Here is a 263,339-nt window from a genome sequence, read left to right as displayed (position 1 = left end):
GAAAAACATCAGTATGAGAAATGTAGATGGTTTTTAATAGATTATTTTATTAAATTTCCTATCAAGTATTAATGATCTAATCTGATAAAACAAGTAACAACATTGTGAAATGATATATTAATGCCTACCATCGTTTTTCTAGCTGAAATTAGAGTTATTTTTCCACGATCAGATAATTGATGGATATGTAAAAATTTGTGAATTAATTATGAAGACACTTTTAACTTTTCTTACGAACATTATTGGAACTTAAAACTAAAAGGTATGAGATGGAGACATATACAACTTAAGAAATTTACAAGAGAAAGGTAGTATAATAAAATAAAATAAAAATGAAAGCTGGCGAAGGCATCTGATTCGGCTGTCCTCACATGGATTCCCATCCCTTCTAGACACTAATCTTTTCGTTCATCACATCTTTTTGGTAGTGCTAGTTTTTTTTTTTGTTTTTGATGTTTAATCCAAAACTATGCAAAAGAAACTACGCTAAAGAAAAAAAAAAAGAAAGATAAATAGAAGCGATACCAAGCTATATTTTTGTATCAGATATAATTAAATATAAACTTTGATAAAGGAAGAATATAAAATTTTGATTGGTTTCTAGTTGTAAATCGATGCTTTCAAGAGTTTTTAATAACCAAAATTTATGCAAATGAAACACGATTCTTGTCCACGGAAACCATCGTTGCATACGAATTGTAAAACATCAAATTGGTTACCAACTACGAGATTTGATTTGCTCCGTTAAATGCACAGTTTCTTTTGGCTTGATTGATGCCACATATCTATGTATTTGGGTGTGACTAACTAGATTTTTATCTTGATGTGTTCAAAGTCCATCTTTCTCTTTTTGGCCCTTTGCATGTGCCCTTATTAAGTTGTTTTTCTTTTCTTTTTCAATATGTCTTTAATTATCCTCATATTTGTGGTAGATGGTTTGTCAATACCAAATTTAGAGGTAGAAATTTGGTGAAGATTTCCAAAAACTGCAAAAATGTGTCCAAGAGTTATCTCTGATATTTATGTGCTAAAGTGAATATTAAGCACATCACAGATTGCCTCAGTAGAGGACTAGGTTGTGAAATAGCCCACTTCACATAGATCATAGGAAATCTATGTGTTTTGTCCAAAAAAAACAAGAATTTATAATCAGAAGCCATGGAAACTAAACCTATGTACTCTGCTTCAATAATATAAGAGATACGATGTACCAAGCAGTTGAGGGAGTAGCTCGTGATCGATAATCTTGGATGTGAAAGATTCAAATGAAGGACGTTCAAGTCTCTCACTCTATGGAATCATTATTCTAAGATTACAAAAGTTAAAACCAAAAATAGAGGAAAATATTACAAGTCTTATTAGATTGACATGAGAGTCTCTATGTGATTTGAATAAACACATTGGACATGGAGAGGTTCGTCGTCACTAAATCCATAGCTGCGCCTAAATTGGTCAAGCGCAACACCATCAATCACGACTCTTCTGAAGCTGTTTCCCTTTGGATCAAAATAAATAATATGAAACGGATATTCCAAAGCTAATGTTACAAAAATGAACTCGCCAGCATCATTTACACCATACAGGGAAAACCGGGTTCGGGAAATTGGATCTAACCAAGGAAAAGGCAAAGTTAGATATTTATACGACCACTCCTGTTTCTCTAAATCCTCGAGAGTCCACAATGTAAAATCATCACCTCTTGTAATTACACAAACTAACTTTCCATCATAATGTGCGAGGGAGCGCAGACCAGGAGTCAGATTCCATGGTACTTTTATTATACTAAACTTTTCAGATCTGACATGGAAGCTCACCAGATGCTGATTGGTAAAAATATCACCAATACAAGGAGCGGCTAAATAATACAGAACTCCGTTAACGCATCGTGCTCCATGGAGGAAAGGGGTGTGTGGAGAAACACCTTCGATGACTCTCCATCCAGCTCCAGCTCCCAGTGTAAGAGCCCGGGGCGGACGAGGACGACAACGATACATAGACAAGACTTTGTATGTATCATCGATCGGGTCGTATCCTATAAAGCTTACAGTATCGTCTCTCCAGCGAGTTGCGGGTTTGGGTAAAATTGAGAAACGCATAGTGGTTGGATTCCAAATTTGAGGGTTTCCTGATTTCATAACGCAGATCAAGCCTTGGACTGACTCAACCTGTAAAAAACAACACTTTTCTTGAATTGTCATCGAGTAACTACTGTCCAACACAGCCACATGAGGGTTGTTCGAGTTCTGTTGTTGTCGTATGGAAAAGACAATCAGATTGCTGTCTTTTTCTAACACGAAGAGCAGACAGGGACTTTGTGAGGATCGAGCTGCGAACGATCTAATGAAACATGGCTGGGTGGTTATGGAGGTGAAGAGCTTCGACACGCATCGAGACTTCACTACAGATTTCGAAGGCAGCCTTAAGAGTACCTCAGAGATTAGATCTAGAGGAAGCGACGATCCTTTACATCTTCTTGCCTCAATCTCTATCTCTTCTTCTCGTCTCTTCTTCTCTTCCTCCCCCATCTTCAACGCCGCTCAACCCTAGTTTCTTTCTTTTTAGTCTATCATCAAAAGCTTTTTTTTTTTTTTTTTTTTTTTTTAAATATATAGAAAGAGGTAGATATATATTTCCACAAAAAAAAAAGTATATTGGACATTTACAAAAATACTATTTTATATATCTTTTTGCAAAATACTATCTTTCATTGTTGTCTATTTTCAAAAATATCATTATCTATATACAAAATGACTAAATTCTAAAACTCTAAAGTCCAAATAATAAACTTTATCTCTCAAAACTATACTATTAAAAATACAGAAAACCCAAATCTAAAAAAAAATATTCCAAAAAAAAATCAATTAATATATTGTAATGGTGTTAAGTAGATCAATAATGAAACTGACTAAAAAATATTTTTGAAAAATAATATCAATAAAAAGGTATTTCTAACAATTTTTTTTTTTCTAAGAATTTTGTATATATTTCTATTAAACTTAGGATAAAACTTCTTTAATTCAATACTAATTCAACCCATTGTCATTATTTACTATTTCCTGAACTGAATCTCGTCTCTCCTGATCAACAACTTTGTCTTTTTTTTGGTGCTTAATCCTCTTTCCGATCCTCCAGTCCTCAACAATCATTGTCCCGTTCAGAAACTAATCCCCAAAATAAATGTAAGCATTAGTACTCCCAAATATATCCCTTCCATTGTCGAGTTAAATCCACAATGCGTCCAAAACCCGCCTACAGACGAAGCTGATCACACCAGCTCACCACAACACCCAATCAACCTTCATTAACCTCCTTCAGGTTGGACTCGCCCTCACGAGGCTCCCAAAGGAACCGTACTCCGTTTTCAGTCAATCATCCCACTATTTCCTCCATTAATTGAGCTTTCGAGACCGAAATAAAACTCCCTGATATATAAACGATGTCTTACAAAAAATTGTTACTTTACCAAATGAACTTCCACATTAATAATAAAGAGATAATTCATAATTGTATTTTGGCAAATTACTATTCATTAACAACGAAATAGACAAAAAAAATTGTAACAAAACAATACTTATTACTTATTAGTAGCAAAGCATAAGACTACAAAAAAAATATTTTATTACTGAAACATGGTTACAAAAATTTACTCGCTTTAGACGCCACATACGAATTGAACAGACCCAAATGGTTACACAACGTCACACATAGAATAAACAGAATAAATTGCAAGGAGATTCCAACTGTTAATTTATGTGCCAAAAGAAAGAGAAAAGTTGGCAATGATCCATAAAGATCAACCACCTATTTATTTGCAAAACTAATAGAGCAACCATTGCCACAAATAAAGAATGTACGTTGTTGCAGAAGTTTTATTATAGTTGTATATGATGTATACTACATCGCAATAAATCGAGCAGGAAAATTTATTGCGATACAAAATTAATAAGTAATCTTTCAATCTATCTTTTCAGCCTAAAAAGTTACACAAAGATCAAAAACAAAGAAGCAACATTTATACAAAGCTTATGTGACATGTAACACTGAGGACTAAGTAGTACGACTCTTTTGTCCGGGTCTTTCAGATCCTAAACGTGAAGGAGTCACCAAGACCGAAAATATTCATTATTTATGTAATCTTTGTCCCGTCTTCCCTGTAACGTAAATCATAATGAAAATGGTATTCAACATGTGTTGAAAAAGAGATACCAAAGTTCAAACTATTCTTACTTTCATTGGAGGAGGTAAAGTAGTGTATACCTATGCACACAAGCAATTGTTTCAAAATCGTCGCTTCAGTATTGTTTTAAAGTAACCCCATCCATAGAAATCTCGAATATTTTCTAATTCTAATCCGAGTGGGAGTTCGCTCTAGCCGATATTTCTCTCTGGCACAACCACCGAGGACGCTTCCCCCGGCGGCGTCGAGACCGATCGGCGTCGCTGGGCCTTGGATCTGTAACCTTCGTCCTCTCCTCTCTCCGCTCATATCTCTCTTGGTTCTTGTTCTCTTCACTAGAGGCCTTTTGAGATTTCAGATCTCGACCCCGGCAATGCGTAAGCTTCAGCTCGTTTCCCTCTTCCCTCCACCTCCGTCCACCCCTCTCGGCGACCTTGATCCCCTGATCTTGCAACCGCCTCCACAAACCCTAGAATGCCCCGGTAACCGTGATTTCTTCTCCTCGATCTGGCACATCCCGCAATCAACAGCAACACCTCTCCGCTCCTCGGATTTACATCCACTCTCCAAGTATTCTACTTGGTTGCAGATGGACGGGAGCTCTGTTTTGATGCCGGAGCCATGGAAGATCTTGATGGAGATTTCAACAAACCCGGCGGTCTCTACTTCCCTGACGACGCCTCCCTGGCCCAGGTCTGATCTCCACTCATATCTTAGCTACCTGGTAGATAGTTTACCTTGGTTAAACTATGTCATAACCCCGAATTGGTACCTAATCCGACCCGAGTTAGATAAAGATACATCGAGCTCAAACCTGTTAGCACCGTTGTTGTCTGTTTGGTCAAGTCGAGTAATTCTCGAGAACAGATTCCTGGTTCTTTCTAGTTTGTCTGATAATCCTTTGTGTCGAGACCAGTTTGTATCCGGTTTTGAGCTGAACTCTACTCCTTCCCACCCTAAGCAAGCTGTGTTTAGTTTAATGGTCTCTTTAGCCCGAAGACTGCTGATGAACCTTAAATCAACATCGTTGCTAGAATGGCTTAGGAATCTTTTGAAAATCATGTTCTTTGGATACCTTAGGGATGATCCCACTTATGGAGGCAATTTGGTGCAGACTGGCATTATGATCCCATCTCTATGGAGTGGTGATTACCGGTGCTCCACCATTGCCCTGTCCATACCTCACCAAACCTTAATGATCCTTAAACCGCATAGTTGCTACTTTTTGAAGTCCCTGCATTTCACCTTAAAGGTTAGTGGCATTATGACCCTCACTCAAAGAAGTGTTGGTTACCACAACCCTCTAACGGCATACTCTATCAACCTTGGACCATCAACTACCCGTGTAGTAACCGGTCATCAGAGCCTCAACACCCAGGCTCGAACCTTTGGCAATGTAGCTTTGTCATTCTCATCTCCGCCAAGTCTTCGAAGATTCAAGATAGTGGCTTCATACTCCTTTGACCTGCTCATGGAGTCTGCATCGGTTTATCTTGACCTTACAAGTCCCATATTGCTTTTTAGCATGTGGCTCATAGCTCTCAAGCTCTTCATATCGACTGCATTTATCTATCTATGTTCTTTTACTGCTTTATGTCTTTTGTATCCCAAACAATCTATGTTCTGTATGCTCCGTTCTACTTAATGAAATGAGAACACCCCTTTGATCAAAAAAAAAAAAAATAGAAATCTCGAATCAGACCTGAATACATAAAAGTTGGAATATTAATAGGAAACAATGCGTATAGATGTTAAAATACAAAAGTTATTCAGTTTAAGACAAAAGAATAACTCCATCAATAATGCATCCACTGATTTAACCTATAAACATGGCTGGTTAGACTTAGGCGACCAGTAATTTTGATTAGGTATATCTCTGTCAAAAAAAAAAACGAATTCATATTAGGTTGGATTTAAACAATGAAAGCGAAAGATACATCATAAAGCTAACACGACACTAACCTATGAACCACATTGGAATTAGTGGATAAACCACCACGTGCTCCAATTTTTTCATCGACCTTTGGTGAATCTCTAACCTCATTTTGCATAACTAACTTCTGCATTCGTAAGCAACTTTCCTCCTAAGATACAAACCATAGAAACATCAACATATAAATCTCAAGCATTACTTATCTACTCAAATCAAGCAATATACATTGAATGAACTGTTACCGAGAACGAATGAGTAAGATCGTAGCTAGATTTGAAAGAAGAGACATAAAGGAGAAACGGAACAAAAACGGACACCATCGACCTCTTCTTCATAGTTAGATCGTAGCCTTTCCAATCTCTCAAAAACCCACATTTAAGATCGCTAGCAAAAATCTAAACAAATATAGACAATTATAAGGCTCGCGAGACTTTGATATCAAAAATCCTCGACATTCCATAAGATGAATCAGTGCGATTAGATCTGCTAATTCGCCGGGACAGATAGATCAGATGAAATCAAAGCAAATAAAGAGAGAACTTATTGGAGAAGTCACTGCTCATGATTACGTCGGACATTTTGTACAAAAGAGCGGTTAAAAATAAATCGGACTCGAAAGAGGTAGACGCGGATCCTCTAACCAACGAGTCGGGTTATATTAAAAACGCGCGGATCCTCCGGTTAATGGGTCCGACTTTTTAGTTTCGATTTTTTTTTTCTCCAATTTACCCTCCTTAATTTCAATTAAGCTTTCTCCTCTATGTCCCTTAATTCAATGAAAGTCTATGTAAATAAAGCGATAGTTTCGGACATGTCTTAAAACATACTCCTCTTTTAATTACACTTGGATGCATCAACTAGATTACAAACGATTTAATATTTGAAATATCAAGAACGATTACAAAAACTCATGGATCTATTGTATATATGGATTTGAAGAAGAGGTTATAGCTACATATTGTGTGGAATATAAACCATGGAAGGTGCAAGAGGAGTACAGTCTAACCACTTTGATATCATCTTCACACAATGAAAATGAAGATTTGTCCCAATGATATCACAACTGAGAGCATGATCCCATGATCCCATGGCAAAAGATGCAATATAAGATATATTATAAAGTCAAAATATAAACTATAAGAGATATGTCCTTGTGATAATTGTTGTAACCAGATGAATAATTGCTGATTTTTAAATCACTGAAATATATTGTATGTGTAGAGTTTAGTTTTTTCTTTCAATGGAATATATGTTATTTATTTGGAAATTTATATAAATTATATATGGTTACTAAGTTGTTAGAATATTCAACGGATCATATTACATATTTTATTTTGAAAATTTATTTAAACCTAATGTGCATGTTCTGATTGGTACCCACCTTTGTTTTTTCATCAGATGAAGAGTGGATTTATAGATGCCTCTACAGTCACTCTCATCATTGTAAAGAAATGGGCTAGACGTCTGGAAACATCATTCGTATAATTGATTATACACATGCTAACATAACTAAAATGTGTTTGGTTAGATCTACTATACTTTAAAGTCACCTTCATCATCCAAGCCTTTATGAAATTGCTTTTGAGGAAATATCTGTGTGATTAACCATGTAACTTGTAAATACATTTACATTACTTACAAAAAAACGTTGCATATCTTACATATTTATATCATTTATCATAACTAATATAAATTATTTATATTATTTTAGAAATCTGATGTTAAAATCAATATTATAATAAATTATATAAAAATAATTTTTTCTTTAGTATAATATTTAATTACTTATAATTTAATCATATTTGTTTATATATTCATTTGATAATATATATATATATATATATATATATTGTTTCTACTACATTTATGATGGGGCATACATATAGTTGTTATCCCCACTAAGTGAAGAGAATATTGTTTTTGCTACACCCAATGTGGGATACAAGCTATTTATTATTATTATTATTATTTTTTTTTTTGTGTTGTCAATTTGAATTTTAGTTTTAGTCCATTAAAGAATAACATAATTATATTTTTGAACTATTTTTGAGTGTTTTATTTATAAAAAAAATTTGCATAATATTTTTCATGCTAAAAAAATGAAAAAAGTAATTACATAAGTTTTTACAACCTAAGTTCAGTTAATATATTATTTTGACATATAATTTTACTAGCATTATTTTTTAAATGATGTAAATTTTGAATCATTTTTCTAAGTGATGTTAATATAAATTATTTATTTGTATCAGTATTTTGAAAGTGATGTAAATGATTTAGATTTGCATCAGTTATAATGAAATGATGTCATACAAATTAATAATAATATTGATTATTGTAACTGATGTAAAATTATATTTTTTTATATCAATTGTTGAAAAGTAATATAAAATAATATTACTTAATTTTGTGATACTATTTAAGTGATACAATATGTTCACTTTTTTTTAGGTGGACCTAGCGATTAATCAACTAATAAAAAATTACACGAAAATTAATCAGTGACTATTTTTTAGAGCTTATATCTAATTTTATCAGTTATATATTCCATCTTGTGGGTAAAATTACAGACAATACCATTGGTGTAGGTAATTGTGTCATAGGTCAATGGTTTTCAATATTTCACTTTGATATAGAGTAAAATAGGTATTTTATTCTCTTCTTCTTCCTTTGGATTGTGCAGCCTTAACCCTATACCGAGGAGTAGGTTTTTTTTATATAGTTTTAATCAATTTTTGTTCAATCTGCATTTTATTATACCTAAAATTTACAGATCTAATCATAAATAATTGATTTATAACATAATTTTAACAAAAATATGATCAAGCGTCGCCGAGCACTTTTCCGGTGACAAATCGATCGGTGAGGCCAATTTTTTAAACATGATATAAGCAATATGCATAACGCTAATTTTATATTTCTTCCATAATTGCAGTATATGACCGCAACATTGAAGAACATGAGCGACAATGTAACATCCTGAGCCCAAACACTCCCAAACTGCGATATGGCATGACTAGCCAACCGCGACTGGAAGTGCCACGTGACGAACGCTTCGGACAGTCTGTCCAGGTACTTCTACCACAAAGCAAAAATCCCTGGTCAATCCATCATTGGCATTCATCTCTCCCAGATTCGGTGTTAGGCTTTACTACTGTTTACGGCAAAGGGGAGTTGTGTTGGCTCGGTCAAAACCCACTCTCAGTAAACAACCATCCCGAATATAAAACATAATTTTTATACACTATACAGTTTTATCATAAATACTTCACAAAAATTACGTATAGAGGTTTTGAACGTCCAATGTCAAAAATACATAATACCCTCACAATACTCTTTTGCACTAACTTCAACAAAACTACATTGAGGTCCTATGTTCCAGATCCACTAAGGATTTTCTAAGGTTTCCTACAACAAATAGTGGCGTCATGAGTGATAGTCACTCAGTAAGTATGGTTATCTTACTCGGAAATTAAATACCCTATGCCCAAACCCAAACAATCAACAAGCAATCACACAGAATTGAGAGATGCAAAACATAAATAAACATTGCATGAACCAAAAAATGCAAGACTCGATCTAATCCTAATCCTAAATCAATATCAAGACTCAATCTTACATCCTAATGGCCACATGGTCTGATCCTCTCCCCCAACACCACATCTTGTTTACATCAATTCATTACCACAAAAGACCCGAATCTAGTAACCTTTTTAGAATAATCACACATATTATTCTACCTCACCACTACCTCGTCGGGTAATTGTTAGCCTAAGATGCGACTCATTCTAGCCAAGCCGTCATGTTCCTGTGTCCAGGGTGACATTTTGGGGAGATTCACATACCACCTTTACTCTATATGTAATGCAATGAAACAAACAAACAACAACCCAAAATTGATGCGGCTTCCATCTAAGCCACTTTAATTTGAATAATGTTTCTTTTGAACGAACATGTTCTACTTTAGACACCATAATCGATCTAATAGCTCATGATTGATCCGCCCATGCAATATGGAATCATTATTGCCCATGATTCCATATTTCGTTCCATTTTCGTAATCTAGCCCCATGATAACTCGCCAATGCCATGGTCGGACCTACACTTTGGTCGATAATGACTACACTTTATTCATGCCATTCCCGACATAATGATCTAACTCCAACCCAAGAACTTGGTCCCATGACTTAGTTTATCATTTGCCTTGACTCCTTTTCGCAATTCATCATTTTTCTTTTACATCTCACCAATTACAAACTGTTCACAAAGAATCCGTGATAACTAGTTAGCTCGACACAACCAATTTTTAGTTTTAAATTGTTCGGTTTAGATCAGTTTGGTTTTGAAAAAAGCCTTGGTCATTTTAAAAACTCGATACATCCTATCTTCTTTGTCCTAGCTTTGTTTTGTTGTTCCAGAGAGGAAGAGAAAAAGTTGGCTAGTTGTTGCTCCAGCGAGATAAAGAGAGGCTTATGTGAGGCTTGAGGAGCAAGATGGTTGAGTTTTTGTTGCTTTGAAGGGATGGAGAAGGAGATCAATAGATTTTGGGTGTGAGAAGGAGTCATTGTTTTTGTGGGATATCTTGTTCTTGTCAAGATATCAATCTAAATCAAAGGTGAATGTGTGACCATGGCTAATCTAAGCATTTCGGGTTTGTGTGATTTGTTTTGTGTTTTGTGTTATTGACACAAGGTAGAGGTGTCGATCAACACCAATACATAGGTGTGTTTGTTGATTGGTGGTGTCGACTGACAACAAGAAGGTGTCGATCGACACCAACTATTTATGGGTGCATTTTGCGTTCCTCATTGTCTGATTTGGTTTTTTTTTTGTATTGTGCATGATCTTAATTGTTTATGTGTATAGCCTAGTAGATGAGAGGATTGCCTCACTAAGTATTTGTGATAATACGCACGCATCTCTTTTCTGTTGTGGTGTAGGAAAAGTATGTTACTCCCCGACTGCCACCTATCAGTGGGCCCCATGTCCACTCCCAATCCATGGGCCCACCTTCTTGAATGGGCCTAACGTCCTCTCACAAGGTCCGTGATCCCATCCATATCTGACGGTCGGTTTGTTACGTCTTGGAGGCTTTAAGGACTTGTTACCGTCCCTACAAATCAGCACATGATCTTTCCCTGTGTTTTGTCCTCACTCGCATAGTTTCGATAGTCAATTCTCGGAAGTTCATCCATCCTGAAACTACTCCAGCTCAAGCACGCTTAACTCTAGAGTTCTCTCAGGACCCTTGACCGAAAAGATAAGTGCACTTTTGGTGACATAGGTGACTAAATCAATTTTTTTTAATTTCTCCGCAAACCGGGATGTCACAATTCACCCCCATTAATATATCACAACGTCTTCGTTGCGCACCAAGACCGTCACCCCCAATGGTGTGAGCCCACTCGACTGGGTTCGGCTCTACTACCACTTGTAACTTGCCGACTGCCACCTATCAGTTGGCCCCATGTCCACTCCCAGTCTATGGGACCACCTTCCTGAATGGGCCTCACTTCCTCTCTCTAGGCCTGTGATCCCATCCATATACGACGGTCGGTTTGTTACGTTCGAGAGCTTTAAGGACTTGTTACCGTCCTTACGAAACACCACATGATCTTTCTCTGTGTTTTATCCTCACTCGCATAGTTCCGACAGTCACTTCCAGGAGGGTCACCCATCCTGAAACTACTCCAGCTCAGGCACGCTTAATTCTGGAGTTCTCCCAGGACCCTTGACCGAAAAGATAAATGCACTTTTGGTGACATAGGTGGCCAATCAATTCTTTTAAACCTCTCCACGAGCCGGGGTGTCACGATGAAGGTCACCCATACTAAGACTACTCCAGCTCAAGCATGCTTAATTCTGGAGTTCTCTAAGCCCTCTTGACCGAAAAGATAAGTACACATTGGTGACATAGATGGCCAAATCAATTCTTTTAAACCTCTCTGCAAACCGGTATGTCACAAAGTGTGACATGGAATCATGGTTATATAGTGTGGTTATGTTTATGTTGTTAGAAAATGGTTTAGAAACATGTTAGATTGATGGTTTTTATTGGTTATAACTGGTAATGTATTTATAATAAATTGGAGTTGGTTTGCTATGTCTTCTGCTGTGCATGTTGTTTTATCGTTGGTTGGTTTAATTAGTTATTATGGAGGGCTTGATTATGTCATTTATATTAAAAAGAAATAGGTCAGGTTGTTTTAAATTGGTATTAGAGCTCTCATAATTGAGCGTGTTAATGGACTGTTTTTAGTTTATGTTCGGGGAGGTGCATATGGCTATTGGAAAGTTGTTGGAAGGCGGTAGATTACGCTGGTATCGGGAAATGCCGTTATCAGTGATTCATGAAAGTGGTTGTGTTGGAAATAGATTTCCCGGAAGTTAAATAATATGTCACATCAAGATGATGGCTCATTTAGCCATAAATCTTTGTATATATGTGCATGAATCAACGAGCCAACTATTTGACCGGGCGGGCCGATTGTGGATTGGGTTAAGCATGTGCAGATCGAGTTCCATACCATATTAGATTATGTGGTTTCAATAAATTAATTAGTAATAAGTAGATACGTCTATATCTTATGTACTACTTAAAGATCCTATTTAACTTTCAATGTGGGATATTGTATCCCTAATAGGAATCCCTTTCTGCCACTTTAATCTCACAAATATGAAAAATATATTTATGTAAAAGCAAAAAAAAAAACTTTGTTTGTATCATCATAAGAGATAGAAAGTATAGTAATAGTATAATAGTATGGTCATGTAAATTATATTTATAGTCAAGTGAAGAGAGAATATGAAATAGATAGTATAACATATTATAAGATTTCTAAAACAGTTTATTCAATATTTTAATCGTAGTCTTATTATTATTATTATTTTTTTAAATTGTCACCATCCTAGTTTTATCTTAAATCCTACTATATTAATTGAGAAGTACAAATATGAAACTAACCTTAAAATGTGTAAAAAATTACATTCAATTGCCATTAGAAAAAATTAATTAAGCTTAATTAACTAATTTAAATAAATATAATTAAATAAAAAATAAAAAATACTCACATATCAAATATTAAAAAATCTAAAAAATCTAAAAAACTATTTTCTCTCTCTAATAAATTATGGATGAAATTACTTAATTATTTTTAAAAATATATATATATATAAACCAATCAGAATTTTAAAAACTAAGATTTTATATCCAATTATTTTTAATTACTAAATTCGAAGATTTTGTTAAGATTTCAAATTATGATTCTCATATCATCTTTATTTTATTTTAATACTTATAATTAATAAAATGCATATTTTTCTGCATATGTTGTGATTTGAATTTTTTAAAACGAATATATATTACTCAATGTATGAAAATGTGTGTTTTAATTTTCCACATTGGCGGATTGGTAAAACTAAATTTATATAGATGATAAATTAATAATTTTTATTTACCCACAATTATAAAATTAAAATTACTATTTTATATTTCATAAAATAAGATGCAAATACAACAAATAAACAATATAAAACTGTAATAATACGTCAAAAATAAAATACTATAATATTCTAAAATAATTAGTATTCAAATAGACTAATAGATTTACATAACAATTTAAAATAAATATTATCTCAAACACAATAACTTTTTTAAAAAAATAAAACAATAATTTTTATTACTATATTATAATTTTTTTTTAAAATGTTGACCCATGCTTTAAGCACATGATATATCCTAGTAGTGAAATTAAAAGAGAGTGAAAGTATAGAAATACTTCTTGAGCATTTAATTATAAAGAAAAAATGGTCACATATCGCAAAAATAAAGAGTCAAGTGTTAAGATAACAGAGATTGTTGGAATATTTTTGTTTACCTACCCACATATTTTAACCAAATAAACTTTTATTTACTATGTTGATCTCTTAGTAATATATAAATGTAGACAAAAATAGCGAACTACAACTATAACATGATGACATCCTGAGACTCAATTCGATACCAAATGCATCTACCTCTTAGATACATCTATGTATAAATATCTCGAATCATGAACTTATGAAAAAAGAAAAGAACTTACCAAATGAAGATTTAAGTCAGTTGGCTACTCTAAAGTTTACCGAGATCAATGGTAGTGAAACCTTCTTCAGCAGAGAAACGTGGTTGCATTACCGTATCACCAATCTTCTGATGATGCTCGACCTTAGGCAATTTATAACTTTCGTCCATGGCCAATGAGTCTCCTTGCTGCTGATGAACAACAAGCACTGAGAAATGAAAATCCGGCGACGTCAACATATCTCCTATCACACCTAACTCAGGACACTCACTCCAGTCCGTGAGTCCATACAAGACTGAAGACTCTAGGTCGTGGTCTCGGCCAACTAATACCATGTCATAGGCATCTCCCAGTGAGCTAATCGCTTGCGTCGTCTCCACACCATCTCTTACTATCTCTTCTACGTAGTGAACTTTCCCTTTATTCGCTGCGTGGCTCTTAAAATCGCTTATGAGATTGTACTCGGACATGTCGCTGTAATCCTCATCGTGAAGAGAGCTCTTGTGACGGAAATGTATCATAGTGACGTTAAGATCAGGCTTTTCAGCCATCCTCATGGATAACGCAAGCGCCTCCGCGTCATCCTTGCCTCCGATGAAGAGCACCGCCACGTTTTGCCACGTATTAGTCATCAAGACAGAGCGACGTCCCTCAGTCTCTCCTCGGTCTATGAATATTGCGACTGAACAAGGTGCAGCTTCCAACACGTTAAGGTTTATGCTGCGGACGGGCCCGTTGACTTGTCCGACTGTCCCGTCAATTGCGTACTGCTTGTGGAACGGAATCACGATTAACGTCGCCTTCTTGTCGAGTGCGAGCGTGCATACGTCGTTGTTTATGCTCGAATAAGGCGCTGCTGCGGTAAAGTGTTGCGCCATGAGTGCTCCCTGACATAAGATTAATAATTATGATTATCAAACTATATATTACTTTTTCTTCGTCTTCTTCTTTTTCTTTTTTTTTAAACTATTTCAATTCTATACTATAGTGGAAGTGGTTTCAGTTGTTAGTTTTGTATTTACGTTTACTTTTATGCCACGATTGCTTATTTGCGCTTACATCGACGTGTATGCATGCTTTCATGTTAATTATGATAGTTATATTATTGTTATACACTTATACGATGAAAAAAAAAACGTTTAGTTGTTTTACCTGGTACTTTTGCTCGAAACGCTGGAAGGCGTTTACGATGTGTGTGGACTGAGCCGTGTTAGGGTCAAGTTTGTTCATCTGGTGGTGCGGCGTGAGAACTGCGTGTGCTCGACCTTTAAGCTCGACCAGGTGCAACGTGAAGAATGAGATCGGGTTGAACCGTGTCGGGTAAGTAGCTTCTAGAAGATTAACCATGGAAGGGACGTTTTCAACATTGTAGAGGCCAAGGAGAAGACGGAGCTGAAGATTGTGTTGTCTTGTGTTGAGGATTGTTCGTTTGCTTTTGCTTTTGTAACGTTTTGAAGGGTCGTAGAGGTACACAACGAGGAACCGCGATATCCCGGTTACCACCAATAGCGTGATGATCACCAGATTAAAGCATTCTGTGTCAACAACCTGTAAACCAAAATCAATCCTAATCAAAACCAAAACGGTAACAAAAGAAACCACATTTTTTTTTCAGTTTTCTTGATATATATATTTTATAATACAAGAAAATCTGAATCAAAACCAAACTGAAAAAAAACAAATCAGTTAAGGCTATTTATATTCACCTGAGCGTCTTTCCAGACGATAGTAGTGTAGACTTCGATGATACCTTGACAACACATCAACAAGGCCAAACAAAGCGCGTCTCCGATCTGCGTGTTGCAGTAGGCAGAGGCAGCCGCGGTACCAAGGAACTTGCATCCGTAAGTGATCAAGAGAATGACCTCAACCATTACCACATGGTGCTCATGGCTCTCTGTGATCTCAAAGAAATTAGTTTGCAACCCACTAATAGCGATGAAACATGGGAGGAACAAATTCGAAGCAAATATCTCGAGTTTGGCAGCAAGTTCCGTGCCTAAAGGCGGACCATCAGGGAGAGAAACACCAAACCAAAACGCTCCAAACGCAGCATGGACCCCCATAGCCTCTCCGCTAAGGCTAGCCACAGATAAAAGAAAGAGGACCGGGTAGAACGGGACTACGTCTTTATTATTCGTTGATTTGGTTTTCCTCTCGGTGAGCCATACTATCAAAGGTCTAAAGAGGAAATGAATCACCAGAAGAAGAAGAAGGATCATCAAAAGCGCACAAAAGCTATTCATTGTCCGCTCACGCGTGTAGATATTAAACGCGAGAGCGACGAACCAGCTACAAACTTCGCAGACCATTGAGCAGTGGGTGGCTAACCGTCCTAACTCGGAGTTAAGGATGTTAAGTTCCGCTAAGACCGTTGTTGTAACCGGGAATGAAGTCATCGAGCTCAAGGAGATGGCGCTGCTTGTACAGCTAACTACAGCGTTGGGAAGTCCCATAGTTTTACTAAAGAACATAACCGTGAGGCTGCCAAGGGAGAAAGGGAAGGCGTAAGAGGCTGTACCGATGAGGATGGCTTTAGAACCAGCTTTTCTGATAATACTCCCATCAATTTTGAGCCCGAGTAGAAAGAGATGGATGACGAAACCGACGTTTGAAAGCGTTTGTATTATGATCTTGCCTTCAGCGGGAAGAAACATGTTCATGTATGTTACATTATGTCCTAGAAAAGACGGTCCTAAAACAACACCTGTCTATACATTACACACACAATAATAAGTTTCAAACACACATTTTGTTTTGCAATAGGAGTACAGTGAATATAGTATTCGAAAGTTATACCAAGACTTGAGCAGTGATCATTCCTTGTTTTAAAGGTTGAAGGACGCGGAAGATAAGCCTAGAGGTAACGATGATGACTGACATTTGTAGCATGAGAAGAGGCATTGCGAATTTGAGAGGGTCATTGTTCATGAAAATGCCTCTTGAGGTCATCATGTTTGGTGCTTGGCACACAAGCTCTTCCTTCATGAATGGACCGTGCACTTCACCCCAATACGACGAGTTGGCCTCATCTCTGCCGAACGTCAACAACTCCATGGTGTTTTCTTTATCCATTAAAAAAAAGAAAGCGAGTCTAGAAGATAGAGAGGGAGAGACCGAGAGAGACTAGGTTTGGGGAACTATCAAGGTTATGTAATGGAAAATGAGAGATGCAGCTTTGTGCAATGTCAAATGTTAATGGTATAGAGAAGAAAACAGAGGACTCTGTTTTTACTTGTGCTAATTGGTTCTATGACTTTGGTGTGGTGCAACAAAGAAGAAACAGAGACAGAGAGAGGAAGAGAGAGAGAAACATTGGTATGTGAGACAAGGAAAAAGAAAGATGAGCCTGTATTTGTTGTTTCTATTTATTGTTTCTTTCTATTTTTACGTTTGGTTAATCTTCTTTCCGCATAATCTCCACCATTCTAAATTTGTGGTTTTGGTTTCATATCTTAGTTCTAATAATATATATAATGGATACAGAAGTTAAGATTTTAAATTAAGTCCTATAATATGGAGATAATATACTAGCTAGATGTGTTGCACCAATCAAGCAAAGTGGGATTACATACCATTATTATTAGCTTATGAAGCTTGAATGTATAATGTACACAAATCAAGAAAAAGACCAAGACTCAAGAAATAAAATGGACTCTCAAGTGTTTAAAGTCACACAGATGAGAAAAGGGGTTCTGTAAGGCCCATGATAAAAAAAAACTACTAAACACCACTCTGTACAAAACAAAGTATTGACTGTGTAACAAACAAATAAACAAACTGTATTGAGCACAAAAGATAAGCCATAGTAAGAGTGTTTTTTTCTTTCTGATCCAAATCCTATATGAGATTACTAATGACTAAGTCCCAAGAATATTTATATTATGAGCGACGTAGCGCGGTTGGGATATCATGATTGTGTCTTCCTTCATAGGTAGTGAGAACCGCTCTATCGTCAGCTGCGGATCTTTCCACTTGCTTCCTCACTCCACAACCTTGGTATGTGCACTTGTAGTAGCTCCTGTTAGTAGAAAAGGAAGTGATTAGAAAACATGAAACAAGTCTACAATTTGAGAAATCAAGTTTTGTATAACCAACCTTGGATTAGTATTTCCCTTGACAACTTTTTGACCATACTTCCTCCATCTAAAGCCATCTACAAGAATATCAATGTCACTTATTGTTTGAACCACAACTCTTGGTTCTTTCACTCCTCTGCTCACTTCAATAGACATGCCTTCATCTTCACCTTCTCTTTTCCTGTTACACAACACAAAACAAAGTCATTTCCAAACCCAAGTACAACAAACCTTTTTGCTTCCACTACTAATTCAAGAAACTACTTACATTCTCTTAATATCAAGTTGTTCATCTGCATCCTCTATCTCACCATATTCTGATTTAAAGCTTTTCTGCTCAAGATCACTATAGTCAAACGAAATCGAAGAGTTCTCTGACTGATCATGTGGTTCACTAACAACAGAAGCAGGATTAAATAAACGCCTCCCATTAACCGATGATGGTAATGAAGATTGTGATGGTCTCTTGGTGAACTCAGGCTTAGGATGATTATGACCACCTTTATAGATGATCTCAGTGATCTGTCCATCAGACGCAGTCTCAACAATCTTCTTGGAAACACAATTAGGATACGTACACTTGAAGTAACTCCTCGGGTTCTCGCTCTTCTTCACTTGTTTCTGACCGTACTTTCTCCAACCATAACCATCATTAGAGTTCCTACTCACCATGTATGATGGTACTTTTACCTGACGATCTGATCCAAAACTTTGGTTGTTGTTTTGTATTGCAATCTCACGAGGAATCAGCTCCTGCTTCTTCTGGTGGTGATCTTGAACACCATACGTTTCTTGCAAAGCCTAGAAAAATAAAAACGAAGAAGGGAAAAGTTTGATTCGGATCCAGTAACAAGAAAGTATAGTTGCTTGACTTGACTTTATGTATCAAAAACGCTATTTAAGGAAACACTTACAGAAGAAGCGTTTGATGGTTGGGGTTGCGGTTGAAGTTGCCATGGAAACTCTGAGAGATTGTTTGAGCCTTGAAATGGGAACGCTCCTGTTGTTGGAGATATCAAACTCTGCAAGTAAACAAGTCACAAAGCCAAACAAACCTTTAGATAAGTTTTAGTTTGAAGACAGAACATCATAGATTATAAAGATTTGATTTTTTTTTTTGTTTTCCATTTGTACTATAAAATGAGGAAAAGATGAAAGCTTTACGTGTGAGGAGCTGAGGAGGAGAGGAGAATCAAGGAAATCGGAAAAGGTGAAGTTATGAGAAGATGGTGAAATCGGAAGAGGAGGTGGTTGAGCCGTCTTAAACTTGGGTAAACCCGACCCAGTTCTCTCCGGGTAATACCCACCAAAACTCGACCCGGGAACTCGCAAGTCTTCATCATCTTCGTAACAGTCAACGCCGGAAGAGGCAAGGAGGTCGGTGAAAGAAGTCGAAGACATGATGGTTTTAATTAAAGGAGACAACTTTAAAGCTTTCAGAAACAAAGGATTCGCTAAAAACGGAAACTTTTTTTTTATTTTTATGAAATGATCTCTGAGATGAAAAGATATTGAATTGAGGATTTTAGATTGGGTTAAAGACGACGACGGTGGCGTATCGAGCAAGGTTTTTTTTTGTTTTCTCTCTCTCTTTCTCTTCTTGTCCTTTTCTACTTGGCCTAAAAATTTCATTTTTATAAAAATGGTTGACTAGTAAAGATATTCTTTTTTTTTCGATGGGTCGTCTCCTAAATTGTGATAAATCGTCAAGTGTGAAACCGCGTTTCAAGGGTCTCTATCTATCAATGGATTAAACCAAACCGGGAACAATCCGTTAAAACAATAGAACCGTTGGTTATACACACCAGGGTTTGGTTGGTACAGTACAGTATTGTCATCTCATCAAAAAAGACTGATAAACAAAAGAAACCAAAAACTCATCATTTCTTGGCAAAAGAGATGACCATTGGATAGTGGGGATTGATTTTGAAACCTTGTAGTGCTTGCATAGCCATGTTAGACTGAGCATCGTCTTCAAACTCTACAAAGGCGATTCCTGGCTTTGCTTCGGTCATTCTTATCTCTTTGAATCCAGGGTACTGTTCGAAGAGAAGCTTAAGCATGATGCTTGTTGTCTCGTGCGGGAGGTTTTGAATGAAGAGTAAGTTGTTTGGTGGCATCGCATCTTGCCCACTTGGCTGGAACGAAGGCTGCATCATAAGACACAGAGATAATCAACATTATTTCCGGATACAATAGAATTTAACCAGAAGGTTGTTCTGAAGAAGGTGGTGAACAAGAACACTTACCGGAGGGACTCCGTTATTGGCACTTGGGCCATTAGCCATGTTTGGTCGTTGGGTTTCTTCACGCTTTCTTTCAACTAAAAGTAAAATATGTAGTTTAGTTAACTTCAAATGCAATTGAAAATTTCATATTTTATCATTGAACCAAACAAAAATGCGAAAAGAAAACAAAAAGTTTGAAACCTTTCTCTTCTTGCTTCCTCTTCTTATCTTTTGCAACGAAAGTTCCTTCAGCTTTAGTAATACAATCTGCCTTTGCTTTTGCGTATTGTAAGCGCTGCACTCAAAAAAGATCACATAATTAGTATGAAAAATAAATCTCAACGTGAACGGATGTAACTGAATAGTTTACAAACACCCTGAAAGAAGTAAGATTTAGCAAGTACTATATAACAAACAGATCAAACATTTTGGCAGTAGGCATCACGAGAGAATGTGACTGAGAAGGTCTATAAGCATAAAAAACAACAGAATCTAGACACACAGATAACTAACGATTATATTGGGGACAAAAAAGGTCGAAGGTTCCACTGACTAATAAAACATGTATGCTTTAGCACTTCAATCAATCTAACACAACACACAAGAAGAATCCTTTTATGGAAATTATAACAGGATTGATATACTCAGAGATAAGAAGAAAAAAAAAAGTGATGACAGTGGATGGATACTGACCATAGGCTTATCATAGAAGGGGAAGTTTTGCATCTGGCGAACGGCATTACTAGCAGCAGTGACTTCACTAAAGGTAACCCAAGCTTGTCCACGGAGCTTAGGAGTCTTCAAAGCAACCACATCAAGTATCCTCCCAAACTGAGAGAACAAACAGTAAATAGATCTCTTCAATTCTGAGGAAACACACAAAAACCAGGTTAGCCACATACATCCAAAATTGATACTTCCCTGAGCCAACCAACACTAATCCTCGCCTAAAAACATCTTCCTCATAACCTCTTCAATTAGATTCAATACACGATTCCGAAACCCTAGAAGTTCAATACGAGCACTCCAAACAACAGCTAAAATCAAACGAAAACCTAACTCTAAAGCATTGCAGAAGCTCGATTAAGATGGAATCAAGGGTAGATACAGCTCAATGCGGTTTTAAACTTCTACGAGCTTTTCGAGATTTAGTTGACGAATTAGATAGAAGAGAGAGTTTTACCTTCTTTCTTGATCTTTTCGTTGAGGTTTTGGATGTAGACAGACTGATTCGGTGGGATATCTGCCGTTAACATCTTCGAGTTTGAGCTTCGCGAAGACGATGACGACACGAGACTGGAGAAATTTAGAGAGCCCTAATGTTGGGGAATGTGAGTAGCGAAGCCGACGAAGAAGAGGGGTTAAGATTTAAGAACTTGAGTTACAGAATACAAAACGACGCCGTTCTTGTTTGCTGTTCGATTCGATTCCCAAAATTTTGTACCAACGAGAATGAGCGTACCGGACGGACCGGATTCTGGATTAAATTCGACCGGATAGACCGAATTGAATCCGACCAGAAATCAGATGAGTAGTGGTTTTAGGATTGGACTTTTATTGTAAAATTGTGCAAAATTCGACCAAGAGTTTGTGAAGCATTTTGGTTCAAAAGAACATGTTTTGACTAATGTTTTAAAATACTACTAGATTTTTAACTTGTGGTACACATCAAGCTACCTTATTTTTCTTTATTGTTTTAGTTATTTATAATTTATAATTTATGTTTTGTCAGTTTTTTAAAAAGTTTTTTTTTGATAGAAATGTGTTAACAATTATAATAAAATTTGGTGGATTATATAACATTAGGATTTAGGCAAGAACTTTTGGTACTAATTATTGTTAAATATTTAATAAAAATCTAAATAATCTTATTTTGGTCGATTTACCGTGTTTAAGTTTTTGTTTTTTTTGGCAATTTTCTAAGGACTAAGATTGTAACTAAAATTTTAAATAACCATAACTAAAAGGGTAAAACATAACATGTATTTCAAAAATATCAATATAGATATCTGATTTGATCTCAATATTCATGTAGTAAAATTCATGAAATACCATCTGATTATATAAAGTTTGATATATTGTTAATTACGCGGATATGAAAACAATATGTCAAATTTTAAGTAGTTTTTCAGATGTTAATTATATATTTTATTTATAGTTAATAAAAACCTGAATTTAGAGTTTACACACTTCATCTCGTAATTCAATTTAGCAGTAAATGACATCATAATAAAATAAATTTTACTTCTATGCACTAATCCTAAAAGGTAAGACTTATAGTTACCATATCAAAATAAATTGTGCATTCTATCAATATCAAAAATTAGTATAAAATAATTCTCAAAAAAAATGAAAACTAATATTATCTCATATTTAAAAAAACTAACGTTATTATTATATATATATATATGTTCTATATATTGTAATCTCATACGAAATAATTTTAATATTTTCCAACTAATTTTAAATAAAACTATACTAACATTATCATAAATAAATCAAAATTTCATGTAAGTTCATTATTTTTTGTCAATTTTTTAATGTTATCCTGAAAATGAGAAGAAGAATAACGAAAATAAATTTAATTCCCAAATTAATGAAAACAGAATATATGCATAATATGTAAACATATGTTTTAAGTTACATAAACATATTAACTTTTTGAAAAAACCGCTACCTCATAATTAAATTATGACTTTAAAATTAGAGAAAATAAACCTTGTGTAAAATAATTATTTTCTTATATAATTATCTTTTACTTTTTAAATATTGTTAAAAAAAAGTTTTTTTTATATGGCAAAAAAGCTCTAATCGTTAAAATCGACAAGTCACGAATTACTAACTTTTTGAAAACCAAGATTTATAGAAAGAAGACCAAACTAGTTATTTTGAGGTCTCGCTTTATATAAAGGTTAGCTTATGCCCTAATTAAGGTTTATGTGAGAATTTAGGTATAGCTTTTATCTTTTCTCGTTCAAAAATCACAAAATTGAAGAAAATAAACACCAGAGGACGTGAACTCACGAGCCAAACTACAACGTCGCCGCATAAAAAAGTTGTCAAAAGATGCAATCTATATATATCCCTTTGGATGTAACAGTCGATATACTCTCGAAACTTCCGGTGAAGTCACTAGCTAGGTTCCAATGTGTTTCGAAGCTATGGTCATCTGTTATTACGGACTCGATCAAGACTCGGAATTTGACTCAGCCGCGGCTACTCCTTGTCTTCCAGCCTAATCATAACTTGTCCCAATCTTCATATTTCTCCTCGTATATATACCTATCCTCCAAACACTAACCAAACATTCATATCCGCTGACAAAGAGCGTGAGATACCATGTGGGTTAAATTGCCATTTATATCGATATGTCAATGGGTTAATCTGTTGTTGGTCAAGCTCGAACCAGTTTGCGATATACAACCCTACCACGCAACAATCTATTTTATTACCCAAAGTCGTATGGGATGGAGTGGACTCTGTTGATGATTTCTTTGGGTATGATCCAGTTGAGAATCAATACAAAGTGTTGTCCTTGATTGAAGTGTATAATGTAGAGCCGGAATATACTTGTCAAGTTTTCACACTGGGAGGTCCAAAGGAGCAGCAATGGAGAAACATTAACATCAATGACAATTTCACTCCAAGGTGTGGTCGTGAACGTAGTGTATGCATCAATGGGATTATCTATTACAGATCAATAAATAATGTATTAGGGACGTTTGACGTTAGATTCGAGAGATTTGATCGTATCCAGATGCCGATGAATCATCTTTGGGATTCGATCACACCAGTAAACTACCAAGGGAAACTAGGATGCATACATATACCTTACGAAAATAACGCTAGTGCAGAGATGTGGATTATGGAAGATCATATGGGGAAACAAGAATGGTCAAAGATTACATTGTCCATAACTCCTTCTCGACTAAATTATGTCGCTGGTGTCACTCGTAAAGGTGAGATTGTGATTATGGGCAGCAAGACCAAGAGGGTTCATCCTTATTCTGATCAAACGTTATGGGCAGACTATTATGATATTAAGAAAAACAAGACTAGAAGAGTTGTAATCGAAAAGAACTTCAAGGGGGGAAAAGTTCGTATCTTTTGTGAGCCAGATCACATGGAGAATATTATGGCCTTGACGTCGTCGGGTCGGGACTCGGGAGCACCTTTTCCAAAGAAGAAACTAGCAACTACACTGAAACTATTATTTTATTATGTCTTTGTTAAATTCGTTCCATTAGTTTAAAATTTTAGATATATATATTTTTTTTTCATAAACGTTCCATAAATGTTTTTTGATGACTATTTTACAAAATGGTAAAAATAAGATGAATAACTAAGCAAAGGCAATTTCCAACAACTATCAACTAATCATAAGGGTTAGAGCATATGATGTGTGATGAACGAAGATGGTAAACTAGTTAGTAGAGAAAGGGCAAACTCGTCGTATCTACATTTCACGTGTGAACCGATTGAATCAAAACAAAAGGCAATAAGGATGCAATATTGCAATGTCACATTTTACCTTTACAGTAATAATATAAAATTGAGGAATTTTCATATTCAACCTTGAAGAAACATGGCTACCATTGCGACTACTAGAGAATGATCGATGGTTCCCGGAAATATCGTTAGCCGGAACTTGCTTCTCCCTACGTAAATCTGTCTCAGCTTGTACATCAAACTCGTCTGCCACCAAATTAAATGGAACATAATAAAATTGATGAAAAGTTTCAAAGCACAAATACAAACACATCTTTATGACAATGTTGAAAATACAAATTACACCAAATGAATCCAATACATACCTGCGCAACAATGGAGTCTTGATTGTAAATGGTACAAGATTTTTGGAAGGGGCAACCTTTGATAACAAGATGTTCCGAAGATTCACCAGCAAAAGAGACCTCTAACTCTGTCTTGCTGAATCTTTTCGATGTCCGTTTCATCGATAAAACCAAGTCCTTACGCTTTTGCACATCTCCTTTATGTAATTCCCACATTCCATTCTACATTCCACAACACACGTACACAAAGACGTTGTAACTTCATTTGACTAAGTTTATATGTAAACACTAACCAAAGTTACCAAACTAACTAAACCCAACTGAAAAAAAATGAAAAATTGTAGAGATGCTATAAGAATTGCAAAAAAATCGATGAAATTTTTGGGATCAAAATTGCGGAATCTAAGGAGGCTTACATGGAGACGAGAGATGGAGAAAAGAGCAATTCCGGAGGAATCAAGGAGAGATTTCAAAGAGGAAGAAGATTTGCGGAGGATAAAGACGAGGTTTTCGGAAGAATCGGCAAATCCGAGATCGCCGGAGGAAAGGCCGGGAAGTTTCTTGGAAGCGAAGAGATCGACTGGTATACGCCGGAGATCCTCAAGGTCAGGATGATAATTAGGAGTCTCCAAATCAGCCATTCACGTAATAGTTTTAATAACAGTCAGAAGCGATCCAGAGGTTGACGAAGAAGAAGAAGACCAAGCTAGGCCTTTTGTTTGCTTAAGTTCAACGCCATTTTTTTTTTACACAAAACTGAAATATCAAGTCTAATAATATTATTACATTATTAATAAATTTAAGAGAAATAAAGAATATATAATTGAATTATTGTCATATATGCTTTCTATAACTAAAATGTCCATTATTCCTAAATTACCTTTTACTAGCTAATATTTTTAGAAAATTTTAGATATTTTTTTGGAAAACTATTGAAGAAGACATTAGAATCCTTGTACTCTTTGTTAAAAAAAAAAAATTAAAAAAAAATCCTTGTACTCTCAAAAATATGTTGTTTTGTTGCAATTTTGAATGGATAAAATATAATCTACAAAGCTTAGAATAAATATTCTGAATTTATAATGTGTATTCTATATACTGTACATGTTCTACAAATATTAGATAAAGTATTTTACACACTCTATATATTATACAAAATTTAGAAATTATTTATGTTCTATGGAGATATTAGAATACTATTTTTTACGAAATTTAGAATACATTTTCTATAGTTTGCTCTTTGTTCGATAAAAATTAAAATATATTTTCTAACATTTACTCATGTTCTAAAATTGTTAGAAAACATTTTCTTTTGATTTTCTATATATTCTACAAAAAAATAGATAATAAATTCTTTGTAATTTTGAATTATAAAAAAATTATGGAAGAAGAATATAAAACAAAGATTTTGAAAAATAAGATGAAAATGTTATTTGGTTTTGGAGTTATTTAAGAGGATAAAACAGTTATGAAAGCTCAACTTTTATCAGCAAGAGAATCGAAAAACAAATTGCTTTGTTATTTTTAAACTATAATCTATACTAGTATTTTTGCAGCACTTTTTGCTCAAAAATATGTTTATGGAAATTTTTTTACATTTAATGTCATTTAATGCTTATATTCATATCCAAACAAGTTTAGCTTTCTTTACTATCCTTATAACCAAACACAATTAAAATATTTTAAATATCTATATATATAATGTTCTATAATTAATATAGATATTTAGAATATTTATTCAAGATTTAAAAAAATTATTCTTCTATCATCACTTTTTGATTTTAATTTTTAAATGTAGTGAATCATCATTTAATACATAAAGTTAATAAAAAATGTGTATTTTTCCTGCATATATTGTGATTTGAAATTTTTAAAAACAAATATTTATTACTCAATTAATATAAAAATTGTGTGTTCAACATACATATATAGTAAATTTTTTTTGTATATAATAAATTATAAAATTTTAAGAAGTTTATAATTTATAACTGATATATCTAAACTTAATAAAAAGTTTAAAATTATGAATATTTAAACATATTAAATTTTCAAAATAACATAAACGAGTTATATTATATGACGGGTTATATGACATTAAAGGATTGAACTGATAATACTAAAAAATAAACTATCATTAATATGATATTTCAATACGGGTTAAATCTTCATCTTACTAATTTAACAACACCAATATAAAATATTTCGAATCAAAATAATTTAATTAAAATTGTATTAAACAAAAATTATTGTGCGGTATACCACAGATTATATACTAAATACTATAATTAACAAAATAATATATTAGCAAAATTAGTATTAAAATAATAAATTAACAAAAAAATTAAAAAAAAAACATTTACCCCGCGGTGTACCGCGGGTCATAATCTAGTGTTGTAGTATACTCTATACCATGTCATAAAAACAACCAAATTTTTCTTTAAGTTTTCAATTTCTAAAAATATGCATAATTTTCAATTTGAATGTCTTATAGATTCTTAAAATACGATAATTAATTTCACTTAATCATGTATATAAGTGAATTTATCTGTTGTACTTGTAATTTTTCATCAATAAAGTTTTCTAAATATTAAAAATTTATAAAATTTAGAACATCCAAATACTAATCTTATTGTTTATAAAATTATCTCAATTCATATTTTTCAAGAATTTTAACAATTAAAAGTACATTTGAAAATAACAACAATTATTTTATAGTATAAATTGAGATAATTTCTTATAAAATACTAGATATTAATAAATTATCACTATAAATTAATAAACTACCATAGTCCCAACATTATCAATTTATAGAAGTTTTACTTAAATGTATATTTTTTTGCTTTATATATTCTTCAAAATGTTTTTAGAAATCAATGATATTTTTTTGGAAATCCTTAATAGTTCTGCAAGATTTTCAAAAATATGAGGATATAATGGAGTTTCAATGATATTAAAGCATATATGACCAAATATAAATATAAAATGCATAGATGGATAATAATTCAATTATTCTTCTTCCAATTTTTCCATAAATTTATTACATTTTGGTTATTTTTGTTAAACGGTGTGGTAAAGGAACGCGTTAAGTCTTCAGAGTCTCTAATTCAGAATGTAACACGAACCATAATCTTGATTTGGTACACAGAAGATTCACCGGTAAGACTCGTTAATCTTTGTTTTATATTTTCTAACATTTACTCATTTTCTAAAATTGTTAGAAAGCATTTTCTTTTGATTTCCTATATATTCTACAAAAAATAGAGAACAAATTCTGTGTAATTTAGAATTAACAGTTATGAAAGAATAATATAAAACAAAGATTTTGAATAATAATTGGACAAAGTTATTTGGTTTGGAGTTATTTAAGAGAATAGAACAGTTATAAAAGATCAACTTTTATGAGCAAGAGAATCGAAAAACAAATTGTTTTGTTATTTTCAAACTATAATGTTGTTGTATACTCTATAACATATCATAAGAAAACCAAAAAATTCTTTAAGTTTTCAATTTCTAAAAAATATGCATAATTCTCATTTTGAAAATCTTTTAGATTGTTAAAATATGTCAATTAATATCATTAAATCATTTATATAAGTGAATTTATCTATTATACTTGTAATTTCATCAACAAAGTTTTCTATATATAAATTTTTTTGTTCTGAAACTATAAAAATTATAACATCCAAATACTAATCTTATTGTTTATAAAATTGTCTCAGTTCATATTTTTCAAGAATTTTAACAATTAAAGTTACATTTGTAAATTAATAATAATTATTTTATAGTATGAATTGAGATAATTTACTATAAAATAGTAGATATTAATAAATTATCAGTAAAAAAATGCCATAGTCCCAACATTATCAATTTATAGAGGTTTTTACAAGTGTATGACTAACTTTTATGACCATTCACAATTTCACATCCATTACAATCAAACTCGTTAGTCTCCAAGGACTTTTCTCACATGTCTTTCTGCAGTCTCTTCGTCTGATTCATCAGAGGCTTCTTCACTCTTTTCTTCTTCTTCCTCCTCGTCTTCAGAGATCTCTTTTGCGTAATCGTTCCTTGGATGATATTCAGCTGAGAGTCACACAAATACACATCAATAAAATTATTAAGTATTCCTTCTTTCTTAACTTTTGGTTTCTACAACCCAGAGTGAAACCATGAATTAACAATGCCAATGATACTTGTTTTCAATGTTCAGTATAGAAAAACAAATGCCACATAACCAGAATTACGAATGTCTAAGAAGTTAAATAAGAGTGGAGATAAGTATATGGATGATAAAAGTGTACCATTTGAATCATCAGAGTCGTAGTCTGATTCATCAGGTCCATCGCAGAAGTCTTCTTCATCCTCGACTATAACACTGTTAAGAAAAAACCAACAACCCAAATCAGCAGGTGACTGACACAAGAAACAGACGGAATAAAGTGGAGAAATACGCACAGAGGAAACTGGTTCTTGTAACTATCTTCGCTGATGATATCCATGTCTTCATTCACAGCATAATAATCATAAACGTATTCTTCAGTGTGACTAGAATGTATATCAGCTTCAATCTCTTCAGCTGCTGTTGGAATACACTCTCTAAGGAGAGGCAAGAAACTAGCAAGCATTTTCTGGTCCTCCAAGGATGTAAACCTACATGAAGAGAGTTGCACTTTTAAATACTGTGTTTCTTCAACCACAGCTAAACTAGTTCTGATTCTGAGATCTTAATTACGAAAACATATTACTAGAGAACTTACTCTAGTGCATTGTCTCGTCTTTCTTCAGTATCAACACGAATAACATCAAAGAAATGACACCTATCAGGAATGCCTTCCTTGTTTCCCTTCCTACTCCGCCATATTTGCTGAAACCGAGCAGTCTCTGCAGCAATCTAACATACATTAGAACTTTTGTTTATATGATTACTCAAGTCTCAAGCTAGCTACGTAAAATGGTATTAGACCTTCCCCTAAGATGTCAATCTCAGAGAAACTGTTAGAGAATGTACCTGTTGCTGTTGTACAGCTTTGTTCAGGAGTTGTTCTTTTCTCTACAGGCAAGAAAGAAAAGGAATTTAAACCATCATTCGAGCATCAGTCAAGAGACAGAGAATCTGGAATCAGCACTAAATCAAAATGAAACCAAGATACATTGTCTTTCTTGAATGCAATTCTCCGCTCCTCAAAATTCCCTCTACTGCAACTTTTCTCATTAAGATCAGACTCCTGCAAAGCACAAAATGACGAACGACTATAAGAGCATACAAACAACAACAATAACGTGAAGGGGACCAAGGGGTTTGTAGTTTAACAAGACTAAGAAAGTTCACTCACAAAGAAAGAGTGGATAATGTCAACCGTGGTTTTAGAGTCCGTGACTGTCTCCAAATGCTGCACTAGCACCTTCTTTGGTTTCACGTCCTCTACCACAGAAGAACCTATAAAACAATATTGAAGCTTCACAGAGTCCAAACCATAATCATACAAGTACAAAAATCCAGAGATAATATAGAACTACATTTCTTGCCTGAATTTGAAATAGATAGCTTTGATAAATCCAGAGTCGGCCGTTTGAGTGGGCTTTCATTTATCTCCAACCCTAAACACCAAAACACTATAAGTTTTTCCCTATCCGCACAAAAGCTACAGACAAAGATCCAAGAGAATTACTACCAAAGACCAAGGGAAACAAACAGAGCAAAGAGAGTGAGAGAGAGAAGAAACTTACAGAAAGCATCGAGCAGAGACTGCCCCACTTTTCTCTTAACTCTAACAATCACAGGCTTCTCTTCTACCTCATTTTTTGGATTAGAAGAGCTTTCACTGGCCGCATCCATGGTGAAAAAACGCTGCTAATTCGATAAAACCTCAGCCCACTAAATGGTTCGTTCTAGACATTACAAGAAAACAAATATAATCATTCGTTTAAATAGGAGTCTGAAGATCCATAAACCCATAGCAAAGAGCAACAACAATCCACACTCAGGTTAAGCCAAGAACAATCTCACTTTCAGACTTTGGTTACTGGCCCACTTTCACAATTTGGATCAGTTAGAGAGTGATGAAACAACTCACTTGAGATAACAAAGAAAAGAAAATGAAGCACAGACACAAACCATTGAATGAGTTTCAAGTTAAGACTTAAGAACACATATAGCCCACTCAACTACAAAAGTATATGCATTTTCTTATTAAAAAAAAGGCGAAACAAAGTCTATGCAAACACACAAAAAAAAAAAGTGTAAAACCCACAAGATTATTTCAGAGGACACCATAGCACAGGTGAAATATAAAAAGTGACAATTTTGCAGACATATAAATCAAGAACCCTCTTCTTGGAGATTTCTCAAAGACAATTACTTGAGTCAAATAGACGAGGAATCAATTTGTCATAAGGAAGAAACTGTACCTTTCGATTTCAAGGAACTGGGTTCGGAGATGTCGAAACTATAGAGATTAAGACGTTGTCGGAGAAGAGTACACTCGATTTCAGTAAGAGAGATTTGAGTTTGGGAGATGGAAGATGAGACAAAGACGTACAGTAGTTTCTCGTTTTAAAACGATGTCGTTTAGGACCATCATTCAACCAAAAATATTCAGAAAATTTTCAAATTTCATAAAACTACGTGAGTTTATTAAATATATTTACGTTTAGAATACTCCTATCTAAGAACAAGAACAGGAAATCAATTGTATATGTAATCTAAATTGTTGGAAATTTTATTACAGTTTAAATATTAAAATGTTTAAATTCTCTAAAATAAAGAACCGAAATAAACTGAATTAAACATTTAAATTTGGATGCTTGATAAATCAAGCTTCCTGTTCATTTTTAAAATTTTGTAAAAGCTAAGAACTTTTAAAAGTTTCAATATTTATAATATTTAAACATTTTATTTTTTTAAATATTATAAGATTTAGAAACTTTTAAATAATTTTATTAGCTCAAATAAAACATCAGATTAAACAGAATAAATTTTTAGAATTGGACGCTTGATAAATCAAGCTTTCCTGCTTATTCGTTGTCGGAAGCATATTAGTCTTATTTATCATTATTTAAATGTCTTAATGTTTCAGTGAAAAACCTTTTTTTAGACTACCACACAACTTGTTAAACCATCAAACTCTAAAAATAAAACCATTTCTTTTCTCATAAAATATGTGAAATTCATGAAGACCAGCATAGTCAACACATACACCCAATTATTGATAATTTCATCCATATACTTATTGGTTTTAGATCCACACATTTAGAAACTTCTCAAACCAAAATCCTTACTTGGTTTATAACATTTTAAAAACATCATAAAATATACTAATTATAATTTATTTAATATGAATCATATGATATATAGAAATATGAGTACACTATAAGAACATATTAATTATAAATAAATAATATCAGTTATATTATACCATCAAATAATATCAACTATATCATATTATCAAATAACCGTAACTGTATAAAATCGTAACCGCTTGAACCGAAACTGTATTTAAATGTAACCATTTAACCGTTTATTAAATGGTTATGGTTAAGGTTAAAGAAAATTTCTAACCATAACCGATGATTAATAAACCGTAACCGTGACAACCGTAACTGTAACATCCGTGAACCGGAATCCCGATTTGGGAGTTGCATCGATCGATGCATAGGGTGCATCGGTCGACGCATGTTCAATTCTCTGCGTTTTGACTTAAGTCAAATGCTGCGTTTTGGGGTAAAGAGAAAGGGAAAACCCTTAACTCGATTCTTTTTGGTCTCATTCGTGTTTTAGCCGTTTTTGGAGAGAAACGAAAAGAGAGAAAAGTTCTTGAGAGTTCTTGGTGATTTCTTGGAGATTTGGGGCGTTCCTGTAGAGATCTGTAGCTGGGATCGTTGTAGGAGCTTCCTAGAGGCTTGTTCTTGTTTGTTTAAGGCTTAGTGCTTCTGTGGCAAAGGTAAGTGCATGACCATGGCTTATCTAAGCTAGAGATCTCTCTGATTTGCTTGTTATGTGTTGTTAGGCTGGTTAGATTGTTATTTGGGACGTTAGGAAGCTTTCTTGTGGCTTGGGATCGAGTTTCGTGGTTGCAGGAACGAAGATCCGGCGAGAAGCTTCGGAGGAAAACGATGCTCGGCATTGCATCGGTCGATGAACTTTGTGCGTCGGTCGATGCAGATGCGAGGACGGTGCGTAAACTCTAGGGTTTTCGTGTTATGTCGAGCATGCATCGGTCGATGCATATCTTGCATCGGTCGATGCAAGTTAACCTTGCATCGGTCGACGCAGATCTTGCGTCGGTCGATGCAACCTCCATCTAGTGTCAGTCGATGCATGTTGGTATCGGTCGATGCAGAGTCCTGGTTTGTTATTGTTGATTGTTGAATGTTGTTTGATGGTTAGAGATGTCTCTATTGCTTGTGTGTATAGTCCAGTAGATGGGAGGATTGCCTTACTGAGTGTTTATAAAATACTCATGCATTGCAATATGTGTTTGTGGTGCAGGTAAAGGCAAAGTGTGATCGTGGAATCAAGGCAATGAAGAGGAGGATGTTCTAGGGACTCGGTTTGATATTGTCTGGCTTGCTAGGTTGCTAGAGTTGAGTCATTAGAACATTGCTAGGTTGCTGGTTCTATGATTTCTGCTATTTGAGTATTGGATATTGTTGATGTTATGATTATTGGTTATTAATGAAATATTATTTGGATATTGATTGGTATTGGTTTTCCGCTGTTGGTTGTGATTGTGGTTAGGTGGCTAGTGGGTATGGGACCACTAGTTGTAGTTTATTTATTATATTATTATTATTTATTATTTATTATTTTTTTTTAAAAAAGGTCGGTCGTTTCATTTTGGTATCAGAGCCCTTACGGTTCTAGGTTTGGGTTTGCTAGGTTTCTGTTGTGATGTTTTGGATTGCATGCTTTGATTGATTATGTGAGTTAGTCAATTGTGTGTGCCATGGAGTCCTAGAACATCCTCTTCGAGCCTTCAATGAGATTCCACGGCGAGTTATTGTTATGTTTCTTTGTGTGGTATTGATTTGTTTTATGCTTGTTAGCCTCTGTTCTTGGAATATCAGTGGTTAAGGTGTTTGAGTTGTTGGTCGTGGACGGGGACGTGGTCGTGGTCATTGTCGGGCGGGTCCCGAGGCCAGCGAGTGTGTGGTCCAGAGTTCTACGAGGAGGTACGTCAGAGGGTCGCAAGCGTATCAGGAGGGACCAGAGGGGGTTAGCCGGTGAGCATGCCGGGGGTGCTGGGAACCCAGGTGTGGGGTTGCAGCAGGTGGAGCCCAGGGTCGAGATGATCGCTTGACGGATCTGTTGGCGTGCTGTTGGAGTGGTTACCGAGAGGGGTACCAGTGTAGGCTCCAGTTGTGCCGCATGTGGTGGGGTGCAGCCGAGGGCTGTGGATGTTGAGGAGTTTCCATCTTATGTTAAGAGAATGAGCAGTTGTAGATGACCGGTATGAGATTATTCTCAAGGGGTATCGAGCCTAGAGAGGCGGATAGGTGGATATATGCAGCTGGAGCAGATATTTCTCTGTTTTGGGGTTAATCCAGTTGGATATTAGAAGTTTAGTGGGCAGGTGTAACATTGCAATGTTATACTCGGACCACAGGAGGTACTTGTGTCGAGAGATGTTTATAGTCGTTAAGGATTATTGCTCCTGAGGGGATGGTGATTCCCCTGAATACCGATAGCTCGAGGGGCTGAGGGCTCCGAGAGTGGCAGAGGGGACGTTGTTCTCCTGAGGGGATGAGTAGTTCCCCTAATACCGAGATCTTGAGGATTGTGGTCCAAGAGTGAGACGGTATAACTCGAAGACGCTGGTCTGAGAGTGAGATCGGTATGACTCGAAGGTTGCAACCTAAGAGTGGAAGAGGTGAGAGCAAGCAATGTATAGAAGGTGAGTATAAACACAACGACGGAATGTAGACCTCGAGAGTGATGGTGGTTTAATCTTGGATTTTAGGATTATGTTGGCCGATGGGCCAGAGTTTTATGAACCAGAGCGGTTATGAATGTGTGGCTGTTTTGCCAGGATTGTGAGGCCGGTGGTGCCAGAGTCCCGGGAAGGGGAGTTACAGCAGGATTGAGCTGGGAGATGCATGTTTGCCAAATACATAAGTTCACGAAAAGCCTTCATGGCAGGATAAACTAATCGTTGCAACGATGTTGGATGAAGTTCATTGGAGATGGACAGGGTTGCTAGATTCAAGGTTTTGGTAAGCTTGTTGGAGGGAATAAGTCAAGTGGTTTGAGTTAGCGGCCTGCAAAGCATTTGAAGCGGTGAATCAGAATATGCGAGCGTATGGTACTTGTTTGTTTTATTACGTTCGTATTGATGATTTGCTGTGGAGAATTGCCAAGCAGAAAGCTATCTTTGGAATAAGCTAACTTGTGGAAGTTTCCCTAACTGGCAAGTTACTAGAGGTTTTTGGAGGAACAAGAGGGTTGATATTCAGGTGCGGGCGAGTTGATGTCGGCATACTTGAGTGTTGGTTTAGTTGAGCTGAAGAAGTAACTAGAGGATTTATGGAGCAAGAGATTCATATGTTCTAGTGTATCACAGTGGAGAGCGCCGGTGTTGTTTGTGAAGAAGAAGGATGGGAGTTTCAGGTTGTGCATTGATTATCGGGGTTTGAACCGGGTCTTTGTGAAGAACAAGTATCCCCTTCCTAGGATCGATGAGTTGTTGGATCAGTTGAGGGGTGCTACTTGGTTCTCTAAGGTAGACCTGGCGTCGGGTTATCATCAGATACCGATAGATGAGGCAGATGTGAGGAAGACTGCTTTCAGGACGAGGTATGGGCACTATGAGTTTGTGGTGATGCCCTTCGGATTGACTAACGCGCCAGCAGCATTTATGAGATTGATGAACAGTGTGTTTTAGGAGTTTCTGGATGTATCTGTCATCATTTTCATCGACGATATCCTGGTTTATTCTAAGAGTCCTGAGGAGCATGCAGTGCATTTGAGGGCAGTTATGGAGAAGCTGCAGGAGCAGAAGTTGTTTGCCAAGTTGAGCAAGTGTAGTTTTTGGCAGCGTGAAATGGGCTTTCTGGGTCACATTGTTTCTGCAGAGGGGGTTTCTGTAGATCCAGAGAAGATTCAGGCTATCAGGGATTGGCCTAGACCGCAGAATGCCACAGAGATCAGGAGTTTCCTTGGATTGGCAGGTTACTACAGGAGATTTGTGCAGGGGTTTGCAAGCAGAGCACGTCCTATGACTAAGTTGACAGGGAAGGATGTTCCTTTTGTCTGGTCAGAAGAGTGTGAGGAAGGCTTTGCAAGCCTGAAGGAGATGTTGACTACTGCGCCAGTGTTGGCTTTGTCTGAGCAGGGAGAACCCTATGTGGTTTATACAGATGCATCTAGAGTTGGTTTGGGGTGCGTTCTGATGCAGCGTGGGAAGGTGATTGCCTATGCTTCGCGGCAGTTGCGGGTGCATGAAGGCAACTATCCTACTCATGACTTGGAGATGGGTGCTGTAGTTTTTGCCCTGAAGATTTGGAGATCTTATCTTTATGGTGCAAAGGTACAAGTGTTTACAGATCATAAGAGCCTGAAGTATATATTCACTCAGCCTGAGTTGAATTTGAGACAGAGGCGGTGGATGGAGCTTGTGGCGGATTATGATTTGGAGATAGCCTATCATCCTGGTAAGGCTAACACGGTTGCAGATGCTCCGAGTCGGAAGAGGGTAGCTTCGGCTCAGGAGCAGGAGATGGAGTCTCTGGTAGGGTAGATCAGTGCGTTGAGCTTGTGTGCTGTTTCACAGGAACCGTTGGGTTTGAAAGCAGTAGATAGAGCAGATCTTCTGAGTAGGGTGCGGTTGGCTCAGGAGAAGGATTTGGGGCTGGTGAATGCCTCTAAGGATGTGGATTCAGAGTATCAGGTCTCAGATAATGGTATTATCTTGGTGCACGGTCGGATTTGTGTGCCCAAGGATGAGGAGTTGAGACAGGAGATTCTGAAAGAGGCTCATGCGAGCAAGTTGTCTATTCATCCAGGAGCGACTAAGATGTACCGTGATCTCAAGAGGTACTATCATTGGGTTAGGATGAAGAAGGATGTAGCTAGTTGGGTTTCGAGGTGTGATATGTGTCAGCTAGTAAAGGCTGAGCATCAGGTTCCTGGCGGTTTACTGAAGAGTTTACCCATTCCTGAGTTGAAGTGGGATATGATCACCATGGATTTTGTGGTAGGATTGCCAGTGTCTTGGACCTTTGATCCTATTTGGGTCATTGTGGACCGGTTGACTAAGTCAGCACATTTTTTGGCCATTAAGAAGACTGATGGAGCAGCGGTCTTGGCTAAGAAGTATGTGAGAGAGATAGTTAGATTGCATGGGGTGCCAGCGAGCATTGTGTCTGATAGGGATTCTAAGTTCACTTCGGTGTTCTGGAAGGCATTTCAGGCAGAGATGGGCACTAAGGTGCATATGAGTACATCTTATCATCCCCAGACAGATGGACAGTCTGAGAGGACCATCCAGATGCTGGAGGATTTGCTAAGGATGTGTGTGTTGGATTGGGGTGGCCATTGGGCAGATCACCTGAACCTGGTAGAGTTTGCTTACAACAACAGTTATCAGGCGAGTATTAAGATGGCTCCTTATGAGGCTTTGTATGGGAGGCCATGTCGTACACCATTATGCTGGACTCAGGTGGGGGAGCGGAGCATGTTTGGTGCTAGTTTTGTTCAGGAGACCTCAGAGAAGATTCGGGTTCTCAAGCTGAACATGAAAGAGGCTCAGGATAGACAGAGGAGTTATGCTGATAGGAGGAGGAGAGATCTTGAGTTTCAGGTAGGAGACAGAGTGTACCTCAAGATGGCCATGTTGCAGGGTCCGAACAGGTCATTGTCAGAGACTAAGTTGAGTCCGAGGTATATGGGTCCATTCAGAGTGATTGAGCGGGTTGGACCAGTGGCATATAGATTGGAGTTACCTGAGGTTATGCGTGCATTCCATAAGGTTTTCCATGTGTCTATGTTGCGGAAGTGTCTCCGTGAGGGTGAGCAGGTGTTGGCTAAGATTCCTGAGGATCTTCAGCCTAACATGACTGTGGAGGCGAGACCAGTGAGGGTTCTCGAGAGGAGGATCAAGGAACTTCGGAAGAAGAAGATTCCTTTGATGAGAGTCATGTGGGACTGTTTTGGTGTGGAGGAGCAGACTTGGGAGCCTGAGGCAAAGATGAAGGCAAGGTTCAAGAAGTGGTATGAGAAACAAGCCGCGACTTGAGCTTGTTTAGCCTGGTCCCATCTGTAATCCGTGGCTAGAGCGGGAATGGAGTATTCCAGCCCATCTCTCCTGTTACTTGGTCGCTTGGGGTGGTTGGTTGTGCGACTAAGTAACAAGTTGAGGTGGCGTTCGGGGTACAAAGTTTCCGTGAGGCGGGGTTTTAGAGAAAAGTTTCCGGGAATAGGAGTTTCCAAAAGTGGAAAAGTTTCCAAAAGTGGAAAGTGCTAAATATGGAAGGTTTTATGGGAGTTAGAATTTGTCCATTTTAGCGGTGGGAAGCCTTGGAGGGACATTTTTGTGGCCTTTGTGGCGGACTTTCGAGTCAGTGTGCCTGTGTGTGGCATTCTTTTTAGACATTGTGTGGCCTTTGTGGCGGGCTTTTAGCCAGTTGTTGGCCTTTGTGGCGGGCTTTTAGCCAATTGTGTGGCCTTTGTGGCGGGCTTTTAGCCAATTGTTGGCCTTTGTGGCGGGCTGTTTAGCCAGAGTGTCTTTGTGACGGTCCTTCGGGACAGATGGTCTTTGTGATGGTCCTTCGGGACAGATGGTCTTTGTGACGGTCCTTTGGGACGAGTGGCCTTGGTGGCGGTCCTTTTTAGGACATTTGTTTGGCCTTGGTGGCGGTCCACGTTAGGACATTTTGTTGGCCTTTGTGGCGGCCCTTGTGGCGTGTGTATGATCCTTGTGGGGTCATGGGGTATCCCGGTGAGGGGATATGTGGTTGGTAGGACATTGAGATGTTTTTACGCGAGCCACGGGAAGGAAACCTGGATAGGGATAGGACTCAGACGTGTTCAGAATTTTTTGCTCGCGACTCTTGGGGGACTTAGGTTCTCCTAGTACTGCCATATTCAGAGACTTTATGGCTCGGGAGTATGGTTGGTATATTGACTTCGGATGACGATCCGGGGGCGCGCTGTAGGGTGACAACCCGAGAGACGAGTTGGATTTTTCCTTATATATTATGGCATGCGGGTTTAGGCCCGATGAGGAGCCAACATTTGGCATGCAGACTTAGGTCTGATGAGGAGCCAATAAAAACTCAAGGTTTAGGCCTATGAGTAAAGGAAAGTCCAAAAGTCGAGAGCAAATGACGCCTGAAGCATGAGTCTATCGCCTGGAGGTGACCTTCTGTAGATCGGTCGGAGGAGTGCGGGCCGTGGAGACGGTTGCACGAGAGTCCTTGACTGATGGTTGTTCGAGATTCGAGGACGAATCTAATTTGGTGGGGGAGAATTGTAACATCCGTGAACCGGAATCCCGGTTTGGGAGTTGCATCGGTCGATGCATAGGGTGCATTGGTCGATGCATGTTCAATTCTCTGCGTTTTGATTTAAGTCAAATGCTGCGTTTTGGGGTAAAGAGAAAGGGAAAACCCTTAACTCGATTCTTTTTGGTCTCATTCGTGTTTTAGCCGTTTTTGGAGAGAAATGAAAAGAGAGAAAAGTTCTTGAGAGTTCTTGGTGATTTCTTGGAGATTTGGGGCGTTCCTGTAGAGATCTGTAGCTGGAATCGTTGTAGGAGCTTCCTAGAGGCTTGTTCTTGTTTGTTTGAGGCTTAGTGCTTCTGTGGCAAAAGTAAGTGCATGACCATGGCTTATCTAAGCTAGAGATCTCTCTGATTTGCTTGTTATGTGTTGTTAGGCTGGTTAGATTATTATTTGGGACGTTAGGAAGCTTTCTTGTGGCTTGGGATCAAGTTTCGTGGTTGCAGGAACGAAGATCCGGCGAGAAGCTTCGGAGGAAAACGATGCTCGGCATTGCATCGGTCGATGCGCTTTGTGCGTCGGTCGATGCAGATGCAAGGACGGCGCGTAAACTCTAGGGTTTTCGTGTTATGTCGAGCATGCATCGGTCGATGCAAGTTAACCTTGCATCGGTCGACGCAGATCTTGCGTCGGTCGACGCAACCTCCATCTGGTGTCGGTCGATGCATGTTGGTATCGGTCGATGCAGAGTCCTGGTTTGTTATTGTTGATTGTTGAATGTTGTTTGATGGTTAGAGATGTCTCTATTGCTTGTGTGTATAGCCTAGTAGATGGGAGGATTGCCTTACTGAGTGTTTATAAAATACTCATGCATTGCAATATGTGTTTGTGGTGCAGGTAAAGGCAAAGTGTGATCGTGGAATCAAGGCAATGAAGAGGAGGATGTTCTAGGGACTCGGTTTGATGTTGTTTGGCTTGCTAGGTTGCTAGAGTTGAGTCATTAGAACATTGCTAGGTTGTTGGTTCTATGATTTTTGCTATTTGAGTATTGGATATTGTTGATGTTATGATTATTGGTTATTAATGGAATATTATTTGGATATTGATTGGTATTGGTTTTCCGCTGTTGGTTGTGATTGTGGTTAGGTGACTAGTGGGTATGGGACCACTAGTTGTAGTTTATTTATTATATTATTATTATTTATTATTTAATATTTTTTTTTTTAAAAAGGTCGGTCGTTTCAGTAACCCTGGTGATGCCTATGTATAGCTAATAAAATATATGTGTTTGTCGTCCATCTTTCTTCTTTAAACCCCAAAACTTGACTCAAACATCAAATCGAGGTCTTGCAATATCAATCCTTCTTCCTTAGACCCAAAAATAAAAAATTAATGAAAGAATATCAACTCATCTATAAAATCATACACAAAAATATGTTTTACAGCTCATAAGAAATAAAAGCACAAACGTAGATAAATAAGATAATTTATGTTTTACATCAATATTTCTAATATTTTAAACTTTTAAAAGATTTCGAAATATAAAATTTGAACCTTTTAAAAAGTTTCAGTATTTATAATATTTTAAACTTTTAAAATTTAAAAATTATAATATTTAAAAACTTTTTAAAAGCTAAGAACTTTTAAAAGTTTTAATATTTATAATATTTAAACTTTTAAAAATTTTAAATATTATAATATTTGTTTTGAAACTTTTTACAGTTTTAATTTGATCAAATAAAAAACCGGATCAAACCGAATAAAACTTTTAAACTTGGACGCTTAAATCAAGCTTTCCTGCTCATTCATTGTTGGAAGCATATTAATCTTATTTATATTGGTTCTGAACCATTATCTAAAAATTTTCTAGCCGATGTGGGACATTGTGCATAGTTCTTTTATGGGTGAGTTACTAGAATATTGCATAAAAGCTTCCTTATTACAAAAGTAACATACAATTGTTTGTTATTACTAGACTAACCCATTGTACCTATACTACCTCTGAAACTAGTGTTGGGGAAAAACGTAATTACTGCTAATGCCATTAGAAAAAAAACATTGGAAGTTGGGACTAAGTCTACCGATCCTTTGATGGTAGATTTATACACGTGGACTGATTAAAGGTGTACGTCAGATATTTTTGGTACACTTAGTTGTAGTGCTGGTACACTTTGCCATCGACGTAGATGGTACACTTAGTTGTAGTGTTGGTACACTTATCGGTGGACGTATATGTGTATCAAAAACTAAGTGTACCAAAAATATCTGATGTACACCTTCAACAGTCAATATGACCCAAAAGATATTTATGGTAGACTAATGGCCTGTTGCGACAGATTTATTCGACAGCCTTCTCTCGTTTCAGATATTTTTGGTATACTTGTTTGTTTTTTTGAAATAGTTTTCGGAGTGTGATGGTAGGTTTCTTGTCCGTGGTAGATTTAGTAAGCATTTTTGACAGCTGTAAAGTCTTACCAGAATAACACGAATTTGTTTGAGCTGTCAAAGACAGTCTAGCGTTGCGATAGACTTATTGGAGGTAGATCTAAACACGTTTGCTGTTCTTCTGATCTATGGTGTTCATGTAATAACGTTTGTAGCAGATTCATCAATCGTATTCTGTTTGTCGGCCGGAGCAAACGTCTTTTTCCTACTCTGTTTCGTTAATCTTTCCTCTGGGTTCATCCATGGAAGAGCTAGATATCTGTTCGAAAATCTATATAACTCACTTTTTATAGGTTTTTAATTTAGAAATCAGATGTTGAGATGAAAATCTATAATAGTTGAGTAAAAAACCCACAAGTGAAACCAAAAAAATAGACATAAGTCGTGAAAAAATAAAGTGAGGCAGGGAAAATTAGGGATTTCAGTCGTATGTTAGAGGTAGAAGACGAGGATATTCTGGTAATTTCGGGTTCATTAAACCTAAAATCGAACGTTTACGTACATATAAACGTGTACGTACATATGAACGCATACGTACATAATGTTCTTGAGATTAGAGTACGTATATAACATTCTTTTGCTTAGTGTAGGTCCATAAATCCGTTTTAATGAACAATATTATTGTAATTTTGTAGTCATCTTCAACATATCTTATTCTATAACCCTAGCTAATATTGTCGTTGTTGTTCACCGGAAATGGAACAAGTAAGAGATGTTACTAGAAAAAGTAAGAGATGTTACTAGAACAACCTATGTAATTCGTAATTGTTTATTTATCATATTTTCGAGAGGTAATGATCAATAACCATACAAAATTACATTTTAACTATAGAGGGTAATATTTAGATAACATAAATATATAATACTCAGTTCAACTAGGTACAACTAAATATATATTTAGATTTGCATTTATATTTAAAATATGGAAATGATAATTAAGGTTTATAAGAATTTCTAAAACATATTGAACTATTAAAGAACTATGTTTAATCAACAATACAAGAATTTATCACTTTCTAATATATACTATCGTTTTCACATAAAACACTCTTTAAAGTATAAGGAAGACTTAGTAAGTGATCACCTCAAATGAAGCAAAAGAGGTTAGACCGAAGTTCTTATGAACATTGTGTTATGAAATTCTTGTATATGCTAATTAATAGTGATAAATCTTGTGGCCAACTGCTAATTAATAATTTATATTATAGTCCAACTGGAATTACGGAAGAAATGCAAAAGTTCAACTATGAATATGAGAGTACAACTGGACAACTATGTATAATTATGTGTATACCAAATAATTTTTTACTAATATCCTGTTGTCTTTGGTTCATTTTACCACACGTGTGATGATTTTAAATGAATATTCGCCGCCAAAAATATATTTTTTCCGTTTTCACATGATCTATATTTAAACTTATTTATTAGCTCTAGTACAGTTGCACCAAGTAGTTCAAGTTATACTGAAATTTTCTCAGTTGTACCTAAGTGGATCTAGTTGTACATAAAACCTCACATTCACCCAAAAATTCTATTAATTACAACCAAACAAATGTCAGTTCCTTCATCTTGTTACAACTCTTTTTTTTTCTAGTAATATTATAGTAACTCTCCCAAAAAGAAAAAGGAAGAAGATGATCGTTACAGACTAATAATAATCTATGGACGGGTCGGGACAAAGACTGAACGATACCAAACGAGTGTAAGAAGACACAACAATAAACTATTCTTTGATTTGTGTCATTTTCAGATACATATATAAACTGAGAAGCAAAAATCACAAAATCCATATATAGTATCATTAACAAGTCAAAAAAACGTCACATCATTATCCCAATTATTCAAATTAACGGACGGACACACAACAAAACGTTGCCGCACCTATAAATACACACTCACACACCAATCCTCTTCTTCATCATCTCTTAACAGTAATCTCTCTCAGTTAACTTTTGTATATTTTCTATCTTTACACAAGATGTGCTACTCTTGGAGCACTGCAGCCTGAATTGCCATGTGCTCTGTTTCTTCTGCTGTCAGCTTAGACAATGTTCCTTTTTCCTTCTCTTTTTTCTTCTTCTCTTCTTTGTCCTTCCCCTCCTCTTTCTCCTTTTTCTCTTGTTCGTCTTCATCATCGTCTTCTTCTTCTTCTTCTTCTTCTTCTTCTTCGTTTTCTGATTCCTCCTCTGTCTTCGGAGTCTTCTTCGGCTAAGCAGCCATCAACAAAGTTATCTTCTCCATGGAGATCTTCAGCTTCTCGGCCGCGGTTGCCTTCACTTCGTCCTCTGGCATGTACTCAACGCCCCCGTCAGTTAGATCATCACACCATCCCTGGAGATCCGACTCTATTTGCTTTGTGATTGATGCTTTTGAGGCTCTAACCACGAACTTGCACATCATGGTGGTTGTCTCGTCACCCAGATCCATGTTTCTGCTCACTTCACTAGCCCCGAAGATCATCATGCCCACAAAACCTCCATGCCACGTTTTTGCAGCGTAACAAAGTTGTAGTGACATCACGTTAGCGTTTATTAGATCATCAATCCAGTTAAGGGACATGAAGGATAATAAGACCATGCTGAAACTAATGAATCACCTGAAAGCCAGCAACTGTGCGTATGGTGTGGGAACAGACTCTGTGAAATGGCATGACAATGATTTGAGTCCGCTTAAAAATGGTGAAGCACCATACTGTTGTGCAGCTGTTGCCATGAAGCCGCTTCCTTCATACATATATGTGCCAGTTTACTCTGCAACAGCTGGCAAGCTAGGCCACAAACAAAAGAACTCGACCGGTGAGATTTTGTGCGGGAGAAGAAGCTCAGTCAGTGGAATCTTGTAAGGCTGACATCTTACGATCACAGGCTCTCCGAGTTCTGCTTTTGAACCTCTCTTCTGCTTCATAATCTGTGGATCCTCCTCTAGGTAGTCACCGTCATAATCTCCTCTAGCACCACATAATGGATAGTAAAGGACCTGAGCCCAGAAATCACATCTTTCAAATTGGGACACACCAACGGTGACACTGCATTGTACAGGATCCTACAAGAGTAAAGCACAGAGTGGTTGATAAGACAGCTAAACCGATTGATCTGTAAGAACATAAATTGTTTTAAAACTGGCAAAACCTTAGATATTAGAGAACTGTAATGAGATGGAAATATATAAGCAATGAATACTAAAATCCAACCTGTGAGACAAGATTATGCAGCTGCCGCACTGCTTGAGGAGAACCATCCATGAAGTATAAGGCACTAGACAATCCAACCCGTATATCCACACAATTGAGTTCAAGTTCTGTCAAATTAATTATCTGAAAGGTAACATAAAGCATAAGAATATGTTGAAACGCTAAACTCTACTAACTAAACTATAATCAAGTAAAAATGCAGGATGACACACTAGAATAGATACCAACCTTTAAGTGCAAAGTGACCCTTCCATCATTTGTATCTGCTAAATGGTAAGCTTCTATATAGCAAGGATCACTACTTCCAGTCAAAGGATATGCTGTGGGAGGAACCTTAATAGAAGTCGAGTCGACCCCTTTCGTAAGGAAGAGAGTTAATTCGGTGGGCTTTGGCCTCCAAAGCTCTAGAATGGCCTTGTGAGCTTTTGCCGTGACTTGTGGCTGAGTAACTACTGCAAGTTTAGCCAGAAAATCAACATTTTTTACAAAATAAAAATATATCATATTGAATGAAACAAAACATAGAATGCTAATTAACCATTGTCTTCAATATCCACATTTGTTTTTGACGCTTTCTGCTTCTGTAGGCAAAACAGTTAAGACAAATTCTTAGATTAGGAAAAGCAAATCCTGAAAAGATCTTAAAAACAAGGAGTCTCACAGATACAACGTTTTCCAGTCCTTCCAACACTGAAAAATCCACACTCTTCATGTCAACTAGAACCAAAAAAAAAAAAAAAAGATTCAGATTAGTCAATTTCTGATTAAAAATCCAACCTAATTGCAATATCTAATAAGACTATACTGTATTCAACCATCAGAACCTCTTTAATCAGAAATTTTCAAGATGTAACTGGCCACTTACTTGAGCCTTTGAGAAGATCTGAAGTAATTTCATGTCCTTCCTGTGCCAATGAGACGAGCTGAGAGCAACAAAATAGTCAAATAATTAAGAAATTTAGACTTCAAATTGACTCAGTAAGATATATAAATCTCACACAATCATCATACCTTCATCGCAATGATGAACTCCACCAAACCCAGAAATCCCTGTCGCTTCGAATCCAATTCATATTCTCACAAGTGTTTTCGATTCATGAAATCTTAAGAAAACTAATCGAATGAGTAATAATATACCTGTTTGAGTTCCTGGCGAGAAAGCTTTGACATCGCGAAGAACTTAGTAGCATCATTACCGGAAACACGACCGTCTCCATCTGAAATTTCAGAGAAATACACTTTTATCTTAATGGACCAATACAGAAAAACCTAAAAAAAGATAGAACCTAAGAAATCAACTCATCACAAACCATGCCACACACCATTTTTGACAAATGACACAAGGAGCAGAGGCAAAAGAGACTTAGAACTGCAGAAGTATATATTTTACTTACTTGAGTATGCAAGATACGTTTATCAAGGTGAGTCCACATTCTAGTTAATCGTGGTAATTGGTATTCCATTTGTGCAAGAGCAACCTATTTTAACAACTTGGTTAACCTGTGCAAGTCTCAGACCTTCTCCTAGTACAAGAGAGTCCAAACCAGCTGAGACTTCGAATATATGTTGTGTGACGTCCTTGTTATACAATAGAAAAAGGTGCTGACAGATCTCCGAAACTGGGATCCCACTCGTCTTGCAAAAAATATAACAAACGTCAGCATTTGCTATTGAGATTGTAATATAGTGATGAGAACATATGACAGAGAAATCATCAGATGGGGGTTGTTGTCACAGATAATGAAAAGTGCATTCTTAATGACCGAGTGAGATTTAAGCATTGTAATAAAAGGCAAAGACCTTAGACATCCACTCAGTAACTTCTTTGACACCACGCTGCTGAGAGAGAGCCAAGACATAAATCTCTATGCGGTTGCAAGTACTGAGAACAGCAGCTTCTTCGATATGATTCAAACCGCATAACTCAGCGATAGCTCGTGGCCATTCAGCTTCAGGAATAGCAAGCTTCTCACGCATCTCAACAGGAGCTGTGTGAATACTAAGCCCAATCACCACAATACTACTTCTTTCCTTTGTGTATCCTGAAAACCATGAAAACAATCGGAGTTCAGTAAAAACTGACACTTTTTAGCTTCAAAGAAGTATACAATTCAATCTCCTCCAAAAAAATCAAAATCAAGAGTAATTAAGGAGATCAGCTAGTAGATCAATATATCGTAAAGATGATTGCTTTTACATCAAAGTATACGAGTAAACTATTCGAATCCAAGCGGCAAAATGTTGAATAGCTTATCAAATTCCATCAAAATTTAGAAATTGGCAGCCAAGGAAAAGAAAAAAAGCATAAAATCTCAATTTTTTTTCCAACCAAATTTAATTATAAATGGCATAAAACGTATATAAAACTAATATGATTTGAGATGAAACCATATTATAATGGTTCTCAGCTAGTGTCTAAAATTTTCTAGTCAATGTGGGATGTTGTACATATACTTATTTATAAATTTTTTAATATAATTTTTTTTAATAATTTCAAAAATATTAAATATTGAGATGTCTGATCCCGACTGCTCGTTTAAAAAATCTGAATATACAAAATTCTGGAAATTTTTAAAATGTTAAATAATGAAGTGGCTAATTCCTATTGGATGTTAATAATATAGAAAGTTTTGTAAATTATTAATATGTTAAATAATGAAATAGCTAATCCATATTGGATGTTTAAAATCCTAGGTGGACAGCCTTAGAAGCTTATAACTTCTACTTTTTTATTTAGTATACTAATAAAAGTAGAAGCTATAAGCTCCTAAAGCTGTCTACCTAGGATTTAAAACACCCAATAGGGATTCGACAAATTACTTATTAACATTTTATACAATTTCTAGAATTTTAAACAACCTATCATGATTTGACATGTCATTCATTAACATTTTTTAAATTTCCAGAATTTTTTAGAAAAAGGAAAATTTTAAATTTTTGGAAATAAAAAAAGGGAAATTACCTAGAATATTACATAAAAGTAGGTTTATTACTAGAATAATACGTTGAGATTTTCGACTTACTCAAATAACACATAAAAGTTTGCAAATTACTTCTATACCTGAGTTGTGTGTTTTATTACGTTTTCTGCCATTTATAATTAAATTTGGTTGAAAAAAAAATTGAGATTTTATGCTTTTGATCTTGAGATCTGAAACACAACAAACTTGAATGATCGATTCGTGTTTTTTGGATTCTCTTAAATTTGGGTGGGCAAAAACATCATATTGATTCCTTCTAATTTGATTCACTTTCTCTCTCGAGAACAAAGTTTTAGATCTAGTTTTTATTTTGTCTGAGTTATCGGAGAAGAAATTATCGGTGAGTTCGATAATCGTAACTAGCGATAGATTGAAAAGCCCCGCTGGTACAGTTCCGTTGAGAAGATTCTTGACGATTCTAATTTTGTTTAAGGACTTGTATTTACCAAGCTCTTCTGGGATTGGACCGAAGAAGAAGTTGTTAGAGAGTATCAACATCTCTAGCTTCTAGCCTCTGCATAAATCCATGGGGATAAGTCCGGCGAGGTGGTTGTAAGAGACATCAAGCTTTTTCAGATTCCCGTTCCGGCCAAGATTCGTCTCTGTTCTTGAACTGCTCAAGTCTTCTGCTATTGACCGTACGTTATCTCTCTCTTCAAATCCCAAATTTGGAGTTTTTTTCTTTTCCTTGGCTGCCAATTTCTAAATTTTGATGGAATTTGATAAGCTATTCAACATTTTGCCGCTTGGATTCGAATAGTTTACTCGTATACTTTGATGTAAAAGCAATCATCTTTACGATATATTGATCTACTAGCTGATCTCCTTAATTACTCTTGATTTTGATTTTTTTGGAGGAGATTGAATTGTATACTTCTTTGAAGCTAAAAAGTGTCAGTTTTTACTGAACTCCGATTGTTTTCATGGTTTTCAGGATACACAAAGGAAAGAAGTAGTATTGTGGTGATTGGGCTTAGTATTCACACAGCTCCTGTTGAGATGCGTGAGAAGCTTGCTATTCCTGAAGCTGAATGGCCACGAGCTATCGCTGAGTTATGCGGTTTGAATCATATCGAAGAAGCTGCTGTTCTCAGTACTTGCAACCGCATAGAGATTTATGTCTTGGCTCTCTCTCAGCAGCGTGGTGTCAAAGAAGTTACTGAGTGGATGTCTAAGGTCTTTGCCTTTTATTACAATGCTTAAATCTCACTCGGTCATTAAGAATGCACTTTTCATTATCTGTGACAACAACCCCCATCTGATGATTTCTCTGTCATATGTTCTCATCACTATATTACAATCTCAATAGCAAATGCTGACGTTTGTTATATTTTTTGCAAGACGAGTGGGATCCCAGTTTCGGAGATCTGTCAGCACCTTTTTCTATTGTATAACAAGGACGTCACACAACATATATTCGAAGTCTCAGCTGGTTTGGACTCTCTTGTACTAGGAGAAGGTCTGAGACTTGCACAGGTTAACCAAGTTGTTAAAATAGGTTGCTCTTGCACAAATGGAATACCAATTACCACGATTAACTAGAATGTGGACTCACCTTGATAAACGTATCTTGCATACTCAAGTAAGTAAAATATATACTTCTGCAGTTCTAAGTCTCTTTTGCCTCTGCTCCTTGTGTCATTTGTCAAAAATGGTGTGTGGCATGGTTTGTGATGAGTTGATTTCTTAGGTTCTATCTTTTTTTAGGTTTTTCTGTATTGGTCCATTAAGATAAAAGTGTATTTCTCTGAAATTTCAGATGGAGACGGTCGTGTTTCCGGTAATGATGCTACTAAGTTCTTCGCGATGTCAAAGCTTTCTCGCCAGGAACTCAAACAGGTATATTATTACTCATTCGATTAGTTTTCTTAAGATTTCATGAATCGAAAACACTTGTGAGAATATGAATTGGATTCGAAGCGACAGGGATTTCTGGGTTTGGTGGAGTTCATCATTGCGATGAAGGTATGATGATTGTGTGAGATTTATATATCTTACTGAGTCAATTTGAAGTCTAAATTTCTTAATTATTTGACTATTTTGTTGCTCTCAGCTCGTCTCATTGGCACAGGAAGGACATGAAATTACTTCAGATCTTCTCAAAGGCTCAAGTAAGTGGCCAGTTACATCTTGAAAATTTCTGATTAAAGAGGTTCTGATGGTTGAATACAGTATAGTCTTATTAGATATTGCAATTAGGTTGGATTTTTAATCAGAAATTGACTAATCTGAATCTTTTTTTTTTTTTTTTGGTTCTAGTTGACATGAAGAGTGTGGATTTTTCAGTGTTGGAAGGACTGGAAAACGTTGTATCTGTGAGACTCCTTGTTTTTAAGATCTTTTCAGGATTTGCTTTTCCTAATCTAAGAATTTGTCTTAACTGTTTTGCCTACAGAAGCAGAAAGCGTCAAAAACAAATGTGGATATTGAAGACAATGGTTAATTAGCATTCTATGTTTTGTTTCATTCAATATGATATATTTTTATTTTGTAAAAAATGTTGATTTTCTGGCTAAACTTGCAGTAGTTACTCAGCCACAAGTCACGGCAAAAGCTCACAAGGCCATTCTAGAGCTTTGGAGGCCAAAGCCCACCGAATTAACTCTCTTCCTTACGAAAGGGGTCGACTCGACTTCTATTAAGGTTCCTCCCACAGCATATCCTTTGACTGGAAGTAGTGATCCTTGCTATATAGAAGCTTACCATTTAGCAGATACAAATGATGGAAGGGTCACTTTGCACTTAAAGGTTGGTATCTATTCTAGTGTGTCATCCTGCATTTTTACTTGATTATAGTTTAGTTAGTAGAGTTTAGCGTTTCAACATATTCTTATGCTTTATGTTACCTTTCAGATAATTAATTTGACAGAACTTGAACTCAATTGTGTGGATATACGGGTTGGATTGTCTAGTGCCTTATACTTCATGGATGGTTCTCCTCAAGCAGTGCGGCAGCTGCATAATCTTGTCTCACAGGTTGGATTTTAGTATTCATTGCTTATATATTTCCATCTCATTACAGTTCTCTAATATCTAAGGTTTTGCCAGTTTTAAAACAATTTATGTTCTTACAGATCAATCGGTTTAGCTGTCTTATCAACCACTCTGTGCTTTACTCTTGTAGGATCCTGTACAATGCAGTGTCACCGTTGGTGTGTCCCAATTTGAAAGATGTGATTTCTGGGCTCAGGTCCTTTACTATCCATTATGTGGTGCTAGAGGAGATTATGACGGTGACTACCTAGAGGAGGATCCACAGATTATGAAGCAGAAGAGAGGTTCAAAAGCAGAACTCGGAGAGCCTGTGATCGTAAGATGTCAGCCTTACAAGATTCCACTGACTGAGCTTCTTCTCCCGCACAAAATCTCACCGGTCGAGTTCTTTTGTTTGTGGCCTAGCTTGCCAGCTGTTGCAGAGTAAACTGGCACATATATGTATGAAGGAAGCGGCTTCATGGCAACAGCTGCACAACAGTATGGTGCTTCACCATTTTTAAGCGGACTCAAATCATTGTCATGCCATTTCACAGAGTCTGTTCCCACACCATACGCACAGTTGCTGGCTTTCAGGTGATTCATTAGTTTCAGCATGGTCTTATTATCCTTCATGTCCCTTAACTGGATTGATGATCTAATAAACGCTAACGTGATGTCACTACAACTTTGTTACGCTGCAAAAACGTGGCATGGAGGTTTTGTGGGCATGATGATCTTCGGGGCTAGTGAAGTGAGCAGAAACATGGATCTGGGTGACGAGACAACCACCATGATGTGCAAGTTCGTGGTTAGAGCCTCAAAAGCATCAATCACAAAGCAAATAGAGTCGGATCTCCAGGGATGGTGTGATGATCTAACTGACGGGGGCGTTGAGTACATGCCAGAGGACGAAGTGAAGGCAACCGCGGCCGAGAAGCTGAAGATCTCCATGGAGAAGATAACTTTGTTGATGGCTGCTTAGCCGAAGAAGACTCCGAAGACAGAGGAGGAATCAGAAAACGAAGAAGAAGAAGAAGAAGAAGAAGAAGAAGACGATGATGAAGACGAACAAGAGAAAAAGGAGAAAGAGGAGGGGAAGGACAAAGAAGAGAAGAAGAAAAAAGAGAAGGAAAAAGGAACATTGTCTAAGCTGACAGCAGAAGAAACAGAGCACATGGCAATTCAGGCTGCAGTGCTCCAAGAGTAGCACATCTTGTGTAAAGATAGAAAATATACAAAAGTTAACTGAGAGAGATTACTGTTAAGAGATGATGAAGAAGAGGATTGGTGTGTGAGTGTGTATTTATAGGTGCGGCAACGTTTTGTTGTGTGTCCGTCCGTTAATTTGAATAATTGGGATAATGATGTGACGTTTTTTTGACTTGTTAATGATACTATATATGGATTTTGTGATTTTTGCTTCTCAGTTTATATATGTATCTGAAAATGACACAAATCAAAGAATAGTTTATTGTTGTGTCTTCTTACACTCGTTTGGTATCGTTCAGTCTTTGTCCCGACCCGTCCATAGATTATTATTAGTCTGTAACGATCATCTTCTTCCTTTTTCTTTTTGGGAGAGTTACTATAATATTACTAGAAAAAAAAAGAGTTGTAACAAGATGAAGGAACTGACATTTGTTTGGTTGTAATTAATAGAATTTTTGGGTGAATGTGAGGTTTTATGTACAACTAGATCCACTTAGGTACAACTGAGAAAATTTCAGTATAACTTGAACTACTTGGTGCAACTGTACTAGAGCTAATAAATAAGTTTAAATATAGATCATGTGAAAACGGAAAAAATATATTTTTGGCGGCGAATATTCATTTAAAATCATCACACGTGTGGTAAAATGAACCAAAGACAACAGGATATTAGTAAAAAATTATTTGGTATACACATAATTATACATAGTTGTCCAGTTGTACTCTCATATTCATAGTTGAACTTTTGCATTTCTTCCGTAATTCCAGTTGGACTATAATATAAATTATTAATTAGCAGTTGGCCACAAGATTTATCACTATTAATTAGCATATACAAGAATTTCATAACACAATGTTCATAAGAACTTCGGTCTAACCTCTTTTGCTTCATTTGAGGTGATCACTTACTAAGTCTTCCTTATACTTTAAAGAGTGTTTTATGTGAAAACGATAGTATATATTAGAAAGTGATAAATTCTTGTATTGTTGATTAAACATAGTTCTTTAATAGTTCAATATGTTTTAGAAATTCTTATAAACCTTAATTATCATTTCCATATTTTAAATATAAATGCAAATCTAAATATATATTTAGTTGTACCTAGTTGAACTGAGTATTATATATTTATGTTATCTAAATATTACCCTCTATAGTTAAAATGTAATTTTGTATGGTTATTGATCATTACCTCTCGAAAATATGATAAATAAACAATTACGAATTACATAGGTTGTTCTAGTAACATCTCTTACTTTTTCTAGTAACATCTCTTACTTGTTCCATTTCCGGTGAACAACAACGACAATATTAGCTAGGGTTATAGAATAAGATATGTTGAAGATGACTACAAAATTACAATAATATTGTTCATTAAAACGGATTTATGGACCTACACTAAGCAAAAGAATGTTATATACGTACTCTAATCTCAAGAACATTATGTACGTATGCGTTCATATGTACGTACACGTTTATATGTACGTAAACGTTCGATTTTAGGTTTAATGAACCCGAAATTACCAGAATATCCTCGTCTTCTACCTCTAACATACGACTGAAATCCCTAATTTTCCCTGCCTCACTTTATTTTTTCACGACTTATGTCTATTTTTTTGGTTTCACTTGTGGGTTTTTTACTCAACTATTATAGATTTTCATCTCAACATCTGATTTCTAAATTAAAAACCTATAAAAAGTGAGTTATATAGATTTTCGAACAGATATCTAGCTCTTCCATGGATGAACCCAGAGGAAAGATTAACGAAACAGAGTAGGAAAAAGACGTTTGCTCCGGCCGACAAACAGAATACGATTGATGAATCTGCTACAAACGTTATTACATGAACACCATAGATCAGAAGAACAGCAAACGTGTTTAGATCTACCTCCAATAAGTCTATCGCAACGCTAGACTGTCTTTGACAGCTCAAACAAATTCGTGTTATTCTGGTAAGACTTTACAGCTGTCAAAAATGCTTACTAAATCTACCACGGACAAGAAACCTACCATCACACTCCGAAAACTATTTCAAAAAAACAAACAAGTATACCAAAAATATCTGAAACGAGAGAAGGCTGTCGAATAAATCTGTCGCAACAGGCCATTAGTCTACCATAAATATCTTTTGGGTCATATTGACTGTTGAAGGTGTACATCAGATATTTTTGGTACACTTAGTTTTTGATACACATATACGTCCACCGATAAGTGTACCAACACTACAACTAAGTGTACCATCTACGTCGACGGCAAAGTGTACCAGCACTACAACTAAGTGTACCAAAAATATCTGACGTACACCTTTAATCAGTCCACGTGTATAAATCTACCATCAAAGGATCGGTAGACTTAGTCCCAACTTCCAATGTTTTTTTTTCTAATGGCATTAGCAGTAATTACGTTTTTCCCCAACACTAGTTTCAGAGGTAGTATAGGTACAATGGGTTAGTCTAGTAATAACAAACAATTGTATGTTACTTTTGTAATAAGGAAGCTTTTATGCAATATTCTAGTAACTCACCCATTTTATAATATTTTAAAAAGTTTTAAAAGTTTAAAAGTATTAACAATATTGAAACTTTAGATGTAGTTTAAAAGTTTAAAATATTATAATTATTAAAAAAATTAAAAGGTTCAAGTATTATAAATATTTAAAATTAATATAACGTTTAAAAATATTAGAAATACCTCCATAGAAAGTTTAAGTATTCAACTTCTATTAAAAATATATTCGATTTTCAAATATCTTATTTATCCACGTTTATGGTTTTTATTTCTTATGCGCTGTAAAACATATTTTTAGGTATGATTTTATAGATGAGTTGATATTCTTTCAGTAAATTTTTAAGTTTTAGGTCTAAAGAAAAATGATTAACATTGCAAGACCTTAATTTGATGTTTGAGTCAAGTTTTGGGGTTTAAAGAAGAAAGATGGACGACAAGCACACATGTTTTATTAGCTATTCATTTGTTCATATTGCTTTATTTCCAAGTAATTTACAATTTTGTAGTATTAACGATTTTGGTTTGAGAAGTTTTAGTACGTGTGAATCTAAAACCAAGTAAGTATACCGTGAAAGTATCAATAATTGAGTGAATATGTGACTATGTTGGTTTTCATGAATTGAACAAATTTTATGAGAAAATGGGCAATGGTTTTGGTCGTGGAATTTGATTGGCTAACAAGTTGTGTGGTAGTCTAAAAATGAGATTTTGAATGATTATTCAGTGGAAGAATATGAAGAAGCTCATGAAGAAAAAGAAGAAAAAAGTATAACGTTTAAGTATAAATTCATGATTTTTTTTTTATCAGATTTGAATTTTTAACACAACTGATTTTATATTTTTTTAAATTGTGTATTTGAAATAAATTTTTTCCTTAATAGTAATTTAATTTTTTTTATAAAATAATATATCATAACTATAATCTATCATGTATAATTTTGACCAAAATATATTAAATAAATCCACGGGTAGTGTTTGATTTTTATATTAAATATATTAAATCTACTATGCTGTTTTGATTTTTGAAAATACAGCATAGTATTTTACATACCGCTTGAGTCAAATTCCAACACATTTTGGTTACTGAATCAATTAAAACTAGAGAGTGGAGAGAAAGCAAATTAAGGTCTCACGGAAACAACCAACATATTAAAATTGGTCTCAAACATATGAAGCTACAGACAAGTAGGATAAGTTCATATACCAAACTAAAACAGAACTAAGTCATTACATAACACACCATTAGACATAACACACCCTCACATCCATCATCATCAGTGAGTTTCACTCCTCTCTTAGGGTTTTGTGACAACAAGAATCAGCTCGAGTGGGTTTGATGAATGTGAATTTGCAAGTGTCCCCTAAAGCAACAAGATACTCCTTACACAAACCTTTCCATCCACCACTGAAAACGTGATACTGCTTACTCGTTATAAAAAAGCACCACATTCCATGAACTCTTCTCATCTGGATGATGGATCTTGACCATTGATTTCACTCTAGGCATATAATCCTTTGCAGCAGATGTCAGGATCCTCTGAATTAAACAAAATCAATTGTGTTCATTCACATATCACTTTTTAGATACAGAAAACAATACAGCAATATTGTGTGTTAGTGTCTTATCGTACCAGGTATATGAGGTATGATTTCGAGATGACGACGCTGAATCCTGCAACAGAAGACGAAGATGCGCCTGCATGATCTCTCCGGATACTAAACGCTCTCTCACTCCTCTTGGTATTTTTTTGGGACTCCTCAGCTTTCTTCTCCCCAAGGTTGAGCTTCCTTTTGTACATGCCTCCTCCATTAGATCCAGCTGCAGTTCTTGGGACACGAGCACCCACCTCAAAAGAAACCACCACCTCTTCAGTCTTGTCATCTTGTTCTGTTTTAAAGCGACCTGATTCATCATCCAAAGTCTTAAGAAATCAATATCTTTATCCGGTTCACTGTTTCAAAGCCAGAAAAGCAAATCTTACTCGAGGAAGCCAAGAAGTCTCTGGCTTGTGGAGGTTGAAACATCTCCTTGCCAATTTGCATCATGATGTTCACACCAAAGTTCATCTTTCCTTTGTGAGTGAAGCAAAGCAACTCATTTCTTCCCAAGGAATTGTCCCTCACAAACTTCTCCCATTCGGACTTCTCCATGAAGTAGAATCTTGGGTTTTTCGATATTCTTACTTCCCAAGTGCTTCCCCAAGGCACACTTATCTTCATCGTACCCAGGAGCTCATCGTCAGGGAAGCTTCTCGCAAAGTCGTGAGGAATTGCTCTCTTTTGGTTACACAAACAAGATGAAAGATATTAGTTAGGTTACATGTTTGAAATCAAAACCAACAAAACAAAAAATGCTAGACAAGAATGTGTTTCTTCAATTACAGTGAAAAAAATCAGTGAGCTTTCCCATCAAGAATTTGAGTCAAAAGTTTCAAACCTCACCATGAAATAAGACCCATCCACACACAAACGAAACTACAAACAGAACAAGAAGTTAAAAAAGAACAGAGAACAGATCTAATAAACAAAGATGAAAATAAAGTATAGATCTTCCCATTCAGACAGAAATTTCCTAAAGAACAGAGAAAACAAAATAATTTTAAGATCCATAAAGACAATTCCTTTAAGATTCATAAAGACAGTTCCTTTAAGAAATTTCCTAAAGAACAGAGTAACAAAAAAAACATTAAGGCAGTGAATGACGACGTGGGTGAGTGCGGATTTCAGAAAAAAATACAAAACGCTAATGAGTCACCAATCATAATTGATATCCTTTAGTGTGCGTTTTTTGTTTTTTTTTAAGTAAATTATTTGCGGATTTCAATACAGCAATAATACACTAGAAAAATGAATAACGCGCCTCAAGTTTGCAATCTGAGCAAAACCCAGCGGTCCAACAAATCCGCACCCCATAAATAATATAGAATAATTTTAAAATAATAAAAGTTATTTATAAAAGGAAATAAAGAAAAAAAACCAATACACACATAAACATTCTCACTCTCTCATCGTTTCTTATAATTTTTTTTTCTTTCCATTCCACAAGATAGCTACTATCATTATTATTTTAAAGGTAATTTATTTTATAGTTAAATTATTATTGTTATTACAAAATTATAAATTTAAAATTGTATTTTCTCAGTTATTAAGAAATTTGAATTCAACATCATATTATTTATTTAAAAACTAGATATTATTTTCATAATTTTTATCCAACAAAAATAATTTAAGTAACTCAGATATTTATTAAAGTTATAACTTATGTACTTAATCAATTTGTATCTTTTAAGGTAGAACTTTTTATCAATATGTCAAAAAAATAACTTTTTACTTTTTGATCAACTATAGTATTTAAGATTCATAAATATAATTAATTTATTATTAATTCATAACATACAATAATATACAAACATACTAATTATTAATAAATTTCTTTTATAATATATAATACGCACCGCTTTTCCTTTTTTTACCATTCACACAATTAATAGTGAACCGCAAATAGTTTTTCACCAATCAAATATCATTTTGTACCGCTTATTTTATTTAAACCGCATTTATCCCGCAAATATGGGTCTGAATAGTGACATCGTAATTGATAGTGCAGGATAAGCGTTTTTACAGTGCGGTACGGTTCAACTGCGGTATTTGCGGAAGAAAAATATTTGCGGGACAAGTGCGGTTTATGCAAAATAAGCTGTACAATATAATGTTTGATTGGTGAAAAAACTATTTGCGGTATACAATAAATGTGTGAATGGTTAAATAAAAATGTTGATGCAAATTACACACTATATATATGATAGAAAAGAAATATATGAATAATTAGTATAATTGTAAATTATTAAATGTTTTATGTTCTAAAAAAAATTGCAATAACTTTATGAACTTTAAATACCCAAATTGATATGAAGTAAAAATTACCTTTGTATTTTAATTTTAACATTATATTATAGAAAATCGGAAGTAAAAATTTTAAAATAATAATTATTAACATAAAAAATTATAAATCATTTAAATCAATTTTTATAGTTTGAAATCTAATAAATCATTTAAGAAAAAACATTAAAGAAATGCCTAAAAAAAAACATGAGGTTACTAATAGAGAGAGAGATGAGAGGTCTAGAGAGATGAATCATATAAAAAATGATTTTTTCTTTCCTATTTGCATCAGTTTGACAAAGCAATCGTAGGATATATGTATAAATATTTTTTATATACAAAAAAATACTTTGGTCTGTGCGGTTTTGAAAATAACGCTGGTTAAAGACCTGTATGTATTTTTGAAAGCGGTCTAGAGTAATATCCACTGGACAAATCCGCAAATAGATTTTTTTTTTTTACAAAAACGCAAATTTGAGTTTTTATTGTGATTGGTGAATGTTGTGCGGTTTTGACAAATCAAGATTGAAAACCGCTTTTTATATGTCACCATTCACTACCTATATTTCTCCCGCACAAACCGCAGTTGAACCATACCGCACTATTAAATCATTTGTCCCGCACAACCAAATCCGCAGTCACCATTCGGACCCTAAGATTCATAAAGACAGTTCATTTAAGAAATTTTTTAAAGAACAAAGAAAACAAAATAATTATAAGACCCATAAAGAGAGTTCCTTTAATTTTAAGACCTCTAAAATGCACCTATCAAGATTCAAACCTTGAAACCAATTGTTACAAAGAATCAAAATTTTTAACCTTTTTGAGACAAGCAAGCTCATTTAACAAGATTAAGAGTTTAGAACATAGTTTTACCATGTTTTCGGAAGAACTTTGAAGAAGCTTTCCTGCTTCCGTTCTTCATAGCACTAAAGGAATTCAGGGTTACTAGCCATATCTCTCCTAAGAAATTTCTGATTCAAGCTCTCCCACCTACAAGCTTTGCTCCTTCAACTTGCTCTTGTCTCTCTCTCTCTTTCTCTCACTCCTTTTCTTCCTATTTCTCTCTCTCTCTCTCAATTGTAATGCCTTTGAAATATAAACGTCGCCACCCCTACTTTCACGTTCAGTAAAAGTGGTCAAAGTGAGAAAGCTACAAGCTTTGCTCCTTTAACTCTCTCTCTCTCTCTCTCTCTCTCTCTCTCTCTCTCTCTCTCTCTCTCTCTCTCTCTCTCTCTCTCTCTCTCTCTCTCCCTTTCTTCCTATTGGATCTCTCTCTCTCTCTGACTTGTAATGTCTCTCTCTGACTTGTAATGTCAAAAGTAAAAAAAAAAACTGTTCTCTCAACTCTGAAACTAAGGGTCCGAATGGTAACAGCGTATTTAGTTGTGCGGAGAAAGCGGTTTAATAGTGCGGTACGGTTCAACTGCGGTACGTGCGGGATAAAAGTATTTGCGGGATAAGTGCGGTTTATGCAGAATAAGCGGTGCGAAATAATGTTTGATTGGTGAAAAACTACTAGCGGAATTGTTAATAAAAAAATTTTTCAGTTGTTAATCAGTAATTTTTTAACTTATATATATATATATATTTTTTTTTTTCTATTTTAAGTTTATGTTTTTTATTGTTAATAAGAAACTTTTGTTTATACGAAACTTTGTTTATGTTTTTTATTTATTTTATTTTAAGTTATTTACATGTATATTTTCTGCAGTTTTATTATTATAAATTTGTTATTCAAAGTTAAAATTGATTTTTTTTATCATATATGAAGAAATGATGTCGTAGATTATTTTCTAAAATAATTGAAAAACTAAATGATTTATGAAATCTTTTAACAATTCTTAAATTAAAAATAAATTTAATATAGAGACATTTGTTAATATATAGCATACTGATTATTTCTTTTTTCAAATCGTAAATTGAAAATAATAAATATAAATTAATATTTTATTTTGTTCAAGTGCGTTTTTTGAAACGAACCGCTAGATAATTGAGGGTTCCAGAAACGAACGCCGTCCATGATATATTACTCTGTTTGAAAAAACGCAAATGAATTATTTTTTCACTTCATAGAAAACCACAAACGACTGAACATTATTGTGATTGGTAACATTAACATTTCTTTTGTTTTTAAGTCTTCAAATACACACTTTGAGTGCTTCCAGTCAAGGCCTAAGTACAATTGTAAGATGACATCATCTTTTTTATGTTGTGTTTCTTTATTTTTATAACTAACATGTGGTTATTATCTGATTTAACATATTAGTGAAAGATTGGGCATCAAGTTACATCTCCAAGAATCAAGTCACACGATATGGAAATATATGTTAGGATACGATCATAATTGTAAATTGATTGTAATTACATAATAGGAGATTCTCTGTGTAGTACAGAAAGGACGTTGGTGTATTCTAAATCAATATACCAAAATACTCTTCCGATCGTGATTTCTCGTATATGGTATCAGAGCACGAAATTTGATTTCTTTTCCTTTGCTGAGAAACAAAGCGAACCCGACCAATGACGACCAACGACGGCATCATTCCACCGATGAACGCGAATCCGACCACGACAATTGCGATGACCACGAACACGATGGAGGTGCGACGAACCATCTCTCCTTACGACTTGATGGCGGTCGATAATCTAGGGGCTGTAATTTCACATCCACTGCTCACAGGTGAAAACTATGATGAGTGGGCTTGTGGGATGAAGTCAGCCCTGTGTTCTCGAAAAAATTTGGGTTCCTTAATGGAACCATTGCACGACCAGAAGAGGGATTACCAGATTTGGAAGATTGGTGGACTATTCAGGCGCTTCGGTGTCTTGGATCAAGATGTCCATTGATCCAAAGCTTCGATCTAACATTTCTCATCGAGATGTGGCTAAGGATCTGTGGGACCATTTGAATAAGAGGTTTTCAGTGACTAATGGACCCCGAATTCAGCAAATCAAGGCTGATCTTGCTTGCTGCAAACAGAGAGGTCTCCCGATTGAGACTTACTTTGGGAAGCTGACTTGCATCTAGGATGGTATGGCTAGCTATCGTCCATTAAGGCTGTGCAAATGTGGAAAATGTGAGTGTGATCTTGGAACTCTTCAAGAGAGAGATCGAGAAGAGGATAAAGTCCATCAATTCTTGTTTGGACTTGATGATACGTTGTATCGAACCATGAGATCAAGCTTAGTCTCGAGAGTTCCAATTCAACCAATGGAGGAAGTTTACAACATTGTTCGTCAGGAAGAAGACTTGGTGAAAAACGGAACTAAAAGCATGGAAGAATCTGGTGGTGTTGCTGCATTTGCGATTCAAACAACGTCACCTTACCGGAGAGAAGACAAAGACAAGTCGGTGGTGTGTAAGCATTGTAATCGTCTTGGCCACTCCAATGATAGCTGTTACGGTGTGATTGGTTATCCAGAGTGGTGGTGAGAGAGGCTGCAATCTCGCACTTAGTCAGGATGTGGTCGAGGCCGTGTTGCATCCAATGGAGGAGCTGGACGTGGACGTGGAGTTTCGTTTGCTAATGCTGTTCACGTGATATCACCTTCAACCTGTACAAGTGCTCACTATGTCATTACGGACGATGATCGTGATGGAGTGAAGGTGAGCGATTCTCAATGGCAAGCAATTAAGAGCCTTCTCAATGCTGGTGTTCTTAACAAACCGGAAAAGTTAACTGGTATGTCTTTTGTCCCTTTATGGATCATGGATACAGGTGCTTTACATCACTTAACTGGAAGACTAGATATTTTAACGGATGTTAAAGATATGTTGCATGTGGGGGTAATATTAGCTGATGGTAGAGAGCAACTGTCTGTCAAAGAAGGGTCTATACGGCTTGGGCCAAATATGATCTTGCGATCTGTTTACTATGTTGAGGGGTTTCAATCAGATTTGATTTCTCTTGCTCAGTTAATGGATGAAAATCGATGTGTAGTATACAGTTGGCTGATCATTTCCTTGTTGTTCAGGACCGTACTACGAGGATGGTGACGGGAGCTGGTAGACGTATGGGAGGGACTTTCCACTTTAGGAGTATGGATTTTGCTGCATCTGCATCGATTAAAGATGAGAAGTCCTTTGAGCTTTGGCATAATCGGATGGGTCATCCTGCACCTAAAGTCGTTGGTCTGCTTCCTGTTATTTCCAATGTCATTCCTTCTGCATTTTTGAATAAAGCATGTGATGTATGTCTCCGTGCCAAGCAAACAAGAACGAGTTTTCCAATTAGTGAGAATAAAACAACAAGGATTTTTGAATTGGTTCATTGTGATTTATGGGATCCTTATAAGACTCCAACTTATTCTGGAGGACGCTATTTTTTAACCATTCTCGATGATTATTCACGTGATGTGTGGGTTCACTTGTTAAATGAAAAATCTGAAGCTCCGGCGTATCTCAAACAGTTTATTGCAATGATTGTCCGACAGTTCCAAAAGCCAGTTCAAATGATCAGAAGTGATAATGGATCTGAGTTTCTTTGCTTGGGAGAGTTCTTTAAGCCACAAGGGATCTTTCACGAAACGTCTTGTGTCGGGACACCTCAACAGAACGGGAGGGTTGAGAGGAAGCACTGTCACATTCTGAATATCGCCAGAGCATTACGGTTTCAGGCTAACTTGCCAATTGAATTTTGGGGAGAATGTGTTTTAACGGCCGGTTATTTGATAAATCGTACGCCAAGTTCAGTGTTACTGATAGACAGTTTTTCACCAAGGGTATCAATTTCCTATGCAGCTGTAGTACAAAAGGTTATCAATCCAAATGGTTGTGTATTGCTAGCAGGAAGGATATGATCAGCACAATACAAGTCAAGCCAAGCAATTAAGGTTTTGGTTCTAACAGTCCTAATATAAACAAAGTAAAAGAATGTAAACAAGTAACCCACACGACCTAAGCACTCGATGCAAGCAATCGAGTACAGGATCGAGTGGGGTGATTGAGTATGCAAGTAAATTATGAACAGCTCGAGGTATTACTCGATGAAAGTTATCGTGTACCTGATCGAGTAAGTAAAGAAAATGCAAGCAATGAAATACGAAAGTTCCTAAGAAAATCCTAAGTGTTATAGACCAGTACGGATGCCTTACATACCTCAAGCAATTATTTCCTAGACAATGAACCTCTAAAACCTTGTCACCACACTTTCGCACTAGCAACAATCAATCTTGAACATACTACCACACTGTCGCACTAGCAATATGAACAAGCAGGCATTAAGAACAATTCATTTTTGTCATTAAACTTAGACTTATCTGATTTTGTCACTCAAAGTTAAATATACCTCTAGCATTGACCTAATCAAGCATTTTATCTACTCCTTTTGGCCTGTAGCATTGTAAACGCTCTAGATCTAATCTCAACCTTTCGGTCTGTTGACAGCATTAAGAACATCAACCTAGAAGGAAATCTATCAATCATCACAACCAACTAAAGCATCCTAACCGATCAAGAACATCTAATCATCTATCTCATCCCTAGAAACTTTGCTACACTACTCGGACATAGAAACAAATGACAAAGCAATAGAAATAAACGAAAATGACATTATATTAAAAGATAGAGTAGAGTAGAAAGAGTATGGGATAAAGATCTAAGAAAACTACAAAATAAAAGTGCAAAAACAGGAAGAAAATGTTGAGTCGCTCATTTCTCTCACAGAAGCTCTCGCTCTCTGGTTTGAGGGTCTGCGGCGTGCTCGTTTGCAAGCTAGGGAAAGAGGGGTTTATATATGGAAACCCATTTGACCTAGCTTCAAAGACCTGCCCGATGGTCTACTCGATGGGGTACACAAGGGTGAAGTCGGGTAACTCCTCGGGTGGATCTTTGGGTTGCTCCTCGCGCTCGTGTTAGGGTTCGGACTTGTTCTTGTAGCTCGATGGCTCCTTCGGGTACATGCTCGAATTGTCCTTGTTTTTCCCCATTTTTGGCTCTTTAGCACCTGTTTTCATCCAATATATGCAAATGCAGAAATGCAACACCCTAAATGCTCTAAAACTTTATTCTTACAGTAAATGACCTAAAAATGCTAAGTTAGAGGTATGAACAATGCAAAATATAGAAAAAAAAGGATGCTAAAAACATGTAAATTAGAGTGTTATCAGTTACACGGAGCCACACCATACGAACGAATTTATAACACCAAGCCTTCTTATGAGCATCTGCGTCTTTGGAAGCTTGTGTTATGCACATGATCAGTCCCACAAAGGAGACAAATTTGCATCTTGAATTCGTCGGTGTGTTTTCATGGGGTATCCTTATGGGAAGAAAGGTTGGCGCTTATATGATCTCGAAAAGGAGCAGTTCTTTGTTTCTAGAGATGTGGTGTTCTGTGAAACTGAGTTCCCGTATCAATCATCCGCGACGGCTGTAGATAGAGACGACGAGAGTTTGGGTCCTTCGTTGTCATCTTTATTACAATTATGATTGTATCCTAACATATCTTTCCATATCGTGTGACTTGATTCTTGGAGATGTAACTTGATGCCCAATCTTTCACTAATATAACATTTTAAATTTTTTTAAACGGAACCAAACTAAAAAGTAGAAGCGGATATGAAACCTGAACGGTGACCCGTTGGCCGGGCGAGCTTCCTCAACTTCGTCATTTCTACGGCGGAGAAAAGGACCCTTACGGTAGGGAGATACTATAATATGTGCAGCTTTACTTATTGATGGGCTGGGCTTTGTGCCCATAAATATACATACACAGTTTTTGATAGGTTTATAAGGAGAAAGTACAAAAATAATAAACTTGTCTTCGTTAACTTTTTTTAAATTTCCAGAAAAAAATAAAATTTTAAATTTATGCATATAAAAGAATTATGTAAAATATTCCACATCGACTAGAAATTTTTTAGTCAATGGTTCAGAACCAGTATAAATAAGATTAATATGCTTCCAACAACGAATGAGCTGGAAAGCTTGATTTATCATGCGTCCAAGTTTAAAAATTTTGTTCAGTTTGATCCGGATTTTTATTTGATCAAATTTAAACTTTAAAAAGAATTTTTCCGAACGGGCGGTTTTGACCCTCGTCTTAATGAGACTAATATTTGTCTTATCCCTAAGGTGGACCGGCCGCAACGTATGACAGAATTTCGGCCGATTAGTCTATGTAATGTGAGTTATAAGATTATTTCAAAAGTGTTATGTTTCAGGCTTAAGCGGCTTTTACCGTCACTGGTGTCAGAGACGCAATCGGCTTTTGTTGCAGGGTGACTGATTACGGATAATATTTTAGTTGCTCAGAAAATGTTCCATGGGTTAAATACTAATCAACGATGTAAATCAGATTTTCTGGCATTCAAAACGGATATGAGCAAAGCGTACGACCGTGTTGAGTGGGATTTTCTGGAAGCGGTTATGATTAAACTAGGATTTGATAGACGGTGGATTACTTGGATTATGTGGTGTGTTTCTTCGGTATCGTATCAAGTACTTTTAAATGGTCAACCTCGGGGTTCCATTTTACCGAAGAGGGGATTACGTCAGGGTGATCCTCTTTCTCCCTATTTGTTTATTCTCTGTACAGAGGTCCTAATAGCGAATATTAAAAAGGCTGAACGTGAAAAGAAAATTACCGGCATTTCGATTGCTCGAGATTGTCCGTCGATCTCGCATTTGTTGTTTGCTGATGATAGTCTATTCTTTTGTAAGGCAGAGGAGTCTGAGTGTAAGGTGGTAATGGATATTATAGGTAATTACGGAAAGGCATCGAGACAAGAGGTTAATTTACGGAAATCTTTTATCATGTTTGGCAAGAAAGTTCCGCCGGATGTAAGATCTCGGATTAAAACAGTAATTGGAATTTCCATTGAGGGAGGTATGGGTTCTTATTTGGGAATACCTAAAAACCTTCAGGGCTCGAGGACTAATGTTTTCAGTTATGTTAATGATCGTCTAGATGAGAGAGTTAACGGTTGGTCGGCGAAGACCTTATCGAAAGGGGGTAAAGAAATTATGATCAAGTCGGTGGCGTTAGCTCTTCCAACTCATGTTATGTCGTGCTTTAAATTGCCACAGGCGTTGACAACCAAACTTACGGGTGCCATATCCAACTTCTGGTGGAAGTCTAATGATAAGGCTAGAGGCCTGCATTGGGTAGCTTGGGATAAAATGTGTGAGGACAAATGTGATGGGGGTTTGGGTTTTCGCGCATTGGAAAAATTTAATGATGCAATGTTGGCAAAGCAGTATTGGAGGTTGATTCATTACCCGAATTCTTTAATGGCTCGGGTGATGCGTGGTAGATATTTTCGGAGAAAACATCCTTTACGGGCAACTAAACCATATTCACCATCTTTTGCGTGGAGGAGTATTTTTTCCATTAAGGGACTAGTGGAACGAGGGGCACGGTGGATAGTAGGCTCGGGGTGTGACATTTCGGTATGGCGGGATCCTTGGATACCCGATCACCAGCCAAGACCAGCGAATGGTCGGGGGAGAGTTCTACATCCTAATTTGAAGGTCAATCATTTGATTAATCCCCTTACGATGGATTGGCACTTGCCCATTCTAGAGGAGTATATGGATCCAGTGGATATCCCGCTTATACAGAGTTTGGTGGTTAGTAAGTCATTTCGTTCGGATAGACTGATTTGGCATTATACTAAGTCCGGTAAGTATTCTGTGAGGACTGGCTATAGGCTAGCACGAGAATTACAAAAGGAAGCCACATTCGGGCCAACGTGTACTGTTTTACGAGCAAATGCTTGGAAACTTGACGTCCCCTCAAGGGTTCAACATTTCTTCTGGCAGGTAGCCTCTGGTTGTCTTCATGTAAAGGAACGGATCGCTCATAGGGGTGTATGGTGCGATGTTATGTGTCAACGGTGTGGCTCTGCGGTGGAGTCTATTAATCACGCTCTTTTTGAGTGTGAACGTTCCCGTTTGGTTTGGGAGCTATCGCCCGTGCATCTTTCTTCGACAGGCTTTCCCTATGGATCAGTGTATTCAAATTTAGATTTATTGTATTCCAAGGCTTTGTCGAGTTCCGGGGGTTCGGGTATTGGATATTTGTTGCCCTGGATATTGTGGACAATTTGGAAAGATAGGAATAAAAAAGTTTATCAAGGCGTTGAGGCTGAGCCAATTGATATTATCAATCAGGCGTCATCTGATAAAATTTTGTGGGAGGAGGCTAAGTCCTTCTCGGGTAACTTTTTGACTCCCCAGCCGGATCCGGAGGAAAGGATTGTTTCTGTTCGGTGTCAGGTTGATGGATCATGGAAAGGATCCGACCCTTTAGAGGGCTTGGGTTGGTGGTATGGGACTAATGAGGATAAGACGCTACTTTTGGGAGATCGCAGTCTTCGTCGTAGTCCCTCTTCCCTTCATTCAGAGCTTAATGCCTTGGTATGGGCAATGGAGTCTCTTCGGGCGATGGGGATTGATTGTCAGAATTTTGAGTCAGGCAGCGCTGAACTGGTGGCGATGGTGCAGGATCCGGACGACTGGCCAGCATTTTTCGCACCTATTGGAAGACTTCCATTCCCTCAGATCATCTTACACCTCCTTCACTCTGTCAAAGATTCCGCGAACGTCAAACGTCCGAGCAGACTGTCTTGCTCGCTCTTCTAGACCTTTAGCTTATGAATCTTCTTTTGTAAATTCTCTTCCTCCAGATTGGGCAACTAATCTTGGAGTCACTTTTTAATTTATTTTAATGTAAGGTAGAAAAAAAAAAGTTTCAATATTTAGTATTGAAACTTTTAAAAGTTCTTAGCTTTTAATTTTTTTTAAATATTATAATTTTTAAATTTTAATAGTTTAAAATATTATAAATATTCAAACTTTTTAAAAGGTTCAAATATTATATTTCTAAGCCTTTTAAAAGTTTAAAATATTATAAATATTAAAACTTCTAAATGTCTTACCTTTTAAAAGGTTTCAAAATATTATAATTTTTAAATTTTAAAAATTTATTAGCTTTTAAAAGGTTTTAAAAATTATAATTTATAAATTTAAAAAGTTTAAAATATTATAAATATTGAAAATTTTAAAAGGTTCAAATATTAAAAAATATTTAAAATTCATAGAATGTTTTAAAATATTACAATTACTTAACCTCCATAGAAATTTTAAAATAATATATCTATACTAATAAAAAGTTGAAACTATAAACTTCTAACGGTGGCCATATAGGATTTATAAAAAACCAATAAGAATTAGATATTTCACTAATCATAATTTTGGAAATATAGTAGTAATCTATTAAGATTTTATTTTTTTTAAAAAGTAAAAACTATATAAATAAAAGAAATATGTACAACGTCCCACATCGGCTATAAAATTTTAGACAATGGCTGAGAACCGTTATAAATAAAACTAATATGTTTTTAACTATAAATTTATCAGGTTTACTTGATTTATGCTTATTTATCAGATTTCCAAATTTAAAAAATTTATTTGATTTATTTTAACAAATTAAATTTTTGAAAATATTATAACTATTTAAACTCTATAAAAAGTTGAGAATTTGTTAGAAATGCCCTACAACAATAACTTTTTAAGAGCATATATTTCCTACAACGGTTATTCATAAAATTGAATGAATACTTTTAAGCTCCAGCTAATTACTACACTTAAACTCTTATCCATAGCATCTTCCTTATTTCTTTCATTCAGGATCTTATATGTTATTCCTTAATTGTAGTATTTTAAACGATTCTATACTTTCTCAGCAAGATTTCTCCGATTCACTCAATAAAATCTCTAACCAGTTTTTAACCCTCTATAAATACGGATGCATTCCAACTCTATTCATCATCAAATACCAAATCAACTTTCTTAAGTATATGTTTTTTTCCTAGGTTTTACTAATACTTGCTAATATTATTGAAAACTCATAAACACATGCAAAATCTTCACCCTCAGTCAAGAGTTGAAACGACCGACCTTTTTTTTTTTTAATAATAAATAATAAATATATATAAATAAACTACAACTAGTGGTCCCATATCCACTAGCTACCTAACCACATTCACAATCAACAGGGGAATAATAAATACCAATATCCAATAATAAACCAATAATAATCCAATAACAACCCAATACCATAGCACAAGCAATAACCAAATACCAAACAACAAGAAACAAAGAACCAGCAACCTAGCAATGTTTCTATTGACTCAACTCTAGCAACCTAGCAATGCCAGACAACATCCAATCGAGTCCCTAGAACATCCTCCTCTTCATTGCCTTGATTCCACGATCACACTTTGCCTTTACCTGCACCACAAACACAAATTGAGATGCATGAGTATTCGATAAACACTCAGTGAGGCAATCCTCCCATCTACTGGGCTATACACACAAGCAACAATGATTCCAAAGTTCCAAAACAAGCAACAAACAAACACACAAACCAGGAAATCAAACATCGTCTCGCTGGAAGGGAGGTGTCGACCGACACCAGCCTAGTGTCGACCGACACTGGTTCAATGGTGTCGACCGACACTACCCCACAGTGTCGATCGATGCCCAATTTGCTGGTGTCGACCGACACCAAGTGGTATCGATCGACACTCCCTCTGCAACTGCGATCCGCGCGAAGTCGAGAGTCGAATCTCGCTCCCAAATCTCCTCCAAATCATCCAATACTCAAAACTCAAGCCTTATACCTCCGTAGGAACCTGTATCAACCAATCTCAGCAAGAAAAACACACAAACAAGCAACAACAAGCAAGAACAAGGGAATCAAAGGCTTAGATTAGCCATGGTCATGCACTCACCTCTTTGAAGGAAGATTTAGACCAAAAGAAACGAATCCAACACTCCCAGCAACCTTCCAACACGTTCCTAGCCTTGGATCTTCAATCCCACAGCAAGATCTCACCAAAAACGCCTTGAAATCTCACAAACTCTCTCAAGAACCTTAGGAACTATTTTCTCCTTTCTTTTTCTCTCAAACGGCGCAAGACAACCAAAAACACGACCCTAGGTCGTTTTCCTTCTTTTAAACCTCGATTCCATGGTTTCTTTAAACCAAATCGATCAAAAATCCAATCTGGTCGAACCGGAAATAAGTGGTGTCGACGGACACCACCTTGGTGTCCATCGACACCCATCCCCAAAAACCAATTTTTGGTTTGCGGATGTTGCAAGAGTAAAGAAGAGGATATTGTTGCGACATCTGATCATTCATCCACAGGCAAATGAAGTAAAGCAATTATGTACAAGAACAATAACGTACTAAGAATGAGAAGAAGATTAAAGAAGTAAAGACTAAGGAGGAAAATAAGAAGGGTTGATCTTCTCCTAAGTTGCTATATTGACAATATCTTTGGTTTGTTTGGTTGGTTATACTATTTTCCTCTTCATTTTTCTCCTCTCTATTGCATTGGTATTTTAATTTAGGTAGCATTGTTATACATATGTATAGTTTTAACACCAAATTATTTTGTATTTCATAGGTTCATAGATTTGACATGATGAGCATTCTTTTTTTTTTCAACCAAAGATTAAATTAAAAGATGACTCCGAGGTTGGTTGCCCAAACTAGAGGGAAAGAGTTTACAAAAGAAATTTCATAAGCTATATAAAGATCTTGAAGAACGAACGAGCAAGACAATCTGCCCTCGCGTTTGACATCCGCAGGATCTGAATAAAAGTGAAGGAGGGAAAGGATAAATCATTACATATTGATTTCATAGAATGCTCGTCAATATGTAATTGTATAAATTTATCGAAAAAAAATATACAAAATAGTTGTCATGTGGTGTGTGATACGGGTCAATCCATAGGTTTTTAAAATAATTTATTATATAATATATCTATTTTTTTTAGGAATTATCTATGTATTTATATCACATATTATTTGTTCTAAAAAATCCAACTAAAATTATACAATCTAAATAATAATGAAACATACTTAAACTAAAATTATAGAATTTAAATATTAATCCAACACAAAAAATACAATCCAATTAAAATTAAAAAATCTAAATATTGATTAAAATTAACTAAAACAAACACAACAAATACAATATACCTTTTTTAACATTTTTAAAAACTTAATCCCGCGGTATACCTTGTTTTCATTAATACATAACTAGGTTTTGAACCCACGCGTTATATATTTTGATGAAAATTATATATAATTGATGACGGTAATAAAATATTATCTTATAAAAAATTTAAATTAAGGAAAAAATTAAATTTCAGATACACAAATTTTAAAAATATAAAAATCAGTTGTGTTTTAAAATTCAATATGATAAAAAAATCATGAATTTAACTCGACGTCTAGGCGAGGCGGATCAAACTGGTGACCTCACATATCTTAAACCATTTCTTTGACCACCAGAAAAACAAAATAATTTTATAATCATGAATTTATCTTATTTTCATATTTAATTGATCATTATCACCTATGTTTTCGTGTTTTTTATTTAATGTTTTTTATTCTTCATATTCTTTCTTGTCATTTTCATTGTCAAATTTTATGGTAATTTTCATCGTTACTTTTACTGTCCGGTTCTTCGTTATACTCTTCTTCTTGTTCTTCCTCGTTAACTTCTTCACATTCTTTCACTGAAAAACCTTTTTTTAGACTACCACACAACTTGTTAACCCATCAAACTCCAAGACCAAAATCATTTATTTTCTTATAAAAATTGTGCAATTCATGAATACCAGCATAGTCAATACATGCACCCAATTATTGATAATTTCATCCATATACTTATTCGATTTTAGATCCACACGTATTGAAACTTCTCAAACCAAAATTCTTACTTGCAGAGAAAATAATATGAACACATGTATATTTGTGCACAAATATAATATAATAAATAACTACAACTAGTGGTCCCATACCCACTAGCCACCTAACCACATTCACAACCAACAGCGGAACAACATACCAATAAATATCCAATAAACCAATAACCAATAACCAAATAATTAATATCCAGTATTAATTCCAAACAGCATAAATCAAATAACCAGCAATCCTAACAATGCTCTAAGACTCAACTCTAGCAACCTAACAATGCCAGGTAACCAATCAATCGAGTCCCTAGAACATCCTCCTCTTCATTGCCTTTGATTCCACGATCACACTTTGCCTTTACCTGCACACCACAAACAACAATTGAGATGCGTAAGTATTATCACAAATACTTAGTGAGGCAATCCTCCCATCTACTGGGCTATACACACAAGCAATAAGATCTCTACATGCCACAAACAATAATCAATAGAACAAACCAGGCATTATACAAAGCACTCAGTAATCCGTCGTAGCTGAAAGAAGGGTGTCGACCGACACCAGATGGTGTCGATCGACACCCTGCCCGACACTCCCGAAAACCCTAGTTTGTGTCGACCGACACCTCCACATGGCATCGATCGACACTCGCCAAAGTCTCGAGCCGTCCTCGCGTTGGTATCGACCGACACCCCAACTGGTGTCGACCGACACCAATGCCGAGCAGCGATTTCCTTCGATCAAAAACTCCGAATCTCGCCTCCAATCTTCTCCAATCCGCTCCATGCATTCCCAGAAGCCAAACCCAGCCAAAACAGCGACGAAATACCATAGAGAACTCAAAGAAACAACCACATAAGCACCAAATCACATAAAATTTAGAGATCTTAGCTTAGATAAGCCATGGTCATGCACTCACCTCTTACAAGAAGATTCTGACCAACAAGAACGAATTCCCTCACTCCTAGCAAGCTTCTAGCTCCTTCCCAGCCTTAGATCTCCCAAGAACAGCAAGGAATCTCACCAATCTCTCTCACAAGCTCAAGAACACTCTCTCTTTTGTTTTTCTCTCAAAAACGGCGAATACTGACAAAAACACGACCTTGGGTCGTTTTCCCTCTTTTACACTCGATTTAGGGATTCCCTAAACCAACCACGCAAACCGGACAAATAAAATTGAACCAACCAAACCGGCCACAATTGGTGTCGATCGATGCCTCACGAGAAGGTGTCGATCGACACCCTTACCAAAATACCAAAAAATGGTTTGCGGGTGTTACAATTCTCCCCCACCAATCTAGATTCGTCCTCGAATCTCGAACAACCATCAGCCAAGGACTCCCGTGCAACCGTCTCCACGGCCCGCACTCCTCCGACCGATCTACAGAAGGTCACCTCTAGGCGATAGACTCACGCTCCAGGCGTCATTTGCTCTTGACTTTTTGGACTTTCCTTTACTCATAGGCCTAAACCTTGAGTTTTTATTGGCTCCTCATCAGACATAAGTCTGCATACCAAATGTTGGCTCCTCATCAGGCCGAAGCCCGCATGCCATAATATATAAGGAAAAGCCCAAACTCGTCTCTCGGGTTGCCACCCTACAGCGCGCCCCCGGATCGTCATCTGAAGTCGATATACCAACCATACTCCCGAGCCACAAAGTCTCTGAATATGGCAGTACTAGGAGAACCTAAGTCCCCCAAGAGTCGCGAGCAAACGATTCTGAACACGTCTGAGTCCTATCCCTATCCAGGTTTCCTTCTCGTGGTTCGCGTAAAAACATCTCAATGTCCTACCAACCACATATTCCCTCACTGGAATACCTCATGACCACACAAGGATCATATACACGCCACAAGGGCCGCCACAAAGGCCAAACAAAATGTCCTAAAGAGGACCGCCACCAAGGCCAAACAAATGTCCTAAAGAGGACCGCCACCAAGGCCAAACAAATGTCCTAAAGAGGACCGCCACCAAGGCACTCTGGCTAAACAGCCCGCCACAAAGGCCATCTGTCCCGAAGGACCGTCACAAAGACCATCTGTCCCGAAGGACCGTCACAAAAACACTCTGGCTAAACAGCCCGCCACAAAGGCCATCTGTCCCGAAGGACCGTCACAAAGACACTCTGGCTAAACAGCCGTCACAAAGGCCAAACAAATATCCTAGAAAGGACCGCCACCAAGGCCACACAAATGTCCTAAAGAGGACCGTCACAAAGACACTCTGGCTAGAAAGTCCGTCACAAAGACCACACATTGTCTAAAAAGACCGCCACCCACGGGCTCTCTGACTCAAAAGTCCGCCACTAAGGCCACACACAAGCCCCCTTTAAGGCTCTCCACCGCTAAAATGGACAAATTGTAACTCCCATAAAACTTTCCATATTTAGAACTTTCCATTTTTGGAAACTTTCCACTTTTGGAAACTTCTTCTTCAGGAAACTTTCCTTCACAACCCCGCCTCACGGAAACTTTGTACCCCAACACCACCTCATCTTGTTACTGAGTCACACAACCAACCACCCCAAGCGACCGAGTAACAAGAGAGATGGGCTGGAATACTCCATTCCCGCTCCAGCCACGGATTACAGATGGGACCAGGCTAAACAAGCTCAAGTCGCGGCTTGCTTCTCATACCACTTCTTGAACCTTGCCTTCATCTTTGCCTCAGGCTCCCAAGTCTGCTCGTCAACACCATCACAGTCCCACAAGACTCTCATCAAAGGAATCTTCTTCTTCCGAAGTTCCTTGATCCTCCTCTCGAGAACCCTCACTGGTCTCGCCTCCACAGTCATGTTAGGCTGAAGATCCTCAGGAATCTTAGCCAACACCTGCTCACCCTCACGGAGACACTTCCGCAACATAGACACATGGAAAACCTTATGGAATGCACGCATAACCTCAGGTAACTCCAATCTATATGCCACTGGTCCAACCCGCTCAATCACTCTGAATGGACCCATATACCTTGGACTCAACTTAGTCTCTGACAATGACCTGTTCGGACCCCGCAACATGGCCATATTGAGGTACACTCTGTCTCCTACCTGAAACTCAAGATCTCTCCTCCTCCTATCTGCATAACTCCTCTGCCTATCCTGAGCCTCCTTCATGTTCAGCTTGAGAACCCGAATCTTCTCTGAGGTCTCCTGAACAAAACTAGCACCAAACATCCTCCTCTCCCCCACCTGAGTCCAGCATAATGGTGTACGACATGGCCTCCCATACAAAGCCTCATAAGGAGCCATCTTAATACTCGCCTGATAACTGTTGTTGTAAGCAAACTCTACCAGGTTCAGATGATCTGCCCAATGGCCACCCCAATCCAACACACACATCTTCAGCAAATCCTCCAGCGTCTGGATCGTCCTCTCAGACTGTCCATCTGTCTGGGGATGATAAGCTGTACTCATATGCACCTTAGTGCCCATCTCTGCCTGAAATGCCTTCCAGAACACCGAAGTGAACTTAGAATCCCTATCAGAAACAATGCTCGCTGGCACCCTATGCAACCTGACTATCTCCCTCACATACTTCTTAGCTAAGATCGCTGCTCCATCAGTCTTCTTAATGGCCAGAAAATGTGCTGACTTAGTCAACCGGTCCACAATGACCCAAATAGCATCAAAGGTCCGTGACACTGGCAATCCTACCACAAAATCCATGGTGATCATATCCCACTTCCACTCAGGAATGGGTAAACTCTTCAGTAACCCGCCAGGAACCTGATGCTCAGCCTTCACTAGTTGACACATATCACACCTCGAAACCCAACTAGCTACATCCTTCTTCATCCTGACCCAATGATAGTACCTCTTGAGATCGCGGTACATCTTAGTCGCTCCTGGATGAATGGACAACTTGCTCGCATGAGCCTCTCTCAGAATCTCCTGTCTCAACTCCTCATCCTTGGGCACACAAACCCGACCGTGCACCAAGATAGTACCATTATTTGAGACCTGATACTCTGAATCCACATCCTTCTCCTGAGCCAACCGCACCCTACTTAGAAGATCTGCTCTGTCAACTGCTTCCAAACCCAACGGTTCCTGTGAAACAGCACACAAGCTCAAAGCACTGATCTCCCCTACCAGAGACTCCATCTCCTGCTCCTGAGCCGAGGCTACCCTCTTCCGACTCAGAGCATCTGCAACCGTGTTATTCTTACCAGGATGATAGGCTATCTCCAAATCATAATCCGCCACAAGCTCCATCCACCGCCTCTGTCTCAAATTCAGCTCAGGCTGAGTGAATATATACTTTAGGCTCTTATGATCTGTAAACACCTGTACCTTTGCACCATAAAGATAAGTTCTCCAAATCTTCAGGGCAAAAAATACAGCACCCATCTCCAAATCATGAGTAGGATAGTTACTGATGTTCATATATTTTACCTTGTTTTCCCTTAGTTTATTCACATCTTTTGCATCTTTTTCTATCCATTTAGGCCATTATTGTGTAGCTTTAGCACTAATCATGCATTAGGGCTTAGTTGCATTGCATTTGCACCTTTTCATGCATAAACAGATGATTTTGGAGCTCAAGGAGCATGGAAGCAATGGAGAAGAGATGTGAAGCAATCTTGAGGAGGAAACAAGGGAGTTAAGGCTGAAACAACAAGGTCCGGAGTCCAACTCGACCGCACACTCGACCAGACACTCGACCGTGTGCTGAGGAGGACTCGACCGAGTGGAGATTGCACGTGAGAAGCCAGCTCGACCCCTAGCTCGACCGAGCACAGGTCGAGTTGACCGAGCCGTTGACTGCTTTGACTTTTTCTATTTTTAGGGCTTCCACTTCCCCACTATATAAGACCTTGTACCTGCAGCCACCAAAGAGTCCAGCTTTTTAGATATTCCCAAAAACCTAGTTTTTACCTTTTTTAGCATTATTCCTTTTGCATTTTATTAGATTTTGTACTTGTTTAAGAAAACTCTTAGATTCTTCAATATTGTTGGTTCAATAACTTTCTTAATATTGAGAATTTGAGTTTCATCCTTTGATTAATATTGAAGATCTCAGTTTTATCTTTCTAATAATGCAAGTTTCAATATTTTCTGGGTTTTTGATTTGTTTCAACATGTCTTGTTGTGAGTAGTCTTCTTAGGATCTTGAGGATGGGTTAGGAAGGATTGATCTTGTGGTTTATGTGATTTGGTCAAGCTTGATTGTTGTAGATCTCTTCTAGGCTAGATGTTCTTAAGGCTGATCTTGAACTGAGAGGTTAGGATCTGATTTCAAGCTCCTTAGCATCACACCAATGTTTAAGAAGCATAGATAAGGCTAGATCTAGAGCTTACCATTAGGCTTGCTAAGAGATTAGAGGTCTTGTTTGGTTTGAGATGTATTGCTTAATGCCTGCTTGTGTAGATTCTTTACTGTGTGAGAACAAGTCTAGAATTGCATAGGTTTGATTGTTTCTTGACCATGAGAGTGGAAGAAACTTGTCTTAGATTTATTTGTCTAGAGGTTAGCTCAAAGTTTGCTTGAGATTTGTTGACCAAGTTAGATAACCACAATGATTAGTTCTTCCCATGAATCCATCCTCAGGAACCTTCTTTGTTTATTGATTTTAAAGTCTTAGTCTTGTAGCTTGCTTGTTGTTTGATTGGTTTTAGTATTGCTCTGTTTTTGTTGTGTTGCTCTGTTTTCCGGATTTAGCCAACTCGACCTCTCACTCGACCTACACTCGGTCGAGTGCTTGCTCGAGTTCATCCCCAGAACTCTGGTTTATGTTTTGCATTTCATTCATGTCTCATTCCTGTTTCATTCCTGTTGCATACATTTAGTTTTCAGTTCATTGATTGTCTTGCATTAGTTCATTAGTAGTAGTTTCTATTTCTGTTCTTGCTTCATTACTGTTTCAATCACTCAGTTTCATTTGCATTTAGTTCTTAGTTCTTGTAGTTTACTTTTTGCATCTTTACATTTCCATCTTAGGATTGTTAGTGACAAACAATCATTACATTTGTCTTAACTTAGATTCATATGCACATCTTATCTGTTCACAAACACTCATTTAGGATTGATACCTCTTGTACTGCAATAGCATAAGGGGAATTGAAACACCCATCCATCATTCCATTCATATCTCACCATTGCATCATCATCATCATTCACCACACAAATAATCTTGTTTCAATTTGGCACCAGTGCCACTCGACCGAGTGCACCACCGAGCCCTACACAAATGATTGGTCCAAACTAAAGGCACCAAAAGTAGAGCTCAAACCTCTCCCATCTGGGCTAAGGTACGTTTTTCTAGGTAAGAACTCTACCTATCCTGTGATAGTAAATGCTAAGTTGAGTGAAAATGAACTTGAATTGCTAGTTGTAGAGCTAAGGAAGTATAGGAAAGCAATTGGTTATACCTTGGATGACATTCAAGGCCTTTCACCTAGTCTTTGCATGCATAGGATCCATCTTGAAAATGAATCCTACTCTAGTATTGAACTTCAAAGAAGATTAAACCCCAACCTAAAGGAAGTAGTTAAAAAAGAAATCCTTAAGTTGCTTTATGCTGGTGTAATCTATCCTATCTCTGATAGTACTTGGGTTTCACCAGTTCATTGTGTTCCAAAAAAAGGAGGAATAATTGTGGTAAAGAATGATCAAGATGAATTAATTCCCACTAGGACCATTACATGGCATAGAATGTGTATTGACTATAGGAAGCTTAATTCAGCCACTAGGAAAGATCATTTCCCCCTTCCTTTCATTGATCAAATGTTGGAAAGATTAGCTAATCACACTCACTACTGTTTCTTGGATGGATATTCTGGATTTTTCCAAATTCCTATTCATCCCAATGATCAAAAGAAGACAACATTCACATGTCCATATGGTACTTTTGCTTATAGAAGGATGCCATTTGGATTATGTAATGCTCCAGCAACTTTTCAAAGATGCATGATGTCTATCTTCTCTGATCTAATTGAGGATGTTGTGGAAGTTTTTATGGATGACTTCTCTGTCTATGGAGACTCCTTTCCTTCTTGTCTTGCTAATTTATGCAGGGTCTTAAAGAGATGTGAGGAGACAAATCTTGTTTTGAACTGGGAAAAGTGTCACTTCATGGTTGAAGAAGGGATAGTTCTTGGCCATAAGATTTCAGAAAAGGGGATTGAGGTTGATAAGGCAAAGATTGAAGTCATGGTTCAACTCCAACCACCAAAAACAGTCAAGGATATAAGAAGCTTTCTTGGGCATGCTGGGTTTTATAGGAGGTTCATCAAGGATTTCTCAAAGATAGCTAGGCCATTGACAAGGTTGCTATGTAAGGAGACTGAGTTCAACTTTGATGAGGATTGCTTGAAGGCTTTCAAGGAGATCAAAGCTGCTTTGATTTCAGCTCCAATAGTCCAAGCTCCAAACTGGGATCTTCCATTTGAGATTATGTGTGATGCTTCAGACTTTGCAGTAGGAGCAGTCCTAGGTCAGAAAAAAGATAAGAGGCTGCATGTGATTCACTATGCAAGTAGAACCTTGGATGAAACTCAAGGGAGATATTCAACAACAGAGAAAGAGCTCTTAGCAGTGGTATTTGCCTTTGAAAAGTTCAGAAGCTACTTAGTAGGGTCCAAGGTGATTGTGTACACTGATCATGCTGCTTTGAGGCACATCTACTCAAAGAAGGATACAAAACCAAGGTTGTTAAGATGGATTTTGCTTCTCCAAGAGTTTGACATGGAAATAGTTGATAAAAAGGGGATAGAGAATGGAATGGCTGATCACTTGTCTAGAATGAGGATAGAAGAGGAGATTCCAATTGATGATTCAATGCCTGAGGAAAAATTGATGCTGATTGGGTCAACACGGCTCCCAACTCGACCTCCCACTCGGACAGGCACTCGGCCGAGTATGTTTGGGTGCCCGATCGAGCAGGACGAAATGGAGGAGTGGATGGCACTTGAGAGTGAGGATCTGCCTTGGTATGCTGATATAGTTAATTACAAGGTGTGTGAAGAAGTCCCAGCAGACATGGACTCCTATAGGAAGAAGAAACTCCTCAAGGACATCAATGGATACTATTGGGATGAACCTTACTTATACAAGAAGGGATCAGATGGATTGTTTAGGAGGTGCATAGCAGAGAATGAAGTTGAAGGAGTGTTAGGACATTGCCATGGTTCTGCTTATGGAGGCCATTTTGCAACTTTCAAGACAGCCCAAAAGGTCTTACAAGCTGGTCTATGGTGGCCTACATTGTTCAAAGACACTCACAAGTTCATCACAAAATGTGATGCTTGCCAAAGGATGGGGAATATCACAAGAAGGAATGAGATGCCTCAAAATCCAATTCTTGAAGTTGAGATATTTGATGTGTGGGGGATTGATTTCATGGGACCCTTTAATCCACCTTCAAATGGGAATGCCTACATCTTGGTAGCAGTGGACTATGTCTCCAAGTGGGTGGAAGCCATTGCTAGTCCCACTAATGATCACAAGGTAGTTCTCAAGCTTTTCAAGAACATAATCTTTCCAAGGTATGGAATCCCAAGAGTTGTGATAAGTGATGGAGGATCACACTTCATCAATAAGATCTTTGAAGGAATGCTAAGGAAGTATGGAGTTAAGCATAAGGTGTCTACAGCCTATCACCCTCAGACAAGTGGGCAAGTTGAGGTGTCAAACAAACAGATCAAGGCCATTCTATCAAGAATAGTAGGAGCAACAAGAAAGGATTGGTCTAGTAAACTTGATGAGACACTTTGGGCTTATAGAACAGCTTTTAAAACTCCTATAGGAAGAACCCCATTCCAGCTTGTGTATGGAAAGTCTTGTCACCTTCCAGTTGAAGTTGAGTACAAGGCTCTATGGGCAATCAAACTCCTGAACTTGGATCTTGAGACAGCCCAAGCTAAGAGAAGCCTTGATCTGCATGAACTTGAGGAGATAAGATTGGAAGCTTATGAGAACTCCAAAATCTACAAGGAGAGGACTAAGGCCTTCCATGATAAGAAGATTCTCATCAAGGACCTTAAACCTGGAGACCAAGCTTTGCTTTACAATTCAAAACTCAAGTTATTCCCTGGGAAGTTGAAAAGTAGATGGGGAGGTCCTTTTGAGATAAAAGAGGTTTTGCCTTATGGAGCTGTCACACTTCTAAACAAGGATGGTAGTGAGTTCACAGTCAATGGTCAGAGGGTTAAGAAGTATTCAGGAGAGAAAAAGACACATGAGAAGTGCTCAATGCTTCTCAAAGATGCCCCTCAAGCCTGAAGAACCATAGAAGTCAAGCTTAGTGACTCTAAACAAGCTCACTAGGGAGGAAGTCCCTAAGGTATCTCTGTATATATTGCCTAGAATTTTGGTATTTTGATTTTTGCTTTAGTATTTTCATGGTTAGGCACGCTAGGGAGTCTGAATAGAAGAGGAAGGCTCAGGATTTGGAGACCCGCGGTCCAGCTCGACCCCCCCACTCAGACAGGTATTCGACCATGTCAAGATCGATCGGAGTCATCGAGCTGCCCCAAAGTCCTTCTCCAAGCCACCAGCCTGACCCCAACTACTCCTATGGCAGCATGCAGATGGATGTGGACAACTACTTCCACAATCCCTAAGGTACCACTATCACCTTACCATTGTTTATACCATTGCATTTCATATTGTGTTTTGTGTTGTGTTTAAATCTTGAATCCTCTCACAACTTTTTCACACAAGGGACTGTGTGATTTAAGTTTGGGGGAGGGTTTGAGATAGCATTTGATGTTGTGTTTTGTGTTCTTATTTCAAATTTTTATCATCATCATGTTAGCACTTGCATTAGTATCTAAGGCATAGAAAAACCCTAAAAATTTGAAAATTTTTGAAAAAATCTTCATAAAAAAAGAGTGTTCATGTAGTTTGCATTGCATATTAGGATCTTGTTTAGCATGTTTCATGTAGAATTGTATAATATTTGCATTAGGGATCTATGATGAGTATTTCCTTGTTAGCTAGCCTATTCACTAGACTAAGATCAATGCCCAAGTTATTAGTACTTTGATGCTAGTTGAGTAGTAGGAAGCATAAGATTGAACCAAGCTTGAATTCTTGCATTGCATTTGGTCTAAATTGAAGCATGTTGTGATTTGAAACCATTTCCTATTTTATAAGAACCTAATATTGACTTTTAATTATCAATGTGTGCATTGCTTTAAACTCATGGATACCATATACATACTTGGATCATCTTTCTTCTTTTTACCACTCTTGTTGATCCAAGTAGCTGATTAAATCATTAAGATCAGTTCTCCTACCCCTAAACCAAACCTTCTTTCAAGCCTTGTTTATTCTTGAGTGTGTGAGGCCTATTTTTGGGATTGAGCTTGGTAGAAAGTGTTAGGTTTGAACTGACAAGAGTAAGACATTGTGTAGTTCTAGTTTGCATTTTTCAAACTAGATAGGACTAGATGGTTCACTTGTTGGGTTTGGGACTTGGCTGTTTTGAAAAGAAAAGAAAGAAAAAAGAAAGAAAAAGGGTAGAGTCTTTAAGAGGAGATTGTGTTTAAGCAAAGTCTAGTGAAAGGATGGGAAGTAAAGTGTTGATTAAGATGGTTCTAGTTAAGAAAAAGAAAAGAAAGAAAAGAAAAGTTTAGCAAAATGCTTTTATGTCTTAAGAATAAGAAGAAAAGAGAACCATAGCAATAAGAAAGAATCCCTCATTCCACTAGAGAGATCAAATAAGAAACATCTCCTAAGACTTGAAAACCAAAAGAGAAAAGGGTTAAAGAGAAAAGAAGAAGCAAAGGGTAGCACTAGGATCATTTGGGTTTAGATTGCTAGGATAAACACTTTGGGTACCTTTGGGTAGACAAGGTTTTATTCTTGTATGTGTCTAAGTGTTCTTACCTTTAGCATTCTTCTAAAGCTCAATCCATTTTCATGAGAGAACCTTGACATTGACAAGCCCCACTCTAAACAGAGACCATCATTGTCTCAAAACCCTTTATTACCAAGCCAAATGAGTTTAAGCATTGCATAGAGTTGATTCATGTTCTTGTTTAATGAATGTTAAAGGAAATGGTTGATTTGAATGCATGTTGATAACTAAGGCTCAAATCAATAAAGGTTGTGATATGCTTGTCTAAAGTTTTTAAATTCCAGCTCATTCAAATTGCATCATAGTACTAGTAACTTGGACATTGATTCTAGATGGTCTATTTGCAAGCTTAAGGAGCTGAGATCCCACTTTCAAACCTCACTTACCTTCTTATGTCTTTGATTATTTGCTTGAGGGCAAGCAAAGACTAAGTTTGGGGGTGTTGATGTTCATATATTTTACCTTGTTTTCCCTTAGTTTATTCACATCTTTTGCATCTTTTTCTATCCATTTAGGCCATTATTGTGTAGCTTTAGCACTAATCATGTATTAGGGCTTAGTTGCATTGCATTTGCACCTTTTCATGCATAAACAGGTGATTTTGGAGCTCAAGGAGCATGGAAGCAATGGAGAAGAGATGTGAAGCAATCTTGAGGAGGAAACAAGGGAGTTAAGGCTGAAACAACAAGGTCCGGAGTCCAACTCGACCGCACACTCGACCAGACACTCGACCGTGTGCTGAGGAGGACTCGACCGAGTGGAGATTGCACGTGAGAAGCCAGCTCGACCCCTAGCTCGACCGAGCACAGGTCGAGTTGACCGAGCCGTTGACTGCTTTGACTTTTTCTATTTTTAGGGCTTCCACTTCCCCACTATATAAGACCTTGTACCTGCAGCCACCAAAGAGTCCAGCTTTTTAGATATTCCCAAAAACCTAGTTTTTACCTTTTTTAGCATTATTCCTTTTGCATTTTATTAGATTTTGTACTTGTTTAAGAAAACTCTTAGATTCTTCAATATTGTTGGTTCAATAACTTTCTTAATATTGAGAATTTGAGTTTCATCCTTTGATTAATATTGAAGATCTCAGTTTTATCTTTCTAATAATGCAAGTTTCAATATTTTCTGGGTTTTTGATTTGTTTCATCATGTCTTGTTGTGAGTAGTCTTCTTAGGATCTTGAGGATGGGTTAGGAAGGATTGATCTTGTGGTTTATGAGATTTGGTCAAGCTTGATTGTTGTAGATCTCTTCTAGGCTAGATGTTCTTAAGGCTGATCTTGAACTGAGAGGTTAGGATCTGATTTCAAGCTCCTTAGCATCACACCAATGTTTAAGAAGCATAGATAAGGCTAGATCTAGAGCTTACCATTAGGCTTGCTAAGAGATTAGAGGTCTTGTTTGGTTTGAGATGTATTGCTTAATGTCTGCTTGTGTAGATTCTTTACTGTGTGAGAACAAGTCTAGAATTGCATAGGTTTGATTGTTCTGCGGTCTAGGCCAATCCCTAATAGCCTGAATCTTCTCTGGATCTACAGAAACCCCCTCTGCAGAAACAATGTGACCCAGAAAGCCCATCTCACGCTGCCAAAAGCTACACTTGCTCAACTTGGCAAACAATTTCTGCTCCCGCAGCTTCTCCATAACTGCTCTCAAATGCACTCTATGCTCCTCAGGACTCTTAGAATAAACCAGGATATCGTCGATGAAAATGATGACAGATACATCTAGAAACTCCTGAAACACACTGTTCATCAATCTCATAAACGCTGCTGGCGCGTTAGTCAATCCAAAAGGCATCACCACAAACTCATAGTGCCCATATCTCGTCCTGAAAGCAGTCTTCCTCACATCTACCTCATCTATCGGTATCTGATGATAACCCGATGCCAGATCTACCTTGGAGAACCAAGTAGCACCCCTCAACTGATCCAACAACTCATCGATCCTAGGAAGAGGATACTTGTTCTTCATAGTGACCCGGTTCAAACCCCGATAATCAATACACAACCTGAAACTTCCATCCTTCTTCTTCACAAACAACACCGGCGCTCCCCACGGTGATACACTAGGACGGATGAATCCCTTAGTCAGCAAATCCTCTAGCTGCTTCTTCAGCTCTGCCATCTCTGCTGGAGCCATTCTGTAAGGAGCCTTGGATAACGGTGTCGTCCCCGGTTCCAGTTCATGGTAAAAGGATCCGACCGAGATGGTGGTAATCCCTACAAAGACTGAAACACATTCTCAAACTCCTCCACTACCATAATACCGCTAACCGTAGACTTCCCCACTGACTCTGGCATAGATATAGTAACCAAATAAGCCTCACGGCCCTTCTCGATCATCTTCCCAGCCTGAATGGCTGAGATCACGAGACTCCCTGAAGTCGGTCTAATACCCTGGAATACCAACTTCCCTCCTGAACGCTCAAACTCCACTCTACCCCGATGGCAATCCAAATGCACCCTATGCCGATGCAACCAATCCATCCCGAGAATAACATCATACAGCTCCACTGGACTGATAAGCAAATCTGCTGGCCACGACTCTCCTGCGATCTGAATATCAATTCTTCTGGCTCGTCCAATCACTCTCAGGAACTCGCCTCCCGCAACTCTGACAACTCCTGCACGCTCTCCAGGATCCCCGCTGATCCCCGCACACTCTGCACACTCTGGAGTAATGAAGCTATGCGAAGCTCCAGAATCAAACATAACGTGGGACTTAAACCCGCCCACCAACAAGGCCCCTACACAAACCTCATGTGTTGAGAACCTAACACTTTATCACAGGAAACATATACATTCTGAACCTACTAAAATTCACAAAGTTAAAGTACCAAAAAATATACCTGTGATCGCCCCGGCACTGGTTCCACCAGTCTCAGCTGTCGTGTAAACTCGTGGCACCTGCTCAATCCATGCCACCTGCTGACCTCCAGGCTGCACCTGCTGCAACGCTGCCACTGCTGCCGGCTGCAACTTGGGACAAAAAGGCTTGATGTGCCCTGTCTCCCTACAGTGATAACATACCCGAGGTCCTGCCGTCGGAACACTCCTCTTGGGACAACTAGCAACCCTGTGATCCCTGCTCCCACAACCGAAGCAACCCGCACCACACGGCTTCTGCGTAGCCTCCCACTTCCTCTTGGTTCCCTGAGCATGCCTACCGCCCCTGCTAGAACCACCCTACTGCTGAGCCTTACTAGGCTGAACTGCTGGAGCTACCGCCACTGACTGTGCCCGGATATCCTCCTCAATCTCTGCTGCAGTCTCAACCAGCTCTGCACGCGTAGCATAACTCCTCCCTCTACAGTGAACTCTCAAGTCATCACGTAGAGCCCTCAAGAACCTCCTGATCTGAGCCTCCTCAGGCTCCATAGCCCGACCTCCATAACAAAGAAGTCGACTGAACTCTAAGTCCAGCTCCCGCATTGACCGTGTCCCCTGAGACAACTGAAGGAACTGCACCTCCAAACGATCCAATGCCTCTCTAGGAAAATACTTGCGGTTGAACTCCAAAACGAAGTCAGCCCAAGTCATCTCCTGCTGCACCCTCCTAGCAGCCACAGATCTCCACCACAACTCAGCATCACCACTCAAAAAGTAGACCCCTATGTCCACCCAAAACTCCTCAGGACATCTCAGAGTATGGAAGTTACGTTCCACTCTCGTCCTCCACGCATCCGCAGCAGTAGGATCTACACCTCCCGAAAACTGCTCATTACGCAACCGACACATCTCTGTCAACATGCTGAGATAACGAGCATGGACCCCCGCATCCAAAGCCACTGGCTGCCGCTCCTCCGCCACCACTGGTGGCACTACCTGAGCCTGAGCCGGTACCACTGGTGGTAACCGCTCTAACACCTGTGCTAGCAAAGCCGCAACGTCAACACCAGGGACTCCACCCGCTGGGACCCCCACACACGGGACCCTAGCATCATCGGCCACTAGAGCATCAACACCGCCCCCTTCTACCACACTCACGGAATCCCCCGGAACACCCTGCGACTCGCCAACACCCTCAGCTGTCACACTCTGGTCCTCGGTCTCACTAACCACTGGGGCTCTGCCCCTACCACGACCACGTCCGTGACCACGTCCGCGTCCACGACCTCGACCAGCCACAACATCCTCTCTAACCATCTGCACTACCATGAACAGAAGGCTAAGCAAACAATTTCTATTATAACGCAGAAACATAAACTCACCGTGGAATCACACACTCGGCTCGAAGAGGATGTTCTAGGACTCCATGCCACACACAATTGACTAACTCACATAATCAATCAAGCATGCAAATCCCAAACATCTACAACAGAAACCTAATGAACCCAAACCTAGAACCGTAAGGGCTCTGATACCAAAATGAAACGACCGACCTTTTTTTTTTTGATAATAAATAATAAATATAATATAATAAATAACTACAACTAGTGGTCCCATACCCACTAGCCACCTAACCACATTCACAACCAACAGCGGAACAACATACCAATAAATATCCAATAAACCAATAACCAATAACCAAATAATTAATATCCAGTATTAATTCCAAACAGCATAAATCAAATAACCAGCAATCCTAACAATGCTCTAAGACTCAACTCTAGCAACCTAACAATGCCAGGTAACCAATCAATCGAGTCCCTAGAACATCCTCCTCTTCATTGCCTTTGATTCCACGATCACACTTTGCCTTTACCTGCACACCACAAACAACAATTGAGATGCGTAAGTATTATCACAAATACTTAGTGAGGCAATCCTCCCATCTACTGGGCTATACACACAAGCAATAAGATCTCTACATGCCACAAACAACAATCAATAGAACAAACCAGGCATTATACAAAGCACTCAGCAATTCGTCGTAGCTGAAAGAAGGGTGTCGACCGACACCATGGTGTCGATCGACACTGACAATCTAGTGTCGACCGACACCATACTGGTGTCGATCGACACCCTGCCCGACACTCCCGAAAACCCTAGTTTGTGTCGACCGACACCTCCACATGGCATCGATCGACACTCGCCAAAGTCTCGAGCCGTCCTCGCGTTGGTATCGACCGACACCCCAACTGGTGTCGACCGACACCAATGCCGAGCAGCGATTTCCTTCGATCAAAAACTCCGAATCTCGCCTCCAATCTTCTCCAATCCGCTCCATGCATTCCCAGAAGCCAAACCCAGCCAAAACAGCGACGAAATACCATAGAGAACTCAAAGAAACAACCACATAAGCACCAAATCACATAAAATCTAGAGATCTTAGCTTAGATAAGCCATGGTCATGCACTCACCTCTTACAAGAAGATTCTGACCAACAAGAACGAATTCCCTCACTCCTAGCAAGCTTCTAGCTCCTTCCCAGCCTTAGATCTCCCAAGAACAGCAAGGAATCTCACCAATCTCTCTCACAAGCTCAAGAACACTCTCTCTTTTGTTTTTCTCTCAAAAACGGCGAATACTGACAAAAACACGACATTGGGTCGTTTTCCCTCTTTTACACTCGATTTAGAGATTCCCTAAACCAACCAGGCAAACCGGACAAATAAAATTGAACCGACCAAACCGGCCGCAATTTGTGTCGATCGATGCCTCACGAGAAGGTGTCGATCGACACCCTTACCATAATACCAAAAATTGGTTTGCGGGTGTTACAATTTTTGTCCCCAAAAAAATAATGATAATAAAATAAAATTTGGTTAAATCCAAATATTCACAAAAGATTTAACACAAAATTTTAATTTATTTTTTGTTAAATTTTTTTGTTTAGTAAATTGCATGAATAGAAAAGAAAAAATCCTTGCTCAAAGAAATAAATTTAATCTTTATTGGAAGCTGGATATATATATACACCAAAAGTCACTAAGATATTAGCATTTTCTCATTATGGATTGCTTTGTTAACTGTTAAGTACACACTTCTAACGATTTTGTGTGTACATGATGTTTATTATTAATAAATGAACAATTAACACCAAAAGCATAGCAAAATTATAAAACCGGTCCATTGTCATGTTATCAGATGGACTTGGCTAATATGGTTTTGTAGAGCTTAATCTATGATATATAAAGAAAAGAAAAAAAAAGACTTGTAATCAAAGCGTAGCAACTCTATATAAGTTTTGATGTTGATCAGAGTGAAGACTTTTGTGTTTTTGTTCTTACAACTCAAGTTGAGAAGAAGGTTGACCGTTAGGATTATTATCAAGAGGCATGTATTGCGCCATTATCGCTCTTATCTCCGAGTCCATATATGTCTGCACAAATACACACCAATCAATTAAAACATATATAACATAATCCAAATCCAATATTAATGAAAAAGTATTATAACGTCTCGAGATATAAAAAAAATACCCGGATTCTGTATTTATAAATAGTATAAGCTCCTAGAGCAGCTGCACTAAGTCCCATGAATATTATCCATATCACTCCCCAGCTTACATCTCCTCTCGCATCCTTGTCTGTACACAATTTAAATGATTAGTGGATGATGATTCTTTTATTCCAAATATATGATGAATGATGGATGTGTAAAATTAAAATATATGTACTAATGCAAATGTCGTGCTCTCTTATGTAAAGTAAGCTTCCACTGCAGCTACATTCATAGCTTCCCCATGTGTTCTTGCATTTGCAATCGCGACATTGACACGCTGTTTTCTCCTCACACTCATTCACGTCTGCATTTACGTACGTCAACATAATTTGATTCCAAAACTCTCGTGTTTCCATAATTTAATCTAACTAGTACCTTGACAGTCTTTTAGCCCATCCCCCTTGAATCCAGGAGGACACTTGCATCCTTTGGAATGATCATCCTAGCAAAAACATAAAAAGATGAAATAATGTTTATATAAAGGAAATGTCAAACTAGAATTATGAAAACTAGTTAGTCGAGAGATTTGTCAGATTACACGGCAAGCAGAATATGTTTTTCCCATTTGAGTTTGTTTCCAACATCCTCCATTGTTTATGCCACAACGTAGTGCTCCCGAAGCTACAGTTTTTATATTTAAGCATGTGAATATATATTGGGATTAAAGATCCATATCATATATATATATATGGTTGAACATTTTTACCTTCACAATGTGTGTAACCGTCACCGAGAAACTTGACGCCTTGAACAATGGGACATTGACATACTCTTCCTCTAAAAGTGTCCTACAATATAACAGTAAAATAAACACTCATTTTAAGGCTTGGGATAGTTATAACAATAAAAGAGTAATTGTTTTAGTACCCTGCAAGCTGAAATGTTAGTTGTTTTATCCTCCCAACACCCTCCGTTGTTTTGTAAACACTCATTGGTTTCTATGTCTGCCCAAACAAAGTATCCAAAACCAAATATTACAAGTAATATTCAACCAAATAGAATATGTCATTAAGTTAAGCTAGGGTACCTTCAGTTAAACAAATGGGTGGCTCGGTCGTCTCACGAAACCCTGAGCAAAGGGCCTTAAGCACGGCTGATCTCTGTAACTTTCCTGTAACAATAAGACATTAATAAATCACTACATTTAGAGTGGGACATTTAAATATATTCTTTCTCCTAACCTCTATATTGTCTATTGTTTATCACAATGGTTGGTAGTATCGTTACATCTCCTCGTGAGCCTTTTCCAACCTAAAAATTTTACCAATGAATTAAGGTTTAGACTTTTAACAGTTTGAATGTTTACATATCTCAAAAAGAAAAGAAACTAACTTGTGCATGTTGTTCTTCTTTAAGAACAGGATTTTCCGTATTTGCTTCAATGTCTCCGATGCAGTGATCAATTTTCTTCACATCGACTCCTACACGAAAAAAAACATATAATAAGATCTCAAGACATGATAAGTAACATATGCCAAGAAATGTTAGGTTACCAAGAGAATGAATGACTTGATCAGCACATTTCTTGTTATACTTCTCTTCTTTCATGGGACAACGAATGGCAAAGTCAGTGACATAATCCCACCAAAGCCAAGGCTTCCCACTTTCATTAGTCACTCTAAAGAAGCACGCTTGGCGTAAATTTTGAACAATCACGTCTTTCCCATTGTATCCTCTCGAGAAATCTTGTTCAGGGTCGGGAGCACAATACCTTCCACCATTAATGCATTGTGATTTACATTGTCTGCTTGCGAGAAATGCTTCAGGACAATACCTAAATATATAGAACATTCAAAATTGTTAATCTTTTCAGTATGTTGAATCTTAATATATAGGCATATAAGGGGAGAGGATAATAAGTGAAATACCAAGTGATGTAGTGGGGAGTGAAGCGAGTATAGCCTCCTTTCTCAAGAATTTGAGCAGCTCCTTTGAACCTTTTTAGAAACTGGATTTGTGCATCACATTTGGGTCCACATTCATCATTGCTGTTGGTCCATAGCTCGTAGGCTACCCGGTCATTCGGGTGTGGAAGAGCCTCCCGCCAGTCTAAACTTATATGAACAGGCTCACCGTGAGCTATGGCCGTTTTGATGGCACTCCCAAGAGATCTGCTCACCAGTGCTGAAGGAATTGTGATATTTTGTAGGTAATCTGCATCTGTCGTCTCATCCTCTGGTGCATCCATGGTGATGAGTTGCTCGGGCCTGTTATCTGCCACCAAGATGGTCGCGGCACCTGCTCTTTGCGCATTCCATGCCTTCAAAGTGAAGTAACAATCTGAGACAACAATATCAACATTAGGTGTCTTGTCTCAAAAGTCACCTCTTACGAGTTTCTTGTGTAAGAAGTCTTGTCTTTAATTATAATGAAATAATCAAATGAATAAGAAAATTACCTCCTCGGTCAACGAGAACGAATGTGGGCAATCCAGCGACTCTAGATCTAAAAGAAATGTCGAAACCGTCGAAGTTCTTGCAAGCCTTTTGGTTAGCTTTGGGATAAAGCACCGCACCAGACATGCTTCCGCCGTACTGAGGGACACCAAAGTTTCCAAGGGCGCACTCGTAGACTCCTCTGATGGACTCTGGCGAAGTCACTCTGAGGTTGTTCTTCTCCACTACGAACCTTCCCATGCACGAACTCCACCCAACTATAATCCATACCATTACAATTAACCTTACCTCTTTCGTCCTCATGATCACAAGATAAATTTTTAGGGTTAATTTCTAAACATGCATCAATGGATAGCCACAAAAAGATCAAAAATCTTCGTTTTCCTAACCATAAAAAATTGAAACTGTCAAATAGTGAGCAAATATCTCAGCGTTAAAAGGAAGACTTTTATATTCTTTGTGTTTGTTTGTTTTTTTTTAGAAATTTTTTTTTCAGAAATCCTATTAAATTAAGTATTAGTTTTTTTGGTTTTTTTAGAGATTCTAAAATATGCATACTAATAATAGGATGAGTTTAGGAAAGTATGTATATCAGGTTTTAAACTACATCTTTAAGTTACCACATCATCATGTCATCATTTTAGAAAATTTAAATTATCAGTGATATTTATTTTTTGGTACTATAGAATTATAAGAAATGAACAAACAATATTAGTTATGGGAAAGTTACTCAAATAGCTTAGTCAAATGTAAAATTTACTAGAAAGGCATGCTATTGGTGGAAAACTCAAACATCATTTTAAATCATATTTCACCCTTTAAACTATGTGAAAACGAAAACAAATTTACAAAAAAATTCCATTAATAATCGCTGCCACATATGCAGAAAGTTGGCGGGAAGCTGATAAACTGATAGGCACCAAAATAATTGTTTACAAATGAATGAGGAAAGATTTATTCGTGTGACAGATTCTTAACCGTCTGCAACGATTTCGATTCAAAATATTGTTCTAATGGACATATTCTATTAGTGTGTGGGAGTTGGTAATTTGAAAGATCTAAATGGATTTTCGGCGTTGATGGTAAAAGAGGAAGTATGATCTTATCTGCTAATGCACAATTTGTATTAACTTGATATTTTATGACTCATTTAATTTAGCTATATTGACTTATATATCATATAAGTTTATGGTTGTATATTAGGGTAGTTACGTTAAGTCTCCTTTAGCTTACTATTCTGATATACTAATGTTTAGTATAAATACCTTTGTACCTCTACATTGATTCATTAATGCGAAATATTCTTTACATCAAAGTTAATAAGCTGTTTATACCATTGGCATAAAGGTTGTATTGGTTCCCATGCTACACTCAGACATCGAAAGGAAAGTGTGCATGCGATGCGATTTGTTTTTACATTTTTAAGTAGTTTAATTAAGTTAGTCAGAATATCGCCAACGAGTTTCGATTTGTATGTTTAAAAATTAAGGTAGTTAGCAAATGTTTAGTTTGACGATACAAATTAAACAATGTTAAAAAAATATTAGTCTTCATACAAAGGGTTGAAACATAAGCCGAATTGGCAACTGGAGTAACACTGGATCAGTTGGTGTGTCTTCTGAAATTATTGGAAACTATCTGATGAAGAATGAACAGTTGTACATCAACCAACGAGATACGACTTCTTTCTTAAAATTGCTGTCTTATAACATTCTTCCTCGTATTTTCTTCCCCCTATTATATTCAATCTTTTTTGCAATGAGAATCTTATATATCTTAAACTATACAGTATGTAGTCCCACGTATAAACCATTGGCCAAAGTGACAATTAAAAAGTTGGTCAATGACGGGCGAGAGACGGCTTCGATCATAAAACCTTTGCTATGCTTGTGCGTTTCCGAGAAATAAGGGCATTAACTAACATTACCAACAAAATGAAAAAGAGAATGAAAATAACATTATTATAATGCCAATTTCTTTTAATTAGTGTTTTTTTATTAGTATGTTTTTAATGATTTGAATAATTGTGCCGAACAAATTAATAAATTGGTTAGACTTTAATTAAATAGTAGTTGAATAAACACTATCATTGTGTAAAGTACAAATAAATGAGCGAATTGAATTATAGCTCCATATTTATTCTATACAAGTACTTTTTTGGTCACAAAACGTGTTTTGTTGTAAGTATTTCCAATAATGTTGAACTTAGAACATTTAAATGCATGGTCTTAGTCTATTACAAATTTACAATATATATTTTGTAAAGTTGATGTTTAATAGATACAATACGTGTTTTGTTGTAATTCATAAGTTGTCTACTGTTAACGTGTTAACATCCGGATTTAAATTCGATATAGTTTGTGTTTCAAACCATAGAAGAAAATATGGGACAATACAGTTGTCAACATTTAAGAGTCAAATGCAGAAATGGAAATAAAAAGCATAATGTTCAGATAAAAGAGGATTACACATAGCAGTATACCAAATGTACATATAACATATCTAAGCCAACGTAATTAAATATGGTCAAAATGTTGATTGAGGATGTTGGTGATCGCCGTCGTCCTTAATATCTTAAAGTTAAAACGAGGCAAACATAGCATTATAGAAAATGAACATATCTATGCCAAATTGAATATGATCATAATGTTCATTGAGGATGTTGGTGCTTGCGGATCTTATATCCTCAATATCTTTAAATCACACCATTGAATGTAGATTCTGTCTGGAAAATCTGATGTTCTAAATGGAATGGACGGAAGACAGTTTACTTAAACTTTTGGTCTAAGTGACATCACTAATTTCGTTTAAATCCAACCAAAAATACATACTCTTACATTTCACTCTTACAATATTACATATTTCATGTTAGAGTTTCTAGATATACAAAATTTAATCAAGTATGGAAACCTCAAAACGGGAAATTATGCTAGGAAAATAATTAAAACAAAATATTTTTAAAAAAACTTCTAATGCAAAAGTAAAACAGATTTATAACTATCTTCTCTAGTAATTCTCACACCTAAAATATGCTGTCTATCTTGGCTTTCCATCTGACTTAATTCAAGTGCTTTCTATCTAATTATTTAGTATTTACCTCCCTAAGTCTACCATCTTATTTTTTTTTTAATTTCATTTACTCATATGATTAATTTTGTTTTTGTGGTTGTTATATAGTGGGAGACTAGTTGACTCTATAAATTTATAATAATAGCCGAAAAAGTTTTCCAAAATTCATGGCTGAAAATGATGATAGATAATTATGTATCAAGCATGTAAGTTTAACAAATTTACCTCCCTGACTCCATATTACTTATAATAAGCACATAATAAACCCATATTTCTATGTTAACGTTTCAAACTATATAATTGATACATCTTTTTACATATACTTGGAAAGTTCTATTAAAAAAAAAAAACATGATGGCTGGAGTAACCAGGATGACCATATCTCATTGTTATAAACAAAGGTAACAAACAATTTTACTTTTACATTTTTAGAAGACATAAAAATCAAGTGAAAATTTAACATCAAATAGGGTTTTTTTTTTTACATAACATTAGCCAAGCTTTTTTTTACAAAGCTAAACTAAAAAAATTAACTATCAGAATTCTCATGTTGAAAAATGCATATAACACTGATACCCAAGTATTTCAATTAAATATTAGTTCAAGACAAGACTAATTACAAACATTAGTCCCTTTACCCACCCAATTCTAGACAAAAAATACTTATTACTATTTCTTATTCTAAGTAAGCTACTTTTATCCACTCACTAGTGATTCACAAAAGTAAGTGCCATACACATTTGAAAAGAAATATCAAATTAATTACTTCAAAATATCAAATATTAAATTTTACTATTAAATATGAAAATATAAATATATAACTGGAATTAAATGGTTTAAACCACAGAAAAAATCTAAAATTAAAATCAATTTCTTCAAAACATAAGTAACTGAAAAAAAAATACAGAAATTGTTCCTTTTCTAATGATCCAAAATTTTTAAAAATATAACTCTATATAATAAACCAATTATAACAACTTTGTAGTCTTTCAACGTATTAAATATTTGTAATTAATTAATCAAATATATCGATATTAATATATCTAAAATTTACTCAAATTAAATAGCATAAAATTAGTTTCTGCATAGTATGGATCCTTACCTAGTTAATCAATTAACATTAGAAATAAGAAGGGTAAAGATAAAAAAGTTTTTTGCTAACTAAAGGAAATCAAATCATGTTAAAGTTTATATATTGATGTTCAATAATAGTTCAATGTTCTTTATTTTAAAATTCATCTCTTTCTTACGTAATATTATATATACAAATTACATTCAAAAAAAAATATTATATATACAAATTTATTGCCGACTAAAATAAATATTTGAACCTGTAAAAACATAAATTACTTTACTAAAAAAATTGCTTGTTAGAGAAGAATATCTGAACTTGTGTATATTGAGGCATGAATTTCCTCTTTCGTAGAGGTAGTTTTTTTTTCTCTGGTACGAATCTGATTTAAGATTTATTTTGTTTTCTAATTATTTATTTTGCAAAGGAGATAATAACGCAAGTAAAAATACAAAATTTTGTTTTTGTAAAAAGGCAACATCAGCATTAAATTAAATGTATAATAAAATCTCAACCTCCTCTTTCCTTTTCTTGTATTACTAAACTAACCACATCTTCCTTCTCCTTACCACAACATATTAGGCTTGGCCGTTTGGATATTGGATATGATTCGGTTTGGATTTTTTGGATTTCAATTTTTTCGGATATTGACTCTAACATCCATTCGGGTATTTATAAATTTTGGATCGATTATGGTTCGGATAATTTGGATTTTAGATCGGTTTGGATATTATTGTCGATAACCAAAATTAAACCAAAAGTTATTGGACAGTATTTTATTTGAATACTTTTTAATTTTAATATACCCAAATAACCATACTAATAGAATATTTAAAAAAAAAATAGAAATTAAGTAAATGACAAGGTTCTCATAAAACCATACAAATACATAAAAGATATGAGGCATATCTATCGGAATATCAAACTATTTCTTCTATGTTCGGTTATATTTGGATATATATTGGATATCGGTTCGGACGGATAATATCCGATATTTAAAATAATAAAAATTTTGGTTATTTTTTTAATATCGGTTCGATTTAAATCCGCTTATTTCAGTTTGGATACGGTTTAGATTTTCGGATTTGGATTTTATGCCCAGACCTACGACATATGATCAAATCCTATTAGGATTATAAAATCGTAATATAATCTCTTTGTTATAAATACAAATCCTCCCCCCTCAATTTATTTCACAATCTCTTATTCTTTTATTTTCTTTTCTATATCACCCTCAAGAAACAATGTCTCCGAAAGTTCTCCCGTGGTTAAGCCTCGTCGCTGTCCTCTGGCTTCAATCTTTTAATGGCACTAACTTGAGTTTCCCAGCTTACTCTTCACAGCTGAAAGAGTTTCTCTCAATCTCTCAGTTTAAGCTAAACTATCTCTCGTTCGCCTCCGACGCCGGGAAAGTACTCGGTTTCATCTCCGGGATCGCCGCCGTATATCTTCCTCTCCCTCTTGTCCTTCTCGTCGGAGGGTCACTAGGTTTTGCCGGCTACGGTCTCCAGTATCTCTCCATCGTCAAAAATATGTTTACATTATCGTTCCCACAGATCTGGTGTCTTAGTTTCTTGGCCGGGAACAGTATCTGTTGGATCAACACGGCTTGTTACATCGTGGCGATCAACAGTTTTCCAATGAACCGTCAAGTCGCCGTGGGGATCACGGCGAGTTACCAAGGTTTGAGCGGGAAGATATACACCGACATGGTCAACTCGTTTTCCAACTCGTCTCCACGCGAAGCAGCTTCGGGTTATCTCTTGCTCAACTCTCTCGTTCCATTGGTCGCTTGTTTCGTGACGGCTCCTATGTTGATGAGACACGGAGGAGATAAGACGACGTCGTCTACTAAAGATGTTAAAGTAGGGTTCATCGTTTTGTTCGTCTTGACTATAGCCACGGGGATCTACGCGGTGGCTACGAGTCTTCTCTCAGCTCCTACGGTTTTAGTACTCGTCGGCATTACTCTGTTTCTTTTTTCTCCTATCGGTATACCAATTGGAGTTTGGTTCAAAGAGTTTGTGTCCTCTAGGAAAACACAACAAAAGGTACACGATCTTGAAGCTCCCGACAAATTCGAACTCGTAGAAGAAGAAGATCACACGAAAGAAGAAGAAGAATTCGAGAAGGCAATAGTTGGAGTTAAAGAAGAGGTCGAGTGGACACAACTATGGAAGAAACAGGACTTTTGGATATATTTTGGACTTTATTTATTCGGTCCAACGGTGGGGCTAGTGTTTATGAACAACCTTGGTCAGATTGCTGAATCTCGCGGCTGCACCGCAACTAGTTCCTTGGTTGCTCTCGCGTCGTCGTTTGGATTTTTTGGCCGCTTGCTTCCTTCGTTACTCGACTACTTCTTCTCTAGGTAAAAATCACATTACTTTAAACCCTTTTACCCTTTTAATCTTTAATTAATTAGCACGATACTACTAATTAAAAACCTAATCAATTATTCCTTAATAATACAACTACGTTGACCTACACGTACAATTATAAACATATGTTGCGTTCCTTGCATCTAACGTGTTCGGTCTCATTCATCGAATAACCTTCGACAAATCGACACTTTCTTTATAATCAATCCCCTAATTTCTCGGGAATTTTTTTGCTTATTGTAATATTTATTTCTATTTTAGTTTTTGTCCGAATGCTAATTAATATTTATTTGATTTTTATTCATTACAGGAGCAAATACATGCCATCAAGTCCGGTCTCTATGGCGGTTTCATTGGTAGCCATGGTAGCTTCGTTTCTCCTCCTCCTGGTCGACTCCGATATCTCTCTATTCATCAGCACGGCGGTGATCGGAGTCTTTTCCGGCGCCTTGACTTCACTATCCGTCACAATGACCGCAGAGCTTTTTGGGACGAAGCATTTTGGAGTTAACCACAATATTGTTGTTGGAAACATTCCCATCGGATCTCTTGCTTTCGGTACGTTAGCCGCTAAAGTTTACCGCGACGGAGCCGCTCTCTACGGGGATGACGGCAAGTGTTTTGGGATGCATTGCTTTCAAATCACTTTGGTATATTGGGGAATGCTGTGTTCGATAGCCGCTGTCCTCGCCACTGTTTTGTATCTACGCAACCGCAAGTTCTATTCACAGAAGCCGTAGAAGAAGAAGATGAAGTAGAACAAGAAGTTTTTAATGGCAAAACGTAGCGTTTTCCGTCGTTATCAGGCTAAGCAATATGTTTTGGTAACATCCATAATTTTGTATTTAACCGATATAAACCGGTTTAAGAGTAACCGGTACTCAGGTTTTTTTGTATATGAGATTAGTAAGGATGTAAAAAATTAGATAGAGAGAAACAAAATGATGTATACTGAAATCGAATTTTTATAAAGATCCTTTATTTTAACGAAAACATAAAATAAAGATCCTTTATTATCATTGTTGCTGAATTAGTGCTAGATCATTTATGAATGCTGAAGAATTCTAAACGACCTTGTTTGATTATTAGTGGAAAAAAAGGACTTGAAGAAATTTTGGGTGAGCCTAATTAATATATGCAAACATAATATTCTGTTGGTACGTAGTTGGTGTTCTTGTTGGTTCGAACGTGGGTCCAAGAAATCGATCATGCGGCTCTTATTTAAGTAATTTTATGGGGACCCTATCAACAATCAATATACTCTCACCTAAATCGAATTATTTCTATTACTCTATGATGTCGTCCAGATATGTTTATTTGGTGTAAGTTATTATTAGACGTCGGTTTGAACATATTGCGAGAGAGAGAGACGACGTGAACGTTCTCACCCACAGAAGAGATCTTAACCAATTATATATGGTCGAGATCAAGACAATGCAATGTATTACGCAGAATTTAAGATTTGAGCTTCATACCTATACATAATTTATGCCGCCATAAAACTTTGGCAATTAATGGATACTTTTTACAGGAATTTTATTTTATATTCACACTAAGCTGTGTAACTAAATGGGACATGTATACTTTAGCATATTTGCACTATATTGTTGTTACCGAGTTAGAACTCATGTTCAGGAATGTGTAACAGTGTAAGTTCTACTATGTGATAAAAAAAAAAAAAAAAAAAAAAAATTGGTACTGACTATATATATGTGAATATGTGATATATAGCTGCAATTTCGAGTTGGCATAAGATTTTAACATGATAGTAACACGACATATCCATATGAATAGTTTTTTTTTTCTATCGTATGCTAAAATCCAGGTATCTAAATTGTATGGATTTTAATGTGAGCTAGATGAAAGGAAAATAAAATAAACCAGCTTTTTAAAAAAAATTAGATGTGATTGTATACAACCAGCTTTTTAAAATAAATTTTAGGTGTAAATAACTTGGAGATAGAAATGTATCATTCTTTAAAATTTGTTGTCATGATCAATGGTTAAGTCCACGAAACAACTTACGATAGATGATACCATACGTGGCCACTGAGGTGGCCTGTCCAATTTACACTCACGCTTTTAAACAAGCTATCTGATGTGTGTATGTTAATTTACATATAGTCTATAAACTCAGAGTACCTTTTAAAAAATTAACCAAATTGCATACGGTCTTTAACATGACTACTAGCATGTAGCATCTTGAGTCTTGGTACTAGTGGGTATTACATAAACATTCTTTTGTCAACATTTTGTAAACATCTTTTATTACATAAACATTCTTTTGTCAACATTTTGTAAGATATATCTTTTATTGTATATTAGTAGATCATAATCATGGGCACGACTATTTTTATTTTCGGTATTGTTTTTCCGTAAACCGCCGTAAACATATCACTAGAGATCTGTGTATTTGTTGGGTTTGAATCTATCTGAATTGAATCTTTGTTCATATAATGTCGGTGTTGGAACTTTAAGTCGAACCTTGGAGATCTTCTCCAACTATGGTTCCCGCACGGTTGAGCTCGAGTTTGATCAACCACCTTCATTAATATGTAATATGGTTGGTGCTTCAAATTCTGCTAGTTGTCCGGTTTCTTCATACTTTCATACTTTGTGTATATAACATTTTTTTATCAGTAAGAAATTTAATATCGCATAATCTCAAAAAATAAATAAAAAGAAACTCAAATAGCAATGTCAAAATTTTTGGCCAAATTATAAGATGAATAGCCATTTCCAATCATGTCTCCGTACTATTCGACTCAAAGGAAGTTTATGGCCCATATTAGAATAAATGTATTTGTTTTAATTTCCCAATTTTTTGTACCAAAAGTTATACTAGTTAATTAAGTTAATAAATAATACATTCATTAGTTTAAATATAGTACATTGTTCATTGTTGCTAAATATTTTGTATTTTTAATTAAACCGACCAACAAATTGTTTTTTACTTTTTGACCAATTTAGTTTCAAGTTCTTCTGTTTTTGACCATACTAGTTATATCTTTAATTAGATACTGTTTTCTTTTTATCTTTTCTTTTTCAGTTTCAAGAAAAACAAACTAACAAAATAAGAGAAACAGCATGCTAACTCAGTCCTACAGAGGTCAAAGCTCATTCCCTTATAAATTACTAACCAAACACGTACATTTCAAATTCAAAAAAGTAAAATCAACAAATCAACAAAAAAAATTCACAATGTCTACATCCAAAACTATAGTGTTTGGTCTCTTCGTTGGAACACTTATCGTGTCTTGCAATGCGGCTGCAAATGCCACAACGCAGCCGCTTTTCCCAGCGATTCTAATCTTCGGCGACTCAACCGCAGATACAGGCAACAACAACTACCATTTACGAACCCCTTTCAAGGCTAAGCATCTCCCTTACGGTGTTGATCTCCCTGGCCATGAAGCTAGCGGAAGATTCTCTAACGGCAAAGTAATCTCTGATGTCATTGCCTCCAAACTTAACATCAAAGAGTTTGTTCCTCCGTTTCTACAGCCGAACATCTCCGACCAAGACATTATCACTGGCGTCTGTTTTGCATCGGCCGGTGCGGGTTACGATGACCGGACTTCGCTCTCGAGCCAAGCAATACCAGTCTCACAACAACCAAGCATGTTCAAGAATTACATTGCTCGCCTCAAAGGTATCGTAGGAGACAAGAAAGCAATGGAGATCATTAACAACGCTTTAGTGGTCATAAGCGCAGGGCCTAACGATTTCATCTTGAACTTTTATGATATCCCCACGAGGCGTCTTGAGTATCCTACTATCTATGGTTACCAAGAGTTTGTCCTCAAGAGGCTTGACGGTTTTGTCCGGGTAAAAATCTCATATATTTTCTTCCTCTAGGTCTGATACCAGTAGCTGATATTTATTTTTTGACTCTCAAATCTTTACCTCTTGTATGTGCAGGAGCTTTATAGTTTAGGTTGCCGTAATATTGTGGTTGGAGGGTTGCCGCCTATGGGATGTTTACCAATCCAAATGACCGCGAAAATGAGAAACATTTTTAGATTTTGTGTGGAACAAGAGAACAAAGACTCCGTTTTGTACAATCAGAAACTAGTAAAGAAACTGCCTGAGATCGAAGCGTCTCTACCGGGAAGCAAGTTCCTTTACGCCAACGTCTACGACCCTGTGATGGACATGATCCAAAATCCTACCAAATATGGTATATACCACATTTCTTCCTTGCCACGCAAGTCATCTAAATTACAATCTTGCTAATTTATGCAATATATACTCATCGTCGTACAAATGAAAACAGGATTCAAGGAGACGAAGAAAGGATGTTGCGGAACAGGATACATGGAAACGTCCTTCATGTGCAATCCCCTTACAAAGACTTGTCCGAATCACTCCGATCACTTGTTTTGGGACTCAATTCATCCCTCGGAGGCTGCTTACAAATACCTTGGCAACTTTGTGGATGCTCAGATAAGAGGGTGGATTAAGGCTTAACTCACTATAACTAACGAAATAAATCAATTAAAAAATGTATTAATTGTTGTCTTGGCAATGACCACGGTACACGTACGTATACATCTATGGCCCTGTGAGGATCTATGTATCTAACGGGTGCTGTATACTGGATTTTCTTATATTTGATATTTGATACTCTCATCATGTTAATCAATACTTTAATCATCAATTTTTCGTTCCAGAAACAAAGTAATTTCTTGTTTTCTTTTTTTTCTATATGAATGGAAAAAGAATGTTCTACAACATATATCGTATAACGCCAAGAGTCAAAGAGACAATAAATTCCAACAGAATTCAATTTAATGATCCTTGAAGTCGACATGTTGAGACGAAGATGTGCTGCATTGTCAAAACGAAGAGTGTGACTAAGAGAAGCGTTACGAAGCAAAGTTAACAAAAAAAAAAAAACATTCAATGAATGATTACACGTCTTCATGTAACCCCATCATTTACTCATTGCTAACTTCCCTACTTAATTGATTGTGATTTTGATATCTTTATGATGCAAATTAACAAGACATATATCTCTGACGCATGAGTGACATCAGATATGACGCCATAGAGACAAGGTCACTTTCTCCATTTGTAGGACAACCAAACTTTGCATTGGATACAAATCGTATGATTTACTTGTGTATTGTGTGTTCGACTTCTTTAGCTTTAAAATAGCCTTTACCGTTTTATGGAATTGTTTCTTTCACTTATATACACAACCTTGAGTAGTTATTAATCAAGCCACTCAAAAAGGTGTACCCACTATTTGTATAAAGAATTCTTGTTTACTTGTTCCAAATGAACCAACAATCTTAAGAGAGCTTGTGTTTGCTTTTACGATTTACAAAAGAAAAAGAAAAAAAAAAAACTGAAAAATGTTCGAAAAGGTAAAATGTAAAAACAAAATTTTACCATTGCATTGAAACAGAGAGACCTTAATGTGTGTGTGAATCAAGAACAATGTGAAGTCAAGAAACTTTATATGCTTCTCAAAAAAAAAAACTTTTGTCAGATTGCAAATGAAACATCAATCATATAACAAATTCTATCAAAGGTGCACAAAAAATGGATGTAATTAATGTTAAGACTCTCATACAGCTTAATGAACAGCTACTGAAACAGAACTGACCTCTTCATCACCATCTTCAGTCTTCTTCTTGGCCATCCATGGTTTTGCGGCTTTCCACTCTTCCCAACCTCTCCTTACATCTTTCAATTCCTCGTCTATCAAACCATCGTTCCTGTCCAAATGCTCCACCCACTCTTTCCATGGAGATTTCTCAGAATCCAAGAATATACTCACTTGTGGAACCATCACTGCTCTGTAAAACTCCTCTATTTCCTTCTCCACTTCTTCTGATTCACCCGTTGCTTCCACCCCCGGCCTCTCAGGCAATCTACGCACTTCGAAACTGTTTCCTCTCAGGATCAGTACTTCAGATGGAGCTAGAGGCAAAACGATTCTTGTGAACTTGTTCAGTGATAGTCTTATGATATCTCTAGGAAGCAGCTCTCTCTTCACTGCCACAGCTGTCCCAATCATCTTCCGTATCTAACGTCCAAACATATTACAAATTAACAATGATACTATTCTAGTTACACTACTATAAGCAATCCATGTTTTTTGTATATATACATTACCTGATGTAACATGAATGACTCTCCCCATATGGAGATCTCGACGAAGCCGAATCCAAGTGAATTCTCCAGCTTTCCACTACTACAACGAAACACTTTTCTGAAATGAGCACCGCTCAGCTTATCTGTCTCATCTGGCTCATACAACCATCTTGCACGACTGTTCACCTGGGAATTATCAGAATCAGGAGGAACATGTTCATCAGATTCACCATCCACTTCTTTTTCTTCTTCTTCTTCTTCAATCTCTCCGTGGTTCTCCTCTGTAAACTCTGTTTCTGCTGCTTTGACTGATTTTGGTTTCCTTGGAGGGCGTCCGTTTCTTTGTTTTATTACTTGGTCAGATTTCCTTCTGTACCGTGACCGCTGTGTATAGTTATGGAAAGGATATTCACCCTACACAAACAAAGCCAATGAAGCAAAAATGTAACAAACTTGAAGTCTCTAATAACCAAAGAAATGATACAAAGCTCTCACCTCAAATTGTTTTAAAATTTCGTTGAAATCCGTAATGTGATAGTCAATCTCATCTGAAGTAAAGCTGCTCTTGATCCCGATAACATCAACAGGAAGAAGGTACGAATACTTCCTAAGTGTACACTCTCTTCGGGGATCAAATCTCCTGTGAAGATACAGAGCTTATAATTGCAAATGAGTCAAGCATGAGATTGCAACCCTATGATTTCAAAATCTTATTCAACTTTTCAAATGCTAGAATCATATAGCACCAAGACCAGGACCATTATTGGAGGTTCTCACTCACCTATTTGATGGTAAAACACTGAAAACTCTGATATTCTCAGGAAGGTGTTTGCTAATGCATTTAGCAAGAACAGTGCCCTGAGGATCATCCTTCCATGCAGTCTCAGGGATTTCCATTTTCAACGATATTGATGTTGCCAAAGAATGAACCTAAAACAAGTTACCAACAACAACAATCAAAGAAATTACACAGTGAATATATATGCATCAGAAGAGGACCATTAGTTATGGAACGGAGCAAGAAAAAGCTTACTCCTTTATCAGTTCGACTACTTCTAGCCCAACCAATCTTATGAAGATCACCATAGTTACTATCTCTAATCCCACCTGCCTTGTATATAGCAACTTCCAACTCACCCTCAATAGCTACAAATTCAAAACATTTGAGCTCAACTTAGCATACTAGTGAACATAAAAACATGATCTTTACAGAGATGTACAAGGTAAGATAACCACGAAATCTGAAATTGCAGGAACTAGTAGAAGAATCAGGGTTTAGGGTTTATGCTAAGATTCACGATCAAGAGTAAAAATCCAAACTTTAAGACTTAAAACTTACTTTTGAGAGAAGGGTCGTCTCTTTGAATCTGCAAACCTGGAAATGAAGAACAAAGTCACAAACTTTGTACATAGCAATGCTTCAATTCACAGTCAAAATCAATCTGGAGCTAAAAAAAAGATTACCTCTGTAATCAGTACCCACGTACCCAATTCGAATAACCACCTTCTTCTTCCGATATGATTCCCATTTATCGGAAAGAATTTGGTCGGAGCTATTTGAACAAGAAGACGGCTGAAATGTGGCGGCGGAGGAAGAGAAGCGTACTAAAGCTGGTGTGACCCGGATAAGTCGGGTCGGATACCATAAGACCCGCGAAGGAATTGGAATTCGTAGAAACGAGACTGCCAACAAAACTTGGCTAAGTTCTAGAACCGGCGCTAACATAAAAAGCTCCGGTGAATTTCGTCTCTCAAACTGCGTGCCGTTTTTGGTAGAGTTAAACAACGTGTAGGTTTTAGATAGATATAAAAAATAACGAGACGTTGGAAAATTGTTTTGACGTTTTTTTGTTAAAAGTTAAAAACCCTACGAGGCTCTCCAAAGGGAAACTATAAAAACCCTGACGCCTCACGTACATAAAACGTTTCATCCATCATTCATCACCTTCGTTTCTTCTCAACGTTTCCTTAGACCATCTCATCTTCAGTTTTCAAACTATATGACGATAGAGAAATTCAAAAGTGCACTCGTGATCGAGTGATAGACGATCCTGATGTAGCAAGGCATATGCATATATGTATAGGTATATATTTGTTCCTCATCTCCGTATGAATTAGTTAATGGATTATTTTTGCAAAGTTAATGCATATGGATCTTGAAAGCAAAATCAACAGAATCCTTGTTTTTGTTTTAATATTGGCCGGAGGTAATTTCTTGAGATTATAGGCCGTGATTGTGGTCCTGATGTCTTTAGGGTTGAGACGGTTGTTGGTTTATGTATTTTTGTAATGACTGTTTAGAAAAAAAACAGAGCACTTATGTGATCACCAGTGTTATGCTTCCAGTGCAGGTATATATGAAGCTTGTATATGTTTGTTTCGATCAGCTCTTTTGTTTGGAGACTTATCTTTCCATTCGCCATGGAAGCTCGAGTATTGAAAGGTTCACGGATTCTCACTTCTCAGGTTATTTTTTGGTTGAAACTTAGTTTATATATAGGTGCAAACGGTTCTTGGATCGTTGTCTTTTTAGACATGAGACTTGGTAGAAATTTATTAGAATCCACACAATTTACACCTTTATTAGAAAAATACTAAATACTTAGTAGATAGTGGTGACTATAGAAAGTAATTTTTATCAAGAATTTGAATATACATACTCAAGAAAACAACTCAACCAAACGGAAGACTATTTTAAGCTTTATAAAAGAAATCTCTTGATTCAATCATGTTCTAATGTCACCACTACTAAGTCCATCCAACACGTTTTTCTAATAATTTTCTCGAAGCATATTTTTTCTTTTGCAAGAAGCTCCATCCGCATTTAACAATGTAGAATCATGTCAAAAAAAGTCATCAACATCAACATATATATTTTTTTTTCCGTAACTGCAACGATAGACCAACTGAAGTTGATGTGCAAAACAATAAATATAATATGTAGAATTGCTTAGCTTAGCAACCAATGATCTAAGCCTATTAAATTCACATTTCATATTACTTGCTCCATCATAACCTTGTCCTCTCACATTTGCCAAGCTTAAAATTTGTTATTTGAGGTTAAGCTTAACAAATGTGAATAGACAATGTTATGACGGAGCACCTAATATGAATGGTGAGTTCAATATGCTTACATCTGCTTGCTAGGAAAAGCAGTTCTGTATATCATGTCCATTTTTTTTTTGCTCATGAATTTTAGTTGGTCGTCATTGTTTTTGTAAGAAGAAACATTTTGATGATGATAATTTTTTTACATATTTTTTATGTTGTTAAATGTGGTTGGACATTCTTGCAAGAGAAATGATATGATTTGACAAAGTTTATGGAATAAGCATGACATAATTAGTAGTTGTGACATTAGCATTGGAACATGATTGACTCAAAAGCTTGAAATTACTTGTTGGAATTCTCATCACAAAATGTTACTGCATTTGGTCGAGTTGTTTACTGATGACTTTTTTACAAAGGAAGATCAAAATATTTTGAATGTCATGTCACTGGTTTAATCAATTAATTGAGAATTACATAAGCTCCGGGATGATGGATGATATTCCTTTCTCATTAATGTTACTTATTTTTTTGAGAAACATAGTCACGGAAGAAAACTTTGTTGATTAAAAGAAGCAAAGAAAAAGAACCAGCATAGCGGATTAGCGGGTATGCCTTCCTTCTGGATATTACGTTAATTGTTTATATACTATACTGGATATGCAGCTTCAAGAATTTACTTTTACTTGTATGCCTTCTTTCTCGTTTCATGAACTCATATCACTTTCGTACCTTCATGGATTGCTCTTACTTTCTGTGCATCAACGTGTAACTCTTCCCGTACTACTGGAGTTTGGTGATTGGCTCATAATATGGAACTGTAACACGGACTACATGGTCCTATTTGGTGAATGAATTCAAATAGGTTTTCTAGGCCCGTTTCTTTATTGGCTACTGTAAACTGTTCTGATAGATGCATGATGGTCTATGGGATATAGGTTGCTATTGAGAACTCAAGAGACAAATTCGATGATGTTTCCGCTTTATGTTAAAATTTGTACCTAAACATGAAAAGAAAGACCATTCAAAAATGCAGGTGCATAGGGTTTTTCAGAAACTATGTCAGACTAGTTAAAGCAGCCTAACCACACTAAGGTAGACTCCGTCTGATAAGAAAGACTTGATGAAGCCTACTCAAGCTAAAGAATAAGTAAGCTCATGAAGCTAAAGGATTGAGAATCTCTTGAATCACTCATAATGACAAAACCCGACAAGGAACTGGCTAAGATAAACCTGTGGCCAGACAGAAATAACTTTCGGGGGGATGATCTTCCCAACAAGGACATGATCGATCTGTACAAAACATACTTGCTCTCTACTGTCTAACTATAGATGCCATATTCTCATAAGGAACCAGTGAATTCGATTGAGTCCCAAACTCTTTGATCCAATCTGATGCACTACATTCAAACAGAGCAACACTAAATCAATGCGTATAAGAACAACTCTGTATCAATGAGTCACAACAAGTTGCTCTTATTGATCATCATGAATATTGCGAACTGCAGCAGTGATCTTCTTACAATCAAACTCCATAGTCTTCATCCAATTCTCAAAATCCCCAATTTCCTGTGAAATTCAAGAAACCATAATATAACACAGATCCATCATTGAACAAAACACAAACAATTTAGAAGACCCGTTCGTATTAGAGATGATGATGAGAAAACCTTAACGGCGCTATTAACGGCGTGAGTCGCAGCAAGCCACTGATCCGTCTGTTTCCCGAATCGCGCCACCGTAACCGCCAGATTCCTAATCTCCGACTCAATCCGTTTCTCGTTGACGAAACACTCCTCTACTCCTCCGTTCACCGCCTTCACTAACAGATCCGCCGTTCTCGCCGCGTGTCTGATCGCTTCCTTCCTCGATCTCTCTGTTTTTTTTTTTCCAATTTGTGAATCTCACTTATCTATTCTCTCGATTTTGATTCGGAATGAGTTCGGTTCACGTACCGGTTTTTTCCCGGAGATGTAACGACGATCGACGATTGTCATCGATTAGCTGTAAGAGACTCGATTCCAGTGTTCCAGACTCTTCTTCCGTTTTCTCCTTCTCCGAGAACGGTAGCAAGCGCCCACGCGCCGGCGTATCCATCTCTCTCTCTCTCTCTCTCTTTCTTTCTCCGGTAACAGTTAATTTATGCTTGGACTATTTCGTGTCGTATCATAAACAACAGTTACTTGTTGCACTACGCGGCGTTTAGGTCTCAAAGAAACGTCACGCACTTCGTTATTAATAATCGAATTTGTTGGGTTTGTTTTTCTGGATTTGTTGTATATATTATGTTGAGTTATATAATCGAATTAACCAAAAATTTAGACAATAAAGTTGGGGTTTAAAACTTCTAGGATACTTTTTTAATAAAGATTTTTACTAAACATCATCAGTTTTCTAGAATTGATCTCACAACTCTTTTAGATATATCGCTGAAATAACACAAATTTAAGAAAACCATATAACCTAAAGTGATTTATTAAACTGTTATTACTATTTGAGTTAGACTTTGAATATAGTGATTTGTCCCATACTTTCTAACTCGAATATGATATTGTTGAATTTAAATGAGCAGACTACTTCGGTTGATTCGTGTTTATCATAGATACTAACTACTTAAAATTTTTATCACACTTTTCATCTCAACATCTTATATCTTTATTTTGTGTCGTCCAAATCTTCACAAACCTGACTTTAGACATCAATCTAAAACTGATAAATTTTAACTCTCTTTGAAAAGTAATAGTTTATGTTCACCAAATTTGGGTATTTATTTTATGTAGACAATCTAAATTCATATTTTTAGATCAAATAATGTAAAATGCATGTGTTATACCAAATTGAGCAATGGCTTAGCTTTTGCTTAAATTTTGCTTAATTTTGTTTTTTGTTTGTTTATATTTAGTCAACCTCTGTAATACACAAATTATAGAGCCTAATATATATGTTTATCTATCTTCTATATGTACCTTGTTAAAATATTACTAATATCATTGTCTATCCTTATCTTTTATAGAGTTTATTAAATCTTATATGATATGAGAAGGTTTTCTCCTAACTTTGCATAACACGACGACATTTGGCAGAGTATATACTCTACACATGTCTTCACTTCTCAATTATTAAATTCTTTTAATTCATTTTTCTCAAATAACATACATTATTTTTCATATTCACTAAGTTTAAATGATATTTCTGTACTAAAAAATATATTGACATTTATATGTGCAATGTCCTTTTAGTAATTATATATAAATACTAATCACGTGCAAATAATGTCCTTTTGGTAATATTTTATCAATTACCATAACATTAAATCAACATAGATTTTATTTTAGAGAATATTTAAACCAAAGCCATACATGGTGAAATATGTAGCACAAGCATTCCGGGATGAATCATAGGTTTGCAGCTTCTCCCCATAATAAAAGATACAGTCCAATGTAGTCCAGTTTCCGTCTTGGGTCCATCTCTTTTTCAACATGCGGTGACCTACAAGTGGCAACAAGAGAATATGACTTGATGGAATAGCTAGGCACAAGGGATCTGTAATTACAAGAAGGAGGAGCCTTACCATCTTTCGTGCTTTAGACCCAAGAATTTGTACCATCTTATGTAGTTTTCCAAAAGTTTATTCATCACTGCGTCCAAGGTTTCCGCCTAGTCTTATATAATATGAGAAGGTTTTTTCTTAACTTTGCATAACACATCGACATTTGGCCGAGTATATTTTCAACACATGTCTTCACTTCTCAATTATTAAATTCTTTTAATTCATTTTTCTCAAATTACATACATTATTTTTCATATTCACTAAGTTTAAATGATATTTTTGTACTAAAAAATATAATGACATTTATATATGCAATGTCCTTTTAGTAATATATAAATACTAATCATGTGCCCCAGTTACCTCTCCTCTGTTCAAGGTTGGTATGTTTAGTCGGGCGGCGGGCGTTAGGGTGTGCAAATAATGTCCTTTTGGTAATATTTTATATAATTACCATAACATTATAATTTGCAAATAAGAAAAAATTAAAATTAATATTACAATTTTGGACAATATACATTTCCGATAATTAAAGATTTAAATATTAATATCATAATTTTGGATCAATATAATGTGATGGTTATTAAATTCTTTACTAATTTCAAGCTATACAAATATTATAATATTATATTAATTATTTGTTGACAAAAAAATCATAATATTTGTTTTACAGTTTTTGTGCCAAAAGATCAAATCAATTTATTCTAAAATAATTTAAAGATATAAAATGAAACAACCCTTCCCGTTTTTTTATACCTTAATTTACTAGTGATCCCATACCCACTAATATCCTATCAACAATCAATAACCGCGGATAACCAAATAAAACAAATTTCCATTAAATCAAAAGAATTCCAACAATTAAAAACCAATAACCAATAACACCATAATCCAAGTAAGAAGTAACCAAAAGCTAACAACCTACAATGTTCCATTGACTTAATCTAGCAACCTAACAACTGCTAAACCACAATCAATCAAGCCTCTAGAACATCCCTTCATCATCGCCTTGATTCCACGATCACACTTTGCCTTTACCTGCACACCACAAACAACAATTGAGATGCGTAAGTATTATCATAAATACTTAGTGAGGCCGTCCTCCCATCTACTGGGTTATACACACAAGCATATGAGACTCCCAAGTCAACAAACAACAAGAACATAATCAATACATCAAACCAGGAAAACAAGACTCGGCAGGTACTAGTGTCGACCGATGCTAACTCGGTGTCGACCGATGCTACAGGAACTGGTGCTGACCGATGCTGAATGGTGCCGATTGATGCTACTCAAGACGGGGCCGATCGATGCTCCTCAAGAGTGGTATCGATCGATGCCTCTTCTGCAGACACGATCTGCGCGAAACTCAGCGACGAACTCTGATTCCAATCAACACAAATTCGACTCCAAACACGTCTAACCATCTCGGAATTCACTAGAAATCACAAATACACTGTACCCAAGCAAGCAAACACCACAAACCACAAGGAATCACACAAAACAAAGGAGATCTCATGCTTAGATCAACCATGGTCAAGCACTCACCTCAAGAACAGGAAGATTGAATTGAGAAACGTGGAAAACAACACCTCCAGAAGCTCCCCCTTCGTTTCCAGCAACAGCTAACACTTCTACTGCCTCAGATCTCTCCAAAATCTCCAAGAACAAGCCCAGAAAATCTCAAGAACGTTTTTCTCTCTTTTCTCTCTTTCTTTTCCACTCAACGGCGACCAAAGAGACTTTCTGAAACCCTTCATTCGTCTCAGACACTTAAAACACGAATTAGGGATTTCCTTGAACCAAACCGAACCAATCAGCAATTAAATCAAATCCGACCAAACCGGAAAAACATGGTGTCGATCGATGCCACCAAGGGTGTCGATCGACACCCACACCAAATTTACAAAAATTGGTTCGCGGATGTTACAATTCTCCCCCACCAATAAGGATTCGTCCCCGAATCCCGCAATACCGTCCATCTGCCAAGGACCTCCGTGCCACCGTCAGCACGGCCCGCACGTCCCTAGACCGGACTAAACACCGTCAGCCAAGGTTTCCTGTGCCACTGTCGCAACAGCCCGCACACCTCCGACTGACCCTCGAGGTCTCCCTCTAGCCAATATACTCGCATCATAAACACTATTTGCTCACAACTCAGTGCTTCCCCCGTCCGTGGTCGCGACCAACGAATCATGCCGGCTCGCTATCAGGCCAACCGCCTTAAGCTACGGCATCCAGGAAGTCACTCACACACACTCCCCCCGCTCTCGGGTCGCAACCCTCGAGACTACCGGCTCACTGCCGAGCCTCGGCTAACAGCTACGGTATCTAGGGAGCCTCACATATCCCGCTCTTGGGTCGTCACCCTCAAGCGCGCTCTCGGATCGTCATCCGAAGCAACATACCACTCCCACTCTCTGGCCACAAAGTCCATCGAGCTATCGGTATCACGTGAGTTGGGCCCGCACGGCCTTGAGCAAAACAAATACTGATGCCAACGAGTATCTCCCGGCTAGATCTACCTCAACATTTCCACAAAACTTTCCTTTTTAGAAACTTTTGATTCTGGAAACCTTCCTTTTGTGGAAACTTTCTATTTATGGAAACTTTCCAAAAATAGAAACCTGAGCTATTTCTCTTTTCCCATGACAACAACAGTCAAACATAAAGGAAAAATACTCATCTTATTAATCTCAAAAATGTCATAATCGTTACAATCTCAACGAAATTACATCAGAAAAAGCAAAAATACAACAACCAGAGCCATCAACCCGCATCCCGAGCACCACCTCATCTTGATACTTAGTCGCACAACCAACCACCCCTAAGCGACCAAATATCAAGAGAGATGGGCTGGAATACTCCGTACTTGCTCCAGCCACGGACTACAACCCGGACCCGGCTAGACAAGCTAAAGTCGCGGTCTGCTTCTCACACCACTCCTTAAACCTTGCCTTCATCCTCGCCTCGGGCTCCCAAGTCTGCTCCTCTACTCCGTCACAGTCCCACAGGACTCTCATCAAAGGAATCTTCTTCTTCCAAAGTTCCTTGACTCTCCTCTCGAGCACCCTCAATGGCCTCGCCTCTAAAGTCATGTTAGGCTGAAGATCCTCAGGAATCTTAGCCAACAACTGATCACCCTCGTGAAGACACTTCCTCAGCATCGACACATGAAATACATTGTGGAACGCACGCATAACCTCAGGCAACTCCAACCGGTATGCCACTGGTCCCACCCGCTCAACCACTCTGAACGGATCCATGTACCTTGGACTCAACTTAGTCTCCGTCAATGACCTGTTCGGACCCTGCACCATGGCCATCTTGAGGTACACTCTATCACCAACCTGAAACTCAAGATCCTTTCTCCTCTTATCAGCATAGCTCTTCTGCCGATCCTGAGCCTCCTTCATGTTCAGCCTCAAAACCCGAATCTTCTCCGAGGTCTCCTGAACAAAATCTGCACCAAATATGCTCCTCTCCCCCACCTGAGTCCAACATAATGGTGTACGACACAGCCTCCCATACAAGGCCTCATAAGGAGCCATCCCAATACTAGCCTGGTAGCTGTTGTTATAAGCAAACTCCACCAAGCTCAAGTGATCTGCCCAATGACCACCCCAATCCAGCACACACATCCTCAATAAATCCTCCAAAATCTGGATTGTCCTCTCTGACTGACCGTCCGTCTGAGAATGATAGGCTGTACTCATATGCACCTTCGTGCCCATCTCCGCCTGAAATGCCTTCCAGAACACCGAGGTGAACTTGGAATCTCTATCAGACACAATACTAGCAGGCACACCGTGCAATCTGACTATCTCCCTCACGTACTTCTTGGCCAAAACCGCTGCTCTATCAGTTTTCTTGATGGCCAAAAAATGCGCAGACTTAGTCAAACGGTCCACATTGACCCAAATAGCATCAAACGTCCTCGACACAGGCAAACCTACCACGAAGTCCATCGTGATCAAATCCCACTTCCACTCTGGAATGGGTAAACTCTGTAATAAACCACCAGGAACCTGATGCTCCGCCTTCACCAGCTGGCAAGTATCACACTTCGCCACCCAGTCGGCTACGTCCTTCTTCATCCCGATCCAGTGATAATACCGCTTGAGGTCACGGTACATCTTGGTCGCTCCTGGATGAATAGAGAACTTGCTCGAATGAGCCTCTCTCAGTATCCCCTGACTCAAATCCTCACCCTTGGGCACACAGATCCGACCATGCACAAGGATAGTACCATTAGCAGAAACCTGATACTCTGCACCCGCAGCCTTAGAGGCATTCACCAGCCCCTCATCGCTCTCCTGAGCTAACCTCACTCTGCTCAACAAATCCGCTCTATCAGCTGCCTCCAAACCCAAAGGTTCCTGTGAGATAGCACACAAACTCAATGCACTAATCTCACCTACCAACGCCTCCATATCCTGCTCCTGAGCCGAAGCCACCCGCTTCCGACTCAAGGCATCTGCAACCAGATTAGCTTTACCAGGATGGTAAGCTATGTCCAAATCATAATCCGCTACTAACTCCATCCAACGCCTCTGCCTCAAATTCAGCTCAGGCTGAGTAAAAATGTACTTCAGACTCTTGTGATCTGTAAATACCTGTACCTTCCCACCATACAGATAGGATCTCCAAATCTTAAGAGAAAAGATCACTGCTGCCATCTCCAAATCATGAGTAGGATAATTAGCTTCATGCTTCCGCAACTGCCGCGAAGCATAGGCTATCACCTTCCCCTGCTGCATAAGTACACAACCCAACCCCACTCTAGAAGCGTATGTATACACAACATAAGGCTCCTCCTGCTCAGGCAGTGCTAACACCGGCGTGGTAGTCAACATCTGCTTGAGACTTGCAAAACTTGCCTCACACTCTGGTGACCACACAAACGGGACATCCTTCCCTGTAAGCTTAGTCATCGGCTGTGCCATACTCGCAAAACCCCGAACAAACCTCCTGTAGTAACCTGCTAACCCCAGGAAACTCCGAATCTCAATGGCACTCTGCAGCCTCGGCCACTCCTGATGGACTGAATCTTCTCTGGATCCACTGAAACTCCCTCAGCTGAAACAATATGACCCAAGAACCCCATCTCACGCTGCCAGAAACTGCACTTACTCAGCTTAGCAAACAACTTCTGCTCCCGCAGCTTCTCCAACACTGCTCTCAAATGTACTGCATGCTCCTCAGGACTCTTAGAATATACCAGGATGTCGTCGATGAAAATGATGACTGACACGTCCAGAAACTCCTAGAACACGCTGTTCATCAATCTTATAAACGCAGCTGGCGCATTTGTCAACCCAAACGGCATCACCACAAACTCGTAGTGCCCATATCTCGTCCTGAAGGCAGTCTTCCTCACATCTGCCTCATCTATCGGTATCTGATGATAATCCGATGCCAGATCCACCTTAGAGAACTAAGTAGCACCCCTCAACTGATCCAACAACTCATCGATCCTAGGAAGAGGATACTTGTTCTTCACAGTGACCCAGTTCAAACCCCGATAATCGATACACAACCTGAAACTCCCATCCTTCTTTTTCAGAAACAACACCGGCGCTCCCCACGGTGATACACTAGGACGGATGAATCCCTTACTCAACAGATCCTCTAGCTGCTTCTTCAGCTCTGCCAAACAAACACTCAAGTATGCCGACATCAACTCGAAGCCACCTAAATGTTAACCCTCTTGTTCGTCCAAGAACCTCTAGTAACTTGTCTCTTAGGGAAAACTTCCACAAGATAGATTAATCCAAAATTAGCTTTCCGCTTAGCTATTCTCCACAGCAAATCATCAATACGAGCGTAATAAAACAAACAAGTACCATACGTTCGCATATTCCGATTCACTGTATCAAATGCTTTGCAGACCGCCAACTTAACCTACTTGACTTGTTTCCCCCCCCCCCCCAGCAAGCTTACCAAAACCTTAATTCTAGTAACCTTGTCCATTTCCAATGAACTTCATCCACCATCGTCGCAACGATTAGTTTATCCTGCCATGAAGGCTTCTTGTGAATCTTATGTACCTGGCAAACATGCCTTTTCCGGCTCATACATGCTGCAACTCCCCTTTCCGGGACTCCGACACCACCGGCCACACAATCCCGGCACATCTGCCACACATTCTTGACCGCACCGGTCATAAAACCCTGGCCCACCGGCCAACATAATCCTAAAATCCAAGATTAAACCACCATCACTCTCGAGGCTTACATTCCGTCGTTATGTTTACACTCACGTTCTATACATTGCTTGCTCCTAACTCTTCCACTCTTAGGTCGCAACCTTCGAGTCATACCGATCTCACTCTCAGACCAGCGTCTTCGAGTTATACCGTCTCACTCTTGGACCACAATCCTCAAGATCTCGGTATCAGGGGAACTACTTATCCCCTCAGGAGAACAACGTCCCCTCTGCCACTCTCGGAGCCCTCAGCTCCTCGAGCTACCGGTATTCAGGGGAATCACCATCCCCTCAGGAGCAATAATCCTTAACGACTATAAACATCTCTCGACACAAGTACCTCCTGTGGTCCAAGTATAACATTGCAAGGTTACACCTGCCCACTCAGCTTATAATATCCAACTGGATTAACCACCAAGCAGAGAAATATCTGCTCCAACTGTATATGTCCACCTATCCACCTCTCTAGGCCCGATACCTCTTGAGAATAATCTCATACCGGTCATCTACAACCGCTCCATCCTCCTAACATAAGGTGGAAAGTCCTCAACATCCACAGCCCTTGGCTGCACCCCGCCACATGCGGCACAACTGGAGCCTACACTGGTACCCCTCTCGGTAACGGCTCTAACAGCACGCCAACAGATCCACCAAGCGATCATCTCGACCCTGGGCTCCACCTGCTGCAACCCCACACCTGGGTTCCCAGCACCTCCGGCACGCTCACCGGCTAACCCTCTCTGGTCCCTCCTGATACGCTTGCGACCCTCTGACGTACCTCCTCGTGGAACTCTGGACCACACACTCTCTGGCCTCGAGACCCGCCCGACAATGATCACGACCACATCCTCGTCCACGACCAACAACTCAAACACCTTAACCACTGATCTTCCAAGAACAGAGGCTAACAAGCAGAAAACAAATCAAAACCACACAAAGAAACATAACAATAACTCACCGTGGAATCTCATTGAAGGCTTGAAGAGGATGTTCTAGGACTCCATGCCACACACAATTGACTAACTCACATAATCAATCAAGCATGCAAATCCCAAACATCTACAACAGAAACCTAGCGAACCCAAACCTAGAACCGTAAGGGCTCTGATACCAAAATGAAACAACCCTTCCCGTTTTTTTTTATACCTTAATTTACTAGTGGTCCCATACCCACTAACATCCTATCAACAATCATAACCGCGGATAACCAAATAAAACAAATTTCCATTAAACCAAAAGAATTCCAACAATTAAAAACCAATAACCAATAACACCATAATCCAAGTAAAGAAGTAACCAAAAGTTAACAACCTACAATGTTCCATTGACTTAATCTAGCAACCTAACAACTGCTAAACCACAATCAATCAAGCCTCTAGAACATCCCTTCATCATCGCCTTGATTCCACGATCACACTTTGCCTTTACCTGCACACCACAAACAACAATTGAGATGCGTAAGTATTATCATAAATACTTAGTGAGGCCGTCCTCCCATCTACTGGGTTATACACACAAGCATATGAGACTCCCAAGTCAACAAACAACAAGAACATAATCAATACATCAAACCAGGAAAACAAGACTCGGCAGGTACTAGTGTCGACCGATGCTAACTCGGTGTCGACCGATGCTATAGGAACTGGTGCCGACCGATGCTGAATGGTGCCGATCGATGCTACTCAAGACGGTGCCGATCGATGCTCCTCAAGAGTGGTATCGATCGATGCCTCTTCTGCAGACACGATCTGCACGAAACACAGTGACGAACTCCAATTCCAATCAACACAAATTCGACTCCAAACACGTCTAACCATCTCGGAATTCACTAGAAATCACAAATACAATGTACCCAAGCAAGCAAACACCACAAACCACAAGGAATCACACAAAACAAAGGAGATCTCATGCTTAGATCAACCATGGTCAAGCACTCACCTCAAGAACAGGAAGATTGAATTGAGAAACGTGGAAAACAACACCTCCAGAAGCTCCCCCTTCGTTTCCAGCAACAGCTAACACTTCTACTGCCTCAGATCTCTCCAAAATCTCCAAGAACAAGCCCAGAAAATCTCAAGAACGTTTTTCTCTCTTTTCTCTCTTTCTTTTCCACTCAACGGTGACCAAAGAGACTTTCTGAAACCCTTTATTCGTCTCAGACACTTAAAACACGAATTAGGGATTTCCTTGAACCAAACCGAACCAATCAGCAATTAAATCAAATCCGACCAAACCGGAAAAACATGGTGTCGATCGATGCCACCAAGGGTATATTTATTCTTTGAAATGTAATCATAACTCCTATGATGTTTGACCAAAAAAAAAAACTGAAAAACCTCTCATACTACTACAAATTTATCTATAAATAGCTAGACAAAGTCTTCATCAAACATCATATTCTACCTCTCTCATAATTTTCTACATTTTGTAATATTTAACTTTTTCTTTATGTGACATTTGTAGGTCTTAAAATAAATAAGTTGAGTCAAAATTTTGGAGCATATATAGAAGTGAACATGTGAAATGTGGTTATTCATTAGAAAGATTTAGATGAAGAAGATTTTAAGCACATAACACATTCTCACTTGTAAATGTTGGTGAATGTTGTTTCTAATGCATATTTTGTATATCAATATTGTAATTTGGTTTTCTTTTGATCCATTTGATAAAGGGATTCTTACACAAAATGCCATTTATTGAGCCAAATCTTTTGTTTTTGCCATATGTCTCAATAATTTTCAGTTTTGCTATTTTTGCAGTTTTTGAAAATGAAATATTTCAGAGTTTTTTTTTCATAAAACACATACTTCATAACATAAACTATACCCTAAAAAAAAACTGGAACCTAATAAACCCAAACATAATATGTAAATCTATGTTCTTAGATATAAAAAAATGGCAAATCCAAAAAGGGATTTCGAAAGTCCCACATCCCACAAATACCATTGCAAAAAGTCCTTTCCAAGTAATAAACTCATTTGATAAATTTTTAATATAAAAATTTTAGTTTTAGATCATAATTCATAAACCCTAATAGATTTTATATCTTAGTCACAATATTTATGCTACTTATTATCCATGCTATATTTTATACAAGTGTGTTTGTATGTATTACCCATGAAAATGAGTTTAAACAAATATTAACTGTTTCGGATACTATTACACTTTAAATTTGTTCCTTAATGTTACAACTGTGTTTGTATGTATTTATTAACTTTCTTTCCGATAACCATTTCCATGGTCATTTATTTTATTTATAAGTTATGACTTCGGATGAGAAAGGTTTTGTGATGGTTTAGGGCTTAGGGTCGAGGAAGATTTGGACGTCTAAGTGATATATATCTCCTTATATGGGTTTCCAAAGCCATGTGATTCTTCCAAATTCAGTTTTACCCAAAAACAGAGCAAGGCAATGGGATTTGACCATGTGTGCAAGTCGAAATATCCAAAGATCACCCTAAGCTAATCCCAATTGCATTAGTTATCTAATTAATAAAATTAATTACACAGAGATTGAAGGAAGAGCATGAGTCCGGCTCAAGAGGTTATTCGATAAATTCAAGCTATTGTCTCGCTCTTCTTGGAGGTGTTTAGTTTTAGAAGATATTGATGTTTTATAGATTACTAGCATCCTATGTTAGGTTTGACAAAAAAAAAAAAAAAAGCATCGTATGTTAGGAAGTTTGAAACCTAGATTCAAACGAACATAACACCTAGCAGAACCAAGTCATCAGACAAAATCATCCAACGTTAGACGAGGAGTTCTGGCAGCAGCCAACACCTTTGTCTTCTCTTTTCCCAGCAGAGCTTCTGTTTCTGAGCACTTTAGCTTCAAGTTGTTCAGTTCTTCCTTCTCTTTCTCCAGTATAGCTTCTATTTCTGAGCACTTCTTCTTAAAGACCTTGAGCTCTTCCTCTAACTCTTGCATCCGAGTCTTACCAAACTGCTTTTCCATCTTCTTTTTCTTTACTTCCTCCAGCTTACGTTCCAACCAATCCACCTTAAACCCCGAATACTTCAGGTATGTTAATGTTTTCTTTGCTTGGCTTAAGTCATCAATGGAAAAGTCTTGCAGTGCCTGGCATAACGTCTCGATTATGTTGAGAAGGAGATTTATGCATGATGTCCTCATATGTTGGTTCTTTACTCGGAACTCTAGTGTTATATCCGGGTGTCTTTCCAATATACGTTTCACAGATTCCGCCTACAGTTGAAACAAAGTATAATAAACTCATATGTATACTCATATCCAAAGGCTGGACGGTCTCATTAGTTAGAAGCCTCAGAGCTGTGAGTAATGTTCAAATCTGTTCATATCTAACCAAACATTCTTAAAAAGTGAGAAAATAAACTTTTACCTGTGAAGGAAGAACTTGAAATCCATAGACATTAATGCTTTCCTTTACGGAAGCACCATGATCGTTAAGCTTTATCCTTTTCGGAGGTTGAGTTACCTTTATAGGTGCATCTGAAACGTCTAATTCGCCAATAACTTCAAGAACATCTACCTCCGCAGTAATCTTGACTTCATCGTTGACAAGAAATCCACTTTTCTTGCCATAAAGTTTGGTAAGGAGAAGCATTTTATGATTTCCAGAGAGAGTAACATTTTGATCAAACCATTGTTCTTTATCTATAGACAACAAGAAGATAGAACTGATCTTACTGAACACAAACAAACACAAGCAGACATATATTGAACCCACAAAATACGAACTATCACCTCGTTGTTGGGAGAGTATACCGGAGAGTTGATTGACAACAGTTAGGCGAAATTTTACGTGTCTTCTCCATCCACAAGGCAAAGTTTTACGAGTAGCAACCATCAGATACAGAGACAGATGACTAGCATTCTGAAATCCCTTAGGATAGGCCATAAGACGCCTGCTAACAAACAAAAAAAGCCATAAGACAACAACGGAAGATGTTCTCATAAACCTATACTGGAGGAGAAAAACAACAACATAAGTTGTCTTCTTCTTACCATTTGCAGCCAGCGATCACAAATTCATCAGAATGAATGGTCAAACACGCAGATTCCAGAGATGAGAAATTCTTAATCACCCAAGTGAATTTCTTATCAACTGCTTCTTCATTCCCCATTGAAGATGACGACTCCTCGCAACCAAACTTGAAGACGAGAAAACGGAACCCTAGAGTGGCACTGGCACGCACCCAAATTCGCAAATGGAACCACGCTTGACGCTTGTGTCCCTTGGTCTTCTTGACTCATGTATTATGAAAGAAAGGACTTTGGTTGGACGCTTTTGTCGCTTGGTCTTCTTGACTCATGGATTATGAAAATGGACTTAAAGTGGACTTCGGCCCAATTAATAAAAGTAAGCTCGCATATATAATCCATGACTCATAGAGATTTATATGAACTAAATGAATATATGTGTTGTGCGTGGACTTATCGTTTACCGTTTTTAAAATAATTTTAGTACTAATTTATATTTTTAGGTAGAGTTTATTTTTGTTATTTTTTTAATTGTGTAAATCTTGAAAAATATAATTTGACGTTAATTGTTTTAATACTTTACATATGTTTTCTCATTTTGTAACTTAATTATTAGATATATGCATGAACAAATTTGTTTTGAGAGACTTAAGGATTCTAAAATTCTTGTCTAAAACTTAAAAAAAAATATATTTTTTAAATGAATCTAAGGATGCATATTTTGTAACAAAGAGTTTTTTAATTGAATGAATTTTACATTCATTCAAAAAAAAAGCCTAAGTATTTAGATATATTCATACTTGAGCTTCTCAACTAAATACTATGAAACACTAACATTTTCTTTTATCAAGAATTGCAGCTTGGCTAACTCTTTAATAGATTTAATTAAGATAGACATCTTCCTTTCATTTTAGCTCTTCAATTTCTTGAATATAACTCTAGAATTTGGTTTTTAATAAAAATTTCATTCAGTTTTCTTTTTGACAACTTCTAAATATTAGAATATGAAAACCAACAGTCATAAATTTATTCAACTATCTTTCACTTGTCTATGTATTATTCTAAATCAACATTCTACAATTTTATTCAATTATCTTCTATTTGATAGTGAACAAAACCTCAATATTCTTTATATATAAAAAGTTATTTCTTTAGGGATAAACTTTCATGAATTTTTTTAGAATATTAACCAATATATGTATCACTGCTGCAACTCTTCAAACTATTAACAAAATTGTAACGTCTAAATTATATGCTCATACATTCATATTCCTTCATAAAAAAAATAAAAGACATGAAAGATGTTTCATATTTCTTTTAAATTTAGGTTTGTTTACTTTTAACGAGGATAGACAGGTGGCACTCTCCTCAGTGCTGATGTGTCACTCAAATGGAGAGAGTTGACTATCTTTCATAGTATAGATGTTAAAAGCGGACAAACTAACACATAATGTTCATGCTCTGCCGCATTTTATTTGATACGTAATCAATGTTCTTTTTCCCAACATAAAAAATATTTGTACGTCTTGATTGTGCATCAAAACATGAAGAGCTCTCTAAATTATGGGAAACAAACTAAATATTTTAAAGTAACATTTCATATTAACAAAAAATTCAGTTTAATGCTTAACTAATCAATAGTAATTCATTTAAGTGACTAAGAATGCTTATTTAAAAACAAAACAAATAGCAAACATAAGATAATTTATCGAAACAAAAACTATAAAATTTTAAATATTTTATTAAATCTAAAATATGTAAAATTATTATAAAGTTATCTCGCGCATCGCGCGAGACTACTTCTAGTAGAGAATAAGTTAATTACCTCGACAAAAAGAAGCAGCCATATGATCTCTTTAAAATCACAAATTTCAGGTACTTTTATTTTGTGGTTTTTAAAATTCAATTTATTTGTTAGTGTTTTGACTTTTAAACCAAACTACTTTACATTTGGGTGTTATTTAATGAAATTAATACCTGTTTGTAGAAAAACTATAGAAATAACCATAATAAATTCTTAGAATGGTCAATTATGTCTAGATCTATCATGTTTTTTTGTCAACTTTAGATATATTATCGGCAGTTCTAATAAATACCACAAAAATGTATTATTTCCCAAAAATACCATTTAAATTTTATTTTTTAATCCACGAATATCACAAAACTAAACTAAATTTTTAGTATTCAAAACAAACCATAAAGCTTAAACATTAAACCATATCCCCTTATTTAAGCAAATATCGTAGAATATAATAATAAAACTAGCACAGTTTCAACTTAGACAACAACCATTATGAGATTCGACTACTTACCACACAAAGGTTTCAGAAAGGAAACTATTTCCGCAACTAAGATACTGTAGATAACAAATGTGAAAATTGCAAAAATGGGAACTAGCTTCTAGAGAGACTTGACCAAAAACTCTCCTAGAAACTATTATCGAGGCTTCCAATCTGCAACCCTTCTCTGACACTGGTGTAGCTCTTACTCGCCGGCGTCGGGATCTCTTTCACCCCGCTCTTCTCCCTGTTATATTTTCCCCTGTTTACTTAAGTTTTTTTCCGTTTCTTTTTCTTTTTTGGATACAATCCCCCCTGCTCCCCTCAGATCCCGGCGAGATAAATTTGTCGCATTTTTTTATTTTTTAGTGATTTTTTTCGTCTCTAGTAAGTGTTCTATAATTTGATTATCGATTTAGAGATTTGATTTGGTTTTTCAATTAATTAAAATCAACTGAAAACTGTCATGAATTGAGAGAACTATTTTTAGTTTTTTTTTTTTCATTTGTTATCTAGAAAAATTATTTGTCCAAAAACAATATTTGAGATAAGATAGCTTTGTACTAATCTTATATATATATATATATATAATAATCTGCATTGTGTTCGTTATTAAGAAATTAGTAAGTAAACAACATGCATATATGTTGAGCTTAATTAACCGATACTTGTAATAAAAAATAAATCATTAGTATGAGTATTTTTTTTTGCTTGTTTCATCGGGTTAAGATAATGTACAATTTATAATAACTCATTTGATGAATATATATATATATATATGTATATATATCAATTTTTATGGTTTGCAAACAAAGAGTAGGAAGTCAAATGTGATTTTTTTTAAAAAAAAGAAGCGCTCTGACCGGAAAAAAACCATACCTAAAGTATGAGAAAGCTAGGTATATTCGAAATTGTCGTGATGAAATGATGTTATAAAGAAAGCAGTTTAATCGAACGAATCTTTATTAGGGCATATTTATAGGGGATCATGTGGAGGTGATCTTAGATGAGAAATAATGTAAAAATATTGTAAAATCAGGTCTTAAGATCTTTCGTTAAGAAGTTAGTTATAGGGAGAAGAAGTTAGTTATAGGGAGAACAGGTATAAGATCTTAAGATTTAATAATATAATATTCTTATAGAAATTTTAAAATATTGAATAAATACAAAGATTAATGTTTAATATATAATTTAAGTATGTTTAAAACTATTTAATATAATGTTTATTAATTTTCTTATTAAACATATTACAATTATTAAAATTTATAAAATAACATTTTAATTGAAAACTTATACAACTTTTATTAAAATTAAAAAAAAAACATTATTACTTAATTATTTAAAGAAGACAAACATTTTATTTAATTAATACAAATGACCAAATTTATTCCAAATATTCTCAATCAAATCCTCCTTTATTTTGCGATGTGCTTGTTTATCACGAATTAATGTATGACCATCACCTAAACCTTCAAGATTTGAAGACATAGTTACTGAAAAGGTAAGATCCGGAGTAGTTCCAGTTCCATCTTCTTGTTGGAATTCTTGTTCATCATAGAGTGTGTATGAATCTCGTTCATCTTCGACAATCATATTATGCAGTATGAGACATGCTCTCATTATATATGCAATTTTACCCTTGGACCATAAAAGAGTTGGATTGGTCTATAAACATGAGCTTATGAAGAGAAGACATTGGTCTCTGTGTGGCTGCATCAACGACTGTGTATTACCTATACGGCTATACCCTATACTTCAAAATATGAGCTTAGAGTTCATAAATTGCTTATTAAAATGCATTTCTTCGCATAAGTTTGATGTAAGACTATAAATAATTAATTAATTAGTATCTATGATAATTAAGTGTTTTTTAGTAGAAGATAGGAGACAAATGATTTATTCAACTAAACGTAAAAAAAAATTATGCTATATACGAAATTTGAGGGGGGTCTTCAGTCCCATTTGTATTTTCCAATATAATCGAATCGATTACATCAGGACAAAATCAAATAAATGAACACCTAGCTATAGCAAAAACACATAGTTAGATAACCCATCTACTAAACAATTAAGTGCTTGAAAGGATGATTTTTTCGTTAATTTTAAAATATTATTTTTAATAGTATAACAAATTTTCAGTTTAATTAGTTTTACAATATAGAATCATATAATTGGTCCAGAAAATAAATCATAATTTGATCATTTTTAAATCCAGTACTCAAATAGACAAAGAAGGTTGTAGAGTTATATTGTAACAAGCAGAAAGGTTCTAACTGTATATATCATTTTAACATAGAAAACATTAATTGTATATATGAATTTTTTATTTAAATGAAAATAAATCTAGTTACACTTTGATAGATATATTATTTTCATCTATTATACTTCTAAAAACGGGAAACAATATGGAACACTTGTTTTTTATATATTCTCCGTGGACACATTGTGTATGTTAACAAGCAAAAGACGATCATGTATAGCCTGTAGGTAATGGCTGGAAATAAGAAAATATTAGTGTGATGATTAAGAGCTTGTGTGTGGCCTGTGGGACATTGTGTAATCAAGAAATCAGATAATACTAGTAGTACTATATTACTATGAATGTAATTGCGTCATGTGATAACTCTGGAACTCTGTTAGGGATATTAATAGATTCTGTTCGATTATGATTAAATTAATTGATATCAATTAAGGGGCATTCTCAAAAATGCTCCTTTTTCCATATCTCTTTTTAAAAATACCCTTTTATTGGCCATTTTTAAAACTACCACTTTTTATATACAAAATGACCAAATTACCCTTTTTGAATGACAGCAAGAATGTACAGTCATTAAAATCGAAAATATTTTCCCGCCAAAAAAATTTCCCGTCAAAAATTTTTTTCCCGCCAAAATCGAAAATTTTTCCCGAAAAAAATATTTTTTCCCGCCAAAAAAAAAATTTCCCGCCAAAATCGAAAAATTTTCCCGCCAAAAATATTGAAATTTATAAATCTTTTTTAAAAGCATTTACAAGGTTTTTAAAAGGTTTTTAAACACATTGTAAACGTTTTTAAAAACCTTGTAAATGCTTTTAAAAAGCTTGTAAATGCTTTAAAAGGTTTTTAAACACCTTGTAAACGCTTTTAAAAACTTTTTAAAAGCATTTAAAAGGTGTTTAAAAACCTTTTAAAAATTTTATAAAAACTTTTACAAGGTTTTTAAAAACATTGTAAAAGGGTTTAGAAGGTGTTTAAAAACCTTTTAAAAATCTTTTTAAAAACCATTTGAAAACCTTTTAAAAACCTTTTAAAAACCTTTTAAAACCTTTTAAAAACCTTTTAAAAATCTTGTAAAAGCATTTACAAGTTGTTTAAAAAACCTTTTAAAACTCTTTAAAAAATCTTGTAAAAGCCTTTACAAGGTGTTTATAAGGCTTTTATAAGGTAGAAACCTTATAAAACCTTTTAAAAACCTTGTAAATTTTTTTTGGCGGGAAAAATTTTGGCGGGAAAATTTTTTTTTTCGAAATTTTTTATCAAAAGTTTTTCGACAAAAAAATTTTTGGCGAGAAAATTTTTTTGAAAAATTTTTGGCGGGAAAATATGTCGGAAATTTTTTGGCGGGAAAATTTTGTTTTTCTTTTTATTGAATAAAATAATTTTCATCTAAGGGTAAAATGGTCATTAAAAATTAAAAGAGGGCATAAATAAAAATGGCCAGAAAAGAGGGTATTTTTGAAAATGGATATATCAAAAGGGGCATTTTTAACAAATTCTCATCAATTAATCCTTTAATTAACTAAACCACATTGAATTCGTATAAATTAATTAAGTATACATGGGAATGCTCGTTGCCAAATTTATATAGTAGTCAACGCCTCCATTTAATGTTAAATCTGACTTAACTAAATAATTTTATTACTATAGCTCATAACTTAATTAATAATTAGTCAATTCTCTCTTCAATAGTTTCAAGTTTCAACTCTCTTAAAAACAATAAAAGTTCTATTACGTCTTTCCAAAATTGTTGATTCTTGAGTTCTTTCTATTTTTTATTTTTATTAGTTTTATATATGCCCCAACTGGATTTAACTTCGATAAGAAAAAATATAAAAACGACAATTCTTATATTTCTATAAAGAATTTTTTTTTTGGTTACATGCTTATTTAAATTAAGGGAAAATTGATTTAAAAGACATTTTTTCTTCAATTTGTTTCATTATGTTTTTTTTTTTTAAGTTTGGTAGAGTAGGTTTTAGAATACCGAGAAAACTCAATTATACCCTTAATTGTTGAAAAAACCAAAAAAAATTTTTTCTGTATTTCTTCTTTTTTGTATACTTTCTAAATTTAATCAAAAAAATACTTCTTTTTTTAATCAATTTCCTCAATTTTTTTTACAAATTATCGACATTACTCGCCTACCAAAAATAAAAAATCTCGACATTACTCTCTCTCTCTCAGGAGATATGGACACCCTTTTGTAACCCATCGGCGAGAATCGACGACTCCGGTAGCTTCTCCCACCAGTGAGGATCGACGGTACCTTCTCTCTCTCTCTCTCTCTCTCTCTCTCTCTCTCTCTCTCTCTCTCTCTCTCTCTCTCTCTCTCTCTCTCTCTCTCTCTCTCTCTCTCTCTCTCTCTCTCTCTCTCTCTCTCTTTCTCTCTCTCTCTACAATTGAGTTTTTCCCCCAAATCTATTTCAAAATTTTTCCCCAAATCTATTTCCAATCGATTTCTCTCTCTCTGTCTCAATCGATGCATGCAATTGTCTGATTGGATTGTTGTGGTTGTGTTTTTTTCCCCAAATTTGATAATGTATCGGCAACACATGTTTTGCTTTTGGGTGATGTCAATATAGTTTCTATATGTGACTGATTGTTGTGGGACAAATTTTTTTCCCCAAACTTGATAATGTATCGATTGAAATTTGTGTTTTTCCTTCCCCAAATTTGATAATGTATCGGCCTCTAAGTTTTGCTTTTGGTTGATGTCAATATAGTTTCTATATGTTAAGACTTCATTGATTGTAAACTTAAAAATAGTTTACAGTTAGTATAGCTAATCGTTCATGTTCATCATGTGTTTGGATAGCGATTTGGGTTCATACTAATGAATTTCATTTTTCTTAATTTTTTTTGTGTAGCTATGGAAACAGAATTTTCTAAACGCCTATTTAGAGATGGATTTGAGCCACAAGTGAAGAAGATTAACAATTCCTGTCGAATTTCTATCTTGGGCAAAGTCAAACAAGCATTACCTAAAGAATATGAGAAAGTGAAGAATGATCCAGTCTTTTCACATGTCTTTGCAATCTACGAGAATTGTTTAGGGTATTCAGGGCGTTTGATACACAGCATGATGTCTAGGCAATTGGTTACAAAGAAAAAAAGAGAGATATGGTTTGTGTTTGGAGGGAAGCCACTCAGATTTTCAATGCAAGAGTTTCATGATGTGACTGGGCTCAAATGCACTGCCGATTCTAGTTGTGATTTAGAGAATTGGAAAGATGATGGTGGGTTTTGGAGCAAATTGATGAAGAGAAAAGGTCCGACTATTAGCATTAAGAGCTTGGTTGATGTGCACTTACCTGTAATTCACAAATGGAATGAGGTAGATAAGATCTGATTGGTGTATCTTCTTGTGATAGCTAGGTTGGTTATGGCTAAGGATGAGAAAAAGTATATTCCACTCAAATACATCCAGATGGTAATGGATCTTGATAAGGTGAGGACTTATCCTTGGGATCTTAAAGCTTTTAAAAGTCTTGCTAAGTCTATCATAGAAAAAAGAGAAGATTTGAAGAAGATCAATAGCTATGCATTAGCTGGTTTCTCATATGCATTTCAAATATGGGTGATGGAGGCAAAGAATTATCACAAACATTGGAAAGTTGTTGGGAGAAAAGATTATCACAGAATTTAGAGAAGCTCCTCGATGTTCTAACTGGAAAGGCGCAACCAAAGTATCATATGATAATATCATCCAACTAGAAAGTACATTTGGACCGAAGGTACTTTCTTTGCCAATCCAACTCTTATCACATGTTTTCTTGTTAATAGTTGATGTCATTGTTTAATCTTAACTTCTAAGTGTTTTTTTTAGGATATTGTTTATCCATACATATCTATTACTGGCGATTTCGACGTTGTTGACTCCATTGAGTTTTTATGGCGTGACGAAACTAGCGATGGTGAAGTCGATAACTTGAAAGATAAGATCAGTTCTGGAAATGATTTTGGAGACCATATTTGGGGAACTGTACAAGTTGATGATGTGGAGGGTGAACATATTCAAGTAAAAATGATGTTGGCAGTGAGGTGCGTGAAGAAAATCAAGGGTCTAGTGCAACAAAGAGTGGTGAGAGTATGCAAGCTGCTAATGATGAAGAGTCAGGTTGCAAGAGGAAGAGACAACCTGATCATGGTGCAGAGAGGAGGAAAAAGAAACTGCTCCATGAGTGAGTAACAACAACACATCGAGCTGCAACAGATGAACAAATGAATTCTTTTATTAGTGTGTTTGAGACTTGTTTCAGGAGTTTTGAGAAGAATGTTGACAGTCGATTGGAAAAATAAGAAAAGGATGTCTCACTGTCGAAGGATACTATAACTTCAGCTGGAATTACAATAAGCACTCAAGCCACGGTTGAGCAACCATCCATTCCAGCAGAAAAGAAGAGTAAATATGTGGTACGTAAGACTTAAATCTCTATGTTATGTTTGTTTTTTTTTTTAAGACTCTAAAAGAATATGTAATCGGATATGTATGTTTGTGGGTGTAATAATAAGTGTTAATATTTTTGTTAAACTTTTGTATGGACAGGATGAAACGTTTTTAGTTGATGATCTTTTCACTCATCATAGTGAAATAGATCTTAATTTGGATTCACAAGAATTTTTACATAAATCAGTAAGACACCTATCTCAAAAAACAGATGTACTTGGGTTTGATCCTACACAAAATGTATTGTGCAAAGATGACGTACGAAGATTGAATATTACAAACGCGGGTGAATTTGACATGGATTCTGTTTTGGTGTTCGTATCTGATGATCGATTCGATGCTTTTGCAGAGTGGCGTAGAACAAGGGGTAAATTGTTCAATTATATTTTACTATAATTGTTACAGAGTTATGCTCTTTCGATGCTTATGCATATTGTTTTCTTTTTGTGTATTTGCAGAATGATTAAGTTGGGTCCAAGTGTAATTAACGATGAATTACTAAATCAAGTCATGACAAGCAACATTTGGCTTCGGAATCCAGTACGTTTCAATATTTTTTGTTTGTAATGCTATGTAATACTTTAATATTTTTTTTTTAATTGCAATTTTTTTTTTCGAATTAAATATTTTTCAGGAAATGGATGATATGATGTATATACTTTGGGAGAATGCATCTTTAGGCCGACTGAAGTCAAATCGTGCGGGCTTCATGAATTGTATGTTTAGCATGCAGATCAAAAACGAATATTTGAAGTTTAGAGAAGGTAAAAAAGGCCACAAGTGGGATTCTATGATCTTGGGTTATGCTAACGGGGACTTGCCTTCTCATGGAAAGACGGGGAAGAAATGGGCATTAGACTTCGACAAAGTTTACGCTCCTGTGAACGTCAATAATGATCACTGGATATCTGTGTGCATTAATTTTGGCCTAAGAACTGTTGAAGTATTTGATTGTGCTGGTCTAACCCACAGAAGTCATGTGGATCCATTTGCAATCCTCATCCCTCGATTTGTGAAGGAAGTTCAGACCAAAACCTATGGTAAATATCTTCATGTGGCTCCATATTCTATCATTTTTGCTTTAGTGCCACCAAATCTTAATAAGTCATGCTGTGATTGCGGAGTGTATGCACTTAAATACATAGAGTGTCATATGCTTAACCTAGATATGAGTTTGATAAACGATGACAACATTAAAGAAGCTCGTACGAATATTACAGTTGATTTGTGGGAAGCAGCATCTGATCCTGTGTTCATTGAGCGAATGGAGAAGTATGAGCCTTCATCTGTGTCGCATCATATTGTAGACCTTAGTTAAATTTTTAATTGTGCTACGATTATTATTGTTTCATCTTGTGCTTATTGACATTATCATTTCTTTGTTTATTTGGTTGTCATTCACGTCTTTTAGCTCATGTTTTTTACTTATGTTATCTTATTTAGCTTTTCAACACCATCGAGGCACACACAAATATTTCAAACACGTCTTCTATAACTTGGGGTTCCATGCTTCTAAAATTCACACAATCCAATAACATTGACCAGAAACATATTAAAAAAACATAAGAAATCCAATAACGTGTATTTGAAACATAAGCAATTCAAAATTAAAAAACATAAGAAATCCAATAACATGTATTTGAAACATAAGAAATTCAAAATTAAAAAACATAAGAAATCCAATAACGTGAAATCCAATAACGTGAACTCCAAATAATGACAAAGATTTGGGATGTCATGCTTCTAAACCTCCATGTAAGCTAGCAAGACCAGCCTGAGATGAAAAAATAAAATATTCATTGTTAAATTAAAGAAACTAAAACATGTATTTGAAATGATGTGTAAAAGTTGCAGAACAAACTTATTATTAGATCGTGTTTTCACATGTCGATCTATTGTGGCCTTCTTTACCACAACGGCCACACTTACGCCTCTTCGCTCCTTGTGACGATCTTATCTTGTCTTCCACTGATTCATATCTTCTTTTTCTTCTTCTACCAGCTCCTCTTCTTGTCTCAGGTGGTACAATTTTTACATCACCAACAGTTTCGGGAACACACCATTCAGCTTCATGAACACCTTATAGGATTAATGGTTTCCTCGTACAATGATCTCCATGCAGCAGTAGTGAACACCTCATCAGCGTATGGGTACAGACTTTTCCCAATACTAAAACATGCTTTTATGGCATGTCTACAAGGAAGTTTTCCTATGTCGAACTTTCCACATGAACAAGTCCTCTTCTCCAAATCAACAATAAAATCTACTCCTTTACCTTTAATCTATAATATGAATTGAAAAATAAGATAATCTTTAAACTTTTCACCCTTCTCTATTCTTCTAGAAATCTTCTTCTCCACCTCAATGGTTAAAGGGTCGTTCTGCTGCTCACTTAATGCCCTACGCTCATAAAACCAGCGGGTTAACATTTCTCTAATGCTATCTAACAAATGAATTATTAGATACTCTCTCGGTGATCTCAAAGCTGAATTTATTGATTCAACAGGGTTGTTGGTGTTTATGTCATATCTATATCCAGGAAAATGACATCTAGCCCATTTTTTCACATCAGTCTCCTGTATATAACCTCCAATCGCTGGACTGATATTGCAAATTTCCGCAAAATGTTTATCAAACTCAGCAACTCTATAAGCTTTTGACGCTTTTGCAAGACGACCAGCCACACCTCTTCCTTTATAATTTGTTACCACATTACCTATCAAGTGGTGGATACAAATACCATGTTTAGCCAACGGATAGATTTTTCCAATCATTTTACCAATAGATATATGTCGATCTGACACAAAAGCTAAATCTTTGTCATCCGCAATAACAACCTTAACCTGCATTAAAAACCACTCCCATGAAGAATCATTCTCAGAATCAGCAATCCCAAATGCAATTGGATACAAATTAGAGTTACCATCTACGGCTGTAGCAACTAGTAGAACTCCTTCGTACTTGTTCTTTAAAAACGTTCCGTCAACTACAATGACCTTCCGAATTTTCTTGTTGAACCCTCTTATTGATTGACCAAATGATATGAATAGATACTTGAATCTACCATCACAATCAACATCATAATTTGTATGCGTACCAGGATTCACCTCTTTTAGCATGTGCAAGTAGTTAGGTATCTTAGCAAAACTTTTCTCTGGGATTCCTCTTACTTCGTTAACTGCATACTCACGAGATTCCCAAGCTTGGGAATAAGTTAGCTCACATCCATTCTCCGTACGCATAATATTAATGATGTCATTGGGTTTAGGTCCCTCATTGACACCTTCATAATTATGTTTGATGAGATTCCCGATTGTTCTTGCTGAAGGTGTTCTACCAAATTTCGTTTTCCTTTAAGGAGCACAAGTATGGCTACCCACATACTCAACACGTAGACCTTTCTAAGCACTCAGCACGAACACGCCATTTGCAAACATTATCAATACAGCGTATACACCAAAATCTTGTACCAGATTTAGTAACTCTGTAATCAAAGTTATACTTCATCGCAAAAATTTCTAAACTTGCCTTTAAAGCTTCCTTGCTTTTGAAATATTGTCCCTTCTTTACCATAGAATCAACCATCATAGATCTAGCACCAACTTCTGCGTCCTTAGAAGTTATGAAGTTAGAATCATTCGGTTTTGCTTTGCTCACAAATTTTGGCAGCTTTTCATGAAGAAGAACGTCAACGCCTCCCTCACTTGAATCGCTTGGTTCCTTATTCAGATCAATATTTCTTCTATCATTCACTGTGGCTTTAAACGTCACACACAACCGTATGTTATTCTTCATTCTCCAATAAGCAACAAAATTTTTCACTTGGCGATCATTCATCATAACAACCGGAGGAGAATCAACACTGAGATCAAAGGGTAAATAACTAAATTCCACATCAACCATATTTTGTTGTATTTCGTAGTCTTCCAAAACCATCATCTTTAGCTTTTCAAGAGTTGAATTGGCTTGAAAAGTAAGAAGTCTCCCACGTTTTTCTTCATCAACAATAAATCTCCATTCATTTTGGCCGATACATCTCCATACACCACATGTTACATAGATTTGCAACATACTGCAAAAAGAACTCTTGAATGAAATTTAGGTTGACAAGCGTAGAAAAATGTTGAAAAACCTTTAACAAAATCGATTAAAAATGTTTAATGTTTTCAGAACACGTTTTCTAAACATGTTAGAATGTAATCTTAAGAATATATATGATTAGCATAATTTCGGGATTACGTAAATATTTTGTTTCCTTAAATTTCGGATTCAGTTTCCTTGTCTAACATAATTGTAGAATATACTTTCTAAATTATGAAGAACATAGAGTAAAGTGTAGAATTAGTGTTCTAATTTTCGCAGGACACATGATAAAATGTAGATTTCATATTCTGACTTCAGTAGAATATGTATAAAGTGAAGAAAAAAATTCTAAAATTTGTAGAATATAGAGTTATGTGTAGAATATATATTCTAATTTCTGTAGAACACATACAAAATCTGACTTCTAAAAGTTTTAGAAGATATATTTATTCTAAAGTTTTAAGAACAAGTAGAGTGCAAAGAATTTATAAACTACATTATTTAGAACATGTATAGAATGTAGGAATTTATAATCTAATGTCTTCGGAATATATACAATTAGTAGAAAATGTATTCCAAATGTTGCAGAATAATTTTTTTCAATGTTAAAACACCAAATTTTCATCAAAAACACATTATGGCAACCTCTTTCTTATTTCTAGAATTTGTTTTTAGGTGATTGAAGTTTTAAAATTGTTTAAAAGTTATTTTCATTTTTTTAAAGAGTAATTTATGAATAATGACAAATTTAGCGTAGAAGACATAATGGGACAAATCGAAGAAAAAATGTCTTTTTAAATCAAATTTCCCTTAAATTAAATACAGTTAAGAAAATTCATTTAACATAGAGGAAACGAATCCATGTAAGCAATCTTAAACATAGCGTGAAAGCAAATCATATCCCGTGTCAAAAATATAAGCAAGAACATTCAATCAATGCTCTGTGTGACGAATGGTTTGTACTAATATGTTTAACTAGATGCAATAGTTAATTAGAAAAGAAAAAAAAAAAGAATATAATCATATCATATGACATATAAAAAGGTTTAGCGTCTGATTTAAGAATTAAGAACAGAATAGTATATAAAATTTTTATAAAAACAGAATTAAGAACCACATAATTCTGGTTTAATCAAAGTAATGAACATTATTATCACTGGACAGAGAATTGCTGTATCCAGCCGCCGAAGACGGAGGAGGATTATACATAGAATTGGTGGCTGATGAATTGGAAGACGAAGAAGACGACACCACCATCGACGGAGACGGCAAAGAACCCGGTGGCGTAGGCGGTGGAGCAGGCTGAGAGGACAACAACCTTGGTGGTCGTGGAGGAGGAGGAGGTGGTGGTGGTGGTGAGAGGAGAATCGCCGAGGCGAGAGCATGATGATCACAGCTCACTGATGACGTTGTTGTATTGTTGTTGAAGTTGTTGTTTTGGAGGGAAGTGATGGTGGTGGCTTCTCGGTATTTGTAGCGGAGGATGTCCGTACGGACGGTGGTGAGTTCGGTCTGGAGAGATTGAATGTGGTGTTGAAGAGCTGAGATTGCTCCCATGCAGCCGTAGATTGGATCTCTGAGTCTGAGGTTTGCTTCGTACACTAAACTGTTCGCTGCGTCTCCTCTCTGGCTCTCTCCCACTTCCTGCAACACTTTTAGTCCCTAATTAAATTACATGCATGTGCATATTATACACCTATATTCTAATTATACAAGCTAGTACTTAAGTTTTTAAAATATCAAGAAATATACCAAAATGTAAAAACCGTAATCAATGTGTAAAATTAAATAATAGTAGCATGATGTTTAGCAGCAACCGACCGACAAAAAAAGTTTTAGGGAAAATTTTGAGACTATATTTTGTGTAATTGCGAAAAATTGATAAGTTAATACGTAGTTATTACAACAACAACACAAACTACTAGTGAATTACGATAAATCTTCTATATAAGAAAAAAATATCTTTTACGATTTTGTTATATAAATATGATTAATATACGTATATGCATATAGCTCAATCAATAGTATGTGCATCTAATGATAATGACTTATCTACCTAAGGCAATTAGATAAATCACCTGGACTATATATATATAACAAACTAAAAAATTACTGTGTTGAATAGATTTGGGAAGAGTCAAACAAAAAATGGTAGATCCATTCAACTATATTAAATATGTAAATGGATCGATAAAGTAATCAAGAAATAAAAAACCTTAAGGGGGAGGTATTGGTTTAGGATTTAGAAAGAGTTTTAATGACTTTGTGTTTTTAAAAATCTTGCTGATTTTTTAAATCATAGAAAATTAGAAAGTAAAAATGAAGGATTCTATAAGAGATTGTTTAGGAAGTTATTTTAAATCTTGCTGATTTGTGTTTCCTAATCTTGTAAAATATTTCATAAAATCTTTCAAAATCTTTCTATTTGATGAAAGAGTTTTCATGACTTTTGTTATGAAGGAAATGTTATAAAATCCTAAACCAATAACACAAAATTTGAATTCATTAACAATCCATGATTCTTTTGTTTTAATTGAATAACATAAAACTTTTAATGACTTTATAAGACTCTTAATCCAATAACACTAGATTTATCAAGATTTTAGATAACTTTTTACAAATCCACAACCAATAACACCAAATTTTTAAAGAGTTTTAAAAAGTCTTGATTGAATAACAACATATTTTACATAACTTTTAAAATCATTCAAATTCTTTCTAAATCCTAAACCAATAACCCCCTAAGGAAATATAATTAATGTAGAAATTAATATATGCAAGTACGTACCAGAAGCATCTTAGAAACGTTACTAGCTCCAAAGACTTTATGAACGGCGGCGAACTTCTGTGGCTCGTGGGGAGAGAAGTAAGGTGAGAAAGGACACTCCTCCGCGCAACGACGGCGGAGAAGCTTACAAGCGGCGCATGGGGTAACGGTGTTCAACGTCGTCCCCGGAGGCACCGCCGCCACGTGTCTCCTGATCCCCATCACGGCATGATGATCCGTCGTGGTTGCGTAGGTTGGATCTTTCTTTATCTTTTTCACGATCTCGTAGTACTCTCCAAATTCTTCCCTGTTGTTTTCCATTCATTTCACCACAACCACCAAGTTGATTGATCAATCAAAAGATCATTTAAAAAAATTGTGTATATATAAATATATGTTGATTTAATTTCTACCTGTTTCTGGACATTCACTTAAGTATAAGGTTTATTTTCTAGAGAGCTTCAATGGAGGAAGAGAAGAAAGGAAGAAGAAGAAGAAGAAGAGGAGACAATGCAAGCAATAGAGCTTCTTTAAAAAGGGAGAGTCATTAAGGATTTAGGGTGTATTAAATGATCTTTCTTTATTTATAATGGAAAGACTACGTAGAATGATCTATACTTAATTATATATTGTCTAGACTATCTATATATACACAAACTTGCCTTGCCCCCGTACGTTAAGATATTAATTATCAATGTTCGAGATTTGAAAAAAGATTATTTACTCTAATAATTTATCATTCATCAATATGTAATCAAATGCTGAAAAAAAAATACGGCCGACGTCCATAATAAAATAACTTGGATTTTGGTGATTTAAGTTTTAACAATGTTTTTTCTCTCCTATTCTGGCCATAAGATATATAAACCCATTTCTAAATAAGATCAAGACCCAACAATCAAGACAATTCCATAAAATATATAACCTTTAGGGTAGGTGGTTAAAGAAAGTTAGTTGAAGAAAGAAAAATATGGACGCAATTGTACCAATCCTTGTACTTGGGCTCGACTCAATAGTCAAACAATACATATTGAGGTAGCACTAGGTTTCTACAATCCGGATGAACCGTACCAAATTGATCAGATTCAGTCCGTATCTCGATTAAACAATCCAAACCGTACCAAGATGGTCATGTTCAACTCAGTATATAGTCAAAAACAAACTCTTTTAAAAAGACTAAATTTAATTTGTTGGTAAAGATCATACTCATTTTGTATATTTAAGAATTACGCTAAGATAATGGGAGAAATCGAACCTTCATTGTTATTTTTCTTTGGTCAACCTCTTCACGTGTTTGTTGCTACTTCATGTGCGATTATGTCAAACTGTTAAAAGAAAAAAAAAATTCTAATACGAAAGAAAAGGGTTATAAAAAGAAGAAAGAAATGCAAAATATTGGACATGTGACTACATGTGAAGGATGTTTCCATCTAAAAACCCAAAACTTAAATGCTTAAACATTTTCTAGTGTAAAGTCATTGACCGTAATTACAAAATTATTTGTTCGTGTTTATCATTTTTTGTTCACTCGTGTCAAGTACTCTCACGTCTTAGTATCATAAACATATTAACATGCATACCTCACACAAATATAAAGTCAACAACCAATATCGAGAACATGTGGATACTGCCGATCTCATCAATTTCACACTCTCCGATAATCGGAATACGTTTTTTCCTTTCTCAAAGTGTAAATGTATTCATACATGTTGTCATGTTGATGTATCATGTGGTCATATTATTAGTGTATTTAAACTGTTGTATATAGTCTTTGTAAACTTATACAAGTATAAACTAGTGTAGATAGAGTCGGTTTTGTTTTGGTTTTCTAGCTTTGTGTAACCAAAACTAGTATATCTTCTATGGGAACCAAAACTTGAGGTGAATCTTAATCTGAGTAACGCAATAATGGAGTGTTAGAGACTTAAAAATAGGTTTTCTCTTAATCAACAACATTGATTATGCGATTTAATTAGAAAGTGACAGCATAGAGAGACACACATGTTCATAACTATGTATAGACTAAATAAGTGAATTTGTTACTAAATAATAATGAGCTTGGAACTCATAAACCTTTCAAAGATGAGATACTCAAGATTCAAAAGGATTGAAATCTTTTATTATATATAAAAGAAAATTACAAGGAAGTTGATTTTTATTATTTTCACACAAGACACAACTAAGATATTGTGTATAATTTCTACAACTCTATGAAATTAGGAGACATAGTTAAATCTATAAACTCAGAAACTCTTCGTCTCTTCATAGACGACCCAGCTCTGCAGCTAGGTGATGGAGTCATCAGATCGATCACCTCAACGTCAACCTCAGTCGTCGTTGAGGTGGTAGTAAGGTTTCTTCTTCTCCAACAATCTTTCTCCATAGCTTCAGTTGATCCTACAGTTCCATGTGATACTTCATCTTCAACAATCTCAACTACGCCAAAACCAGTGAAATTTGCTAATCTGTCAACAAATACAGTTTCGGGTTCTTTCTCCATAACTTCAATGGATCCTACAGTGCTATGTGATACTTTATCTTCAACAATATCTTCTTCTAATGAGCCAAAACCACTGAAATTTGCTAATCTGTCACCATCAAGTACAGTTACGGGTTCTTTCGCTTTCTCAAAATGCCGCTCATGAAGTTCCTTCTCTTTCTCGCCCGGATACAAGTCATCAGATTGGCTTGTACCTGAGTTCTCAGGCTGGCTTTGGCTACTATCATCATCCTCAGCTTCTTCATTAACAACCTCAGGAATCTCATCGTCTTCGGGTTGAGAACTGTTGTCTAGCTTTGTGAAATATGGAAGATCATCCATACAACAAACTTGGACTTTCATGTGTAGAGGCAAACTTGGAGAAAGACCACCATGGTGAGCATACTTTGATGAGAAATAATTAACTGTCAGGTTTAAACTGGTCACCAAATGACAACAGAGAGATGGTTATGTTAAAAAATCCGACAAGTAAACAGATAGCATCATAGCAATAACAACAACAAAACTCCCTAACCTGTTCCAAGCTGGAAGATTAAGCATTGTGTATACAAGCTTGATCTTGCCTGCAATCCCAGAGAAGGATTTAAAAGCAGCAGCAGCTTCTCTCACTGCCACTGATTCTCTCGGATGCTGCCAAGCCCATTCAAACTGCAAACAAGGTTCCCCCATCAGCTTTACTAAAATTTAACAGTATTACTTATCCTTGTCTCTTCAACTAAGCCTATAAAACCCAGTTCAAATTTGATAAATCTAAAGAGAATAACATAAACGAGAGGCCACAGGCGAAGTAAAAGCAATATCTTTTTCCTAGATTGGTAAAAAAATTATCTAAAGCTTGAACCTTTGGGGTTTCAAAGATACGATACTTAAAATACAAAAAAAAAGGACCTGAAGGGCAGAGACGTTGGTGGGGAAACCATAGATACAGAGAACCATTTCCCAGGGACGTTTCCTCTTTGTTCTCCAAGCACCACTTGTAATCTCTCCATTGTGCTGCCTTATTCTCCGTCTTGGGTTCACCGTAAACCTGCATATACCAGATTATTGTAAATCCGATTGGGGAGTAACAATCAAAACCAATTCGATTCAACAAGACTCAAACATCAGTGATCTAAATCGATTACTATCATAACCGAACAGAATCTTTCAATTTCAATGGTAAGGATCATCAAAATCGAATTGGGGGAAAATAAAATAAAAAACGAAACCAAGAGATGAGAGAAAGAAGTGTAAGTACCCGATATAGGTTTGACCCTTGTGACGAGGGCTAAGAGAGGTTAAGAGATAGCAGGCGAAGAAGCCTTTCCCTTCTTTTCCGGTGACTCCATCCTCACCGACGGGATCTAGGGTTTTCCGATTTCCCCTTTTCTCTCTCATCTCTCTCTCTCTTCGCTTCGCTTCAATTCGACCGTTGGACTAAGACTACACTTTAAAATCCGTTATCTCGTAAAGTATGATAATGGGCTTTATGATTAAAGCCCAATATTTATACGATATGGCCCAACTTGAAAACTACAATCTATCTCTTGCATCGTTTATTTGCACTGAATCCTTAAAACCTATCCCATCATGTTCAAAATAAAATTGATTTCTTCAAAAAATCACTAAAGATTTCTTCTTTTCATAGCTAATGCTTCAACAAAGCTTGATGATTGACTTGTTCTTTCCCATCAATGAAGATTCAGAATCAGTACATTTTTTTTATAGAAAAATGATTCTATTGAAATCTAGTTTATTGAAAAAATTACTCTCACTCCCTAGCCTCTAACATTTATATTTCTCTTTAAATATTCAAAGATGATTTGCTATTGATCAGGTAGACAGGAATGTCAGCAATTTTCGACATTACAAAATACACGCAATAAACAATTAATCAAAATAAAATATAGTTTTGATATTTTTATACAAATAAAAAAATGGGGCAAAAAATCCAAGTTACATTAATAATTAGTTTGATATCTTTGTGACGTTTTTAAAATTGTTTAGTTTTAAATTAAGATACTAATGCATTTTAAAAAACGTGTATATGTTACGAGACATATATCTACCCAGACATAGATTTAATATTATTTTTTAAAAATGTTGTCATACATATGTTAATATCATTACCCATAACTTAAATTTCTTATTTAATAATTATTATTTGTATTAAATAATCATTTAAAAAAATATATACTAATAATACATCCAGTAAAGTAATAACAACTCAAGTACGTAAAGATGCTTCTTCTCACTCACCTTAAACTCAGATGCCTAACGTTTTCCCATAGTCACAGACCACAGGAAACACTCTACATAAGTAGAGTAAGTCAGGGCTAAATTGGGTCCATCACAACTGGGTCAAGCTCAACTCCTGGAATCGGGGGAATAAAAGGCTGCTCTGAACCAAAAGCAGAGACAAGAGGAGTAGGCCTCAAACCAAGATTGAAGTGGTGAAGGATGTAATCCCACATCGCATCCAAGTTAATATGACGTCGAAGGACAAAAGCAGCAGAATCAGGGAAGTAGGCAAACACGGGAGAGGCTGGAATGAGATCAGGAGGGAAGGAAGGGAGGCAGTCAAGTAGGGTCACATTCCCTCCTTGGGACCTTGAGGAGAGGAGAGACAAGAGGTAATGGATTACAGCAGAAGCTGCATAAAAATGGGCATCAAACTGGGCAGGAAACTCTTCAAGACAGTCTTCAGCAGCTAGTGCTACAACTTGTTCAACAAAACGCTCAGCACAACCAGCCAATTTGGAAAACTTTTCCTCAGAATCTTCACTTAAGAGAGAAGGATTAGTAATGACAATCGCTTGAGTAAACTTTAAGATCCTCAAGATGCTCTCCAGCTTCAAAAGGAGAATAAAGTACATCTTATCAGTTATCAGATGAAACGTAATGAAAAGGATTAATTAAAAGTCACTCCCAGGCCTCTAACATTTATATTTCTCTTTAAATAATCAAAGATGATTTGCTATTGATCATGTAGACAGGGATGTTAGCAATTTTCGACATTACAAAATACAGGCAATAAACAATTAATCAAAATAAAATATAGTTTTGATATTTTTATACAAATAAAAAATGGGGCAAAAAATCCAAGTTACATTAATAATTAGCTTGATATCTTTGTGACGTTTTTAAAATTGTTTAGTTTTAAATTAAGATACTAATGCATTTTATAGCTTTTGAACAAATTATCAAGATACTAATGCATTCTAAAAAACGTGTATACGTTACGAGACATATATCTACTCAGACATAGATTTAATATTATTTAAAAAAAATGTTGTCATACATATGTTAATATCATTACCCATAACTTAAATTTCTTATTTAATAATTATTATTTGTATTAAATAATCATTTAAAAATATATACTAATAATACATTCTTTTCTTTTACATCATCCACAAAATATGATGTTGCAGTGTTCCTCCTTATCCAATATTAATGGGATGAGGAGTTATTTTACTTAACCAGAATTTGAGGGTTAACCAGAGAATGTGAATGGTTGCAGTGGTTGGGGTGGACAAATCTGTCTACGGACTGGACCGCTTTTTATTTACCATTCAACAAATATAGTACGCAGTGGTGCGGTCCAAATAAAGTAGAGACAAGACCGTTACGGACCAACTGCGGACCGCTTTTGCATACAAATAGAGTTGATCTGCAGCAGTCTGTAATCCACCCTAAAAATAGAGCGGTTCAGACCGCAGACGGATTTGGCCGATCTGACCACAGTTACCATTTGATTTCACTTCTTTCTTCACACCTTAATAACCACATTCTCTTTCATGTATAGCTGCTCTTTTATATTGTAAATTTTAATTCTTTTGCTTTATTGTTTTTTTTCTCTAACATTTAAACTTATGATTATGTAGTTTGAATGTGGCCGCGATGAATAAGTTATACTATCATATGTGAAATATGAGCAATTGCATAGTAGACTAACCAAAATAGAACGATAAAATGTGTAATTTATTGGTTTACTTGGAATTCACATAATGGTTGTAAAACTAAGAGATTTATTACGAATTTCAATTTAGATTTTATTTTAAAGATGTACTTAACTTCATCAACCACATTTCTTCTATATCTACTGTCCTAATTCACACCAAACAACCTATTTTGCCACATTTTTGGTTTTCTTTGCGCCTAAAAGCCAAAAGGTGGGCATAAATTGTACTTTGAGCTATTCAATGATCATATGAGATCAAATTAAATAATTAGTGTTTTTAAAAAAATAAAACAAAATCGGCCAAGCAAATGATGAGATAAATAAGAAAGGCTGGTGCTTATGATGATGCTTTAATAATGATAATGATTCCTTAACCTTCCCTCGTTTTGAGTTGTAAATTCCTAATCAAGTGGACAATAATAGCTTCTCTTTTCTTTTCTTTTTTTTCATAAAAACAATATGCATATTGTTAAAGTTTTTGCAAGGTATGAATGATAAGCTCTGTTCTCTCTCCTAGTTAGTCAATAAATCGACTCTCGCCGTTTACATCGCCGCCATAAAGAACGCCGCTGTCCCACTTTCTTTTGGGTTTAAGAACTCCTCTCTCAGGTACAGATTACTGAGCAGAGAAATTGCCGGAGATATTACCGTTTTCTGTCCGGTTTCAGACAAATTCAAATTCAGTAAACTTCGATACTTCAGTTCTTCAATTCGCACTAGTTGCTTCTTCTTTGCATTTCACGGGTTTGCTACTCCTTTCTAAAGATCGTTTTCGATATGGAAAAGCAATTGGATATCTTTCTCCAACAGATGACGATTGAGGAAGAAGAAGATAAACCTCTGGTTTTATCTAATTTACCAGAGTTCAGCTCCTCTGAGAGGAACAAGCGAAGTATTATGGGAAGGTTTTTAAATCCTGAATTTCAACGCATGTCGAATTGGATTTTAGAGATGCCAAGAATTTGGAGATTATATGATAGGGTTAGAGGAATTGCTCTATCGAGAGATAGGTTCCAGTTCATCTTCAAGAATGAAGAAGACATACATGAGATCTTAAAAACTGGGGTTTGGACGCAAGATGATTGGGGTGTTGTTATGGAAAGATGGGTTGAAAATCCTCCTCCTGATTATCTGAAGTTTATGCCGGTTTGGATTAGACTCCGTAACATTCCAGTAAATCACTATACAAAAGATACTATATCGGAAATTGCTGGATGTGTTGGACAGGTTTTGGAAGTGCCCTTTGATGAGAAAGAAGCACAAAGCAATGACTATGTCCGGGTTAGAATTGCTCTTGATGTCTCTAAGGGCTTAAGAAATTTTAAAGAGCTACAACTCCCGAACGGATCGAGGGTAAGGATTGGAATTGATTACGAAAGAATTAGAAAAAGATGCTTCCAGTGCCAGAGGCTGACACACGATAAATCTCGATGCCCTTTGGTTCCTTCTTCTCTCGAAAATCAAGTGACTTCTGGAACAGTGACAGCTTCTAAAACTCTTAACAAAGGCAAGGAAAGGGAATCAGATGCGGTAGCTACCTCCACTGTAGAAGGTAACTCTGCAAAGCTTTTACATGATACAATCAAAGCTGATATGGTGATAAAAAAGAGCTCTCTCTTAGAGGTCCCTATTCAAAGTGTGAATCAAGGTACGTCATTCTACTGCTCTCCATCTGCTTTCTGTTCTGGTAATCTCGAAGCTAGCTCGTCCAAAAGTCAGCATCAGATGATAAAATCAACTAAAAGACCTAGGCCTTGGATAAAATGTTCGAAAGATAAGAAAGGCAAAAATTTGAAAGTTATTGATCTGTTTAATGAGTGTAGTGCGAAAGTTTCAAGGGATGATGAGGGTAGGGATAATGGGAAGAGTTTGGCCAAAAGTCTCCAGAGAGACAATGTTTCGGTGGTTCCTGGTGAACTGCCGCAAGATCAATAGATATCTTGAGCTGGAATTGTCAAGGGTTGGGGAATCCCTGGACAATTCGTCATCTCAAGGAAATGAGAAAAGCTCATTTCCCTGACATCCTTTTCCTCATGGAGACAAAGAACTCAATAGGTTTTTTGGAGAAGGTTCAAGGTTGGCTGGGCTATAGTAACTTGAAAACAGTTGAACCTGTAGGATATGGTGGGGGTTTAGCTCTGTTATGGAAAGACAATATAGATATAGATTTTCTTTTGGTTGACAAAAACTTTATAGATATGAAAATCTCAAGTGGATCAAAATATTGGTTTTATTTCTTGTGTTTATGGGAATCCGATTACTGGTCTTAGATCCCTTGTGTGGAATAAAATTCTAGATTTTGGGCTGTTAAGAACTGAAGCTTGGTGTATGCTTGGAGATTTTAATGCAATATTGTCCAATGGAGATAAGTTGGGTGTCCTTTGCGAGACCAAAGCTCTTTTCTGCCTTTTCAAAAGTTTTTAGATAATTGTGATATGTCTGAACATGGCAGCTCTGGAAATTGGCTTCACGTGGGGTGGGGTTAGAAATAAACAATGGATCCAATGTAGACTAGATCGCTGTTTTGGAAATCCTGCTTGGTTATCTATGTTTCCAAACAGCCATCAATGGTTTCTGGAGAAACTAGGCTCGGATCACAAACCTGTGCTGGTTAAATTTACGAATGATAAGGATTTATATCGGAGTAACTTTTGTTTGACAAACGTTGGGCTGAAGACCCTTCTTTATGGGAGGTAATTCAGAAGGCTTGGAATGAGATGAGCTCTCTAGAAGTTGAAAATTCTGTTCTTTTAAGAAGTGATAACTGCAGAAAGGCAATTAATGCTTGGAAGAATAGAGTTTGGTCCAGCTCAGAAACTCGTATAAAAAGTTTACGGAAAGAGTTGAAGAAGCAAGATGAATCGTTGAAACCCTGCTTCAGAAGGATTAATGAGATTAAAAAAGAACTTGCTGTAGCCTTTCGAGAAGAAGAAATTTACTGGAGACAAAAGAGTAGAGAGAAATGGCTTCTTGATGGTGATAAGAATACAAAATTCTTTCAAGCATCGGTAAAGCTGCAAGAATGAAGAATTCTTTACAGTTTCTCATTGATGATGATGGTATAGAACATTTCTCAGAGCAACAAAAAGGAGAAGTGGCAGTTAAGTATTTCAATCACCTCTTTAAATCATCTTCGCCTTCACAACTTAGTGATATCCTTCATAACTTTCGACCACGAGTGTTAGATAACATGAATCAGGATCTCGTAAAAGATATTTCGAAGTCGGAGATCAGACAAGCTGCGTTCTCGATTAGTAGTGAAAGTGCTCCTGGCCCGGATGGTCTCACAGGGTTTTTTTTCAAAAAATTTTGGCCACTGATCCATAACCAGATTAATGGTGAGGTTCTTAAGTTCTTTGCTACTGGTAATCTCCCTGAGGATTGGAATCACACTCTTCTTTGTCTCATTCCGAAAATCCCAGATCCAAAACGTATGTCAGATCTTAGACCTATTAGTTTATGCTCAGTGATCTACAAGATTGTTTCAAAAATCCTTGTGCTTAGGCTGAAAAGACATCTACCATCCATTGTCTCTCCTACTCAAGCAGCATTTGTTTCAGAAAGATGGATTTCAGACAATATCTTGATAGCTCATGAAATTGTTCATAGTCTTCACACACATCCAAGGATATCTCAAGAGTTTATGTTGATTAAAACTGACATGTCAAAAGCATATGATAGAGTAGAATGGATTTTTTTGAAGGATATGCTTATCGCTCTTGGATTTAATGAACGTTGGATCTCTTGGGTTATGGCTTGTGTTTCTTCAGTTAGCTATGCAGTGGTAATCAATGGGGAATCCTATGGTTTGATCAAACCGGCTAGGGGCATTAGACAGGGTGATCCTTTATCGCCTTTTCTTTTTGTGTTGTGTACTGAGGCGCTGATTCACTTGTTCAATCAAGCGGCAAGTGAGGATAAAATTTCTGGGATTCAGTTTCATCATTCTGGTCCAGCCATCAGTCACTTGCTTTTTGCAGACGATAGCCTCTTCATTTGTAAAGCCAATAGGATTCAATGTGCTGAAATGTTGAATTGCCTTCAGAACTATGAAAAGATATCGGGTCAAATGATAAATAGGCAAAAATCAGCAATTACATTTGGATCAAAGTCAGAGATTCAAGATTGGAATTGGATAAAGAACAAAACAGGGATTAGCTTAGAAGGTGGGGAGGGTAGATATCTTGGTCTTCCTGAATGTTTGAGTGGCTCCAAAAAACAGCTTATAGGTTTTATCAAGGAGAGACTCCAGTCTAAATTAACTGGTTGGTATGCCAAGAATCTTTCTCAAGGAGGTAAAGAAACTCTTCTAAAGTCTATTGCTTTGGCTTTACCAGTTTATGCAATGTCCTGCTACAAATTGCCTAAGTATACTATCAAGAATCTGATTTCTGTCATGATGGATTACTGGTGGAATAATAATCAAGATAAAAAAAAAATCCATTGGCTAAGCTATGAGAAGATGACTATACCAAAGGTAGATGGTGGTTTTGGTTTTAAAGATTTGGAAATTTTTAATCAAGCGATGCTAGCAAAACAAGCTTGGAGGCTTTTACATGATACAAATTGTCTCTTCTCCAAATTCTTAAAAAGCAGATATTTTCCTTCTACTGACTTTCTTGATGCCTCATTTGGAAGAAGCCCTTCTTTTGGGTGGAGGAGTATTCTTTTTGGTAAAGAACTTCTTTCAAATAATCTTCGCCGGGTTATTGGAAATGGTAAAGACACTCTTGTTTGGGTTGATAAGTGGTTATATGATGGTAGCCCTACAAGACCTGTTGGTATTCATTCTCTGATGAATATTCAACTTAAAGTGTCTGATCTTTTCAATCAGCAATCCGGAAAATGGGATGATCATCTCTTAAGTGCTCTTTTTCATCATTCTGAGATAAAAAGCATTAAAGCTATAAAACCTAGGTTAGGTTATAGAGACTCTTTCTGCTGGGGGGAAACAAGGAATGGAATTTACTCAGTGAGCTCTGGTTACAATTTGATGTTTAAAGTGAGAAAAAAGGAAAGTCTGCAGATTGCATGTGCCTGCCCTTCTAGAAATCCAGTCTTAAGAGCTTGTTGGGAGGTGGCTACATCTCCAAAAATTAGAATATTTCTCTAGAAAGCTTTACTTGGAGCTTTTGCTGTTACAGAAAGACTTAGGACTAGAGCAATGAGAATTTTTGATGGTTGTATGATATGCGGTGCAGAGATAGAATCTATCAACCACATTTTGTTCCTCTGTCCTTTCGCAAGACAAGTTTGGGCTCTTTCCAATACTCCATCTCCGTTCTTGGGTTTTGGCAACTCAATTTTTGAAAATATGCATCACGTATTGAGTTTAAAGAGTCAAGGGAACTTTGTTGCAGAACCTAGTTCATCTTTTTCTTGGATTCTGTGGCAATTGTGGAAAAACAGGAATTCCTTACTCTTTCAAGGAGTCTGTTTTTCACCACTTGATGTTGTCCAAAAAGCATGGGAGGCTTCTTCGGAATGGAGTGCAGCGCAAACTCTAAACCGCTGCCACGAGATTGACCCTTCAAACCAGGACGAAAGATGGCTTCCCCCTTTACATGATGAAGTGAAATGTAACATTGGCTTTTCATGATCCAAAAAGTTTTCATTATCTGGAGCTTCTTGGGTAGTAAGAGATCCTACAGGTAATGTACTCATGCATAGTAGAAGATCCTTTGCCTCTGTCAATTCTGTCTTTGAAGCTAAAATCAAGAGTTGGGAGTGGGCTTTAGAGAGTATGACAAGCTTGCATTTCGCGAATGTGACTTTTGCCGCGTCTACTTTCGAAATTATTCAAGCTATACATGACCCAAGTCATTGGCCATCAATTGTAAGCTTCATCTCTCCCCTCATCTTATATAGTAAAGGGAAACCATTTTGGTTTCTTAGCTTTGAACCTTTAAAAAGCAATTCGGGAGCTATGATGATTGCAAAAAGTGTCACTCTGGACTTGAGATTATCTTCTTACGTAGCTTCTGGTAAGCCTATGTGGTTGAAAGGTTTTTTTGATCATGAGAAAAGCATGATTTTTAATTCTTTGCATTAGTATTTTCCTTTTGCTCATTCTTCCAGAAATTTCTTATATTATTTCTCTTATCTAGTGTTAATAGTAAAACTTTTTTTGTTTTTCATCGTTAGAATGGTTTATATTCTGACTTTCAGAAAAAAACAAATCTAGAAGACTTTTTGATTCTAAAGCGGTGATTATCTTGGTTTCTTAATCTTTTCTCTTCCTTCCTTAGAAGTTTTGACTCAGTTCCCACAAAAAAGTCTTATCTTCTTTGACCTTCTTCTCTCCTTATCTCATATTTTCTAGTCCTATTTTAACTTATTCCCTCTTAGTCACCCATATATATTACCACCCTCTCTCGCTTCTCTTTCCTTAGTAGTTACCCTTTCTCTCGTTTTTTATTTATCTATCATGGCTGATGAACTTTGGAATGATCTTCAATATATGGTTCTTGGTCGTGATGATCCGGAACTGTTTATTCCTAGTTCAGCTTATGATAGTGCTCTGGCAAGGAATAGACGCAGCCTTATTGGGCGTCTGCTTAACCCTACTCTCCAAGACCGTGGGCGTGTCTTAACTGCCCTACCTGCTCAATGGGAGCTTTACGACAGGGTGCACGGTCGAATTCTGGATGATAGTTATGTTCAATTCAGGTTTAGTTCAGAGAGTGACTTAGCCTCTGTTCTCAGAAGGGGACCCTGGGTGTTTGAAAAATGGTTTGTTGCTCTTCAAAGGTGGGAAGACTTTCCTGGAGAGGATTTCCTTACATCTATTGACCTGTGGGTTCAAATCAGAGGTATCCCCCTTCCTTATGTCTCTAACACAACGGTTAGGTTCATTGCTAATACTCTTGGTGAGGTTGTTGCCTTGGATTTCAATGATGAGACTACTACACAGATAGCCTTTATCAGGGTAAAGATTAGATTTGAACTTACAAACCGACTTCGCTTCTTTAGAAAGGTCAGATTTGAAACTGGAGAAAGAGCCATGATAGGTTTTGAGTATGAAAAACTCAAAAAAGTATGCACCAACTGTTGTCGCTTCAATCACGACTTGGCTCACTGTCCGTATCTTGCTCCTCCGGCTTTTGATGATGATTACCTCGATGTTCCTCTGGCTCCTGGTCAGGAAGAAGAAGTGTTATCCGTTCACAACAGCTGTAATGGAGACATTAAATCAGATCAGAGCTCCGCAATCTCTTCCTATTCCCCTATCTCTCAGCCGCCGAGACCTGCTTCTCCAGCGCCGAATCTTGAGGAGTTTTTAGCTGCTAACCCTCTCCAATGTTTCCCGTCTTCAAGTTCAGCCTCCATCAAAATCTCATCAGATTCTCTGTTTTCTAAAACTGGAAATCCAAAAGGAAATTATGAAATTGGTGAGAGCTCGAAGAGGAAAAAAGGGAAACAGGTGCACATGGAGACTGATAGGAACACACGTCAATGCAGAAAGGATCCAGGACTGAGGTTCTATCCGGTTTTACCATAAACCTCTAAGGAAAATGATTAACAAGTCAGGAATCTCAGGAACTAATAGTCTTTATTTCTGAGATTCTTCTTTTTGGTTTAATCCTTTTGTAGGATGTGTCTTGCTTTAGTTTTTTTTATGTTGACAATGGTGTTTGGTTCACCTCTTGGTGCCTTGGCTATGGTTATTTTGATGAAGGTAAAGGTCGTGGAAGAAATTCATGAAGACCTTTGATGACTGTTTTTTGAAGATGATGTGGTGAGATGTAAGGTTCTGTCATTCCTCTTTACTTATGAAGTATGCTTTAAGACCGGCTGCAATGAATTTCATTGTTTTGATGGTCTTAATGAGAGAGTGATGAAGACAGACTTACTTCACTAGCATCTACCTTATTTTAGCAGTTATGTTGTAGTTTAAATCTGCTGTGTTTCCAAGCTTGTTGTAATAACTTGACTCTCCAACTTGGTTTCTTCTCTGATGGATGTAACAGTATAAGCTCATATTTAAGATGAACTTTTTGGAAAAAAAAAAAAAAAAAAAAGTTTTTGCAAGGTATTGTATGTACATACCTTTTTCATCACTGGACGTGGAACTCCACTTGCAATCATTTCATATGTTTAATAATAATACATTACACAATATTAAATTGAAGAAGCCATATCACACAAGCAATAACCCGAAATTGACAATAACAGTCCTATTAAATCATGCCCTCCAATACTATATACTATATAGACTGCAAAAAGTAATTATATATGTGATTTAAATTAGAAATAGAAGAATGTTTTTCTACATTATACAAAAGAGTAAGTACCTCCTTACAAATGCAGTTTTATACTTTGTTGTACATAGTAAATCAATACATGTATTTTCTCAGAGAAGCACAAAATAGATACCTACAATTTAGTACAGTACATATATAAATACATACATCAATTTTTTTTTTCCATGGTAATGAGATAAATTCTAAAAACGTAACAAGAACGCAAATCAACCCCGCCAAATCCAACAACAGCGATTAGGCGTTTTAAAATCTCAAAAGAACGGCGTTTTTTTTTTTTTTTTTTAAATAGCTGCGTTTGGCGACGTCTGATCGCAAACGCGAATAAGTCGAGCCCTGAGTTTATCATTCCACATCTCCGTGTAACAATCAGCATCACCACCTCTCCGCCGCGCCTCCACAACCACAAGCAAATCATTCAACCGCGAAACACAAATCCCAATCACAAATTTCCCATTTTGCCCTTCCATTTCAAACCCACACTCTTCATCTCCCTTCTTCTTCATCCTCAGATTCTCCTCCTTCGCAAATCCTTCAACCTCCTCCGCCAACATCTCCGGCGTCTTCTCCGATAAAAACCTCTCCGATTCCCCAATCGAACCACCGCCGCTGCTACTACAACCATCGAACAAACCCGACAGATCTAACCCCGACGAGTACGAAATCAAATCAAACGCGTTTAAACTCTTCACACCTTCCAATTCAATCTTCCGATCTTTCTCGATCTCGTCGTCGTGGAACTTGATCTGTTTCAATCCTCCTTTAACAAACCAAGGATCAACCAAAATCTCATCGATTGTGATCCTCTTCTCCGGATTGATCTCGAGAAGACGAGAAACGAATCGTTTCAGATCCGGCGACATCCATCGAGGACAACGATACTCACCTTTGTAAATCTTCTTATACATATTCATCAGATTTGGATCGTTGAACGGTAAAAAACCGGCGGCGAGAACGAACAAGATGATTCCACAGGACCATACATCGACTTTAGCACCGTCGTAACCTTTCTTAGATAAAATCTCCGGCGCTACGTACGCCGGAGTACCACACAATGTATGTAACAAACCATCTGGTCTGATCTGATCTGTTAAAGCACTGAGACCGAAATCGGAGACTTTCAAATTCCCGTTCTCGTCGATCAAAAGATTCTCCGGTTTGAGATCGCGGTGGTAAACACCGCGAGCGTGGCAATAACCAACGGCGGAGATTAGCTGTTGGAAATACCTACGGCTAAGATCTTCTCCGAGACGTCCGTGTTTGGAGATTTTGTTGAAAAGCTCTCCTCCTTTAACAAACTCCATCACGAAGAAGACCTTCCCCTTCGTCGCCATTACTTCGTGGAGTCTAACGATGTTAGGATGAGATAGTCTCCTCATGATCGAGATCTCTCGTTTGATGTTGTTGGCTAATGCTGGATTCGTTAAGAGCTTTTTCTTGTTGAGGATTTTCACGGCGACGCTTTGTCCTGTTCGACGGTCTCGTGCGTGGAAGACTTTGGCGAAGGCGCCGCATCCGAGAAGCTTTCCGAGCTCGTATTTTCCGAATAACGCGGCGGCGGCTTTGTTGTCGCCGCTCCCTAAGACGATCTCGATCTCTGGCATGGTTTAGAAGCCAGAGGAAATGATGATGATGATGATGTTCGCTTGGAGAGTTTTTGAATATGTTTGATTACGCGTTTGCTAAAGTCTTTCTTTCAATTCTTCTTGGAGAAGTTTTTGTTTACTTTTTATGGAATAAGAATTCTAAAAGGAAGTGGTTAGGTATTTTAAATGGGGGAGGGTTGAGGTTTTACGATGAGGATTAGATGCCTAAAACAGAGTTTAACCGTATCTCTCTTTTTATCTTTTTGTTATTTTTTTCCTAAGTGGATAATTTTTTTTAAAAAAGATTATAGGAATGTAAATAGAATTTATTATAGGAGTGTAACCATTTTTATGTATTTTACGAAGAAGCCAAACTTAAACGTTTTTATCAACCCAAACTTAAATTAACCTCAATGAGATCACCTTAAGCAACAATATTGCAACTTAACCGAATCCTCAACAGCGTCACTGATCCAAAGTTATATCTCTTCATTTGCAAATATATAACCAAACTTAGTTTTGAAAACCCACTAAAATTTACGAAAACCAAAAACTTAAGTTAACTTCATCCCAAATCATTCTGAGCAGCAATGTTGACATCATTAAGATCATTTTTAATAGCAACATTCAACCTCATTCATACCATTTTGGTCCTCATTTACGAAATAAATATCTTCATATTTGTGCAACCGGGCCAAAAAATAAAAATCAAGTTTTTTAAACCCAAACTTTATATGTGAAGGTTTACTTATACAGTCTATATAGTATACATACATCTACTACAGGTGATCCCATGTCTCACTTACAGTAGAAATCATTGCAAAATAAAATGTCCCATGAAGCAAAATGTAACCAATAATTTAATTGCACAAATAATTTTAATGTTACATAATAATTCAAAAATAATTTAAGTCAACTGTTAAAATCTATTATTAATCGATTTATTTATCTAATTTCTTAAATCATGCATATAGAATGGTAAATTTGCTTTTTTTGTTTTTGTTTTTGTTTTTTTTTTTTTAAAACGTAAATTTGTTTTTAAATTAAATATTTTCGTTCTAAATTTTTTGTTGTACAATAGATCTACAGTCAACACCCAGTTGCATTTACTATGCGTATAACAAATTCGGCCAATCACACAAATTATTACTCTCTCAATTATTGTGTTGTCGATAGTTTCTACTTCATTTCCTCTATACCAACGCGGCAACGCGTGATCTTATCACCTAACACTCTCATAATTTGTCTCGTACTTTTTAATTTTTTACATCTAGAACAATTCAGAACCTTGTATATTGTGCTAGAAAGATGCACATCGATATTTCGACTAAGAAGCGTGTCTCATCTCATGTGGTTTTCATTCAATTTTTAGGTCGTGAATCTCGTGAAGATAGCGACTTAGTTAGTAAAAATTTTAATTAATACAAAACATGTTCCACGAGACTGTGGCAGGTGTCCTAATGGTAACACTTGTCGATATCCGAACGGCGGAATAAGTCGACGCCGGCTTCCAGCTGGACGGTTCAGGGTTGTGGGCCGGCTGTTGAAAAATTCGGTGCTGAGATATATTTCTATTATTAACCTGATTGAACACTAATTATTTCTCTATTATTTAAATCTGATTGACTAATTATTTCTCTGTTATAGTAGTATTATTCTTTTGTCCTGTTTAAGACCAGAACCAAAAAAAACAAAAAAAATCTTTGGTCGGTATAATCTATTTATTTTAAAAATAAAAGAAGAAGAAAATTCATGGGCAGTTGACAGTTCCATACTCACATCGCGATTAAATTTTACATAAAAGTCTATTGTTTTCAATAGGAAAGAAGAATTAGTCAGTCAATGACTCCGACTTTAAAAATCGTTTGAGCAGTAATATATGGCTGTGGCCTGTGAGGCTGTGACTGATATTATAAGCTTCTTTTTCGTATAACATGATGTATTAGAATGAGAATACGTAAGCATATTAGATATTATTAGTATATATTGTTAGATGATTTGAGTGCGTTGAAATCGTTGCAAAACGTAAATGAAATCAACGAGTCTTGCAAATAGATGTTTATAGTTTTCTTGGATGCATGATCGATTATATACGTGCCAAGAAAATGTTATTGGGCTTTTTGCTTATCTATATTTAGTCTACATATTATGAGCATAAACCTATGCGATAGATATTAGGAAGCCCGGCCGTATGTGGAATAAGACAATAACTAATAGCATGCCATGCTCATGAATTATTCTTACCATTTTATATCATTTGTTACAACCTAAAATTATCGTACAGACGGGAGAATCATCAAAAGTTTCATGTAGGGTTTGTCTTAGAAACATGTTTAACAAATAATTAATATTTGAGTAGAGACGCAAAAATTAAGACATAATTAACCATGAAACCTACATATAGATCATATATATAAATATATAATGTATATATGTGAGTATAAATATAATCTACGATCATGGCATGTAAAACTTGTTACCACACTTACATCTCCAAGCCTCAGGGTAGTATTCGGCTGTGACAGGCGTGCCCGGAGGCACTGGTACGTGCACAGGCCTGCACGGCGTGCATCTTCCACACTTGGATAAGCACCGTGGTGGAGATGATCCCAATCCCCTTAGAATCCTCCGTAGCTCCGCGTCCTTGCTCTGGTCACCGATTTTCTTAGTGTTCTTGATCACTACTGTACTCTTGCCCTCCTCCTGAGCACATAATCGAACCATATATATCAAACGCATACATATATATTCTACTTTATAATTTTCTTTCTTTGGATAACATTAAATACACGGTAACATAAACCCTAACGATATGGCTAATTAAGAATATTTTTATACCTTTCTAATTAAATTTGAAGACTTTTAACATGTTGAACTCAACTCAAGTAGTATAATACTGCTAACATGCGCACAGACCTGCTAAAATGCGCGGTTTAGGTGAAAAACATTATAAAGACAGGGCTGGGGGGGGGGGGGGGGGGCTGTGAGACAAGACGCGGGAAAACCGCTCCGGAAAAAGCGCTACGCACATTACCAAAAAAAGTGCAGAGAGATTGAGAAGTTCCAAGAGGCTGTCATACGTTAACGTGCGCCGTGGGGGCGAATGACTACTACTATTACCACTAGATTGAGATCGAAAAATTCACAGACAGAAGCAAGGTATGGGACCCACGAGAGGTGAACGGACCAAAAGTTGAGTACTGTCCTTGTCCTCGTGTGCGCTAAAATGAATCGGACGGCTGAGTATCTGTGAAGGAGTACATGGCATCTGCATGCTCAGTCAGTCTCGACATGCCGTCACAGTCGCTGACTGTTCAAGCGCATTTTAGCCACAACCCCTTTTGTTTGTGTAGTCCTTTTAGAGACCCCCCACATTATAAGATTATATTATTTTTAATGTCTATTATGATGATGATTCAACATCAATCTTTTACTCCAAAGATGCTTGAATCAGGAGAAAATAGAGACTAAATTATTTTGAATATTATGTGGTTATAGTTTTTATTTATTTTTTCCAAAATTATCGACTCATGAACAGCACCCAAAAAACAAAAACAAAAACTATATTGGATCACGCAAGAGAGTAAGAGGTTAAAACAGCTTACGAACCTGTGCATAGAAGTTCCCTAGTTTCTTAAAGTAAGAGTTCCTAATATCTGCATTTTTACAACAATATAATATACATAAACCCAAATGATTATATGATACGTACGAACCATAAATTTAAAGATATTTATGTTGGAGAAAGATAATATATATCAATTAAAACGAGAAAAAAGGAACTGGGGCGCTTACATGGAGAAGAAAGCGAAGAGGGAGTAATGAGTGTAGTGGACACACAGAGGACAATGAAGAGTAGGAATATATAGAAGAGACTGAACTTATTGGCCCTTGAGTTTTCTGATGTTGGTAATGATGATGACAATGATGATGGTCTCTCCAAACCCATGATTACGAAACTTCCTGAAAACCCCACCTAAGATGAAGCTAGCAGAGAGTAATTATGAACTTCTCCATGCAAACAAAAAACAAAATAACTTGGTGGGTATATAAAAACCAGAGGTGAAAATGGAAATCAAGAAAAGATGATTCAATAGGGTTTTTAAATTTGTTTTGGTTTTATATGATTTGGGGTTTCTCAAAAAACGAGAGGGAGTAGTGGGAGTGGTTGAGAGAGAGAATGAACAAAAGGAGTCGATTATGAGAGAACACAAGGAGGGGTTTACTGCAAAAATGTACAATTAAATTTGGATTTTTTTTATATAGTAAGATAAGAAGAAAAAAAGAATAAGGATAAAATTATATAGATTGGAGGGAAAGGAGAGAAAGAGTGTAGCAAGAGAGAAGTAATTAAGAAAGGTACCTAAGCATTGCTAAGTTTGGGAGTTAGATTCTCCTGCACTCTATACTCTCTGTCATTGTACCCTTCCTTTCCCCAGAAATTGCTTTTAGCAATCTTCCAAGCCATACATATATATATGCTTATTTTTTTAATATTCTTATATGTCTTTTTTTTTTTTTTCTGTTTATTGATTAAGTTATATCATATGCATGTGTGTAGTATGGTGTATACACATTTGAGGTGTACATGTGTCATATCACGTTAATGGGGTATGATTTTGCGTGATTAAGTTATAATAATATTAATATATAATCTTGATTTTTTGTTTCTTTCTTAGGGTTTAACGTAAGTACTCAAAGATTAGGGTTTCACAAAGTAGTAATTTTTGTTAGCTTAATGAAGGCGGAGAGATGAGAGGTGATTGATTTGAAGAGAGAGAAATTAGGGAGGGTTGTATGATGAAAGATGAGTGAGATTCCAAAGGCAAGGAGGTATGGACAAAACATCCCAACAAATGTGTAAGAAGGGTTCCATGTTCATTCCTAAATTACACATTTATATATACAGTTTTAACTTTTAAACAATAACTATTTACTCATTTCAATTCACAAAGGTTATGCATGTTAATTATTCTTAATAGTATAAACGGTAAAAAACAATAACCATTTTAAACAGTACAATTACATATATAAAAATGGCAAACAAATTGCAGTATGAAATAATGGATTTGTGGTATCGCTGCTTTTTGTTTCAACAGATACCGAACAAAAATGTTTGATAAAAAAAATTAAATGATGAATTTTAGAATCGAGCATGAGTGAAATCAAATATAGCACTGTTTCTTACGTTTGACAAGAACATTGTTTTATAGGGTCTAGTAAAAATATAATCATATATATCGCATCTAATACCAAAAATTTTGTTTTTCAATGTCTTGGAATGGTATGACGACCTATACGTATTTTTTATATTTATGAACGGTGATATTACTGCCAATGAGAATGAAAGTTGCGTTAATAAGGTATGATCATACAATTTCACCATCGACAACTTCAATATGTATCCTTTGAATTCTAGTACTTGGGTATACTTTTGTTTCTTATCAATATTTTAGTTAAGTTGGTATTTACTAATCCTAGTATTTAATTTGTAGAATGTGTTATTTGTCTGAATACAACTAGTCGATGGATGATCGTTAAGGATTGTATGATATTTAATATCTTAGTTTTGTTTACTGTCAATGTCAATATCTTATTTTTTTGTGGTACTTTTTAAGATTGTGTGGTATTAAATCTGCCTATAGCAGTTTTTTTTGTTTTTAAATATAATGGTTAGGAATTAGGACAACTGAAATCCCAAAACATAAGCCCTATAATTTTGGAAAAGGAATGCAAAATTTCGTAAAATACCACTTTCGACTGACCACTTTTTAAAAATATCATCAATGTAAAATCTTTCAAGAGAAGAGAAAAAATCACATTGCCGAAATTCTGGTCGCTATTTCCTCGTAATTTCACCAACATGATGTTGCTGGTCAAGATTCTTCAAGCAAACATTACTACAAAGTACAAACTATAAACATGCACGTTCGAAGAAAAAAAAGACTCGAGAATTTTTAAAGGATGTTTCTTTAATACTAGTTCGAAAAATTAATAAAGTCTTTGGTAAATAATATTTTTTTAATAATCGTTTGAGATACAACTATTTAGACATAACAATCAATGATTCAATGCTGTCCATATATTATAACCTCATTCAACAGAATTAAGTGTGTAGATACATCGATTCAATTTACTATATCTACATATCTTTTTTATATTATATATTTATATAATATATTAATCCTTAAAGAATAGAAACCGTGTATGAAAAGAGAGAGAAGATCACAAAATTAGAGGAAACTACTCCCTCCGTTCTAATTTAGTTGTTGTTTTAGGATTTAATTTTTGTTTCATATTAGTTGTCGTTTTAGATTTTTAATGCAGATATTTGATGAATATTCCAATTTTATCCCTGCTGCTTTAAAGTTTTAACCAATAAAAAAATTATAAAATATATTAATGAAGGGCAAAACATAAAATTTAATAGTTTCCTTAATTTGTGTGCAAAAATCTTAAACAATAGTTAAATTAGGGGGGTTATTGGATGTATGATTTTGATGGATTTAGAAATCCAAACAAAAATCATGTGTTATTCAATCATTGATTTTAAAATACTTATCAAAATCATGTGTTATTGGTTCTATGATTTACAAATACTTTTTAAAATCCCCTGTTATTCATTTAATGATTTGTTTTTGGATTTCAAAATCCACATTATGTTTTATATGGATTTGAATGGATTTGATAGTGTAAAATAGAATGATTGAAATCCAAGGATAAAACATGTTATTTCAAAATCCATCTGTTTTGATTTCTAAAATTTATAATTCCATATGGATTTAGAAATCATCTCTCCAATAACAGCCCCTTAAAATGGAGAGAGTATATTTTATGTAATTTTAAATTTTTGAGACATCAACTCATGTTAAACAGTTTTCCCAAAGTTTGTTTTTAGATATAGACATGTGTTCTAGTGGTTTGTACTTAGTAGTGGCACATGTCATAATCCAGTTTAAATATGGAAATATGCATGTGTGAGTAATACTGAAATTACAAATATCTTTATGGAGAAAAGACGATTTAAAAAGTAAGAACTGAACTATTTAATTATCAAGTACTTGCTTTTTATCAAAAAAAAAAAGTACTTGCTTTATATTGTTCGAACATGACTCAGGAAATTAATATTTTGCATATCCAACAGTCTTCTTCGCAAATTATAATTGATATATAAAGTGTATATAACATTTCCTAATTAATATAAAATATGGGTCTATTTAAATCGAAGCTAAGATATGAAAGCATAGAAAATTGGTCGATAATTTGTCACCCGTTCTCCAAACACCAGTAAACAACACATGAGCTTATATTAGACGTAGAATGGCACACATAAATTATTTAATATATGATTTTTAATATTGCTGAATTTCTTATATCTCTGAATCATACCCATAGCAGTCGACTAAGAGAGAATACAGAAAATTTATGCATAGGAAAAAATTGAGAGGGTCACATGCCAAGGTAAGTATCTCTATCCCTGACACGCCACTTCTCAATTATTTTATAATAAGGTTTTATACAAAGATCTGACACACTGTATCCTTTTTTTACATATTATCTCATGTTATTGTTATTTGAAATTTCATTTTGTTTCTTGACTGTGACAGATGGGACTTGCATTGTTTCCTATCTATTATGTACTGATTCAAAGATGTCAAGGATCATGCAGAAAGAAACACTTTTTTTTTTGTTAGGCCAATAAATTAAGAAGAAAACACATATCCGTCGTAGGATCTGAAGTCGTACGTAGGATCTGAATGATCATGCATTCATTCCATTAGAAATGTATAGAAAGAAAAAAAAAAGAATAGCATACTCCAGCAGGCGGATCTCAATTCGCAGCCTGGCAGGCATTTGCAAGGGCATATAACTTTATAACTTATTCTTTTCAGTGTAAAACAAGGAAAAAGTATTTCATCATAAAAGATCATCAAAATGACAGACTAATTGTTTCAGATTAAGAATTACATTACTTTAAAGTTTAGAATTAACACTTTCAAGTTTACTTTAGTTTTTAGGTTTTAGGGTTTAGAATTTAGAATTTAGAAATTAGAATTTTGTAACTTTTAGAAAATATAAACTACTTTTAAAATTTTGCTATAAACTCTCTATGAGAGTCTCATATTAGACTCTAACCCCCGGAAAAAAGGGTCTCTTAATGGTGTATGATTTTTTTTTAGACCATCTTTAGTCCAGAACAAGTAAAAGTTGCTCAGAAAAAAAAAAAATTATTACGCATTTTTATTTTCTATTTATTTTTAAAAATATGTGCCAATAAGTGAACGACATGTGTCAAGAAACATTTCTTAAAGCATTTTCAAAATTCTCCAGCAAGTAACGTTACTTTTTCTTTACTTTTCTCTCTCATTTTTTTATTATTTTTTTAATAAGAGTAATTACATGAGCAACCCCCACTAAAATGCCCTTAGTCGATTAATTTTGCATCCATTTTTTGGGTTATTTTCTATAAACTTTTTTTGGGTTCAGACGCTTTTACCGGCTTAGGTTGGTGGTACTGTAATAGTGAGGATGCAATGTTACTTTTGGGAGCGCGATGTCTAAGACGAAGCCCTTCACCCCTACACTCGGAGTTATTTGCTTTGATTTGGGCTATGGAATCCTTTCTGGCAGCTGGTGTTGACTGTCAAAATTTTGAGACGGACTGTGCAGAGCTAACTGCGATGGTGCAATCCCCAGAAGAATGGCCCGCCTTCTCCAATTTGTTGAATGATTTTAGCCTCATTCGATCCTCCTTCCCTTCCTTTACTCTTACCAGGATTCCGCGATCGTCTAACGAGAGGGCAGATTGTCTTGCTCATTCTTCAAGATCTTTAGTTTCAGAATTGTCTTTTGTAAACTCGTATCCTCTGGCTTGGGTTACCAATGTTGGAGTTATTGGTTGAAAAAAAAAAAGAAAAAAAAAAACAGTCCCATAATAGTGTATGATTTGGTTCGAAGACAGATAGACAATTATCACTAATTTGAGACAGATTTTAAAACAGATTAGAGAGGATAAAGTAGAGGCGGATAGACCGTTGCTAGTCGGTTTGTGGGCTGTACAGTAATGGGTTTTAACTAATTCATTTTCTTTCAAGCTCACAATATATATATATCATTTATATATATAGTATCATTTTAAACATTTAATGTTTTCTTTTTGGCCTTTTCTAAAAAAAATTGGGTGGTGATCAATTTGCAACAAAATTGTATTTTTTAACGTTATGTTTGTTATATAAAACAATTTGATTTCATTTTAAATTTTGAACATGTCTCTTTATCAGTTTTTTTTTTTTTTAAATATGTCTTTAGTTGAGCTGATTCCAGCAAAGCTAAAGTTTGAAACACTATAAAATGGATAACAATTTTAACAAGCAAATTTTGTTTGGTTAAACCTTATATTGGTAATTTAGCTAATTAATTAGTCCAGAAAATAAATACAATTTTAATTATCCTTCGAAATAAACTATTAAATCATGAATATTTCATTTTTAAAATTGTCAAAACGTAACGATCTTTTACCCGCCAAAATACTTATTGTTATAAGGATTTTCATCATCAACACAATCTCACTTAAGCTATGTATCAAATAGATTGGTAATAGAAGGTATCCTTGTTTTGTATCTCATATGATATCTAAAGTAGATCTCTTGTCATACGGATAAAACAAGTCCGAGGAGAAAAATGATAGCGGGAGAGAGAAGATGGGAAATATGCAAAAAGAGGGAAGCAAAAGTTGAAAAGAGAGAAGAAATAGAAAGAGACAAGAGATGCACGAGCGTTTTGAATTTGTTGCCTTGTGTGTTTTCAGCATTTAGATTGGACCACCTCCTCTTTTTATTTTTTTTATACTTCTCTTTATTCATTTATTATCAAGACATAGTTCACAATAAATACTATCAAAAGATTCAAGAATACAATATATAGCTTTGTAGTGTGAAAGGGATACAATCCTTGATTGACTTCGATAGAAGGATGTTTAGAGGTGTGTAGCTGCAGTATGGAAATCCTCAACCCAAATTTCGAAAGACAACGAAGCTTGAAAGAGAATGACCCGAATGAGTCTTTTGATGGTTCATAGCATTCGTTCATCACATCCATTATGTTGGTAGATATAGGGGCATAAGAAATGAACCGTGGTGCTTTTAGTCGCGAGGAGTTGACACGAACCTACAAACCTGGTTCACATCAAAATTCTGAATCAAGAGACTTAAACTAAGCAGTTTTACTTTTTTTTTTTCAGTCTCTTTTAAACAAACGTTGCACATGTTGTAAAAACATTATTACTTTTTTGACTTTTTTAAAAATCTATTTTTCTTTTGACTTTAATTTAACATTTTTTTTTTATAAAAAAGAATAGACATATATGTTTCCCCAATGACATATACATGACATAATTTTGTTAAGTCAGAGATACTGAAAGAGAAGACATCAGAAGAAGTAAGTAATGAAAGGAAAGAGTTTCGATCCCAACCGAGACAACTATACTAGAATATATCGATTGATGGAAGCTATAAAATAGTGAGAATGTTCTTTGATACCGACCAATCTGAAATTCTTGATATTAACATTGGTGAATGGCGGAAACTCCCAAGTCCTCCTTACCTTGTGGAAGCCTTTAAACATTCGGCCTTTGTGAATGAGTCCATCTACTGGTTCCAAGTAGTTGATGATTACATACAAGATACTCGCTTTGGACCTTCACACTGAACAGTTCCGTGATGTCCCCAACCCCAACACCGCCCACGTTACCTTCCCCTGCCCCTCTAGTCAACCTTGATGATCGTCTAGCCATGGTCAGGAATTATATTCGAAATTCTCATGTAAACGCAGAGATATGGACCATGGATACACAAGAAGAAACATGGACCAAAACTTACTCAATATGTTTAATGCCTACATATCTTTACCCCAACGTGTGTGGGATGTGGTTCATTCCACTAACAGTTTCGAAGCAAGGGAATCTTTACTTCCATGACAGTGAGAAGAGGTTGTTCAAGTATTTTCCGGAGACTGACCAAGTCTGTTGGATCGCCAAAGACATTTGTGTTCTATCTTCTTTTGTTGAAAATATGTTCCCACTTCGAGATCCAAAAATCATGACATACATACCCGGATTTCAGTATTCAGAATCTTGGATATCCAAAAATTTTAGACAAATCGAGATCCCAACTACGGTTTTGCTTACCACGACTGTTGTGGCTCTTGTAATTTTTCGTTTTTCTTCTGTTTCGTCTAGGACTTTATGTTAGGATATTTATTGTCATACGTTTTATTTCCTCTTTGCTTTTGGATTGATGCAACTCGATTGTTTCGAATAAACACAATGTTTATTTATTTTATTTTTTTCTAACGATTGAATAAGTGTATATTGTTCACTTGTTGTGTATATTGTGTAGCTGTTGTAGGTACGTAGGTGCAAAAGCTTCGAGTGATATATGTTATCAAACAACTTCAAATTAAAAGTAGGAAAATATATTATATGGTCCTTTTACAGACGTATCTTTCAATCTATTATCAAGTTCTCAAGTTTCTAACCCAAATCACTTTTTCCTAAACCCTATCATCTCAATTTTGTTTTTTCACCATTGAAAGAGTTACATCCACTGATGAAGATAGATGATATAGCTATTTTCTTATGAGATTTTGCATGCACAAAACAACTATATTTTCTTTATTCGTTCGTTAGTCTATCATTTGCATTCTCTATTTTATTTTTTAAGATTTTGTGATTGGATGTATTTGTTTCAACTTATTTTCAAAACTCAACCGGTAAAACTGAGTCTTTTGTTAAACTGAGAACATTTTTTTTTTTTACAGTTTGTCAAATTAGTTGATACAATTTTTGGTGATAAACCAAATACATGAAATTAATAAAAAGCATTAATTGCTTTTGAATAATTATTTAGAATTTAATCTATAATTATTCATTGTTATTATAATAATTAGATATTTATATTCCATTTGTTTTGTTTTAGAGTTAATTTGTTTCATAATAGTTGTCGTTTAAGATTTTTAATGCAAATGTTTAGTAAAAATATTAATTTTATCTCAACTTTTTTTAATGTATTAACTAATAAAATATAATTTTTTAAAAAAAATTTATGTGAAAATTTCTTGAGTACTAATTTAAATTGGAAGGAGTATCTATTTTGTCAATTTTCGGATTTAATGGTGTCGTACTATTTGTTGAACTAGTTATAAAACTTATGCGAAAACACATCAGTTTTTAGCCGTTAAATCAATCGTTTAGAACGATTAAACCTTGAGACAAACAATAACAAATTGTACATTAGGAATTCAAATCAACATTTCACCACTTAAGTTTGAACATTTTAAGAACAACAAGCAAGAAACAAGAAAGTGTGTAATACAGTAATATATTTTTACTGACAAAGCAAAAGAAATACTATACTGTAGTATATAATTTAATTTAATTTAATTATGACAAACAAATAAAAATGAATTTATTAAGACATGAGTCCCAAGAAAGAAACAAAGGAGGAGACAAAGGTTTTTGTTTCTCCGCGACGGTGCCTGTGGAGATTCCTGAAGGTTTCTCTCTTGGATTCCCAAAGATTTATTCAAAAACAAAATACAATTAAACAATACTATTTTTGAAAACTGGTTGAAGATCAAAGTTTTTGAACAAATAGACTTTTTTATTTTTAAAAGAATTAAAGAACTAAAAGCCAATTATAGTCGATTTATATAATTTAGGAATCCAAGAATTATCACAATTAACGAGGCTCTTGTTTATATCTTCAGTCTTGTTTAATTAATTAGGAGCAAAATCTAAAAAAGAAGAATATAACGAAAACCTCATTCCAATGTTAAGCAACAACAACAACAAGCATTCACTCTGAGAGATAGAGAAAGAGAGAGAAGCACAAACCACAAAGGCTCCAACTTTGGCACTTCCTCGTGCATAGTTTTTTTGGCTTTGGCTGCTACTAGTGTACAAAAAAATCCAACAAACAAGGTGATCTTTTTTTTTTTCTTTTCCATTCTTTTGTTCTGTATCATACAAATGGTTAAGCTTTCTCATTGTTCTTGTTTATTGTTCATCATTTGAATCTTTAAATGTTGAATTTTGAAAGCTTTGGACTGTGTTATATGTTCTGTTCTACTTATAGCTTTCATGTTTTGACCAATTTGAATCAGTTAAACCAATGAAAAGCTTTAGACTTTACTACAGTCTCTGTTTTGTTTCTTGCTATGGCTTTGATTTGGTAAAATGTCTTGCCTGATTTGATAAAAGGTTGTTCCTTTTTTTTATTTTTTAGGGTTTCTTCTTCAACTAATGGAGCATGTCGCCGTTAAAACATTGACTCACTCTTCGAATCTATCAGAAATCATGTCCAAGTTCGCTAAAGTCTGCAAATTTAGATCCATCGGTGTGTTCTCTGACCAGAAATCGAATTCAAACGACCTCTGTGAAGTAGAAATCTTGGTAGATGATGATAAAGCCAAGGGAACTGAGGTTTGTGATACCATCAACCACAAACCCTCGAGAAAGATTCAAACTTTTAGTTGGGATGATGATGAGATTTCGAAGCTGTTCGACATTGTTTCATCGCTTAAGCTAGCTTACATTGAGTTTCAACAAGCTCATTTGCCTTATGATCCTGACAAGGTCATTGAAGCAGATAACCTCGTCGTGTCTCAGCTCGAGGCTTTACGCAGAATCAAGCGTCTTTACCTCAAAAGGAAACAGCTTGATGCAAAGAAGGCAGAGATTGCTGCTTCTTGTTTAGATCGTTTGAGAGATGAAATCGAAGTGAATGAGAAGTATTTGGAGAAACTTAAGGCGCAAGTGAAAACTAAAGAGAGTGAGATTCACTCTTTGAAGGAGAAGCTAGAATGTTTGGTTGCAGAGAATAGGAGACTCCAGGATAGGTTTGTGAGTGTTTCTTCCTTTGAATCCGCGTTTAGAGCTGCTTCTAAGTCGGTTCATGACTTTGCTAAGCCAATGATCACTTTGATGAAAGCTACAGAATGGAATATGGATAAAGCAGTGGAAGCTATTGTTGGAAATGTAATGTTTGCTAAGAAGTCAGATAAGAAGTATGCTTTTGAGTCATACATTGTTCAGAGAATGTTTCACGGCATAAAGCTTAACCCGTGTGATGTGACAGAACTAATGAGCCTTGATGATCCATTGGATGTGTTAACAGCGTTTCCACACTCAGCGTTTTCAAGATTCTGCGGTCAGAAGTATCTTTTAGTTGTTCATCCGTCCATGGAGGCTTCTTTCTTTGGGAATTTGGATATGAGGGGACTAGTTTTGCTCGGTAAGCATCCAAGAACGATGTTTTATCAAATCTTTGCAAGAATGGCAAAGTGGGTATGGATTCTTGGATCATTTGCAGCTTCCTTGGATCTTAAAGCAAAGATCTTTGTGGTCAGAAGAGGAACCAGATTCTCAGGTGTCTACATGGAATCTGTTGTTGTGGGTGATGACAAAGAAGAAGGACAAGACGATTCAAGCGTCGAGTTCATCACAATGCCAGGGTTTAAAATTGGAGATTCAGTGTTTAAGTCTCAGGTTTACCTTTCTAAGACAAAAGGGTAAAAAAACCTCTCTGCAGATTTGGTTATTTCGATAGTGTCAGGTAAAGAGCTCTCTGTTTTTTTTTTAAAGTTTTGTAGGTAAGTATAATAACTTTTTGTCCAAGGATCATTTAGTTTGGTTTGTATCTTTGTTCACATTCAAGTTTTGGTCTATAGTTAATAATAAATTACAAGTTTCTTCCTTATGTGAAACGCGCCAAAACATATAATCTTTATAGTCTTTCATACATTTCAGTTTCCAACTTTGAGCCCTCCATAAAATCTAGAGACAATTTCAATGAAGACAGGGCTCTTAAGATTCTTCTAACAATAGAGAGAAGCTCCACTATGTCCATTCTTCAACAATGAGATGAATCAGATAGTTTTCAAAGCTTCTGGAAGCATCTTCCAAAACACTGTATTTGAATGCATCTCTCACGACTTCTTTGTCCCTGCTGCATAAGAAGGCATCGTGATGTGTTAGTTCAGTTTAGACTACGAATTTGGGATGGATCTTTCTCCGGTAGGACGATAGTATAGTGTTAGTTAGAGCAAAATGCCAAAGATATTGGAGACTAATAATAGGTATAGATAGAAAAACTGCAAATTATAGGTTAGTATAGCTTGTTTTGGTCGAATACTTTAGTCACAAAATTTTGAAATGATGAGTGAGAGAATCAAAGAAATACAAATATACCATACACCAATTTCAAAAGATTAAAATAAATTAAATAAAATGATATTTATTGGAATATTTATTGATATTGCTAAATTTTAGAGGGTATTATCGAAAAAAAAATTAGTGAAGCAATGACATGTATATACTTCATGTAAAATTTGGACTTACACTGATAAAGGAATTTTTGCTTATTTTGAAAATCTTGTGCTTAGTGTTTGTAAAATTTACGGAGTACCACAGTTTTTATTTGCCAATTTAGGAGTGAAAAATATATTCTTAGATACTAAAACTCACCACAATTATAAATTATGAATAATGTTTTTCAATTTCAGTATTTTAAATAACAAAAATACTAAATTAAATTAGATATATATTAAAAGTAAAATGAAACGATAACATGACTGTTGTTAAATTAAATCAAGATAAATTTATGAATTCGATCCACACAAAGGATGGCAAAGCAATTGTGCACATATTAGGCACATTATGAATATAAAAACGACCATAGCAAATTACCCATTATATGTATATTAATAGCAAAACATTCTTGAGAAATATATTGATATGTTGTTGTGAGAGAGTTCGAGGCATATTTTAGTAAATAACTCTCATTAATTAATACAAATTACATTACATCCATGTTATTATAGATCATTCAAAATTCATAAAAATAAATTAAAACTAATTGATATCTTTCAAATTTATCAACATGCATCTCTTTTGTTAACATCTACTTTTATAAATATTTCAAAATTAGTATTATAAAATCTAATGTCTAATTTAATTAGTAAAATAGTAGTACTCATATATTTACATTGCAAAAAGCAATGTTCGATCAGATGCATCAAATTCATATGTTCAATGATTTTAAAAATGAATATATATATATATATATATATATATATATATTATCATCATGATTGTATCTAATGTTCAAAACATTTATAATTTCAAAAATTATATATTAGGATTTAATCATGATCATAATCTCAAACTTATTAGGATTATAAATGAATTTTGAAATAACACAACTAAATTTCAAATTCATTCATGTTTTAAATATATATTCAAAATGAAGATGACATTCATTCAGAATATCCTTTTTCAGAAAATAGATATATTCATTCTTTAAAATTTAATTATACTAAACCTGTATATGCAAATATTAGTTTTCTTTATACTAAAATTGTATATAAACAGATTATCACACCAAACAAGGGTGTTTAGCTCTGGAATAACCTCAGTAAGTCTTGCATGATGATTTTTACTATAGGAATCCAGGGGAATGATGTTGAACAGCCTAAAGATTCGGGTTAGTCGTTTCACATGAGAGTGAGTATCCAAAATCTATAGCCAAAATACAAAAACATTAATAGAATTAAGTGAAAGAATGTTTTGATATTAACTATCTAAGTCCACTATGATTAGCATTAACTCACGAGACTGTATCTCATCTCCCTGAATAAGCTCCAATACTTTGAATTCATTCATGTTTAAAAGATATGCAATAAAACACAGCTAAATTTCAAATTCATTCATGTTTAAAAGATATTAGGATTATAAAGGAATTTTGCAATAAAACACAGCTAAATTTCAAATTCATTCACGTTTAAAAGATATATTCAAAATGAAGTTCATTCAGAATATCCTTTTTAAGAAAATAGATATATTTATACTTAAAATTTAATTCTATATTCACAATTATTTTGTACTCTCATTTTCTTTCATTTATAGAAAATCTTAACAAACTGACTAATTCAACAAATTAGAAATGGTTTAATTGAAAATATTAAACCATTAAATTAGACTATCTCCAAAAGAAAAAGAGTTTTAAATCCGATTCTTACTAGCATATAATAAAATTAACTAATTAAATTATCTTTTAATATAATGTATGTTGTTAACTTGTTATGATTCTATAAGAAACATGCAAAATTGTTGTTGTTACTCGATAAAACATAAAAAATATGAATTTGATTTTTTTAAACACAAAAAGACATGTATTGCTATAAATAGTAATATTTTATCAATAGATTTTCCACGTCAAAACCTTTTTCCACTTCCAATATATTTTTACACGGAATAAAGACAAATTAAAAAGAAGAATTAGTTACATACTTTTTGTTACTTTATTAACTTGAATCAAACATTACATAGTTTATCAATGAATATACAATGACAACAAATCCTTAAGTAGACAAAGTAATCTAAAAAGTCAAACTAGATGTCGCTTCGTCTTTATATGATATTCTTCTTGCTTGGCTAACATATTTTCGATGAGACTCCAGTATGCTTTTTGAAAATCATTGATTATGATCCATCTGTTACGTCGTGAACCATACAAACATCTCCAATTCCCGCTGCAGGAATTGGTATCTTTCTTGGTTGTAGTTGAAACTCTTGATTGATCTATAGCCTTGACGTCTTTATTTGCACTCATCGTATTCATCCATGGTTTAAAACGATGTCGTCTCTGACTGTTTCCCATACATAGAAACTTTTTTTTTTTTTTTTTTGTTTTTTTTTTAAAGGGGATATCGGTATATTGAAAATTGTAAGAGAGTACAATAGTAGGCTCAATGACAGCTCAAGCACGATCTAAACAGTTGACCAGAAACAAAGGAGGGTTAAAAAGACTGGAAATTTGCGAACCAGAGGTAGAGAAAGTGTTCTTCAGAGGGAGTGTTTGATCTTGCAGATTTGTCGAGGGCAATCAATTTTCTCCTAAGAAGTAGCTGGATTTCTTTTTTCATCCTATCCGTGGAGCGAAAGTCAGTAGAATGAATTCTTGCGTTCCTCTCTGACCAGATGAAATAACTAGGGCATGGAACAGAAGCTTGCAAATCACATTGAGTCTCCCATTTGTTGTAGGTCTCTTTATCCAGGAGAGGAATCCATTGTAAGAGCTTGGCAGTTGAGGGAGAAGATGCGCAAAGAAATCAAACCATAAGACCTTGGAGTAAGAGCATTGGAAGTATAGGTGATCCCTTGACTCTGTCCCAGCAAGACAGAGGAGACAAGAATCAGGAACTTGCAGATTCCAGCTTCTCATTCTGTCTCTTGTTGTAAGTCTGTTTAGAGTTGTTAACCAGACCATGAAAGCCATTTTTGGTATGCGCTCCTTGAACCAAACCTGAGTGTGCCACTGAACTTGAGAACCAACAGGGTGGAGATGATTCCATGTTCTCCTTGATGAAAAATTACCATGAGTTTGATCCGATGTTAGTTTCCAAGCAAAAACATCGTCTCCAAGAGTTGAGTTAGGAGTTGTTTTGTCCTGTAAACAGGATCTGAGCAATTGTAGTTGAGCATTCCTTCCACGAGAAATGGTCCATTCACCATTCCTTGAAGCTCCAGCAACTGTTGAAAGAATTCCAATACCAGAAACGCGAGGACCATTCTCTCCAATAATTTCGATCAACGGTCCTAACCCTGTCCAGTTATCATGCCAGAAGAGAGTATTGTTACCCGATTCAATGTGCGAGTGAATAAAGGGTCTTGCAAGAGCCCTTAGCTTCACCAATCTCCTCCATATCCAGCTTCCAACTGTTCTAAAGTCAGCAGTCCAGAAGCATCTACCTCTTATAAGATGCTTCTTAACCCAAGAAACCCACAGCGAACCAGCTTGAGAAAAGAGTAGCCAGATGAGCTTCAACCCGAAGACTTTATTCCAGTCTGCCAATCTCTTCAGACCAAGACCCCCCGTCGATTTAGGGGAACAGACAACCTCCCAGGAAACCTTAGCTCCTCTAGCACTGTCCGCTACACCCTTCCATAAGAAGGCAGAGCAAAGTCTCTCCAACTGCTCCAGGCACTTTGATGGAAGTAAGAACACTGAAGACCAAAAATTAATAGTGCTATTGATCACCGATTGCAGAAGTTGAAGCCGACCAGCAAAGGATAGATGTCGATGAGTCCAGCCAGATATTCTCAATTTTACTCTTTCAATTAAAGGCTGATAATCCGAGTCAGAGAGCTTTTTTGTAATGAGAGGAACCCCAAGATATCGAACAGGCAGAGAGCCATGCGTTAGGTTTAGTCTTGAGGCTAGAGACCGGATGACATTCCTGTTATCACCATCAAGAAAAAGACAAGATTTAGCCAGATTGATACCCAGTCCCGATGCTAGCTTGAACTGCTCCAAAATTCCCAAGATTCCAACCAATGATGATTCAGACCCATCAAAGAAGACTAAGAGATCATCAGCAAAGCTCAAATGAGTGATCAGAGGATCTGTGCACTGGGGATGAGGATTAATCCTTCCCTGAGCTACAGCCATGTCCAATTGTTTCGATAAGATAAGACATAGAAACTTTGGGAACACCAATACTCAAAGGTTATACTAGTGATGCCATAGATGATATACTTACTTTATTTTACACAAACCATTTATACTGCACATTGTGCAAGTTGTTAAGTAGTAGGTTCGTATAGCTTGTTTTGGTCGCGAACATTTTCAGCAATTTTTGAAATGATGTGTAGAGAATCAAGGAAATAAAATACACCAATTTCAAAAGATTAAATAAATATGATATTTACAGAAATATTAATCCATATTGCTAAATTTTAATGTCTATTTCTCCCCTTAATCTCGTCACAATAGTTTAATGTTTCATGAAAATACAGTATGACGTATTTAATGTCAAGATTCTACAACAAATAAAATAAAAAGAGAGTATAACAACATAGCTGGGGCCTTATTCCACATGTGAAAGCTAGTATTTGGATTCTTGGATGGGTTTTTGATAGAGAAAAAAAAGACTATTATGTTTCTTATATTTATAATGATGGCAAGATGCCCCATTGATGCAGAAACCCTTTTCCGGTGGTGACTTCAAGCACCAAGAGCGCTAGCACCGCCAACATCGCTGCTCTTCCGTTCCATGTTTCTGCACTTTTTGTCCATCCCCATTCCCACATTGTCACTGGTGCTGGTAACTCCCTCCTCTGTGAATCATACGTTGCTAATAGTTCTTCTACACTCCCGAGTGGAACTAACGACTGCCCAACAACAACAACAAAAAATAACCATAGGGGACAAATGAACCATCGAAATGAAGATAAAACAGCTTCTTCTATATGTGAAGCTTTAAGTACATAAAAGATGAATGAGTGTTGTTGTTGTTACCTGTCGAGCTTCAAGATTTGAGACTGCCATAGCTCCAACATATGGAAGACTTTCCACAACAGCATCTGCCAAGTCAGATATAAACATTGGTTCTGTTCCTAACGCAGGTACTCTCCCCCAGTTTTTGATACCAGACTTCAAAGCTAACTCTTTATACTCAACATCTATCTCCTCCAGAGTTTCAATATGCTCGCTCACAAAGCTGTTAACATAGGCAACAAACTTGAGTTTCAAATAACCAGAAGAGACAGCATTTGTACCAGAAACACTACTTTCTTTACCTTATTGGTACAGCTAGAAGATTCTCAACACCTTTTTTACCAAGATCAGTAATGGCTTCTTCAGTGTATGGTTTCAGCCATTCTACTGGTCCAACTCTGCTCTGTTGGAGAATTGCGAGAAAATAACAAAAACAACAGCCTGAGTGAAACTATTTCAAGATCACGTTTCTAGATACTACTAATGTAACAAAAAAGATACCTGATAAGCAAGAGTGTAAGAGTTAGTTATCTTTCTCTTGTCTAACTCCTCCATGATCAGATCAACGCATTCTTCCATCTCTGCCTTGTAAGGATCACCAGCTTCTTCAACATATGCAAGAGGCACGCCATGTGCACTGAAAAATATTACAACCTGTAACATATATTTCGGTTTGAAGTGCGTCTTAGGATAGTTAAAATTGGCAAAACCAGAAAACTACAAAAGACTTTTCATATAGAACCGAGTGAGAGGAGACGCAAGATTATCTACCTGACTAGGGGAACCAAATTTTTCCAACTCGCCTTGGATTAGATTTGCCATTGCCTTTATATATCCTTCTCGCTGATACCACGATGGTATAACAGTATGCTGCATGTTCACAAGATACTCGTCCTCTCTATGTAGATAGTGAGTCAAGCACAGAAAGTTAAATAATTATATAAGATCTGGTCATGGTGTATACCGAAAACATGAAAGATGTGCAAGTCTCACCGAAATATTCTCTCCAATAGTCTTAGGCTTGAACCACTAGTAGATATCGAGAATTGTGGATAAAGTGGTAGAACAACTAGTTTTGTAATTCCATCTGTTTTTATCTACAAGTTGATATCGAAAGAAAATGAGCAAGATTCACTAGGTCAGCTTCAAAAAAAAAATGTTTACATACCGTTATAGAGCTCACAAACAAACTCAAACGAAAGAGTTCATTTGATTATTTTGTTCCTTTTGTATTTACATGTTAAATTATTTGTGTTCACATTTTAAAACGAGGAGGTATCATCTGAAGTGTGCATCTACGTTTTGGAAATGATGTGTGATAAAATACAAAATGTTGAGGTTACTTACCTGTTCAATGGCTTCTTCAGTGAATGGATGCCAATACCGCATACCAACATATACCTTTGCTGGGACATTTTTCTCCACAAGACACTTTCTTAATTCTTCAGCCTGGTGAAGAAAGTTACGACAGGTACAACATAAGAATGAAGAGGAAACAATGGCAGGACTTAATAGCATGAGGAGCAAGATTAACAACTAAAACTAAAGTACTCTTATCGCTACATCCATTCGATAAATTTTGCATAATCTAAACAACTTATTACTCTCAAGTTAAGGTGTCTCACAAAAGCACAAGAGATATACTACCAAGCCATTTTAGTTCCCTCTTATGAAAGAAATGACAGAGGATAAGAAAAGTATTAGTAGTTAAGCTCATACTGTGATATGAGTAAAGCAAGGACTGACCTGTGCATCAGTAATGTGGCGAAGAGGAGAACCACCACCAATAGATGCATATCCTTCCTTGCTTTTGGGAGCCCTTGCTACTGATATAAACTGAGCTAACGGCTTCTGAAGAAACTGGAAGAGCGGCGGCAACCGTATAATATCCTAAGAAACAATTGAAACAGTCAAAGTTGAGCTTTTTTTCAGATAAAGGGTGTATCTTTTGCATATCCAAACCAAAGATTGTGACTTTGCAAAAATCAAAAACACAATGTATTAAGGCATGTGGATAGAGAGATAAGTAAGTACCGGGTCGGCAAAGAGGTTAAACAAGAAAGGTTGAACATCATCTAAAGTCTCGGGGCCACCAAGGTTCAATAACAAGACTCCAATTTTGGGATCACCACTGAGAACAGAGGAAGGCGAAATAGCATCATCACTGATAACAGAGGAAGCCGAAATGTTTAAAGGAGTAGAGGACACCAATGCTCTCAAAGGCAATGAATGCTTTCCAAGAAGCCGGTTCGAAAGGGATGATAGATTAGAGAAGTGCAGAGATCTCTGTGAATCGTTGTTACTCAATTGTGGCAAGAGTCTGAGGCATACAAAAGACAATAATACTAATCAGTTATGCAATGTCTAAGGTGACAGAGAGAAAGAGAGATAGAGATATTGTAATGGGAATCAGAAACTTACGGAGGAAGAGGACGAAACGAAGAGTAGGAGGAACAAGAAGAAGAAGAGCAAGAAGAAGGAGTTGGTGCTGCACTCATGGCTGGGCAATTCATTGCTACAATTGAAGTAAACCGTAACGCAACGATTGGACTTGGAGGAAGAAGACTAGAACAAATAAATCTGATTTATAAATATTACATCCGAGAATTGTGTTTGTTGATATTTTTCCAATAATCAGACAGAACAGAGTTGGGATAAAATGAAAGGGGCTTGAGGAGTGTGAGGACGCGGAACCACACGTGTCCACACATTTGCGATAATTTTTTTATTTCTCAATTTATACTTTAAAAATAAAAACAAAAAAAAAACCTTCAATTGGAATTTTTAATTTGTAGATGAGTTTAGTAACATATTTAAAAATTTTTTAAAAAAACATGTAAAATGTTGTGAACTTGTGATGGTAAAAGGTAAAAAAAGTCAACTTTAATTTTGAAAAAAAGAATCAATAAATTTGGTGGAACCGGTCAGACCGGATTGACCCATGATTCAGTTGCTTGTCTGTGTCCCAACCGGAAAATGAGAAAACAATAGATGAATTTGGTCAAAGTCAAATATAGTTTTGCTCGGTAAGCATCCAAGAACTGTCAACGATGTGTCAAATCTTTGCAAAAATGGCAAAGTGGCTATAGGTTTTTGACATCTTTGTGGTCAGAAGAGGAACCGACGTCTCAAGTGTCGTCTACATGGAATATGTAGTGTATGATGGAAAAAAGAAGAATGACAACAAGGTTCTTTAACCGTTGAATTGTTTATAATCAGAGATTTAGTTGTGAAATCTCAGGTGTAATCAATCTAAAACAAAAAAAAGCTTGATTAATTATGAAAGTTTTATTGGTAAGTACTAATGTACTATAACATTTCTCTCCATACTTTATGGGATCATATGGTTTGTATGTTTGTTCACATTCAATTTTTGGTCTATAGCTAATATAAATCCAAGTTTCTCGCTTATGTGAAATGCGAAAACATACAATCTTTATGGTCTTTACACATTTCAGTTTCCAACTTTGAACTAAAATACCTTAAGATAGTGTGTATTCAACAATTGCCAAACCACAAATATATTAATCACTTTGGTCGACAAAGAAAGATATATTTTGTTCATGTATTGATCTGTTCATTCACCTGAAAACAGGTCTCTGCAGAGCTCTCCATAGAATCTGGACACAAGTTCAATGAAGACAGGACTCTTAAGATTCTTCCAACAATAAAGAAGCTCCTCAATGTCCATTAAGTCGTCCATCTTCCCTTCTTCAACAATCAGATGGATCAGATAGTTTTCAAAGGTTCTGCAAGCATCTTCCACAGCATTGTCTTCGAATGCGTCTCTTGAGTTAAGCGATCTCCTGGTCCGTGCAGCGTAAGCAGGCGTCGTGATGGGTGAAGTGAACAGCTTCTTGGCTGTTGCTGGTGTAAGAGGCGACTGCATATACTTTGAGAAATCCTCATCGTTCACACTAACTGCAATGGCCATGGGAGAAATAAAGATCCATGTTAAATTTGCAATATCGCACGATCTTCAACTCGAAACTAAAGTAATATTGATTGTCTTACAAGTGGAACTTCTAGGTTTGGTGTTGCTCATCTTCTGGTTCTTGCTTGTGCTGAGAAAACAAAGACAGGAACAGATTGGCTTCTTGGGATGATGTTGACGTCTAGGTTTGACATTGCTATGACGGGAACGAAGAGGTCTAATAAAGACAGGTCTTTTAACTCTGAAGCGGAAGAGTGAGACAAATCTGTTGCATGATTTGGAAAGCTTTGATTTGAAGTTAATCAAAGTTGCTTTCACTCTCATTGTCTTGAAGCTTTTTTGATGATAATGATCCTCTTTGGCTTTTTGCTTTGTTATGGTTGTGTATAAGTTTAGAGGATTGGAATTGTGTTGCGTGGATTCACGTCTTTGTGTGTGTAAAATCATGATGGTGGAGTCCCATGAAGTTTTCTAAAAACGGTGGACTATAAATGTTTTTTTTTTTTAAATTTAATTGCAAGTGTTTGGTGGCTCTTGCTTATAAACAAAATCCAAGATGATGATTTGTTCTTGTATATTCAAATAGTCGTTACTTCATTGGTAGGTCAATGCAACTACATATGTTGAATATGTATAAACTAGTCCCACGTCCAATTCTAAGTGGAAAACGAATCTGCTATTTCATGGATTTTTGAGATTTCATACTTAGATGTTGTTTCTTTTGTTTGGGTCGGATTTCACATCTACAAATATTGCAAGACTTGGACTATGAAACTAAAGAGAGTGAGATTCAACAACTCACCACAACTAAAGTTAATGCTTTTGTATTATTGGTCTTTTTTTTGTGTTCAAATTGTATTATTGCCTTATTGGTAAACTACGAAAATCTCATGGCTTCTACCATATACTCCCTCTATTTCACAAAAAGTGTCCTTGATAAATTTTTTTGTTTCACAAAGAATGTCATTTTACATTTCGAATGAGTGTTTTAACCTAAATTTTTTTTTACTCCTAAACCCCAAAGCTATATTCATTGCAATTTAGATCATTAATCACTTATTAAATATGGGTAAATATATATAATTCAAAATTTTCTTAATTTGTGTAAAAAATGTCAGAATGACACTCTTTGTGAAACAGAGGAAGTATGTGATTCACTATTTTTAATTTTAATATTAGTTTTTTTGTTATTTATGGTAAACATATGTTGTCTACATTTTCAATATCTTCAAAGATTAAACATTTACACATTAAATTTTTGATGTGTAATATTAAAAATTAAAGTTATTTATTAAATTTAAATACAAATTTATGGGAATATTTTGTTTTCTTTGTAAGATACATTTTTATTTCATTAATAGAAAATAGTTATACAATAATTCTATTTTAATGTATTGATATCTTAAAAATAAGGTTTCACGTTTAGTAATAAATTTTCGAAACATTGGTTTTGTGTAATGCTGTTGAATCCAACTTTCATAGATTAAGTTTAGGTTGTTAAAAGCTAATTTCACAGTAATTCATAGTTCTCGGCCCGACGGCCTCTGATCACTAATCACTTGTGCTTATATGAAGCAAGGATGGAAAATATTTTATTTTGAATAAGCATCTTTACTTTGTCGAAGCTAAAAAGATAGTTGCCAAAACAGTTGATCTGTAAAGGAGAAATGTATATAAAAAAAGAGTGTCCTCAAAATGTTCGGCGTTAGTGGACATTGTAGACCAAAATTTTCTTAAGATCATTACTACGACGCAAAAGTTGCTTCACCTTTATTCAAAAGGTGTTCAAATGAGCAAAATGGAACTTCTTTTTATTATCCTAATCTCATCATTTGTATATCTGTATTACCTTAGTATATATATAAAGTGTTACAATTCTAGCTTATTTATACCTACAAACATAAGATAAGGTTCAGACTTTACCAAATTTAAAAAGCATCAAATGAAGGCATATAATATCATTATTATATGTATACTAAAACCAAGATAGATTCACATATGTAAAAAGTTTTAGTTGAATTGTGTAGTTTTTGTTTTTTTTGTTTTTATTAATAATTTTGTTTGTCTGTAAATGGTGAGGAACGTTTTAGTGTTTTCATTCAAAAAGTTTCTTTAGAAGAGGAAAAAAAAAGCTGCATTTTTCTTTTGCAATTGCCATTTGGTCAACGGATTCCATAAAACTGTTTACATTTGTTACTCTTTATATATAATTCGATTATTATTTTACATTTTAAGTTTTTTTGTTTGTCATTTTGATAAAGTGAAAGAAAAAAAAAATCTTGATGAAATGATGTTAAGAATCTGTCAGAATCAACTATATCATATTATCATAATTTACTCCACACCAAAATAATAAAAAATCCACTATTAAATTTTTTTTTTATTCTTGTGTTACTAATTATAAATCCTACTTATGTAGTGAACACAAGCGTGTAAATGTGATGTCTCAAGTAGTTCATGCTGATGAGTGATGTTGAATGATGACGATACAAATAAAAGACATCCTTTAAGCTTTCTCTAGTACTGAGCCCCACTAGTTTCCAATTTTTATCTTCAGTTTCTTTCTTTATATCTCATATCATATAGAGAGACTCTGCTTTCTCACCTTCTTCTTTATCTAAGGAAAGAAAAACATAGTTTTCTTTTAAGAGAAACAATCACCAACTCTTGTGAAAAGAGATAGAGAGAGAGATGGGGAATAACAAGTTCAGGCTTTTAGATATGATCCCAAATGCATGGTTTCATAAGCTCAAAGACTTGACTAAACAGTCTAAACCCAAAACCAAACCTTCTTCTTCTTCAAACACATGTAACAAGAAGAAACCTTCCTCAGATTCTCTTCCTCATCATCACTCTTATCTCTCCAACAGCTTAGTAGCTAATAATCCTCCTCACCATAACTCACCAAGAAGCTCTCTTCACACAAGACGGATGAGTAGTAAAAGAAAGACTCTTTACAAGCCGTCCCTTAACCTTTTGACACCTCCTCTTCTTGTATCCGCAGGTTTCAACAAGAGCAAGATCAATGGTCAAGATTCATCTCACTGCTTGCTCCCAGTTCTTGAAACCTCCCCTGAGTCTTTCGTATACAGTTTCTACGAAGAGGAAGGTGATGATGAATTCTTTGACTTTTCCAACTTCAAGATCGACACAAAGAGCAAAGCCTTCACTAAGCACAAAGTCAAAGATTCTGATTCTGTAGAGAAATCTTGTCCTACAAGTAACCCGATCAAGAAACTACAGAAAAGCCATCTTTCTGTGAAGATTAACAGAGAGAACGAAGAAGATGATGAATATAGAGTCGAGAAGAAATACCAAAGGCGAGTGTCTAGTGGAAGAAAATCCTCAGCAGGGATAAACCTCAAAAGAGTAAATTCACCTAGAATTCAACTCTCAGGAATGCGTAAAAGCACGTCAAAAAGATCAGAGAGCAGCAGACAAGATGTTCTTGAGAGCTATGCTGTAATGAAGCGGTCCGTTGATCCAAAGAAAGATTTCAGGGAATCAATGATTGAGATGATAGAAGAAAACAACATCAGAGCTTCAAAAGACTTGGAGGATCTTCTCGCTTGTTACCTTTCTTTGAATCCAAAGGAGTATCATGATCTAATCATCCATGTTTTCGAACAAATCTGGCTTCAACTTACAAAAATCAAATAAAATCTCTAAATGTAACGTTGGTTAACCTAATGGTCAAATTAGTATAAGTATGTCTTGTGAAATTTGTAGTCGTTGACTTGTTGTTAATGTTCATATGAAGTTAGATGGAACTGTGGAGATTCTCTTTGAGCCCACTTTTTATGAGTTATTTTTTCCACTTTATAAAAACGTAAGCAACAAATAAAAGTTGTTATCATATTGTCGTTTTAATTCGAACATGATCACTAAGGGCGTGGAAACACAGTTTAATTAAGACAGAATTTACCACTAAGCATTCTTGTCTTGTATGTGATGGCTACAAGATTTGCTACTGTTTCAACTGATCAGTACGTGAGATTATTGGATGGATTATGTTGAGCACCACTATTATCATTTGAATATTTTGAAATGGCAAAGTTGGGAATGGCGGTAAAAGAGCTACAACAAAACAAGAAAAAGCCAAGTGTGGTTTGAAAACCCAACAAGTACGGAATAAGTAATATATATGGCATGTATGAAGAGCATGATTTTGCATAATCGTTGGAGGTAGAGAGAGGACCACTGACACATAAAAACTGAGAAGTGATTAAAGAAGAAAGAATCAGAGATGAGTTTTAATCCTATAGGTTTGTTTCTTTTTCTGTGATCGAAGAGTATGCAGATGAAGAAGAAGAAGGAGAAGAAGAGGACCACTGTTTCAAATTTCATCTCATACGTCTGTTGGCTTATAAAAGTTTCAGCAAAAGACATGTGATATGGGTAAGGCTTCTGAGTGGTTTTTTTTTTCTCGATTAGTGAGTAACAAATATAAAAGTTTCAGGAAAAATGGATCTTGTAATTTTGTGAATATAAAGTTTGAAGTTACCTTAGTGGCCTAAGGTGATATGTCATAATAACTCATGATGTCAAATAATTTGTTTTGATTATAATATTGCAATATTTTGTATGGTTTTCATGTTAATGTATGGTAGTTTGTGTAGTTGTAAACCATGGATCAAACACTATGACAAAATTTTACAATCCTAAAAATTATAATGTAGATTAATGATACTAGTCTTGCTATCTCATATTTTAGACACTTTTCACATAAACTAAAAAAAAAATATTAATATTTTTATTATATCCTTTAAAAATATAAGTTTTACTCTTGATAAATGTTTAATTTATTAATTGTAGATTTGAAGTAAAATTATACTATTTTATGGTAAAAGTTTTTTTAATAAGATCTAATAAAAGTACACTTATTTTGAAAGGAGAATTTCTAATTTTAATAATTTTTTTTATTATTTTATTTTGCTTCAAATCTAAATAAGATGTTTTAAAAAAAAAAATATTATTAAAAATTAGAAAGAAAAAAAAAAAGAAATGGTAAAGGGTTAAATTGTTTGTTCAATTCATCAAGCGCTGCGTCGTCTCCTCAGTCCTCACTCTCGAATTCATCCGAAGCAAACCACCTTCTCCGATCCGAAGCAAACCACCTTCTCCGATCATCGTCCGTCTGGTTCGTTTCTTCTACCTTACATGTTTTTTCTTTTCATTTTAATCGAAGGTAGTTTGTGTCAACCTTAAAAAAGTAGATCGGAATCAAGTAAAAAAAGAGATCGATATTAAAACCCAAATTGTTCCCGATCCTTTAGTAATGCACGATCTCGTAGAACATTCAATCTTTGATCTAATCGTCCTCTCCAGTTTCCAAATCCGAAATCGAATTTTAGTTTTTAAGGAAATCGTTTGTGTGCGCTGGTGATTTTAGAAACCCTAAATTATTTTGGGACATTGGGGGGGGGGGGGGGGGGGAAGCAGGGAATTGAAATGGCAACGATTAGGAACTTGAAGATAAAAACATCAACATGTAAAAGGATTGAGAAAGAGCTTCACTCTTATGAGAAAGAGGTTGAGAGAGAAGCTGCTAAGACTGCTGATATGAAGGACAAAGGTGCTGATCCTTATGACCTTAAACAGCAGGTTATCATCTTCAAACCTGTCTTTGTTCTGTGATGATTAGGATGTGTTTGTGTTCTTTTGGTTGCGTTTAGTTTCTTGTCATTTAGTCATTTGTATCATGTAAGCTTAATGGTTAGAGATTTCAGAATCGTTTTTTTTTCTTTCTTTCCATTGATTGTCTATGTGGTGATGATGCAGGAAAATGTGTTGGGTGAGTCAAGGATGATGATTCCAGATTGCCACAAACGTCTCGAGGCTGCTTTAGCTGACCTCAAGTCCACTTTGGTAACTACACTTTTCCATCTCGATTCTAGCTTTAGATATATTAGTCTATTACAAATGTAGAGTGTGATCTGATGTTTAGGAGCACTTATTCTCAAAGTAGAGCTTCTATGTATCTGTAGTGATAGGATTAATGCCTTTGCCATAGATGGGTGCTCTGCTTTAGTGTCTCTTTGATGAACTTGCTTCTTAGTTGATTACCCCATGAAAGCATCTTAGTTCCCTCTTTGAATAAGCATCTTAGTTTCTAACAAAAAAAACTGAATTTGCAGGCGGAATTGGAAGAGACGGATGAGAAGGAAGGTCCGGAGATTGAAGATGCAAAGAAGACAGTCGCTGACGTGGAGAAGCAGTTTCACACTGATGATGCCTGATTGAGTCATCCGTGAGTGAGTGCTTGGTATGTGTATTCTGAGAATCGTATGGTTAACCAAATTGTTAGAATCGTCTTCTCCGTTATCAATGTCGGATTTATATACACTGAAATTGCTTAACTCTTAATACATTGTTGGTGAGTGTTCATTCATTTAATATCTTTGAAATGAATTGTGTCGTGTAGCTGCAACAAAACGATTGAAAATTGACACAACTTGAACAACTAGTTAGTACGATTCTAATAAACTAGTTAATGGTGCTCCATCATACATTTTGGTTATGAACAACGATGACGAATCATAACTAGGTGAAGATTAAGAGCTCAGGATATGTAACCAGTTCTCAGCAGCACATAATCACTTGTTTTGCAAAGAGATTCTACAACTTCGTAATTATATATGAGAAGAGAAGGATAGAAAGATTCAAGATTTGTTTTACATTAAAAGCTTTTATTTGGTTATATTATTGTCCATAACAAAAGATATCTAAGGAGGAGAAGTAGAAAATTAGTGAGAAAAATAATCAGAGTTTCTCATAATCCAAAACCTCTCTATCTCATTTGCCTTTCGTCCGACCACTCTTCCTGCTATTAAATCCCACCTGCCAATATATATCCAACCCAATTGTCAATATTCTCTTTGACAAGATTCATTCCGTTTCACTGTATTTTTTAAAATTACCACACATTCACACGTTAAGAAAACAAGATTTTTAAAGATTTTTTTTTTTTTTTCTGTTATATAATTTATTTATCAACGTTAATCTCTCAGCAAATGTTTCGCATTGTACAGTACGTGGAGAAAGTATACACGTTAAAATATCAATTGGCAAAAGTTTTATAATAGAAAAAGTTTGATATTTTTAGCCTTTGCAAAAAAAGAAAAAATGGAAAAAGTTTGATATTAATATATTGGCAATGCCCTATGTCATTTGTTCTCCAACACGTTTAAAACTACTATACAATAACATTTATGAACATAATTTTTTTTTCTTCTTTAAACCATATAATCGAAAGAAAATATCTTTAATCAGGTGGTTAACAGTCTACCTCTACGATTAAATTGTCTATGAATTGGCCTTTCTCAATCCAAAAATGTCAAAAAAAAAAAAAGACCAGACATAATTGATGATAAAGTAATCATTATTTACTCTATAAAATTTGGTTTCAAAATTTGTTCCTGAAAAATTGGTATTTGTACTTTTTCTTAAATAATAAAGAGTTTTCTGAAAGAAAGAAAAAAACTCCAAGTTACTGTTTTTGGTAATTAATCCTCTACCTCCTCAAAAATCAAAAATAATATGCAATATAATTCTCATACCTATTTTCTAAAAAGTTTTACTATCATATACATTATATCAAAAATGGACTTAAACTATACGAGGGGTTCGATTTGATTTATAATTTATAAAAACTTACAAACTTCAACAGTGACGAAAATGTTATATTACATATTATTTTTGAGCATTGCGGGATTAACCTGCATATTTCAGATGAAGGATAAAACTGTAAATAATGGCCACATAGAAGTTTTCTTTTAAGAATACTCAACAGTAAAATACAAAGTATTAAAATAATGATTAATTTACATGTTTTTAATGAATGAAAATAGAAACTATAGATCACTACTCACTGTACCATATAGCGAAACATGAAATACAATATCAACATATATGTTTATATCTAAAAATTTAAATTTTCTTTTTCTTAAGCAAAAAAAAAAAAAACTAACAAGAAAACATATTTACATTTATTTTGTGCTATTGCTTCAATTAGATTTTGATATGCATAGAAAACAAAAAATTAGCATCTATATTAACTGATAAAGCATGAAAGTTGAAAATTTATATTTATAACAATGTTGGTTTTTAAAAAATTATGTTTTGTTAATAATTTTTAAATGCTAACGAAGTTATATATTTGATATGTACACATATTATTTTTAATACAATTTTTAGCTTTTATCCTTTAAGATGGAGTGTGTAGAATTTTTGTTATTATGATGAAATATATGGTTAAATTGTACTGCAAAATGGAATGTGTAAGGTTAAGATCCGGTTTTTCAGCAACTGTCATATAAGAGGTACATTTTTTTCTTACACATGTGTATTTATGTGGATCTTTATCTAGTATATGTATAAAGTGAATTAAAACAAAGAAAAACTAAATTCTTATTCTAAAATAGATCATGTTAGAAATCGATTAGAAGGTGAACCGAGTTGATCTGGTATAACAAATGGTTAGTGAATTTTTCTTTTTGTTTTTATCAAATTTAAAATCAATAGCTCTGTTTGATGTCCTAAAATAAAAATAATTTAAATCAAAATTTTAAAGAAAATATTGTGATAAACTTTAAAGCATTATGACCATTAACAATATAATATAATAGATAAATAATATTCAAATATATTGACCATAACCAAGAAAGAACAACTAAAATTAACAAAAAAATTAGACAAATGATCATGTTTTTGTGTAATATATTTCCATTGAAAAAAATTCCTTGAGACACAGTCACTGAAGACAAATATTGAGGAATTGGACTTCACACACATAAATTTATTTGTTTGGGGAACCCCCATTAATATAAATTACCACACATTATTATATATATTCATAAATGATAGGTTTATGCTAAAATTTGAAAGTTATATTTGAATAAGACAAAACAGAAACGACAATATTATATATATATATAAACAGAAGAAGATTATTTTTACCTATCACCGACAAGTCTGTACATTCGAGAGATGAGATCTTCTTCTTGTTCGGTCATACTGATAAACTCCCATCGGATGCTACTCACTTCTGCATTATTCAGCTAAGAATGTGCATGAGAAGATAATTCAACGTAGACAAGTTAAAAGGATGAGAGTAGACCCAAAAGATAACGATTTGAGACTGACTAAATGAAAGGAGACCTTCGGAGTCATGTCGAGTGAATTTGGTTTGCCTAAAACTGCGTACGCGACGAAGACGTTTGGTATTATCCATTAATAATGTGAGGTAGAGAGAAACTGAGATGTAGAGTTTGGAGAATGGTTGATAGAGAAATTAGATATAGATGTGAGGGAAACAGAAGTATATATATTAGAAGAGAGAGAAGAATTATTACTTTATTGGAATTTGTATGCATTTCTAGATTCTACTACTCATTTTTTTTATCCGAATAAGTCAAAACAAAATTTTGTGTTTACGCTATCTTACTATTCGAGACATATAATGCTCATATAATAATTTTTGGTCCAATTTTGATTTCTGACCTAAATTAATAAACGAATTATTGACATTGTCCTTCGATGGCTCACTTTTACTATCCGTTGTTTTGTTTTTGTTCAATTCATTTAATAGAACCATTTTGATAAAGTCAGTAAAATGACATTTGAGTTTTACTATTGTCTATTGGCTAGTAATGTGTTAAAATCGTGTGAAAATTAAAACATCACATGTAAACTACAATAAATATTATTGTGAACACGTAATCCTACAATATCTTTTAATATTTTAGACATTTTTACTTATGGAGATTGGCTGTGCATGTACATTAACTACGACAATTTTGTTCTCAAAGTAGAAAAATCGATAAAATCCATAAAAATAGTTAAGTTTGTGTCGTGTATAAGATATATTATGCACCACCCTTCAGCATAAGATATATTAACTTATATATATATATATATATATATATATATATATATATATGTAGGGCATATGTAGAATGCAAAAAAACAAACAAAATGAATAAAAGAAGGTAAAAAACAAATGAAGGTACAAGAAAACAAAAGTTTCGTTGGACTTTCTAAGTACTATTACGACATATATATATGATACATTGATATATATATGATATACATATGTATAAGATATATTATGCTATATTATATATATGCTATATCATACATATATATATATCGTAATGGTACTTAGAAAGTTCAACGAAACTTTTGTTTTCTTGTACCTTCATTTGTTTTTTACCTTCTTTTATTCATTTTGTTTTTTTTTTTTTTTTGCATTCTACATATGCCCTACATATGCATGCATCTATTCAATTATTATCTCAGCGATAATAATTAATGTAGTAACTGTAAGAAACGGACGAATCAATTTACTTTTTTTTTTTTTCCAATTTATCGGTACCTCATGATGACCATATCATTTCCTCAGCGTGAAATCATTAACTATTTACTCTATATTTTTTAAAAATGAGTTACAGTGGAGACTCATCCTACGTGCATGTTGTTAGTGTAACGAAATAATGATTACAAAAGTCCATAATGATTTAAGGATAATATTTTCTTGCGTACATTGTTAAAAGTGATTCTAATGTTCTGGCGACGACTATTTAACAGCTCATAATAACAAATTAGACACTAACTTAACCATATATTGCCAACGTTTATTTGGCAGCGGATTTAACCACTTGTGCTGGGACTGGGAGTCTGGGACGATACTATTTTATCTCTTTGAAACTTATATATATAATTTATAAGTATAGTAGTATATATATATTTTTTTTAAAGTGAATGTGTGTACTGTGTATATACATAGCAAATATTTAAAACCAAGTCAATAAATAGCAACTAGACAAAAAAGCTTCTTCAAAGACCGCGGATATAAAGGACAAAAATGCAGACCTGTAACAATCTGGTTCACTGAATATAGTTTTAAGATCGTGGCCATCATTTCGTTTTTGAAGAATGTCGATCTAGGAAATGTGGTTTTCAAGTGAAAAACAAAAATGATGACAGTAAAAAAAAAAAAAAAATCAAGAATCTCGGTAAATGGACTTAATCGTTCGTGGTCAACATGTTTAGTTAATGAAGGAAAGGCTAAACCGCACATTAAGATTTATATAACGAAAATGTAAATTCGTATATCTATCATGTTAGAATGCAGACCCATTTAAAAATGTCAGAAACCGCTAGGTACAGGGAAAACGAAAGATTAGGTGGACTTATAAATAACATATATATGTATATAAGTCTTATACACATATGTCATCTATAGGACTGGTTTAAACCTTATAGGACTCTGGATCCGTTTAAGAAATTAGTTTGGTGGTTTTTATTTTGCATTCTTAAACGGATCCGTTCTAGTGAGATAAAATCCATATAGAAGAATTATATGAAAAATTGTTCCATAACTCATGGCTTCAGTTTGACAACAAAAAAAGTCATGGCTTCATGTGGTTTACCAAATTTTTCCTTTCACCATACATTCAGTTTAACAAAGTTGACTACTTAAGGTGTTTATTCAAACTTGTTCTTCGAGTTTTTGATCAATTATCATTGTGTTCTTAGCTACATATGAACATTTTTTATCCTTAGTGAACGTACGTGACATGATAGAGTTATGTGTTTTGTAAGTGAAATGTGATTTTGATTTGTGATTGATTTATTGTGGCTTAATTATTTTATGCATGTATGGAGTGTTTCGAAAATTAAAAGTATTGAACGAATAGTTAAATCGAAAAAATTACTTAAGTAATATATTGGAATTGTTGAATGAAATAGTTAATAATGTATGACATGATCATGGCGGGTGACAGCGACAAGTGATGGGTTATGGGTCGATGGCCGTGATGTATCGAACGACCTGTTTGGGGGTCGTAATGATAGATGACCGAGATAATATATGTGTCAAAGAAAATGTTCGAGGCTTGTGATGATCAGTGTATAGATAACTATGGTGCGAATGTCGTGATGAGATGTGCCAAACAATGGGTTTGTAGATTGACAAAATGGAGAGATGCCAAGCATGATGCTCGAAGGCGAATGGTCAATTTTTTTTTACTAGATGTTCGAGGGTCATCATGACCAGGTTATCTTGAGTTGGATGCTTGACGGCTGTGTTTTCGTGACAAAGATTACATAAGGGAACGTGTGTATGAAATTGAATATTTGTGATAATGTGGTGAAGATTAAATGAAATATGTTAACGGAGGATTAAATCGTTAGATTTTTCTGTCAAATAATTAAACGTCTTGTCTTATTTGGTAAAGCCAACAAAAATTGATGATTTATTTTGAAAAGTCCACAAAATTTTATAATTTATTAAATTTATTTGAAAACATAAATAACTTTAAACATTTAATTTACAAGTAAAAATCATACTGTTTTCAACACTTTTTATAGGTTTAGACCATCATTAGTGGTGAGTGCTCATATGAGTACCTCATAAATATTATTTATTTTTTGTAAAAAATGATTTATTGAACAAATAAATAAATTATAAAATAAGAATTTGGCTGATAATATAAAGCCAAGTGTCATGTGAGTTGCTCAGATTGCTTAAACCAGAATGGATTCTGACTTTCTTTCTTGCTTTTTTTTTTTAATAGTATATTGGTATCTTGTGAGCAATTGTCAGTGTAGATGCTCTTATGTTCATGCTTTGTTTTGACATTTTTCCTATTATTTTGTATGGTGATTTTATGTTTTTTTTGTTAAAGAAGTATGGTGATTTTAGGTTATGGTTTTGGTAATCTTCAACCATTTTTAACTATGGATCAAATTTTGTATTGTCTCGACTTTCATTTTGCACTGTGTAATTTTTAACTCTTTAAACTGTTTTTTATATTCCGAGTAAATTTTCAAAGTTAAAAAACCTGTCATGCATGTTTTATTTCTAAGACATCACGTAGGAATTCAAATAATCCAGTCGTTACTATTTTTCGTGATGATCATCTTCCTTTTTCTTTTTTTTTGATAATATTTAAAAATTCAGACCCGTCTATGGTCTTCAAATAGTTTATCAAAAACTGATCATTTCTATGATGATAGTAAGAGTGTTTTGCGCGCGTTGTGTTCTAACTTCTAAGTGCATGTGCATATTCTTGCTCCCTGTTGGTTGCATTCAATTTACTGCCATACTTTTGTATCACATAAGCTATATGATACATATTATACATAGATACGATATTGATAAAGTCCGAGCTCCTTTACGTACAGTACATTGTCCTATATATATAATTGCCTATATGGTGATGCAAAAGAATGTGTTGGATGAGTCAAGGATGGTTGTGATTTCAGATTGCCAATCTTGAGGCTGCATTAGTTAACCTCAAGTCCACTTTGATGAATACATTTTCCATCGTTACTGCTTGCTTAACCGCAATTTGAGTCTTAAGCACAGCTCAACATGCAGGCGGAATTGGAAGAGACGAAGGAGAAGAAAGGGCCAGAGATTAAAGGCGCAGAATGGTCAATTAATAAAGGTAGAGAAGATGAATGATTACAACATCTGACTGTTAGGTGTGTGAGTGGTCCTTGTCATCAAAATAGCGAACGCCAAATTTCACGGTAATTAATTGTAAGAATATTCTTCACTCTATTATAAAGTTCAAAAAAAAAAAAAAAATTACACTACACTGTCAATTATTCTATCTTCTTTTTCCCGCTATATAGGTTTAGTTGGAACGAAACGAGTGACACAAGTTGTAGAATTGACATTATTTGGACAACCATTGCTGAGAATTATAAATACGTAGAAGATTTGTTCTATTCAACAACATAAATTTAGGAGAAGAAATACAAAAACGGAAAGATTTGTGAAGTCTTCCTCGTTTGTGGGAGAAATAATCAAAGTTTCTCATTATCCAATATCTCTCTATATTGCACACTTTAAAAAGAAACATGCACACTTTAAAAAGCACTCTAATATCATCCAAAAGTTTACGTCTACCTTAATTGCTAGGAATCATTTGGTTTGGTTCAGAATTTGATATGAGTGTGTATAATAAATGTACTGTCGATAAATATATGTATATATTATATTGCTTCACGTATTGCATGCTTAAGTACACATATATGGAACGAGTTAAATATACAAGCAGAAGAAAAAAAATGTAACCTATCACCGACAAGCCTATGCATTTGAAAAATGAGATCCTCTTCTTGTTCTGTCATATTGATAAACTCTGTGTGTATCTAGGCATGCATTACGCCAGCAAAGAGCACAAATCACATCCTAATCATCACACAAACATGATCATTTCTATTAAACAACATACTACTATTTTGTGATCATTTATATTTTTTAGTATTTATATAATTTGTTGAATTGTTTTAAATTGAAATATTAAATCATCTTTTTAAAAAAAAATTAATATGCACGCTTTTAAGTTTTAGCCAACAAAAAATAGTATAAAATTTGATAAAGAGAGTATCATGCTAACAAAATAATTAAATAAATATTCAAAATTGCAGCTAATTCTTCGTTGGTTATCTCTTCGGAGTTCGGAACCACCTTGTCTATTTTTCACTGAATACATCTCCACTGATTAAAGCCTACCCATGTAAGCAAAATGGAGAAATATCGAATTAAAATATATTTCTCTTTGTTTTTCTTTTAATTTTTTAAAAATTTCACTATCATTTATCTAATTTTTTTTGTCTTTTATATATATAGAGCTACATAGGCACATAGCCCTTTCCAATATCACTTGAGATTTACTTTTTGTTCCTAATTTCTACTTCATGAAAATTGGACAAACTCCAAAATACCCGCTAATTTTGTGATGTGGTATTAGATCTCATCTGTGTGTGCCGGGATAGCAGTCGTACTTGTATAGCCTAGCCAGTAAATCATCGTGGTGAGTCTGGTGACACACCAATGAAACTTCTGTTTTCTTGTACTTTCTAAAGAATATTTTTTGTATTTTCTATACATTTACCTTTTTTTGTTTTGTCTAACCACATATTACCGTACATTTTTATATATACAGCACAGATATATATACATAGAGGCACTAACTAATATTTATGACTCGAGTCAATAAATGTTTTCGTGATAATAAATTCAGTTGCTGTAAAAAACTGACACGTAACAATCTCATCTTCTATTCAGGGCAAGTTTTCATCGCTAGTTTTTTTACCAATAGGTTTTTTCTACCATATAGTTTCGTTTCTCAGCGTGAAAAAAATATATATACAGAACCATACTGTTTTTTTTTTTTGGTCAAACTAGATTTTTTATAGATAATTCTACTCTCCAACAATGGAGAAATGGTTCAGCAAGTACAGCAGAAGGGCTACAAAGGCCAAAAAAACGGCAGCTACAATATTGCCAAGCGGAAAGCGTCAAAGAGAATGATAGAAGCATACATAAAAGTTAATATGAGGCTTTGATTTATAGAACCATACATTATTACAAAACATTAAGTCACAAGACAAACCTATTTTGATTTAATTAACGAAAGGAACCAGCTTCTCGTCAAGTACGTTCGCCGCTAGTGACAGAAGCAAAAGACCCTTAGATGGGTAGTAGAGTGTACACACGCTAGCGCTGGGGCATAAGAAAGCTACGTTCCCTTATGATGCGGCATGATGTAATTTATTTTTAACTTTCATTTTATCAGTGTCCCTTATCGTTATATTAATAACATGTGTGTTGATGCTCTTGCTAAATCAGCTCTTTCCTTAGAGAATTTTTCTTTTTGAGTTGATTATGTAACTATGGTACTTACAATCTCTTATAGAGACAGATATGCCAAACATTTCTTCTTGATATTAAGTAATATATAATCAGTAAATTGAATTCGTTCCGTGTTTTTCAGATCTTATTTATTGTTAGATTTTCTTACACAATAAATAAGTAGAACTAACGAAATTTCAAGATCCAGAGTACGTCAATCAGATTTTATTGCTAAGAGGATTTTTTTTTCCTTTGAAGGAAAATTCATATTTATCTTGTTATTTTATTATTATTATATATACTATCGTTATTATTATTATCTATATTAACATTTTTGAAGTACATTTTGGTTTATGCCCTTTAAGTTTTACTTATTTAATTTTTTTTACAACATTAACTCCTAAAACAATTCCATAAATAACATTGCAGAGAAACTCAAATACTAAACTTTCTTAAATTAACCAACATTTGTTACATTTATTACCATAAAATATGAACAACATCTATACATTCCGATTTTTCCAAAAACAACTCTACCCATTAAAGTTTTAACCCATTAAATCTCAAAAACTATTTTTATGGATGCTAGAATCTCTCAAATTTAAATGATATACAACAGATTTTTCATAACAAAATTTTACAATCTCCATAATTATATTAACATTAATAAATTTTCTAAACCAAAAATCCAATTATAAAATGTCACATTAAATATGTTGAAAATCCCCCATATAATTTGGTTTATTTTTTATTTTTTGAGGAATTACCAAAAAAATTAAAATTCTATTAATTATCATAAAATATATATATTGACATGAAAAAAATTATAAACTATAAAAATATGCTAATTTGGTAAAACAATTAATATAATTAAACTTGATAAAAAAAACTTATTTTGATTTTTTTTTTACGCAAAAACTTATTTTGTTTTTGGTGAGACGGATTGTCATTAATCCCATATAAGGAGTTAAGTGGAATTTTTTCTTTTCACTTTTAGATGTGTACCAGGAGATAAATGTATTACTAGACTATACATATACCACACGGGTTAAAACCTTGAAAACATTACAAAAATCCTATACTTTGAATACTTCTATCAAATATCTTAAAATTTTATATTTTAAAAATTAATAAAATAACAAATAAATACAATATAAATTTAAAATTTTTAAAATTTAAAATATTATCTCGTGGTGTACAGGTTAAATCCTAGTTTTTTTTAAGATGGACTACAACCACTTCATTGACATAAATAGTGGACGCATGAACTGTCCTTTTTATTGTACTTTAATAGTTTCATTATCTCAAAATACACTCGGTGTTGCCAAGCGAGAGGACCTTCCTTATTAATGTTTCCCGTATTTAGATTTAACTAAAATCCGAATAGAAAGAAGCTTAATCAGAAACAGTGCTGGACAAAAATTAATAATAAACCAGCATATTTTAAATAATGTAGTTTCGTAAAACTTTCAGAGAAAAAATACTTTTAAAAATAGTTTGGAAAAACAAATATTAAAACACAAAACATGGTTTATGGTGACAGCAGGTCACTTCAGCTAACAATTTTAGAGCTTGCCGGAGACAAAAACGTACCTAATTGATAATGTATCTACGAGTATATAGATACATATATGAGTGATGCCAAACAAGATCTATAAGTATCAACTAACGAGACAAAAAAAAAGTTAAACAGATACATCGTTTGTTGATTTCAGAATTGGCCGACAATGTATCTGAAGTGGTCCAAAGATTATAAATATCATGTAAGAACGAGTATGTAAATTCACTTCACCGCACTCACTATATGAACATAATAGAGATAGAAGTAAACTTCAAGTTTGAATTCAAGAAACATACAAACTCTAAGGAAGACTTAACTGGTTCAATAAGGTGCATTATGCACATTCCCACATTGATCATTCTTCTCTAGTTTTGTTTGCATTGTGATTGGTCGATGTAAAATGTCACTCGTGACTTCGGGAAACAAGATTTTGGTTCATCTTGGGAACAAGGACCCTGATCACCAAGGAAACAACTTCTTTTAGTGCATCTTGTTTCAAAAGCTTCTTCTGTTAAATCAATGACATCTTGATTCTTTTAATGACTGGAAGATGAAGAGGGCTTGCATTGGAATAGCTACTAGATCTGTTAAGTGACTATTCATTCAAGCTCTTACAAGTTTCCCATATGGAAACAAGTAGGTTACATGTGTCACTAGCATTCTCTTCATCTTCTAAAGCCTTTGTAGATTGGGAAACAACACCAAATATCATCAGGCAAACGTCAATCGGTAGTCATTCTAGAAGCCTAAATCAGAGTAAAAATCTAACATAATGCTCCTATTACCATCTAACCGATGAGGTACTAAGGGTAATAGATTATCCACTTCCACTCTTTTCTGTTGGTGTAGCTGTAGTCGAACAAACATATGAGAGAAGAAGCTGGTGAGAAAATCCGCCCAAACACTCCAGGAATACCAAAACCCCACAATGTCCCTGTAATACCGTTTGACATAACTCATCACATTCCTGAAAGACAAACAAATAAAGCCTCGACAAATTGGCCAAATTTTCGTATTATTTTTTTTCAAAAGCCAACACAAATGTTTCCCTCGATAAGAAACATTTTTAACAATATACTAGTATACTAATTCGATCACAGTTATTTGGAAGTAATGTATAATACTAGCTGGAGGTATCATGTGAATATCTGATGAAAAAGAAGAAATACATTAAAGCTTTTTTGTCCACAAAAACAAAAATTAATGAGGATGAGACATGGAAACACATGGAGGATGTCGCAGCGCTATCATTTGTGGGAGAAATAGTCAGAGTTTTTCATAATCCAAAATCTCTCTATCTCCTTCGCCTCTCGTCCTACGACTCTCCTTGTTATTAAATCCCACCTGGTATAATTCAATTTGTGAACAAACATATTAGTATTTAATAATATAAATTTTGTTTTATGGACTAATAAAAATAGCTAACTAAAATTCTACATTGCAAATATATAAAAACAGCAAATAAAAAATTATTTTAAATCGAAGTGCTTTATTTCTTATATAATATAGAGAGAAATTTTGAGAAATCCCCCTTATAGTGTAGCTCTTTTCAAAAAGCTCATTTCATCTATCCATTTTGAAAAATAACTCTTTTATATCAGAAAAATTAAAATCTTTATAAGGTTTATAAAACACTTCTGAAAATTTATAAATATTTATAAGGTTTTAAAAGATTTTTAAATGTATCTATATGGTATTTAAAACGTATATATAAATTTTTACACACATATTTGGATAAATATCAGTTTTTAGTGGCATTTTCTCTAAAAATACCAAAAAGACATGACTTATTTAATATTTGTCAAAAAAAAAACATGAACTTATAGATAGTACACAAAAAAAAACATGAACTTATAGATAGTACACAAAAAGACATGACTTATTTAATATTTGTGTACTATCTATAAGTTCATAAAATATTTTTGTGAATTTTCTTTTAGTTTTTAACAAAAATATTTTATTAGAAAGTAGTTACACTGGTCTGAAATAAGTACACAATAAAATATTTTATTCAAAAGTAAATTACACAAAATCATGAATCTGTGTGTTTTATTAATAAATGAGTTAAACTTAATATCTAATGGTATAAAATTATACATCAAGGTTAAATTTCAAAGAACAAAAGAATGCACTATCTTTAAAAAATTTAATGCTCTAAAATGACATTAGAAGTGCGTATAGAATAAAACTATATCATAGATATACCAGAAATATATATTGTGACGCCACTGCTTTGCGTTAGGAGAGGGGAGGAAAAATATTCATATCCACCGCACTGGAACTACAAAAATTCGGATTTAGCTCTATATTTTTTGATTATCCAGACTTTAGATATTCCTCCAAATATAAGTTCTTTAGATTTGGATTTGAATCCTAATTAAAAATGGCTACTTAAAAATTTATTAAAAAAATATCAGTAATTTTTTTATAGTAATATTTTTAAAATTGATATATTTTAAAAATAGATAAAACTGATTTTTATATATGTTCTTATCATCTATGTTCTAAAATATGTTATATGCTAGACATATGGTGTTGTACGACCATTTATGCGGGGACTATATGGTGGATATGTATTTTTAAAGAAATATATATACATAAAATTTGTCAAAAATATGAATATTGAATAAGAAAATTATAATACAAGAAAAAATAAGCGTAATAAGAATTTTATACATGCATACCCAAGTATATTAAATTTTCACTTTTACAAAACATTTTAAAAACCTTAAATAACTAATAAGTATATAAATATAGAACAATTATTAAAAAAATTATAGTAAATATTGAGAAAAATTAGTAGTTTGTTATAAAAAAATCAAAACATTAAAAATGACATATTTTTGTTTTGAAGTCTTAAAACAAACATTGTATATGCGAAATTCACTGTATATTCACCGTACAAATGGACCATATATATAGCTTTCACCGTATTAAACAATTGTATACCTATATATTACAGTGCAGTTTCCTACTGTACATCCTATATTTGATATTTTAAAACACTGCTTATAATAAATCATATTATGTATATAAATTATATCAGTTTTTTTAAAAAAGTATACTTAATGGATTCGATATCAGATCCTTAAAACGATTATATCTAGAGCCATATATGGTTTCGGACAGATCCGAGATTTCACTATGTCGATCTGAATTTTCATAATGCATTAGAAAGCTTATACTGTATCTCCCATTGAATCTTGGATCGTGGATATATATAGCTTTATTTTTAGCATACATACACCCAATTGAACATCAATTAAGAGCACAAGGTTTATAGATAGAACTAGGTTCAAAATTAAAAAATTAAAAAAAAAAAAAATTGACCATATAAACAGAAGAAGAAAATGTCACCTGTCCCGGACAAGTTTGTACATTCGAAAGATGAGATCTTCTTCTTGTTCGGTCATATTGATAAACTCCCATTCCAGACTACTCACTTCTGAGTTTTAGGTTTAGTTAAATTCAATCAAATATAAAAGAAAGCGTGATAAAATAATTAAACATATAATAGTGGACTATAAACCAAAAGGAACAACGATTAAATATCAACTTAATCAAAGAGAAACCTTGGGAGTTATGTCGAATGATCTTGGGTTGATTACCGTCGTGAGGGCGACGAATATGGTTTGTGTTATCCATTAGTGCTGGACAATGGAAGAAGATAAATGTTATAGAGAGAAACTGAAAAGTAGATGTGAAGAAGAGGAAAGAGAGGTCCCTTACGAACTGCCTCTGTAAGTCTAATACTTGACCACACTTATAGTCTATGCAGGAAGAAGAATATATATCAGTAATGCTAGATTCAAAATAATCAAAATACTATAAATAACCAACATATTCAATGTGTTGATAATTATATTTGACAAAACATAACTGAACCAAATTTCAATAAATTTGAAACAATTTTGTAGTTTCTATTGGGTATTTCAGGTAGTTCCATTTATGGGTAGTTCAACTAAAAATATCCTATTCAAACCAAACCCAAAAAAATCGGTTTTATTTTTTTTAGTTTTTCTTTTCAAAATATAACCAATCCGAAACAAAAAAAAAAAATTGAACCAAACCCAAACCAAAATTATAAAATACCTGAAAAAAAACCCTATAATTTTTTAACCATCCAGAATCGAATGAACCAATCTGAATGGGTATTCGAATGTACAATCCTAATCCAACTACTTTTGCAGATAGAAATAGATATATCCCAGTCTTATAAAAAAAGGAAACCAACTATATATGTATACACAAATGTTTTGAAATATGCATTTATTTGCTGAATTTATCTATCAGATAATGCGTCGATAATTGATATATGGTGTTTTTATCGGTTTTGAGTTTTTGTTTTCTCTCTTATTTTATACTTTTTATTGAGTCGAAGTGTGTTTCTGGAGTCTTTTAGTTATTTATCGAGTCTTTATAGGTTTTACGACATTTTGGAGGAAAATGGAGGGAAAATGAGCAATTCTGGATGCAAATAAGCATATGAGATGGATGTTGGTTCACGTGAAAATCCGCCTACCAGAGAAACCCGCCTGGCTAAGCAACGAAGTCTAATCCGGCAACTTTCACGTTAAAACTCGCCTATCTGAGGAATCCACCTAGCTGAGAAGCGAAGTCTGAACCGGCAAGTTTTACATCAAAACCCGCCTACCTGAGATACCCGCATGGCTGAGAAAATGTCCTAACTAGGCCGTTACCTTTTTACATTATTTTCAGAACTCTATAAAGATTTTTTATTTGTTGCGAGAAAAAACCCTAAGTTTTATTCTACTCTTTCTTTCGGCAACCTGAAACTTTTTGTAAGCCGTTCTTTTGAGATTCTAGAGATTCATCATCATTGACAATTTGGACAATTTGGAGAAGATTTTTAAACCCTTTCTTCTTATTTTTGCAATTTAATCATGTGTTCTTCATCTATGATTTTTGTTTTCTCTTTTGCTATGTGTGAGTAGTTCTCCAATTGGGTTGTATGGTTCCAATTAGGAGATTCAATGAATTGATGTTTTAATTATTGTTTGGAGTTCTTAATCCTTAGGTTCTTTGATTCACATGATCTTAATGCTAAACTAGGACTGATCACCTTGTTTTAGACTCTAGGTTTTTCTATGCATCAAAAGTATCGATAGAATGCCTCAATGAGTGTGAATAGAGCAATGTATTTCTACCCAGCGAAAGTTGATGCTAGGACGCATTGTGAACTTAATGAACTTGATTGTAATGCAAATTTGGCTAGGAGGTTGCAAATGAAAGTTTAGCAAACTAATAGTCAAATTTAGTTTTTAATACCTTGAAAGAGGGTTAGTCTATTATATTGTTCATGTTCTAGAACGGTTCTTAATTATTGAATTCTATATTTCATTTTCTGGTTACTCATTGATCTCTGAGATACCCTATGGCCCAATATTTTAATCCTATAAGTTTACTCGTTTTATTTCTTTCAATTTTATTTACAATTTTGGAAACCAAACAAACTATCTTTCGTTCGCTTTAGCTATATTAATTAATTAACGTGGCAGCATCCAGTATCAGTTATTATATCACAGTTTTACTTGAGTAGTATAATTTTGGAATTTTTACAAGATCCAATATCAATTGTTATCCCCAAAAAACAGATGTGTACTATCGAACAATCATATTCATGTTGCTATTCAATAATTGTCCCAGGTACCGTATGAAGCTGACATGACATCTTCATTTCTATTCACGTCAAAAACGTTTCGCACCATATTCATCAAGGTTAGTTGTCTCGTGTAAATCACTAGTAGTCTCTCGTAATCAATAGCTTTTTGACAGTAGAATTTGTCACGTCAGAAACGTTCGTACCCTATTAAGGTTAGTTGTCTCATGTAAATCAAATAGTTTTTTGACAGTAGGATTTGTCCCACACATAATTGCATTGTTCAAAATGGTAGCGAAAAATATATGTAAAAACAATAAAAGATGTGTTTGATCTGTTTTTCTTAATATTATTGGAGAGATAACAATGGGACTGTGGTACGAGAAGTTGTTAAATTTGGGTTTATCTTGGGCTTCTAACTAAAAACCAATTGGTAATTAGTAAATTGACCCTAACCCTTTATATATTAATGATAGTCCCTTTAAACTTCAGATGTGGGACTTGGATTGTATCCCAACAATCTCCCCTTCAAACCAAGGACCACATGTGGGATATTAACACGCCTCCTCGAGATGATAACTTCATCTCAAACCGATCCCACTTAGGCCGACAATAAACTCCTTTTTGGGCCCCCATTACTCGGGTTAACAAGAGGCATGTCCGTATCCACTTTTTTAGGTCCACCAGAATTTTAACCTTGGGCTCTGATACCATGTTAAATTTGGGCTTATCTTGAACTTCTAACTAAAAACCAATTTGCAATTAGTAGATTGACCCTAACCCTTTATATATTAATGATAGTCCCTTTAAACTTCAGATGTGGGACTTGGATTGTATCCCAACAGAAGTATGGCAGATGACGTGGCTTCAGTATCCTGCATCGACGACGCTTTAATGAAGAGCATGATAGATAAAAATATTTAATCGAAAATTTAGAACATTTGTGTTTTCTATATATTTACAGCTTTTCTATTATATTGTACCAAATCAGGAAGAAAAAGAAATGGGAGAATTTTAAAAATAGCACCAAAATAAGTTTTTTTCCAAATTTAGCACAACATCTCTAAAATTCCAAAAGTAACACCAATTAATCTTTCAAAATTAAACTTAAATTCAAAATACTAAAGCTTACCCTTCAAAACTATACCCTAAATGTGAAATTAAGAACCCAAACCTAAAAAAACAAATTCTAAAAATTAATTTTAAATATTTTAATGTGTTAAATAGTGCTATTTTTATAAATTTATGGAATGTGTGCTATAATTGTCCATAAAACTTGTTTTAGTACTATTTTAGGGTATTTCTCAAAAGAAAATGAAAGTCCCAACTTTTGGTAAAATCAGAGCTTAGAAAATAAACTTGATTTCAACTAACATAAGAATTCTTATGACATCTCCATCCCATTCTATTTGTTCTTCTAAACTTTATTATCTAATAATTTTTTTAAAAAAACTTTATGTATCCCATCCAAAAATATAATAAATAATATAATTTTATCTACATATATCTTGAATAGCTCTATTTTTTAGTCTTTTTTAGATTATCTTTTTCTAGAGTAAAATTACTACTAGTTATACACGCTTTTAAGAGTGTCACACTATTAGTTATTTATCTGATATACCATTTTTTTCTTTTATAAATATGTTGTCACAAGCTTACATTATTATCCAAATAACATGTTTTTTTTTTGAACAAACCAAGCCTTATATTAAAACTTTAAACCGGTTCAATACAAGAAGAGGAAAAGGCATTTCGAGCTAAGTCATCGGCTAGCCTGTTAAAGAAACGAAGAATAAAACTAAAGGAGAAATCCGAGAGGCTGCTTGAGAGAGACAAGATATCGTGGAGAATCCCGTGAAGATCCTTGTGCTGGAGCTTCAAATTAACCGTCTTGACTAACACTTGTGAGTCGGAGACGAAAGATGTATGGGTCAGACCCGATTCGATTGCAACTTCGATCGCAGTCAAAGTTGCTAAAGCTTCGGCGACCAAAGATGTATGAAGCTGACATGACATCTTCATTTCTATTCACGTCAAAAACGTTTCGCACCATATTCATCAAGGTTAGTTGTCTCGTGTAAATCACTAGTAGTCTCTCGTAATCAATAGCTTTTTGACAGTAGAATTTGTCACGTCAGAAACGTTCGTACCCTATTAAGGTTAGTTGTCTCATGTAAATCAAATAGTTTTTTGACAGTAGGATTTGTCCCACACATAATTGCATTGTTCAAAATGGTAGCGAAAAATATATGTAAAAACAATAAAAGATGTGTTGGATCTGTTTTTCTTAATATTATTGGAGAGATAACAATGGGACTGTGGTACGAGAAGTTGTTAAATTTGGGTTTATCTTGGGCTTCTAACTAAAAACCAATTGGTAATTAGTAAATTGACCCTAACCCTTTATATATTAATGATAGTCCCTTTAAACTTCAGATGTGGGACTTGGATTGTATCCCAACAATCTCTCCTTCAAACCAAGGACCACATGTGGGATATTAACACGCCTCCTCGAGATGATAATTCCATCTCAAACCGATCCCACTTAGGCCGACAATAAACTCCTTTTTGGGCCCCCATTACTCGGGTTAACAAGAGGCATGTCCGTATCCACTTTTTTAGGTCCACCAGAATTTTAACCTTGGGCTCTGATACCATGTTAAATTTGGGCTTATCTTGAACTTCTAACTAAAAACCAATTGGCAATTAGTAGATTGACCCTAACCCTTTATATATTAATGATAGTCCCTTTAAACTTCAGATGTGGGACTTGGATTGTATCCCAACAGAAGTATGGCAGATGACGTGACTTCAGTATCCTGCATCGACGACGCTTTAATGAAGAGCATGATAGATAAAAATATTTAATCGAAAATTTAGAACATTTGTGTTTTCTATATATTTACAGCTTTTCTATTATATTGTACCAAATCAGGAAGAAAAAGAAATGGGAGAATTTTAAAAATAGCACCAAAATAAGTTTTTTTCCAAACTTAGCACAACATCTCTAAAATTCCAAAAGTAGCACCAATTAATCTTTCAAAATTAAACTTAAATTCAAAATACTAAAGCTTACCCTTCAAAACTATACCCTAAATGTGAAATTAAGAACCCAAACCTAAAAAAACAAATTCTAAAAATTAATTTTAAATATTTTAATGTGTTAAATAGTGCTATTTTTATAAATTTATGGAATGTGTGCTATAATTGTCCATAAAACTTGTTTTAGTACTATTTTAGGGTATTTCTCAAAAGAAAATGAAAGTCCCAACTTTTGGTAAAATCAGAGCTTAGAAAATAAACTTGATTTCAACTAACATAAGAATTCTTATGACATCTCCATCCCATTCTATTTGTTCTTCTAAACTTTATTATCTAATAATTTTTTTTAAAAAACTTTATGTATCCCATCCAAAAATATAATAAATAATATAATTTTATCTACATATATCTTGAATAGCTCTATTTTTTAGTCTTTTTTAGTTTATCTTTTTCTAGAGTAAAATTACTACTAGTTATACACGCTTTTAAGAGTGTCACACTATTAGTTATTTATCTGATATACCATTTTTTTCTTTTATAAATATGTTGTCACAAGCTTACATTATTATCCAAATAACATGTTTTTTTCTTGAACAAACCAAGCCTTATATTAAAACTTTAAACCGGTTCAATACAAGAAGAGGAAAAGGCATTTCGAGCTAAGTCATCGGCTAGCCTGTTAAAGAAACGAGGAATAAAACTAAAGGAGAAATCCGAGAGGCTGCTTGAGAGAGACAAGATATCGTGGAGAATCCCGTGAAGATCCTTGTGCTGGAGCTTCAAATTAACCGTCTTGACTAACACTTGTGAGTCGGAGACGAAAGATGTATGGGTCAGACCCGATTCGATTGCAACTTTGATCGCAGTCAAAGTTGCTAAAGCTTCGGCGACCAGAGGAGACCGGACTGCATGTACTACTCTCGATCCTTGGAGGATCGTCTGTCCTTGAGGGGTTTGAAAGATCCACCCGAGGCCCACAGATCCGTCATTCCGCCAAGAGGCATCTGTGGAGCAGGTAATTGATTGAATGGATCGGGGAACTCGGGGTCGTGAAAAACCGATAGGGCGACGGGTCGGGGTTTGGGTTTTTGGGATTTTTGGGATCTGATTTGCTTGCCATTTCTTTGCTCTGATAATTGCCAGGTTTAGGGCTTCTTCCTCTGAGATCTTTATTTTACTGTAAAGCATACGGTTCCGAGAGGTCCAGATTATCCAAAAGAGCCAAGGGAAAAGGGGACCTCCCCCAACGCCCGTTGGAGGGAGACAGGTCAAGCGGCTAACTAGAGAGATACCGTCATGGACAGTAGAAATTAGCTCCGGGTTGATGTTTTCTTTGAAGGGTGCCTGTCGCCAAAATTTTTGATGCAAAGCGGCACTTGAAAAACAAGTGTAGCACAGATTCTGCCTGGTTGCAGTGAGGACAGGTGACCGAATCATTGACCTGTCGGTGTGCCAAATTTTCTCCCACAGGTAAGGCATTACTGGCTGACTTCCACAGTAGAAGTTTTGTTTTTGGAGATGATTTTATTGACCAAATATTTGCTTTCCAATTGAAGGGGTCCTGGTAGTTAGAGGAGGGGGTTCCGTTCTCACCAAACTCCTCTCCTAAAGCTTCAAAGTATCCTGACCTGGTGGAGTACACCCCATCTGGGGCAGGGAGCCAAGCCCATCTATCTGGAGCGCCGGACTTACTAGGCTTAAGGAGAAGGATATCCTTTTCGTACTCTGGGAGGATTTGTCGGATGAGGTCAGTGTTCCAGGATGCAGATCCTGGTAAGAGAAGGTCAGCCACCACAAGATGTTGAGTTTCTGCTGTGGGAGGTCCATAAGGGGATTGAGGGGTGTCCAGCGAGAACCATGGGGATCGCCAGATTGGGGTTGAGGCTCCGGATCCGATGATGGTCCCTACATTCTGCTTGAGGAGATCTCTTCCAATACAGATACTTCTCCAACCGTGAGAAGCTGAACCAGGCACCTTACAATCCAGGAAACTGTCGTTTGGGCTGTACTTACTTAAGAGCACTCTAGCCAGTAGACAGGATGGAGAGGTAAGGATCCTCCAACTCAATTTAGCTAACAGGGCGTCATTAAAAGTTTGAATGTCGCGAAAGCCTAGCCCACCATCCTTGAAAGACTTTGTCATCTTTTTCCAAGACATCCAGCACATTTTTTTGTGATCTGTCTTTGTGTCCCACCAGAATCTTGTTAACGCTGATTGTATTCTTTTGCACAGGTTATTTGGAATTTTGAAACAAGACATGGTATAGGTAGGCATGGCAGCAAGGACAGATTTCAGCATTGTGAGTTTACCAGCGGTCGGTAAGAAACGTGAGGACCAGCTCAAAGCACGCTGCTTTATACGATCCACGATCATACTAAAGAGGTCTCGTTTCTTGCGTCCAAAGAGTTCAGGTAATCCAAGATAATTACCATTTCCTCCTTCCTTCTGGATACCTAGGATAGCTTTTGCTTGAGTCCTCATAGCTTCTGGGGTTTTAGCAGAGAAAGTTATAGAAGACATTTGTAGATTGATTTGTTGACTAGATGCTTGTTCATACAATTGCAGGATGTTATGGAGGGTAGAGCAGGATGATGCGTCGGAGCGACAGAAGAATATTGTATCATCAGCAAAGAGAAGGTGGTTCACCCGTGGACTGCGTTTTGAGACTCTGATCCCCAAAAGAGACCTCTTCAGTTGAGCTTTCGAAAAAAGGCCCGAGAGTACTTTACTGCAAGTGATGAAGATATACGGAGAAAGCGGGTCACCCTGCCTAACTCCTCTCTCCGGTACCACTGAACCTCTCGCTTGGTCATTTAGTAAGTAAGAGTAAGTTACTGTTTTAATACACTGCATAATCCAATTAACCCAGATGTGGTGGAAACCCATCCTCTCCATTGCCTTTTGAATAAAGTCCCATTCAAGTCTGTCATAAGCTTTGCTCATGTCAGTCTTCACGGCTATGTAGCAGGTTTTTTGTGCTTTCGAGTTTTTCAGGTAGTGTAAAGACTCGTGTGTAATCAATACATTATCAGAAATAGCTCTTTGAGGGACAAAAGCTGACTGGTTCTCCGAGATATAGGTATGAAGGATAGGTTGGAGTCTTTTCGCTAGAACCTTAGAGATGATTTTGTAGTACACAGAGCACAACGCTATAGGACGGTAGTCTGAAACCTTCTGAGGGTTTAGAATCTTGGGAATGAGTCTAACATGTGTGTGGTTTATTCGCAGGGGGAGGGTGCTAGAGATGAAGAAGGATTGAATTTCAGAAACCACTTTTGCCTCGACCACCTCCCAGTTAGACTGGAAGAAGCTGGCAGAGAAGCCATCAGGGCCAGGGGCCTTATCCGCATGAACTGAGAAACACGCGTTTTTTATCTCGATGGTAGAGAGAATAGTAATTAGCTTATCATTCATTGCTGAGGTGATACAAGGGGTAAGTCCCTCTTCCATTATATTTCTAAACTCTCCTGGCTGAGAAGTAAAGATAGTCTGAAAATACTGTGAGATAGAGTCAACTATTTCTTTTTCTTCGAATACCGGGTCACCCTCAGAGGTCTCAATCACAGAGATAGTGTTAATGGCTCTTCTGCTTTTTGTTTCAGCGTGGAAGAAGCTAGTGTTTTTGTCACCCAGAGCCAGCCAAAGATTTCAACTTCTTTGCTTCCAAGAAGCTTCCTCCTTTTGATACGCCAGTAGCAAGTTCTTGTTAAGGTGGTCAATGGACTCTTGTGTGGCTGTGTCATCAGTCATAGCCTCTTCCAATTGGTCTTTCAACGAAAGAATCTCCAGTTGGCTATTCATTTGTTGTTCCTTGCTCCAGGCAATGATGTCCTCTCGACAGACAGTTAGCCTTTGATCCACAGAAGCCTCCAAAGCTAAGTTGCAAGCTTTAATAATTAGGTTTTTAACTTCATGTGAGTCCTTAAGGCGACGATCATAACGAAACAGACCTTTTCTTCTTTTCTTCTTTGGGTCGAAATAGGTTACCAGAGGTCTATGGTCTGAGCCCTCGAAGCGAAGGTACTCATTACGACTTGAGGGGTAGTTGATAATCCATTCGCTGTTTGCCATTGTTCTGTCTAGCCGGCAACGTACCAGGTGAGTGTGTCTGGTCCAACGCCAAGAGAGAAAATTGCCTATATGTTTGAGGTCATACAAGTCGCAAGTTGACATGAAGGAACGAAGGTCGGAAAAGGAGCTCTCAGGTCTCGGGGGTCCTCCCACTTTCTCAGACGAGTGGATAATGTCGTTAAAGTCACCCGTAATAATCCATGGGTCAGACCTAGAGGAATACTGATCTTGCAATGAGTTCCAAGCTTCCAGACGCTTAGATCTCTCAGGTTCTCCATAGAAGAAGGCAGCAAAGAACCACTTACCCTTAGCTTTGATTTTTGTATCTATGTAGTGACTACAAGACTTGATGATCTCTACTTCTAGACTTTGTTTCCAGAAAAGGGCCAAGCCTCCTGCAGCCGGAGCAGAGGGGGGACTAAGTGGTTAGAGGGGTAGTCAAGAAACTCCAGAGACTTGAGAACAGACTCAGAGTCGTTCTTTGTTTCCATGAGAAACAGAATGTCAGGGTAAATCTTCTTCCTGATCTCCCTGATCCGTTGGACTGTTATGGGGTTCCCCAACCCACAACAAATCCAACTCAACATCCTTGAGGAAGAGGGGTTCGCGGGTTCTGAAAATCCGCCTTCCTTTTCTTGCGTGCAGGGATCAAGGAGATTTTGGGTGCTATTGAGGTCGAAGGTGGGTGTTGGGATGATTGGTCATCACTATTCTCCTTATGTTGATCATTCTCGCGTAGAGGGGGTGTATGCTCTTGGTCTCGGGAATTCTGATTCGAGGAGTGTTTAGAGTTCTTTTTTTGACCAACCCTTGAGGGGCCTGACCTCGTTGACGAGGTAGAGTTAGTCGTCTTCCTTGGTGAGCTTTGAGTGAGGTTACGTTTCTGTGACTTTGCTCCTAAAAGTTTTTGACTTGGGTTATTCACTTGTCTTTTCAGGGGTGGACGTCCACGTCCTCGTTGAGTAGGAGCTCCAGAGCTTTTAGTTGGTACCTCAGAGATTATCGGAGGGGGAGACGAGGGGAGTTGAGAAATTAGGTTCTCGGGGTTGGCTTGTTTTTTTGCCGAGGAGGAGGCTCTATTTGCTGCCATAATGGAGTTAGCAGTAATCTCCATGAGGTTTTCAGCATCACTTTGAAGTACTCTCGCTCGTCTAGCTGCACTCTCAATCGGAGCAGGGCAAGAGATATACTGAATGGTAACTTCCTGTAAATCTTGCATAACTTGGTCCCGAGACGGTAACTGGTTATTCTTTACTTAAGAACTCCAGGTTTGTGATGCAGGTTTCAGTTCCTGTCTTGGAGGGGGGGGTGGAGTCTGGGGATCAGGACTTGTGTTGATACGCTCCAAGGGTGGTCTCCTTTCTCTCGATGAGCTGAAGGTTCTCCTGGGGCGTCGTTTGAGGAGACTGTCTTTTCTCTCTACAGGGTTGTCCTGGTTGGAGGATGTGGATTATGCGGGCTCCGTTGGCGACGGTAGGAGGAGGACTCTCTGCTGAAGGAGCTTTTAGACCAAGCTCTGTCAGAATAACCTGCAAAATATGGTCTGGAGTTTGACGAAGCACCTCTCTGGCTAGAAAGGGGTCTTGCTTTATAGGCCATGTCGTCATATGATCTTTTCCTGGGTTTGTAGCGTCTGTCAGGGTGGTTTCTTCTCTCTTCTTGTTGTGATGGGTCCTTCGGAGGTAGGAAGTTATCCTGAGGTGTGTAGTAGTTCCTTGAAGTAGAGGGTGGGACTGATACGAGTCTACCATTACTTGGTTTGGAAGGGGGTTCCTTGATTTGAGCTGGAAGTCCCGGGCACAAAGATTTATCATGTGTGAGATGAAGGCAATGGGTACAATGGTTCTTAAGGTTTCTGTATTCTAAGGAGAGGACTGCTTCACTACCATCAGCAAACTCCACGATGGTTTCCTTCGTTATTGGCTAAAGCCCATTTGTGATGACATGGACTCTAACAGAGGAAGAGGAAATCTCCCAGTTCAAGACTTCGCCTAAAGCTTCCCCGATAGACAGAACCATTTCTTTCTTCCAGAAGTGTTTAGGTATACCTCGGATTTCGATCTAGAAAGGGATCTGGGAGGGGAAGGAGGGGGAGATGACAGGCTCCCACTTTTGGATGATGACCATCCACTAGTCAAAGTGATAGGGTCTGTTATCTAAGACTCGGTTGATATCCTCCGCTGTTTCGAACTTGAATTGGAAGATTCCTTGACCGAGGTCAGCACCTTCAGCTTTACCTTGAAGGTTCCAGCGGTTTAGCAGGAAAGGGAAGAGGGCTCTCATTCTTTGGCCCGCGGGATTTGTGAGACGGCCTATGAGTGTGAGGGCGTTTTCTTGTATTAAATCAGCTGTATCGATATCAGGGGCTTTGATTCTCTTACATGGAGGTGGGGAGAAGCCTCGGATTGGGTCCTTCCCTTTGAGATGATACGGAATGCGCTGTGTCATCGTGGTCAGAAAGAGCTCGGTTGTTTGCTTAGGAGATTGGGTGGGAAAGAGGCGGGAAAAGAAAGAAGACAAGAGTAGACCGTTGTTGTTACCACAGTGATTCAAAGCCATTAAACAGCTTAAGGGGAGAGCAATAACTGCAGCAATTAAGAGGTCAAAACGGCAGATTACTGGTTGGAAATGAGAGATTGAAGGCTTCGGATGGGGAAGATCTGGTTGATCTCGGAGATCTGGACGTAAAGGTTCATTCGGTCAGTGGAATGGTCTGCTGGGTAAAAAGGTGTAGGGTGTTTCTATTGGGGAACTGGGTTGTTGAGATCTGGATAATAGGAGTCTTCATGCCTTCTCGACAACCGTGCCTGGGAAAGAAAATTCAAATCTCAAATCCTTCAAAGCTAACCAACTTATTCAAATAACATGTAATTTAATAAAATACATCAAAACAGAGATTAAATTATCAAATTTCGCATCAAATAAGTTCCACATATTTAAATATTTACTACCAAAGTTATTTCCCTAAATATATGAATCTATATATATATATATATCAATACTTCATAATTAATAATTTGATAAATCAATATATTTATTATATTCCAAATTAATTAGTTTTTGGGACTAATTTATATAGTCATAAAGTACGTGACTAATTACTCTCTGTGTTTTATATACATAGAGTGTTATATACATATGATCATGCCAAATTTCTAAAATTAGACCAACAACTTGACTCTGACACAAAGAAAAAGAGAAACGAAAAAATGATCGATCTAACAGCTTGACAATATTGGTTTCAGTGACTTGGCGTTAAATTATAAAACCCAATTTAGATATGGCTCGAGAACAAAGAATCCATTGTTTTTTGAAGCCAGGGTTGGTCGACAACCATCAAAGCAGGTCCAATGTTATAAATGCCATGTCCGAACGACTACTGATTTATGTCAACCTCCCCCACTGACAAACTTACGAACGTTACGATTTTACTTTTCTGATAGGACACCCTCCTATATTTATTCTCACAACTAACATAAAAACCATTTTTACCAACATGTGACCTCATCTTAAACTAACATGCCAAGCATACCTTTAGTAGTTTTTACTATATTTTATACGTAGTTTATAGTTTAACTTTCAAACTAGATACTAACCCACACTATGTGCGGAATAAATCGATTTAAATAAAATATTATGAGTAAAATTATTATTTGAAATTTAAGATTCGTTTGTATAAAACAGAACATGTAAATAAAGTTTTTTTGTTTATTCAAATTTGCGTTTATTTTCTGTAAAATACGTTTCACCCGTGAATTATTTGAACTTGGAAAATAATTTTAAGGTGGTATAGAAAGTTTTGATATCTTTTTGTGTTCCTAAAAATCAAATTCACATATTTTATGTTTCACATTATTATCTATATTACTATACCATTAAATGGATAAAACAATATTCTTAAACTAATTGATTTAGTTTAAACTAATCCTAAGTTTCAAAATGCAATGAGAAAAAATGATAAATAAATGAATAATTTGTTTTCTTGTTTTTGAAATGTAATGTACTTTTAATAAGTAAATAAGTTATGATAATGATAATTAAATACATTTTCGGATTTAATAGTTGATTAAATATTTTATTTTAAAAAACTAATAGAAAAAAAACATTGGCACATAATAATTCAGTGGCATATTTATGTAAATAACAATGAGAAGTAAGAGCATTTATTAAAAAATGTACAGGAGCTGTATAAGCGCGACACATCAATTTTTTAGTGAGAATATTTCTCTATTAATATATAGGAGATAAAACACTTTTTTCAAAAAGAAAAAAAAACTTTCAAATAACACAAATTATAAGCTTAGAAATATCGTAAATATTAGTTTAACCTTAAAGTATACAGTGATTCTGTTCCAAAAAAAAAAAAAAGAGTCTGTCGGTGTAGTCCATAATTAAATCCCTTAACTAACCACGTAGACCCACTTCACAAGTTTGTCATGCATGTGTTCAGAACCATGTTTTTTTTTGTTTAATAGCATTTGATCAATAAAAGCTCCTTTAAAAAAATAACTTTAGAACCCAAAAAAAAAAGTTCTTATTGTTCTACATTAAAAACTACCTAAATTCAGGAATCAAAACAACAGACAAAGCTATTCATTTGCATTCACTATTTGTTTGTTATGCATGCAAATTATGTGGTACGTAATTCTTACACCTCTCACATGCTTGATCTATATCAGAAGTTTAGACATGGACAATTACTGTGTTTGTTGATGAAATAAAGGTAAATGTCAATGCCAGTAATCACGCAACAAAAAAAAAAACTAAAAAAAAAATTTAATCAAGATTATGAAACTTTAGAAATAGATCGGAAGGTTATATCGAGACTCGAGTTATATCTTTTTAAAGTTATTAGTTTAAAAATTAGAAATAACATGAATACATCAAACAAAAGAAGCCTGTTTACATTATTGGAGAGAAAACAATGGGACTGTGGTACGAGAAGTATCGAGTATGCCAGATGCCTTGGCTGCAACATCGACGACGCTTCAATGAATTAATAAAGGACATGATGGTGAAATGAAAATTAAGATAATGTCTCTTTTCTATATATTTTACAGCTTTTCTATTGTACTTTGACCAACTCTTTTATCATTGTGTGTGATTATTGTTGACAAAAAGAAAACATTATGTGAAAACTGGATAAATATAAACTATCTAAATAGAAATAATATTTTGATAAAATTCTTTTTTTTGTAGTATAATATTTAAATATAATCAGGATATTCCTAGCGAATTACTTTCTATGATCCTACCTAGCTAGGTTTTCTCTCCTGTTTAATTGAGTGAATCATATAACAGCAGATATTACTCGATCGGCTATAGACACTTAATGGAAGCAAGCTAGGTACATATATGATTTAGAGTTTATAAAAGCTGTTATTTAGTTCCGACTACCCGGTTTAGGCGCTTGTTCAAGAATTATATATTTTCACAGCGCCAAGTTTTTGCGAAACCAACGACATCTATTACATATATGAATGTTTAGTAAATCAAATATATTAATTTTTGCGTGTTAAGTGTTTGATACTTGCATATCTGATGTTATTTTATTAAACTACACTAGATTAGGACCCGTGCTATAGCACGGATTAAAATGTCTTTTATTTATATTATAAATTTAGAATAAAATATAATTTATATGATTGTTTTTAAAAATTTTTTTTATTAAAATATTATGCAATAAAATTATATGCTAAATATGATGGCTTGAAAAAAAACAGCTATTTTGTAAGTTTTATATTGTTAATTTTGTAATTTTATGTATGAGAAATGATTATATTTGTTGTTTGTTTTTATTTTAATTTTTGAACATGTTTGGTGAAATTGTTTTAATAAGATGATTAAGTGTAATAAATTGCCAAGCTTTTTTATGCTTAACATTATATATTTTGTAATAAACTAATAATACATGAAATACTAAATATTTTATTTTGGAAATTGTATAAATCATTGGAATATTCTCTTTAAGAAAATTTTTTGGGATATTCTTAAGTGTATTCATATAGACCACAGATTAACCAATTAATCTATAACTTTTTTTTGTAACCAATTTATATTTAATATATAACCTATTTTGTAACCAACTAATAAAAATTATATATTCTACCAAAAAAAGTGGTGTATTTTGGTTTTATTATAAAGGAGATGCTATTTGCTCTGTTAAACAGTAGATGAATGATTGAATGCGTGAACAATTTTTCTTAATAATTTGTTGTTTTTTTTTCAATTTTTAGTTGAACGAGTTGAATCAATTTTGGAATTTGTTCATTTCAACTCTTTTAATTTGTTAATTTATGTTAGCTATTTGCACCCTAATAAATACTAGTTTTCACAGTAATGTTATTTTGTAATTAAACCCCAAAAGAAAATCGACATCATCTTTAACACATTACACATCCTATGTGTGTGTGTGTGAGTTTCTAAAACAAATATCAAATTGACATTTTTTCTGTTAAGTAACTTGACCAGTTAAACCCCAAGTGTAATAATATATGACAAAAAAATAAAAATAAAATTGTCCATAGTGGTTTTATACTTTACTTTTTATGTTTTGATTTTAATTACTTTATTTAGCATCAGATAAGAAGAATCTATGGTATGCATATTTATAATTTATACAGTGATTCTTCTTCCAAAAACAAGTCTGTCAGTGTGTCCACCCATAAATCCCAAAGATAACCATGTTGACCCACTTCATAAGGGAAGTAAATAGTAAAATAAAATTAGAAATGGTTATGGTAAAAGTTATATAAAAAAAACCTTCAAGGGCAATTCTCAGGAATGTGATCTGTAAACTCTTAATTAAATTATGCTAAATTTTTCTGGCTAAGAGAATATATCGTCGCATCAGATATGTTGTAGGATGTGCAAAGTCTCATCATTTGTGAGTTTCCTCTATATTGTTATCCAACGTACGTGAACTCTTTTTAACATTTGGTTAATCAGAAATGAAACATGTACATGATGACTTATTCCATCACCTTTTAAGACTTTTCAAGAGAGAAAAAGAAAAAAGAAAGAAGGTGCTACTCACACCGTGTATACTTTTGTACATTCTTAATTACAACGAATAAGTTAACTTTTGCTTAAGTTAACTTACTCAAATATTTGAATGCAGTTTGAATCTTTCAGACATCAGTGAGTAGGTCTCGGCATTTGGGTACCCGTTCGGTTTCAGATCGAGTATTTCAAATTTTCGGATTTTCGGGTTTAGAGATATAAAACCCGTTCGGGTATTTCTAGACTTCGGGTTCGGATCGGGTTTGGATTCAAATTACCCGAAATTCACAAAACTCAAAATTTTAGTATTTAATTTAGTCTAAATTATTCAATAATACGTAATATATCTGAAAATTCAGAGCATTTTTACCCAAATTTACTAATAAACAGTTTTAATACTTCAAATTATCTAAAATATCTTAAAATTTGAATATTTTGGACACTTATATTATTAAAATTGTAACTATTACTAATATATTACTACTATATATTAATAATGTGAGTATATTTAGATATCCGTTCGGATTTCAGTTCGGATCGAGTTCGGATTTGGATTTTTGGATTTAGAGATTTAGAACCCATTCGGGTATTTTACAATTTCATATACAGGTTCGGATCGAGTTTTTTCGGATCAGGTTCGGATCGGATATCTGGATCTGGGTATTTTGACCAGGCCTATCAGTGAGTGAGAGGATAGACGGTACCTTTCATTTTTTGCTATACATATATTAGGAAATTTAGAAGAGTTATGGTATTTTAAAACTCAAAACTTGTTTTAGCCTTGGTATTTTAGCATATTCTCTACGTAAAAGTTAAAATTTACATGTTTAATCTAAAATTAATAAATCATAAAACTGATTAGCGTTGACATTGTTTGTTTCGTCATCGTTGACAACACACACTCAACATATAAATTACAACGAGCATGCTAAAATATTTTTTAAAGACTTTTAACCTCCCACTAAATTATGTGTCCGTTATTTGACGACGGCATTACAAATAACGAGATCGTGCGGCCCATAAAAAGCCCAGCGGCCGAGTTTGACTCATCTCCTTCTTCTTCCTTTTCTTGTGTCAAACTTTTGACTTTTCTGCTAAAATTAATTTAAAATAAACAGTTCATCTCAGATAAGTCACCACCACCACCATCTCAGACCAACGAAGAAGCTTCCTTGATTAAACTCAAAAGATCTGCCCTTTAGGGATACCCAGATCTTCCCTCTCTCTAAAGTCTCCACCTTTAACTCGTTTCACTTCTCCAAACCTTCGCCGGCGAACCCACCTTCTTCCGAATTTGACTCGTCGGACATAGTTCGACCTTTTCAATTCGTCGATTCTGCTTTCAATTCACTGATCGATTGATTAAGAATGGGTTACTGGTTCTTCTGAGTCTCTCTTTAGCTGAAACTTGTTCGCTTTACGACACTTCAATTTACCCTTACTTGTTAAAGTTCTTCTTAAAACTCGTATTAATGGCGATTAGAATTACTTTCACCTACTCCACCCATGTTGCTCGGAATCTCGCCGGGACCCGTATGGATCCCGGCGGCGATCTTCGTTGCTGCTTCAAGTCCTTGGTTCGTCCTCGGTTCTTCACCAACAAGCGTGATTTCGATCGATCTCCGACTCGACCTGCGTCCATGTACGGTAGCGTCGCGAATGAGCTCATCGGAGGACGAAGTCAAAGTCCGCTTGTGATGGGTTTGATCTCGATCCTGAGGTCAACGTCGGCTCATGAGTCTTCGTCTTCGTCGTCGATGAATGTTTTGGGGGTTTCGTCTTTCAAGGCTTCTTCTATTATTCCGTTTCTTCACAGATCAAAGAAGGCTCCTGATATTGATGTGGACAGAGGAGGAACGGATGATGATGATGATGAGCAGGAGTTTAGTGGTAAGGATTCGAGGAGTGGAGGAGGAAGTGGATGGGTTAATAAGCTTTTGGGTATTTGTTCTGAGGATGCTAAGGCTGCTTTCACGGCGGTTACTGTCTCTATCCTCTTCAGATCGGCTCTTGCTGAGCCAAAGTCTATTCCTTCTGCGTCTATGTACCCTACCTTGGACGTTGGTGATCGTGTTATGGCGGAGAAGGTACCAATTCTGAGTTTGTTATCTCTAGTTGTTATGATTTTCATTGTAGTTATAGGTGATGGAATTGGATGGTGACTTTTAGCCGGTTCTGAAATTAGTTCTTACTTGTTTAGGATAGAGTAGTTGTGTGAATTGTGATAATCTTATGGTTTATTGAATGTGTACATATTGTTCTTGTAAGCTTGATGTGAAAGTTGTTACATAGGCAAAACTGCTAGACTGCAACTTGATATTTTTTAGTTGTTTGATGCGGGTTTTTGAATGAAATTCTTATAGTTTCTTATGACTAGACTGATGAGTTTTTGCCTTGGTGTTGTTGGTCAGGTTTCATACTTTTTCAGGAAGCCAGAGGTGTCAGATATAGTAATTTTCAAGGCTCCTCCAATCTTGCTGGTAGGTCACAGTTTCAAATTTTTTTTGAGATTTAAGATGTTTCAACCTGTGCGGTATCTTGAATTGTAAATTAAGTAATTGTTGTTCTCCTTTTGAATTGTAGGAACATGGTTACAGTTGCAATGAAGTTTACATAAAAAGGATAGTGGCAAGTGAAGGTGACTGGGTTGAAGTAAGCCCTTATATCCAATCCACTTGTTGATTGATCCTTTTCACCCATTGAAGTCTTTGTTCACTCGGTCGGTATTGCTTTTGTTGAGGATTTGTCGGACAAAAAAGTTTTCTCAGAAATGTACCCAACCCTTTTTCTGTCTTTTTTTTATTAAACAACTGTCTAACCTTGGATTGTGTACCATGTAGATTCGTGATGGGAAGCTCTTTGTAAATGACGTTGTGCAAGAAGAAGATTTTGTCTTAGAGCCAATGTCGTATGGAATGGAACCAATGGTGAGTATCTTGTAACTACCACTTATTAATCCTTGTTAAGTATCAGACTGTTGATAAGGTTTGCTTCACATGTTTAATTGCAGTATGTCCCTAAAGGTTATGTTTTCGTCCTTGGAGACAACCGCAACAAAAGTTTTGACTCTCACAACTGGTAACTCTCTAAATTCAAAATCAGTTTTGAGGATCAAATACATATTATATCTATTATGAGCAGTCTTTGTAATAGTGTGCGTCCCCATTGAGACTAATGGTGAATGTGTTAATGCAGGGGTCCACTTCCAATAGAGAACATCATTGGAAGATCAGTGTTTCGGTATTGGCCACCGAGCAAAGTATCAGACACCATATACCACGACCAAGCTATCCCAAAGGGACCTGTTGTTGCAGTTTCATGACAAATTTTGGATGCTTCTAAATATTAAAACACAAGATTTTGCAAAACCAGTCTGGTCAGAATTGGGTAGACTTGGAATTGAAAACTCAACACGTTACGAGATCTGCGGATACATACTCTGTATCGTTATGGATCGACATCTGGTTCTTAGCAGATGGTCGGGAAGCCGGAGAAATTATGTGTATAAAAGGAATGGAAGATGCAAACAAAGAAAATATAAGAAAGCTTTACTGTGATTGTTGTGTGTTAAAACCCTGAATTCAAGACACTGTTGTAAAGCCGTATAGGCAATTGTCAAACACAAAAGGTTTTTTTTTTGTTTTTGAGTTTTGTAGAAAAGGATCGTGTGTGTAAACCCGTGTTGTTGTAAGAAAAAATATGAAATCTTTTTGTTATGATAATAGTTCTAGTTGCAGTGCAGTTATTATCTTAATGTTTTGAACATTAATCTGTATTGCAGGACGACTATGTTAGCTGAGAAAATGAAAATGTGACGAAAGAAGTTTTAAAAAAAAAAAAAGAAGAGCACACTCAGAGGTGTGGCGTATCTCAACTGAAAGTTCAGGAGAATGCGAAGGACCCAACCAACGCTTACCATTTTCATCACAGCTCAAGTGCACCAGCCGGGAATCGAACCCGGGTCTGTACCGTGGCAGGGTACTATTCTACCACTAGACCACTGGTGCTTCTTGTCTAGTTAAATAAACTTACAATAATAATACCAAGCATTAATTTTGTCTTTGGGCAAACAACGAGGCAGCTCCAATTTCATGTCTTACCAGATGGAAATTTCACTTTCACCCAATTCCTAATGATACAAGATGGAAATCAGTTTCTACATGTCAAACTGTGTAACCGTTTCCTTTTCTTTATTGAAAGACATTGCAAGTTACTATTTTACTAAATATGTCATCCATTTTTTGTTCATTCACCAAAAGGGCAAGATCTCATGAATTTTTTACACTACATGAATTTCAATACAAATAGCATTGGAAAAAGAACCATTGACAAGAAAAGACTTTTTTATTAGAGGATCAATAAGATTATAAGAAGTCTAAGATTGTACTGTCTTACGAGAAACTCATCTAAACCCGCGTGTTACCAAATGTTGGAGCAAGAGCTTCTCATATATGTGGTGTAAGACATTGATGAATGTAACTAAAGTTGTCCTTTTGAGAAGTTTTAATGCCTCAATATTAAATTATTTTATGAAATATAATCAAAATCTATTTTAGTTTTGAAGAAAAACCTAAAATATATTTCTTTGGTCTTTTTGGGTAGAGATATCCTTCTTTGGTCTTTGCACTTAAATAAAGTGTCTCAGTGAGCTACTTCATTTCATGTTTTCTTTTATATCTTAATAAGCACTTTTAGATCATCGATAAATTTCTTGCTTTGAATTTTTAAATATTTAAATTTTGGTAAGAAATTTATTAGTATTCAAATATTAGTGTACATAACAAGAGTATAATAAAAAAAAATGTGGAACATTTTAAATACGATAGTGAAAAGAAGTAAGAATTATTAACATAAAAAATAATTTAATACTAACATATTTGATTACTTCGATGAGGTTGAAATATAAATTGATGAGAACTTTAAAAAGAAAAAAGAAGCTCAGTCAAGAGGCAAGTTATGACTTCTAAAGAGGTTTCCTAAACAACTAGTTTTTTTTTTTCAGAAATGGAAAACCTTTTTTTTTTTAAAAACAAACTTTGTGTGTATCATCAAGGTTCGTAAAGAATTTTTTTTTCTTGGAGCCAATGGCATATATATTTTTAACGAAATTAATATTAAATTATAATCAAAAGAAAAAAATAAAACGTTTTTGGAGCCAATGGCATATTGAATGGAACAAATAGGTAACTTATAATTAACGACTTGTTCATCCTTGTAAAAGAATCAGACTGCTGTAAAGGTTTGCTTTTCATGAATTTTTTTGCAGTTTGTTCCAAAAAGTTAACTCTTTGTCCTCGGAGACAACCGCAACAAAAGCTTTGACTCTCAAAATTAAACTCTTAACATGTATATCAATTTGGAAGATATAATACATAGATAATCTATTCTGAGCATTTTTGTAATCAGATGTGTGTTTTAAAATTGTCAAACAAAATGTATTTTTGTTTTGAGTATTTGTAAATATATAAATTAAAAACATTTGTGTTGTAAAGAACCTAAATTGTGATTTGTGAACGTTACGATCATGTTTAAATTTGCAACCCAAGTATTAGTATTCTGATACATATTATGTAAGTTGGTAACTTCAAATTATTACAGAACACGAGGACAAAAAAAGTAAGAAGAGCTCAGAGTGTGGCATATCTCAACCGAAATTTCAGGAGAATGCGAAGGACCCAACCAACGCTAAACCAATTTCTTCACAGCTCAAATGCACCAGCCGGGAATCGAACCCGGGTCTGTACCGTGGCAGGGTACTATTCTACCACTAGACCACTGGTGCTTTGATGCTATAACACGGATAAATAGACTAAACTACATTCATTTTCTATTGTAACGAGACTAATTGGAAAATATGAAAGAAAAATTTTGAGATGAGATTGAAGATGTTCTTCTCAAAGCTATGCAATTGTTATTGAAACTGAAAAAAACTAGAGTATAAAAGAAGGGAAATTTATAAAAATATGCATTTTTTTGGAGAGAGATTTGATTTTAGGCATTACAACAGTGAAAGGCATTATAATACATGCGAACATTACTGTGACTGACATTTTTGCCCTTATGTTTTTTTGAGCGTAATTTTCATGACGTCAGAAGGGAGAAAGAGAGTTCTTTCTAAACTGAATATATCAGTCATCAACTTTGCTTTGTTTCAAAATCTACAATAAAAAAGATTCTTTCAGAACAAGATCGGAGGTGGTTTCAGGCGAAGAAGAGGTTGCTGATGAGGACGATGGTGGTTTCAGGCGAAGAAGGGGTTGTTGGTAGGGATGCATCTAATCTAACCGTCACAGAGAAAAACACCACCGGTGATTGAAGCTGGGTTACGGCGATAGGCTGATTGGAATCGACGAATCATAAGAGAAACAAGATTGTTCATTGTTTACACACATGTATCTGTCTTTTTTAGCATCAGTTCTACTTTTTTCTTCTGACAATAGAGGGTCGCAATATTAGTGATGGTTCATTAGAAACACTACAAGTTTTAACTACTTGACGATATGCCAATAGTCTAATCGAAAAATTGCTATAAACCCTACTAGATCGTAAATAGAGAACCCAAACATTGATGTTTTAACTACTGGACGAGATGCTAATAGTATAAATGAGAAAAAGCTAAACCCTAGTTAAGAATTAGTGAACCCAAACTGATTAATATACAGTAAATCATTCACAAAAAAACACTTGATACACGATAACTGATTTAATTTTATCCCTTCACCAGAAAAGATAATATAGAAAAGAAGATCATGTACACTAACTACGACGATTGTGATTAAGCTGAATATTATCCTTCAGAAGTCATAGGAATAGGACATTGAAAAAAAACAGAAGAAACAAAATTTTTAAATTGAAGACAAATGTATTGTAAGTACCTCTTTTCGTATAATTCATTCGTTGCAATCGTTGCTTTATCCACAAATTTTCAGTACAAATCTCTCTCCATATCCGATCAGCCCCATTAAGTAGACATTACCAATTTCACCTTCTCCAAGCTGTTTCATTAGCTTGAAATCTTCATCCCCTAGGGCCGCTCCATTTGAAATCGAATCTTTTGAATAGTGACCCATCGGTTATTGATGTTGGGAGGAACGCCGCCGAGCACGAGTACTACGATAGAGAGATAATTAGAGAGCATAGTTTTTGGGCATAGACGACCGTGGGCATAAAGACAGCATCGACTGATGTCCCAAACTGGGCGGAATTAGTTTCATTAATTTCTCCGTCGCCACTGCCATACGCACATCCGCAATAGATCCACATATATTCCTAGCTTTCACCATGGGTGTAGGAGCACAAACCTGGAGAATACGCAATCAAACCGCAAACCGCATGAATTGAGTTCCCTAGAGAGCGAACAATAAAACATTTTCTCCAATTTTAAATCTGCAATCTGCCCATGGAAGCAGAGAGATCGACAATGACATCAGAAAGAAAAGGGTAGAAGAGTCATTCTGCAACATTTGAGTGCCTAAAACCGAACACCATTTCAATAATACCTAATTCAGAGGGGCTGTGGAGTTTTGATGCCTAAATTTTAATTAACTCATAAAAGAACATATTTACAAAATCTATCCTGCCAATAAATCTGTCTATCTAACAATTTTAATTCTGTCGGTAGCCAAAGAAACCACCTTTTTTTTAATGTGGGTTTCAAAAGTGTAGAAATCTGATTGTGTAACTTTAAGTTCTTAGCACTATTTATTTTCTCAATCCTGCCAATATATCTATCAATTTTACGTCTACCACATCTTCTTATGTAAGATTAAGTTCTTAGCACTATTTATTTTCTTTCATAACCCTGAAAATCGAATGATAAGAGACAATAAATTAAGAAGAATGATCTTTAATTAAATCCTAATGCCAATTCCATGTTAAGTTGAAAACAAGAAAAAGAAATTCAAATGTTACATCACCAAGCCATTAAGCTCTATTTGCCTTCTACAAAAACCCACATGAATGTAGACATAACATACTAAACTCACCACAAACCATTTGAAAAGGGAAAAAAAATTACAAAATCAAAAGATGGGTCATTCTTGTTGTCTTGACCCTTGAACCTAAAACTTATTTTTCCTACAACTATGACACAACATAATCAAACACAAAACTGTACCTCTCTCATTCTCACTTCTTCTTCTACCCTTGGTGTCCTCAGCTTTTGGTCTTTCCCTTTTTTCCTTCCATATCAGCTTGAACGTCTCGGATCTTCACGAATTTTTTCAGCCTCTTCCTCTAACTCCTTAACTCCTAAACCATCGCCGTCTTGAGCCTCGCCTGAACTCTCCCCTATTTTTCTTTTTCTACTTCCGTCTTTCTCCACCGCAACAGCTTCAACATCTTCTTTGCTGTATGGATCACTGTTCAGATCTATCCTTGCTGTGTTCGCTTCCTTCTCTGCCTTACTCTTATCAGACTCAGCCTGTTCCATGTCCTTCTCCTTCTCCTCTGCTGCTGGTCCATCGCGCTCTAACAGCTTCTTCTTCCTCCTCATCATAAGCGTCTTGAACCTTCTCTTCACGGTGCTACACACGTTGCACCCGCAGTTGGGCTTGTGCCTACCTTTCCCACTTGGTGGCTGAATGCACACAATGCAAGAGCATCCAGCCCGGTGCCTTGGATGTCTGGTTGTGGTTGCAACTTCTGGCTCGCCTATTGTGTCTCCTAAGACTGCTGCACTCGCTAGTGCATCCAAACCAGACTGTTCTTGCTCACTTTTTACTGCCTGGCTTTCCCCAGTTCTTCTCTTCTTGTATTCTACACAAATACACAAACAGACAGTTAGTGTCTTTGAGACTTGAGATTCTCAATAAGCTGAGTACATGTACCGTAAGCTGCGTTCATAAAACGAATTTGCAAGATACATAACAGATACATATCCTGACGTTTTTATACGAACGCCCAACAATATATGCTCACAGTACAAGTACTTGGAAACAGCATCTCACTCTAATGCAATAAGCTAATGAGAAAGAACCATGAGAGGTCAAAGTATAATAGATCTCATACCTCTCCCTGCTTTAAGAACATTCTCAAGTTCCTTCAGACTCTCCTCCGGTGTAGAACATGAACACCTATCATCAATGTATATTTTATTCATTACAGCGACAGGACCTCAAGATTAAAAACCTAAAATGAATATTGATTCAGGTCACACGAGATAGAAAAAATAGTGAAATTTCTTACCTGCTCACGTCCCAAACATTGTCTATACATGTCCATTTGAAGGGAAGAAGAGCATTTATAGGTAACCTTCTCCATTTAGAGCAGTCGTCACAAGATGCCCATCGTTCTTGTTCACTGGACCACAAAGACATTCGTTAGTAAATCGCTTGCAAGCTGAAGATAAGCACCAAGTGCAAGTATGGATATAATTCATATGATAAGGTATGTTGCCGTTCATATAAAGAACTTACCCTGTAGGTGTTGTAGTGACTATAGTCCTCTTTCCAAAGACAGGAGGTTCCTGTGCATAAACATTAAGAAGAACTATGACTTAACAAAGAGTAATCCAGTACAACAAGGTTAATCACATGAAACCCATTGTTAGTATGAAAATTAACAAGGTGGACCACTTACGTCAAATTCTTCAATTTCATGCTCCTCAACGACGACGATGGTAGGCTTTGCACTAGGAGCGGGACGAAGCAAGTCCTGAGCTTCTTCCCAGGTGAGTTTCAGCTCCATAGACTCTTCACTATGCAAAAGAAGTCTCTTATTTTTGGCCCCAATGGTTCGAGTTCTCTTCTTCTCTTTAACTCGTGTAGGATCATCACCTATCCTGCCCCCGTTATTCTCATTCTTTGTGCTACTACTACCACCATAAGGTGAGCTCAAATTCTCAGGCACACCATTCGATTCTTTTGGTATTAGTGAGGGGCCCGAGGAACCATTGATGGAGGGTGGGTTCTCTGTAACACCAGACGATGATGTGTCCTCGGTTGAAGTACCGTTGGTGACACCACAACCCTGGTTACAAATATTGGAACCGGATAAGAATGGAGCTAAAGCAGAACATATAAAAAAACACAGCACATTCCTGCAAAAGCCAGTTCATAGAAACCCAACCTGCGTGTCTCCACCATTAGCTGACTTCCTGGAACCCATGATTAGTTTTCCACCAGGTTCAACCCGACTGAAAGTTACTGTTCAGGTGAAAAAGAAAGCCACACAATGAGGAAAAAAACCCAACAGTTTTTGATGATTCATGAAGCTTTGATGTAAGTACCAACAAAATCCTGAAGCTGTAGCTAAAACCATATTATAAAGCTACGGGAGAAGTACCTGTATCACCAGCCTGTAGCAACATGGACTGTATGCAAGGAGTGACACCTTCCAAGACATACATTCTACTGTTGTTATTAGGCCAATATCTGAACTGGAACGTCCACTCCTTACCCTTCACATCTTGGATTTTCAAAGGAATGCCTTCTGATTGACTAATTGGAGGAAAATATGCCTATATACCAACCATGCCAATAAAGTCATAACTCTACAAGAAAAAGAATCACGAAAAATAAAGAGGTACAATGTTACCTCTGCACAGGCTTTTGGAAGAACTAGACGACCAATGCGACCAGCATCACTGGCACTAAGAGTTTTCTCAAAAAGAGGTACAATGTTCAAATTCAAGCTAAGATTGTTAAGATAAACATTGGAGTTACTAGAAGTCTGTACAGAATTAAGTTATTTGCCAAAAAAATTATTGAAAGCAGAGAAGAAGCAAACAAAAGGATACTTTCCAGAGATTTGCTGAACCTCTTTATCAGTATATTTTGGCCAATACCGCGGAAGCAAATGACCTTTCCCTCGCCCTTCCACAGGAGGCCTTCCAATCCGGGCCTGAGCAGATTTACTACCCACAGGAGGAGTTGACATAGCAGGTTTTGATGGCTTGTGCAGAATGTTAGAGGCAGAGCAATGGACCACGTTGGACTGAGAAGAAGCACCAATGTGTTTCTTTCCCTCTATGCCCTCGGTTGAAAAAGATGGGCTATATGGAAGTACTGACAAACCCATGTTCAAAGATGGCTGTGACGGTGATGATTCATGCATTTCCGCACCATCAAGCCTGTACCCGGTGCTGGTATTACCAAACCCACGGTGAGGCATGAACTCTTCTCTTTTATCCCCTCCCATGACCAGTGGCTGAGCCTCACCTCTGTGGGCTTGAGAAAAGAGATCTGCTTCGTTTCTTCCTCCTTCAATATTCATCCCACTTTCCCCGTTCACATGTTGTCTATCAGCTAACGCTTTCATTGGCATTCTGCTAAACACACCTGGATTCTCACCCCTCTTATTCTGCAGAAGATTAGTAAACAGTCAAGACAGAATCATTAGAACAACAAACAACTTGAATATATACTACAAAATGAGTAAAACCAAGGCTAGTCAAAAAAACTCACCAAATTGAGTTGATGGCAGCTAGCACAAGTACTACAACCAACACCACCATAGTCCATAAGCTCAATCATTACCTTAGAAGCAATGCATCCACAATGTAGTCTCTGTCATTGCAGAAACTTCAATCAGAACAACAAAAATTGCAGAGATAAAGAGAAATTATACTCATACAGTTTTAAAAAATCGAACCTTGCTGCACAAATAGCATTCCCTCCAACCAGATTGGTCCTTATGGAATTGTTCACAGAAAAGAGAACTCTCATATGCAGATCTATAAGATAAAAAAATCATTACAACGACCAATCAATTCTTCTCTCAAAAATTTTATTCCTTTTATGTACCAAAGTCACATATTTTGTGCTATTTATAGATTAAACCCATCTATCTACGTAGTCATAAAACAACAACACAATACGCAAAACCAAAGAGCCAAAAAACAGAGGAATCAAGAAGATAACAAACAGGGTCATGAAAAAGATCGAGACTTTGATTCAAGAATCGAACAAATTAGAGAGATTGAGATTGAGATTGAGAGTACCCGCAACGATAGCAGAGATCAGCAAGGAGACCAGATCGAAGAGGCCAACCTTTCTTCCATTCAACAGTAGAGGTCGTACCACATGAAGCGTTCATGCACATCTTTGACCCCATTTTGACTTCAAACATCACCACCTAGATTTTCGAATCCCAATCCCCCCCCCAAAATCTTAAATCCCTAAGACCACACGGAGAGCTAGAACAACGAATCGGAGATGAAATCGACGTGAATTGATTTTAAAATTGAAAAAGGATTAGACTTTAGTCATAGAAACATGCATCGACGTTGTGGGTCAAAATCGAAGCCATGTAGAGAGAGAGAGAGAGAGATCAGAGGATTGTTGGAGAAAAGGGAGTGTGAAAACACCGGCGGGGAGATTAAAAAGAGAAGATTTTTTTGACGGCGAATTGAAGAGGACTGTAACGGCGAGGAAGAAGAAGAAGAAGAAGGCAACGAGGTTTTGGTTTTTTGGTTTTTTTTTTTTTTTTTGGGTGAATTTTTTTTTATAATTTAATTCTTCGATGTGAAAATTAGGATTATGGGTGAGATAGAGATAGAGAGAGAAAGAGAGAGAGCATGCAAGAGATAACGAAACGCATAAAATGCATGCACGACACTTGATGAAGACTTTACAAAGACACCAAAAGTAACCAGCGAGAGATTAAGAAGGGAGACACAAAGTGAAAGACTTTAGTTTTTTTTTTTTTTTTTTTTGGTGATGTTGGGATTGAGATTTTTTATTGATTTATATAGGCATGAAAATTAGGGTTGGTAGGAATCATATATTTTGGAAATAAGAATATTATGACGTAGTCTTTAATATTTGGTTATATGTATTCTACTATATTTAGGTACTTCACATAATAAAATTTGGGAATACTATAATTTATTTAGAAACATCATTATTTATTTTTGATTTTATCATAAATCTGTAGAATGCATGCATGACAGTTGAACACAGATGCACACACACACAAAAAAAAGACTTTGCGAGGTTCTTCTTTTCTATTTTGACGAGGTTCTCTTACTCTTTAAGAAATCAAATTTTGCATGTGTATTTTGGTTGTCTATGTGATTGCCTCAAATATTCTCCACTCAAACCAAGACACAATCAAATGATCATCAGACTTAACTCGACTCTTTAAGAAAACTTGGTGATCATTCAGAAAATTTACAATTTATTTCATAATTCATTTTTGTATTAAAAAATATTTATTTAATAACCAGATATTAAGGTTATAAATTTTTTAAAATTGTTATACAAATAGAAAATAATATTATATTATTCGTACTTATCTAATAAAAAATTTATAATATAAATTTTGGATGTCCATATATCTACTGTATAGCCAATATATCATTCTTTGTATTTGTAGTATTCTAACCAAATTTGAATCTTACCATAAACTTTAGAATTGACTAATATAAACATGATTCATATTGGATGACTAACATCGCGCGTTAGACGTATATGATTTATATTGGATGACTAAGATCGTGCGCTAGCTAGATAAATAATTTATGATAAAATCTATATATATTCCTATATATAATACCAAATTTAAAAAGATATGAAAACAAAACATAAAGAAAAGAATAGATCACTCCATAAGGTGAAATTTATTGCTTACATAGATGAGTATACAATGGGGGGGATTGTAAATCACACCATATACTTTGATTCATCTGCGGTTGATTAATAAAGGGATTAATAAGTATATCATGTTTTTCTTTGACATTTTGCCACATTTTAACATAACATGATAACTCACTTATTATTTTCCACTAAAATCTTTAATCTTTTCTATCTTAGATAGGAACTCAAAATTTAGATCTAACATCCTACCAAATTAAAATGATAATAATAATAATAAATCTAACAAAAAATGACACCATATCTTTTGAAATCGCTAATTTTTTTTTGTTTTGTTGGAATCGCCTATTACGCTTTTTACACCTTTTTGACCTTGTAAGCTTTGTAAGTGTAAACTACTGAATAAACGAAGAGTATCGAAACAAGTAAAGTAACTTCTAATTTTAACTCGGTGAAAACCGTCAACGTCTGGTAAAAAATAAAAAATGGTATTCTATCTTCCTATTTTTCATTGCTGTATTTATGGGATTTTCTTGTTGATAGCAAAATATATAGACGTTTTCCCTTTTTGGATTTTTTTCATATATTTTATATAGAAATTATCTTGATGTTACCATGCACAAGAGATAATATTGTCGCAGGGCCACGTTCCCTTTATCCTTCTTTTTTTTTTCTTTTTTTTTGTCATCTAAGTTTATATTATCATTGAACAGATTACATCTTAAATACAAAAAGGTGAAAACAAAGAAATCACCTAAGACTAATCCTAAACAAGGGAAGCACTAAGCCCAAACAAGGGAAGCTTAAGCCGGCAAGTTACACACTTCCGGAGACAAAGGTATAAAGACTAAACAACCTAGAAAAACAGGTCACCAAGGAATAAATAAAAACCAAAGATCTAAAACTGCCCAGCTGAATCAGAAAGAAGCTCACAAGCTTTCCAATAGAACCTGTAAGAGCCGGAGAGTACCAATAAGACCGGAAGTGCTATAAACCTTGATAGCACACCGTCGACAAACCATCATCAGCACCGGCAGGAACGAAAGCAAGCTCAAACGACATCAGAGAAACAGAAGCCACAACCATCCAGTCGCACAAAACAAGTCAAGAGAAAGCGAGCCAAACTAGGGACAAAGAAGAAACCTTGAGATTCGACCTGAGACAAGCCAAAGAGGACTAACAGCTCTTACACGCGGACCCTCGTCGACCCAGCTTTAACCATCTACAGAATCAAAACTGGTGACCTCCTCGCAAGAGAACAGCTGAAAGACGATTCCACTACTATGCCTAAAACCCAAAACCACAACTCAAAAGAGCCGCCAAAGTGAGCTAGTAGATGGCTAGCAACAAAATACCATCCGGTTGACAAGCAGAAAGAACGAAACCTAGCATATAGCGCAAACACTGACTAACCAGGAGACCTAATAGAGCGGAAGAACTAAGGATTGAGTACCAACCAACAGAGAAGGCAAGTTTGAGAGAAGACACAAACCATAAACTTCTCTTTGCAACCTGAAACCAGCGGATGTAGCCACACTAACACAAACAACACCACCTTGTTGAAAAACCCGCAGTCCAAAGAAGAGAGAAACGAGAGAGGTACCATACTAGAACAGGAAACGACATACGTTCGTCTCCTTCAACCCATCAGCCACAAGAGAACCACCAGAACCGAGCCACAACCTAGACTAACCCATTAACAAACGGATTGTCTCTACCACAACCAAATCTTGCTGTCGATGGCTTCCTCTTCTTCAATCGATCTTCGCTTCAAAGGGGATCTTGACAACAGCGAAAACAACAGAGATAACCAAAAAAAACAAAGACTAAGAAGCAAGACGAAAAACTAAACCCTCCCACAGCTCCGGCATGAAGCCCGGCAGCCGGAGAGGGCAGATCGAAGAAATTTTTTTTCTCGCGGCGGCTGGTCTTTGGGAGAGAAATTAGGGCGACCGAATTGACCCTGTATTCTTCCTCGTTCCCCTTATCCTTCTATTAAATACTTTTCACCCAAAATTTATTTCATGAAACTGACTTGGATAATCAGAACCACTAGATTTATACAGAGATTAACATCATATGATTACAACTAGATTATAAAATTTGAAACCATATAATTCTCTTCTTCTTTTTTTGGTTCAAAACTATATAATTCAAAGCACGTACGTATGAACTTCTTCATTTTTTTTTTTCACTTTGCGTGTTGCCATATAATTCCACAACTAATAATTTGACTGGTACCGAGAATATGATGATTCTCAAATTTCGAATATTATTGTTAAAAATTTCAGTTACTGGAAACATTCGGATAATTCACAAAAAAAACAAAAAAAATCACCATATCCTATGAAAGATATATTTGTATACATTTGAACCTTGACTTGTAAATCCAATCCAATGATTAGTTTCAGTTATTCCAATCAAGTGCTAAATCCTATCAAGTGCTAAATTCTCGAGTTTGATATGAATAAGCTCCGCTTTTTAAATCTTTTGGCCATGTGAAACCACTTCTTAGAATAGTTGTCATCAAGAGATACTCGCTAACGTAACAAGTATCAATCTCGTACCACACATTTTGCACATGAGAATCAAACAGCCGCAATATTCTTTATTACTTTTTTGAAAAAACCATAATAATCAAGACCTACCTAGTCACCTAGACCTTCATATTTTTTTAGCCCGAGACCGAAGCACGCTGAATTACTTTGTTGTCAATGTCATTGCTATTCAAACTCGTAATTTGGATGATGACCAACTAATTTACCAGTCGGGTTCATAAGCATGTATTTTTTTTTCTAAACGTATACTGAGAAATTAACAATTTGCATATCTTTTTTAAGTAATTAACATGCAAAGGACTTTTTAGGACGGCATGTAAGAAATAGAATCAACTGATAGAAACTGCAATAATGCATGATACACACCAGCTGTAACTGGGGCTCACGTTCCCAGCTTGCAACAGACATTTTTTTTTTATCTTATTAATAAAATTATAATTATAATACTAATATCAAGACATCTCATTAGCGCCATATAATTTAAAGTATACTAGGAGAATTACCCGCACGCTTGTGCGGGCAAGAACTAAATAGAAAAAAAAAACTAATTTAATTCTTCATAATATTGAATCAAATTTTTATTATATTTTAAAAACCTGTTTAATTTTTTTTAATTTTTATAGTAGTTCGTATGTTCAAATATATATTTTTTTAAAAGTTTCATATTAAATATTATTATTTTCACTTTTTAAAATAATAAAATGAATAGTTAATAAAATGTTTATAGTATTACTCTACATATGCAAAATATAAATTGAAATTTTAAAATCTATTTTTAAAGTTTAATTGAAATTTTAAAGGCTATTTTCAAAGTTTAAGCCCAAATTGACCGTAACAAAATTTTAAATGAGCCAAATACAATTGTTACGGTCAATTTTAATTACCTTGATATAATAATTTAGGATAATATAATATGTAATTTCGTTTAGACTATTAAAATAATATTTTAAGCAACCCATAAATGTACTTTTATTTAGACCATTGTATTTGGTACTATAAACATTCAAAATTATACTTTATACTAAAGTTTGCATATACAAAAAGTTAATTAAGCCACTGTATCTTTATTTCTGAGTCCATTCTTTATGACTGAGTCCCTGGGCTCTCACTTTGATGCTCCATCACATGGTTTATGTAATAACGTCCAGCAAACTCAGACTTGTAAATATATAAAGTGTATGAAACAAAATTATTTTAACATCATACATAATCATATATAAAGTGTATAAAGTTATTTTTTTACATAATCAAATCTTACATAGCCGGGTGATTCTCCAGTCCTTCGAACTGTGGTTTTATACACATTTGCAGTTTAAAATTAATATATTGGTTACGTTATGATGATTATATTAGAACTATTTTATGTTACACACCTTCATATTCTCCGAGTTTCACAAACCGCATTACACAAAAAAAGGTTTGGATTTGTATATGAGATGGCACCCGTTTGATTGCCATTTAGACATGAATTCAGAAGTGTAGTTGTTTTTGACACGACATTTCACAGTTTCATTCCTACATGTTTATCAAATTAATAAAAAATCTTAATAGAGACAACTTTAAAACGTAACTGTCCTAAAGGTAGAGTAAATGTCTTTTACCTGCCATTCAACAACGTGAGAACATCATTACTATTATTGGCACTCTCAGGTCTTCTTTTATCTTCCACATCTACTATACACTCACAGACAACTAATTTGGGAAAAAGACAGAATTTAGCTTTCCAAAGTGTTGCAAATCTATATTTGGTAAAAGTTTAATTCATACTTTTCTAAGGGAGGGACCAATACGCAAAGTTACAACAAATCCTATAAAGATTCTAGATTCCCGAACACAAAGTTACAATTAACTATACTCATATTGTACCATATCAATATTAAATTAATTAACGAAACACTTACCGAAAGAGATGGGATGATTTATTTTTCCATGATATATATCATCCAAATACTCGAATCAAAAGTAATTCTTTGGACTCAATTGTTGGACCAGCGTCATAGTGGTATCGTCCGTGAATTTAATTTGATAAGGATGATGAGTATTCCTCTCATTCATGGTTGGATTGATTACTTTAAAATTTCTAATATCATACCATTCAACATCGTCGATATATTTCTGGAGTTTAGCGAGTGTATTTGGTAAAAAAGTAGTTTTGATTGTGTTACTCTTCACAGTTTAATAACAATTGTGTAGGAAGTCGTATATATAAGAATTGTTAAAAAATGAACTTTAAGTAAGAATGATGTTCAGTTAACGATACTAACCTCTACATCCACAAGAAGCAGTACTCTTTTTGTAAAGAACTCGCTGATACTCCAAGAATGTAAGACCTTGGCGTGTATACGCCAATTAGTTCTTTCGGGAAGAAGATCAATTAGACTTTGACCTTGGCGCTAATCGAATCTCATGATTTTCTCCAATTAGGGTTTTTCCTGTTTCTTCTCTGTTATCAAAAACGAAAAGGGGATTCCAGATTTGTAAGAATACAAACAGTCACGATTAAACGTTGCCTCTTAATCGTTTTAGTGTCTCACCTTTTGTTTGACTATTAAATATTTTTTAATATTTATTATTATATATATAATTACAGATTAAAGATAAAGTTTGTAGTTAATAGTTATGATGTAAAATTATATATACATTTTATGACACAGCTAACAATTATATGTTTATAAACAACATTGTTGAAACCAAATAAAATATAATCATGTGAATTTTTTTAATAAAATGTTCTTAGACCATCTACAATGTATTTATCTTTTATTTTATAATATAAAATAAGTCAAAATTAGAAAATGGTTTTTTCCAATGTGAAAATCTATATCTGACTATTAAATAGAGGTAGTGTTAAAGATATTAAAAATTACTTTATTTAAGAGAAGAAATATAATTCAAGTCTAAATATCCAAAACAATTATCCAACTACAAACCATAATTATACAGTCTCAAATACCTCTTTGAAAACAACATTAAGTGTTTTATTCTGGCATTTCCCATATTTATCTGTACTTAATACCTTTAAGCATTTTCTGGTTGTGACTCGAGAGAAGGCAACATAAAGCTGTCCATGTGTGAAAACCGGTTTCGGTAGAAACAATCCAACATGTTCTAGCGTCTGACCTTGACTTTTGTTTATAGTAATTGCAAACTCCACGGTAACAGAAAACTTTCGTCACCTCATACGAAAGGGAAACTTTGCATCAGGTGGACTAACATACATCCTAGAGATAAGTACTTTATCACCAACCTTTTTTCCTGTCACGACTCTTGATTCGATTATATGATTGGTCATCTGAGTAATAATTAACCTCGTACCGTTACTCAAACCTCCCTTAGGGTCTATATTCCTTAGCAACATGACATGTGCTCCTATTTTCAACGTTAAAGCATGGCTTGACAATCCAGAAACTTGTATATTGTTTAGGAAATCCTAAGTGTAGATTATATTATCATGAGCACTTTTATCTGACGTTTCAATACTATCAAAGTTAAGATATCGTCTCTCCTCACCTGTAAATAAAAAAATAAAGAAGGAATTTTAGATATGTGATATCTTGTTTTTTGTTGGGTTTTAAGACTTGTTTTTGGTTAGTTTTGTTGCATAATCTTGTCATTCTAGGTTGTTTTAGGAGCATATGCATATAGTGTGCTACCTCTCAGGTTCTTAGAGTAATATCATCACATTTGGAGCATTTGGACTTGTTTTGATGCAAAGAAGCAAAGACGAGTGAACTGGAGAAGAGGCACTTGATCACCACCATCAGCGGCCAAGACCATCGGCCAAACGGTGGCCGAGTGAAGCAAGCGGTCAAGACCAGCAGCCAAACACAAGCCGATGGAACAGGAGACGCACTTGATCGCCACCATCAGCGGCCACCTCCCGCGGCCAAACCTTTTCTGCGTGAAGCCAGCGGCCACCTCCCGCGGCCAAACCATGCCTACGTGAAGCCATCGGCCACTTCCCATCAGCCAAACCTTGCCCGCATGAAGCAAGCGGTCAAGACCAGCAGCCAAACAAAAGCCGAAGGAGACACACTTGATCGCCACCATCAGCGGCCCTCCCGCGGCCAAACCTTTTCCGCGTGAAGCCAGCGGCCACCTCCCGCAGCCAAACCATGCCTGCGTGAAGCCATCGGCCACCTCCCATCAGCCAAACCTTGCCTGCGTGAAGCAAGCGGTCAAGACCAGCAGCCAAACAAAAGCTGATGGAACAGGAGACGCACTTGATCACCACCATCAGTGGCCACCTCTCGCGGCCAAACCTTTTCCACGTGAAGCCAGCGGCCACCTCCCGCGGCCAAACCATGCCTGCGTGAAGCCATCGACCACCTCCCATCAGCCACCCCCCATCGGCCAAACCTTGCCCGCGTGAAGCCAGTGGCCACCTCACGTGGCCAAACCATGCCTGCGTGAAGCCATCGGCCACCTCCCACCAGCCAAACTTTGCCCGCATGAAGCAAGCGGTCAAGACCATCAGCCAAACAAAAGCCGAAGGAGACGCACTTGATCGCCACCATCAGCAGCCACCTCCTGCGCCCAAACCTTTTCCGCGTGAAGCCAGCGGCCACCTCCCGCGGCAAAACCATGCCTGCGTGAAGCCATCGACCACCTCCCATCAGCCAAACCTTGCCTGTATGAAGCAAGCGGTCAAGACCAGCAGCCAAACAAAAGCCGAAGGAGACGCACTTGATCGCCACCATCAGCGGCCCTCCCGCGGCCAAACCTTTTCCACGTGAAGCCAGCGGCCACCTCCCGCGGCCAAACCATGCCTGCGTGAAGCCATCGGCCACCTCCCATCAGCCAAACCTTGCCCGCGTGAAGCAAGCGGTCAAGACCAGCAGCCAAACAAAAGCTGATGGAACAGGAGACGCACTTGATTGCCACCATCAGCGGCCACCTCCCGCGGCCAAACTTTTTCCACGTGAAGCTAGCGGCCACCTCCCGCGGCCAAACAATGACTGCGTGAAGCCATCGGCCACCTCCCATCAGCCACCCCCCATCGGCCAAACCTTGCCCGCGTGAAGCCAGCGGCCACCTCCCGTGGCCAAACCATGCCTGCGTGAAGCCATCGGCCACCTCCCATCAGCCAAACCTTGCCCGCATGAAGCAAGCGGTCAAGACCATCAGCCAAACAAAAGCCGAAGGAGACGCACTTGATCACCACCATCAGCAGCCACCTCCCGCGGCCAAACCTTTTCTGCGTGAAGCCAGCGGCCACCTCCCGCGGCAAAACCATGCCTGCGTGAAGCCATCGGCCACCTCCCATCAGCCAAACCTTGCCTGTATGAAGCAAGCGGTCAAGACCAGCAGCCAAACAAAAGCCGAAGGAGACGCACTTGATCGCCACCATCAGCGGCCCTCCCGCGGCCAAACCTTTTCCACGTGAAGCCAGCGGCCACCTCCCGTGGCCAAACCATGCCTGCGTGAAGCCATCGGCCACCTCCCATCAGCCAAACCTTGCCCTCGTGAAGCAAGTGGTCAAGACCAGCAGCCAAACAAAAGCTGATGGAATAGGAGACGCACTTGATCGCCACCATCAGCGGCCACCTCCCGCGGCCAAACCTTTTCCACGTGAAGCCAGCGGCCACCTCCCGCGGCCAAACCATGCCCACGTGAAGCCATCGGCTACCTCCCATCGGCCACCCCCCATCGGCCAAACCTTGTCCGCGTGAAGCCAGCGGCCACCTCCTGCGGCGAAACCATGCCTGCATGAAGCCATCGGCCACCTCCCATCAGCCAAACCTTGCCCGCACGAAGCAAGCGGTCAAGACCAACAGCAATACAAAAGCCGAAGGAGACGCACTTGATCGCCACCATCAGCGGCCACCTCCCGCGGCCAAACCTTTTCCGCGTGAAGCCAGCGGCCACCTCCCGCGGCCAAACCATGCCTGCGTGAAGCCATCGGCCACCTCCCATCAGCCAAACCTTGCCCGCGTGAAGCAAGCGGTCAAGACCAATAGCCAAACAAAAGCTGATGGAACAGGAGACGCACTTGATCGCCACCATCAGCGGCCACCTCCCGCAGCCAAACCTTTTCCACGTGAAGCCAGCGGCCACCTCCCACGGCCAAACCATGCCCGCGTGAAGCCATCGGCCACCTCCCATTGGCCACCCCCATCGGCCAAACCTTGCCCGCGTGAAGCCATCAACCACCTCCCATCAGCCAAATCCTGCCCGCGTGGAGCCGCCAGGCTCCTCACTTGTTTTAGTTTTGATCCGGGTTTATACCGGTTTGAACTGGATTGACCCGGCTCCCTTTTATCCTTTATCTTATATTCTGTTTAGCAGCCACTTAGGGTTCTTAAGCTTATCTACTCTTGGTTTGTTGAATGATTGAGTACTTCTAAGTTTTTAATAGCAATTTCTCCTTTAAATCTCTTATTATGATTTCACAAAGATCAAACTCTTTCCTTTGTGTGATCATGATGATGAGTGAGTAGATCCTTAAAACTTTGGGCTAGGTAGATTAAGGAGATAGATGATTGATCTTTGATGTCTAAGGCTTTATTTATGTGTTTCCTATCTTGATTAGTGTTAATAATGCTAGATAGCCTTGATCATGCTTGAATCTAGACATTAGGATTTTCATGCCCATAAGATGTTTGATGAAATTCCCGAACCAAATTAATCAAGAGCTTTGTATTCCTAGCCAATGGAAATTGATGATTAGGGTGCTTAGTGGTATTTAGACTTGTTCTTAATGCATGCTTGCCTTGTGATTGCCTTTGGAAATAGTTGATTATCACTTGATTAGCATAGGAATCTCTATCATGGAAATGAATTGATTTGCATAAGTGTTCTTAGCCATAGGATTGTTCTTGATTGTTGCTTAGACATCTAGGATTGGTTAGCTATCTCCCAAGTCAATCACCTTGCCTAAGGTTCACTTGTTTAATCTTGATTTAAAGTTTGTTGCTAGTTGTGTTATGTTTCTTTGAGTTTGCATTGTTTGAATTGTCTTGTTTTCTTTCTTTGAATCAGTTTGTTAGTTATGATTGTTACAAAAGAACATTTTCCTGTTTAAGAATAGATTAAGCATCTTTGTATATTCTTAGTGAGTTGATTAATGCAAATTGTAGATTGATAATTTAATTGATAGAAAAATACTACATCAATATGTATTTAATATTAGTATTTTTAAAAATTATTACTTCAATATCCATATTCCATATCCTATTTAATTTGCATACCTGGTAGCTTGCTAAGCACAAATTGATTTATCTTATCAACATCACCATTTCTTGGACTTAGAATAGCTCTTTCCCTAAAGAACTTTGGATCAGTTCTGCTTGCAAAAAACTTCACCTTAGATTTTTGTAACTATTGCTTGAATAGAATTTCCACTTGTATTCATTAATAAATCATCCGGAATTTCTATATCCACATCTCTACTATTTTTTCGTTGATTTTGCCATCCCCGATATCAAAAAGCCACTTTGAAAAAGTGGTGAGAGCACCCGCATCCATACTATTATGTGCCTTGCCAAGTCTCAAATTTTCGGTAAGTTTAAGAACCTTACAACTATTCCAAAGAACAGATGAGTTGATAGATGCTAAAACTGTCGCTACTCTTCCTCCTTCTGTAATAACATGTAGAATCTGTCACACACCTCATGATATCTCGCAAACTCCTATCCAAAGTTTCGTAACAAAGCTTGTTCATCATTGGAGCCTCGTCCCATATTATAAGCTTTGCTTCTCTAATTAAGTCAGCAAGATCAGATTCGGCATCGATCGTCCACACAGAATATTCATTAAGATTGATTGGAATACCAAATATTGAATGAGCCGTTCTACCACCTTCCAAAAGTAAAGCAGCTATACCACTTGAAGCAACATTCAGAACAATATTACCTTTAGACCTTATATCAGCACCAAGAATAGTCCACAAGAAAGTTTTCCTACTACCACCAAATCCATGAACAACAAACATACCACCTTTGTCGTGATTCACAGAGTAAATGATTTCTTCATAAACACGTCTTTGCTCCTCAGTTAGCATAGGTAACAACTCATTGTACAATTCTTGTTGTTTATGAGGCTTATATATTCTCTCATCTGCGATAAGCCTATTTACACATGTGTTCATCATACTATTATCTGGTTTAGGAATTTTCTCAACGGCCGTAAGAGACGTCCTATTCGATCGCAACATCAGTTCTATTTCAGTTAAACATATATTTTTTATCTGAACATGTGTCAACATTAGACCTACAACAGTAAAGTTAAACACTTCTTTATAGTTTTGTTTGCGAAAAAATAAATTACATTCAATTAACAAAATAACAATTTGACTTGTGCGGGCAAAAACATTTTAAAAACAATTATTGGCTAAACTTTTTGTGGTCAAATATAACACTAATTCAATTCTTTTATAAATTTGTGTAGGCAAATATATTTTTAAATAATAGTTCAACTAATTTAACAAAATAAAAAGTAAATTAATTATAGGGCTAAAAAGGATTCCAACAAAAATGTAAATAGAAAAGAATTAACTAAAAGAGAAGCTATAATTTAATCTTCAAAAATAGTATTCATTTTGAGAATTTGTTAGAAATGCCCTTTTTGGCATACCATTTTCAAAAATGTCACTTTTTTTGAATATTTTCACTTTTGTCATCTTTTACACAATTTCCCTATGTTAAATTAATTTATAGAATTTGTTTTTTTTTTTTGTTTTGGGTTCCCAATTTACACATTTAGGGTATAGTTTTTAAGGGATAGGGTTTAGTATTTGGAGTTTAGGATTTATAATTTTGTCATTTTATATACTAAAATGGGGTATTTTTGAAAATGGACACCATCAAATGGTAATTTTTAAAAGTGACATAGAAAAAGGGGTATTTTTGAAAACCCTCCATTTATTTTCCATTTTTTAATAATTTAAAATGGGATAAGATTATTTTATTTCTAAGATTTTCTAATTTTAGTTTAAAAAATAATAATTCGTTTTTTTAAACATTTTATTTTTAAAAGTGAAAGAAAATAATTTGTTAAAATTACTCATATACATATTAATTGTCATGAACTTTTGTCTTATTTAGAATCTTTGTTATTCCTTTTGGTGATAGAATATTCAGCCGGAATAACATGGTTTTTCCAGAGATTTACAGCAATCCTATGAGATTTTGTCGAGATCACAAAAATGTGTCATATCTTCAAATTAAATGGATGTTTGTGGTATATCCTCACGAGATTTTCAGTTCCTTCAATCCAAATCAAATCGTTATAGTTATCTATAGAAGTTTAACATTTTAGAAAATATAAATTTTCTTGAAACAAATATTTACAAAAGATTTTATTATTGAATATTTGATTTCTATTTTTTAATTTTTGTTTAAAAAAAAATTAGAGTAAAAAATAAAAGGTCTGTAGAAATTTAATAATTTTAAAAACAGAAATATTCTCAAAGAAATATTTGCAATATTTTGTACAGTATTTATTTTCTTTTACTTTAGTATAATACATTAATTTGCTGTGCACATGTGACTGCCTTTTTCCGATATATATAGGAACGAAATTTGTAATCCGTATCCACCACATTCCAACATATTTATAATATGACCGCAACTTAGCTTGATTTTATTTTTATTTTGGGTCAAAACCGCAACTTCGCTTGATTTGTGTTTCTTTTATCAACTTCAACCTTACGTATTAAAAATCCCATTTAATTTGGAACTTGTTTGTTCCTTGTTAAATCAGTTACGCATTGAAATTTTGATTGCTTGGTGATATTGTAATGAATATACTTTATATATATATATAAATATATATTTATATACATATACGTAATAAATGTTACTTTATATAGGTTCTATCTTAAATAATATTTTGTTAAAATTTGTCAACTTTCAAGTTTTATTTTCTAAATTACGAATGTAAAATAATAAAAATATACAGGCGTTAGCAAATATTTACATAAATGGTGATATTTCTATAAATATATATTTATATACATATACGTAATAAATGTTACTTTATATAGGTTCTATCTTAAATAATATTTTGTTAAAATTTGTCAACTTTCAAGTTTTATTTTCCAAATTACAAATGTAAAATAATAAAAATATACAGACGTTAGCAAATATTTACATAAATGGTGATATTTCTAAAATTACTAATTCTTCTAACTTTTTTTTGTTCATACAAAACTTGCAGAGTAGTTTGCTTCAATTGGTTAACTTGTAATTGTATGCCCTTGTATGTATAGTCAAATAAAAAAACCATTAACCAAAATGGTGCTCCGACACACATATAACATAACCAATCGAAGGACACAAACATTAACTAAAACTTTAACAGGAAACACTGTATTTTTCGTGTTTAAATGAAAAATAATTTTATAAGTGAAACAAAAGATCTTTAGAAATTTAATAATTTTAAAAACAGGAATATTCTCAGAGAAATATTTGCAATATATTCTAGTATTTATTTTCTATTACTTTTAAATTTTAAATAAGATATAAAATTTAGATTTTAGATTTTTTTATTAAACTAAATGCGAAATTTACAATTTGTAATATAGATTATTTATCCATCTAAAGCAATTTCAAATAAATAATAATTGTAAATTGTGAAAAAAGCTTTTCCTAATCTTCTTTAATCTCTTTCTTTCTTGAAAAACCTGAAGATATAAAGTCCTGAATCCAATTAATATTTCTTCCTTCTTCTTTCTATTTTTAAGAGGAAGAATAAATATTAATCACAAATATTTATGAAGAAATATTTAATCTATTTGTAAATGGAAAGAAATTAATTTTTTTAAGAAATTATCATATTTTTTTATGAATAGAATCCACCATAGTTTTTGTCCAACTATAATCATTACAAAAAATATTAGCAACAATATTATTTTTAAAAATTAAGGATTCGGGTTATCAAAAATTAATACCTGAATTTCATTATATTCAATTTTGTAGATCCACAATTATGATCAATGATCATCCATGAATTCAACTGAAACAAAAAAAAATTATGTAATAGGTTACATATAAATAGAATTCTAGTTTAAATGTATTTGTAAACAGAACGAAATCCAAGTTCTTAGAAATTACCATATATTTGTTATAAACAGAATCCATCATAATTTTCTGCAACTATAATCATTACAAAAAAAACATTAGCAACAATATTATTTTAAAAAATTAAAGATTCAGATTAGCAAAAATTAATATATGAATTTTATTATATTCAGTTTTGTAGATCCACAATTATGATCAATGATCATCCATAAATTCAACTGAAACAAAAAAAAATATGTATTAGGTTACATATAAAAGTTTTTCAAATTACTAAACTACAAAAAATATAGAAAATAATACAATATATATGTTTAAACAGATGGAGAAACCACATACAAAGTCTATGATTGCTTGATCTTGCTTTCCAAACAACCACTACAAAAAAAGGCATAAAAATTAGAATCTGATGAATCATATAAAATTGTGAAAAGTTGTATTTGCTCATTTGCTTGTAGAATAAAAAATCATCGAATAAAAATATGATCATGTTTAGCCAAGAGAATAAAATTGAATAACAATCACCACTTAAAAAAACACACAATTATTAATAATAATTTACCGAATTGATTATTTTTGCTTGCTTCATCAACTTGTTCGTCCAATCTTGTTTTTGATATACAAAAAAACATCCATGGTCCATGGCAAGTACACCTAAAACACAATCAAACAGAACAAAATGAGTAAAACTTTTGATATGATTCAACATAATAATTAAAAATTATAGCAGCATAAAATTTAATTATGCAAAGCACCAAAGCATATGGATAGTACATCAACATGAAAAAAAAATCAAAATCATACAATAGAAGTTGATTCATTAGAACCAAAATAATACAAAAGAAAAATTATACTCTCAAAACTATATGTTTAGCTTATTGAATCCGACTTCTACTGTTTTGGCTGAGCGTCTATATATATAGCTTAGAAGGAAAATCGTCATAATTATCTTTACCATTTTAATATTTTAAAAAATAGAAATTTTCTTTAAACAAATATTCGTAATATATTGTAATATTTATCTTCTATTTTTTTAAAGAGAGATATTGCGTAAATATATTAGATTTCCGATTCTGTAAACAAATTTCGTTTTTTTTTTTTAATTTTCGTTTTTTAGTTTTTTTAAAAAAATTAAAACTTAGAAAAAGGGTATAATTGTCCAGTTTTGAATCTCATTAATGGCAAATTAGTAATCTTAAGTCTGAGGATGAATGGGGTGCGTTTCAACAACCTAAATAGAGAGTAAAAGCTTGTTCGAAATATTTATAAGGGTATTTTTCATTAAGAGCAAAAGAGGTCAATTTTTGTGAGATTGGCTATGAGCTCTCTCGACTTCTCCTTTAATATATTAGATATGCAACATTGACTAAAAAACCTATAAAGTCGACGACACTTTTATAGAAAAAGTAAGCATTATCAACTTTATTTACTCCAATATCCCGTATGTAGATAAAAATATGTCATGTATAAGCCATATAGATTCTTGCGAGTATGTAGAACAAAATCAACGACAAGTTTTAATGTTAGAGATATGATTTAATTTGGAACCTTTAAAATAGACAAAAATATAAATATTCGCAATACCCGCTGCACAAACATGTCTACCTAGATTTCGTCAGAAACATGTTTTACGTGATTATATTTGCCTTCATGAACTATAGTCTATAGACCCACAAAAACGGCTCGAATAGTAGTAAAGACAGAACGTGGGTCGTGACAAACACGGTTGCATGTAAAGATAGGTACAAACGCTATATGGACAAGACAACATGATATATTGATATGGTTGATTTTTTTATCTGTCTGCGACTGCATGCTCAATGAAAATATATACCAAAAATGGCACATTCCTTTATATAATATCCCCATGAAACATCTGAAATTTGGAATTCAGATTTGGTGATAACTTGAACTAAAGAGATGTGTATATGAATACTTACCTAAGTTTTTAAAGAGTCAAGGAGCAAAGTCTTGTTAAAAGAAACGAATTGAAGTGTGCGTCTTTCCAGCATTATCAGTTGTTGGAACGAGTCTCTACTTGTCCTTTCTCCTGATTATATCTCAAGTTAGCTTCTTCTACTAATAATAAACAAATAAATGCATAATCCCAGGAATCAAAATTCAGTTTACCTCTGTTTCCTTGATGCTTAGCTTCCATGACTACCTTGTTGGGGTTACATCTAAAACAATTTAAACATTCTTCATGTGTTAGGGGGATTGAGATTTAATTATGGAATTTTGGTATTTGCGAACAGATTGTACGAGAAGTTTGTGACAATGTTCACCGTACATACTCATTTTCGTCTGAGAGGCTATTTGCAACGGATGACGAGGTCTCATCTCCCTGATTTTTTGGGTCATTCACTTCTCTGCTTTGCTCATTATCGTTCTCTGATAACGAGTCATTCTCAAAACCGCTTGTGTCTCCTGCTAGTTTTGATTTACGGTTTGCTGATAAACAGTTTACATAGTCGTCTTCATTATCATCATCCCCAGTGCCTCCTACTGAAAACTTGGGAACCCATGTTTCCGGAATAGAATCAGGGGCACGAGATGGACACCAGTGCGAGCTACCAAGCTCAGGGTTTAGGAAATGATATGGCTTATCCCTCTCACTTGTAATATCTGTGACAGAAGTTAATACAGGAATTTACATGTGAGAGATCGCCAAGATATTGATTATGTTATAAGTATGAAACCAGATCCAAATTGATTTTCTATGGTCCTAGATATAAGATCTCTGCACCGTGACTTGAGACTGGATGATGGGCAATCCATTGAAGATGTTTCTGATAACAAAGTAAAGGCAAACCTGAGCTTATGGCTGCAGATGTAAACCCTTCTGCAAACCAATTGTAAGACGTGTCTAGACCACCTCCTCTCTGACTGGTAGATTTTAACTTTCCTGGGTTTGATAGTCTACCCTGCTTTCCAGACCCAGCTTGTCTCTTCATATGTTGATCATTCACATCCCAATCTTCCCACGAGTCTTGGAAAAGGTCATTATTCAGATACTTCCGGTCTCCAAGGTTGCAAAACGAATTAGTTTCCCTTTTCCTTTGTCTTCTTGTGGTCTCAAACTGTGAATTATGGGTTTCATTGGTCCAAACTGACAAAATTAGGGAGCAGTGACAGTTCAGTACTACGGAAAAACTGAATGCTTGCAAAATCATAACATGTGTACACAAGAATTCTTCAGAAAAATCAATACCTGCACTAGATGAGCAAGATTCTTCACTGTTAGGAAAAGTGAGGTGGCGTCAGGATAGCAGTTCATTCAATATAAAGCATATGAATCACAATCAGAAAGAGACATATTGAAAATGCTTACCTACGCATACTAAGGCTGTCTTTATCTTCCTCAGGTACAATGGACGACCAAACCGGTTGGTCAAACTCATTGTCAAAATCAAAGTCAGTGGTTTTGAAATAACTGGATGTTATTTGTGAAAAGTTCAGTCAGCATGAGTTAAAAAATGGCTCGATGCAATTTAAGGAATTGACTTACGCTGCCTTAGTGAAACTTGGATGATCGATATTCCTTTCTAGAAGATGTGATCTTCGAGTTGGTGAATCTGAAATACAGAAAACTAAAGGAGTTAGCAAATAAACAGGCCAAAAAGTAACTCCAACAAGTATGTAGATACATGTCTCTCCAACTTCACACACCAACAATAGATGAAGCTATGAGATACTGAAAACAAGTGAAGTAATGAATCAAAAAGATATAAAAGCATATATGCGGGCCGCTGTTATTCCTAATTTAGTTGAGCTAAACTCACCTCTAATGTTGGACCTCCAGGTCGTTTCCAGGTAATCCCTAAAACACAAAGACTTTTAATGTCAAGAGGCATAGTATCACCATAGTAAAGTGACAAAATGAGAGATTTAAAGAGCACCTCTTCTTTTTCCTATGGTATTCTGCAGGAGAGCGACTCTCAGTGTAATCCTCGCCATATTTCAAGAAATCAGGGTTCAAACTTTCCTTTTCACATGGCTGTTCGCCGTTCCAGTAAAAACCATCTTCCCGGTCATCAAGAAAGGCAGACTTAGCTAGTGAATTAAGAAAAATAAACCAAATTTAAATTTTTTTTGTTATTTGATCTCAGAAGGAAAGAAAAAAAAAAACAGATAAGGGTTCATGTCACACAACATGAAATTGCGTTTCATTACATTTTATACTAGGAATATTCAGTAAGAAGTGAAATGCTACTTTGATCAAGTTATATATAATGTAAGTTGCAGAAGGTGAAGGGTATTGACCGACTAAGAGAAGATATAGAAGATGCATGAAAGATAAGGGTTGCATAGATGGTGAGGTTATGCATGAAACGAAAAAGAAACCTTTTTTTGCATATGACATTAGTCAATTACCATTCCACTCACCATCGCAGAAGAAACTTCTTGAGTCGCTATACTGATTTTGCAAGTGATCACTGAAAGTGAGCAGTTTTTGCTTTCTGCCCCCATCTTTAGCATGTATGGCAATGGGAGACCTATAACGGCTGTCATCTTGGAACATTTTGCCACTTTCAATAATTGTGTCCTGTAAAGAGGGGATGAAAATATTGGGACTGGAAAACAAGTTAGAAATGGAAGGAATACAGTGAAAAGATAAGATGACAAGAGTCTGTTACCACTTCCTTCTCAAAGTCGTAGAGCCTTGCCCTGACATTCAATGTAGCTTGTTGACCAGTATCCTTCCATGGAGAGGAGCACCGGTACGCAAAGGTTCTTTCATAAACAAGTTAATACAATCACTGATCCTAAATGGTACATAATTCAACCAAGTGCCAATCGTGAAAGCTGCCCACCTGTCTGGTGGATGTGGAGAATTAACTGGAGTTTTCGTGTTTATATTACCTAATCCTGAATGGAAAGAGTAAGAGTCACAAGAGAAAGGCATAGTAGGACATCTCATCTTAAAGACTGATCAAGATCTAGGTAAACATCGTAAGTTAAACTTTTCCCACCATTTTGTGATCTCTAAGACCTATACCTTCAACTGAAAATGCCATGTGAGCCTCAGACGGAGAAGATTCTTCCTTGTAGGTTGTTGTATGATCATCCCCAACCAAATCAAAGACAGATAACTCTGAAAACCATTTTAAAATGTATCAACTAAAATGTTGAGACTTGCATATGGCGTAAAATTCAGATAAGCAAACAGTGAAAAATGATTGGTAAGTAAAACCAGAATGAAACAGACCTATCTAGATGCTATAGATGTTAAAAAAGAATGAAAACGAAGTACAGTAAACCTCTATACTTTCTAGATATTAACACAATAGTCAATACAAAGTTATAGTGATTACTTACTCCGCTCTGTGCCATCCAACAGATCCGTTGTGGTGTTTGCTTTCTTGAATTCATTTGTCTGGTTTTCAGGGAGACTAAAAGAAGTCCTGTAAGACAGTGAAGCATCCATAACATCCGTTGTGGTGTTTGCATTGTTGAAATCTTTAGTCTGGTTGTCAGGGAGACTAAACAAAGCCCTGTAAGCATCAAAATTTCTATAAGGTGTGCAGTTCCATTAGCAAAATAATCAAGAGGATATACATGCTGAGAAAGAAAACTTGGGCAGTCACATTATATGAAAGCGAAACAAAGAAAACTGCCTTGCCTCTTCGAGGAAGTAGGTTCTGCTTTATGGTTTAATGAACTTCCTGCATCACCACACATAACATATTAACATGATCAGAAGTGGAGAATATTTATAAATCAAGAGTTTGGAGACCTTACCTAATCCGGATGTGTTGTCATTCAGGTTGAAGAAATCAGCATCCAGATCTTCCATTAACACAAGTGACACAAATAGGAAGAAAGTAAATTGGGAATTTATGTCATGGTCCAAGCAATAATGTAAATAAAGGGTCCATAAAGTGACTCCAATCATAAGGGAAACTTTAAACCACACTCAGAACGGTGCTGGAAGTCCTAACAAGCACACACTTACCAACTTTTGGACAAGAAGGTTTGCATTCAGGCGTAGCGGTTGACAAGTTGAGCAAATTGAGAATATCCAGAGAGTGGTGTTCTCTTGGGTGTTGATTACTATTGTTTATATCATTAGTACATCTCTCCGACCCAACTGTGAGCTGCTGATTCTGTTGCTGTCTCCTCTGCTCAAAGTATTGCTTTTGCCTTCAGGTTCAACAAAGATAAAATCAAAAATGTGTGCACTAGATAGTCAACCAAATCATCAATACTGAAAAACAATCTTTACAACAGAGAAAGAAAGAGCTTACACACCTCTTCTTCACTGACGTGTGTGACTGAATGCCGTAAGAGATCCCCAGAAAAAAACAATAACAAGTCAGAAATTGAAACAAATTCTAAGATAACTAAGCTATCATCTTAACACACAATTTATAACGGATCTCTAAAAAGGATAAAGCAGAAGTCACTCACAGCAGCCACTTTACGCCTCGATCCTCCCATCCATTGCAACATTCTTAGGATCCCGAATTCACTAACTCCGCAACTTTACACTCAATTGACAACAACGTTGTCTCCTCAATCGCTGAAATTTCCAAATCAGCCTCATAAAACTGTATTTCATACAATCAAAGCTTCTAACCAGAAAAATTGTATGCGAGATGAAGCCTAATTTGCTTTACTTAGGGTTTGCGAACTGTACGGACTACACATTGGATCTAGAAATTAGGATTTCTCAACATCACCATGAACAATTCGACGCAACGATTCTATAGTTAGGTTGACGAATTTAAGATCTAGGTAAAAGATTCTACAAAATCTCTATAAAAAAAAAAAATGGAGAATCGAGAGAGAAGATAGAGAGATACTTCGAAAAATTCGAGGAGGCTTCGACAGTATCTAAGCTCGGAGCGTATTTAGTAACTCTGATGATTGCTTCTGCACAACGATGAAGACGATGATCTTTTGATCCAAATTGAAGCAAGAGAAACAAAATCAAAGACAATGGCATCGAACGGTCTTCTCGAAATTTCGAAAATTTCTTATGAGCACCATTTGCAATTTGGTGTTTTCGTTTCCCGCTGCGTTATCTCCGCGAGTGAAGTACGATTTCTATGGGCCATATAAAGCCCATTAACCCATATTACTCGACTGTGCTCCCCCATAGAGAGAAATGATCGAATGTTTTTTACAAATTGTGTAATGAGTGTGTTTTTTTAACAGGTTTAGAAAAGGTTTCTGTTGAAGTTAGAAGAAACTAGAAACCACCAAATTAATAACTATAGTTCAACAATCATGAGAACTTTGAATTTGATGTAACATCAGTGTCCATTTAAAACAATGGGCACCACTAAATTATTGCAATCGTAGCAATTTAAAGACATTTTACACAAAAGCAAAACATGGGGAGAATATTCAACAGATTACACAAGCATCACTATAAAAAAAGTTATTTTGTTTTCTTTTTGCAGGAAAGTTTTTAAGAGTTCCTTGGTTTCATAACGATTGTGGAATGGTTAAGGATGTGCAAGCTGAACTGTCCACCTTTCTCAGAAGTATCAATTTTAGACTGTCCTGGAGGAGGAAGAAGCTCAAAGTTCTGTACCATCCTACCAATAGTGATTCCCAAAATAGGCAACGCCAATATAATCCCTGGACAGCTTCTACGTCCAACACCAAACGGCACATACCTGAAGTCATTACCGTTTGCTTCAACGTGGGCTTCCTCTTCAAAGAACCTCTCTGGTCTAAACTCTTCAGGCTTCTTCCAGCTGTTTGGGTTGTTCGCTAGCCACCAAGCATTGACCAAGATTTTGCTTTCTGCTGGGATATCGTATCCAGCTAGCTTCGCCTCGTGGAGGTTCATGTGAGGCACGAGTAGAGGAATCGCCATTCTTAGACGAAGTGTCTCCTTGATCACAGCTTGAAGGTATGGAAGCTTGTGTAGCTCAGGCTCTGTCACTTGCACTCCCGGTCCAAGAACTGTGTCGATTTCGTTCCTTAGCTTGCTCTGGATCTCAGGATGGTTCACTAACTCCGCTATTCCCCACTCGATTGACCACAGTGTTGTCTCAATAGCTGTTTCATCAATCAAGAAATCAGCATCACAAAAACTGTACAAATACACAATCTAGCCTCTTCAAGGGAGACAAATAACAATCTAGATGAGCCTAATTCCGAATTTACAGGATCCACTTAAAACACTTATGTCCAGTTTCGTGTGCAAGTAAAGAGACGTCTAGAGGATTGGTTACGTATACTACAAGGAAGAAATAGTTACCAGCGACGTTGATGTTCTCAACAATGTACAGAACGTTGTCTTCATTGATCTCTCCCTTCTGTTCAGCTTCAAGGATATGATCAATAGCACATTTCAATCCTTCACTACCTGTAGGCTTAGAACTCGCAATTTGCCTGCAATGAATGAAATCACCAATGTCAATATCCAAAAAAATCCCTAAAAACCAAACTCAAAAAAAAAAAACAAAAACAGAACTCACTTCCTCTCATCAACAAAGTACTTCTTGAAAAGAGCAATTCTTCGATCCTTAACATCTTGACAAATCTTCAAATAACCTCTAAGGAATGGTCTAAGGATAGGGATGAAATCACCATAGTTATACTCAAAGCTCTGAGCTAAACGACTCCTCTCACCATTCAAAGCCTTAAGCCTAAGGAAAAGAGGATCATCCTCACTCTCAAACCTTCTATCGAACATAATACGGAACATATTGTTATACATCATCAACTGCAAACGTTTCCTCAACACGATCCCTTTAGTAGCTGAATCTGGATTCTTCTTCACATCTTCAACAACACTTGCTGCTTCGAACTCCCAACCTTCACGGTTCTGTTGCACAACCTTGTTTGTAAAGAAAGGAACCGTCATGATCCTTCTCATCTTCCTCCAGTGTTCTCCGTAAACAGTGAACACCATGTCTTGACCTTTACCTGTGAAAATGTCGAACACGACGTTTCTAGTTCTAGATCCGAACTCAACACCTTGCGTGTGGAGGACTTCTTTGGTTAGATTTGGTGAAGAGACGACGACTAGGTTACGCTGACCCATCCTTAGGAGGAAGAGATCGCCGAATTTTTTAGCGTAATCGACGAGGTTACGGTGGTTTAGATCATCTCCGACTTGTAGCCAGTTTCCGAAGATCGGAATCGGCATAGGACCTGGAGGTAACTTCAATTTCTTGCCGCGGAGCTTTGAAACCACCGTGGCCAGAACCACCGCCACGAAGACGGCGATTAGAGACTTCTCCAACAAGAGAAGGTCCATAACTGTGATCTTATTCAGCTGAGTATTTGATTCCGGTGAGAAACGAATTGGATTGTTAGAAAAATGAAAAACAAAGCAGAAGAAGCTGCTGAGGAAGAAATGGTGAAAGAGGAACAAGGTTTTATAAGAGGGAGAGAGAGAGAGGTTTGGTTTGGTTTGAGAATGGAGGAACCAACGGCAAAAAGAAAACGGCGTTAGGTGCGGGAGAGGGAGTTGGTGAAACGATGATAAACGGCGTTAGATTAAACGGTGATGGATGTGTGTGAGTGGGGCTTGGTGTTGTTGATGGGGGTTAGGTAAAGACCACCAAGTTTTTTAAAAAGATGTTTGGTGAGAAGGTAGGAGGAGGAAGAGGAGATGATTATATTTCATTACTTATTATTATCAACTACTAGACTTCTCTTTTTGTCTTTCTATTTTGAGTGTATAAATTAAAAAAAAAAAACAACTAAATATATACTTATTCATTAACAAAATTATATACTTATTCATTAACCAAAGTATTTGCTTAAAGTAGTCATATAATATAACATACCTTCTATTAAAAAATATTGATATACAAAATTATAGTGTTGTCTGTCCTACAAAAGTGAATATTTCTATAGACAAAAATCACAAAACTACAAGCTACATGAGAGTTTATGTAGTATGACTGTATGAATATGATAATGGTTACACTATCTCCAACACAAGAGAGGTACATCATTTTAAGGATAACAAGGTTCTCATTTTAACCCATCCAGCTATAGTTTGTAATCTCATAAATTTGTATCAGTACTGTTGACGTTGTATCGTAACCCGGAATAATATTACAATGTATATGACAACAAAAAAAAGTTATGCACCAAATAAAAATTATTTCGTGTATCTGTTTGTTTTAAAAAAACTATTGTCTGAATTGTATATGATGATTCCTTTAACATAATGTACATACGACATATTCTTTCTTTATTGATACATTATTGATGATTCTTTCTCAAAAGCAAAGTTTAATTAGATGCACGTTCAATAAAGTTACGTACATTGGTTTGGTTAATTATCTGTTGGTCTCAAGGGGTTTGCAAACAGCTGGTTTTGGTCTATAAACTTTAAAAGATCAGTTCCAGTTATGATGGAGGGATTTTGTAAACTAAAAGACACCTAAAAAAATAAGATGAATGGAAACAAAAGAAATCGGATTGTTTGACTGAAAGAGGAAAACCAAAATTCAAAATTTTCAAGCTTCAGTTAAATAAATAAAAAAAATAAGCAAGAAATGAAAAATGGTGATTATATAGAGTCGGATCATGGATTGGAAGAACAAAGATTGTGGTTATGAGTATGACCCCTTCTTTTATAATGTGTAAGTGATGAAATAAGAATATGCTTGATTATATTTTGTAACACAATAAAAAAATTTAAAATTTATATGAACTAGGATCCCTAAGTTTTTTATATTACACATGACATATATAGTTTGGAACAATACTGATTGTGGTAATTAATCTCCTGCAATTAAAATATGAAAGATATGAAAGAAAAAGAAATACCTAGAACAAATATTATGATTAGTCTCCAACTATATATGGCTAGGCTAGACCAAACCGTCAGCGGATTTATTAACATTTAACAATGTGCAAAAAACATTGCCAAATGGTTTTTGACCTTTATATAAAAGGTTTCCTATTAGGTGAATATTTTTAATTAAAAAAGGTGATATTTATCGTAACTAATGAATAGGAGACACGGTGCATTCCGTTTGTGTCTCTGAGTTGACATGTGGCAGCAAACCAAATATAAAATTGAAAATCAATACGAACTTCAATGATTATCAAAGAAATGTAAATAACATTGTATTTTTTTCCATTTTTATAATAGGATGAAAAAGTAAATTAACCTTACCAGTTACCACCACTATATACGGTCAAAATACCAAACAACGAAGAAAAAAAAAAAAGTAAAAAAGAAGGAAAACACAAGTCAGTCACGGCGAGAAAACAAAGTGTGAAAGAGAGACAAACAGACAGAACACGAGAGTGCGTAGGTCGGAAATTTAAAAGTCATGAAGACGACGTCAGATTTGACGCCGTTAAGAAAACCATTTCATTTATAAAAAAAAAAACTAGTGGTAGTTAAAATAAACGCGCGGCACTGTACAAGGACTATAGAATTTGGCGGATACACATCCATCCATGAACTCTCTTTTAATATCCAAGAGTCAATTTAGGCAACAACCACTCTTATTGACTTCCATTATATTAATACTCACGAATTAGCCTCTATCTCTCTCTCCTTGCACTCGTCATTTCATATTATTATTCTTTGGAGTATTTAGGATTAGAGGGAAAAAAAATAACAAAATTTAAAGATAAGTAATAATAGTTTAAAGAGATAGAGAGATACACCTACCATTACCACGAAAGACAGCGACATGGAGAAATGGTTGCTACCTACCCCCCCCTACTGCCCATATTTGTCCACCATACTTTTTCTCCTCATGTGCAGTGGCGGACCCAGATAAAAAATTTAGGGAGGTCAAAAGTTTTTTTAAATAATATTCATTCTGTTAATATATTTCATAAACACTAAAAAAAATCATTTTCATAAGTAATTAAAAAAAGGTACCAAAAAAGCTGTGATTTATTAAAGAAAGTAGTAGATATATAAAAAAATGATATGCATTAAAGTTGAAATGGAAGGTAAAAATCAATAATTTTGTAAAATCAATAAGCAGGTCAATCTTCTAGACTATTACCAACTGTGCTGTTGAAACTTTCATTATTTTACATGCACTAAAGGTTATTTAAAGATTTTACCCGGTCAAGTGACCTGCCTTCCTCTTTATACTGGGTCCGCCATTGCTCATGTGTTTTAATTCAACGTCGCCTTCGTTTCGCAATCATGATCTTACATGGGCCTTCTTACTTTGGACCCATTTGATATTGTACCATGGATTCTTTAGCCTAAATTGCTTAGCTTATTATAGAGCTTAATGTTCAGTAATATACACCATACGCGTATTGCGTGGTTTGAACCCGTATTGAAACAAGTTACTATACGCATAATGGTCCCTGAGCGAGGGAGGGACCACGTCTTTTCTCTTACTTGCAAATTATGTATGTATTGTACAATCACAACACAACTGTTGTCTGTTGCCTGTTGGTGTAGCCTGATGATTCAATTTCAGTTTTGGTGCTTGGTTTTACTTCTGAGCCGGGATTGAGATGAATTGGTTATAGTGTGTGATTGAAGATGGTTTTAGCTTTGTGCAAAACACTGAGTTTTGGAAAAGAAAAGGGTAAAAGAAAAGCCTCTGGCCATGACAGAGTCTTTGCCTTTACTGAGTATAATAAAATAGTCAAATACTTTGTTTGTCTGTTCGTCTTCAAATGTGAGTTGTTGAACCTTGAGAGAGAGAGATATTAGGTTGAGTTTGAGTTTTGAGAAATGAGAAAATATTACCATTGATTTGTTACTATATTAACATACATTATTCATCTTCAACCTATTTTTCAACATCAACAAACAGCGTTTAAAAACACAACATTTTAAGTCCCAAGGAACACACTTGTATGTCCTACACGTAGTCATTGTTATAACACTTCACGTTGCTAAGACCACTACTCTCTTACTCTTATGTCCAGCAACAACCCTCCAAAGCCTGTCGTACCCATCTCTGTAATGTTCAAGTGAGATACAAAGCTGCCTTATTGCTTCTCTTTTCTGCTCAGCCACTTCTGATGCACCCAATCTCGTTCTTTCCACTTCTTCCGTAAGCTCACTCGACCGTCTTCTCAGCCTCACTTGCTCCATGTGAAGCTCCTCCATATGCTTTTCCATTTCCTTTATCATCTCTTCTCTCTTCCCAATCTCTTTTCTTAGCACATTGCTCTCATCTCTCATTACGCTGATCTTCTTGGATTCTCCTCTAAGCTTCTCCTCTGTTTCAGCTTTCTCTTCCGTGATCAGCCTTATATGTGATTCCAGCTCTCTCAGCTGCTCTCCAAGTCGGCTTCGTTCTTCAAGAAGCTTTGACATTTCTCCTTTGATCTGTGCCTTCTCTGGGAATATCTTTTCTTCAGCATCTGAGACGGCAGTTTTAAGTGCCCTTATCTCGTTATCTCTGTCCTGTAAACTAGTTTTCACCATTGCCAATCTCTCTTGCAACTTTGAGACTTCTTTCTTCTCTGCGTTGAGCGTGTTTCTATACCCATCAGTGTCTTTCTGAGCCAGCTCTAGCTCATTCTGTAAGCTCTTCAGCTTCTCCTCTGCAGCCTTACTGATCTCGACCTCAGTTCTCAGAGAATAAGTCTCTTTCTCAAAGTGCTGAACCTTCTCTTTTGCGATACTCAGCTCTTCCTCCAAGGCCTGCACTTTTGCGATACTCAGTTCTTTAGTGTCCTCTTTATCCAAATCAAGACTCTTCTGAGGATCTTCTATTCCAGAGGACATGCAGCTCTGAAGCTCAATCTTCAGATTGGCGATCACTTCTTCGTGCATTCGAATCTTTTCATTAGCTTTTCCAAGCTCTCCCTCATATACAGTAATTTTGTGAAGGAGGTCACTTTCTTGCTGGAGAAGGAGCTTCTGTTTCGTCTCTTCAAGCTCAACCTCAAGATCAGCCATCCTGCGGATCAATGCCTCATCAGCAGAGGAATGATCAGAATCAGAACCTGAATCTGTCAAAGATGATGAGTCTTCCTCTTCTTTATGACCAGACTGACGGCGACTCAACTTCTCTTGGGTAGGACTAGGAGATGATATCTCAAGAGAGCTCTGTGACTGGATCTTAGATGAATGATGATTCTTCTGAAGTTCACCGCTAGCTTGATCATAACGCTCAGCTAATGCGCGATACATGCGGTAGAATTCCTCGACAAGCTGGAGTAACTCGGGACGCTTTTGAAAATACATCTGAGCTTTCTTGGCAAAGGAGTCTGCGTCTTCTTCAATCAGTTTCAACATGTGGTTCACTCGGTCATCCATCTCTGAGAAGCCAAATCAAGAACAAGAAAGAAAATGTTAGAGTTGGATAATTGTAACATTAAAGTGGATGGAGATCTCAATGCCAAGTGAAGCAACATACTCTCTAGATTCTCTGTAAGCCATTTTGAGTTCTTGGGACAATTGTAACTATCCCACCACCATGAGTGTGATTTCTTGGTCATAGACCTCTTAAACTGCTTCTTGCTCTGAGCCTGAGAACATAAGACAAAGTGAGTAAATGTTAGGATCCAAGAGACTCAACAACACAAGCATCCCAGGAGCTTTCTAAGTCGTAGGTAAGTGAAAGATCACAACGGTTTCTTACCGCAGACGAAGCCATGACCTTGCCGTGCAGAGAAATTCAGAAAACCCTACAAGAAAGATCAAGAATTTAAGCCATTTTGAAAAAGGAAAAAAAGACTCAAAAGACTTTCTCAAATTGAAGATATGCTCTCGGGTTGAACAAAGCAGTTTTGACAAAACCCAAGAAACAAATTAGCTGAGATCAGAGGAGAAAAGAGGATTTCACATGTGGCACAAAGATGACACGTGAAGATTTAACAACCCAATTTGCACTTGCACAAACCTCTAGAAAATCTAAAGATAAAGTTTTAAGCATTTTATAAAATAATGGTATTTTGCACAAAGAAGAAGAGACAAATATTGCAGAGAAAAGAAAAGCTTACTTTTACTGATGACGACGATGCAAAAAGACTAGAAGCTTGTGACTGATTAATACTCAAAAGAATGGCCTCTCTATAGCCTTTTATATTCATCATTCTTACCAAAATAAAGGTATTCAACTTGATGTTTTAAGGATTTGGTAGAATTTTAATATTTTAGAATTTTGAAAAATTTTAGTAAGTTTTTAGAAGATTTGATTATGTTTTACTAAAATTTCTTTTTTAAAATTTTTATATTTCCTTTTTTTACTAAAATTTCTTAAAAACTTACTAAAATTTTTCAAAATTCTAAAATATTAAAATTCTACCAAATCCTTAAGAGGAAGGTATTCAACTTGATATTTTGAAAGATTCTAATATATTCTTAAAATCACTTGTTATTCAATTCATGATTTTAAAAAATCTTTTAAAATCCTATGTTATTCAACTTAAAATTTATGTAAAATCATTTAAAATAATCTAAAATCTCTTGTTATTCAATCATGGATTTATAAAACTTACTTAAAATCTAATGTTATTAAAAATATCACAATTTTTTTAAAAATGGTATTTTGAATGATTCTGCAAGACTTTTTTTGGTTTTTTAGTTGACAAATATGAGTAACAAAATCCTAGCTTTTGAGGTAAGATTTTAAAGGATTTAGAAGAAGAAAAAAACAGTCGATGAAAGATAATTCCGACGACAGCTCTAATCTTCGCCGATCAGCAGTCACGTCCTGAAGCTTCGTCTCTTCCTGTGAATTAAACCACCATCTCTGTTCAGTAAGCTCTCTCTCTTCTCCCTCTTAATTTGAATCTCAAGGTTTAGTTTTAACTAGAATACCTCAGCTCGTTTTGTTTTTCGGACTGCAATTTGCCTCTGTGTCTGTGCAAAGTATACCTCATCGTCGTAAAAGTACATCTGATCATGGTAAATTAATGGGCTGTTCTTTTTAGAATCCATATATGTTACAACAGGAACATAATTAGCTTTTGATCATTAGATATCAAACAAAAGGAATCATGATAATGAAAAGCACAAATAAAGAAGTGGAATGCAATATGTTCGTGGCTCACAAATTTCTACAGAAAGTCACACCACAATTGAAAACTCAGATCACGAAACTTCTTCTTTCTTTTGCTCATCTTTTTGGTTTAGGTTTTTCTTCCTCTCTTCTTCATCTCACTTAATTTCTTTGTTGCAGGTATATTATGACAGTGAACTCACTAAGTCCGGGGAGTAAGCCTCTGAAATATGCTTTGTGATAATGCAAGATATTACGGGTCATTTCGCGTAGATCCTTTATCATGCTGGCTTTAGCAGAAGAGTTTGTACTCTTCTGTAATGTAAACTCTATGCAGCGAAGAAAGTTCCCTCAATACTACTCTGGTTCATCTGTTTGCCACTCGGTATCTCCGCCTTGCTCATGATACGGGAAACAATCTCCCGAGTTCCAGGACGCTTCAAGAACTTGGGACGAACAAGATTCAGAATGTTAAACACTTCCTCAACATTGTTTTGGAAGAAAGTACCTGTGAGAACCACCATTCAAGGAGTCCTGACACGAGCAAGCGAAATAAGCATGTTTGTCTCCTTGTTCCTTGATGTATGACCTTCATCAAGTATAAGCAACGTTGGTTTCTCAAGCAATATCAGCTTACAATCTTCTGAAGCTGCTTCAAAGTTATCATCGCAGATGATTTTTGCAAACTGTTGGTACCCAAGAAACAGAATGCTTCTCTGTTCGACCCATTGCCCCAAAACCTTCAACTGTTGTTTCCGTGATTCTGCTTTCACGCTGTAGAAATCAAGAAGGGGGACGTTCTCAACTGCCCACGAAGTAAACTCTCTCTTCCATGAATCTTACATATATATGCGAATGGTTCTCAGCTTTCTACAGAGCTTCACGGCTATGGATCCGCAGGCTAGACCATTGATCGTGTTACCAAAGGGGATCATAGATTCCCAGAAGCATTTTTTACCCAATTCAACAACCAGATTTCAGAGGCTTGCTCCCCGGACTTAGTGAGTTCATTGTCATACTATACATCACAAATGATTTTAAAGTCACACCACAAAGAAGCTTTTTTTCTTTGTTGCAGGTTTTAATTAGAAACTCAAATCTCAACAATCAAATAAGTATGTTATTATGGGATCATCTTGACCAGATTTAGACTCTCTGAGCATAATTTTCTTTTTTGGCATATAATTTCCTTTCTTTGTATTGTAAAATATTTAAAAATCAGCCAAAGTTTACTAATAAAATCTCATAGAATCTCATAGAATCTCATAGAATCATATTTCATCTCTTTTTTAGAAAATAGAAACTCTAAAACACAATCAAATCTCCTAAAAGTCTTCTAAATCTTTCAAAATTCTAAAATATTAAAATCCTACAAAATCCTTAAAATATCAAGTTGAATACCTCCCTCTAAAACACAATCAAATCTCCTAAAAGTTTTATAAATCTTTCAAAATTTTAAAATATTAAAATCCTACAAAATTCTTAAAATATCAAGTTGAATACCTCCCTCTTAGAGTTTTTCTATTTTAAGAAAAGAAAATGAAATGTGATTCTATGAGATTTGACTATTTAAACTTTGGATGATTTTAAAATATTTTACAACACAATACCAAAAGAAAATCAGATCAATAGTTGGAGCTATGTCCTCAGTTCATGTACGATGATGATGTTTTTTTTTGTGTGTCCAAATAATAATCTGATCGAACTCTCCATGAGCTCAAGGGACATTACTTATACCCAGAAACTGATCCAAACCAATAGAATTCATTATTTTTTTACTCTGCCTCTGGTGATGCTGCGGTAAATCCAGAAAACTTGATGGCTCAGGCTGAGACCGGTGGAGAAGGTGGCTGATGATTGATGGGGGTGTTTGGCTTCAAGATCTTCAATCTTTTTTTTTTTCTCTGAAATCTTTTAAAATTCTACCTCTATAGGTATGATTTTGATTGTCATACTTTTACACTAAAAAACAAAAGAAAGTGTCTTAAAATCATTCAAAGTAGCAAGTTTTAAAAAAGTTGTGATATATTGAATAACAAGAGATTTTGTATTATTTTAAAGGATTTTACAGAAATCTTAAGTTGAATAACATAGGATTTTTAGAAGATTTTTAAAAATACCTCAATTAAATAACAAATGATTTTAAGAATAATCTAAGGGGGGGGGGTGTATTGAAACTATGATTTTGGAGGATTTTATGAGAATTAGGAAATTTAGAATTTTGATAGATTTTAGGGAAGTTGATATGATTTATGGTAAAATTCTTTCAAATCCCAATTAAAACTATGATATTTGGATTTCTGTATTTTTAACTAAACAAATCTTCTCAAATCCTCCAGAATCCCCAAAAATTATTAAAATCCAAATCCACAAACTGTTTTGAATAACAGTAGATTTTAAATCATCAGTTCAACAACCGTGGATTTTAATAGACTTTTTAAAATCGATGATTGAATAACACAAGATTTGTAATTTTTACACAAATCACTTAAATTGTCAAGTTGAATACACCTCCTAAGAGGGAGTTATTGGTTCTATGATTTTAATGGATTTGGAAATCTAAACAAAATTTTTGTGTTATTCAATCGTTGATTTTAAAATACTTATCAAAATTATCTGTATCTATACTATTAAAAAGGAAGCATTTTTAATAAGTAGACATAGAGTTAGAGATTATTACAATGAAATGCCATTCAATTAAGAATAAGGATATGTGTAATCCTTGAATCCAAACATAAATAATTAATGAGGAAACTATAAAACCAAACAAATATTATATGTGATATGTTTAGCCACAAAATCAGAACCAAACAGATTGCTATTTAAGTGTAGTAGCCAAACAAATATTAAATGATTATTAATACATAAAATCAGAAATAAAAAATATGGTAACACAATATTCGTTTGTACATGTCATTAAATCCAAACAACTCTATCCACATAAATTAGGTACTACACTTAAAGAAAAGAAAATTAACCCACGTAATTAGCACATCATACTTTATTTTTTTCCTTATAACATTAAAATTATATTGCTAATATTAGGAAAATTCAATCTTATAATATCTTCTACAAAAATATATATGTGATTAATTAAAAAAACATATTTGACAATTTATACCAAAATTTCGGAATTAGAAATATTCTAATTTACAAAATCTTAGCAACTTACCAAATCTTAGCAACTTACATTTTAAACAACTTTTTTGTTGTTGTATAAATAATGTAGTAATTAAATCATTTTCAACTTAACAAAAACGCTTAAATCTATTTTTTTTCTAAAACTAAAGCCTATTAGCTTCTTGTGTTCTTTGTTAAATATTGTTAAATATTTTTTTCCAGATTGTTATATGCATGTTAACATGTTCCGTTTAATCTATGTCTCTCTTTTTATTTATAATTATTTGTTCTTTGTTAGATTTTATTTAAATAAGCTAACAACTACAATGTGTTAATGTAGGTTTTAGAGTAAACATAGCTTGAGAAGCCTAAGGAGCCGTCTCCTAATTTAAGGTCACAAGTTTAAACTTTTGTATACAAAGATTATAACATATGCTAATTTTTAGGGTGGTCTCAATTTTCTAAGTATAGGTTTAAGAGCATGAAGAGATGGATTATTTTTGAATAAGACAATGAATTCTGAAAGTATTCCAAAATCTGTATGAGTTATCATTTTTCTATATTATTCTGTTTCTGTTATTTGATTAAATAGTTTCTGTTCAATTTATAAAGCAGATGAGAAGTTAAGAGAATTAATATTTCTCACCTCTATTTGTATAAAATGGCATGAGCATGCATATGCTTATCTTTTTTTTGCTTCCTATTATGATTTACACCAATCAATCTTCACACTTATAAATTCTTTATTAATATGTCAACAAAAAAAATTATTTGGCGGATGTAGTGTTTTGATGTTGGGGGATGCTATTTCAGGGAGGATTTGGGTAGGTCACAACATATTGTGGTTTGATTGTGCAGGGAAGATTTGGACAGATAAGTAGTGTAGAGATTGATTCTTTGGATTTGTTTAGAAGTTCTTCAAAATAATAGTTGGTGATATAAATTTATACAAACAACTAAAAATTCCTAGAGTTTAACATTTTTGCGAGATTATAATGTTAAATTCTGTAATTTTTCTCGACTTTTTAAAGGTGATTTTTGTGTTTTATTAATTTGTGTGCTTTGTTTTTGTAGATGGCAAACTTTGGATCGATATATTTGACTCAGAAATCAAAGTCATAGGTATGTTTTACGCATACATTAACATTAAGAATCTAATTATTTGGTATTTGTTATGTCTTATTTAAATTAGCTAATAATTAGGGTGTGTTTATGCAGGGTTCAAGGTCAACATAGTCGAGAATTCTACAGAACTGTCTTATAATCTCAGTCTCATGTTAATAAATTTTTATATT

General features: G+C 35.5%; 33 protein-coding genes, 1 long non-coding RNA gene, 3 other non-coding genes and 9 pseudogenes across 64 annotated transcripts; 15 read left to right on the top strand and 31 right to left on the bottom strand.

The window, feature by feature from the left end:
• Positions 1-1,218: 1,218 nt before the first annotated feature.
• LOC147943656 (putative F-box protein At1g47730 pseudogene) lies at positions 1,219-2,689 on the bottom strand (annotated as a pseudogene). The gene has a single exon (XR_015556939.1). The product of XR_015556939.1 is annotated as a putative F-box protein At1g47730 pseudogene (transcript).
• An 11,306-nt stretch (positions 2,690-13,995) lies between these two features.
• Positions 13,996-17,496, bottom strand: LOC104789177 (cation/H(+) symporter 13-like). The gene is made up of 4 exons (XM_010514914.2): positions 16,967-17,496; positions 15,874-16,878; positions 15,320-15,715; positions 13,996-15,054 (listed from the first exon to the last, which is right to left on the bottom strand). The coding sequence occupies exons 1-4, from the start codon at positions 17,240-17,242 to the stop codon at positions 14,218-14,220; spliced, it is 2,514 nt and encodes an 837-aa protein (XP_010513216.2). The 5' UTR covers positions 17,243-17,496; the 3' UTR covers positions 13,996-14,217.
• Positions 17,497-17,729: 233 nt separating this feature from the next.
• LOC104786637 (putative WRKY transcription factor 25) lies at positions 17,730-19,871 on the bottom strand. The gene is made up of 5 exons (XM_010512086.3): positions 19,411-19,871; positions 19,161-19,268; positions 18,515-19,047; positions 18,266-18,427; positions 17,730-18,188 (listed from the first exon to the last, which is right to left on the bottom strand). Exons 1-5 carry the CDS (start codon positions 19,645-19,647, stop codon positions 18,050-18,052), a joined length of 1,179 nt encoding a protein of 392 aa, XP_010510388.2. The 5' UTR covers positions 19,648-19,871; the 3' UTR covers positions 17,730-18,049.
• A 125-nt stretch (positions 19,872-19,996) lies between these two features.
• Positions 19,997-21,999, bottom strand: LOC104786636 (U2 small nuclear ribonucleoprotein B''). 2 transcript variants are annotated; one of them, XM_010512085.3, is made up of 5 exons: positions 21,658-21,999; positions 21,168-21,340; positions 20,676-20,769; positions 20,496-20,569; positions 19,997-20,396 (listed from the first exon to the last, which is right to left on the bottom strand). In XM_010512085.3, the coding sequence occupies exons 1-5, from the start codon at positions 21,728-21,730 to the stop codon at positions 20,127-20,129; spliced, it is 684 nt and encodes a 227-aa protein (XP_010510387.1). In that variant the 5' UTR covers positions 21,731-21,999; the 3' UTR covers positions 19,997-20,126. The 2 variants fall into 2 exon arrangements, with proteins under 2 accessions (XP_010510387.1, XP_087306121.1); XM_087449995.1 differs by having other exon boundaries at positions 21,168-21,305; positions 21,658-21,816.
• LOC147943655 (putative F-box protein At5g50220) lies at positions 21,757-24,726 on the top strand. The gene is made up of 2 exons (XM_087512310.1): positions 21,757-21,805; positions 23,984-24,726. The coding sequence occupies exons 1-2, from the start codon at positions 21,757-21,759 to the stop codon at positions 24,724-24,726; spliced, it is 792 nt and encodes a 263-aa protein (XP_087368436.1).
• A 149-nt stretch (positions 24,727-24,875) lies between these two features.
• Positions 24,876-26,758, bottom strand: LOC104786635 (protein LURP-one-related 7). Its single transcript, XM_010512084.2, has 3 exons — positions 25,684-26,758; positions 25,289-25,489; positions 24,876-25,169 (listed from the first exon to the last, which is right to left on the bottom strand). Exons 1-3 carry the CDS (start codon positions 25,906-25,908, stop codon positions 25,044-25,046), a joined length of 552 nt encoding a protein of 183 aa, XP_010510386.1. The 5' UTR covers positions 25,909-26,758; the 3' UTR covers positions 24,876-25,043.
• A 2,309-nt stretch (positions 26,759-29,067) lies between these two features.
• On the bottom strand, positions 29,068-31,875 carry LOC104786634 (RNA-directed DNA methylation 4-like; annotated as a pseudogene). Its single transcript, XR_015556757.1, has 10 exons — positions 31,676-31,875; positions 30,995-31,156; positions 30,794-30,865; positions 30,601-30,704; positions 30,418-30,492; positions 30,276-30,317; positions 30,025-30,158; positions 29,723-29,917; positions 29,569-29,642; positions 29,068-29,350 (listed from the first exon to the last, which is right to left on the bottom strand). The product of XR_015556757.1 is annotated as an RNA-directed DNA methylation 4-like (transcript).
• Positions 31,876-43,925: 12,050 nt separating this feature from the next.
• On the bottom strand, positions 43,926-44,725 carry LOC147943654 (protein TPLATE pseudogene; annotated as a pseudogene).
• Positions 43,926-46,717, bottom strand: LOC147943653 (protein TPLATE-like). The gene is made up of 9 exons (XM_087449993.1): positions 46,649-46,717; positions 46,476-46,555; positions 46,350-46,388; positions 46,204-46,261; positions 46,000-46,055; positions 45,877-45,919; positions 45,567-45,790; positions 45,339-45,461; positions 43,926-45,190 (listed from the first exon to the last, which is right to left on the bottom strand). Exons 2-9 carry the CDS (start codon positions 46,506-46,508, stop codon positions 44,894-44,896), a joined length of 873 nt encoding a protein of 290 aa, XP_087306119.1. The 5' UTR covers positions 46,509-46,555; positions 46,649-46,717; the 3' UTR covers positions 43,926-44,893.
• A 2,164-nt stretch (positions 46,718-48,881) lies between these two features.
• On the top strand, positions 48,882-49,895 carry LOC147943652 (glutamyl-tRNA reductase 2, chloroplastic-like). The gene is made up of 3 exons (XM_087449992.1): positions 48,882-48,957; positions 49,254-49,495; positions 49,661-49,895. Exons 2-3 carry the CDS (start codon positions 49,319-49,321, stop codon positions 49,859-49,861), a joined length of 378 nt encoding a protein of 125 aa, XP_087306118.1. The 5' UTR covers positions 48,882-48,957; positions 49,254-49,318; the 3' UTR covers positions 49,862-49,895.
• A 24-nt stretch (positions 49,896-49,919) lies between these two features.
• Positions 49,920-52,708, top strand: LOC104731443 (protein TPLATE-like). Its single transcript, XM_087449991.1, has 9 exons — positions 49,920-49,985; positions 50,079-50,158; positions 50,246-50,284; positions 50,373-50,430; positions 50,579-50,634; positions 50,715-50,757; positions 50,844-51,067; positions 51,173-51,295; positions 51,444-52,708. Exons 2-9 carry the CDS (start codon positions 50,126-50,128, stop codon positions 51,738-51,740), a joined length of 873 nt encoding a protein of 290 aa, XP_087306117.1. The 5' UTR covers positions 49,920-49,985; positions 50,079-50,125; the 3' UTR covers positions 51,741-52,708.
• LOC147943651 (protein TPLATE pseudogene) lies at positions 51,909-52,708 on the top strand (annotated as a pseudogene).
• Positions 52,709-56,132: 3,424 nt separating this feature from the next.
• On the bottom strand, positions 56,133-57,719 carry LOC104786633 (B3 domain-containing protein REM23-like; annotated as a pseudogene). Its single transcript, XR_015556758.1, has 4 exons — positions 57,454-57,719; positions 56,994-57,288; positions 56,643-56,914; positions 56,133-56,548 (listed from the first exon to the last, which is right to left on the bottom strand). The product of XR_015556758.1 is annotated as a B3 domain-containing protein REM23-like (transcript).
• Positions 57,720-80,956: 23,237 nt separating this feature from the next.
• Positions 80,957-81,838, top strand: LOC147943650 (uncharacterized). The gene is made up of 3 exons (XM_087512309.1): positions 80,957-81,231; positions 81,340-81,562; positions 81,656-81,838. The coding sequence occupies exons 1-3, from the start codon at positions 80,957-80,959 to the stop codon at positions 81,836-81,838; spliced, it is 681 nt and encodes a 226-aa protein (XP_087368435.1).
• A 7,487-nt stretch (positions 81,839-89,325) lies between these two features.
• On the bottom strand, positions 89,326-92,737 carry LOC104786632 (vacuolar-sorting receptor 2-like). 2 transcript variants are annotated; one of them, XM_010512080.2, is made up of 13 exons: positions 92,207-92,737; positions 91,677-92,088; positions 91,302-91,582; positions 91,141-91,229; positions 90,990-91,059; positions 90,836-90,919; positions 90,676-90,752; positions 90,515-90,596; positions 90,347-90,429; positions 90,184-90,250; positions 89,984-90,112; positions 89,787-89,893; positions 89,326-89,686 (listed from the first exon to the last, which is right to left on the bottom strand). In XM_010512080.2, the coding sequence occupies exons 1-13, from the start codon at positions 92,505-92,507 to the stop codon at positions 89,591-89,593; spliced, it is 1,878 nt and encodes a 625-aa protein (XP_010510382.1). In that variant the 5' UTR covers positions 92,508-92,737; the 3' UTR covers positions 89,326-89,590. The 2 variants fall into 2 exon arrangements, with proteins under 2 accessions (XP_010510382.1, XP_087306116.1); XM_087449990.1 differs by having other exon boundaries at positions 91,141-91,582; positions 92,207-92,644.
• Positions 92,738-97,526: 4,789 nt separating this feature from the next.
• Positions 97,527-99,745, top strand: LOC104786631 (protein NUCLEAR FUSION DEFECTIVE 4-like). Its single transcript, XM_010512079.3, has 2 exons — positions 97,527-98,716; positions 99,037-99,745. The coding sequence occupies exons 1-2, from the start codon at positions 97,590-97,592 to the stop codon at positions 99,464-99,466; spliced, it is 1,557 nt and encodes a 518-aa protein (XP_010510381.2). The 5' UTR covers positions 97,527-97,589; the 3' UTR covers positions 99,467-99,745.
• A 2,143-nt stretch (positions 99,746-101,888) lies between these two features.
• Positions 101,889-103,462, top strand: LOC104786629 (GDSL esterase/lipase At2g30310). Its single transcript, XM_010512078.3, has 3 exons — positions 101,889-102,554; positions 102,648-102,906; positions 103,003-103,462. The coding sequence occupies exons 1-3, from the start codon at positions 101,928-101,930 to the stop codon at positions 103,194-103,196; spliced, it is 1,080 nt and encodes a 359-aa protein (XP_010510380.2). The 5' UTR covers positions 101,889-101,927; the 3' UTR covers positions 103,197-103,462.
• A 762-nt stretch (positions 103,463-104,224) lies between these two features.
• On the bottom strand, positions 104,225-106,592 carry LOC104786628 (putative tRNA pseudouridine synthase). The gene is made up of 7 exons (XM_010512077.2): positions 106,296-106,592; positions 106,171-106,206; positions 105,865-105,977; positions 105,613-105,761; positions 105,327-105,471; positions 104,853-105,245; positions 104,225-104,763 (listed from the first exon to the last, which is right to left on the bottom strand). The coding sequence occupies exons 1-7, from the start codon at positions 106,555-106,557 to the stop codon at positions 104,311-104,313; spliced, it is 1,551 nt and encodes a 516-aa protein (XP_010510379.2). The 5' UTR covers positions 106,558-106,592; the 3' UTR covers positions 104,225-104,310.
• A 2,446-nt stretch (positions 106,593-109,038) lies between these two features.
• On the bottom strand, positions 109,039-110,083 carry LOC104786627 (biogenesis of lysosome-related organelles complex 1 subunit 1). The gene is made up of 3 exons (XM_010512076.2): positions 109,835-110,083; positions 109,550-109,755; positions 109,039-109,448 (listed from the first exon to the last, which is right to left on the bottom strand). The coding sequence occupies exons 1-3, from the start codon at positions 109,974-109,976 to the stop codon at positions 109,356-109,358; spliced, it is 441 nt and encodes a 146-aa protein (XP_010510378.1). The 5' UTR covers positions 109,977-110,083; the 3' UTR covers positions 109,039-109,355.
• Positions 110,084-121,213: 11,130 nt separating this feature from the next.
• LOC104789176 (MATH domain and coiled-coil domain-containing protein At3g44790-like) lies at positions 121,214-122,873 on the bottom strand. The gene is made up of 4 exons (XM_010514912.2): positions 122,618-122,873; positions 122,357-122,517; positions 121,992-122,266; positions 121,214-121,837 (listed from the first exon to the last, which is right to left on the bottom strand). Exons 1-4 carry the CDS (start codon positions 122,734-122,736, stop codon positions 121,364-121,366), a joined length of 1,029 nt encoding a protein of 342 aa, XP_010513214.1. The 5' UTR covers positions 122,737-122,873; the 3' UTR covers positions 121,214-121,363.
• Positions 122,874-132,288: 9,415 nt separating this feature from the next.
• LOC109132842 (uncharacterized) lies at positions 132,289-132,897 on the top strand. Its single transcript, XM_019245271.2, has one exon. It carries the CDS (start codon positions 132,289-132,291, stop codon positions 132,895-132,897), a length of 609 nt encoding a protein of 202 aa, XP_019100816.2.
• A 549-nt stretch (positions 132,898-133,446) lies between these two features.
• Positions 133,447-135,652, bottom strand: LOC104789175 (uncharacterized; annotated as a pseudogene).
• A 1,002-nt stretch (positions 135,653-136,654) lies between these two features.
• LOC104786626 (LOB domain-containing protein 13-like) lies at positions 136,655-139,049 on the bottom strand. Its single transcript, XM_010512074.3, has 3 exons — positions 138,843-139,049; positions 138,451-138,736; positions 136,655-137,306 (listed from the first exon to the last, which is right to left on the bottom strand). The coding sequence occupies exons 1-3, from the start codon at positions 138,854-138,856 to the stop codon at positions 136,791-136,793; spliced, it is 816 nt and encodes a 271-aa protein (XP_010510376.1). The 5' UTR covers positions 138,857-139,049; the 3' UTR covers positions 136,655-136,790.
• A 1,477-nt stretch (positions 139,050-140,526) lies between these two features.
• Positions 140,527-143,184, bottom strand: LOC104786625 (uncharacterized). Its single transcript, XM_010512073.3, has 4 exons — positions 142,167-143,184; positions 141,818-141,956; positions 141,444-141,577; positions 140,527-141,347 (listed from the first exon to the last, which is right to left on the bottom strand). The coding sequence occupies exons 1-4, from the start codon at positions 142,304-142,306 to the stop codon at positions 140,630-140,632; spliced, it is 1,131 nt and encodes a 376-aa protein (XP_010510375.1). The 5' UTR covers positions 142,307-143,184; the 3' UTR covers positions 140,527-140,629.
• Positions 143,185-145,649: 2,465 nt separating this feature from the next.
• Positions 145,650-146,807, top strand: LOC147943649 (uncharacterized). Its single transcript, XM_087512308.1, has one exon. It carries the CDS (start codon positions 145,650-145,652, stop codon positions 146,805-146,807), a length of 1,158 nt encoding a protein of 385 aa, XP_087368434.1.
• A 4,275-nt stretch (positions 146,808-151,082) lies between these two features.
• On the top strand, positions 151,083-152,187 carry LOC147943648 (uncharacterized). The gene is made up of 2 exons (XM_087449989.1): positions 151,083-151,684; positions 151,845-152,187. The coding sequence occupies exons 1-2, from the start codon at positions 151,300-151,302 to the stop codon at positions 151,877-151,879; spliced, it is 420 nt and encodes a 139-aa protein (XP_087306115.1). The 5' UTR covers positions 151,083-151,299; the 3' UTR covers positions 151,880-152,187.
• Positions 152,188-153,126: 939 nt separating this feature from the next.
• LOC104786624 (CBL-interacting serine/threonine-protein kinase 11) lies at positions 153,127-155,111 on the bottom strand. The gene has a single exon (XM_010512072.3). The coding sequence runs from the start codon at positions 154,735-154,737 to the stop codon at positions 153,418-153,420; it is 1,320 nt and encodes a 439-aa protein (XP_010510374.1). The 5' UTR covers positions 154,738-155,111; the 3' UTR covers positions 153,127-153,417.
• Positions 155,112-156,926: 1,815 nt separating this feature from the next.
• On the bottom strand, positions 156,927-159,218 carry LOC104786623 (EPIDERMAL PATTERNING FACTOR-like protein 6). Of its 3 annotated transcripts, none has more exons than XM_087449987.1 (4): positions 159,083-159,218; positions 158,515-158,695; positions 158,329-158,375; positions 156,927-157,422 (listed from the first exon to the last, which is right to left on the bottom strand). In XM_087449987.1, exons 2-4 carry the CDS (start codon positions 158,666-158,668, stop codon positions 157,177-157,179), a joined length of 447 nt encoding a protein of 148 aa, XP_087306113.1. In that variant the 5' UTR covers positions 158,669-158,695; positions 159,083-159,218; the 3' UTR covers positions 156,927-157,176. The 3 variants fall into 3 exon arrangements, with proteins under 3 accessions (XP_087306113.1, XP_087306114.1, XP_010510370.1); XM_087449988.1 differs by having other exon boundaries at positions 158,515-158,727; positions 159,083-159,171; XM_010512068.3 differs by having other exon boundaries at positions 158,515-159,173.
• Positions 159,219-163,331: 4,113 nt separating this feature from the next.
• LOC104789173 (F-box/LRR-repeat protein At2g43260-like) lies at positions 163,332-165,968 on the top strand (annotated as a pseudogene).
• Positions 165,969-167,506: 1,538 nt separating this feature from the next.
• LOC104786622 (protein GRAVITROPIC IN THE LIGHT 1-like) lies at positions 167,507-169,473 on the top strand. The gene is made up of 2 exons (XM_010512067.3): positions 167,507-167,698; positions 168,003-169,473. Exon 2 carries the CDS (start codon positions 168,020-168,022, stop codon positions 169,289-169,291), a length of 1,272 nt encoding a protein of 423 aa, XP_010510369.1. The 5' UTR covers positions 167,507-167,698; positions 168,003-168,019; the 3' UTR covers positions 169,292-169,473.
• A 5,031-nt stretch (positions 169,474-174,504) lies between these two features.
• On the bottom strand, positions 174,505-177,773 carry LOC104786621 (ferrochelatase-2, chloroplastic). The gene is made up of 10 exons (XM_010512066.3): positions 177,477-177,773; positions 177,090-177,375; positions 176,802-176,945; positions 176,403-176,504; positions 176,049-176,152; positions 175,827-175,953; positions 175,557-175,709; positions 175,358-175,458; positions 175,077-175,278; positions 174,505-174,949 (listed from the first exon to the last, which is right to left on the bottom strand). Exons 1-10 carry the CDS (start codon positions 177,566-177,568, stop codon positions 174,728-174,730), a joined length of 1,533 nt encoding a protein of 510 aa, XP_010510368.1. The 5' UTR covers positions 177,569-177,773; the 3' UTR covers positions 174,505-174,727.
• Positions 177,774-178,425: 652 nt separating this feature from the next.
• Positions 178,426-179,380, bottom strand: LOC104786619 (transcription repressor OFP17). Its single transcript, XM_010512065.2, has 2 exons — positions 179,070-179,380; positions 178,426-178,976 (listed from the first exon to the last, which is right to left on the bottom strand). Exons 1-2 carry the CDS (start codon positions 179,311-179,313, stop codon positions 178,633-178,635), a joined length of 588 nt encoding a protein of 195 aa, XP_010510367.1. The 5' UTR covers positions 179,314-179,380; the 3' UTR covers positions 178,426-178,632.
• A 2,043-nt stretch (positions 179,381-181,423) lies between these two features.
• LOC104786618 (transcription repressor OFP2 pseudogene) lies at positions 181,424-182,817 on the top strand (annotated as a pseudogene). The gene has a single exon (XR_015556756.1). The product of XR_015556756.1 is annotated as a transcription repressor OFP2 pseudogene (transcript).
• A 957-nt stretch (positions 182,818-183,774) lies between these two features.
• Positions 183,775-185,400, top strand: LOC104786617 (tubulin-folding cofactor A). The gene is made up of 4 exons (XM_010512063.3): positions 183,775-184,129; positions 184,432-184,593; positions 184,771-184,857; positions 185,127-185,400. Exons 2-4 carry the CDS (start codon positions 184,441-184,443, stop codon positions 185,226-185,228), a joined length of 342 nt encoding a protein of 113 aa, XP_010510365.1. The 5' UTR covers positions 183,775-184,129; positions 184,432-184,440; the 3' UTR covers positions 185,229-185,400.
• Positions 185,401-185,605: 205 nt separating this feature from the next.
• LOC104786616 (MYB-like transcription factor ETC2) lies at positions 185,606-188,422 on the bottom strand. Of its 5 annotated transcripts, none has more exons than XM_019245866.2 (4): positions 188,149-188,422; positions 187,948-188,035; positions 186,647-186,707; positions 185,606-185,829 (listed from the first exon to the last, which is right to left on the bottom strand). In XM_019245866.2, the coding sequence occupies exons 1-4, from the start codon at positions 188,219-188,221 to the stop codon at positions 185,785-185,787; spliced, it is 267 nt and encodes an 88-aa protein (XP_019101411.1). In that variant the 5' UTR covers positions 188,222-188,422; the 3' UTR covers positions 185,606-185,784. The 5 variants fall into 5 exon arrangements, with proteins under 5 accessions (XP_019101411.1, XP_019101410.1, XP_087306111.1 ...); XM_019245865.2 differs by having other exon boundaries at positions 188,134-188,366; XM_087449985.1 differs by lacking the exon at positions 186,647-186,707 and having other exon boundaries at positions 188,134-188,298.
• An 8,778-nt stretch (positions 188,423-197,200) lies between these two features.
• LOC104786615 (MYB-like transcription factor TCL1) lies at positions 197,201-200,023 on the bottom strand. Of its 2 annotated transcripts, XM_010512061.3 has the most exons (4): positions 199,932-200,023; positions 199,775-199,852; positions 199,560-199,647; positions 197,201-197,546 (listed from the first exon to the last, which is right to left on the bottom strand). In XM_010512061.3, the coding sequence occupies exons 2-4, from the start codon at positions 199,845-199,847 to the stop codon at positions 197,450-197,452; spliced, it is 258 nt and encodes an 85-aa protein (XP_010510363.1). In that variant the 5' UTR covers positions 199,848-199,852; positions 199,932-200,023; the 3' UTR covers positions 197,201-197,449. The 2 variants fall into 2 exon arrangements, with proteins under 2 accessions (XP_010510363.1, XP_010510362.1); XM_010512060.3 differs by having other exon boundaries at positions 199,775-199,981.
• A 5,459-nt stretch (positions 200,024-205,482) lies between these two features.
• Positions 205,483-211,384, bottom strand: LOC147943647 (uncharacterized; annotated as a pseudogene).
• Positions 211,385-216,870: 5,486 nt separating this feature from the next.
• Positions 216,871-219,679, top strand: LOC104769189 (thylakoidal processing peptidase 1, chloroplastic). Of its 2 annotated transcripts, none has more exons than XR_015556754.1 (6): positions 216,871-218,025; positions 218,350-218,418; positions 218,522-218,657; positions 218,779-218,865; positions 218,949-219,016; positions 219,134-219,679. XR_015556754.1 is itself a non-coding variant. In XM_010493341.3 (6 exons), the coding sequence occupies exons 1-6, from the start codon at positions 217,411-217,413 to the stop codon at positions 219,258-219,260; spliced, it is 1,035 nt and encodes a 344-aa protein (XP_010491643.1). In that variant the 5' UTR covers positions 216,871-217,410; the 3' UTR covers positions 219,261-219,679. The 2 variants fall into 2 exon arrangements, 1 of the variants encoding a protein (XP_010491643.1); XM_010493341.3 differs by having other exon boundaries at positions 218,522-218,590.
• A 195-nt stretch (positions 219,680-219,874) lies between these two features.
• Positions 219,875-219,945, bottom strand: TRNAG-GCC (transfer RNA glycine (anticodon GCC)). The gene has a single exon. It is a non-coding gene; the product is annotated as a tRNA-Gly (tRNA).
• A 1,616-nt stretch (positions 219,946-221,561) lies between these two features.
• Positions 221,562-221,646, bottom strand: LOC147943646 (small nucleolar RNA snoR114). Its single transcript, XR_015558812.1, has one exon. It is a non-coding gene; the product is annotated as a small nucleolar RNA snoR114 (small nucleolar RNA).
• A 3-nt stretch (positions 221,647-221,649) lies between these two features.
• On the bottom strand, positions 221,650-221,720 carry TRNAG-GCC (transfer RNA glycine (anticodon GCC)). The gene has a single exon. It is a non-coding gene; the product is annotated as a tRNA-Gly (tRNA).
• Positions 221,721-221,876: 156 nt separating this feature from the next.
• Positions 221,877-223,423, bottom strand: LOC147943645 (uncharacterized). The gene is made up of 2 exons (XR_015556755.1): positions 222,814-223,423; positions 221,877-222,368 (listed from the first exon to the last, which is right to left on the bottom strand). It is a non-coding gene; the product is annotated as an uncharacterized LOC147943645 (long non-coding RNA).
• Positions 223,424-223,768: 345 nt separating this feature from the next.
• On the bottom strand, positions 223,769-228,602 carry LOC104769188 (B3 domain-containing transcription repressor VAL1). The gene is made up of 12 exons (XM_010493340.3): positions 227,880-228,602; positions 227,531-227,612; positions 227,344-227,445; positions 226,677-227,239; positions 226,475-226,571; positions 226,223-226,397; positions 226,007-226,083; positions 225,518-225,907; positions 225,355-225,404; positions 225,125-225,238; positions 224,948-225,012; positions 223,769-224,695 (listed from the first exon to the last, which is right to left on the bottom strand). The coding sequence occupies exons 1-12, from the start codon at positions 228,005-228,007 to the stop codon at positions 224,127-224,129; spliced, it is 2,412 nt and encodes an 803-aa protein (XP_010491642.1). The 5' UTR covers positions 228,008-228,602; the 3' UTR covers positions 223,769-224,126.
• A 14,586-nt stretch (positions 228,603-243,188) lies between these two features.
• Positions 243,189-250,236, bottom strand: LOC104786612 (uncharacterized). Of its 14 annotated transcripts, none has more exons than XR_015556750.1 (22): positions 249,856-250,236; positions 249,461-249,572; positions 249,302-249,324; positions 249,006-249,193; positions 248,792-248,839; positions 248,673-248,715; positions 248,369-248,544; positions 248,049-248,144; positions 247,864-247,918; positions 247,687-247,783; positions 247,436-247,595; positions 246,949-247,102; positions 246,832-246,869; positions 246,558-246,624; positions 246,381-246,482; positions 246,261-246,286; positions 245,862-246,158; positions 245,340-245,674; positions 245,180-245,229; positions 244,990-245,099; positions 243,612-243,703; positions 243,189-243,427 (listed from the first exon to the last, which is right to left on the bottom strand). XR_015556750.1 is itself a non-coding variant. In XM_010512053.3 (21 exons), exons 2-20 carry the CDS (start codon positions 249,500-249,502, stop codon positions 244,990-244,992), a joined length of 2,115 nt encoding a protein of 704 aa, XP_010510355.2. In that variant the 5' UTR covers positions 249,503-249,572; positions 249,856-250,188; the 3' UTR covers positions 243,599-243,703. The 14 variants fall into 14 exon arrangements, 6 of the variants coding, with proteins under 6 accessions (XP_010510355.2, XP_087306110.1, XP_010510356.2 ...); XR_015556747.1 differs by having other exon boundaries at positions 245,344-245,674; XR_015556749.1 differs by having other exon boundaries at positions 247,424-247,595; positions 249,856-250,188.
• Positions 250,237-250,296: 60 nt separating this feature from the next.
• LOC104786614 (trans-cinnamate 4-monooxygenase) lies at positions 250,297-252,674 on the bottom strand. Its single transcript, XM_010512059.3, has 3 exons — positions 251,488-252,674; positions 251,268-251,401; positions 250,297-251,065 (listed from the first exon to the last, which is right to left on the bottom strand). The coding sequence occupies exons 1-3, from the start codon at positions 252,270-252,272 to the stop codon at positions 250,467-250,469; spliced, it is 1,518 nt and encodes a 505-aa protein (XP_010510361.1). The 5' UTR covers positions 252,273-252,674; the 3' UTR covers positions 250,297-250,466.
• A 3,015-nt stretch (positions 252,675-255,689) lies between these two features.
• LOC104786611 (protein NETWORKED 4B-like) lies at positions 255,690-257,939 on the bottom strand. The gene is made up of 3 exons (XM_010512051.3): positions 257,563-257,939; positions 257,338-257,449; positions 255,690-257,239 (listed from the first exon to the last, which is right to left on the bottom strand). Exons 1-3 carry the CDS (start codon positions 257,575-257,577, stop codon positions 255,855-255,857), a joined length of 1,512 nt encoding a protein of 503 aa, XP_010510353.1. The 5' UTR covers positions 257,578-257,939; the 3' UTR covers positions 255,690-255,854.
• Positions 257,940-263,339: the final 5,400 nt, after the last annotated feature.

The sequence above is a fragment of the Camelina sativa genome, chromosome 5, assembly GCF_030686135.1.
Source record: "Camelina sativa cultivar CO46 ecotype springtype chromosome 5, ASM3068613v1".
NCBI classification, from domain to species: domain Eukaryota; kingdom Viridiplantae; phylum Streptophyta; class Magnoliopsida; order Brassicales; family Brassicaceae; genus Camelina; species Camelina sativa.
This window is presented reverse-complemented; position numbering and strand designations above follow the sequence as displayed.

What these genes read in the sequence shown, in the direction of transcription:
- LOC104786637 (XM_010512086.3), bottom strand. Translation starts at nt 19,647, where the DNA reads ATGTCTTCGACTTCTTTCACCGACCTCCTTGCCTCTTCCGGCGTTGAC. An exon ending in CAACTTGATATTAAGAGAAT is followed by an intron (nt 18,428 to 18,514) that starts GTAAGTAGTTTC and finishes GTTGTGTAACAG; the next exon opens with GAAAAGAGAAGGTGAAGATG. An exon ending in AAGGGAAATACTAATCCAAG is followed by an intron (nt 18,189 to 18,265) that starts GTTGGTTATACA and finishes TTCTACTAACAG; the next exon opens with GAGCTACTACAAGTGCACAT.
- LOC104786622 (XM_010512067.3), top strand. Translation starts at nt 168,020, where the DNA reads ATGGAGCATGTCGCCGTTAAAACATTGACTCACTCTTCGAATCTATCA.
- LOC104786615 (XM_010512061.3), bottom strand. Translation starts at nt 199,847, where the DNA reads ATGGATAACACAAACCATATTCGTCGCCCTCACGACGGTAATCAACCC. An exon ending in CATTCGACATAACTCCCAAG is followed by an intron (nt 199,648 to 199,774) that starts GTTTCTCTTTGA and finishes CCTAAAACTCAG; the next exon opens with AAGTGAGTAGTCTGGAATGG. An exon ending in TACAAACTTGTCCGGGACAG is followed by an intron (nt 197,547 to 199,559) that starts GTGACATTTTCT and finishes GAATTATACCAG; the next exon opens with GTGGGATTTAATAACAAGGA.
- LOC147943649 (XM_087512308.1), top strand. Translation starts at nt 145,650, where the DNA reads ATGGAAAAGCAATTGGATATCTTTCTCCAACAGATGACGATTGAGGAA.
- LOC104786623 (XM_087449987.1), bottom strand. Translation starts at nt 158,668, where the DNA reads ATGGGTTTGGAGAGACCATCATCATTGTCATCATCATTACCAACATCA. An exon ending in CTCTTCGCTTTCTTCTCCAT is followed by an intron (nt 158,376 to 158,514) that starts GTAAGCGCCCCA and finishes GTAAAAATGCAG; the next exon opens with ATATTAGGAACTCTTACTTT. An exon ending in TAGGGAACTTCTATGCACAG is followed by an intron (nt 157,423 to 158,328) that starts GTTCGTAAGCTG and finishes TTATGTGCTCAG; the next exon opens with GAGGAGGGCAAGAGTACAGT.
- LOC104769189 (XM_010493341.3), top strand. Translation starts at nt 217,411, where the DNA reads ATGGCGATTAGAATTACTTTCACCTACTCCACCCATGTTGCTCGGAAT. An exon ending in ATCGTGTTATGGCGGAGAAG is followed by an intron (nt 218,026 to 218,349) that starts GTACCAATTCTG and finishes GTTGTTGGTCAG; the next exon opens with GTTTCATACTTTTTCAGGAA. An exon ending in GTGAAGGTGACTGGGTTGAA is followed by an intron (nt 218,591 to 218,778) that starts GTAAGCCCTTAT and finishes TGTACCATGTAG; the next exon opens with ATTCGTGATGGGAAGCTCTT.
- LOC104786611 (XM_010512051.3), bottom strand. An exon ending in GCTTACAGAGAATCTAGAGA is followed by an intron (nt 257,240 to 257,337) that starts GTATGTTGCTTC and finishes TTGGCTTCTCAG; the next exon opens with AGATGGATGACCGAGTGAAC.
- LOC147943650 (XM_087512309.1), top strand. Translation starts at nt 80,957, where the DNA reads ATGGGACCCTTTAATCCACCTTCAAATGGGAATGCCTACATCTTGGTA. An exon ending in TATCACCCTCAGACAAGTGG is followed by an intron (nt 81,232 to 81,339) that starts GCAAGTTGAGGT and finishes TTGGGCTTATAG; the next exon opens with AACAGCTTTTAAAACTCCTA. An exon ending in TCTACAAGGAGAGGACTAAG is followed by an intron (nt 81,563 to 81,655) that starts GCCTTCCATGAT and finishes TTCCCTGGGAAG; the next exon opens with TTGAAAAGTAGATGGGGAGG.
- LOC104769188 (XM_010493340.3), bottom strand. Translation starts at nt 228,007, where the DNA reads ATGTTTGAAGTCAAAATGGGGTCAAAGATGTGCATGAACGCTTCATGT. An exon ending in GATCTCTGCTATCGTTGCGG is followed by an intron (nt 227,613 to 227,879) that starts GTACTCTCAATC and finishes TTTATCTTATAG; the next exon opens with ATCTGCATATGAGAGTTCTC. An exon ending in GTTCAGCAAATCTCTGGAAA is followed by an intron (nt 226,572 to 226,676) that starts GTATCCTTTTGT and finishes TAACAATCTTAG; the next exon opens with CTTGAATTTGAACATTGTAC.
- LOC104786631 (XM_010512079.3), top strand. Translation starts at nt 97,590, where the DNA reads ATGTCTCCGAAAGTTCTCCCGTGGTTAAGCCTCGTCGCTGTCCTCTGG. An exon ending in CTCGACTACTTCTTCTCTAG is followed by an intron (nt 98,717 to 99,036) that starts GTAAAAATCACA and finishes TATTCATTACAG; the next exon opens with GAGCAAATACATGCCATCAA.
- LOC104786624 (XM_010512072.3), bottom strand. Translation starts at nt 154,737, where the DNA reads ATGCCAGAGATCGAGATCGTCTTAGGGAGCGGCGACAACAAAGCCGCC.
- LOC104786621 (XM_010512066.3), bottom strand. Translation starts at nt 177,568, where the DNA reads ATGAATTGCCCAGCCATGAGTGCAGCACCAACTCCTTCTTCTTGCTCT. An exon ending in GCCACATTACTGATGCACAG is followed by an intron (nt 176,505 to 176,801) that starts GTCAGTCCTTGC and finishes TTTCTTCACCAG; the next exon opens with GCTGAAGAATTAAGAAAGTG. An exon ending in CTTACACTCTTGCTTATCAG is followed by an intron (nt 175,459 to 175,556) that starts GTATCTTTTTTG and finishes ATTCTCCAACAG; the next exon opens with AGCAGAGTTGGACCAGTAGA.
- LOC104786619 (XM_010512065.2), bottom strand. Translation starts at nt 179,313, where the DNA reads ATGAGAGTGAAAGCAACTTTGATTAACTTCAAATCAAAGCTTTCCAAA. An exon ending in CAAACCTAGAAGTTCCACTT is followed by an intron (nt 178,977 to 179,069) that starts GTAAGACAATCA and finishes TGGCCATTGCAG; the next exon opens with TTAGTGTGAACGATGAGGAT.
- LOC147943652 (XM_087449992.1), top strand. Translation starts at nt 49,319, where the DNA reads ATGCGTGAGAAGCTTGCTATTCCTGAAGCTGAATGGCCACGAGCTATC. An exon ending in TTACTGAGTGGATGTCTAAG is followed by an intron (nt 49,496 to 49,660) that starts GTCTTTGCCTTT and finishes ATTTTTTGCAAG; the next exon opens with ACGAGTGGGATCCCAGTTTC.
- LOC104786612 (XM_010512053.3), bottom strand. Translation starts at nt 249,502, where the DNA reads ATGTTGCAATGGATGGGAGGATCGAGGCGTAAAGTGGCTGCT. An exon ending in GTTGGATGGCACAGAGCGGA is followed by an intron (nt 248,145 to 248,368) that starts GTAAGTAATCAC and finishes AATGGTTTTCAG; the next exon opens with AGTTATCTGTCTTTGATTTG. An exon ending in CTGCGATGGTGAGTGGAATG is followed by an intron (nt 247,103 to 247,423) that starts GTAATTGACTAA and finishes TTAATTCACTAG; the next exon opens with CTAAGTCTGCCTTTCTTGAT.
- LOC109132842 (XM_019245271.2), top strand. Translation starts at nt 132,289, where the DNA reads ATGAATTGTATGTTTAGCATGCAGATCAAAAACGAATATTTGAAGTTT.
- LOC104786636 (XM_010512085.3), bottom strand. Translation starts at nt 21,730, where the DNA reads ATGTTAACGGCAGATATCCCACCGAATCAGTCTGTCTACATCCAAAAC. An exon ending in CGAAAAGATCAAGAAAGAAG is followed by an intron (nt 21,341 to 21,657) that starts GTAAAACTCTCT and finishes GTGTTTCCTCAG; the next exon opens with AATTGAAGAGATCTATTTAC. An exon ending in CCTTCTATGATAAGCCTATG is followed by an intron (nt 20,770 to 21,167) that starts GTCAGTATCCAT and finishes TTTTGAGTGCAG; the next exon opens with CGCTTACAATACGCAAAAGC.
- LOC104786626 (XM_010512074.3), bottom strand. An exon ending in ACGTTTCTAAGATGCTTCTG is followed by an intron (nt 137,307 to 138,450) that starts GTACGTACTTGC and finishes AAAGTGTTGCAG; the next exon opens with GAAGTGGGAGAGAGCCAGAG.
- LOC104786635 (XM_010512084.2), bottom strand. Translation starts at nt 25,908, where the DNA reads ATGGCTGATTTGGAGACTCCTAATTATCATCCTGACCTTGAGGATCTC. An exon ending in TCTCCATCTCTCGTCTCCAT is followed by an intron (nt 25,490 to 25,683) that starts GTAAGCCTCCTT and finishes TGTGGAATGTAG; the next exon opens with AATGGAATGTGGGAATTACA. An exon ending in AAGACTCCATTGTTGCGCAG is followed by an intron (nt 25,170 to 25,288) that starts GTATGTATTGGA and finishes ATTTGGTGGCAG; the next exon opens with ACGAGTTTGATGTACAAGCT.
- LOC147943655 (XM_087512310.1), top strand. Translation starts at nt 21,757, where the DNA reads ATGACGACACGAGACTGGAGAAATTTAGAGAGCCCTAATGTTGGGGAA. An exon ending in GAGCCCTAATGTTGGGGAAT is followed by an intron (nt 21,806 to 23,983) that starts GTGAGTAGCGAA and finishes GGTATGATCCAG; the next exon opens with TTGAGAATCAATACAAAGTG.
- LOC104786627 (XM_010512076.2), bottom strand. Translation starts at nt 109,976, where the DNA reads ATGGATACGCCGGCGCGTGGGCGCTTGCTACCGTTCTCGGAGAAGGAG. An exon ending in ACATCTCCGGGAAAAAACCG is followed by an intron (nt 109,756 to 109,834) that starts GTACGTGAACCG and finishes AAAAAAAAACAG; the next exon opens with AGAGATCGAGGAAGGAAGCG. An exon ending in CCGTTAATAGCGCCGTTAAG is followed by an intron (nt 109,449 to 109,549) that starts GTTTTCTCATCA and finishes TGAATTTCACAG; the next exon opens with GAAATTGGGGATTTTGAGAA.
- LOC104786625 (XM_010512073.3), bottom strand. Translation starts at nt 142,306, where the DNA reads ATGAGAGAGAAAAGGGGAAATCGGAAAACCCTAGATCCCGTCGGTGAG. An exon ending in AAGGGTCAAACCTATATCGG is followed by an intron (nt 141,957 to 142,166) that starts GTACTTACACTT and finishes TGGTATATGCAG; the next exon opens with GTTTACGGTGAACCCAAGAC. An exon ending in AATCTTCCAGCTTGGAACAG is followed by an intron (nt 141,348 to 141,443) that starts GTTAGGGAGTTT and finishes TTTGGTGACCAG; the next exon opens with TTTAAACCTGACAGTTAATT.
- LOC104786632 (XM_087449990.1), bottom strand. Translation starts at nt 92,507, where the DNA reads ATGAGGACGAAAGAGGTAAGGTTAATTGTAATGGTATGGATTATAGTT. An exon ending in ACCCATTTGTTTAACTGAAG is followed by an intron (nt 90,753 to 90,835) that starts GTACCCTAGCTT and finishes TTGTTTGGGCAG; the next exon opens with ACATAGAAACCAATGAGTGT. An exon ending in AAACATATTCTGCTTGCCGT is followed by an intron (nt 90,251 to 90,346) that starts GTAATCTGACAA and finishes TGTTTTTGCTAG; the next exon opens with GATGATCATTCCAAAGGATG.
- LOC104789177 (XM_010514914.2), bottom strand. Translation starts at nt 17,242, where the DNA reads ATGGATAAAGAAAACACCATGGAGTTGTTGACGTTCGGCAGAGATGAG. An exon ending in TGATCACTGCTCAAGTCTTG is followed by an intron (nt 16,879 to 16,966) that starts GTATAACTTTCG and finishes TGTAATGTATAG; the next exon opens with ACAGGTGTTGTTTTAGGACC. An exon ending in GTTTCGAGCAAAAGTACCAG is followed by an intron (nt 15,055 to 15,319) that starts GTAAAACAACTA and finishes ATCTTATGTCAG; the next exon opens with GGAGCACTCATGGCGCAACA.
- LOC104786629 (XM_010512078.3), top strand. Translation starts at nt 101,928, where the DNA reads ATGTCTACATCCAAAACTATAGTGTTTGGTCTCTTCGTTGGAACACTT. An exon ending in GGCTTGACGGTTTTGTCCGG is followed by an intron (nt 102,555 to 102,647) that starts GTAAAAATCTCA and finishes TTGTATGTGCAG; the next exon opens with GAGCTTTATAGTTTAGGTTG. An exon ending in CCAAAATCCTACCAAATATG is followed by an intron (nt 102,907 to 103,002) that starts GTATATACCACA and finishes AAATGAAAACAG; the next exon opens with GATTCAAGGAGACGAAGAAA.
- LOC104786616 (XM_019245865.2), bottom strand. Translation starts at nt 188,221, where the DNA reads ATGGATAATACCAAACGTCTTCGTCGCGTACGCAGTTTTAGGCAAACC. An exon ending in TACAGACTTGTCGGTGATAG is followed by an intron (nt 186,708 to 187,947) that starts GTAAAAATAATC and finishes TGAAATATGCAG; the next exon opens with GTTAATCCCGCAATGCTCAA. An exon ending in TTTCGTCACTGTTGAAGTTT is followed by an intron (nt 185,830 to 186,646) that starts GTAAGTTTTTAT and finishes ATATATTGGCAG; the next exon opens with GTGGGATTTAATAGCAGGAA.
- LOC147943648 (XM_087449989.1), top strand. Translation starts at nt 151,300, where the DNA reads ATGGCTGATGAACTTTGGAATGATCTTCAATATATGGTTCTTGGTCGT. An exon ending in CCTGTGGGTTCAAATCAGAG is followed by an intron (nt 151,685 to 151,844) that starts GTATCCCCCTTC and finishes TCGCTTCTTTAG; the next exon opens with AAAGGTCAGATTTGAAACTG.
- LOC104731443 (XM_087449991.1), top strand. Translation starts at nt 50,126, where the DNA reads ATGTCAAAGCTTTCTCGCCAGGAACTCAAACAG. An exon ending in AGTTCATCATTGCGATGAAG is followed by an intron (nt 50,285 to 50,372) that starts GTATGATGATTG and finishes TGTTGCTCTCAG; the next exon opens with CTCGTCTCATTGGCACAGGA. An exon ending in GGGTCACTTTGCACTTAAAG is followed by an intron (nt 51,068 to 51,172) that starts GTTGGTATCTAT and finishes GTTACCTTTCAG; the next exon opens with ATAATTAATTTGACAGAACT.
- LOC147943653 (XM_087449993.1), bottom strand. Translation starts at nt 46,508, where the DNA reads ATGTCAAAGCTTTCTCGCCAGGAACTCAAACAG. An exon ending in GACTGGAAAACGTTGTATCT is followed by an intron (nt 45,920 to 45,999) that starts GTGAGACTCCTT and finishes TTTTGCCTACAG; the next exon opens with AAGCAGAAAGCGTCAAAAAC. An exon ending in TGTGGATATTGAAGACAATG is followed by an intron (nt 45,791 to 45,876) that starts GTTAATTAGCAT and finishes CTAAACTTGCAG; the next exon opens with TAGTTACTCAGCCACAAGTC.
- LOC104786617 (XM_010512063.3), top strand. Translation starts at nt 184,441, where the DNA reads ATGGCAACGATTAGGAACTTGAAGATAAAAACATCAACATGTAAAAGG. An exon ending in CTTATGACCTTAAACAGCAG is followed by an intron (nt 184,594 to 184,770) that starts GTTATCATCTTC and finishes GTGATGATGCAG; the next exon opens with GAAAATGTGTTGGGTGAGTC. An exon ending in CTGACCTCAAGTCCACTTTG is followed by an intron (nt 184,858 to 185,126) that starts GTAACTACACTT and finishes CTGAATTTGCAG; the next exon opens with GCGGAATTGGAAGAGACGGA.
- LOC104786614 (XM_010512059.3), bottom strand. Translation starts at nt 252,272, where the DNA reads ATGGACCTTCTCTTGTTGGAGAAGTCTCTAATCGCCGTCTTCGTGGCG. An exon ending in TACTTTGTTGATGAGAGGAA is followed by an intron (nt 251,402 to 251,487) that starts GTGAGTTCTGTT and finishes CATTCATTGCAG; the next exon opens with GCAAATTGCGAGTTCTAAGC. An exon ending in TGAGAACATCAACGTCGCTG is followed by an intron (nt 251,066 to 251,267) that starts GTAACTATTTCT and finishes TTGATGAAACAG; the next exon opens with CTATTGAGACAACACTGTGG.
- LOC104786628 (XM_010512077.2), bottom strand. Translation starts at nt 106,557, where the DNA reads ATGTTAGCGCCGGTTCTAGAACTTAGCCAAGTTTTGTTGGCAGTCTCG. An exon ending in AGTGTTTTACCATCAAATAG is followed by an intron (nt 105,472 to 105,612) that starts GTGAGTGAGAAC and finishes GTATCTTCACAG; the next exon opens with GAGATTTGATCCCCGAAGAG. An exon ending in AGTCATTCATGTTACATCAG is followed by an intron (nt 104,764 to 104,852) that starts GTAATGTATATA and finishes TTTGGACGTTAG; the next exon opens with ATACGGAAGATGATTGGGAC.
- LOC104789176 (XM_010514912.2), bottom strand. Translation starts at nt 122,736, where the DNA reads ATGGGGAATGAAGAAGCAGTTGATAAGAAATTCACTTGGGTGATTAAG. An exon ending in GTGATCGCTGGCTGCAAATG is followed by an intron (nt 122,518 to 122,617) that starts GTAAGAAGAAGA and finishes GTTTGTTAGCAG; the next exon opens with GCGTCTTATGGCCTATCCTA. An exon ending in TATACTCTCCCAACAACGAG is followed by an intron (nt 122,267 to 122,356) that starts GTGATAGTTCGT and finishes TGTTGTCTATAG; the next exon opens with ATAAAGAACAATGGTTTGAT.